Source organism: Diadema setosum, chromosome 19 (assembly GCF_964275005.1).
Source record: "Diadema setosum chromosome 19, eeDiaSeto1, whole genome shotgun sequence".
NCBI lineage: Eukaryota > Metazoa > Echinodermata > Echinoidea > Diadematoida > Diadematidae > Diadema > Diadema setosum.
The window spans coordinates 12040835-12329192 of NC_092703.1; the positions used below are offsets into that span (position 1 = coordinate 12040835).

The 288358-nt window shown below is 38.1% G+C and overlaps 4 protein-coding genes across 4 annotated transcripts; 2 read left to right on the forward strand and 2 right to left on the reverse strand.

Moving 5' to 3' along the window:
- The first annotated feature begins 20423 nt into the window (after window positions 1-20423).
- LOC140242521 (exportin-4-like) lies at window positions 20424-111324 on the forward strand. Its single transcript, XM_072322257.1, has 22 exons — window positions 20424-20526; window positions 24085-24190; window positions 25420-25561; window positions 26161-26302; window positions 28177-28293; window positions 32369-32525; window positions 35611-35723; window positions 36728-36885; window positions 37815-37989; window positions 99854-100030; window positions 100602-100753; window positions 101313-101449; window positions 102129-102306; window positions 102598-102757; window positions 104324-104493; window positions 105352-105526; window positions 106007-106300; window positions 107475-107655; window positions 108666-108760; window positions 109348-109602; window positions 110576-110668; window positions 111080-111324. Exons 1-22 carry the CDS (start codon window positions 20479-20481, stop codon window positions 111275-111277), a joined length of 3423 nt encoding a protein of 1140 aa, XP_072178358.1. The 5' UTR covers window positions 20424-20478; the 3' UTR covers window positions 111278-111324.
- On the reverse strand, window positions 50337-52403 carry LOC140242522 (uncharacterized). Its single transcript, XM_072322259.1, has one exon. The coding sequence runs from the start codon at window positions 52401-52403 to the stop codon at window positions 50337-50339; it is 2067 nt and encodes a 688-aa protein (XP_072178360.1).
- Window positions 111325-120182: 8858 nt separating the features above from the next.
- On the reverse strand, window positions 120183-124968 carry LOC140242251 (transmembrane protein 242-like). Its single transcript, XM_072321996.1, has 4 exons — window positions 124864-124968; window positions 123017-123117; window positions 122290-122433; window positions 120183-121124 (listed from the first exon to the last, which is right to left on the reverse strand). The coding sequence occupies exons 1-4, from the start codon at window positions 124964-124966 to the stop codon at window positions 120987-120989; spliced, it is 486 nt and encodes a 161-aa protein (XP_072178097.1). The 5' UTR covers window positions 124967-124968; the 3' UTR covers window positions 120183-120986.
- A 2930-nt stretch (window positions 124969-127898) lies between these two features.
- Window positions 127899-189407, forward strand: LOC140242250 (palmitoyltransferase ZDHHC14-like). Its single transcript, XM_072321995.1, has 10 exons — window positions 127899-128116; window positions 159901-160061; window positions 165043-165198; window positions 166514-166651; window positions 175509-175596; window positions 180386-180488; window positions 181451-181560; window positions 182799-182928; window positions 187362-187472; window positions 189272-189407. Exons 1-9 carry the CDS (start codon window positions 127950-127952, stop codon window positions 187428-187430), a joined length of 1122 nt encoding a protein of 373 aa, XP_072178096.1. The 5' UTR covers window positions 127899-127949; the 3' UTR covers window positions 187431-187472; window positions 189272-189407.
- The last annotated feature ends 98951 nt before the right edge of the window (window positions 189408-288358 follow it).

Genomic DNA, 288358 nt, shown 5'->3' on the forward strand with positions numbered 1-288358 from the left:
ATATATTTGAAGAGTTTGCTTGCAAAACGATTTAGCTCCATCATATCTGATTTTAGATATTTGCCATTAAAGCTGCACAAAAGGTAAAGAAAATATGGGATATATTCAATCATAATTTCAAGCATATGCGTTGTAATGTTGCAAGTGAGGTATTACTGGAAATGTTTAATTTTGCTTTCTCTGATAATGGACTTATTTTAAAATGTTTAAAGATGGCGCTTAACCCCTTTTGCGACCAAATTCTTCACTTCTTGATCACGATATGACGTCAAATTTGCTCTCTGTTGGGCTAATAGTTTGTTTCAAGGATTGCTTTCTTCCTTGCGACCGTAAAGACGTTGACTTGAGGACAACGTTTGACTGTGAGGAAAGCAAGATGACAACCCGATTGTGACTGAATTCCGTTCGACTTAAATGAACAATCAAGGCGTATACTCCCATGACTCAATCGGCCCTTTTTTGTTGCTGTTCATCATTCGTGTGAATGTTTCTTTTCTTGATATTGCTGAGAAATGAACTGGAAGTAGAGGTAGAGTTAATTCACATTACATCGAAGCAATCTCTCTGTTTTCCGACATATTTCCCAGGCGTGCAACACGAAGGGGCACGTGTTCTTACTGCTTACTTAAGTCTTCAAATAGTATTCAATGTTACATAATGGTACTCGTAACTATATAGTTTCCGATAGAAATCTCCTGACCGTAACGTTGCTTCGTAAAATCCTCCTTTACGATATAGTGTTGATGTTGGATTTATAAATGTCAATAACTCTCACTGTCCTTGAATTTTTCATTTTTCATTCCATTATTTTGTTTTGAAAGATATTTCTCACATTCTCTGCATTTACATTTTGATTGTTTTTCACAACTGCTCTCCAAGGATGCATTTCATGCCGTATTCCGAAAGGTTGATAATGCATAACTGAATAATTATCAGTTTCATCCATCCAGACATGAAAATTATGGGCAAAGCTGCAGTGGAATAGCTGAAATAATCAGAAGATTTTCAAACTCCCCCGCCCCCCCCCCAAAAAAAAACAAAAACAACAACAACAAACAAAACAACAACAACAACAAAACCCAACAACAACAACAATCAGTCAAGTCATTATCATGGCGTAAACACAATGTCATAAGACATCAGTCAAAGCTACTCTCCATGTTGTGTTTTCCCCCCTTAGTGGCAATGTCTCTTTTCTTCTCTGTCTGTTTTTCTGTCTCTCCCTCTCCATCTCTCGGTCATCTCAAGCAATCACACATTTTACTGTATTCAAACTTAAGTACTGCCAACAAAGAAGAGAACTCTCTAAGCTTCTAGAAAAGGTTACATAATGATTTGCTGACTTGAATACGAGAGAGCACTAGGGTGACAGATATCGGCTTTGACGAACTTTAATGAAGGTCACAATGATTTAATTTGACTTGCATGATGACGGTCACAATGATTTGATTTGACTTGATTTGATGCTGCATTTAATTTTCACACAAGAATATAACACAATGCCATGTGAACAAAGTAAAGTATTTGAGTAATATCTGAGCAGAGCAAGTACGTGGGAACAGGTTAAAGATTGGCAGCACTGTTTTTCTTGATGCAAAGAAAAAAAAAAAGAAGAAAAGACCAGCAGTTGTAATTTTACAAATTGAAAAAAGTAAGATTCCACGTGCCGGCTGTTCAAGAGACAAATAAACCAACTCTAGGTGTTATAGTTGGACTCCAAAGTAACCCTTTTTCTTTTCTTGTCTTGTGGCCCGAATGGGCCACTAAAATCTTTATATCTGAATTTTGATGGCTCGAAGTATATATTTATGTTGGCTCGAAATAAAGGCAAAAGTAACAATTCATTCTGAATCTTAGTACCCCGATTGAGTGAACAACAGATAAATTTGGTGGCACAACACCAATTTTTAGTGGCCCCGGGACACCAGTAATGTTTAGCCCTGGTTATAGAAATGTAGGATAGGCCGTTATTATAAGCAAATGAGTGACGAGGATAATGGTTTCATGATAACGGTGATGACGACGAGGAAGAATAAAAAGAAAAAAGAGGAGGAGGAGAAGGAGGAGGATGAAGGTGAAGAGAAGAAGGATGTTAGTAGATTGAGTCTTTAGCAGCTACAGAGAACGTAAAATGGAATATTATTAAGTAACGAACCAAAAATATCATGGACAGCTCAATGTCTTTTCCCAAGGGACTATTTTCATCCTTTCCGCCATGCGTGTTGCAATGTTATACATTCAGTAATTTTGTGTTCTTTCATTTTCGACAGATCATGATATTTTGAGAGAGGGAGTACCCCCCCCCCCTTTAAAAAAAAGAATGAAAAGAAATGAAATTAGAGCATTTATTCTTAAACAAATGCAGTATATGTATTTTTTCGGCTAAGGAGAGGTAAATAAGAACATCTATTTCTAACTTGGGCGATATGAATTAGGTAAATTACACAAGACCCAACCACACGCGTTCATACCACCCACCAATGTCTTAAAAGCTCATAAGGCCATTTATCAACTGCCTGTTCTGAAAAAAAAAAAAATGGCGGGCATTGCCGCAAATCCTTTGTCCCATTAGAAGAGCTGGAAAATCCTTTCCCGGGATGTAATGAAAGCTCCCTAAAGTCCGATACCGTCAGGCAAAGTCTGATGATGATTGCAAGAATCTTCAGTCTATTGAAGGAGGCAGACTTAATCAGAAGAAGAAGAAGACAATGTCGACATTGTGCAGCATTTGTTGCTACTTAATATGACCTTTCATGCTAAATTAGTATTTTGCTCCTGTGTCGCACGTCCTCCCAGTATAAAGCACAGCGCTGTGCTCAACGAGATCTTGTAAATCTTCACTACAGGTGGACACTTGACTACCTGCAACAAAAGAAGTAAAGGGAGAAGACAATAGAACGCCTTTCTACCGATCTATCTCTTGCGTCACTACACAGATAATTGTCAGTTTGTTGTATTATTGCAGTCAGTTTCAAGAGATTGTGTGTTTGATGATGTTCATTTCTTGTTCCGTTGTCTTTAATCATATAGATTAGAGATCATAGACCAACTGTATACACACGCAATGACTTACAGCACACACGCACATACACATCCAAACACATCAGACACACATGCTTGAAAGCACTAAGAAATGGAATCTTTGTATTCGTTTGCTATCCTCAAAGGGAAAAATTCAACTGTAAACCCTGGGTCGATTCGATCAGAACTTATTATAGAGCATTATGTGGGTGTCCAATGTGTGGGTGTGCCGTGGTGTGTGTGTGTGTGTGTGTGTGTGTGTGTGTGTGCGTGCGTAAAACAACGAGATTCAGTAAATTCAACACACGCACACCACTCAAAAGATTACTTTGTAAAAGCGAAACACGTATTGAATACTGTCGTTCCTGCTCTTGTTTCATCCATCGCTTTAATAATGTTTTCGACTCACGGCGATTTGGTTTCAGAAGTAGCGTGAAAGTGGTTTGTCAAGAATCGATTTAATCCTAGGTCACTCTTGTCACAGTCTATACGTGTGCTGTTTGAGTGGTGCAATCATGTCCGTAAATATCGCTGACATTGCTTCGGAAGAATCCACCACGAGTTGTTGAAAAAAAATGACAGAAAAAAAAAATAAATGAATGCTTTCTTCTTCTCAGATCTTTGTGAGAAAATTGATGTTCTGTCTCTTTCATTGCAAAATTCTACCTGATAATTGTACCAGAGGTGAAATGACCTTTGACCTTGTAGTCGTGTTTTGTGTTGTTGTTTTTTTTTTCCTCAATTTTTTTTTTCTCTGTGTTAGGTTTCTTCGACGCGCATGATTCGCCGGCAGTCTCATGACATTCGCGAAACATGATTTGTGGTAATTGAATATTGGAACACAATTGATCCATGCAGAAAATAAATCGAGATGGGTTGAGTCTATTCTGAGACATTGCCTCTTGCTTTCATTAGTACGTGTATGAGTGATATTTACCAAATCGAAGCATGGTGTATATATATATATGTATATGTGTATATATATATATATATATATATATATATATATATATATATATATATATATATATATATATATATATATATATATATATATATATATATTAAAGGGGCTGTACAGTACCGGTTGAGGTGGGGATTCATGTTTTTTACGTTCCTAAGTGAGATAATGAGAAACCTCTTATGAAATATGAAAGGGCATGTAATTTTAAGAAGGATTCAACGTTTATTTGATGAAAATTGGTTTTCAAATGGCTAAGATATCCAAAAAAGTGATGATAATAATAAAAGACTACAGGCCACAACTTTATTGGGATCTCTTTGTTTCAACTTGTTTTTGGATATCTCAGCCATTTCAAAACCGATTTTCATCAAATAAACTTTTGATACCCCTTAGAATTGCATGCTCTTTGATATCTCATAGAGTGGTTTCTGAATATCTCGCAAAACGTTAAAGGCTAAATCCTCACCTCGACCAGAACTGTACACACCCTTTATATATATATATATATATATATATATATATATATATATATATATATATGTATATATATTAAGGCGTTGGCGTTCCATGCCAAAGACCCGGGTTCGAGTCCCGGCGGTGACCAATTTTTCAACTCTTGCGCTTTTCCGAAAAGGAGGAACAGTAAGAGGAATAATAATGTCAAAGCTACGCACCAATTTTCTCCTTCCTTTCTCATATCTCATATATATATATATATATATATATATATATATATATATAATTATTATTGTTGTTATTATTGTTATTGTTATTATTATTTATTATTATTATTATTATTATTATTATTATTATTATCATTACATGTGTATATATATATATATATATATATATATATATATATATATATATACATATATAACATCACATCGCATCCTGGTCGCTGATAAAGAATGCGATGACTAACCTGTTTGGTGTCTTGTTTCTAAAACATGCGCTTTCCTCACCAGGATAAAGCGTTTTAATGCCATTTTAGGTTTTAATCTCATGATATACCGTATGTCTCCCCCCCCCCCAAAAAAAAAAGAAGAAAATACAACGGTACCCTCCGCAACGATAACTTTGAAAATAGTGAATCAATCCACATACTCAGGGTATGAATATAACTCATTGCCCATATCTCACAGAAGGCCCCATCCGATTTGCTTCAGTGGTCAAAGAAAAATGAGGAATTTTATAAAGCATGTCAGGAATCTCTTCCCTCCAAGTTCTGTCTATTGTATTTACACAAAAGAGCATCTAATTGCTAAACTTGAAGAATCAGACTCATGGCAGGCTTTACAACAATCCACATTTCTCTGTGACCGCTTGACCAAATTGAAAAGGGTTTTCTGCAAAATAGAGCTAAAATATTATATTTGAAGACCCTGAAGTAGCATTTAGACGGTTTAATCATATTGGATGTTATCAATGCGGAAATCCGATCGTATTTTTTTTTTTTTTTTTTTTTGGGGGGGGAACATACTATATATATATATATATATATATATATATATATATATATATATATATATGACCTGATGCTTTCACCGAACGCTTTTGTCTTCTTGGAAAGAATTATATAATGAGACAGTGAAGACAGTAGATGCCGGCTGGTGGTAGAAGCTTTCGACCTCGGGTCTTCGTCAGCTTTATTTTCTGTTTATACAAAATGGAATAGAAGTTTTGAGCACAGCAAACCATATGGAGTAATGAACATAATACAATGATTGTAGTTTCGGCATGAGTTAACGACTTCAGGACATACTTAGCAACATATTTGGCAATTACAAAACATTTTCCTCCTGAATTGCGCTGATGTTCGTTTGGTTACCAAGATGCCGATGTCGGGCAGCTCTGCTGATGCCTCGTGAAGAGTCGACTGCCATTTCCTTTGAATATCCTCAGATGCGTTTAGGCAGCACGTTTTCTTGATGTCGAGACCTCTGGGGGTGAGGCCTTCTTCCTTGTATAACTGAAGACTATAATCCCTGTGCAATGGAGACGGTACTTCTTGAGCTTAGAGTATTCGCGATGCAGTCGTTGGCTTATGGGTACAGGTCATTGGAACGTGTGTCTCCGGTGTGTGTGACGACATTTCGGCATGCGATACCATGTGGTGAACGTGGTGTTGTTTGTTGTGTGGTGTTTGCTGGTGCCAGCAATAACCTGCAATGATCATTATGTGCATTAAATCATGTGGTTGCTATGCTCAAACGTCTATTCCATTTTGTATAAACAAACAATACAGCCGCCATCGTGCGACATCTACTGTCTTCATTGTCAGAATTATGATATCATGACTGTAGTCGGGCCCCTAAAATCTTTAAATCTGAAATTTGGTGGTCCGAAAAGGAACTGATGCTCGAAATAAGCGGAAACATAGCAAGGTAACGTAACATGCAAATGGTTTTGAAATAGCTGGTATATTTAAAAAATGAAGTAAAACAAAGTGATCCTAATTATAAGGTGGGCCCCACCTTTTATTAGGCCACTTAAGTTTTGGATATCAGTCATTTGAAAACCAATTTTCATCAAACAAACTTTGAATCCCTCTTTAATAGAATTACATACTCTTTCATATTTCATAAGAGGTTTCTCATTATCTTATTAAAGAAAGTTGGAAACCTGAAGACCCATCTCAACAAAAACAAAAAAAGAAAAAATGTAACATCCGTTTAAGCCATGCTAGGCCTACCCAGTCATAACTCGGGGGAGCGCAGAAAAATTATGAATATTTTGATTACTAACTATGAATCTAGTGTTCCTCTCCAAAGGCCTCACCATTCAAATTACAAAAAAGAACCTAGACAACCATGGGTAACAAATTCTCTTCTCAGGTCCGTTAACCGCAAGAATAATCTTTTTCATAAATATCGCAAAAATCCATGCCCTCGAAATAAATCAAGATATACTCGATATTGGAATATATTGACATCCTTCATACGTGTTGCTAAGCGGAATTATTTTACGCGACAGTTTGTTAAATATAAACATGATGTGAAGAGTACGTGGAAGGTGATTAACGAGACACTCAAATACAACCAATACTGATCCTCCCAAATATATTTCAGTGGACGGCCGGCAGATTAACGATCCGGTTATCATGGCGGAATCTTTTAATGATTATTTCGCAAGTCTTGGTCCACATCTTGCCAGTAAAATTCCGAAATCCTCAACTGAATATCACAGATACCTAGGTAATAGGAATCCTCAATCAATATTTTTTGAACCTATTGTTGAAAAAGAAATTGTTGATATCGTCAAGAATTTAAACGAAAAAAAAAAAACAGTTCAGGATATGATGGAATTACAAATTTTCTTTTAAAAAATGTTTTGAATCAAACCATTTCTCCTTTAACGTACATTTTTAATCAATCTTTATTCAATGGTAAAGTCCCCAGTAAAATGAAAGTCGCAAAAGTTGTCCCTATCTTTAAGAAGGGACAGAAAGATTTGGTGAATAAATTACCGACCAATTTCTTTATTGACTTCAATCTCTAAAGTTCTTGAAAGGTTAGTTTACACGCGATTATTGAAATTTCTCACAAATCATAATATTTTATCAGATTCTCAGTTTGGTTTCAGAAAATATTATAACACAACCCATGCTTTACTTACTTTTATAGACAAGGTAGCTCATGCTATAGATAATTTTGAGCATACAATTGGAGTTTTTCTTGATTTTTCTAAAGCTTTCGATACGAGCGATCACGAAATTTTATTTTCTAAACTGTGTCATTATGGAATTCGCGGGACACCTCTCGAATGGTTTAAGAGTTACTTAACCGATAGAAAGCAATTTGTTAACATTAACGGCTATGATTCGCAGTTAAAACTTATTTCATGTGGAGTCCCACAGGGCTACTTCTTGGGCCCACTTTTATTTATCTTATACATAAACGACCTTCAAAAATCATCGCCAATTTTATCATTTATTTGTTTTGCTGATGACACAAGTTTGTTTTGTTCTCATCGAGACCCCAATACATTAATTGATATGATGAATACTGAGCTTAGGTCTGTGCAATCCTGAATTTATGCAAACAAATTATCCCTGAATATAGAAAAAACTTATTATATGGTATTCAGTAATTCTTTGAATGTTGTTCGACATGAGATCAATATAAATGTTATATGTTTAACGCAGGTCAATAACGCAAAATTTTTAGGGCTTTGGATTGACCGAGAATTATCCTGGAAAACTCATATTAATTTTGTAAGTAAAATTTTGTCCAGAAATATTGGAATTTTAAATAAGCTTAAACATTATTTTGTTCCCTGTTTATATTTTGCAGAGTATATATTCTTCTTTAATATCTCAACACTTTAATTATGGGATTTTGGCATGGGGAAATGCAATTAATTTACTATTAGATTCCCTTCTTCGTATTCAAAAGCGTGCAATAAGAATTATAAACCACGCCGGATATTTTGCTCATACCAACTGTTTTTTTCATCAAAACAGAATTCTGAAAATTCCAGACCTATTTTATTATAATCTTGGAATTTTCATGTATAAACTAACAACTAATGAATTACCATCTGTTTTTATCCACATGTTCAAAAGAAATCGCTCTATTCATTGTTACCCCACTCGTCAGAGTGACGCTTATCACCTTCCCCGTACTCGCACTATTTTTGCAAAGAAAACAATAATTATGCTTACTGGACCCAGATACTGGAATGACCTCCCTCAAGATATTACTTCTAGTTCCTTATCTTTATTCACCTTCAAACGCAAACTAAAACGGCTATTACTTAGTGGATACACACTACCCGGCTCTGTATAGCAACATTTTTTTTTTTAATACCCCCAGTCTTTTGTCTTTGTCCGCAGCTCCAAGTCATTTAACGATACCGTTATAGCACTTCTTTTTTTTTTTTTTTTTGTAAACACGGCGAAATATGTACAGTCTCGTTTAAGCGATGCTAAAGTATTCATGTGGTTCGATAGTTCGTTCTTAATACTGATTTTGCACTGGTACAATTTAAGTTGGTCGAGATAAACATGTCCGTTCTCCGTATGGTATTTCACGCCTATAAATTCGGGAACCTACAGTTTTTACAAGCATCACTGCTTTTATGTAGGCCCCATCATATTTCTGACATTGGTTTGTGATATCCTCAGATGATAATGACCATTTATATTTGTGTGTAATGTTTGTTTGTCTTTTTTTTTCAACATAAGATATGGTTGTATATATTTTGTACTTTTGTTTTATTGTCAATCATTTTGTAAACCCATCACTGAGAAAGTGGAAACATGAAATAAACTTGAAACTTGAAAATAATGTACAATATAGCATAAGCGTCTCTTACTTAGGGAGAAAGTTGCGCTTTGCAATAACAAAGCAAAGACGACGAGAAGGGGTTTTGGAATTAGGTAGTAGTAGAAGTAGTAGTAGTAGTAGTTGTTGTTGTTGTTGTTGTTGTTGTCGTTGTTGTTGTTGTTGTTGTCGTCGTCGTCGTCGTTGTTGTTGTTGTTTGATAGCAAACAGTCGCGAGTTTTATTTCTCCCACAATGTCAGAGATCTCTCCGCTTAATTCATCTCTCCCTCCCCCATCACCTCCTCCTCCGCTCCCCTGCCCTCATCTAATTCATGAAAATGTTTTCTCCTGGACGTCTTCTTGCAATTGGGTTAAGTGATCATTCATTTGGTTTCTCGAGTAAAATTTAAAAGATTGAACGCGAGAACGCAAGTAGCAGAATGATACTGAAGCTTCAAATCTGTTCCCGTTATGTTGTGTCGGTTTTCGCACCGTCACGTACAGTCAGAATACAATACACGTGCTTTCACACCTCCATGATAATCTATATTCACACCAAATAATTAGCTAAGAGTGCCCCCCCCCCCAAAAAAAAAAAAACAAAACAAAAAAAACAAACAAACAAACAAACAAACAGAGGAGAAAACAAAACTTTCCGCATATTTTCTCACCCCCCCCAAAAAAAAAAAGTAGCACATGTACTATGAATTGAGAAAGAGGCACTGACATGCAATGTTTTCATGCACGAGAATCAACAATCATAAGATATTTGCCATATTTCTCACGATAATTCACCTCAAAACAAGTTGTTTTCAGTGAAACAGACGGAATGAGATTGGTTAAGGTGTGAAAAAAACAGAAGCGATATTGGACAAATCTCTAAAAGGTAACGTTTGGACACCAGCGCGCCACCGTGGCACGTCTTCCCACGGGAAGCGCGAAATTGCGGCAGTGGTCAAATGACCGCGTCACCTTTAAATGCCACTTGCTAGTATATTTGCCACTTGTTTTGAGCCACACAACAACAAACATTTACCAATCTGTAGGAAAGAAATCGAATTCCCCTGTCCGGTGAGGACGTGATATCAGATATCTCATTCCATACAGAGAGGTAGAGTTTATCACAAACAGAAAAATTAATGTTACCTGTCCTCAGTGGACTTGTAAAATCAGTGACATTTCAGGCACAGAGCAGTTACTGAGTACGCCGAGTCCGTTGACCGAGACAAGCACTACCCCGTTGAGGACGAGCTGCATATGTTGCAACATGCGATTCCAATAGACACGTGTTCGAGTGTACTCGGGACTATTGTTCAGTTCAGTTCAGTTCAAATTCATTTCGTGTTTTTTTTTTTTCACAATGTCATGAAATACTATATAAACATAGATCTCATTTTCCTAAGTGACAAAAATGACTCATGTAAATTCATACGAAGAAAACAATAAATAAAAACTTACAGTATAAGGATACATTCCAATGGTTGGTAAAGTAACGAAAGTGAAATAATTGTCAACATGCATTGTGTGAAAAAAAAAAAAAAAACCGTCTTCAACCAAATGTCAACGTCTTCAACGGGTCAAAGGGAAATTCCAGGCCAGTCACGAGTTGTTTGAAAAAAAAAGTAAATATTGAAGGCACATCAGTAAGAAAAAAAAAAATGATCATAATTAACACATTAAGGGTTAGGAAGTTATGAAATTTTAAAGATTTCCGAATTTATGCAAAACAGTTTTCAAATGGGCAGTTGATATGAATACTATGCAAATGGTTAGCAGGTGATGTCATCGCCTCACAATTTTCTAAGAATGACGAAAATCCAAATCTTCTGCAATAGAAATGTAAAACATTGTTATTCCAGACTGGATTACCTCAAAACAATGATCAGCAGTGGCGTAACTACGGGGGGCATGGGCACGTGCCCCCCCCCCCCCCCAATCCGCTGGTAAAAAAAAAAGAAAAAAAAAGAAGAAAAAAAGAAAAAAAAAAAACCTACCAAAATGGCAATTCAAGGGTAAGTAAACTGCTTTTGAAATCGACATGAAAGGATGATCAAGAAAAAAGATATTTTTCTAAGATTTCTTTTAACCATATAATTAAAGAGGTATTATAGTGAAACATTGTTCCAAAAGCCCGGAGAAGACAAAAGATTGTGATTCAGTGTGATTCAGTGTGATTGGCAGTTTGAATACAAGCAGGATGTGCGCAGTGTACTCAGAACATCGGAATGGCAAAAAGAGTCGCTGCAATGTTGCGCAATGTGATGTTTGATAGGTTGTACACATTTGCTATCAAAGCTTGATCATTGATTTTGCAGTGTTGCTTTACATACTAATCTATATTAAAATGCCTTGCATTGCCAATAATAAGACTTGACCTTGGCTATTTCCTAACTTTTCCATCTATATGAAACACACACACTCACACACACAAACAAATTAGGGGATGCTCTATGTAAAGTGCAGATTTTGGACATCCTTCTCCCGTTTGGTCACTTCGACGACCCCTCGCTGGTCATACCTCCCCCAATCATGAACATAAACCGACACCCTTGACTACCAATGGCGGATCCAGGGGGCGCACTGGGCGCCCCCTCCCTCCAAAGCGAAAAAATATATATGTAGCTACAAATGACAGTTTTTGGACTGTAAAAATTTAATGTCAAAATTTTCAAGCTCGCTCGCTTCGCTCGCTCGCATTTAATCGTTATGCAATTCTCCTGCTGATGTTGCTGTAAGTAATTGCCAGCAGTTGCGCCCGGTGCGCCCCCTCCCCTTAATTTCCAAAGCGAAAAAAATATAGCTACAAACGGCAGTTTTGGGACTGTAAAATGTCAAAATTTTCAAGCTCGCTCGCTTCAATCGCTCGCATTCAATCGTTATGCAATTCTCCTGATGTTGCTGTCAGTAACTGCCATCAGTTGCGCCCGGTGCGCCCCCTTTCCTTAATTTCCAAAGTGAAAAAATATAGCTACAAACGGCAGTTTTTGGACGGTAAAATGTCAAAATTTTCAAGCTCACTCGCTTCGCTCGCTCGCATTTAATCGCTATGCAATTCTCCTGATGTTGCTGTCAGTAATTGCCAGCAGTTGCGCCCGATGCGCCCCCTCCCCTTAATTTCCAAAGCGAAAAAATATACCTAAAAACGGCAGTTTTGGGAACATAAAATGTCAACATTTTCAAGCTCGCTCGCTCGTATTTAACCGTTATATGCCATTCTCCTGATAATTTACTGCCAGTAATTGCCAGCAGTTGCACCCGGTGCGCCCCCCCCCCCTGAATTTCCAAAGCGAAAAAAATATAGCTACAAAAGGCAGTTTTGGGACTGTAAAATGTCAAAATTTTCAAGCTCGCTCGCATTTAATCGTTATGCCATTCTCGTGATGTTACTGCCAACAACTGCCATCAGTTGCGCCCGGTGTAACCCCTTAATTTCCAAAGCAAATATATATATATATATATATATATATATATATATACATATATATACACATATATGTATATATAAACATACATATATCATTATATATAGCTACAAACGGCATTTTGGGAACTGTGAAATGTCAAAATTTTCAAGCTCGCTCGCTCCGCTCGCTCGCATTTAATTGTTACGTTATGCAATTCTGATGTTGCTGCCATGAGGTGCCCCCTCCCAATGTCTTGACCCACGGTACGCCACTGACGATCAGTCAGCCTGAAAAAGAACAAGGACATGAGACTGTGGCATAATCGCTTTTAACAAACAAAAAATAAAACAAAACAATCTGAAAACCCTGCAAAATTTCAAGATTATTATACAAACTATATGGCAGGTTGTGAGGCGATGACATCATCAAATCACTATTTACATTTTCATAGACATAGGCTTTTCAAATATGTCAAGAACGGTTCTCGTGAGAACAATTAAGGAGACTTTACAATTTCATTACTTCCCTAATTTGTATCCGATTTTGATCAAATTTTCACCGCTGTTCCTTTGAAATTTTATTTTTGTTCCTTACAGACTAACCTTTGATTGGTCTGGAGTTCCGCTTAAAGGTTGAGTTCCAATTTACATTCCTGTTGTCTTCAATCAAATAATCGAGTAACATCAAACAAAGAGAACAACGTAATTTCATGAAGACTTGGTAGCTAGCATGAAGAAACCCTTGTAAGTTTTGTATTCTGCAACTAGAGTGTTTCATGCCAAATTTCATTTCATTTCATTTATTTTTTTCACTTTCAACAAAGAATATAGCTGTACAAAACACATCGTACGTAAAACAATTTACATATTCTACATTATACATAGAAATATGATAAAAACATACGATATCATACAATATGATATAATTTATACATATATATATATATATATACAAGACCGCACTCAGCACCAATACAGTAAGTTTTGTTCCGAGATTGTATTTAGTTATGTTCGTTTGTTTTTTTGTTAAAAATGTGTTGTAATTATGTATGTTTTGTATTTATTGATATGTTGTGTAAATTTTGGAATGTATACTATTGAAGGTTAGTTAAGTTTAGTATGATTCTACATCTAGGTTGATTTTGTTTATACGTTGTTGTCATTGACTGTGTAGATCCTGAAGAAGGGCATTTCGCCCGAAAGCTTGATTAAAGGGGTGCAACCCAACATCAGCCACGTCTATGTGCAAGTTTTGCTGCCAATATATATATATATATATATATATATATATATATATATACAATATGATATCGTATGTTAAGTTGAATATTTCATAAAAATATCTCCAAATTCTATTAAACTTTCTTCTGTTCTGTTTCACATTGATAAATCATTACGGTTTGTAGTTCAAGATGAACTTATGAAATTTCGCTTTTTCACCGTGGTAAATAATTACATATTCAGTTTGAAAATATCGTGAACATTAAAAGAAATATTTCTTATTCAAATTATCATCTGAATTGCTTGAAACACGGTAACGAAAGCGTTAAATGTGCAGTACTATGAAGATACGCGACGTTATTATAGATTGGAAAAGTTCGTTATTCCTAATATTCATTAATCCGATAATAGAATAAGGTTTGTTATAATATTATATTCCGAAACACACAATATCCCGAAACACACAAATATCCCAGAGTGTACTTCGATCGATGTTCGTTAAATGAAATAGGTTTCGTTAAACCGACAAGTTGTAGCGTTATACCGAAGGTCCATTAACTTGACAATGAAATGAGGTTCGTTACACCGAAAACGAAAAAAAAAAAAAACGTTGCGTGCTAACGAACCTTCAGAATAACGAATTGTATAGCGGCAGGCAGCGATGCAGGCTTACAATTTAGATGACACTAAGTCCCTGTGTATGGCAGCAGTGTGTGAATGTATCGTCCTTTAACCCTCTGTGTGACACATTGATTACCGTCCTGTCCATAGGTTTGTATGTGAAATTTGTGCACATTAAATTGACTCATTGGCACAAGAATGGGTCAAAGAACTATAATATACTGCTGCAATCTAATCATATATACTGGGTTAAGGAGAAATAGGAACAGATACGGAGAGAAAAAATTAGGCGAGAAGAGAAGAGTGGCAGATGAATAAACTTAGTGCACAGACGAAGAGAAAGCTAAATAAACGAAAATGATGGAGAAGAGAGAAAGACAGAAGGACAGACAGAAAACAAGAAGAGAAAGAGAAATAGAAGGAAGCGAGGAGAGACACTCCGTTAACTTATCTTTGTATAGACAGTCATGATAGATGTACCTGTGTACAAAACTACATTGAATGAGTATTGATTGTCTCTAATATGTAGACCTTAATCATGGTAATAACGAAACAAATGTCATGTGTACGGTGTGGTTACGACACCTGTCTAAGCATGACATTTCACCTTTCTTGTACAAATCGATTATACTACTTTGCAACTGTGTTTTATTTGGATATGGAAGAAAAGAAATGAAGTGAAATGAAATGAAACACTGGTATTTGATGTTTGTAATGAGTAATGAACATAAATCTTATAAATAGTGATAATGCCTTTCGATCAGTCAGTCTATTGCTAATGACCGAGAATATAATTATGTCACAACCTTTTTCACTTGGATGATCGAGTGTCCTATTGTTTTGGACCTTCTTTGTCAAAAAGAGTAAATTTTGATTATTTTCCAAAACCTCCACGCAAAATTGATGCCGTGGCCCTTTGACAGAGGCACTTAATCCTGGATACCCATATAGACAACTGTGATTACCTACATGCAAGTGATCATATATTATGACCATACTAATTTCCGTCCCATTTCACCCCAACATTCGCATTATTGCTGTTTGTATTTTTTGATCCAATCTGCACAAATTGTCTTACTCAAATTTATCCAAGCTTCCACAAGATGTATAGCTCTTTGACAAATTTGGAAGCCTACTCCAGTATCTGAGAATTCCCCATGGCTTTTGCGATGCAGCAGCAACTATTGTGGCTAAATAGATTATTGACGTGCAGGTATAGAAGTGAAAAGATGTGAAACGGTGCGTTGCTCACACACATGTTACACAGTTTTAGAACGTGTTGTCAGTACCTAAATCATTGCCGAAAAAAGAGAAGTTTAGTCACTGACACGAGGACTATTATACGTGAAACCGTCATAGATGTGATTCACAAGTTTCAAAACAAAACATTTCTTTTCTTTTATCTTCAGAGCATTTGACCAAATCATCACTTTAGGCTTGATTGATAAAAGAATTACATAATTATTCAGTCTTTATCCGGTATATAGAATTGTCATTGTAAAAATCTATCACTCAGTGCAGACTTGCTACATCAGGGAAAGAATAACAAATACCAAAGTGAATACAAACCCAACCACTCCTTTCTTTCCTTCTCGTGCACAAACAGGCACTCATCGGTTCTCATAGACATCTCAATAATAATGACCTTTATTGGCCTATATCCATTATTCGAAACGTATAACCATGGACCGTGGAATAATTGTACTTTAATCATCATACACCGGGATTTCAATCAGTACATATGAATTATCGGCATGAAATTCTAATAATATGTGTTCTCAATCTGCGTAATAGTTCGTTGCTGTGGAAACTTCATCACTGATAATTAAAACGCAGAGTATAAAATAGAAATCTCAACTTCCATTGAATCCGAACAGCGCATGCATTTTAATATAACTGATTCAGTAACTAAAAAAATATTCCCTATAATTCAGCAATTTAATCGAATTGTTGACCCCCCCCCCCCCCCATGAAGGAAGGGAGAAAGAAAGAGAGAGATTGTGAAAACAACCTGCAATGTGAAATTGTTGATGGCATGTCCATGACCTCTAGTGTCATACTGGGTCATGGGGAGTATAGATAAAGGTTGATAAACAATGCTCTTGTGGCATCGGTATTAATGTATATGCTCATTGTTCATACACATAGTAAATCAATAACAATTACAACAAAGACAACAGCTTCCGGGATCGAATAGCCATGGCCTGCAATATCCTGTAAATGATTATACCGTATATGTAAAAAGACAAGAAATAGAACGGGACCCTCCGCAACGATAACTTTAAAAACAGTGAATCAATCAAAATGCAATTTCAGGGTATGAAACTATAACTTATTACCCACATCTTCCAGAAAACCCAATCCGATCTGCTTCATTGGTTTAACAGAAATGAGGATCTTTGTAGAGCATGCATGTCAGGAATCCCTTCCCTCCAAGTTGTGTCCATTGTGTTCACACATAATATTATGCAGTACCGAGAGCATCCAAGTGCTAAACTTGAAAAAACAACAACAAACAAACAAAAAGAGACCCATCCTGCCCATGACATGATAATTGCAACGATCCAAATTTCTCTGTGACCACTTAATTAAACTGAATGGGGTTTTTCAGCAGAATATAGGTAAAATGTTATATTTTTAGACCCTGAAATAGCAATCAGACAATTAAATCATATTGAAAGCACTTTCAATATTCCAAATTTTAATCATATCGCTTCCGTAGTAATGTTTGTTTCAATTTAATTACAAATGATTATAAATGATTACACATATTACATCATGATATTTGTTAAAGGGATCATTTTCAATAAGCCTACTTTGTGCTTCTCATGATTCCGCCACTATCATATTTGATGCCATGCATTCTTATTTGTTTGTTTGTTTGTTTTTTGTCCAAATTTAGTAAACCAATTATGAAAGTGGAAATAAATGAAATGAAATGAAATGAAAGTTATGAATGCGGAAATCCGATTGTATTTTTTTGCTTTTTGTTGGGGGACATACTGTAGTGAAGTCTAGTATGGAGCTATCACACACTCATAGGGAACAGGTGAACAGGTGACTATATAACTGGACATACATGCAGATAAAACAAAAACAAAACGAAAACAAACCGAACAGACCGGATCTCCGCTGTTGATAGGCCTCGGAAGCGACGTCGTGATTGCGTCCTCGAAACAATCGGCTCGAATGTTATTCCACGAGTGTTTTTACAGTCCTGTATCACAACACACATTAAGATTATCGTGCTTATTATGTCGACAAGAAGTAATAGAAAGAGAGAGAGAGAGAGAGAGAGAGAGAGAGAGAGAGAGAGAGATAGAGAGAGAGAGAGAGAGAAACAGACTGAGGGTGAACATGGTGAATGAGACAAGGGTGATTCATGCATGTCAGTGTAATTCAGTTCATCAATACATCATATCCCTAGCTATCAAAAATGATTATGAATATACACAACTAAAACATCTTTAATCATTAGTAGAATGTATAGGGATTCTGGAATAATATACTTATATCACTGAAAGGGAGTACTTGTAAAGAGTATATATATATATATATATATATGTATATATATATATATATATATATATATATATACCTGTGTGTGTGTGTGTATTTCCCGTTCATTCATGGGTTATTTCACATCCAAGTAAAGATTAAATTGTATACAATATCTAGTGTTATAAAATCTAATTTCAATTCATTTAATTTTCAACACAAATCACAATATTGCAACATTGTCTTCTAGAGAGCAACGAATAGACACAAATATTTGAAAATTAAATGTATATATACTTCAAATAATATTTCATGATATACCGACTGGATTTCAAATCAGTCTACTATAGGGTGCGTCATATTAATATTGGATAATTAAGATTATGACCATTGTGAGGGGGAACTTATTATTATAGAAAAGCACATGATTGTGGGGGTATAGATCTTCAGTAAAAAAGAAGTCAAGCACATTAGTAAAACAAAAAAATAATGTGGGTGCCTGCAGCAGCGAGAGAAGAGAAAAAAGAAATATATGTATAAATGAGAAATTGAAAATGAGATTGTGTGTATGCTCCGATTCAACTACCGTGCCCATCAATTTTATTCACTTTAAATCATCTATTGATTTGTGCTGTCGTCATCCAGGCAGAGAAGTGCCAGAGGAGATTTTACTGTTTTAAGCTAATTTCTGCATGCATATAGGCCTGATTTAAGGTTCCCGTGTTCGTTGCATTTCAGTACTTACAGAGTTCCAAAGTTTACACGGCCATTACAAATAAAAGTATTTTGTAATATTCACAGTCTATTTTTTTTTGATAGGTACATAGTATTCTCTGTCAGATGAATGTTCATTTATTTCTTAAGTTCAATATCATCTATTCTAAAAACATTACGTTCTAAGAAATTTGAGAAGTTTATGGCGCACATGAATTCCTGCCATACATCCATCTTAAAACTCTCTTAACATCATCTATATCATAATCTTACAGCAAGTTCTATTTCTCCACTTGTATAGAACAAAAATAAGTATGACAATATAAACATATGAAAATCATGGACATACACAGTACATAATCATGTAAATAATACATAATTATGTTTCATGACGACAAATCTTTAATTATACAAGTGGAGGAGCCCGTTCGTCAATATGCAAATCGCTTAATTGACGGACAACGACCTCTAAGCATTACGGCTTGGAACAATTATATTTTTCTTCAACTGAAGGAACAGAACACATACACATAATTATATAGAATAAATAACTTTCACTTATTTCGAATGTCGATTGACCAAGAAGGACAATTCGAGATGGAATGATATAATTAACAAGTCAAAAAAAAATAAAAGAACAACAACAACCAAAAAAACAAAAATGAGAATAAGGGACGGAGGGTACCGAATAGGAAAAGTACAGAGAAGAGAAGAGAAGAGAAGAGAAGAGAAGAGAAGAGAAGAGGATGGATGAGCTAGCTTGGATGACCTTCCCCACGGAATGATAAAAGCATAATTGAATGTAACATTACAAGTATGGTTTCTTTGAAAAAATAATCCTTAAAATCAGTTTATTCAAATAAATAAGATGAGTGTTCTAATTCAAATGTTCATCAATATATTAAAAGCCCTCAAAATTTCGTGGAATGTACACGGTTAACGGGTATTTACAATTAAATTTGACAAGAAAGATTGTCTAAAGAATTACTGAGTAACATACGATAAGATGACTTTTTTTTTCCTGTTGAAAATTTAAAGATAAATTATTTGCTTGAATTCAGTTATTCAAAAGAAGAAGAAGATCTTTTTTTTTTATTGACATTCAATATCAATTAAAGGAGTATTTTGAGATCTAGGAGAGGAAACGAAACAGAAGAGTCATCGGCGAATGAAATAAAAGTGAAATGTTTGCTGGATGAAGCATTGGTGAACACCATATGGAATATTAATTTTAAAGAGCAGACTCGCAATATTATTCAAATAGGGCCTATACATTGGTCTAGTTACTGCTGCCTGCCACTGACAAGTTAGGCCTACTTCTGAACCACCCAATCGAAGGCTTTCCCACCGTAGGCCTAGCGTGAGAAACTTGATAGAATAAGAAAATAAAAGTTTGTCGACAATGATAGCAGTACAACTAATATACAAACATTCTAACTTGCTAACTTATACTAGTACACAAATACATTCATACATTATTAAATACACATACAAAAAAACAAAACAAAAACAACCCCCCCCCCCCCCCCCCCCCCCCCCGCGCCCTCCTCTCTCCCTCTCTCCCTCTCTGCCTTGGTGTGTGTGTATTGCCCCCTGGCCGCATTATACGCATGCCGTGCGTGTAATACTTGAAGTAGAGCGTGCGGCAGCAAAATCTCTACCGGAAGTACATAGTTGATTGCAAAGGTCATGCATACGTGAATGCTTTTGCGGCAGAGAATTTACATCGACCGGAGACAGAAATCATCCCACGGTGTGTATGTGAAGTATGGGGGACTTTTTGAGACAGCTTGAAGAGGCCTCCAACATCATCATGGTATGATCTAGTCCAAGGCTTTTCTGCTAATTGTGTCGTCCTAATATCTCAGCAAATGAAGTTTGTTCGAGGAGGTAGATGTGTTATCGGCGTTGAATGAACGTGCGCGAATTGCGTGTTCTAGCGCGCCTGTTTACGGTCACTGTCTGTATACTAAATTTACACTAGGCCTAGTATTGATTGTCATTCATCATGTTCATTGGCCCTGCATGCATTCATTCCGTGCGGTGCTACTCAAACTCTAGGTTAGGTTCTGACCAGTGTCTGGCATGTGCTTTTCCGGAATATTAATATTGTTTACATGGGCAGCCATTTTACGATGAAAAAATTGTTGATCTTCTAACATTAGTTGTCGAGGAAAGATGAGAAGAAGAACTTAAGAAGATAAACTTGAGCCGATGAGATCGAACAAAAGATAAAAATTTTAACGTTAGAACTAAAATTAAATTTATTTATGATCATGATGATTAACATCATCATTCCCTTTTTACTTGGCCTTTTGACTTGGCCCTTGTGCCCTTGTTGGTAATAATGCAGAATGGCAGTGCAATAAGATGGCAATGGAATGGGTCGTTACACAGACAGTGTGTATCAAAAAAAAAATAATCCATTGTTGACTGTGAGGAGAGAAGAACTTATCTTTTCGTTGGTAAACTTATGTTGACAATCATCATGCATGACTGAACTGAGCACATGAACTTTTAAAAACAGCAATGACAAAGAAGTGAACTTTTTCCAAGTTTGAGAGTGATCACAAAGGGTAAAGGAATATTAATAGATGTCTCACTTGAATGGATGAGATCTGTCTATGAAAGTGCCAAAAGTGCAGGCTGGTCTGTTAATTTGTCCACTTTCATTGACAGATGTCATCTATTCAGTGAGACATTCATTTTCCTTCATGATAACACTCCAACTTGGAAGAAGTGAACATTTTCATTGGTAGGCCTACTGTCTTTAAAGTTCATGTGCTCAGTCATGTGTGTACCATTACCAGTCAGCCTCTGAAGCATGCAGTCATTGTGATGTACGTGTGTGCATTGTTATGTCACGTTCACCAGCTGTCAGACGGAGCGCTCTTTCTGCTTTCTCTCGCAAGTGCACCAGTGACCCAAACTTTTTGAGAACGTAAAGATCAAGAAGTTTGGCTGCCAGTATGGACAGATGAACGAACATTGCGAAGACTGTGCGATCTTATAAGTTAAACTTTGTGATCCTTTGCTAGTGTGTCTGCAGCTAATTACACATTATCCGCATTTCCTTTTTATCACACATCAATATGACTCTAATGATAGAAAATCACTACACCTGTAAACAGTTAATCAGCATTGGAAATATAATAATACCTCATTAACATCACAGGACAAGTTCAGTACACCAGTTTTGTATGTACAGTAGACAGCCAACCGTGAAGACTCCCATTATTTTCCCGTAATGAGTCAAGTTCCATAAACACACGTTAGGGAAGGGAGTCATTAGTCCAATGACTACATGTACATCCTCAACTGTAGTGTAACCTGACTTCTTCTAAGCTACACAAATGTGTTTTGTAATGTTTCATCACTGTCCCACTTTCAGGTATGCTGGTATTCCATTCATGTTTTGACCTGATGTTATACCTGAAGTATACACAAATGTACAGAAGGCAGTCAAGCTTAAAACATGGGCAGCAACCACCTGCTATGCGTATTGTGTGCTATCTGGGTGGTGTCTGGTGAAATGGCTCAGTCTGTAGCACTTCTGCCTTGGCAGTCAAATGGATTCGCACCGGAGTCTCACTGAGATTATGTTGTGTGTACCTCATGCCGTTCCCTCTTGCTGTAGTATGAGGCAAAACCACTCTTTCCTAGGATGATGATGATGATGATGATAGTAATAATAATAATAATAATAATAATAATAATAATAATAATAATAATAATAATAATAATAATAACAACAACAATAATATAATAATCATAATCATAATAATAATAATAATGATAATAATAATAATAATAATAATAATAATAATGATAATAATAATAATAATAATAATAATAATAATAATAATAATAATAATCATGAACGCTTGTAATACATACACCAATATCCATTATGAATAGATGTTCATTGTGCAGAGAAAAGTAGGCAGTAAATAACTGTAAAGAGAGATATGAGAAAAGGGATAAAGAAGATATTTACAAAACTGCATGTCTGCAATTTGAATAAACACATTTGGAGTGAAATCTTGAAGTGACTGTTCTAGGAGAAGATAGATTATTTCTCATGGGAGCTCCATTGTATTCAATTCCCCCATGAATTATGAGTTTGTAGCGCAGCAAGTAGAGATGAGCTTGAAGTCCTATAAAGACTCCTAGAAGGATTGTTGGAGATTTATCAAGCAACAGTGTACATTTGTAATAAGGGGTGGTTCCATGTATTGAATGAAAGACAAATAGCAACAACTTAAATTATGTGATATGTGACCGTGCATCACAAAACGAACAAATGTCACAACCCTTGATTTTACTCGAGGACTCAAAAAAGGTAAAATGGGTCAACCGAGTCAATCTTGAGTTTTTCATATTTTCTGAAAGAGCTATCTTCTTCTACATTGTTTGTTTGTTTGTTTTTAGTTTGGGATCATAACATGAATGGCAAAGTGTGTTTTCAGCAGTTTTTCTACAACCCTTTTTGGGGGAGAATAGAATGATCAGGTTTGTCTCAGAGTCCCCTTTTCATTTCTTGAAATCCTTTACACACTCTTCACTTTCAAGTCTTGTAACTTTTGAAAGGATATTAATCATGGACAGAATGTGTTGCTAGAACATGCTTAATTTCAGCTTAATCTGATGATCCCTTAATTGTTGTTGCTCCAGTGGTTTATATCCTGTGTTTTGTTCCTTTCATTGCATGGCTATCACGGCTTGGTAAAGATTAAGCGTTTGAACCTGTACTTCAGAGCCTCTTTTCTCAGTTCACACTTTTCCAGAGTGTGTGTGTGTTTTTTTTTTCTAGTATTTAGATACGATGTAGGTTAGGGGAGTCCACTTGAATTGAGTTATACATCATTTTAAAGTCCATGTCTGGCAACTTTTTAGTGGTTTTGTGATGCAGGGTCACATATTAGGCAACAATGCTGAGAGAGTGAAGTGAAGGTGTTATCAAATGAGTTTTCTCTTTGGTGATAGTGAAAGCAAATAGCAGCAACCTAAACATGATACCAATGCTGAGAGATAAGTGAAGTTTTATGGGTTTTCTCTTTCGTGACGATGAAACACTTTTTGTTTTGCAAGTGTTATTTATTTGTCATTATTATTATTATTAATATTATTATTATTATTATTATTATTACTATTGTTATTATTATCATTTTTATCAGTATCTATGCATGTATTGTTTTCTTTTTTGTTTATTCATATTTTTTTTCATTCATTTATCAATGTATCTTGTAATCTATTTATATTCTTGTTGCATTGCTACACTTGTATGTACATGTATTCATTCTTTCATTAATTTGTCCATACACTGTACACCCATTCATTCATGCATCAATGCATTCCTGTATATCATTGCCAGGCCCCTCCTCATACAGTGAACCAGGAACAGCGACAAGCGGCAGAGCATACCATCCTAGCCTTCAGACGGGCCTCCAACCCATTGCAGGCATGCCAGTTTATCCTCGGTATGTACAGCACGGGTAAAGGCCTTTCACATACATGAACACTGTGGACATGAACAACATCCAGTTAGATTTAAAACAACCAGTAACAAAAACAAACCAAACTTCAAATTTTATGAAAATAGACCTACAATGTATAGATCCACAGTGTCTTCAAAGGGAGGAGGTAGAAAATAGGAATTTGTTATTATGCATTGCCAAATAACAATAGGTATATTAAAGAAACAAACAAACATACCAAAGCCATGGCTTAAATGTACTCGTACTGTACGTGTAACAAGGCTATTGTTTGCTTTGTAGTGTGTGTTTGAATATAAGCAGTCATCACTTGGTGAGTGTTGATAGAACTTGTAAATGCACATGGAAGATTTATTGGTGTGGCTGTCTATTGTTTGTGTTTTTGATCCAAGTTGTGTAGGTAGGCCTATGGCTGCATGTACATACTAATCTGTACTGAGATGGAGACTTACACGTATGTTTCAACTGTATTTTGCATCATTGCTTCATGAGTTTGTCTGTACACAAATTGAATCCATGCCGTAGGGGCTAGGTCAGTCATGCTGTAATACTGTTTGAGAATAAGCAAGTTAATTGCAACTGATTGACAAATTGCCGTGCATCGACGTAAATACATGTAAGCACTGAATTGATCAGTGTTTATTCATGGCTTATTTACGTCGATGCAGGGCAATTTGTCAATCAGTTACAATGAAAGCATCTTGACAGAAGAAATTTATGAATTTGAATAAATACACAGTACCCGCTGCATGCTATAAGGATTAGAACCAACACTTGCTGTCGGGCGAAAGCTCGGTGGTCTAGTGAAGATGACGCCTGTCCGGTGATCAGGAGGTCGTGGGTTCGAATCCTGCTCGAGTATGTACGCCCATGATTTTTTATCATGGCTACTACTAAAAAACACTGATCAATTCAGTGCTTATTTACGTCGATGTAGGGCAATTTGTCAATCAGATGCAATGAAAGCATCTTGACGGAAGAAATTTATGAATTTGAAGCAAGTTAATGATTACAGCAGCAAGAGCACCACCACCAACAACAACAACAACAAAAGAGTGAATGGTCCCATCCTCAGTATGAGATGTTTGATTTTTTCTTTTCAATTGCTAAATTTGAAGTGTATGTGTTTGGATGATGAACAGTGTTGTCATGATCCTCTAACAACACTTGCTTCTCTCTTTTATGTCTCATTTCTGTGCCTTCATCCTGTTTAGAACACAGCAATGTAGACTACATCCTATTCCAGGCAGCATCTACCGTGAAGGAAGCAGTGATCAGGGACTGGGCACTGCTTGACCACTCGCAGGTGGACAGTGTCCGGAGTTTCCTGCTTAAGTTTGTCACTCACAAACCAGGGTAAGCATTTAAACAGTCATTTGTATTTAATATTCATGCATAATGATTATTATTATATTTAGTTTGAATTTTTTTTGGTGATTTTTGTTTCCTTTAGTGAAAGTGTCTATACACATACGATGTAGCTGCACGCATGACTGAAGTAGTGTATGATACTGTATGTATTTTACTACCACTACTGATTATGATTTGTTAGTTGGCGTGGAGTATAAGTGCAATGGACTACTACATATTTGTTATTAGCAATTTGCCAATATACATCATTTCAGATTTCACCCTTGTTGAAATATATGAGTCGAGGGCATTGGTATTTGACCGATTTCTGACAATTAGGCCTACCTCCTGTTTTGGTTAAAAGAGAAATGTATACAGCAGACCTGTGGAAAATGTATATACTTATAAAAGTCTTTCTCTCTTTCTTTCTTTTTTTTTTGTCAAAAAGTGAAGCTGTGAACATTCTACATCATTTCCCAATGTTGACTTACTCTACCATTGCTTATTACGATTTGCCACTGGCATCATGGGATATGGAGTAAACTGGCCCCAGGACTATTGTTAAAAGTTATTTGTTTTATTACATGCATGTGTGTTTTGAGCAGACTGCCAAGTTACGTGCGAGAGCAGATCCTGCAAGCTGTGGCCGTCATCTTCAAGCGAGGGACGGTGGAGAGCAAGGAGGCGGGGAGGGAGGGCCTCTTCTCCGATATATCACAACTCATCGCCAGCGGCGACCCCACCATGGTAAGTCTAGCCCTCGTCTCACAACCCCCCCCCCCCCCATTTTTCTGTCGGAAGATCCCAGAGTGGTACTGTTGTGTCACCTTAAAGAGCAATAGAATATTGACGACACATGTAGCCTGCAATGGTTATTATCTCGTAGCATATACTGTCTATGATTGTTTATTTCATTTCCATCTGATGAGAAGATGGCTGGATAGCCCATATTCCAGCTGCACTAGCTGGTCTTCCATAGATAGGGTCCAGCTGGATGTAAGGTGGGGCCACCTCACTGCTCTTTGTGATTCTGAAGCGGGATCTTTAATGTGCATGAGTTGTGACTCTGTCACACACGGGACCTCCATTTTATGTCCTATCAGAGGGACAGAGTGTTTTACCTCTTACTAGAGGGGATGGTATGATTACACACAATATTGCTCAGTGGGACCTGGGAATCTAACTGGGGTCCTTTGGATCATGCGGTAGATGCGCTACAACAGACTGAACTAACTCACCGCCACATGATAACATCAGGTATATTTTGCACATGTTTTGTGGTCAGTACAAGAGAATAGGAGTACTTGTAATATCGGATCAGATAGCATGTCAGATTTGCTATGGTGTACTTTGTTGATGTACAGTAATGTAAAAGCACGGGAGAAGACTGCTGTGCATTTCCCTTCTATTACTTCAGAAAAGATAAAGATACTTGAGATATTCCAGTGCATTCCAGACAGACAAAAAAGGTAAAAAAGGAGTGATTTTCAGGAGGAGGTTTGAGGTGGTACAGTATTCATCGCATAATCGGGACAGGTTGGGAGTAGCAAACACGGCCCCTTTAAGCGGGGTGCCCGATTTCGCGATGAGCACTCACCATACACTAACGGCATACGACATGTACATGTAGTGCACACACACACACATGCATACTGACGTACTGTACATGTACATGAATACACAACCACGCTACCCCTCGGCGCGACCCTCTATTGTAGCTCTCCCTGCACATGGCTTTGCTTATTTCATGTAGGGGAGAAGAATGTTCGCGAAAGCATGTGTTTCGCAATGGCATGGATTCTTATACACGGTGCTTTTGTGGCTATGCATGAGGTACGTGTACTGGATGGACGGAGGTCAAAACACACCAGTCCGAAGCTTGCTTTGTAAGTTCGATGTAAACGACAACTGATAGGGAATCTTTGAAATATTGTTGTGGTATTTTGGTAGATTTTTTGTGTAAAATATCAACAAAATCAAAGATTGCTTGAAGAAAAATTGTCCCATTTATCAGAGGTCCCCGCCCGATTATCCAGTGAAAATAACATGCATTGGAAATGTTTCTGGGAAGCGTATGTCATTTAAGCGAGGTTCCCGATTATCAGATGCCCGATTATGCGATGAATACTGTAGTAGCTTGTGAGGTATAGTTTTCAAGAAAGAGTTTTGGAGAAAGAGCTTTACTGATAGCTAGGATAGTAAAGAGGAAATGAATTTAAATAGGTATTCTTCTAGTAGAATATATCAGCAAAACTGCTGAAAAAGGAAAGGGCTTTTCTGTTAGTTTTTTCAGGTATATCAGTTTTAATAGTGACAAGTGTGATGCATTCTTTACAGGAACATTTTTCAAGACCATATCATCTAAATTGACGAGGGGATGGACACCAACAAAAATAAAGAATCTGGAGTTGATATGGTGCAATGCAAGGAAGAATACAGGTCAACATGCAAAATGGCATGCTGTAATGGTCATTGTTACTGTTTCCTGAAACCTTTGCTTTTTTCCCCCAAATTTCCTGACAGTCAAAAGGCTGTGACATCACACAAAGCAACAGAGCACTGTATTTCACATTTCCAGTTGTTTGCTCTCAACTCATTGTTTGCCTTCTTCCCATGTACAGCAAACTATAGCCTGCTCTATGCTGACTGCCCTGCTGAATGAATACTCGGGATCCACTCGCACAAGTGACATCGGTCTCAGCTGGGAATTCCATATTCAATGCAAGCGCATATTTGAGGTAAGGCCGTATTTTTATGCATTCTTTTGTTGATGTTGTTCTTTTTGCACAATGCAGTGGGTTGTTGAGTGACTACAAGTCATATACACTGTATTTACTGATTGTAACAGTTAAAGGAATGGTACAGTATTGTTGGAGATGAGAATTGGGCTTTAAGCTTTTTGCAAGATACCAAGAAAACACTTATGATATAGTACAGAGCATACCATTTAAAGAGGAATTCAAAGTTTATTTGATGAAAATCGGGTTTGGAATGACTGAAACATCCAAAAACAAAGTAAAACAAAGTGGTCGTAATAAAGTGTGGGTCCCACACTTTATTAGAATCACTCTTTTTTGGATATCTTAGCCATTTCAAAATCAATTTTCATCAAATAGATGTTTAATTCCTCATAGAATTACATGCACTTTCATATTTCATAAGAGATATCTCATTATCTCACCAAAAAATGTTAGAATTCTGAAATTAGGTCTCAACCAAAACTATACGATCCCGTTAAGCTTGGTAGAAAGGAAAAAAAAAAAGAGGAAACAAAAGAGGGAAAAAATGAGCACCTTAACAAAAGAAACTATGAACAACACAAAAAGCCAGTCTCCCTCTCCCCTACTCTCTATCTCTTTTAAGGAATAGTTGTTGTTTTCAAAAGAAAGTGCAGAAAGGCCTCAATAAACAACTAATCAATCAAGAAAAACAGGTAAATGTGTATGAGGGAAGTAATGTAAACAGAGGGACTTCAAAAAACAGAAACAGATGCTGGCATACGTGTACCTGTGCCATTGATAGCTTTGATTTTCAGACCATAGGAAAAAACTCCGTACTTATTTGTTTATTTTCTATTATTATTATTATGTTTTCACTCATCTGTCATGGGCAGAAGTTGGGAAGGCTATTGTCTGGCTGTGCTTCTTTTGTTTGTATGCTGGAAAACAAAGAACAAACTGCACCCCTGGCTACAAATGTACGCTCCAAAGATTTGCCACTATAAAGTACAATGGGAGGACAAATTCAGTATTATGCAAGATTGTATTATTAATAGATAAGCCCACTCGTTGTTTGTAAGATCTATGAAGATTGATGCTAGGGATTATAAACTTGTCTGTAATTTAGATTATACTGCCTAGACTGACTATAAACCTTTACTTCTTTTTTTTTTTTGGGGGGGGGGGAGGGGGAGGGGGCTGGCCAACTGAAAGATGACTCATTACCGATTGCTAGCAAAGTGCACAGAATAGTGCTCTGAAATGGTTTGTATGGTTCTTGACCATGAGCTGTGTTACAGCAGGGCTGCACACTAACCCATTTTTCCTACTGGTGCGACCTGTCTGTTGGACCAGTAGGTACCCAGTAACGCTGTTTTTCCATTCTCTACTGGTCCATTCCTGAAAAAGTTACTGGTCCAACAGTGATACACTGTATTTACAGGTCCTGGACCGTTGGACCAGTGCCAGTGTGCAACGTTGGTTGGGGAAAGGTCTTGAGACAGGCATTGGTCATACTTTCGCATACATTGTAGTTGACCATGATGCCTACCGTGGTACATGGTACATTGTATGTACGATGTAATGTTACATTATATGGTTACATAGTTACACGTTACATGGTATCATTTGTTATATTTGTAAAGTAAAGCTTTAGAAGTGATCATACTGTGAAGCATAAGTCAGAAATACACATGTATGAGAACCTCAGAACAGTTTAGTGAAGTATTATCAAAAGAGGCGTAGATCAGCAAAAACCTTAAATGGTCAATTTGATGATAGTCATAGACATCTCTGCACAGCTGTAGCTACCACCTGTGTCTAACAGCCGCCCACTTTCTAACACAGTGCTAATTAACCCATTATGGTATGCAAACAATGTCTGCCTGTACAAACCTGTTCTTCTTGGTCACTCATTCTCTCTCGGATGTACATGTACAGATACTACACTATAATGGGTTTGATTGTACTTCCAAGTTGTCCCAACGTGGCCTTATGCACTGTCTCAGCAATGTCTGTGTTTTTAAGCTTGGGTTGCAGTTCTTGTCATGTCATAAAAGAGAAAAAGAAAATGAAAAACTCTTAGATTTCCATCAAATAAAACTAATTTGATATTTTTGTATTTTCTGAGACCATTGTGCAGTGACTTTGACCTATAGAATGCCACTGCTTGACAAGTTATATTACAAATCAGTGGCAGTACATTTTCTTTTCGGCATTGTAAATTATTTATGGTAATCCTTTTCTTCATAACTGGAGTGAAGTTCCAAAACCATTTGCATACTGTTACTAAGTACTGATTTGAGGCTGCCTCACTACCACCCTGTAGGATAAACCTCAACATAACCCTTTTTTTTGGGGGGGGGGGGTGGGGGGAGGGGGGAGGGGGATGGGGAATTTCTGTCATGTTACAAAGAACTTTTAGTTAGCTGTGAATATAGATTCACCTTTCCGTGCAAGTGTTCTCGATGTGAAATATACTAGTTTGCACATCTTTTCAACCCTTGCCTACACTTTCTGGCAAAATTCTGTGATGGATTTCTCCATGTACAGAACTTTGTACTCGCTCATGTGATGACAGTATTCTTCTTCAGAAAAGAAACTACTGTTCACATGATGCCCTCATAACTACAAAATTCACATAAATTTGAAACATAATTCCTCCCCAATCACACCCACAGGGGTATTACTCGTGGATTTCAATCTTTATTTGTGATCATTATATATTCTGTCATGTATAATTCCTTTATGTTCCTTCTGGTTAAAATGGTAATTCTCCATTTCATTTTGCCATGTGACATTTCCCATTTGGAACAGGGGCATTAAGATTCATCTCTGTTCAATCAGCAAATATATGGTCATGGGGGATTTGTTATATTAGTTTTCTGTTATCTCTTTACCTCCCCCTTCCATTTTTCTACCACGTCCTTCCTCCCAGAAGGCAAATTTAGCCAAATTACTCTCAGTTATTGGAGATAAAAAGAAAATTACTACAAAAAGCCATTCAGTATTGAAGACATGTATTAAATGTATGCTGTACCTTTGTGTGTTGTGAAGAAGAGTCATTGCAATCTAATATTCATGTACATGTGGAAGCATCTGTATCTTTGTTATCTTCTTATTTTTAAATTTGATAGATTTTAGTGTTTTAGGATTTAGGGGGAAGTATTTGGAGTTTTCGCTTTAAAATTCTGTTAAAAAAAACCCCAAAGCAGATATGTCATTTTCAGTCACGTTCGTTGTCAGTCATGGAGCAGAGCTTGACACAGCTATTCTGTAATATTTCCTGTCAATTTTATAGTCCTTGTTTTTATTTGGCCGTGGAAGCCTTGACTGGACATCTGAAAGAACACCCACACCTCTCCCAATTAGTCGTACTAAGTGGGAGAAATGATTACTGAAGATCTTTCTTTCTATTTTTGTCAGTCTTGCCAATTATATGCCATTCCATCTATACTCTATTTCCTGAGGCATTGAAGAAATAATATAAAGGAAAGAAAGAAAGAAAGAAAGAAGGGTACACTGTACAGTGTAGGTGTTCGGTCATTTCTTGTCTAGGAAAAACCTCACGAAAGTGATTCTATATCATAATTGTCCATACTTCCCCCAATTAGTCATACTAATTGGGAGAAAATATTACTCAAGATCTTTCTTTCTATTTTGGTCAGTCTTGGCAATAATCATATGCCATTTCATCTAAACAGTATGCTCTAAGACAGTCATACAAAGAAGAAATATGGAATAGAAGAATTAAAAAAAGAAAAAGATACACTGTGGGGTTATATCTTGTCTGTATAAGATCTTACATGTAAGTGATTTTTTTCTCCCAGTCATGTATCTATGGTCTATTGATGAGTATTCTGAATGACTCTCACACACAAAGATTTATCCACTGGCTTCAAGAATATACATGTACTAGAGGATAATGTACAAAGTTAATGGGGATATAACAGGGAAGGAGTTAATGAAATGCAATGATGACAAGGGCAGTGCATACAATGTGCAGTGCACTCAGGTATCCAGCTGTGTTCCACCGTCTTTCAGTTTGCTTTGATGCACTTTGCTGATTGTGGATTTATTTCTTCTTGTTTTGCAGGCCCACGACTTGAAGAAGGTGTTCTTGTTCGCCCTACAAATCATGCAACAGCTCATGTCCACAGAGGGACCCTTGAGCGGCGCCCGAGGCAGTGTCTTCAGCCGCTTTCTAAATATATGTGAACAGGTCCTCAGCTGGGAGTTCATGCTCATCAGACATATCCTTGCACTGTGCACACTTGAAAAAAAAAAAAGAAGAAAAAACAAAAGTGGCATTGTTTCTGTGATCTCAATTTATAATTCATAGACTGGGGATATTCATACTAAGAAAACCATTAACCAGTAGATTTGGTAAAGGTACATTGTAAGGATAAGGCTATGGCTGTTGGAAAACTTTTTAGTGCTTCTAAAAAACACTGCTCTGTTTTTATAGTCAGTGCTGTCTCTTTTCTTTTTTTTTTTGTGGGTAGGGAGGGGGGGGGGGAGGGGAGGGAACAGGTTATATCTTGGTGATCTTTCAAAACCTGACAACTTCTTAGACTTCTAAGTCTTCTAAACCTTAGACTTCTAAGGCCGTATGTGTCTCATTGATTTCAGTTTTGTTTTCATTTATTTCCATTTTTGTTTTCTTTTTTTTTTTTTCAAACACAGAAGAATTACTTGATAGAAACGTTAGCCATGCATGTTTAGGAATACTCCAGCTCCCCCCATAAAAGTATGTTACAAAGCTTAGTTTTTATGATACCCTAAAAAGCATCATTATAGCTCACAATTGCCTCTTGTAAAGCTTTATCCCACCACCTCCAGAGTACTGTAATCCACCTTCGGTTGACCTGTGGCATGCACTTCCTCCATAATACCCCCATCATACCAGGAAGATGACCATGGCGATCTGTGAAAAATTCACATAGCGTGACAGAATTGCCCTTGTTTTCCATTTTTTGTTTGCGGGGGCAATTACCATATATGGTTTCTTTGTGATGGTCAACCTATACGGAAGGAAATGGTGCTATAATGATCACGGTCTTGCCATTTTTCCACGTGGACGCCATTCGCTGCTTTTGCGATTAAAGTGATTGTATTGCAATATTCATACACTTATCAAGGCCTCGCTACAACGTTGCTACGAGCGGAGCGACTGTGATTCGTTTAATAATGCCGGGCTCCTGCTACGATATCATTTGATTTGGGGTATTAATTGGGGTACATAATTACATTTCTTCAGTCAGATGCCATTGTCAAACCAAAGTGGATGTGCTGCATATATGTACATGTTGTTTCATTCCTACATGTACATCTTGGCATTATTCTGCAACACCAATGAGAACATGATATTAGGAGCTTGAAACGTATGTATGCTATAGAGAACTGGCCCACAAGCAACCTATACAATAAAATTTTGATCCTTCGTGCTTCGGATATGCTCAAGATACAATGGAGAAGATTTGAAACAGACCTCCCAGCCATTCTGAATTCCAGTGTCCCAATTTTTCTTGATAATTTTACAACACACTCCTGCGAGAACTGCTCATTCTTTCCTACTTTTGAGCCAAATCATCCCTATTTCTTGGTCACAGAGGTTGGGAGGTCTGCTGGTAGCAATCAAACCATGGTATGCCGCGCTTTGTCATTTTTTGAGGAGCGTAGCGGAATCGCCCTCGAGTGGTATGGGGATGTAATAAGTGGGTTAACTAGACTGATGTGGCAAGTGAGGATGCTCATGAGTTTTTGATGGGGACAGATGAACTGCAATGTACTTTTTTTCTTTTTCTTTTTTGCTCCAGAGAGAGGCAGACAAAGTATAGATTGAAGTGTTTGGCAATGATTTTAATGAGATCTCTAGTGGTTCATTAGTGAATGAGCTTTATAAAGCAAACAGAAGATAAGAAACATCAAAAGAAAGAGAAAACGCTTTTCTCTTGCAGTAGCTGTTAACTCTCCCTCTGTCTTGTAACATTTTATGATTTTATTATTATTATTATTTTTTTTTTTTTTGAGGTAGGCTACATCTATTCTCTCTCTCTCTCTCTCTGCAAATATCAACCTTGAGTATAAGTGGGTGTTAATGCTCTAATTAGTCACCTTCTGCTGTGTAGTATTCAGTGTCACACTGCAAGGAGACATCAACTCAGGAATGTCATTCTGAATGGAGACAAGGCTATCGGAATACGAGGCCATCCATAATTTTTTACCTAATTGGACAAACATGAGAGAAAAGTATAGTAGTTCGAATATCGTCAAGTCCTCTAATTTTTGCAGCCCATGAGCATCTGTGGAAAGCAGTCTCCATCATAGGGATATGTAATGTCGCCCATGTTTAGATTTTCACATAACGTGAAAGGAAGGAAAAAAAAATGAGATTGTGTCATTTTATCTTGAAGGACCTATTTAGCATTTTTTTCTGGGGTGAAAAGTTTGAGCTGCATGGCCCTACTTGCGACCTGACATTTTTGGTATTGTGTAAATATAAAGGTTAAAAAAGAACAACAACTGAAAAATAGAATGAACATAAAAATACAACATACTTTTAAAAAAGGGGATTTTTTAAATATGACTGAGAGGATTTACCATTCACAGCATTTTGCGCAGACAGGAGAAATAGAACTATTCAGCAAGCGGTTTATGTTTAATAGAGTGATGGTACTTGCTTATAGGTCTCATGACAGTGGCAGGATTTTTTTTTTTTTTTCCATGGATCTCATCAGCCACCATCGTACAAATTGTGAATGGCCGTGAGTGCCATGGACAAGATTTGCAAAGGGTGAAAGATAAAGGCCCTCTGTTCAATGAGGCAAAGCCGAGTTGAATAGTGCGCCTCAATTTTCACCAAGTGTGAGATCAACACTTTGCATGTCAACAAATTTGGTCCACACCATTTCTAGAATCTAGTACAGAAGTGGCAACTATTTTTTCATGAAATACGAATGGATAGCACAGTACAGTTAGCCTTACACAAACAACAGCAATCTGTTGAAGTTGTTGACAGTAAAATAAATGACTGAATGCCTAATTGTAACAGATTTAGTGTGCTACTTGGAAGCTACATTATTGTTTTTGTTATATGGTCCAGTCATTAATGCTATTGGGTAGGACTCGAAATAAGATGTGCATAGTAAAAACAAACAAACAAACAAACAAAACAAAGACAAAAACACTCTTAAAACAAGAGATGCAATAATCATTTTATTATAGATGGCAGTATTGCATACTTATGACAGATACCATTCAGTAAGTGCTAAATAATCAAAACTATTTTTTCCCACATCTACACCAATGACACTCCTTGACTAAATCCCTCCTTACCAGCGAGACGGAGAGTAGGATCCTTCCAGCCCGTGGACACGCCCCCTCTGAAGCCCGATTCCAAGTGGAGGGACCCGCTTCTGGAGCATGGCCTCCTTGACCTGTTCTTTAAGGTATCCTTGAGCTCTCGATGCTCACAAGGAGGTGCACGTGTGTAATACCTCTATGATGTATTGTACAACTGTACATGAAGTTCACAGTGTATGTCAGCATGTTACAAATGTACTGTTTCAAGGTAGCCAACAGAATCTGTTTGAAAGCTTTTGTTGCAGATGGGGATCCTGTTAGCCTCATAAAAGTGGCCAGACAGATTTGCAGTTTGAAGCTCTTTTCATAGTGACAAAGTTATGGCCTGAGCAAAGAGGGCTCTAGGATGTTTTAGAAAATGCAAAAGTTTTGACAGAAAAAAAAATAACTTAAATCAAAATCAGTCTTTTGATTTGAACTTGCATAAATCTATCTTTGCCTATTAAATGTGTGAGGATGTAGGAAGTCCTTTCATTTTATGTGAACATCTGAGGGTTTTTCCATTCATCTCTCAGAATAAACCAGCCATAAAAAAAAAAAAAAGAGGTATGTGGGTATTTGCATGTCGCCATAAATGAAATATTGGTATACATCTCATCAAATGACTTATCATTCATTAAAACTGCCATCAGCCCATTTTTCAAGATATCTGTGACATTTTAACAAATGAACACCTGTAACTTTGAATGGACCAGAAATACACTTGGCAGGAAGAAGTCCACTCGCTACCACTTAGGTCCTGAAGTGATTGCCTTTGTTATCTATCCTATCTACTGTAAAAACTTATTCTTGTATACAGATATTTTGTTAGTGAATTATAGTAGGTCACAGACTTTATCACAAGATTTTGTTTTTGCGATTTGACACAGAGACTATTGTGAGTACACTAATGCCTGTCTGTTCAATCCACTAGTGTGTTGGGTGGTGATATTTTTGTGTTACTAATTAATTCACAGCCATTGCGAAATTCGCAAAAAAAAAACCCAACAAACAAACAAAAAGAAACCCTTACGAAAATTGCAGCTTTTACTGTACAGTTACTCCTGATCCCCATCATATTTTGTTTTTCGTTGTTTGCTTGTGTGCACAGATCCATTCCCGAACCAGATTGAACCCTGACCTCTGCCATCATGCCATGCAGTGCCTTTCCCAGCTAGCCACCCTCGATGGGCCAGTGTTTGCCAATGACAAGGCTAAGAGCGAGTACCTGACTCACTTCGTACGCTCCCTTCTGCAGTGCCTCAACAGGTAAATCATGTAACACTTTTTTTTTTTAGCCTGAAGTATTTAATGAGTATTTTATTTTGAACTGTTCAGTCTATAATTACAATACTAGAAATTCCCCAAATATCCATCCTCCATTGAATCGTATTTCAGTGTCACAATCTTCCAGTTTTTATAATGGTTCATCCCAGTGGAATAAATTGTCAAAAATTCAGTTGAGTGTAATAAGTCTTTTAATCAATGCAAGATTATTTATTTTAAAAAATGCATGAAAAACTCGTAAGAATCAGTATAATTTATGAAAGTTAAAGTGGAAATTTCCTTCTTTTCCTTTCTTGTACCCTTTGTATACTGTGTTTGAAAGGTTGATGATGTTTATTTATAATTCAAATCCATGTCATTTTTTTTTAATCACTATTAACAAGCTCTATTGTATGTTCTTTGTGATTCCTCCACTATTATTTGTATGTTCTTTGTTTGTGTGAACAATGTTTTTTATTTTTTTTAAGCCTCATGTGGTAATAGAATCAATTCAGTATGTAAAGGGAATTGTTCGTCTTGAGTGTATCCTTGAGTAATAACACTGTGGCACAGTGGATAAGACTTCTGACTTTTAATTGGAGGTCACGAGTTCGAATCCTGTCAAGTATATATAAGGTCTTTTGACAAAAAGTTTTTACACGCCATGTTCCTCTTGTCCCAGGTGTGTAAATGGGTACTATGTAGAAAAGTGGAAATTAATTTTGGCCTACTTTTGGGGGACTTTGAGTCTGTGGCCATATACACATATGTACAATGTACATGTACATGAATTACATTGTACAAATCATACGTGTACTATTGGATTTGCAGCAGCGTGTCAAAATCACAATGTGTTTAATACCTTCAAACCAAAGCCTTTATGCTAATGCCATATGACACCATTTTCATCTCCTGGATGTTTGACCCCCCAGTTCGGAGGTCCAAGATCACGAGGCGCTGGGCTTCGCCAACATCATCAACCACCTCATTACCAAGTTTCCCATCGAGCTCCTGGCCGGACTGCCCAGCGCCCTGCTCAGCTCCTTCGTCACGACTCTCACAACTTTCACCTGCCTCTGTGGTCGCCAGGCTGCTCTGGAGGAGGCGGTAAGTTGTCAACCAAATTCAAGTTTTGATTGTATGTATACTCTGATGATTGTTTGTGACAGTGTGTCTGAGTCTGCACATTTTTTTTTTTAATGTCTGCCTTCTTTTGTTGTTTATGTGGCTTTGATTACGTACTCATGTTTACTCATACGTGGGTATGGTAACTATGAAATTTAGCTTTATACTTCGCCTCGTGGGTTAAGCATTCCATAGTTGCCTTATGCACACAATTATGACTAATGGAGCCAGACCTCTGCGTCATTTAAGTATTGCTACTCAAACAGCAACCATTTGAAATGTGCATGCTATCAACTTACATTGAAAGCGTTTGCATGCGCTCAGGCGCTATAGAAATCATACATCAATATCTGTGGTCGCTTACTGTGTTCAGCAAACAGCCATGGATAAAACTGAAGTGTATTAAGGTGAGTTCCTCCAGCCGCAATACAAGACTTCAAAAAGTTATGCGCAAGGTCCATGGTTTGTCTCATCCAGTTTGTTTATATTTATTTGATTGTCTCTGTGTGTAATTGTGTGTGTGTGTTGTGTGTGTGTGTGTATGCGTTTATGTTTTGTTTTAAATAAGTACAGGTATATCTATGTATACCATGCTCTTCATATTTTCTCACCCAGCATACATCGTATTGTTCTATATATCAGTATGTGTGGTAGAAGTCGCTGGATCGCTTTGTTGTTGCTTCTGTAATGTGGTTCTCTGACGAATCCTGTAAATTCAGCATGTGTATGGATGCAACAAGGATCACTTGCGTTCTCATGATTTTTGTGTGATTGCCCATAATGCCAGTTAAAGCTTCTTTTTTTTTTTGTAATGCATCATTTCACTAGTACTGTCCCTCAATCTTATAATTCGATGAGGGATTAATTACAGTCTTATTCTTTTACATATTTGTTTCCAACCGGAAGTATGCATCTCATATACAACAGCGTACTTGTGCTGGAGGTACAATTGTACATGTAGTATTTGCTGGAGATCTAATGAAACCTCCTACAGTGTGTATAACCTACAACCTGTAGCTCTACAAATCAACCCAGCAACTGTAGCCTGGCAATATGTTGCCAATAGATGCACAACAGACAAAACTTTCATGATGACAAATTGGGTTGCCAGCATGCCATTACATGTCCAACCACTACATATCATGGTATGTATTCCCTGTGTACAATATTATCCGTTATGTGTAGTACATACATTGTTGCACACTTTTATCTTCTTTAAACTAGTGGAATTATTATTTTTCTCTTCTTCTTCTTGTGAGCTGGCTTTAGGCAGCTGCGCACATATGTACAGTATGTACATGTACAATGTCTGCCTTCTGCATATTGTGCAAAATCTTTCTCGATGGACTTAGAGCCTGCAATTCACAAATGACACCGGAGAGACACCACAGTTTTTTAAAAAGACAAATTTATGCAGGTATCACTATCAGGCTACATGGCTATCATGGCACTTCACCTTTATGCCATGGGACAATAATGTGTTTCAAATGTATTGTGCAAGTGGTGGCGAGTGATACACTCATACCAAATCTTTATGATATCAAATAGTAGTCACCCATTGTTTTGTGGTAATTTGTTAGTCTTTCACACTACAAACATTTGAGGCTGCTGTGTGAACAACCGTCTCAACTGAAAGACATCCAATATTGCAAGAGCGCCCCCATGTGCCCTATTTTGCAACAGTTGTCTCACTGCGGTATGTCATATAGTACATAATTATGTTTTCATCTCTCTGACTTGTATCTCCCATGGTTTTGTTTTGATTAAATACTTTTCTTTCTGACATGTTCGTACCTGTTTATAATTGATTCATGACAATAAAGATGAAGTCCCACAAGAGCAGTTTTGCTGGTGGTATTACCAATATTTTCCCAAGACGGCAGTTTATTGCGGGAATGCATACAGTTGTACATTTCTTAATTAATTCAGTCATTAATCCTGGAATGAAAGAGAAGAGCCTGGATATTTTGTGACATGATACTGGGAGCTACTGTACAATGTAGGCAGGCATCGCGATCGCTCTGGTGACTGCATCATATTAGTCCAAGGTGCATAGTGTATAGTCGTATTTGTTGTCATTATGTCTATCAAGGGGGATTATAGAGGATACTCTTTTCCTGGAAGGGCCGGGGCTTGTTTGCTAGTGATGGGCTTGGAGGAAGACATCTTGTACCTTATCAAAGTCAGATGATGGGGTCAGGGAGAAAGAGGGGTGGGGGGGGGGGAGATTCAGAATATGATCTTGCTGTCCATCTGTGGCTTGTAGGAGAGTGTGGATCCATTGATCTCTATGATTACAGATTGTATCCATACCCATCCGAGGGGGAGAGGGTGCAGATAGATGATGAGATTCATGATGATAATACATTTTGTAATGATGATGATGGTAGTGATGTGGAAGATATTAACAATTTTTTGAACTGTGTGCACTAATGAGCACAGAGGTGTTGAAGTCTTGCTCACAGTTTATCTCTCGCTCTGTACAGTCTTTCCTATGCATCAGTGCTAAAGAAAGAGGTGATGGGGGGGGGGGGGATGGGGAAAGATGGAGAGGAGAGAGAGAGAGAGAGAGAGAGAGAGAGAGAGAGAGAAGGAGAGAGTGTGTTGGGTCTGTGAATGTATCTTAGCATGTTTACAAGTGCTGTGGCACCATTAAACTCCTAAGTGTCCATGGACCACTGAAAGAGCATGGAGGCATTGGGCCCTACTGTCAACTCAAGATGAACTTGACAAACCCAAGATGAACTTCACGTAAGGAACAACAGCAAAGGTCAGGGTATACCATCATTGTAATTCAGTGTTTGGGCAATTCCGCAGTTAGGAGGACATGACATTGATAAAAGAAATGTGCCTCTTTACTTTAATCTTTGATTTAGGTATCAGCTAATGCCATGGATGTTCAGTAATCACGCGTCTTTCAAATGCAGTAGATTATTTTTCCTTTTCATTGATTTTGTGATATCTCAAACCACCATTTGAAATGCACATGTGGGACTGGAGACAAGAAAATTCACTTTAAGGCAAATTACAGTGGATTCCTTGGGTATTTTTTTTTCCTCCAAGTATTGCTAATGAGGGAAAAAGATGAATACATTTGAATATATATTCTAAAGGTCATGTGATATTTTGTCAAATATAAAAGAGTGAAATGACCTGTGGAATTACTCTGGACAAATGTAATGTAACTGACCAAAACATTACAAACCATGCTTTTTTGGATCTAGCTGAAAATAAATATGTACATTTGCTTAGATATAACATTACTAACTGTGAAATTGCCCATTTATTAATGTGGAATACAGTACACTTCTATCTATTGAAAGGAAAGAAAAAAAAAAAAGCTACAGTAGAAGTTAGGTGTGTCATCAGTTTTATATTTACAGCACTGAACTTCATGCCCTTCCGCAAGAATACCAGTACCCTTTTTGCATCGGTATAAACTCTCATGTGGTTGTTAATTATGTGCATATCTGTCATGTACACTGTATACATCGTAAACAAACAAACAAACAGGTAAAAACAAATTAAGAATACATGCAAATGAACAAACAAAGAAACAAACTTTTAATTGATCTTTCAAAAAAGTGAACAAGAGACTGGTTTTGAGTCACTTTTGACCAGCTGTACACTGTACACATGAGATCCAAGGCTTAAAATATAAACAATTTCCCCCCCCCCCCCCCCCAACAGCTTTTGCCTTGACACTGTCATTAATAATGGAAATGAATGCAGGAACATGTGGGGCTGACGCGCTCCAGTAAGCAGCACCCAAACTCGTGTTGTCATGGTTTCTGCTCTTCTGAAAAGAATATTCGTTGGCCGCCAGTTCAGTGCCAGGGATTATTAAAGGAGACCTCCAGATGATTTCAGACTTTGCACTTTTTGAGTATCTATAAATTGGATATACTGGGTACAGAATTTCATAATTTATAGCGACTGGGATGAGAAATAAGATATATTCAAAAATTATTAAAGTAATAACAAATCACAAGGAACAGGATAATGACATGGCAGCTTCACATACATGTATTAAAGAATGCATGATTGGGTGCTCAAGGAAGAGGAACGAAAGAAGAAAGCATGCATAAATTATACACAGATGAACTTGTTAAGCAAGTGGTTTTGTATATGGAATTACATTGCTACATTACTGGAATATGTGTCAGCCTCGTATGTCATCATCCTTGTTCATTGTATGTTTGATAGTTTTTCAGAATATTTGTTTATCTGTTCGTGAATGGACTACAATAAATCCCACAGATCTATACAATAGATGGCACTATCGATTTAAAATTTGTGCAACTGAACTACTACATGTTGTGAGATTTTTATACAAAATGTGAATCATTTGCAATGCCCCTTTAACTGTGGTTGCCCTGCACAGACTTGAGACGGTGGCGTGCTGGTGTGCATTACTAACATGGGTTGTACTGGATGGCAAATTAATGTCAGGACATGTGTTCATGTGGAGAATGATGATCTGGAGCAACAATAAATGAAGTTTAAATGTGATACATCTTGTTAATGATCTTTGGAAGAGTAAAATAAAACCTAGTCACCAATGGTAAAAAAAAAAAAAATGAAGGGTAATCAATCTGAAACTGTCACATTGTCTGAGTGAATCAAGGTTGATGGTGTACATTGCTGCTGTAGAATCTAATTCAGTACTTCTTTCACTAGTAAAGAAGAAGCAGTAGATGAAGAAGAAAAAAGAAAAAAAAAGAAGAAGATGGAAACATGAACAGGAGGGAAAGATGGATAGATAGACAGATAGGTAGATAGATGAGGTTGGGGGGGGGGGGGTAGTGGAGAGGAAGGAAAAGGGGACAGAACTTCTTGGGCAGTCTCATTGGGTCTGTCTGATGCAAGTCCACTCACTGCTACTGTAACTCTGAAGTCCCGTTGATCTATAGCCAGTGCTATGAGCAACTTTTTCTTTTTCTTTTTCTTTGTCTTTTTCAAATCTACAATGCCAGTGCTACTTTGTAGTGGTAGGGGTGAGAGGGTTTGCTTTTTATATGGAACTCCAAAAATAATGAAGGGGGCATGCCACAAAACGGTAACTGAAGAAAACACAGGCCTTTCACTATGCTGGAGGAGCTCATAATAGTTTGAAAAAAAGAAGTGAAAGTGTATTGATATTCAGCTTTATGTTATTGGATTTCATTTCTTGCTTCTCGTTTGATTCTTTCCAAGCAACTCCTTTCTTTGGTCTGTCATTTCTCTACAAATTGTTGCAATCATTCACCTGTCTGCTCTGGTCTATGAGCTCTTTAATCATAAACTATAGCCTTTAGGCTTCGGATCACACGTTGACAACCTTGTTTGGATTTGTATTCTGGTGTGGTCTTGTGTAAGATCCTCTTGCAAAGCTTCAACAAAGAGAGCTTGTTCATTGGCATTACTCATAAAAGGTACATACATGTATTACAAAAAAAAAAAAAAAGGAAAGGGGGGGGGGTACCATGCCCTATAAATCTTGGGCCATGTTAAGTGGTCTCTTTTTAGGGGCTCTTGGCCTTCTACCTTTGCTTGACAGATCATCCACCACAAAGTCACACCTTTATTAAGGGCAGAGCAAATTGCTAGAACAACAGTCCCACACATTTGTTTTCCTGCTGGCATTTCCAGGGTAAGGTTACACTAACCCTCCTCAGCCAACAATGTAGGTCATTGTTTGTGCTGTCAGGGTAATCGTATCTCTGAATTGCCGTACAAAATCCCTCCCCTCCCCCCAGGGCAGTGACGTTGGTTCAGAGTTGGTCCTGTCTATCAAGGAACCAATATCGAGTGCTAAGGGTGCGTAAATTGTGTCCTCTCTTGGGCCGCGATGCACTTACTCCAAAGGAGACCCACTTCACTGAACCAAATCCTTTAACTCCTCTTCGGAGCACTTCTTTTAAAATAATAGATTGTTATCTAATGCAGGGCAGTTGTCAGAGGTGAAATGAGATGGTTGAATAGAAAAATTTACTAGTGGTTGGAAGAAGCTTTCTCTTGAGCCAAGCTGTTTAATTTTTCCCACAGCATCTTTTCTGAAAATGTTAATTTAAACATTTACAGTACAGTGTATCCCTCTATAATGTTCACTCAGATTTTTAATTCATGTTTGTAATCTTTATGATATGTAGCCCCATGCTCTTTACTTGGTTGAATAAATGATGATAATAATAATAATAATAATAATAATAATAATAATAATAATAATAATAATAATAATAATAATAATAATAATAATAATAATAATAATAATAATAATAATAATAATAATAATAATATAATATTGATAATATTAATAATGGCAATAATCATTACAATAATAAAATTAATAATAATTATTAGCATTATTATTATTGTCATCATTATTAGTAGTAATATTATGATGAGATATAACTGTCACATTTAAATCAATACGATCTGCATTTCCCAAGCATGTGGGAATTGGTCAGATGAACTCTATTCAGTACTACAAAACGAGAAGAATATGCTGAGAACCCACAAAAGCTTACAACAGATAGATTACGGGGAAAAGTGACAACAAAAACTCTGGCAGAATGTGGCTCTTGATGTTGCTGAGCTACATTGATACACAGTTTAAAGGGTGTGTACAGTTCTGGTCGAGGTGAGGATTTAGCTTTTAACGTTTTGCGAGATATTCAGAAACCACTCTATGAGATGTCAAAGAGCATGCAGTTCTAAGGGGCATCAAAAGTTTATTCGATGAAAATCAGTTTGAAATGGCTGAGATATCCAAAAACAAGGTGAAACAAAGAGATCCTAATAAAGTTGTGGCATGTCGCCTTTTATTATTAGCACTTTTTTTGATATTTTAGCCATTTGAAAACCAATTTTCATCAAATAAACGTTGAATCCTTCTTAACATTACATGCCCTTTCATATTTCATAAGAGGCTTTTCATTATTTCACTTAGGAATGTTCAGAACATGAATCCCCACCTCAACCAGTACTGTACAGTCCCTTTAAGCGATGTTAAGTATTGGTTGAGGTAAGGATTCAGCTTTCAACTTTTTTTTTGAGATACTTATAAACCACTATATATAGCGTACAACTCTGAGAGGAATTCAAGATTTATTTGATGAAAATCGGATTTGAAATGGCCGAGATACCCCAAAACAAAGTAAAACAAAGCAATCCTAATAAAAGGTGGGTCTCATCTTTTATTAGGATCAATTTGAGATATCTCAGCCATTTCAGCACCAATTTCCATCAAATAAACCTTGAATTCTTTTGATAATCATACACGTATTACATGCTCTTTCATACTTTGTAACAGGTTTCTCATTATAAAAAAAAATATCATCATCAAAAAACATTGAAAAACTGAAGCCCCATATCAACCAAAACTGTACCATCCCTTTAACAGGACAATTTTTTTTTTTTTGGTAAAAACTTTTTTAAGCATGCATTTCTTAAATTGGAAAATGAAAAATAGTTTGTAAAGCAATAAAAGGCAGGCAGTTATTAAATGACTGTAAGGTGGATGTCAATCGCTATTGTGCCAAGACTGAAATGTCTGATGTACATGCAATGTACAAGTAGTTGTGAACCATTTAGCTGTTCTTCATGATGTTGACACAGCTTGTGGTCACTGTGGAAATACTGTGAGGGTCATTTTTGGACAATGATCTGCAGGTGTCAAAAACTGTATCACTGGGTTGTTTATAGCATGTGAGTGTTGTAATGAGAAATTAGAGCTGGTGTCAAATCATCTTGTACTTCTCATCAGATTTATGGAAGGAGAGGATTCCCTTTTTCCAACAACTAACATCGTCTCTAGTGACATGTTTACGAATCCTTAACTATGTGGAGACACCTCAATACTCTCACTAAAAGTCAGGTCATGTGTATAACATAACAATCCAAACTATCATATAGGCCTACTATGCGGGGTATTGGCTCTGGTGAAAATATATTCATTCACATGCACACGCACATCATTTGCACATTTACAAACACACACATTTACACACAAGCAGGCACACACACGTACACATGTACAAAGAACAAAGACACATGCAGTACAAACACATGCACTCACAAATATCAAAACGTTGGTACAGTATGTACACCCACCTCGACATTTGGTCAGCATCTTCAATTAGATTCTATGAAGCATCTTTCATTCATGTAAATATAACTGCACAGCTGTACTGTAAAAGTGGAAATTTTTGCGGTGTTAAATTTTTTTTGCGCATTTTGCGCAACCAGAAATTAGCGCAAAAATAAAAGCACGCAAATATTTGTGCTTGTCATATGTTCCAGTAGTTGATATGTTGATTCGGCGGAATTAGAAACTCGCGAAACTCTCCTTGCCCGGCTGAGCACGAAAAATTAGTCAAAAATATCCACTTTTACTGTACTATTCTTCTTCCTCCACTCTAAAGCATGCATCGTGGTCAGCCAAAGGATGCCTCACAATTACACTCTTTTCTTTGTTGGACTACAAACCTTGATCTTTATTTACAACCAGGCATGCATATAACAGCGTAACAGATATCTTTGGCAGAAGTGAGTATTTACAGACAAACTTTCGAAAGTGTGAGAGAGAAAGAGGGGAAAGCAAAAATAAACAGGTAGAGAATATCAGAAAATGCACTCTGAAACTTCATCCATGATATTTAGTCTGACACACTTCACGATCAACTTTGCACTTTTCAAGTCAAAGTACCTCAAGTTGTAATCTGCCATATGTAGTCAAAATAAAATCTCCCAAAACCAAAATATGAAAATGAGTTTATGTCAAAACCAAAATACAACCTTCAAATTGATGCACATTCTCTGGTCAGTAGTAGCCTCAAAGTGACCTTATGCAAAGTTGACTGTGATACTGAGGACTCTCATCATAAAGAACAGTAATTCTTGCAATAAAACTATAAGGTAATTTCTCCTGTCCCAACGTTCAGGGTTATCTTTCTGTCTCACTTGGCATTTTTTTTTAACACTTCAGAACAAAATTCTAACATGACAAAGTGATTTCACTGCTCCCGACATTTTTTCCCCCCTGCAATAAGAGTCCATTTTTAACTAACTTTCTCAGGTGAATTCCTGTACAGTAGTGTTTTGCAAGTTCATTACAATGCACTGATAGCACAATAAGACAATGCATTATTCAAATCAACTTGTGCATCGGGGGGGGGGGGGGGGGGGGGAACCCCACACAGACTCTTGGAGAATGCAAAAGGATGCACTATTTATAAGATACAAAATCATTATTTTTTTAAAGTCAATAAATTATACACATATGATATACAGAATTAAAGAATGTACAATATTTATTTCACTCACTTGCAGGATTTCAAAGCCCATGTCAAAAAGAGGAGTGTAACACATGACAGTCCTGCATTGTGACCAAAACAAATGATAGACAACTTTAGGTGAACATAGCAGTGGGCAGCATACATGTGTAGCATATATGGAGAGGTATAATGCACCCTTTAATGAGCCCATTATAAAATTGTTCACAGCAAGGATACATTTCCTGTGAGATGAATACAGACTTGTACATAATTGGTCAATTATATACACATGTAGTGCACTGATTACAGAAAAAAAAAATGTCTAAACAAACATGAAACAAATATTGTACAACTTCTCCTGTGGTACAATTCATTTCCCTAAATTTGTTTTCTTCTCTCTTTTTTTTTTTCAAAAACATTTTTAATCCTCAAAAATTTGTCTTACACTCTTCATAAAATTAGCAGTTGCGATAAATATTACATTTGGTTGAGAAGCATCAATTTATTGCAAGCTTTCAAACTCGGGTTTGGAGGCAGCAATATCAAAACAAACTGAACATAAGACAATTGATAAAAATTCTGTTACTTCTCTATTGTATTCAAAATTCACCACATTTGCTGCCCTGATATAAATTCTGAATGAAGTGATATTCACCTGATGGAATGAAAGACAGCTCTGAAAGCTTTTCCTTTTTTTTTTGGGGGGGGGGGGGATATAACTCAGCAGGAAAGTGAACAAGAAGCTGTCCCTGAAAGTTTGCAAAAAATATTAACACATCATTCTCAGAGCATACAAGTGACACTTGCTATTCAACGGAACTTGGCAAAATTAGGAGGAATTAGACATACATCATGTACCATGTGTGGAAAAAGAACCTTTAAAATTGTCCTTGCACCATTTGATATGAAATGTACCCCAGGAGTTACCTGAACTTACAGTAACTGTCCACAATGTCCACCAACTGTTGCTGCCCACAAAACAAAGGATAACTGACCTTTTGCAACTTTGCCAAGTGAGGTTGTAACCTCAAAACCCACACCCCCTAATCCCAGTTGGGGACGCTGCTGTAGTAACGTGGGGTCAATGATCACTGATTCAAACATCTGTCATAACTGACACAGTCCTGACAAAAGTTGAGGGTCTATAAGGCCTTGGATGTGGCTGAAATCAGTGTCAACAATTAATGTTACGCTTTCATAAACTTTCCTCCAGGAGTGGGCTTCACCCATTTACATAAAAATGTATTGAAAATGTCCAATATAATGCTACACCTGCTGTAACCAATACTTTCCTTTAACCCTTTGAGGACTGACTGATTTTACTACAACACACATTTCCCATAGACCCCTGCCCAAGTATACTCGGGACTCATCCTCAATTGGTTTATAAAACTAAAGGACCCAACAAGATAAACAAATCCTTTTGTTTGGGGACTATTACAGTTAAAAAAAAGGTTAACGACTAATGTTTCTACCTTGGATAGTTATAAACATACCAAGTGTACAATGGTACAATATACATGTACACACGTATGTGTTCAAGTTTAATTCACATAAGTTCAAAGAATTTTCACATTAAAAGTACACATGCATCATGATCAGTGTAAATTATTTGTGAAAGCACCATCAGTATTGAACTCACATAATTTAAGACAAAAAAATAGTCTGCACCCTGCCATTCCTTTACATTGTATACATGCAATAGACTCGGGCAGGCCAAAGTTATCTTCGCTCCTATACTCAGGGAAACATATTCTTTTGTATACAATTATTCTTCCAAGATGCCCTACACAGCATGGTTTGGAGGCAGTCAAAATGTACAGTCACAGATACTGCAATGACTTTCACTAGAGTTTGGAATACCTCATGTTACTTCATCTTCAATTTCACTGTGGAGAATTTTGTTCAAATGTCTGAATATTTCTTTGGAAGTGTGCATACGGCTCTGACATGATGTAATATCGTCAGTTGAGAACCAGAAGGCCATTATCACAATTTTTAAGGGTAGTAAATTATTGGTACATCACATTTTAGAGCTTTATATCTCCTCTACATCGTGGTGTTAATTTTGAATTATTCTCATTTTAGTAAAATGTTTAAAATCCATACCATACCACAAGGGCACTAAATTGCTACATTGGATATTTTGAACATTGCTTATAAATCTACCCACTTTTGATTAAATAAACTTTCATGACAATCAATTGTTCCGATACTTAAAACTTAGAACCCAATAGCGCCCTACTGGTTCTCAGCCAGCGATATCTTGGTAATTATCCACTCCATTGCTTGATTCTTGCCAGCGCAACAAGGGCAAAGACAATTAAATTCTGACTAATGGAAAGACAGACAGACGGACAGATGCTGCCATCCCTTTGGGACCTCAAAGTGATTAACGATATGAACTCAGGGGATTTGACTTTGATCCACGTTATCCCTACAGTCTGAATGGCTGTCTTGATGTCCAGTGAGTTCAAGGAACTCAAAGGTATTTTGACACACCAGACTATTTCCTCACAAAAAAAAAACAACAACTACAACAAACAAACAAACAAAAAACCAATATGTGAATACCTTGTCTAAATAGGCCTATTTGATGCGGTTCATCTTATACCCATATCACCCCAGAGTGTACATGGACCAAAGCTTTCTTCCATATCAAATGACAAACTTTTTGGATTTAGTTTTAAGATGATGCACGTCCATATTGTTTTACATTACTCTCAGATGGTACTAAAAGGTCCAAATTGGATACGTGGTATTCATGTGGATGCTGATTCTGAAATTTCCCATGGCTATAATGGATGACATTATTAACAAGTGACATTAGACAGATCTTGACCAGTATATACATATGAACTTAGGATATATTCATGTAATAATAATAGTTAGCACCTGTAGTATGAATATGAAAGCATACAGATATTCAGTGAGTATAGAACATTGCAACACTTGTGATACACAATTACTGTTGTGAAAATAGGAGATATAACATCGATCACAACAAATACTGGTTGCAACAGAAAGAAAAAAAAAAAATCATATACTCCTAAATGGAGGATATGAAATATGTCATACAAGTGTATGTTTGTTGACATGATCATCCTCCCCTGCTATATTCTCATAAATATTGTCTGGATCATAGATATTGTCTGGATCATCTGCAGGGAGTTCAGCACAGACTTTCCCATTTCCATTTTGATCTTGTGAGCCACCCTCAACATACACCAATCTAGCCTGCTTCACCTCGTTAGGCGGATGCGGCAGTGTTCTGATGTAGCACCCCTCCGTCACGTCGGGCTGCGAAGATAGCGTTGCCGAGGCGAGGCGACAGACCGGTGTCCCGTGACGCATGTTGTGTCCCCACGTCTGGTTCATGCAGCACGTGTGCGATCGTGGATGCTGGTAGTGTGGCTCCAGCGAGTCCTTGCGCTGGGGCGGTTGGGGTTTGGGCGAGGCCGGCACGGAGGAGATGCAATTCGCGGGGCGGGCCCCTGGCCGCACCTTTTGGTAGTGACTCAGGTCCGGGTGGTAGTAGTTGCTCACAGCCTGAGGGGACGACGTTGCTAGGCAGTTCTCGGTGCCGTAATCAGATGAAACGATTGTCTCTGCAGTCGATATAATGGGCTGCTCGTTGACAGCGTGATTGGCGGAGTGGTTTGCAGAGTGAACCACAACGTGCAAGGTTGCTTGCACCTGTTGCCGCTGCTGATCTGGCACCCCTCGCTCGCTATCAGGTAATTCGTAGACATTGAGAGTGTCACTGGAGGTTCGCAAGGTGCTACATCCCTGGGAGTGAGTGTAGTGAAATTCTGAGATCCGCGCCCCAGACTTGGTGGTGGTGTGGTGGCAGTGGGCGTGGGCTTTCTTGGCTTTCTTTCTGCAGCCACAAATGACAGGTGCATATATCGCGAGGAGAATGAGCAAGAACAGGGACATGAGAACGCAGATGATCAGCAGCCATATTGGCCACATTCGCCTCTTGTTCGGGTGTTTGTGAACAAAAATATCGGGTTCCTCTGGCTTGATGCGAACGGGGCCTGTTGTTGGTCCAGACTCTGTGGGTGGGGCGATGCCAGTGCCCCCAAGACTGACGACAGTGCTGCTGTTGGCGACGGCCCAGCCATTGTTTGACAGTTCACACACTATTTCAACATCCACTGAACTTTGGAGGATGGAAAGATCTGTCACACGAAGTGTTCGTCCATTGTTCTCCAAAAGGAAGCCCAACATGCCTGACCGTACAGGGTTGTTGTTTACATACCAGGTAAAATTGCTCACTTCACGCGTCAAATTAACACTGGGTCCGCATGTGAAACTGAGTTCAATCATATCTTGGGAGGCATGCTGGCCCTCAGTCAGTGGCAGCGTTCCTCGGATGTCCTGCCAATTTGCTGGCATGCTTGAATCCATCTTGACAGGTGGCAGAGTTGCGACGGCAACGGGCTCCACCAAACATTCGCGAGCAACGACTAATGCCTCTCCGCTGGCTTTGCAATAGTAGTTTGACAGATTCTTCCCAGGGTGCACAATAGTTTTATGCCTGGCGATTGTCCTCTGATTCCAGGACATCTCTGAAGCAAGCCCCATTTCCCCATCAAACCACTGAAGCTGCACGCTGGGTAAACCTCCATTCGAAGTGCACACAAGCTCAACCTCATCCCCAGGCAGAAGGAGGCCGTGCCTCTTCCTCAGCTCACATTGCGGGTATTCCTCGGGAGGAGCAACGAGCACACGGACGACTGCCGGAGGCGACGTGTACGAATTGGTGTAGATGCTCGCGTAGCATGCGCACTGGTACTTGCCTGCGTCCCAGGCACTGACATTTGAAATCATGAGCGTGAAATCACCAATTGAGGTGTCTCCCACAATTTCGTAACGCTCTCCAGCCGGCTCCGGTATGCCCCTCATGCGCTCCCCGTTCTTGGTGAAGTACGTCTGCAGATCCATGCGGTACCAGTACACGGTGCAGAAGTCCGATTCTCGCAGGATACATGGCAGGAGGACCGCCTCTCCTGCTCTGACGGTCCTGTTCGAAGGGAGAGTGGCAATCGGGATGTCCTGCCCACTTACCAAATGAGATGACATCACAAGCAGTATAACAGTGGGCAGAAATATGCTGAGGTGGAGAAGCGACATTTTTTGTTTTGTTTTTCCCCTTTCTCTTTTGCACTACAGTCTTTGTCTCTACAACAGACAGTTAATCCTCACCACTGGCATTCAAAAATAAAGAGTGTCAGCAAAACTATATTCCATTTGAAAAAAGAAAAAAAGAGAGAAATGCAACTCAGTCATTACAGTATTTCACTGATGTTAGAAATGGACACACAAGGAAGACTAACACAAAACCTCCTTTTTCATGATGTAGCCTGCTTGCTAGCTCAGTGGTATTGTAATCCAGGTATGAGCAGTTAATCCAGATATCATGTTAATCCAGTTTGGTTGCACTGCACCACACTGTAGACCACCCCCTTGGCAAACTGACGGACAGGAGCCTGCAAAGCACAGAGGGCCCTTATCAATTGTCCAGTTATCCAAACACAGTGATGACTTCCGTCCACATGGAAACACTCCCAAGTCTTGTCAGAGAAGAAAAAAAAAGGAGGGGGGGGGGGGGCTGGAGAGACCTGCCCTGACCAGGATGCTGATGCAAAAAGATTGTGTTTGAGAGACCAAAATTCCAACAGATGCTCGTTTATGAAGTGGTGTTGTGTTGCAACTTCAAATTTCAATCGTACAAGTTTGCATAGCACATTCCATGGTTTGAATGACTATGTGTGACTTATTTTCCAATGATATTTTTATAATCTCACAGAAATTTGAGGAAAAAAAAGAATATCTTGAAAGGTCTACTAGTACAAAATATCCCTGTAAATCACTTCCAAAAAAAAAAGATGTTTCAATGAGTGCCTCTGGCAGGGCTATTTGACTCCAACACTAATATTTTTTGGTGGAATTTAGTTTACACTTATTAGTTTTTAATAGACAACTATTGGGGTCCCCTTGGAAAATATCAATTTTGCGTCATTCGTATGTTGCTGGGAAAAATCAGTAAGAGCTGATTTGCTGGTCAGAGCATGTTAAAAATTATTTGGACTCTTTGGCCGTTGCCAAAATAGCTTTCAAGTGTTCAGCAAGAATTATTCCAAGAATGTTTCAAGTGTTTGCTCCAAGGCACAGCAATAGTAATCCTTCCCTCAAGTGAAGGGAAAATCCAATGATAGCTTTATCTGCACACACACGAGAGTTCAAGTTGAAAAATGTCTTCCGTGCCTTCCAGCACGGGAAGGCTGTATTGGCTCAGTGACGCACAAGATTATTCCAAGTAGTCTGGACTCCATAAAATGATAATCTCCGAACATCCATCCGTCCGTACACAACTCCACATCTGGTAGCACAAACTGTAGAAGTTGTGTATGTTTGTGGTCCTTTCATGCAAATATTGAATCTGGGCGTCACACCGTCAAAAATAAGATTTTCGAAGTCAGCAGAAGAAGAATAGTACTAGCAATTTGTATACATCAGCTCTTGTTGCACCATTACTCCAAATTCGAAGAGTTATTTTTACTGTATTCACAACTGTTATGCTTGAAATTTCAGCAAGAAATGAGTGATGACATCTGATTGAGATGCATAGCCGGGATGGGGAAAGATTAAGATCAGTCAGCTCGGCGATGCGCGAAAGTTCAAGGCTGCACCCCAATGTCCGTGATGGAAACTAATTAGTTGCGGCTCCAAACCGATTCATAACCATTTGGCATGGATGTCTGTTTTAGAAATATATTGGAATGGGATACATCAGTCCGAAAGGAGGTTGACAAGAATTCACCCGTAGGGTGGTCACTTGTCTCTCCAGCAACGATTCAAAAATCAAAAGTCCAGACATCCGCCTTTCTCCTCGGGTCATACTCCCATTTTCCGCTCTCGCCCTCTCTCTTGTGTCAAACTGATGATGCAATTTCTCTCAAATTGTTGATGCCTTTCTCTGCCCTTTCCCTGCTCCAGATTCAAAATCAGACATGGGATGGTAGATGGTGTGATAGAATACGCAGGCAATGAGAGAATCACTTTCACAGCTTCGCTGCACAAGTTACTGGGCAGAATGTGGAAGAAGAATTAGCCACCAGGCCAGTCCCAGTACTCTACTGGTCACCCCCTTTACTACAGCTGTACAAGATGGGATTTATTTTTTCTTCTCCCCCACCCCCCTTTTTTTTTTCTCTCTCCCTCCTCTCTTTCCTTGTCACATATGATACAAGATGTTGTACATATTTGCCCTGCATATATGCATATGTGTCCGTGTGTGTGTGTGTGTGTGTGTTTGAGTGTGTTAGAAGGACCAGACAGTTCCCTGCCCTCCCATTGGCTGCTTGCTGAAACTTTTCATCACTGTTAGACTCCTCCCACTTTTGCCAACTCCAGCTACTTGTGGTGTAGTCTGGTTCACAGACCCCAAAACATTATTGTTGTTGCTTTTCTTCTGTGAGAGGTTTTTCACTAACATACTACTATGCAACATTTCAACTCAAGAACCAACAGTTAAGACTTGTAGCATAATATGTCCATTTTACTTTAGGAATCATGATTTTGATTGTGTAAAGTAACATGTTGCTCAGTTCAGCAGCATCAGGGAGGTGGAAAGAGATTTAAACAGTTACCAAGAAGCCTATGTTTCACTGTTATTTCACCAATGTCTCCCAGTGTACATTTGTATTTAGTCAAATTGTTTCAAATTTCACAGAGACTTCACTGAAAAAAACAACAAAGCAGAACAAAACAAAACTTATGTTGGCACATATGTTCTGTCTTTAATTATCAATACTGATTGCAGTGTAGGCCTACAGTGTATATAATAGTAGAAATAATGCTTGCAGTTATTTGGAATCAAAATTATGATCATGATAATGATAAGAATGATAATCATCTTCATCATCCTGTTGTGGCTGCAGTCCTGTAGTGTTACTACTAGTGGTATTGGATCAAGTGGAAATGGATCAATCACTATGTAGTGGGGTATGGCAGCATAGACTATCTTCAGCCACATCTGTATGTGATGTCAGTGGTAACCTAAAGAATGGGGATGAGGCTGCCCCATTTGGTCAGTGTGTGGTCTTGGAATGGACCAGCTGTTCAGGAAGGAAGAGGGCATTTCTGATCAAATAGACCTGGTAGCTGTCACCAACTCATGTGTCCTGATGAACAAATTAGGATCTGTCCAACCCATTTTATTTGGCAACCAAACTCTGGATGGATCCATTTGTAAAGTGGATGAATGGTACACAAAGAGCCTCCAATGCGTCCCCCTCCAGCCCCCCCCCCCCCCACCTTCTTTCTATGCTCAGAATGGATGAATGGCCTACATTGTGGCCATTCACTCCATACAAGAACTTTATAAAATGTGTCAGTCCTGCAGCCATGGGCGTAGCCTTTTGTCAAGGCCCTCTCGCTGTAATGGGCGAGCGAAGCGAGCCCAGCCGAGCGCGCCAGCGCGAGGGCCTTTTGAGATCTGCTGCACACATTATTATTCATGACACGTGAACCCTTCTGAATACTCATTTTAATGGCTTCCGGTCAACCAATGGAATGGCGCGCTCCCCGCATCCTCAGCCTTGGTGGTCATGCCTGTTCGCATGTATCACTGACCACCCGAGGAGGTCTGCCACGGAACTCTACACACTCTGTGTGTAGAGTTCTGTGAGAGTGTGTAGAGTTCTGTGAGGTCTGCGGCAGCGGCGTGCATTCGCTCTATTCAAATCGGGTTCGAGCAGACAGACACGCTGATTGTACCCCGACTTTTGCTCCCGAAATCGGGGAGCAAAAGTCGGTAATTCAAAGGGCTAACAAAAGGATGCGGAGCAGATCTCAAAAGGCCCTCGCGCAACCCCACTCAGCTGGGCTCTCTTCACCATACAGCGAGAGGGCCTTGACAAAAGGCTACCATGGGCGGGTACTGTGATAGTGTTCTATGACGATGATAATGAATGAGTAAATTGTGCTTTCAAGAACTTTTTGGATGGTTTTTCCATTTAGTTACAGCTGATTTGTCTGATGCTACAGCAGTGTGTGCTTTGGTCAAGCTGTCCTATCATGCAGAGATACTGGTAATTAAAGGGATAATATAGTTTTGGTTAAGATGAAGATTTAGGTTTATTTTTTATTTGCGAGGTAATTAGAAACCGCTTTATATGAAATATCTAAAGATCATTTAGGCCTAATTCAAAGAGGAATTAAATGTTTATTTGATGAAAATTACTTTCGAAATGGCTGAAATATATTAAAAGATGGGGCCCACTTTTTATTAGGACCACTTTGTTTTAGTTTGTTTGTGGATTCAGATCTGAACAGGGGCCTGTAACTTTTCAGTCCGTTTCCACCTCCCTGATAAAAATATACATGGTTCCCTGTCATGCATTTATCTCAATATAATGATGTAATTATTGTATGAAGGTTTTTCAAATTCAAATTCATATTCATTTTTTGTTAAATTTTTATAGTGCTGAAATTAGTGGATATAGTCTGCATTGCCATGACCCTTTTACCTGTGAATTTCATTGCTGTAAATCCTAGTAAGTATTTGGTATTCCTTTGGTTTTGACAGAGTTGATTTTTGGGTCCCCCCCCCCCCCCCCCAGTCATTAAAGGAATGGTACAGTATTGGTGGAGATGAGAATTGGGCTTTTATATTTTTGTGAGATACCAAGAAAACACTTATGATATAGTACAGAACATACCACTTTAAGAGGAATTCAAAGTTTTTTGATGAAAATCGGGTTTGGAATGCCTGAAACATGAAAAAAAAAAATCAAAGTAAAACAAAGCAATCGTCATTAGAATCGTTCTTTTTTGGATATCTCAGCCATTTGGAAACCAATTTTCATCAAATAAACGTTGAATTCCTCAAAGAATTACATGCTCTTTCATATTTCATAAGAGGTTTCTCAGTATCTCACCAAAAAAAGGTACAAACCTGAAATTAGGTCTCAACCAAAACTATACAATCCCTTTAAATCAAAGATTTGGATGCAAACGAGGGGAGGGGGATGGGAGTGATACTAGGGCTGATGACTAGACCCCTGAATGGCTCACTGAACACACAGTATCAAAGCACTTTAACGGGACTGTACAGTACTGGTTGAGGTGGGGATTCATGTTTTGAACATTCCTAAGTGAGAAAATGAAAAGCCTCTTATGAAATATGAAAGAGCATGGAATTTTAAGAAGGATTCAACGTTTATTTGATGAAAATTGGTGTTCAAATGGCTGAGATATCCAAAAAAGTGCTAATAATAAAAGGTGACATGCCACAACTTTATTAGGATCTCTTTGTTTCACCTTGTTTTTGGATATCTCAGCCATTTCAAAACTGATTTTCATCGAATAAACTTTTGATACCCCTTAGAACTGCATGCTCTTTGACATCTCATAGAGTGGTTTCTGAATATCTCGCAAAACGTTATAAGCTAAATCCTCACCTCAACCAGAACTGTACACACCCTTTAATCCCTCAGTAGACTGAAGACCACCTCTTTGTTTATAGTTCCTTGGGAATAATGTGTGGAGTGACTGATGTTGGCCAAATAAATCCCGCTTGAGAAACATTTTGCCCCAGAACTAAATTGAAGGCATCCTCTGCCACTACTATAATCACAAACAGTGTTATCTGTGAGGTCTGCCAAGGAGGAAATTGCCTTGTGTAATGGGCTCTTCAGAACACTATCTTGCTTCAAGGTGCGGAGCAGATTGAGTTTTACCTGGGAGGTGGAAGAGAGAGCACTTCCACCTCCCTGGTTTTATAGTGGGAAGCCTGATTGGCAGTGGTATGCCCTGCAAGTGAACATGTGCCTTCGCATCACTCAACTTTTGATAGAACATGAAAATCATACCTCTTTTCACAATTCTTTTTTTTTTTATGCCTTGAAGGCATTAAAAAAAAAAGGCATCCTTAGTTGACTTGTACTATACGATTTATGTATATATTAACAAAGATGTAATCGCATCTACTTCTCATTTTCATATTTATGTACCTTGTCAAATTATGTTCTGCAAGTATTACAAATATCCTGTACATATGCAATGTATATAATTTCTTTGTTTATTTGATGGAAGTGAAAATAAAGTTGAATATTGAATATCGAATATTGTGTATCTTAGGCATTAGTTTGCTGTGAAATGTTAAAGGGATGATACAATATTGGTAGAGATGAGAATTGAGCTTTTAACTTTTTGCAAGATACCAAGAAAACTCTTATGATATAGTACAGAGCATAACATTTCAAGAGGAATTCAAAGTTTATTGGATGAAAATCGGGTTTGGAATGACTGAAACATCCAAAAACAAAGTAAAACAAAGCGATCATAATAAAGTGTGGGTCCCACACTTTATTAGAATCGCTCTCTTTTGGATATCTCGGCCATTTTAAAACCAATTTTCATCAAATAAATGTTGAATTCCTCATAAAATTACATGCTCTTTCATATTTCAGAAGAGGTTTCTCATTATCTCACCGAAAAATGTTAGAAACCTGAAATTAGGTCTCAACCAAAACTATACGATCCCTTTAAATGGATAGTACAGTTTTGGTTTAGATGGGGATTCAGCTTCTCAATTTCTTTCCTCCCATTTTCTTTTTTGTTTTCGGTGGAGGTTCAATAGGGGTTGTTCTCCTTGATCTATATAGGGCCTACATATTCTTAAACTAACATATCTGTATGCATGGATGAATGAATTCTTCAACATTTCCTCAAACTTGTCCACTTTATTTTATGTCTTAATTGTATACCACAATCATCATCATGTGTACTTATATTAAATTTGATATACTTCATTTTCTGTGGTTGTTTGTGGATACTCCCCCTTTCATCCATGATGAGAATGAATAAAAAATGAGTATCTAATTCACACATGCGAAAATTCCAATTACTGCACTCTCAACAAATGTATGAAACATGCAAAAATGCAAGGATTTGTAAAGTCTAAGACCTGATCTAATGACAGGAATTGTCATGCAATTACACAAGTAAATGTGTGAGATAGTTGTGAAGTATTACTGAATAGAAGCTTCCGATGTTTGTTTGGACAGACAATGCAGTATTTCAAGACCTCTGCTTCAGATAAAATCTTACAAGTGTAGCATGATGATGGTTGAAATTTTCATTATGGTACTTGAAGTCGCAGCAAATTAGGCCTACAATGTATGATGTTGAATGCAGTGCTGACCCCAATGAAAATATCGTTCCTCGTAGATCTTTCTGAGGAAAGATTTTAAAAATATCGATGGTATATGGATGAAAAGTGTTCAATGAACAAGTTTGGTTATTCTTTACAAAAGCTATGCTTCAAAAATGTTGCAAGTCAGGCCATTCTAATCTCCATGCTCCATCACATGTTTCATAGATTCCACAAAAAGCTACATGTATGCTTCAAAAATGTTATAAGTCAGGCCATTCTTATCTCCATGCTCCATCACATGTTTAATAGATTCCACATCTACTACAGGACCTACTTGTAAGCTCAGGACAACGAAAGTGCAAGTTTATTGCAGAGTTTCATCTCTCCAGTGGCAGTGTTGGCTGGGATGATGCCGGTATAGGGGATGGAATGTAAACAGTTGGTAGCAGGCCAAATAAACAGAGGAGGGGGTATTCTGTTTGGCCAATAAAGCTAAACTTATGGTGGTAGGCAGGAAATGATATGAATGGAGGCCTTTATATTGGAGCTTGTTTATCTGTTTAGCCCCACATTATGTCACTTACAGAAGAGGTATGGACATTCCCTTGATGGCAGGAATGATGTCATTGGGTTATGGGGGTTTCCTTTAATAAGAGTGACACAACAGGCAGGAAAATTGCAGCGATTTATGGTTGACATGAACTTGGTTGTTATAGCCTCCTATAATTCCTTTCCAGAAAAATGAAGCTGATGGTTTACTGTAGCCACTTGAGCTTTTTAGCCAATAAAAGAGGGTTGTCTCCTGCTTGCACATTTCCTTCAAATCCCTATTGTAGGTCTATATAGAAGGAACTGAATAGAGGAACAGTGTTATGCTTGAATAATATATCATTACAGGGACACAACAATTTTTTTTTCCCTTTCGTGCTGTTGCCACTCCATCTTCATGTTTAATGTTCATACCTACACCATAGATTGAAATCAAGACATGATTCGGCACGCCGTACACCGGGGTACCGTTGTAACCCGGGGTACCGCGTTGTACAGCGCCATCTCATGCCCATTATTTTATAATGTGTATCCGAATTCAGATACGCCGATTCCAATTCGGATACGGCAAAGTCGTAGCAATGAACTAGCACCATTAGGTGTTTTTCGAAGTACACTTGCATGCATTAATTGTTGCATAATCACAAATAAGAAAACATTTTTGTACATAATAATACTAAAAAATATTTTGACACATTTTTTGGTAAGCCAGGGTACAGCGCTGAAAAAAAAAAATTAATTCAACAAAATGGCGAATTTTCATTTGGTACCCCAGGGTACCAAATATTGCATCACATATGGAATAATAGACATTCCGTCACAAAGTAAAATAAAAATTTCAAGTGTTTTCAATCACATTATTGTAGCTAGATGAGGGGATGATCCTCATCTCTCTCATTGCTCTGTCCTAATCTATCCCTTCATCTTTTATTCTTCATACTACCTAAGCTATCAATGTAGGCATTTCCGTTTCTAACCCCTTCCCCCCCCCCCCCCCCCCCCACCACCACCACTAGCACTGGCCTCTCAATTTCTGTGCATACAAGAAGCTGGTATGGAATTAAAGATAATATAAAGTTTTGGTATTACCTCAAAAGTTTCCCTGAATTTCCTCGTCTTAGTTTGTGTTTCAGGTTAAAGTACCTTTCATATAACTAACTCTGTGAGACTTACTCGCCCCAAAGTGCTCTCATGTCTTAGTAATCATGCAATAATGGTTTCGTACTAGAGCCGCCGCTGTACGGCGGCGAGGTAGTACACGTATTGTACGAAACCATTATTGCACGATATAACTGCTACCAGCAGCCCCATACGCATAGCGACCAGCAGCCCCATACGCATAGCGACCAGCAGCCCCATATGCAAAGCGTAATGGGGCTTCGCATTGTAGCATTCAGGATCATGACAGATTTAGTATCGTGGGTAAATATTAACTTAAAATCCAAAAAATTCTTCAATTTGAAGACTTACCAGTTAAGTTGAAGTATTGAAAACAGGCTTCGGGCAACATTTGGTTTTGCCAATAGTCCCTTTCTGTTCGAATTGATGACTGAATGTGACTCGGTCAAGAGGACCTTGGGAGAGCTACACTGAATTGACGGCCAGCGCATGCGCACACAAACATCTTATCAGTTCATGGATTTGAAATTTGTTCGCATGTGATGTGTGCGTATGCGCTGGCCGTAGTAATCAGTGTATGTAGCTCTCCCAAGGTCCTCTCGACAGAGTCACATTCAGTCATCAATTCGAACAGAAAGGGACTATTGACAGAACCAAACGTTGCTCGAAGCCTGTTTTCAAGACTTCAACTTAACTGGTAAGTCTTCAAATTGAAGAATTTTTTGGATTTTAAGTTAATATTTACCCGCGATACTAAATCTGTCATGATCCTGAATGCTACAATGCGAAGCCCCATTACGCTTTGCGTATGGGGCTGCTGGTCGCTATGCGTATGGGGCTGCTGGTAGCAGTTAATTGCATGATTACTAAGAAATGAGAGCACTTTGGGGCGAGTAAGTCTCACAGTGTTAGTTATATGAAAGGTACTTTTAACCTGAAACACGGAAATTCAGGGAAACTTTTGAGGTACCAAAACTTTTTATTACCTTTAAAGGCATTATTTACCATTTGCAGATGAAACAAAAACCCAGCTTTAGTGCGTCAAAATAGTTCTAAAATGTGAGTTAGGGGTAGAAACAACCAATATAAAAATGTTAATCAGTAAAATAAGTGTTAAGTATTGTTAAGAATGCAAAAATGTGAACAATAGTTATAATAAAATTGTTTCTAGAATAAACCATCTACAGTTATGGTTTATTGAGAAAAGTAGTGGTTACTGCCTTTATATATTTAAGGCTTTATTCCAAAATTTTTATAAGGCACGATGTGTTGTGATGCAGCTAACCTTCACATATGCATCAAATGTGATAACTCGGACATTTTTTAAATCACTGCTACCAATAGTAAACAATCCCTTTGATATGAACATGTAGTGCTGTGGTTGCAGTAAGGACAGGTACTGGAAAGGGCCACCCCTTCCCCCATCCTCCTCCTACCCCTTGGTTCTTTGCTCTGGATGCATGAGTAATAGGGATTTACTATCATTACTTTGTTAATAGGCCTCCTTGAGAACCACTTGGGTGGGTCCCAACATGAATGTCCTCGAAGAGAGCCCCCCTGTCCTTTTCATGTCCCCCGCTGCCTGAAATAACACACAGGGTGCTCATTAGGAGGGGCACTTCCCTTTCCCCTCCTTTTGTCTGTGCAGTAAAGTGCCCCTATGATGGACCCTATATCATGGAAATCCATGCTAGATACATAGTTTTATGCCCCCTTCCCTGGCCTGACCACTGTAATAAAAATGGGATACAAAAATTTTGTTTGGACATGATACTAGTAGTTTGTATATAGAGAGTAATAACACAGTTTGTTCAACTAGGTATAGACTTTAGGATAAGGAAGGTGTATTGCTTTGTATACACTTAGGTTGTCATTGTATAGGCCCCTCATAGTATTGTAGAAAATGAACTTTGGTGATGTCATTTAGGCCTAAACATTGTCATGTAGATATTTGAATGTTTTGGGTTTTTATAACTCTGAAATACAAGGGACTGTAGATGACAGTAGTAAGATATTTTGAAATGTTTCCTTTTGAAGGTCAAACCTTACAGTATGTAAGCTGTTGGTTGTGTCTTTCATTGGGGAACTCATCCAGCAATTATTATTTCCTTTCATCGTGATTAATAATAGTAATAATAATATCAGTTTTGAAGTGCAATCTTAGTCTTTCAGATTTTCCTTTGCTATCTCGCTCAAGAAGTGATACCAATGATACCATCACAGTTTTAGTCTGGAATGCATATGAATAGAGAATATGAATATCTACCCCAAGATGTTGAAACATGGTGCTCATGGCTGGATGAGTCAGTAGGGCACTCCTTTGCACCCCCACTCACTCCATACAAGTTGTAGGTCTCTTGTGTCCTGTTTGTTTGTTTTTTTAATTAAGGGAGGATTTAAAGATCTAGATGGGCTATAGATATGAATAGGAAAAGGGTATTGACAAAAGATAGCAGAAAAGTAGACCATAGGATGCATACAAGTTTTAGCTAGTGTTGAGATTCACCCCCCCCCCCCCCAAGTTCTACATTTGTAATGATGAGTCCTCCAATGCAGTATGTTTCATGTTTGGGCACTGTTTCAAGCACACCTCTAACCTCTAACAAGGTTCTTGAGAGCCCCGCATTTTTCACCTTCATGCTTGCGGTCATAGGCCCACCTGCTTCAACGTGAGGACAACTTGTGTGCTTCTATTCCCTGGAAGTCCTCCAGTCTTCCTTGCATTTATCCTCTGGATGCCTGCCATGAAACTGATCAGACTCCGGATACAGACTCTTCAAAGAATTCAATTCCCAGACAAGATCACAGATGGACTCACACACGATATCATGTCGATGTTTGTACATGTACAACATTTTGATGCCACCATTGAGAGACAACAAAATGACACACAGGCACAGATTATGTTGGCCAAAGTTGCGCTGATGTTGATGTTTCTAGTAACAAAAATTGATTTCAAAATTACCTTTCCCGACAAAATATATACAATACCCAGCTCTTCACTCTTTCAAGTATTCATGCTGATTAAAATGATTTCTTCGCAAATAGCATATCATTTTTTTTTTTTACGTGTATTATACTGAGATACCAATTTCCTTGCCCATCTGGATGCTGAACTGCCCTACATGATTTATTCAGCATTTATTCAGTATCAACTTTACTTTTCACTCACTCCTCCACACACAAATCTACTCACGCAAATGAACTTTACTTTTAATAGTAGCTGCTCACTGATACTAATTCACTAGCAGTTATTCTTGTGCCATTTTGACCCCCAAACCGAAAAAAAAACTTTAAAAATGTTTAATCTTGCTGTGTGAATAATTCAAATATCCTTCTGTCAGACGTCTTGAAGTGAAACTTGTAGAAATTATGCTGTCTGCCTCGCTCTGTCTTTGATTTCCCCAAACCCTGCCAAACCAGACCATGATTTTCCTGTCTGCCACAACAAGCCACAAGAGTTTCCCAAACAAACGCCCACAAGACTTTCATTCCTGGGGGCCTCCTGTTCCCTCCAAGATTCTCATAGAACCTAGCAGGTTATTCGCAACAGATGGCCTTGAAATTGAATCTTACGCTGTCTGAATTTTGAAATGATGTTGTTGCCAAACTGGAAGGAAACTGAATATATTCCACAAACATACTTCCCCATGCATACATCTGACTTTACTCTGTTATGGGGTCCCTTCCCCCCCCCCCCCCCTTAAAAAAAATAAATAAAAAAAAAAAAAAATAGTCCCTGGATGCTATGATTTGTAATTTTTCCTTATTTTTGTTTTCTTTTGTCTTACTATATTAGTCTCATTCACAAAGACAAAAAATTGTGGGACAGTGATCACGATCTTAATATTCAGATATTTTTTCATCCGTTGAGATGGACAGAAATACCCTGCTAATTGCTGAGTATGATGATTGGTCAACCAAATGACATGGATCATTTCAAATATGTAGTGATTGAAAGTTTGGCATTCTCATTTGTTTGAAAATTCAAACTTGTCTGAGCTTAAAACAGTGTACATGTATATGCTACAAATGTATTTGATGAGTTTAGATGAAAGTACCTGGGAACAAACTAATTTGTGATATGACGGGCGTGATAAAATATGGAAAGGTCTTGGGCCATCGGAAACTATTTTTGCACTGATGGACAGCCATCGGTAATAAATGTAATTCTGGATGAATGACTGTCGTTATCTGTGAAGACACCCATGAAGTATGGGTGGTGTCTGCTTCAGTTCCTCACTCGTCTGGGAAGGGGGCAAGGGTCAGCGCTCATACCAGAGGTGAGGTGAGGAACCATCGATGAAATGTCCGTGGACAGCTTTTGCACCAGAACAGATGTTGACCTCTTCTTCATACCTAATATAATGGGACCCAATAGTTATCTAGATAATAGAGTAGATTCTAGCTGAATTTGATATAACAGAATGCCCACATTCTGTATCATGAATAATCAAAATGTATCATACAAGTGTCATGAGATGGGGGGGGGGGGGGGGATAGTATCGCAAGTGGACAAATGCAGTCAAAATATGATTGATTGAAGTTGGATGTCAGAATTATTGGAAGTGTGTTTCCTGTGACAATTCAAAATGACCATGGATCCTTTTTTGTTGTTTTTGTTTCAATAGACCATGAATTGCAAGTGAGTATATATTTCCCTCTGTATTATAATACCCATTTAGAAATCACTATGAAATGTAAAAGAAAAAAATGTGACAAAGTGCAGAGCATGTGATAAAGTTTAAGCACATTTTTGTGTATTCTCGGACAAAGCTTGGTCACTATGTACAAAAGCAATTCTAAGAAAAAAGTTTATATGCTTATCTAATTTCTCCATCTTTTTTTTTTTTCCAGATGAATACTCGTGCGTGTGCAAAAAAGAATGTCAGAGCTTTGATACCCGGTTGATAATGTTTCATACCGTGCATGGGATGGATAAGAAATTGATGTATTCCGTGAACTTCAAATCCCTTTGTGTGATCGCTTGTCTCTTGTGTGTGATGAACTTGAGCAGAATATGAGCAACAGGAGTCCTCTTTGTTAAATATATCATTAGCACTTCCTCATCACATATCAATTATGGAAGGAAATGGAGTGATATCTGTATCGGTCAAAACATCGGCTGACAAACTCTGATTGCACAAAAGCATTTCGCCGTGCTTCACCATTGAGAGATAAAAAAGAGAGAGGGAGAGATTTATGCGCATTAAAGAACATACTTACGATGTTGTCGTGGTGCAGATGTAAACAGCCTTCTATCGACTTCCTCTTCATCTGCTATCTGAAACTGTACTCTGTCACTCGCCAACACCAGGAAGGAAGCAGAAATTACTGCATTTCATCGCGCATCATCTTCTCTAAATTTTTGCGATAGAAAAATTAAAGTTCTGCCTGGAGTTATGAAAAGTTCCTAATGCAAGTGCCATACACAAACATCACGCCGTGTTCATCCACTGTTCGTGCTGTGTTCACGCCGAGTCAAGCTTTCATATTGACAGGGGTCTGGGATGAACACGGTACGTCCTCCGGAGGACGTGCCATGTTTTTGGCCAATATGAAAGGGGTATGAGTTATGTTTGAGCTCAACTTTAATGCAACAGGATCCTGGGAGGACTTTATTTTGTGGTTATTTCATGTGCCTCTATACTGACCGCAGAATGATCTTCATATTTGCAATATTCTCAATCAAACCTCGGAGGAATTTTAGAGTGATATTCAAAGGGATTATTGTATGAAAAGAGAGAGAAAAGAAAAGCAAGCATCATATCAGTCTGTCAGTCCTAGTGGCTAAAGTCAACCATTAGACAACTTTTCACAAGTGCTGCATTTGGGATAGTTTCCCACGAGTTTCCTCTAAATTGGAACAAAAGTTTCCATGCCAAAGCTTTAAGAATAAATTCCCCAAGAAATATCTCCCCATAAATGCACTTTTATTTCTGAATTACGTCCTATCGCCCGATTTCCCTCTTCCTGCCAAGTTTTAATGTCACCAGATAGGTGCATCAGGTGGAACTCGCTTGGAATAAGGATATCCTGAATGAGGCAGCTTTTAGACGGAAATGTGTTGGCTTGTGATATAGTACATGATGTGAGCTTCATTTATTTTAAAAATAAAAAGGTGGTACAGAAGGAAATGAAAAGATTCTCCCACCCCTCTCTACCCCCCCCCCCCCCTTGAGAATATTTGATATGTGTGAAATATGATCAGGCCTTTGATTGATTTGGTCATTAGCAAGCCCTGAGCAGCGGAAGTTGATACTTGCAGGAATTCAGCCTTTTTAGGAGCAGGCTCTGAAGAAGCCAAGGGACAGTTTGATATTTATTGGACAATGATCGGGGAAAAAATTATGTTTAGCATATGCTCTTTTCAGCTTTTTCTTTTTTTCTTTTCTTTTCTTTTGCTCCTACATACTTTTTTTCTTCCACTTCTTTGAGGGAGGAGGAGGGTTTCTTTTAGGACAATTGTATTTTTTTTTTTTAGCATGCCTCGCTTTTTTTTCTTTTCTTTGCTTCTCGTTCCAGAATGATTTGCTGGATCTTCACTCCATCTTGGTAAATACAGTGTTTTTGAAATCAAACAGGTTGCAAAATTGACTGGAAAAATTCTGGCATTTCGCTCTTCTTGACTGCTTGAACGGTCAGCCGGATGGTAGTACTGCCGAAATTAAAACTCGGCATTCGTCCGAGTGATTCAGGAAATCCTCCAGACAGTCTCAGTCTTGAGATACATGGAAGTATCTATCTCCCAGGCATGGAAAAGTTATAACCATTTATTCTTCATGATACCACTTCTAACCTGAGGTCCATCTCCAATGAGAAATAATGACAGCATCAAGAACAAAGTTAATCCTTGAGATTCGATCCATTCACACCAAACAAATAACTGCAAAGTTAGAAATATCACAAGATTTTGCAAAACTTAAATGTGCAATTGGCTCAGCTGTCTAGCTGCTCCACACAACATCATTTAAATGATATAATGACAGCCTAGAAAGATTGTTGCACTATTTTTTTGGCAGTTGATCCAAATGTCAACTAAAAATTCAATTTTTTTAATTCCACACTATTTCTCCCAAATGTATCATCACTATAAAAAAAAAGAAAAAAAAAGAAGGAAAGTCATGTCTCAGCATAATTTAAAAAAGCAAACACTGCTCTTTGACTTGTTTGACAATGTTTTGAGTTCCGCAGTTTGGCACATTTACCCAGTGAACTGTTGCAGAAGATGTCATGATTTTTCACTGGCAGTGTGAAAGCCCCTACTACAAACTAGACAACTTTTTCCTTTTCCTCTCTTTCTCACTCTCCACAGGGGGTTTTGCTTGTGGTCCAAGAGTGACCGGCTGATCCTTGGTCACACCCTCAAACCCATCCCATCCTTTTCAGAGTAAAGTTATTTTCCAGCCTTACTTCCCCTGACCCTCTCGTCCTCTGGTTGATATAAAATCGTGTTTTGTGTTTGATACTTGATGAATCTGTGAATATACAGTACAGTTAAACTCGCATAAGTCGATCTTCTCGGGACTGAGCAAAACACATCGACTTAGGCGAGTTTCGACTTGTACGTAAGTCGAAAAAATCGACTTAAAGTTACACCACACGTACATATCAATGTATAATGTACATGTATGTTGTCTACTCTGGAGCCGAGAGCTGGAGCGGTGTGCCCGATATTTGCCCTTCAGCAAGACACTTTATCCACATTGATGCAGGCCAGGGCTCCACACTATAACTTTTATTTTGGTGGCCCCAAAATGATTGATTTTTATTTTTTGGTGGCCCGAACAAAACAAAAAAAAAAACAAAAAAAAAAAAAACAAGCAAAACTAAATCGGTCCTACGTTCGGTCCGAAAGTTACCGTTATTTATTTCTGATTGTAAAAGCAATCATCCACCATTTACAAGTATTTTAACACCTTCCGGAGCCGAATGTTGCCGTTAATCATTTTCAAATGTAAAAACAAGCAACCGACATTCATTCTAGGATCTTACGGAGCTGAATATCATCCTTATTCATTTCCGAACGTGAAAGCAAACATCCGCTTTTTATTTCATCATCTAAATGAGCCGATTGATACCGTTAATCATTTCCAAATGTAAAAGAAACAATCTGTTACTTATTTTAGCATCGTGCATACAGAGCAGAATATTACCGTTATTCGATCTCCAAATTCAAAAGCAAACACCCGACATTTATGTTATGATCGTAAGGAGCCGAATGTTACTGCTGTCCACTTCCGAAAGTGAAATGAATCATCTGACATTTATTTTGGCATCTTCAGGAGTCGTATGTTACATGCTATTTACTTTCGAACGTAAAAGCGAACTTTCGGCAATTATTTCATCATCGTACTGAGTTGAATACTATAGTTATTCATTTCCGAACGCCAAAGCAAACATTCAACATTTATTTTAGCATCTTCCGGAGCTGAATGTTATTGCTATTTACTTTCGAACATAAAAGCAAACATAAGACATTCATTTTATCATCGGACGGAGTTGAATACTATTGTTATTCATTTCCGAACGTTAAAGCAAATATCAAACATTAACTTTACCATCAAACGCAGCTAAATGTTACTGTTATATTCATTTCGAAATTTAAAAGCAAACATCCGACAGTTATTTAGCATCGTATGGAGAAGAATATTACATGTACTGCTATTCACTTCCGAACGTAAAAACAATCATCTGACATTTATTTTAGCATCTTCTGGAGCCGAATGTTATTGCTATTTACTTTCGAAAGTAAAAGCAAACACCCGACATTTATCTCATCGTCGTACGAAGTTGATTATTATTGTTATTCATTTCCGAACGTCAAAGGAATAATTCGACATTTACTTTAGCATCTTCCGGAGCTCAATGTTAATGTTATTTACTTTCGAACGTAAAAGTAAACATCCGACATTTATTTCATCATCGTACGAAGTTGATTATTATTGTTATTCATTTCCGAATGTCAAATGGATAATTCGACATTTACTTTAGCATCTTCCGGAGCTGAATGTAATTGTTATTTACTTTCGAACGTAAAAGTAAACATCCGGCATTTATTTTATCATCGTATGGAGTTGAATATCATTATTTTTCATATCCGAACGTCAAAGCAAACATTCGACATTTATTTCAGCATCTTCCGGATACTTTTTTTTTATCCTTATTCATTTCCGAACGCAAAATCAAATCTCTGACATTCCAAAAGTATAAGCAAACATCCGACATTTATTTTAGTATTATACGGAATCGAATATTACCGTTATTCATTTCCAAAATTAAAAGAGCAAACATCTGACATTTATTCAGCATCTTATGGAACCGATTGTTACCGCTTCATTTCCAAAACTGAAGGCAAACATTCGGCTTTTTTGGTGGCCCAGCGTGCGTTTTTGTTGACCCCGGTCGCAAATTAACCATTTGCGAAATCGTGATTCGATTCGCGAAAAGTCTCCGCTAAATATAAGGCATAGATCGCTACACTCGGCAGGGGCTACGTCGTCCTTTCACCAGGTCTCGTTACAAAACCAAAATCTCGCGTGAGTTCTTGCGTTACCTATCGTTAATGTTAACGAAACATCGTTAATTTGCGCTAGGGATCGTTACTCATCGTTGCTACAAACGTTAATTTTCCCGATCGTTAGTTTGCGTTACTAACGATTCAGGTGAAACCGCTTGCGTTAATGAAACGTTAATGTTTTTACGCAGTTTCTTTTGGTATATATCGTAAACAAAAACTGGTGTCTCGTGATTTTGACAGTGATTTATTACACAATAAAATCTTATTCGACTTAGGCACAGTGAATTCAATGGTTTTTCCGTGAAAGTGTTCTTGGAATTTCATCGACTTAAGCGAGTATTCGACTTAAAAAATTCGACTTATGAGTGAATTAATACACGTAAGTCAATGGGGAAGAATCGGGACTTTTTAAAATTATCGACTTGCGCGATTATTCGACATATGCGATGTCGACTTAGGCGAGTTTAACTGTAGTTCAGATATATTCATGTAGAGCCACGGAATCATCCTGCACAGCTGTAGAATAATGGAGATGGTTTGAAATAACATTGAATGATAATAAGCGAGTACTCTGAGAGTGCAAGAAATCAGATTACTGGGTTTTACTGCATGTAGCTAGTTTTTATAAACAAGCACTGAAGAAACTTGTGATTTATTTATTTGTTTATTTATTTATTCATTCATTCATTCATTCATTCATTCATCTGTTTATTCATTCATTCATTCATTCATTTATTTGTTTAATTATATATTTATTTATTCATTCATTTATTCATTCATTCATTCATTTATTTGTTGAAGGAAATTACGGGAAACAAAAGAGAATCCAAAGCTTGCACCCTTTTAGCAACAGTTCCATTATCTGCTTCAAACTTACGTTCCTGGCCTCACTGTTATCCAAGGTACATATCGGTAGTCAATATTTAGAAGGGTCTTCGAGGCATATTGCGAAGTATATTTTTCGCACTAGCCTGAATTGGCAAGAACCCCACATGGCTGGCAAGCTTCCCTGCATATAGATTGCCTGAAAGTGACTTATAAATTATTTTGACTAAGTTGCCTTTGGCAAGTGAAGACAAGTGAGTTTGTAGTGTCCTGTTCTTTGAAGTTATTTCTTACCCCATTGATTAGTTATCCTAGCCAAGAATTCCATGCTGCTCAGAGATATTGAAGGAAAGTCTTTGACGAGACTAATTGCAGTTGAATGACTCTCTCTCCGCCTTCAATGTCAGACTGATACGTCAGTGAAAGTTGTTCCTTTGCCAAGAGGATTTTAAGAGACAAATTCAAGTGAGACACCACACTGTAATCAAGGTGATTCCATAAAAGAGAGGAAAAGCTTCATGTGCCAATTTCATCTGTGCTCATAATTCAACCATCTTTGTGTCTGCGCGTGTTAGACTAACTAGCTCCAACTCTTGAGCTGAGGAGGAGCAACCATTTGAAGTTGAACCTGGAGCCCTAAGAGCTATAAGACCGTCAAGATCCTATGGCACCAAACACAAGCCAGCATTGTTGTATGGTGATGTCCTACCAAGAGGGTTACAGCGCCCTGAGGGAGAAAGGTTTACAATCCCAAGAACAAGGCCTCAATTTTTATGCTGAGGACAAGCCTTTATTGATTTTTTTTTTTAAAGCTCAAGGGGAGGCAAAAAAAAATGAATTATGAATTGGAGCAAAAAGTCAGACAGAAAAAAGAAAGAAATTAAAGAAAGAAAAAGAAACTGAAGCTTTCACCCTCTTCAAAGGTACGTATTGGGCTTGGGAGAAGACTTGAGGTGGGTGGTTACGTGCCAGTTGTCTGCTGATCATGAATTATCATAATTTTCATATTTTTTTCTATGTTGTGGTTGATAGGCTCAACAATCCAAGTCTTTGTTTTCAGATTGATACAGAGTCAGATAAGGTATCATACAATAACTTCTCAGGGTACAGGCAAATTTACTTTTTTAAAAAAAGAATTTATATTGATTTGTCCCATGAAAACAAAGGGAAAATATGGAAGTTATTGAAATTTTAGTGTAGAAATTTTCATGAAAGCTACATTGCAATCAAATGCTATGACGTGCATTGAATTACCGTGGTACCATGGCAATTTGTTGGCACCTTTCTCTTGGTGAAATATCAGAGTAATATATCCCACAGTGATTCTTTTTTTTTTTTTCACCATTCTCATTCATGAAAAAGTATTGATTTTGTTTTTCTTGTAAGCACTTGGCATGTGCACATCTTCATATGGGTTGAATCAACCTTGTACTGCCCTGATCAAGGATCATTTGATGTTTCGGGCTAATATTGTCTATTAAAATCAAAATCATGTTTGAAAGGGGAATGGAGCAGGAGACTAGCTGCTCTGTTCTGGCTCATCTCAATGAGACGTTCTTCAAGCTGAAGATGGACTGGGTGTTTACACCATTCTAAAGGAGAAACTATTGTGCCCCAGTATCCAATGCAGAGGACCCAGGCAGAAGAGGGGATTTATGAGGTGAACTTCGGATCCCATCTAAATAGCTGTCCAAGTTGAATAACACAGTTACACCCCCTTACTCTATCTCCACCTACCCCCTCCCCCTGCAGAATGCAGATGGTTTTCATTCCTTGTTTTGATATCTTTTTCTATTTTTTTTTTTTTTGGGGGGGGGGGATGGGGTGGGGTTGGAGAGGCATCTTGATATTACTTATGACATGTCTGAGCATCAAAGCAAGAGTAGACTTTTTGGCTGGAGCGTTGACACCATAAGGAAATAGTTTATGATTGTTGTTTATATTTGATAAAAGCACTAAGTGCGGGCCATTACCGTGTGCCTGATTGATTTAAGTCTTAGAGTATTATCCCTACCCCTTTTATATGTGTTTTTGTTGTCTTTTTTCGTTGGAAGTTTTCACTTTCATTTGGTGATATGCCTATATTTTGTGTGTCCGGCTCGTAACACATCATGCTTTCAGCTTCGAGATGATTAGGATAAATATCATGCACTCAGGGGGTCAAATCACAATTCTGCCAGCATTTGTCAAACAAAAACAAAAAAAGCCAACAATCATGCTCTGATCAATTTGAAACAGAATCCAGAGCAACAACAACAAGTAAATGGGACACCAAACTCCTACATTTGTGTGTATATGCGGTGGTGTGTGTGTGTGTGTGTGTGTGTGTTTTTGGTGGGGGGGGGTGATGGGGATGGAGTGGATAAGTGTTGGTAATTGATAATAGTTTCAACATTTTCTGTCATTTGCTGTCAGATTATGTAACATATGAAGCCATCATCTTGAGTTAGGGAACACCATGTTAAGATTGTTTGTTTATTCTTTTTAACATGGCTTGAAATATTAACTGTACTCTGCTGTCTACCTGGCTGTTGTTAGGCAACTCTGTTTTTATACAAAAAGAATAACAATCATTATAAAGTAGTGCATACACAATGTAACATCACAAAGAAACAAAAAAGTGGGAAAAATATCGAAAGAAAACTACCGTTGTAGCATTGACCTAACTACAGATACCCTTTGTGTTAAAATTAATATTTCAGAAGGAAAAAAAACTCAACCTGTTATGCTGCAATTTATGATACCGTCATTATTGTAACCTTTATGGAACTAGACATGAGGGGAGAGAGAGAGAAAAAGGCTTGCATATCTGTAAGAGGTCTAGAATTCAACCCAGATTTTCAGCTCACCAAACCCTCTCTGTTTGCATCTTTGTAAATAAGAGATTTCATACAAGCGACTCTGAATACCCAACAGCAAAGAACTAGCAGGCACTGTTTGTGGATACAAGAGTTCTATACAAATTGCCCTTGACACCAGCCTAAATATTCGGCCATTTTTTGTGTGTTCCTTTTTTTGTTTTCTTTCTGTCTTTTGTTCCTTTTCCTTCTTTTTTTTTGGGGGGGGGGGGAGGAGTGGGGAGCAGGGGTGGATGAGAGATGGCGGGTACTGGAGGCTAGACATTTCTGAATGGAGTCGATGAATGAAGGGGATTGTTTCAGGCCTGAAGTCTTCTTTTCTCTCCTCCAGGGTCTTAGGGTACAAGGAGAGAAGTTATGCATCGCCAAAGTCTTGAGATGTATCAATGCTGAACGGCAGCAATATGAAATGACAGGCAGTTTATTGCTTGTCTCTTCCTCAACTTTTTCTGCTCCATAAAACCTCGGGATATTTCATTCTTCTTTGTTCTCGTGTGTCCCCCTTTTGTTTCTCCCTCTTTTTCTCCAAGGATTACATACTAGCAGATCACTTCCTTCTCACAAGGAACATTTTGTCCTCACATACTTTTTCTTGTACAGCACTATATTTTTTTACTTTATGTCAAGTGGAGATCGTGACATATACTCAGTCCTGTCCATATAAAAGCCAGCTGAAAGTGCCTGTTGTTGAACTCTTTCACTCTTTAAAAATCTTAATCTGAAATCTCAATCAAAGATTAATGCATATTTCAATTCTTTCTTCACGCTACTTTTTGTCTTTTCAGTTTCTTACCGATGGATTTTACATGATGGTAACATCAATTATAGTGATCAAAACCAAGTTTGATATTGGTCGAAATGATACTTATATGATTAAGATTTGATACAAATCTGATCTTTGATTATGCACCATTATGCACAACTGTACACCATCATACACACTCCAACAGACACATACGATGTGTGCACACAAAAAATAGCAAAAGTCATGTTTAGGGGAACAAGACACACCAAGCATTTTCCCTGCTAATTTCTCATCTAGATCTATTAAATATTCTAAACTTTGATGATTTCTTGGAATTTGAATGATTCCAAATGAAGTCTTTTCTCTGACTCTCCTTGTATGTTTATAGGGCTTTATACCAACGACCAATGCTGAACTGGTATGAGCTGATCCTGATTTGAATACTGTCAGCAGTAACCTGCCAATACATTTGATATGCAGTTGCAGAGAGTAACAAGATTGGTAATGCTGTCATATCTCTGACGTGAAGCTTACTAATATCTGTCAAACCGGTTATTACCATGTTCAGAAACGTTCTTGACCTGTTTCAGTGAGCAGGGTAAATAGAAACATCTGGTTGCAATGATGACGACCTGGAAAGACTTTCAAAAATTAGTAGAAAACTTTATTGAAATAGGCACATGGGATCTATTACATTGTTGTTGTTGGTTCTCTTTTTTTTTTTGGGGGGGGGGAGGGGGGAGGAGACCTGTGGTCCTGTATCAATATTCTTATGGTGGTGTGTAGCCTAAACAGGTAACTACTTCTTTATAGTAGTCTATTGACACAATATTACAGAGAAATTTATTGGAAGAAATGATTGCTCCCTAATTTTATTGCATTAGCACAATAATCTCCCCTAGATGGTAACCAGGCACATCCATCGGCCGCACCCTAATTGGGGTCACTCTTCTTCATTGTGCCAGGCCCCCCACCACCACCCCTCCCTCCACTTGATAGCTAAAGGATGTGTTCATGGACTCGATGGAGAGCCAATGGAGGCTAAGAAGACAGGAATTGTGTTCTCTAATGGTGGAGAATGTGCCAAGCCTTTCTCAAGGGATTGCAGGGGAAAGTGTGACAAGAGAATAGACAGTAGGCCTATCTTCATTGGACCAAAGTTTCAAAGTAGCGCACTATTTTGCAGTCAGGAAATTAGCCTGATGTCAAAGTAACCCACTATGTGTGCAAAATAACATGCTATTTGTTGGGGAAAATCTTCCCCTAAATCTTGGTTTAGTTTGTGAAATAGCATGCTAATTCATGAAGTAGCAGCGCACTAGTATTTCCGTCCTGTCTTTATCAGCTTGTAATTTTCTTGACCCCATTCTTCTGATTGAGCCACGCTCAAGCCCACACTGCTCGGGTGCTGCGGTCTGACTGCACATAACTCTTTGTAGAGTTCCGTGGCTGACCAAGCAAGCCGAGTAATGATGCAAAATATGCATGTGTCAACTTCTGGCTAATTTCCAAATGGCCTTGTTTCGAACTGATGAAGACGCACATTCGCATACTTGCCAACTAGTAAGATTTTATCAGATTCAGTAAGATTTTTTACGTTAAAAATAGCAAAATCAGATTTTCTGTCAGAGAAATCAGATTTAAAAAAAATATTTAGATATACCTTTCATGTGTATTTTCTGAAGATTTGACCGAAAGTAAGATTTTTAACTTCAGTTTGCATAGAAAATAAGATTTTTGCAATCCATGAGTAAGATAATTCCTTCATCTTGAAATGTTGGTAGGTATGCATTCGTAATATCAGGCTATTTTCCTAAACCACAAAACAGCCCGCTAGATTGAACTCTTATGTTTGTTGAAGACATGCCCATAGCGAGGGAGAGGAGTGGGACTAGGAGCAGGACGAGGAGCAGAGAGAACGGGGGAGGGGGAATGAAGGAAGTGAGCATGAAATTAATAAATGCATAAAAGGGAGGTACACGAGTGTATGGAACAAGAAGGGTGAGGGTAGAATGGGATAGATGGGGGAGGGGGACATCATGTGCCATTGAACCTGAATTGTCAAAAGCCTTAATTCTCTGGAATGGGGGAACCAACACATATGGCATCCCATTCCATAAATTGAGAGCTGACTGATATGTTGGATCCCGTGGACAGCGATCCATTGGACAGTGCTGATGTGCACGCATGACTAACAAGGCAAGGCATTATTGTGGTTTTTATCCAGCGTGGGATTAATCATCCGCACAGATTGAGAAATTTGAGAACTTCCAGATTTGTGGGCATTGGGACAGGTGCTTTAATCTTTTCAACCCAAAGATTAACAAGAAGAAAGAAGAAAGAAAAAAAAGAAAGAAAGAAAGACAGATTGAAAACAGTATTGCATAAAGAAATTCATGGGCATTCAATCAGCCATTACACATATGTATAATCACTCATCACACGATGACGTACAAAAATTGTACTTGCTGTTGTACAGCTGTATAGCCAGACACTTTTTTGTTGTTCATGTACTATGTTGTACTGTGCTCTGCAGTCTTTAATTCACATCCTGCCCCCCCCCCCCCTTTTTTTTTGGGGGGGGGGATGTATTTATATCTTATCACTAGGAGCTGGGTATGTGCACGATTGGGAATTTTTACATCCCCTTTCTGTAAGATTAAATGTCACTCACTATACAACATGTACTACCCATTTCTGGGCATCTTGCAAGGGTGGTAATAAAGGCACTAAAACCTAAACCTAACAAGTTCAGAAGTGTTCTGCAGTAAAATGAAGAGAATAATAAATGGCAGATGGAATGTTTTTCACCTGCCGCGGAATACAACCCGAGGACAGAGAAATGGTTGTCAGCACGTGATTTTACCCACCCGAAGGTGAGGGATGGAGACGTTACAGGTGAATCTGACGGTGTGAGGTCCGGAGCTAATGGGGTTGAAGAGGTGCAGTGCAGTATGATGAAGGACCTCCAAGAGAAGAATGAGACTAGCAGTGAGATGGTTGGAGGAGAGCAAGAGAGATAGATAGATAGATAGATAGATAGCAATAGATCAAAGCAGTAGATAGTTCGATAGAGAGCGCAAGTGTGAAGACAAAACGCAGGTGTCTGTTGTCAAGAAGACACTGAATTGGCCCTATATTGCCCTGAGCAAATAGTGGCCAATTTGAAGAGAGGCTATCTCTGGTACCATCATCATTTGTTACATAAAATGTTTAGTCATTTTGAAATGATGCTTCTAAACACTGGGACTGGACTTGCTAAGAAATCTACAGTCGATGCCTTGCAAATCTTTACTGCTGATACATTGTAATATATGTCTGGAGAGAGAGAAAAAAAAAAATACACCAAAGTGGTCCTGAAGGAATTTTCCCCTGTAGCCTGCGGCGTGTAAACATTAGCTGGTATGACTCATGAAGAGAGGTGCTCAAGTTTACCCCAGATGACTCTCTGCCAGGGAATCCTGTCTAGGGTATCATCCTTCTCTTTACATTGTATACATGGTGCATCATTCACACCTCCCGTCTGTGTCAGTAGACGGACGCTCCTCTGGTGGTACGGTGTCATCATGACAGATTTTACACAACATACAAAACGCATGACGTGTATGCATATGTATGTATATTCTCTTTACACAATTACTGTGTAAAGGAGGACTGCCTCTCACCGGAAATATCAATGTCCTCTTTCAATATTTTTTTTTCTTCTTTTTTAAGGTACACTGGTCGTAAGATGCAAATTATTAGAATCAACAGGAAATGCTGATTGCTTCATGGACAGTTTGCAAAGCATCATAAAAAACAAAACAAAACAAGACAAGACAAAACAAAACCAACACTAGTGGCTGTACTTGGGATTATTTGAACACAGTCGTTTGTTGTTAGTGATTTGTGTGTATATATGTGTTTTGTGTGTCTTTTTATGTGTATCTGCAATAGAAAACTTAGAGCAAAATTTTGCATTTTTTAATGTTACAAAAATATTGATAGCCCAAAGGAGCGCCCGCAAATTCCACTCACAGACCCCTCCCCCGGAGTACCTGATACTAAGCAACATGTATGTTCTTCTTCAAATGTCAAACACCTCAAATGATTCTTGAATGAACCCATAATGAAAGTTATATATTCTAGAGGATCTAAGCTGGCTTTTATGTTACACAGGTTACATTTTTTTTTCTTCTTCTTCATGTATCTCCTGAAAAATTACAATTCAAGTACAGAGAGCATGAAATGATATGCAATTCCCCAAGCAGTATGAACACGGAAGCGTGTAATTTATCTCTCTCTAGTGGTACATGAGCATTTCGGGGGGGGGGGGGGGGAACAAAAATGGTTATTACATTGCAGTGGTGGCAATGTCATTTCAATTTGAGATAAGGGTTTGATTAGATCAAAACATTCTAATGATGATGGTGACGTGTTAACTGGCTCTTGAACGGAGTTATCACCCTCATAAACGCTGTGTTCCTGTTTACAGTTGCGTTGTGTCGTCCTGATGTTATCGAGATGGACAAGTGAAGTTGGACGTAAACAACATCTCAAAATCTGAGTGTGGTGGCTTTAATGTGTTAAAAGATAATTTGGCAAAGCTAAATATAGCCTCATGCATACATGAACTTCAGAGTTGAGATAAAAGACATTGTCCTGAGAGAACTTGTAATGATACTTGAATTTGTGAATTGTGTGGAAGTGAAAAAAAAAAAAGGCAAGGCACAACAAATAAACACCAACTGTGAGATACAGGGAAACAAAATAATTGGGTTTGTCTCGCATCAAGAAATTGAGAAAAGCAGGTCGATCCGTTGGGAATATGAGCGCAGAGACATCTGATATAAATTTCATACAGAGAGAATGAATCAATAATCTTCATTCAGAGGTTAGTGGTAGACAAGTTTAAGCCAGTGCAGTGGAAGAGGTTTAGAATGTGGATCAAGTTGGAATGAGAGGATGGTGGAGCAGCAGTAAGATGATGATGATGATGATGATGATGGTGATGATATGATGATAATGATGATGATGATGATGAGGAGGAGGAGGAGTAATAATGATAATGCTGCTTCTGATGATGTAGTACTTCATGGAGTGAATTGCGAATTAATATGCCTTATATGATGGTGATGATGGTGATGATGATGATGATGATGATGATGATGATGATGATATGATGATGATGGTGATGATAATGATGATGATGATGATGATGATATCGTTGGTTGAGAATGATAAGGGCGTTAAGTTGTCACAAAACCCATAGTGTTCAAGATAACTTAACGCCCTTCTCATTCTCAACAGACGATATGATGATAATGATGATGATGAGGAGGAGGAGGAGTAATAATGATAATGCTGCTGCTGATGATGTACTTCATGGAGGGAATTAGCAAATTAATATGACTTCATCCTTCTGTTGTCATACGAACATCCCTTTCCTTTTTATGTGAATGTGTGTGTGTGTGGGGGGGGGGGGTCTGTGCTTTATATTTGCATTTGATTTTTTTTTTCCTGTTAAAGGGATGGTATGGTATAATTTTGATAACCACGTGAATGAAATATGAAAGAACATACAGTTCTAAGAGGACTTCAAAGTTTATTTGATCAAATATTGAAATTGGTTTGAAATGGCTGAGATATCCAGTAAGAAATAAAATAAGTGGTCTTAATAAAGGATGGATCCCGCCTTCTATTAGGACCTCTTTGTTTTTAGATATCTCAGCCACTTTGGAATCACTTTTCATCAAATAAACTTTGAATTAGGTGATCCGAGTATCCTCTCGGATCACCTTCTGTATCTGTACTGATTCTTTGTTTTTCTTCTTCTTCTTTCTCCGCAAAAATTGTGTATCACTAATCTCTTGAAAGTCCTCTTCCTATCAATGTCAAAATTATACCATACATGTATCATGTCCCAAAGACGATCCTCCTAATAAAATCATAGTGATTAGTCGACCGTGACGTCACTATGACGTCATTATATGAAAACACATTCTCAATCATATCTCTTTAATGGAATGAAAATTTTCAATGAAATTTACGTCACATATATTTCAAGTCAAGCGCATTCTACTCATATAATCAAAATTCATATTTTCTCTTAAAACGTGCGCGTACGCGCGCGTTGAAATATTTGTATGCACAAATTGAGCTCAATTTTTTTTTGCACACGTTTCAGAAGATTTAGAGCATTTTTTGAAAAATCGAAAAAAATTGGACGGACGCGTACGCGCGCGCACATATACGCACGCACAGCTCATTCGACATAGAATTTTCCCATTTTTTCACACTTATCGGATCCTAAAATGTCAAGGAATATTTCTACCAAGTTTCAAGTCAATCCGACTCAATATGACGTCACATGGGCCCGTCAAAGTTGAAATTCCGCGCGCGCGTCAATGGCGATATACAGTGCAACAATGCAAAAAAAACGCCAATTTTGAATCCGATTTTACTCGTCAGGATGGACGGTGACCCCCCGTTTTCTTTACATATTCTGAAAGCTGATGATTTGTACATGTCATTTCATGGGTTGGCGATGCTGGAAAAATGATTGAAAGATATCAAATTTCTTAATAAAGTAAAAAAAGTAAATTTTCAAAATGACGTCATCAAATTTTAAGTTCACTCAAGCGTATCTCACTTATTCTTTGTTGATTTTCGTCCAAATTTCAATATGTTGTAGCTTATTAAATGGTCTTTCAGTCACATGATAACAACATTTTGATTGGATGACGGCATCACCTCGTAAAAATGGATTAAAGGTAACATTGTCAAATTTGACCAGTTTACGTGTTATCTCTATGGGAGTGCAGTTTTTCTGGAAATGAAAACTGACATGACTATCTTTATCGAGCACTAGCTCACTTATGCTTCGGTGAATTTCTCCCATATTTTAGTATGTTGTAGCTGAGACTTTGGGCTATCGTAAGTGTGCCCTTCGTTTTTTCATACGGAGTCGGCATCACGTCCAAAAACTTGGTTGAAATTAAAGCTTAATGCAGCTGTCATTTGTATGACGCACCTCTTGACCCCCGGGATAGGTGCGTCAAAGTACCAATGTGCGTCATACCTTTTAGGTACCATGACGTACCCTCCGTCACAAAAAGTGACCCACCTCTATGAGACATTGACGCATTAACCAGTCAAAATGGTGACGCACCTCTTCGTGAAAATGACTGACCCTTGACGCACATGTTATTCGCAGTACGTGCCAGACTGGAATGCTGCAGAGCTCTGTGTGCGCTCACGCAATTCGCTGCCTGCGAACTGTGTACACCGAACGGAACTTCGCCCGCGTGAATCCCTGTCGCCTACGGACCCTGGATGTTTACTTCGATCGTCGTGGTACTGTATCCCCATGATTGTGTGGGCGGCTGGGGAGCGTTAGTATAGTAGCTTAGCTGCACACTGTAGGCAGCTGCTACTACACTCCAGTACCCTGTTTCGATTCGAATCGGGGTAGAAGCGTTCCGTTGTGCAATGTCTGCTTCTTTTTCTCTTCTTCTTCATCCGCTTGTCCCTTGCCTCCCAAGTATGAAATGATTTTTAGAGTGTTGTGTGTGTTTTTTGTAACGTTATTGCATCATTTTTCTGCAAGGAAGAGGTGAGTTTCTGTTCGTGTATTGATGTGCACTGCAGTATGTGCAGGTGAAAAGCGTTCGAACTGTCTTTCCCGAGTATCGTGGAAGCTCGATGTATTTCTCGGCCTATCAAAGGAGATCTCATACAACAGAATACTTATAACAAACTATTTTCCGGTCAAAATGAATTGATTTCCTTTGTTTTGTATCGTTTATTGACTTGATCCTAAGGATCTTGTCGCAATACCGAGTTTCCAATGTGTATTTATTTTCACCTTATTTTCGCGTAGCTTTCGGTGCTGTAAACTGTTGCTAGGGCCTAAGCCTACTACTAAACTTACCGTTCTCCACTGTCGTTTCTCACACATCGTTCGGTACGATTTATTCCATTTTATATCACTTTATCCGTTCCCTTTATACTTTGAAGTATTTGACGTATTTCTTTCAAGTGTCTCGCACTGCTATTTTCGTAACGGCGATTTCTCCGCTTTGCTGCAATACTTTTTCGAATCGAAGCGACGAAGTTTGATACCAGCCGCTGTAGTGTGCCGTGTGTTGTCTTTTCTAAATATTTGTGTTGTTGGGAGGTGTTGATACTTTGTATTTGTTATTTATTTTTCTTAATGTTGATAGGAAAAGGCTATAATGGTCTGAGTGATGTCTGATGGTGATGATGATAACTATGCTGGTGTAAAAAGACGGCTTACTGTGAATGCTGAGCGTACGTGCCGTTCGTTCCATTTTACTTTCCCTCTTATTCTTCTTTCCCCCTTACTCTTCTTTTCCTTCCCAAGAATGATTAAAAAAAAGAAATTACATACACCTCACAACAAAATAGAACCACGTGCTACCAACCTTCGTAAAGTTAAATCAAAATGTTCAATATCAGCAAAGAATAAGGGGAAAGCACGAATGACAATAAATTAGAGCGAAGAGATTTGTTTTACACGCAGTCTCTTCGGCTCGAAGAAACTTGACACCCCACCCCTCTCCCCTTGTGGAAATTTCCACAAAAGCAGGTGCCACACCCAGGTGCGTGCCAGACGAAAGAATGCGCGCACTGGAATAAACAGCTTGTAAATATCCTGGAAATATCGATCGAAGAACCAGCTCATTAGTTGAATTAAAGGAATCATTGCAAAGATATCGTGATTCTATAGCCTTTCTTTTGGCGCATAGTAGGAAACATCAAACAGTCGAATATAATGTACTTGATCGAATATCTTATGTTCCCTGAACAATAAAAAAAAAAGATCGATTAATCAGTCAATTGAAAATGCAACTGAGCCAGAAATACTTAAAAGGTCTCGTATGCCCAGAGAAATTCACTACGAGTAGGTTCAATGAGATGCAGTCATCACCTGGTTAGACAACAAAATCATGACAATTAATTTCAGTTCACGCTCATGATAACTGCTTATTACTTATCAAAGTTTTGGCTATCAACATTCGTTCGTAGGTGTTTTTTGTTTGTTTTGTATGTTTTTCCTCGTGAAAGACGTAATGATTTCTTCGTATCGAACGTAGACTGCCTGTTTACCGTTTATCCAAACAGTAGGCGCCTAGGCGTACTTTCTGAATATATTCAGAAATTTCTATCAACATTTTAAATATATTACAAGACTCCCAAATACCAGTTGAAAAAAATTAAGAAATCGAATTTTTTAGATATGAACAAAAAAAAAAAATGCGTAGGAAAAAACCACTTCAACCTCGAATGACTTCGAATTTCTCTAAACCGTTCCCTAGTTCATGGACATCCCATAGAAACCCGTGTTTTGATATACACGTTGCTATGGCAAACTATCTAGTTTCGCGAAACTACGGCCTGGCCACAGTAATTTTTTCCGTAACCTCCCGCCTCCCCTTCCCCGATTCGAAAACAGCTTGATTGAAGCCCCTGCCTATTTAAACACGAACCTTATTAAACCCAAGTTAGGTACATGGTTTATATGGCTAGTGTTTAAATAGAATTTACTATTTTAAGTTAATGCAGGTTTTAATAGACTCTCAGTAATGTTAGTTCCATAATCGTTTGTATGTGTTTTGGGGCCTGGCCTCTGCCATGCCTCGCCTTCTGTATACGTATGTACGCGTGTACTGTATGTATACATGTACCACACATTCGTCATGGTCGACATCACGCACGTGGTTTTGCTGCAGGTTCCACGGTCGACGGTCGATGCTACACTACAGTGAATGCGATTGAAGGATAGCGAGCTTCGCGATGCCGCGGGCTGTATGTGATGATTTTAATCACAAATCGTGTTTGGTAGTGTGGTTTTGGAGCAAATTTGTACACAAACTTTCTGAAAAGACCTTTAGTCTGACATCAGATAGAAAAAGAAGACATACGAGAATGAAGTGAGTATCAGTATGTTATAATAAAACTGATTGAAAATTGTGTCATTTTCGCGTTTCCAGGAGCCGGTAAATTCGGCCGACTCGCGATCGCGAGTTTGTTTTATTCTGTTACGGAGGGATACCATGCCCCATGCAAGAAGCCTCGCAAAATTACATGACGGTCCCATTAACGAACCTTTTGACACACTCTGGTTAAATGACCGACTATGACGCACATAATGGGTCAGTATTGTGACGGACATTTTGCTCCCGTGACGGCACCACGCGTCATCAAATTGGTGGTACTTGACGCGACCATGACGCACATTTCCCGGGGGTCAAGAGGTGCGTCATACAAATGACAGCTGCATAATTTCGATGTATTGAAATATTTCTTCCTTTCTGCAACTTTCTTTGCAATAACTCAAGAAAAACATACCCTATCACCACCATATTTTGCACATGTTTAGTTCATGTCACGTACATTATTTCACAAAATAACAACTACTTGATCAGACTCCATCTTGGGTATGTAAATTAGGGTCAAAGGTCATAAATGTTTTATCCTGTATCTTGGTAAATACGTGTCCTATCTTTCCCATATTTTGCACACGTAAAGACCATGTTACAAGGATCATTTCTCAAAATAACCATTTTTGGCTTAGAGGCCATCTTGTCTGCGCAAAGTGGGGTCAAAGGTCATATGTACTTCTTCCTGTATCTTCGTTATGACGTGTTATCTCTATGGGAGGGAATTTTTCTAGATGTGAAAATTGACCTGATTGTCTTTATCGACGACTAGCTCACTTACCCTTCGGTGAATTTCTTCCAGATTTTAGTATGTTGTAGCCAATTTAATAATCTTTAAGTTTTGTTCATCAAAGTTTTAATCGGATGATGTCTTCACCTAGTGAAAATGGATATAATGTAACCTTGTCAAATTTAAATAGTTTACGTGTTATTTCTATGGGAGGGAATTTTTCTGGAAATGAAAATTGACATGACGGTCTTTATCGAGCACTAGCTCACTTACTCTTCGGTGAATTTCTCCCAGATTTGAATATGTTGTAGCTGAGACTTTGGGCTATCGTCAGTGTTTCTTCAATTTTTTATACGACGCCGAGATCACGTCAAAAAACTTGGTTGAAATCAAACTTATCTTCGATGTATTGAGATATTTCTTTCTCTCTGCAACTTTCTTTGCAATAACTCAAGAAAAACATATCCTATCACCACCATATTTTGCACATGTTTAGTTCAGGTCACGTACATTATTTCATAAAATAACAACTACTTGATCAGACACCATCTTGGGTATGTAAATTAGGGTCAAAGGTCATGAATGTTTCAACCTGTATCTTGGTGAATACATGTCCTATCTTTCCCATATTTTGCACACGCAAAGACCATGTTACAAGAATCATTTCGCAAAATAACCACTTTTTGCTCAGATGCCATCTTGGCTGTGCAAAGTTGGGTCAATGGTCAAAAAAACTTCATTCTGTATCTTTGTTATAGTGTATACCGAATTTGGTACCAAAGATGGCAGACCTGACTCTCTTTTCTAAATGAGAACCCAAATATCACACGGCCAATGTCTCTAAACACAGATGAAACCTATATGATCATGCCTATTGCGATCAGGACTCGAATCATTGATTAAAAAAAAAAAAATCGGATCACCTAATTTGTCAGTCTTGACAAATTCCGAGTCTAGTTCCTCTTAGAATTGTATGCTCTTCAATGTTTCAAAAAAGGTTTCTCATTATCTCACAAAAAAAAAAAGTTGGAAACTTGAAGCCCCCATCTCAACCAAACTATGTATCATCCCTTTAAGCCAACCGATATATCGACTCCAAGAGAGGCAATCTGGCTCCACAAGGTTGACTGGTCCACCTCACAGCATAACCCTTGTCCACCTGACAGTAAGATGCCTGTTCCCGATCCATTGCTCCCTCGAGCCACCTGACTTTTGATCCCAGGGAGGTGAAAGATCCTCAGTTATTCCGAAGTTTAAAGTCTAGTATAAGTCAGTAAAGTACCTCATATTTTAACCCATCGAGACCTGGGAGTAATGTTGCAGCAGAAGTCATCATCCTGTCATCCCTAAATTGGCACCTCTGAATTTCACTACCTGCATCATATGAGAGGAATATTTTGCTGGAACTGGTGAATTCTAGTGTTCTACACAAGATTGAAAAAGAAAATATTGAAAAATAAAGTTGCCAATTTGAGACAGCAACATCAATGTTATCTTCTAAAATTCATTGCCATTGGCGAAGCTGCTTACCTGAAATTGATAATGGTAGATTAGGGCTTTGGTTAGGAAAAAAGTTTTTATTCTATCTTACACTTAGATTTTAACTATATGTTATGTAATTGCAAAATGTATAATAGTCACTCATACATGATTTTCTTGACGCTTTTCTGAAGCCCACTTTATTTATACAATAATTTTGTCTACCTTCTACCATGATGCATTGATATGTGATAACAGTGTATCAATTAAAGTATTGTGTGAAGTTCATATTTTCTCTCGAGAGGTATCAAAACTGTCACCCCTTGAATCACCCTTGCTTCCTTTCGTGATAAAATATTCAAAGATACTGATTCATTACAGGAGCAAAGTTTACTTCTCCTATACTGATGCTTTCTTGCATTTCTAGATCCTTTTTGCTTTCATCTCTTTCTAGTCATGTAAGAGATATGTCCTTTTGCCGCATAAAATGGGGCTTCTCCAGGTTTGGCTTGCTTGATGTTCAAATGATGAGGTTGTTTGAGACTGGTGAACTAGATCCGTTGTCTGATGACTGGGCTAGATCGGGCAGCTCTGCACTGGCATCCGCTGCATACTCTAGCCCCCAACAAAAATACGACCGGCTCTGCCGCTGCCTTTTTTGGGAGGGCTCAATGTGGGAGCTCCCATGGAGGTGACGGTGACGAATGCCCACCAGACCTTCGGTCGCGCCCGCTGACGTCCACGAGAGATAAATGTTGATGAATGGAAACGACCAAAGGGGAAGTAGTTTGCCAGATTGTTACTGCCGTAGGATGACGAGATAAGATATATCTATTCTGATCCCCAGATCTCTTTTATCCATTCATGTCACAGCTAGAATGCTGGAGATATCCTTTTTTGTTCTTCTCTTTCTTCATCATCTTTTTCTCCTTTTGATTTTGTTTGTGTGTCTTTTCGGCACAGTGATGGGATGCAGATGATGATGTATGTGGGGGAAAAAATACACCGCTCCGGCGACCGTGGAGCCACTTCATGTTTGTGAAGTGCCAAATCGGTCTGCGGAGGAAACGGTGGCAGGGAGGGGGCGCTCGGATTGGAGTGTAAATATCCAGATGTTATGGTTACATTTATGGCTGGTTTGATAGATCTCCTTGCAGCGAGCGTTTCTCATACCAGGCTCCCCATGGCAGATGTCGGTAATTCTTCCCCATAGGCATGTAAGCCTACATAGACAGCCCATATATTTTAATGATGCTATTGGGTGACGCAAAGTTAAGCAGTCATTCCCTGCGTATGGGCTGTTCTGTGCCATGGAATTCCAGCTAGCAAGGTCCCCCAGACTCGCGCTCTTACCCTAGCAAAGAAAAATACATTTAAATTCGGCAAGGGATAGGGTGAATGGATGTATGAAAATAATGGTCGTAACCTATGTAGTTGACACTGAGAATGAACATTTCATGAAAATAGGCAAGCATATAAGATGATGATTAAGTTGTTTTGATAATAAAAGTGTAATAAACCTGAAAGTGATGTCTACAATGATAGCAAGCACAATCACACTGCCGACAATAAAAACAATATTGACCAATTAAAGTTAATGATATTGAAGGTAATGGCGTATTAACCGGTTGAGGACGAGTCCCGAGTAAACACAGGCAGGTATCTATGGGAAATGCGTGTTGTAGCAAAATCAGTCCACCTTCAATGGGTTAATAGGACCAAACAGCCATGACCAAACTTCGCTGACTACATTCATTCAGTTTTGTGTTAGAACATAAAATCACTTTAAATAGCTTGGGGCTGTTGATACCAGTTGTAAAGGGATACATGCTACAACACATGTTTGTGCAAACATCAAGGAGATATTGTTGACACCAAAAGGCTCGTGGTGGTAACAGGAAGATGATGTGACAAGATACAAACAGCACCCCCTCTTGCTGTTTCCATGGTAACTTTTAACAATGCATTTCATATTTCTACAGTTCAGCCAAAGAAAGGTTGACATAGACCCCGTTTACCGGGCTCGGCCGCGGCTCGGCCGTGGCCGAGTCCGGCCTGTCCGTTTACACTGCTGGGCTCGGCCGCGCTTTTGATTCAAACCTTTCAATATTTTGTCGTAGTGGCGCTCTGCTTGTAAACAAACGCAATTTGGTATTGTCTGGTGTTCAGACCCTTTGCCAAATGAATTCCGTGGCGACGAAGTCGCCGTTCGGGCAAAGGCCTTTGCCGAAGGAAAAAATCCTTTGCAGGACAAAACCACCTTGCAGGAAAAAATCCTTTGCAGGACAAAACTATACTAGTTTTCGACGTTGAGGGGGTTGATATCCTGAATAGCGAAAGATACATGCAGAGGGTTTGGAAGCCAGACTAAAATTGGCCGCGCAATTGGCCGCGCATTTGGCCCAGTTTGCGTTTACACCAAGAAAAGGCCGGGCTCGGCCGCGGCTCGGCCGCGGCCGAGGCCACCTCCAGAACGAGGCCAAATGCGAGGCCAATTTTGGCCTCGCATTTGGCCTTTTGCGCGTTTACACTGAAGCGGGGCTGGGCTCGGCCGCAGCCGAGCCTCGCACTGTAAACGGGGTCATATTCATTTGCACACGTGTTTCCCCTTCAATCTGATAATAGCCCCAAGAATAAAGATGTACAGTATCGTTTTTAAATCCCTGAGAGTGGATCCCCTCGTCTGGCTGGGTCACTTTATGTACTTTTCCTTGCACTTTCTGACCCTCTCCACCCTCACAAGGAGTATAGAGTTCTTTTCATGTTGGTCTAGGATCAGCCAGTCCGCCTAAAGTTATGGATTTGATGGCCCTGTGAAACCCCTAAGAATCTTGAGTATGAGCATTGAAGTGAAGGGGGGGGGGGTGGGGTGGGGGGATGGGGGGATGGGGGGGGGAGAAGAGAAAGGGATGAGGTACAGACCCTTCTGTTAGGTCTAATCCCTGCTCCTAACCCCCAACCGGTCTCAAACTCTCATCACAGAAATGGCTTTGAGCTTGCATATGAGGGGTTTCAGATTTGCAAAGCAAGATATTTTTTTGTGTGTGTGTGGTATGACATTTTTGATAATAAATTGGAGCAGACGACCTTTTTCGGGACATGGGATTTTCATGAAATGTCACTGGTTTCCAATGCATACAGTGTAGACAAGAACTTAATTATGCATGCATTTCAATTTCACGAATCTTGACTCTGATAGAATTTGCAAAATTAAAATGTATGCAAACATTCCTTGTTTTTCAGGATAACAAGATACTTTTTTTTTTCAAGCACATTTCTTCCTAAATATAGGCAAACTTTTGCAGAATATTCCAATACCCAATGAGTCTTCTACAACTGACTACTTTCTACAGATAATTGTGCAATTGCTATGTCACATACACGTACTTCATGACCTGTCAAATGAGCATTAAACTCTCAAAATTTGTCCATGTAAATGCATATTCAAGAGTAAGTATGGGGATGTAGTGTGATAGAAGTGAATGTGGGGTCGTTGCCATGTGAGCTTATATTCTTAAATTTTTGTTCAGAGTTTTGTTAAGAGTTTAAGAATTTTAGTTAAGAGTTGTATTAGTAAACCTCATTCAGATTGCAAATACCTAGCTCAACCATCATAAGATATATTTCTTTAGAAAACATTTTGATATGCAAGCCTTATTTAAAGTATGAAACCCTTTTGCAAAGCCAGCCTTTCTCTTCATAACCTGAATTGGAGCGTTCACATATTATGAATTTTTTTTATTTATGATTTTTTTTTTTTTTCTGGGGAGGCTCAATATGCGATGAAGGTGCTTATTAATCTTTTTAACCTGTTGAATATAAAATAGTCCTGAGTGTATTCGAGTAGGTGTCCATGGGAAATGCACATTGTAAACATGATCTGCTCATCTTCAATTGGTTAACTTTAGTTAAATACAGGTTGACCACAAAGGTGCTGCGAAGTATTTCCATTGGGATTTCTTCAATCTTAGCGATGAAGCAGACGACTTCATCTGGAGGGGAGGAAGTAAGTCAAAAAACACAACACTATTCAGGCAAGATGTTGAGGAGAATGGTAGTGTAACCATGAAAAAAAACAAGAGAAGAAGTTTCAGCTCCTTCCCCCTGTGTACTCAACTTCTCTTCTCACTTGACTTGAAATTGTACCATCACTCGCTGAGAGTGTACAAACTTTGTATGGAAGAATAAAAACTCCTAGATATGTCTGCCATATGTCAGCTTTATCCAGGTGCAGCTTCCCAGAAGTGAATCTGTATATGGGCCTACAAAGGTTTATAAAATGGCTTTGTTCTCTGATTGTTTGATTAATTTTATACGTCGAAAGATAATTTCCTCATCTCACCCTCTCTATATACCCCCCCCCCCCCATCTTTTATCCATCTGTCTGATATCCCCCTTTGTGGTACTAATTTTTTGGTGCACATCCAGGACAGTCGTCATCACGGTGCAGGGCAAATAGAGGGCACCAGATGTCCATGGGGCAAATTTAAATTGGCGCTGGAGATTCCATTCCTGTAATACCGCTGCCGGAGATTGATGAAGAAGTTTACGTAATGTAGGATTGGGATGGGGGGGGGGGTGGGGTTGGGGAGGGGGTCAGGGCTGTAGAACTGAAAGAGTGCATCCTCAGACATGGAAGATATTTGTGTGAGCAAGGAGGTACTAGGCTTTGCCTTGTACCTCCTAATTGGTGTGAGCAAGTTGCTGTCACTGGCATGTTATGGTGATGAGAGGTTGAAATAAAGAAAAAACAAAACAAAACTTGGACAACAGTAAAATATCTGTATAATTTATACCATAATCTTTCTTACCCTGGGAAAAGAAAAGGTTTTCTGTGTTGTTTATTAAATTGTGAGGCGCTCTAGGACTGCATGCGGAAAAATTACATGTAGGAATGCCAAGCGCTACAAAGAAGGCCCTGAATATATGTACTCTGTAGTTCTAAAACAAGTTGGTCGTGTCATACAATGTGTTATTTGGTTTCTGAAATCCTGAGTGGTTATGCTATTAAAATCCATAAATTGTTCCCATAGGGTCTACACATAGTGTCCCTTTATAGGGTTTGCTGAAATATTGGACTGAACTTAGTCTAAAGGATGCATAAATTATACATACATTATTATCAAAGCCCCCCCCCCCCCATAACAAAGATTAAAAGAAAAGATAGTGTCTAGATTTTTTCTAGTTTCATCTGTTATGTACTAACATTCAGACTGTTAATTCAAGCTGTGTTACATACTTATTTGCAGATAATTGTCTGTCACAATTTTAAATGAATTTTTGATATTGATGATGTGCCTCAAGCATTCATTTGCAGGAAAAAAAAAAAACTTCCAACAGTTTCTGACACTTACAAAGCAACCTCATAAGACCAACAGATATACAGTTGCAGTGTTTCATGACTGACTTGTGGAGGTTTGTGGCGAGAAAAGCTCATATCATGATTAGGGCCTGTACACGTACTACTAGAATACGATCAGTCTCTACCAAAACAGATGTGCACATGCATGGATGCTGTTATTGAGATGTCAAGTGCATTTATGGTGTTATTAGAGTGAGAGAGAGAAAATCACACAGTTTCTGCAATTCCCAAGAATCTCCTCAGTGCAAGTATTCCCCCCCCCCCCTTGCTAACATACCCTTTATATTCTCTTCCAATCTGCAAATACGATCTGTTGGGGGGGGGGGGTGGTGGTAATGCGTCCATGGAAACAAACTGTCAGCCAGTGATCAGCTAACCATTGGCTGTCAGTACGTGATCAAGGGGATGATTAATACTCCTAGAGAGTTAACTGCATGCATTTTTTCTTTTTTCATTTTGATAATTCATTGAGGAAAAAAAAAAAGTGGATAAGCTTGTCATTTCCAGACAAAAACTGATTGGTACAAAAGTATTTCCCAGTATTCCATTTTGTCTTGCAAAGTGAAAGTACCTGCTCTGAATGCCGAGATTAAGATTTATAGCAAGAGGGAAATAGGGGTCGGGGGTTTGAGATCAGGGTTAAGATCCCCAAATTGTCGACTTCACTCATGTTTCCGTCTGCAGAGTTAGGTTGCGTGTGCTTTTCGCACATGACCTACTTTTGTTGGGATTTGGCTGTGTTGTAAGCAGTGGTTTCATTGATGCTTGTTTGATTTTATGCCAAACCTCGAGCCACAACATAGGAACCACAGGAGTTTGGGACCACTCAGGCCCGAATTCACGAAGGTGGTACAATTGAAACCATGGTTTAAACCATGGTCAATTTGTATGGAGCGCCGAGTGTCGCATGGCCTATTTCGTTATGAAATCAGTCCTTTCGTTGACGAAATGAACCAACAAAACGTTGTCGTTTTGTTACGAAATGATCATTTTGTCGACGAAATGACTGATTTCGTAATGAAATAGGCCATGTGACACTTGGTGCCCCATAAAAAAACTAGAGTCTTTGTACCACCTTCGTGAATTCGGGCCAAAGTGCCCAGAACTAGTTTATAATCAGTGCACATTTGATAAAAATTTTTTCTTGTAAAGTTCAGAGAACCTTTGCAATCTCTAATGAGTCTCATAGCAAATCTTTTACTCCCAATTAACGTCCTAAACATGGGATGTGTCACAAACTTTCATGACCCACCAAACGCGCATCTCGTTTTTTAAATACAATTTCACGCAAGAATGCATATGTACGCATTCTTACACTTGCACCATGGTATACCTATGGCAGAAAAAAAAAAAACTCACAAAAACAAGACAAAACATGGTTTACACCTGTAGTCTACTTCATCAATGTGCATTAGAGTTCAGATATGTCATACCACATACTGTAATAGCAGGATTTGGCAAAGGAACGAACATACAAGGAATGTAATTCACATGCATTTTGAATTTGCAAATTTCGCGAGAGCCAAGATTGGCGAAGTAACGATGCACGCAAAAATTCACGTCTGCACTATATACCTTGAATGCCAATGTCAATTTGGAAAAATTTTCTTGCCGCAAAGAAAGGCCGTTGGCTCTAATTTGTGAAAATTTCATGCCGCGAAAATATTTTGCTTTACCGTTGATCAAACAAGTACACCTGTAAGACCGTTTGGAAAACTCTGTGCATGTGGCACTAAAAAATTGTATGCAGAAAGGTGTACTGGACAAGATAGCCAGTGGTTACTAATGGGGTAGTTCAGTTCAGTTCAATGACATTTATTTCCAGCAAACAGTAATTACAATAACAATGCAATCAATATGAACATGGTGGGGGTACATCTCTAGAAGTAAACGTTCTAAACAATTAGGGGCTCTAATTTTTACATTTTGATATGATTTATGTGTCATTATCAACATAATGTCATATTAACTAGTTATCTCATACAATGTACTTCTTATTATGACTTTTTTTACACTGTTTTGCCTGTCTGAACCTGAATTGCCCATGTTCTTTGACATCTTTCCCCCCCCCCCCCCGTACCTTCATAAAGTTTCGCAATATTTATTCCTACATGACGTGCTTTTCTGTTGTGATGTTCCAAGGAGTTTGACAACTTGTTTCTATTTATATCCCACTGGGTCGCATAATCTTGCACCAGTCTTTCCCTGCTAAGCCTCGTCCACCAACAACGCTTCTGGCAGACACGCCAACTATTTGAAGCTGGTGCGGGTTCTCACTCGTCGCGGCGATCGAGTCGGGATCTCTAATTGCCGCAGATGATAGTATTCCGCCATGCATTCAGTAGTGGCAGTTTGAAAAGGAAGATGAAAGGTCATATAGCGCTGAGATGGGTAATGCCACCCAACAGCTGGAAGCACGGGATGCGGATGTGTTACCGTCGGCAACCCCAGTCTCTTTCCAGGCAAATGAGGTCTCCTCTTTATCAGGAGTTCACTTCCGTACCTGTTCCCCTTTTTCTCTCTCTCTCTCATTTAACCGACTTGTCCCTCGGCCCTGTACATTAGTTAAAACCATTGTTATCACTCAGTCCTCCTTTTTTTTTTTTTTCTTTTAGCTTCTCAGATTGTGATGGTGCTTGGAATATCTTTGCCAAAATATGTTGGAAAGTTATTGCTGAAGAAAAGGCCTAATGGTTTAGGTGGCATGCGGACTCCAGGGATATGACAACAGTTAATTTGGAATCTCAACGTACACATTGTGTGATCATTATTTCTTTGATTGCTTTAGTTATCTGATGCTGGGATGGGTGGATGGGTACATTTATAGATTATACCAACTGAATGTCTCATTCATGCAGATTATTGGGTATCCAAATTATCAAAGTGTACAATTAGCAATTTTCCTCTTTAAATTATATGAATGCTCAGCAGTGCCTGTATGAGATGTACTGTTATATGCAATAAACTTTGATAGATGTTATATTGAATAAGTTATGCCTGATGAATCACAAATGTAGGCCTAATTGGTATCTGGCACTTGGTTGTAACTGTGCCATTAAGCTGTTGGGGACGGACTGATTTTATTTAACACGCATTTCCCATATACACCTGCCTGAATATACTCGGGACTCATCCTCAACGGGTTAAAGCTGGCCATATTACCTTTAGAACGAGGTCACAAGAGTTGCAACTGATTAACTAGAGTTATTCTTCATTTATCAGCTCATAATGTTTTTTCCTTGCACATGTTTGTATTAAATTCATATGAATAACCAGCCTCCTTTATCAATAGATACGTAGTGACCATATCACTCAAGGTTTCCATGCATAATGAACTAATCCTTTTGATTTTGTATTTAAAAAGCCATCTATCCATATTTTTCTGTGCCCCTACATGCCAAAGTTCATTGGCCTCTCCCAAACAGTCCCAGGGGTGCAAACAGGATCATATCCACAAGAAATGCTTCAGTGCTAATGCTGATTAATTCCCAAGGCTAGACTTGGATGTAGGCCCATGTTTTCCAAACCGTGCTTATGATTATGGCCAGAGGATCCTTGGAGTGCATGGACAGATTTATTGCTCTTCCATTCAGGATGCCCTCTTCTCTCCTTCTCCTTTCCATCCTCTTCCCCCCCCCCCCTCCCCCTCCCCCTCCCCCCAATCCCACTTCTACCCTTCTTCCTCGGGATCCTCTCTCCCATCATAAGGTGTATACTCATGTCACGCTCTTTATACCTCAAAAGCCATCTGAGTTTCCATGGTTACTCTGTATAGTGGGAAAAGGATGATGGAGTCCTGAATAATGTGCTGTTCATTTATTTCTCAGTTGTAGTGTCGTCTGTTTGTTCTTTTTTGTTTGTTTGTGGGGGGGGGGGGGGATGGGGTCAAATGTGAAGAAAGTGGCATACATGTACAGGATTCCAGGGTCAACAAGTTCAATGTGAATGAGAAAAATAGTGCAGATACAGGTGTATAGGGCCTACACATGGGAACAATATATCAAACTTTCATTTCCTGCAAATCAGTCTATAATCATTTCAGTTCTCCTTTCACCACAATCAGTTTGAAATGTGGATAATTAACTTGCACCTATATTTTGTATTCTTCCCTGTTTCGAAAGAATATCTGTTTCCTGCTGCCATTTCGCATTCGATATTACCATGAACTGTCATTCTGTACGTTGCACGCTGGCCGCCATCCAAATCCCGATGACTGACCGACCGTGTGTCGCTTGTCCCCGCAATAATTTTGCCCAGTGAAAGATGAGGCGGTGGAGGTCAGGATATGCAATCATCTCTCCCTCTTAATGCGTTCAGATGTCACTGTCAATATTGGATCGTCGAGGGTTTCATTGATAGCGAGAGATACCCCATCTCGGCCAGGTTACCCGATTCCGTGTATGAACATGTATCTGCCGTGTGGAATATCCGAGCGTGACTTTCACAGGCTATTGGCCTACACTCTGCTTGACAGGAGGACCTTTAAAGGAAAAAACTACCATATTAAAGCACGCAGGAAATCAATATGAATATTAAAGCCCCCAAAAGCACAGGTCTACAAGAATGTGGACTCAAAAAAGCAAAGTTGTGAAATGTTAGTAATGTGGCTTTAAATATCCAGAAATCATCTAATATTTGAGTGACATTTGATATTAACTAGTGCTAATTAAACTGTGTAGATTTGGTGACAATATGTATAAAGACCTGTCTTTCGGTATCACTCATGTAACAAGTGCAAAGAGACAAGGCAATATATACATTGTACTTTTCTTTCTTAATGTTTGCAGGGCTCAATATGTCAGTCTTCAGTGTTTTTTGAACACATGATCTCAGGTGATGTGCAGCAGAATCATGCAGGAAACGCTGTCACGCTAGATAACTAAAAATATTTTGCAGTGGCATCTACCATACATTGCAGTCGCAATAATACATCAAGAATTTCAATATGAGATGCCAAATATAAACTGTTTTTCACATAGAAGAGTCATAATTCTTACACTACATTGCATATATACTCAATGCTGATCAGATACCGGTACTTACAATAGTTTGTGTTTCTGTAGTAATATTGCTTCGGGGTTATTTTTTTTTTCCCCTCCTTCTTTGATTGAGCCAAACTACCTCTTTATTTTGAGAATTTACAGGGTACACAATACTTCTTGTGCAATACATGTATATATTCAAAAGCATGCTCCCTTTAGTTTGGATGGATTCAACAGGCCCATGAGAAACATGCACACATAAAACATGCACACATACACACCCTTAGCTTAGCTCAACTTCATTAAAGTCCTACTGAAGTCAGTAATTTGGAGGATGCTGCAGGTGATAAATGGCCTCCATTTCCTTCAAAAGAGACAGTAAAGATATGTAATTTACTGTGCAGGCCTAATGGATGCTTTGCGCTGTACAGACATCATGGGGATGAGTAGTTAGCAAGTCCTGCTGTCTATGTAAATATGGCCTGACAGCATTATTTATTGATTCCTGTCTTTCAAAGAATAAAGTACTGTACATGTATGTGCTCGATGTAATGTTAATATTTTGCGTTCATGTCACAAAGAAAATATGAGAAAACAAAACAACATAAAAATGAAAATGTATGCTTTGGCACAGTCATAATAATGGCCTTAAAAAAAAAAATACCATACTCTATTTTACTGTAATTAAAGTACACATAAAAACGGAACAAAAAGTGGGCCCGTAATTTTCCTCTCCCTCCCCCTTCCAGAACTCATGCAGTTGAACAACATGTGGCAAGACAAGATAAAACAAGACGCAAATACATTACTGCCTTATTAATGGGTCCCTTTTGATGTGATGTTTTGCCGCGACGTCAGCCAGCGTGGGAGAGTCGTTTGGAGAATTAAATTAGCATCCTTGGTTTGATGAATCCATAACGAAGACGAATTAATAGGTGCTTGGCATTACGGTCTCGCGGGCCCCAGTGTGCTTCGACCCAATGTCAGTTTACATATTTGTTGATATGTCTGTATGTGTTGCGCAGATGAGGTCTGCATTCAACGTTGTTTGTTGGAATGCCAGACTCCGATTAATTCTCCTGGCTTACCCTTTCGCTTTTCGCATGTGCCTTGTACCTATCTGAGATTTGGCAAGTTGTTCATTTTGTATGAGTTGGATTGATTTAATACCACCACAAATGAGAAAAAAAAAGTAAACAAATAAATAAATACAGTCTACATATCTTTACCTATAGATACAAATAAAAAGCAAGCAAACAAACAAACCCTCTGGCTTTGTTTAAAATCCTACTGTAAGAGAGGTTATTTTCACGTGAGTAATTTTTTGCGTTCAGTTGGGTGAGATGAATTTTAAGTGTTTCTACTTCCATGGAATCAATACATTTATTACTGGAACATATCATGCGCAAAACTATATGTATGTTTTTATTTTCGCACCAGTAGCCAATTAAGAAAGTAGTATATATGGCAGATGGAAGTGCAGGTTGGCAATTGCGGTACAATTAGGATTAAAAGTTTCATCCAACCAGAGGAGCTCAAAACAAATGTTTACATCCATCAGAAGATTTCTATATGTTCACTGTTTCCTTTGACTTGTTGCATATATTATGTGATTGTTTTGATGTGATACAGTAGAAAGCTTAGTGTGATGTGTTGTGTCTCTCGATCCCATGTGATCATGCATACAAATGTATGTTGGGATGTGAATGTGTTTGTGTGTGGGGGGGGGGAGGGTGTGGTGTGTGAAGTGCAGTTGTACATTTGTCTCGAATGTCACTTTACAAAAACATGCTTGGGAGGTTCTTGGAATATAAAATGTCTTGTGACTTGCAAGTCTAAAGTGAGCGTGTTTCAGTTCAAGCGATTGAAATCCATTCTCCACTGAATAGGACTTGTCCAATTTCCCATTCCCATTCAAAATTATTCAATTTGTTCATGTGTATTCTCTTTGTTTCTTTTAATAGCTGTTCTCTTTTTTTTTTCTTTTTTTTTTGTAATTCATACTCAGATATCTTGTGTTGTTCTGGCATTTTTTTGTCTGTGTGAGTGTGTGCTTGTGTGTTGTTGAAAGTATTTTGATGCTAATTTAGCATCATTTAGCATAAAGTCCAGTTGATATTTGAAATATCAACTTGACTTTATGTACATGTATGTGTTTGCTACATTGAAACAGGAGTTAATCTAAATTTACTTTTAATACTAGCACACCCCCTTCCCCGACCACCACAAATGTTTCGTGCCGTTAATGCTGCTGCTGTCAACAAATTAGAGACTTAATGATCAACTTTCTTCTCTCTTCCCGTGCAGCTTCACCAAGATGACCAGCAGTACATGGAGGCGTTTGACCAGCTGCTGGAGTGCTGGACGTCCTTGCTACGTCAGGCTGACCGCTTCCCTCCTGCCTACTTCTGCAGTCACGCCATCCAGGTCTTCAACTGCTACCTGCAGAGCCACCTGGGGGCGCCAGACGGAACCAGAGATGAGGTAAGTGTGATGGCAACCCTTTATCTGAAGCATTGGAAAAGCAATACCCCTTCTGGAAGTTTATATTAGTTCCCTCTCTTTCCTCAAATCTGAAATCAGATTACACTGAGTGTACTTACATGTATGAAAGGCCCATTCACACACAAGAAGTTTGTGCGGTTTTTTGTTTGTTCGTTATTTAATCATGATACCGAAGTTGATTTTAGTAGCCATCATTCTTTCAATGATATTTAAAAAGAAGTCATGTTGCTGCCTGCAGAGCACAGTCTCTAAATCTCTAAACTACACATGTCTATTGTATGATCAGAGTATGGTCTCAGGCACCACCAACTAGAGGCAACTAGAGGCAACTGGAGAAAATTTCATGCCGCGAAAATATTGTGTTTTACAGTACATCTTTCCCCCGACTGTGCATACAGTAGAAGCTCAGGGAAATCCAAACAAGGGAACAAACAAAAACAAACAAACAACAACAACAACAACAAACAAGAAAAACAAAAAAGCAATCGTGGCTAAAGTTGATTTTTGCTTCACTCAAACATTTCAACAATTGCCTCTCCGTGACTCACAGAAGCAGAACGGAGATGCCTGCGAGGATGATGACGAGGAGGACGAAATCAACGAACTGGAGGAGGACGACAGAGACCTGTTTGGCGACCAGCTCATCAGTGTGGCTGCCATGGGGCGGGCCACACCCCAGCACAGTATACCCCTCCTCACCAAGTGAGTCTGCTGTGGCGAGTTATTCTGCAAATTTAAGGCTGTCAAATTATAATCTGCAAGTCATTAGCAATTTAATGGAAATTTACACAAAATATATACATACGTATGGATTCAGTGAATGCAAAAATTTTAGTAGCACACATCTTTAAAGTTCATGAAAAAAATTACGATGTTTCAAAGTTGTGAATGTTTATTATAGTTTTGGGTAAACCCGGGCGCCATCATTGCTGTCTAAAAAGACTAGGATAATCTGTTTTGACACAGTAAAGCTGGGATATAAAGAAGATATAAAGAGAATTTATCATATTTTCATTTGTCCATCATAATGAAAGAGTGCTTGACTTTAATACCTATACATATTACAGAGAGCATAGATGCTGATGTGTTTAACAGCAACGAGTTTAGAGAATTTGCATTCCCATTTAAAAAAAAAAAAAAATGCAAAGCAAAGCAAATCAAGGGGAAATTTTGCTGTTGTTAATTGACTCTCATTTTTTCTTTTTGTAAGTATGTACATGTAGCATTACTATCTCTCTTGCTGTATTTACTCTCCCTCCAGACTTTTAGAGGACCGGGCCACAAGGTTACAGTCCCACCTCCAGAGACACCACCACCACACACACCACAATGTGGACATTGACATCAAGGGTCTCCATCTTCTATATGAAGACTTACACTGGCTGATTCTCATTACAGGTACTGGGGACTTCCAATCAATACATAGAAATGTATGCGCTCTCAGAGAAAGTTTTTTTCTTGTCATTGATTATTATCTTCTTTCATAGGTAATAGGTATTGAGATATATTTGCAATTTATAATGATATTATGAGGTGCTGTTTGAAAAGTGGTTCATGCAGGAACTTGTAGGTTCAAATCCTGCTCGAATAAATACCCATGATATCTTTTGTTGTGGCTACTTCTAAAACACTGATCAATTCAGCGCTGATATACATTGATGTAGGGCAATTTTGTCAATCAGTTGCAATCAAAAAAATCTTGATGCAAGAATTTCATCAATTTGAATGATTACGCAGTACCCGCTGCTTGCCATAAGGATTAGAACCAGCACTGGCAGCCGGACGGTAACTCTCTGGTCTAGTGGATACAGCTAGACTTTCAGCAAGCCTGTTGTCCCAAATGAGACACACATCACATCCTGTTTTGTTTCCTTTTAATTTTATACACCACATTTGGCCTAACTGCGTACATCGTACATCTGCTTTGTCCTAGTTGTTGACCTGAATTCTGTGCCAGCCATCAGATCTTTCTCGACTCCATTCAAATCTAGACAGAGAGTACCAATGTAGTGACCGATTTTGTTATTGGCATATTTTGTCCTATTTTGTTTTTACAATTCTCTCTCCATCTCTGTAGGTCACCTTCTAGCAGACGACTATAGAGGGGAAACCCCCGTCATACCGGAGCAGATTATACGATACTCCCTTCAGGAGTCGCAGCGTGTCGATGCTGACGTCACCCTGAAGGTTCTAGGTTCAGTACACGAGGATGCCTCTTCCATTCCGGGCCTTGAGAAGGCCGATCAAATAGTCAGGTGTGTGGATTTTGAGTTTGAAAAGAAAAGAAAAGAAAAGAAAAAAGAGTTGTTTTGTGACAGGACACTCTTTCATGGACAGATAGACAGGCATGGAGGCATAATTCAATTGAAAATCATGTACACTCGTAGATATAGCAGACAAAAAAAATCAATATTCTTGCTCCTAAAAGGACAAGTTCACCTTATTATTTTCCGTTGCAATATAAAAGAAAGTGCAAATGTTGCTATGATGTATAAGAATTCATTTCATCCATTGCAATGCAATATCTCGTATACCAACCACTCCAGACTATCAGCTGCCGTCTTCCGCATCTCAGAGATCGAGCGCCGGGCGGTGCAGGCAAACCTGGCTGACCTGTGGAGTCCCCAGGTTGGCAGCACCACGGTGTGGTTTCTACGGCGATGGCTCTCCTCCTACCTCATGCTCAATGAATCCTACTACAACGAGGTATAGTACACATCGTTTTCTGAGTTTGTGTGTGTGTTTGCATTTTTGTTTTTCTGTTTAACTTTGTGCCTCGATCAGAATCTAATGTGCTAAAAATGATATGTTTTTGATTTGGGATAAATCAACAATAAGAAGGTTTGTTTGCACCAAAAATGTATGTTTTTAGTATGTCTCGCTGGGATAGAATAACTGTAATTTAATAACGGTACAGGTATGTTCAGAAAGTCAGAAATTTGTGCATGAGCACTGCTGCAAAGAAATCGTCGCTGGGGCGACAAGACCTCGTATCTACAAAATGTCAGATGTTCAGGAAAGCCAAAAAACATGGCCGCCAAAGCACTGTGGCGAATGGGATAGCCTTTCCTTTGACATGCCGTGGTGGCTTCATTTTTGGAGTAAGACGGTTGGGATTTGGACAGGATATCACTCAACCCATTATTTGACCATTAATCAAAAAAAGTCATTTTCACCAAAATTGCTGATACAAGGTCTTGTCACCCTATCGGCGTCGGTTTGTCTGTTTACAAAATAACTCCAAAAGTCATGTACGGATTAAAATAAAACTTGCAGGAATAGTCGATATTGACACAAGGAACACCTCATTCAGTTTTGTTAGTGATCTGGGATTTTTTATGGATTTTTAAAAGATTTTTTCATCTTTTGGCATAGAACGTCAACTAACTCGGGGTTAAAGGTGTGCGTACTGGATGTTTACAAACGCGCACTAAAGTGCACGCTGTGCTCGGGCAAGACGCCATGTGATGATGTAAACAATGCTTTTATTTTGGGAAATTACATGAATTGATATGAGTTGCTGGCTTGGCGGAGGTCTGTGCTCTCTGAGTGCTTTTCTAGTTTGACCAGTCGTCAACTGTACACTTGTCAGCCACGTAGCTGACATCCAGGAAAAGGGTCTTCAGTTTGCTGCAACGGCTAAAAAATGACAAAGCAGTTTTTAGCTTTTGACATTGTTGTCTCTCTCACAGAATTTTCATTTTAGTGTCCTCCTTCTGACCTCATGAATATTAAAGGGATAGTATTGTATTGGTTGAGATGAGAATTTAGGTTTTAACTTTTTGCGAGATACTTAAAACCACTTTATAGAATATTAAAGGGCGTACAATTCTAAGAGGAATTGAAAGTTTATTTGATGAAAATTGTTTTTAAATAGCTGAGATATGTAGAAACAAAATAGAACGAAGCAGCCTTTAATTAAAAGATGGGTCCCACCCTTTATAAAGATCGCTCTTGTCTGGTTATCTCAGCCATTTCAGAACCAATTTTCATAAATTAAAACTTGAATTCCTCCTAGAATTGTGTACTCCTCTATGTTTCATAAGAGGTTTCTCATTATCTCAATAGAATCATCATAAAAAAATAAACATTGGAAACATGAAGCCCCAGCTCAACCAACACTGTACCATCCCTTTCATGACTTCACAGATATGCATATTCATGACACTGGTCTGTCTTGCTATGTGCACCACCCAGATAAGCGTGAATATTCATGTCTCAGATATGCATATTCATGACACTGGTCCATCACACTATGTCCCCCCAACCCAGATAAGCGTGCCTCTAGCCGTGTGCTTCGGCAAGGGCACAGAGGGCAGTCACTGGCTGACCAGCTTCCTCTTGGACAAGTGCCTCTCCAACCTGTCCATCTGGAGCTCGGAGCACGAGCTGGCCAACGACACCGTTGACCTCCTCGTGTCTCTCGTGGAGAAGAAGGAGAGGTGAGTGACCCCTGATATCCCCCCCCCTGCCAATTTTTGTGTGGTCATATTTAGGACAATGACTCTGTGTGAAAGATTGTGCACCTTTTACATTACTCAATTACTCGATACATGTCGCTACTCACACATGGTCCCTTGCATCTATAGAGTGATGATACGTCACATAAATATGTTACAATACTATTGATGTGTGATGATTCCATTGCAATACAATGGCAAATCTAAGATTTGTATGGATTTTATTTGACTCTGTCGGTTCTTCACACACAACCCCTGTGAAGAAGATGTCTGAAAATTTGTTTGATTATTGGTCTTGAGATGATTAAAAAATTAACCAAATAGAACCTTCAGGGATATCAAGAAAGCTATGCTGTGACAGGAGACATAGATTGCTACTTTTGATTTCAACCCTTTCTCTGCTTTGTGGTCAACTGTCATACCCTGATGGTCTGCTTCATGATTGTGCAAATTGGAAAGAAATGTCCTAGAATGCTAACTGTAACATACATTGTAAATGCAGTAACAAGGATTATGCAGCACAATCCATATTTTGCTACTATAACCTCTTGCTGGGACTGTGGCATTATTGAATTGAAGTGTATTTGTCTGCCTTGAATCATGACTTTTAAAAGATTGTTGTTGCTGTTGCTGTTGCTGTTGCTATTGTTGTTGATGTGGCTGTTATTTTGTGTGTTCTTTGTTTATGTTTGTGTGTGTATGTGTTGTTTTTTTTTGTGCAGGGTGAGGAGATGGGTTGTGTACTGAATGTTCATGGAATGCATTCGAGGCTGCAGCTATATGAATGGACGTCTAAGTTGCTAGGGGATTATTTAAAATCTTAATCTTTCTCTTCTGCAGGTGTCTACCTGCGCTGCAGTGTGAGAGCTTCTGGACCATTGCCAAGCAGCACGCGGCCAGCGCCCCACCCTTGGACCTCCTACCACTGGACATCAAGTCCAACCTCATGAAGGCCTTGGTCCTGGCTGGCTGCTTGGCTCCCAATGCTGAGACCAAGGACAGATTTGCCCAGGAGGTATGTGAAGATGACATTTGTCTTAAAGTTTTATTTGAGCTGGAGGTTGTCAAAGGAGAAATTAATCATTCTTCTCCTGAGTCCCACATGTATGATATCATGTAGATATCAACCCTGTTACTAATCGCTGAGTGAAACCCAGGGCCTCACACTAGTATTGTATTTGGTAAGTATGGATTCTTATTTTCCTCTTGCAATATGTTTTTATATAATGATTTTCAAGAAAACCCTTTGATCAAATAAAGAAACAAATGTAATCATGATGTTTATTTCTTCATGTCTTATTTAATTTACATGCTCTGATGTACAACGATGAATCAGTTTCAAAATTATGAAAATACATGTACTGTGTATATATTTTTTGCCAGCTTTTGTTATGCATAATAACCTTCCTCCACACAAAACCATTCCATAGTCCAGGAGTTGGATCTTCATATGTTGAGAACCTGATATTTAGTTACCCTTCCTGCATCCCTTCAGGTCCTCATTCCGGTCCAGAACCGCTACAAGGGGCTGATCCAGCAGGAGGAGTTTGTGCGCAAGGCCCAGGAGGACACGGTGAAGACCACGCTCTGCATGCTGCTGAGCCTCCTGCGCGGCATCGTCATGGGGACCCGCTTCGTGGCCGCCAACGAGCTCTTCCTCTTCATCTGGCCGCTGGCCACGGAGTGCGTGGCCCTCGTCCGGACGTACCACCACTGCTCGGAGGTCGTCGAGCTCGTGTTGGAGCTCTACCTGGAGATGGGGCGAAGGCAGCTCACGTACATCAACAAGGTGGGCATGGGATGTGATGAAAAGACTGGTCTAAAGTCATCTGAGTGCCTTGCATGTTTTTTTAACCTAGACAACATTTTGGTCTCAAAAAGTTTTATATGATGAGGCAATACTGATAAAGGAAGAGTAAAAAACAACAACAAAAATCAAATTTATTGTGGTTCCATTGAAGCCTGGCACCTTCAACTTTTGTAAATATCAGTGTGTTATTAACAGTGTATTATGCTGCTGAAATCGGTGGTAACTTAACATAAATATCCTGTTATAACAAACAAAGTTACCATGAAATTCCATTATTGCTTTAAAATTTTTAAGGTTCAGATACTTAAACACACATGCAAACAAACAAACCCCCAAACAAAAGATGTGCACATACATGTATATGCCAGCACAAGTTGCAAGTTGTGGAGCATTTTTCTGAAAGTTTGGTATAATTATAACCATGCACCGCAAAACCAACAAAAAGTCACACTCCCTGATTTTACTTTAGGATTCAAAATAGGTGAAAGGTGTAAGTGTAGTCAATCTTGGGTTTTTATATTTTCTGAAAGAATAATTCTTCTATAGAATTGCAAAATTTGGGAATGGGAAACGAATGAAAATTGTTCTTTTTGTAGTTTTTCTACTTCACTTTTTGACAGAATAGTGTGATAAAGTACATGTATGTCCTAGAGGCACCTTTTCATCTCAAAATAGCCCTTTTAACACTCCTAGCTTTCAACTTTAATGGTGCTACTGCAGTCAAAGTTAGTATCAGTCATGAATAGAAAGTGCTCAACGAGTGTGGCAAATTTCAGCTTAATCTGATAATCCCTTCATTGTGGTTGCTGCAGAGTTTTACATCCTGTTTTTTGTCCCATTCAGTGCACAGGTACAAGAAGAGCACCACTGATTGAGATTAAGCACTTGAATAGACCCTAAATGTCAAAGCCTATTTTCTCAGCGCAGACCTTGACAAAATGTGTACTTTTTTCCCCAACATTTAGATAGATTATAAAAGTCCATTTGTATTGAGTTACCCACCATTTCAAAGCTTAGAGTCTGCTCTTTGAGAATCTGCCCGTAGCTAAAAGTCCATATCTTGTGACTTCTTGGTGGTGTTGTGATGCAGGGTCACATATACACATATATCATGTCAGTGTTGAATTGATGTTGAATCTTTCATGGCTTCCAGGTTAATTCCTTCAAGCTGTACGAGATGTCGCTGTCCCTCCTGGAGACGTACAAGCAGTGCAACCTGGGAAAGCGTCGCCGCGACGCCATCGCGGAGGAGGAGCAGTACCACGACATCTCGGTCATGATCGAGTTACTAACGGAGATCATCTCCAAGGACATGACAGACTTTCTACATGACGGTAGGCAAAAATTTTGCAATGTGTAATTATGTTCAGAATACATAATGAGCACTACCTTCTAATCCTATCAATCCACATTGTACACAGAAAATTCCTTTTAATTGGCTTATGCTAATAATATCTATTATACAGTGTATACACTTCCATATCCTTGACAGAAAAGACATGAATTATTTTCTCGTCAGCAAAGATTTTGTTTATCTTTGCGTCTTTCTGGTTTGTATCTGTGGGGACTTGTCATATCCATTAAAAGAAAACAAAAGTACTGATTTGACAGTCCGACTATGGTGTAATGTTTGTTGTTTATTACTAACAATAAAAGAAAAATATGGTGCGCATTTGATAGACTTTGGAATCCTGTCTTTAAATCAAATTTTCCTGAGTAGGTTATAGCTCGACAATGAGCTGATGTCAGTCCTTGCAGGCTGCTGCCTTCTCCAGAACCAGGGCCTCCTTCCTCCATCCCCACCTCCCTGACACACTGGGCAGGACGCGATATTTTTTTTCCCAGGATGGGAAAGGCATTTATTTGTCTTGGTGACTTGGACAGAGAATAACTATCAAGTCTTTGACTTTATTACTCTCTCTAAGCCTGACGGAATAAACCGTTACAAACTTAATATACTTTAGAAATTAAGAGCAAAAATGAAAACAAGATGTTGAGCAAAACCCAGCATGGGGTTCGAACCACGGTCCATCTTTTAAACACTGGTAGCTCCATGATCAGAGCACTAACACATCGTGCCACAGCGAGGAGCTGCCGAGATTGGTGGTCATTGGATTTTTGAAGTATGCAAACAGAATTTGTCTCCTTATAGTCTTAGGTTTCAGACGTTTTTTGTCAGTAGACTGCCGACGTGTACTTTACACACACTAGTGACTTTCCCATCCTGGGAAAAAAAAAATGTTATGGTTCAGTACATTGATCTGCATTTAACCACTCGTGATATAAGCATTTGTGTGGCGTAAATCAACAAATCTTCATCTTTCTTGTTGGTGATGTCATGCAGATGAACCCAATCCAGTGAACAACGTCTCGGCACCTGATGTAGTTCTCTATGGCCTCAACATTCTCCTACCTCTCATCAATCACGAGCTTCTAAGGGTAGGCAATCATGCTGTGATATGGGTGTGAAGGGAACGATGTGATGAGCTTCTGAGGATAGTGATGTAGATTTGAAGGGGATGATGTGATGCTGTTGCCATGGTGATGAAATGAGCTTTTGAGAGTAGTGATGAGGATGTGAAGGAGATGATGTGATGCTGTTGCCATGGTGATATGATGAGCTTCTATGGATAGTGACATGGATGTTGAGGGGACGGTGTGATGCTGTTACTGTGGTGAAGGATGAGTTTCTAAGGGTAGTAATGTGGTTGTGAAGGGAATGATCTGATGCTGTTGCCATCAAGGTGATGTGACGAACTTTTGATGGTAGGCAGACATGGTGTAATGTGTGTGTGAAGGAATGATTCGCTGTTTACCTTGGTGATTCCAAATGAAGATGAGACTATTGAATAGTTAATGACAGATGAAAGATCAATGCAGATTATGTGGTGCTGGTGTGAAGAAGATGTAATGTCATTGGATACAATCGTATGCCTCACCTATGGATGGAAAGAGTGCAGACATACATGCCATAAGTATAATAACTTGTGGCTGATCATTTCCATCTGTGTGTTCCACCCTCCCAGTTCCCCAACCTGTGCCAGCAGTACTTCCGTCTGGTCACCTCCATCGGCGAGCTGTACCCCGAGCGTCTCGTCTGCCTCCCCGGCTCCCTCTTCCAGAACCTGATGGCGTCCATCGAGGCCGGCCTGGTCGACTACGGCGGCGACGTCTCCAAGATGAGCCTGGACGCCCTGTCCTCCATGGCAGAGCACTGCGCCAAGAACCCCCAGGAGGTGGCCGGCTCGCAGCTCTCCCACGCCATGGTGCACTTTCTCAAGGTGAAGTCATGTTCCAGTCTGTCCAATGGGATAATTAACCTGTTCCTTTTGATAACCTGATAATACCCAGTTCCCGTAGCATCAACTCATAGATAGGAACAGGGTATACTTCTAGGCTCCCAAAATGTACATAACTGTGGGTGCATTTGTGGCCAAACTTCACGTTTTGCTATATTATTATTATACTGAGATGGAATATAACTTTCAGCGAAAGATTAGAGTTTCTGCTATCAATAGCTTTTCTTTGTTGCAATATTGTGCATATTTTTGCATAATTTGTGATCCTGCATCTCACTCTTGGAAAAGTGTGAACTGGGAAAAGAGGCTCGAAAGTACAGGGTCTATTCAAGCGCTTAATCTTTACCAAGCAGTGCTAGCTGTGCAGTGAATGGGACAAAAAACAGGATGTAAACCACTGGATCAACAATGAAGGGATAATCAGATTAAGCTGAAATTAAGCCTGCTTTATCAACACATTCTGTCAATGATTAATGCCAACTTTCAAAGCAGTAGCATAAGTTGTTCAAAAGTAATTAGAGTTGAAAGTAAAGAGTGTGTACAGTTTTTTTTTTTTTTTTTTACAGAAATGAAAAGGGGACTCTATTAGACACATGTTATCACTCTAATTCTAAAAAAAAAAGAAAAAAAGTGCTTTAGAAAAACTACTCAAAACCTATTTCCTGTGGGTTTTATGATCCCAAACTTTAGCATAATGTAGAAGAAGACTTGCTCTTTCAGAAAATATGAAAAACTCAAGATTGTCTAGGTTGACCCCGTTTCACCTATTTTTCAGTCCTCACACAAAATCAGTGTGTGCGACTTATTGTTGGTTTTGTGATGCATGGTCACAGTTAATTTTTCCACCATAGCAGTGTGCTTGTTTTGCTGCAAAGTTTGCCTGTTGTGCAGTTTAGCACCCTAGTGGTAATGACATGACAATCTTCATGCATCCATGCGTCTCTTTACATTGCAGGTACTCTTTGATACCATCGTTCGGCAGAGCTTCGACATGGACATCATTGCGTCAGCTGGAGGCGCATTCTACACCCTTATATGCAGTCATCATGTGAGTAGATTGGTCACCTTCAGTTTCTTGATCATCATGAAAAATCAAGGGCATGCATACCCCAGTTAATAATAATAATGATAATTGCATTTATAAGGCACTTTATACTTGTGTTTCTAAGCGCATGTTTCTAAGCGCAAGTTGGAGTGAAACCAATTATCACCTGATATCTAGACAGGCATTATGTCCACTGCTCCAACCCATGTATGCCTGTGATTTTTTTATCGTGACTACTACTAAAACAGTGAGTAATCGGTGCATATTTACGTTGATGAAGGGCAATTTGTCAATCTGTTGCAATGAGAAGAACTAGACACAAGAACTCATTAATTTGAAGAGTAATGCTTTTGCTTTCATAAAAAAATAGAAAATGATTTCAAGCCATACCTCTCTTTCTGCTCCACATTTCAGGAGAAGTACACCGAGCTGGTGAACAATGTCCTTCGCCATCAGTCCAACCCCAGCCACTACCAGCGGCTGGCAGCGGCCTTCAGCCAGCTGACGCCCAGCGACTCCACCCTCCAGCTGGACCGCGCGCACAAGATGAAGTTCCAGGGCCAGCTCGAGACGTTCCTCCTCAACGTGCGGCCGTTCCTCATCGTCAAATGATGAAGCGAGAGGAGGAGGAGATGGGAAATTCAGATATAGCAATGCACGAACCGCTGAGGCTGGGCCGAGTCCAGGAAGACTCCCTCTCAAGTGTGTGAAACCATATCAATACCTTCTTTTCTAATTCTGCTTCTCACATTACGGAAGTTAGGATACAGATGTGAACGGGGCTCCTGCCAATACCCTGTTCCTGGTGATAGTATTTGATCCCTCACTCTCGCATCCCCAGTGAGTGCGGTCACATGAAAACAACAAGAAAGAACTTTTTTTAGAGTCTTTTTGTTGTTGCTACAAAGGCATAACCATGTCTGTTGTAAGTGTGTGAGACTGTTAATGAATTATGGCAGACGAGTATTATAATGGAGCGTGTGATACTCCAGCTGAACTTTTTGAAAATTAGTTCATCAGAACACTGACATCTTGTATGTGCTACGGTTCTGAAGACCACACATGAAAGTGTTTGTTTGTGTATTTGTTTGTATGACTTTGAATCAGATTAAGCAATACATTGTCCAGGAGGACTATTTTTACAGTATCTTGTAGTAGTCATCATCATTGCAGAGTTGTTTCTCGGTGGTCAGCAACTTTTAAATGAAATGGATGGATAGACTGAAACGTGGTCAACGTACAGTGGTAGAAACTGTGTCCTCTGAATATTTTGCACAATTTTGCTCGCTGATGTGTTTATCAAAGTCTGTGTAATGTTTTTTTTTTTGGAGAAATTATTTGATCAATGCGCGAGGAGCGCTCCAGCAGTGTAGAGTATTCTATTGAAAACTATGGTGGTGTTGAATACCACAAAAAGTAGTGATATCTTTGGCTGTGATGACTCTTTTTTGAAACATTTCATCACCTGTTTTCAATTGTTTGCATTGTCTGCTGGGCTTGTATGTATCCTGTGCCATGTAGTGTGAATGCGGTTCTGTATCAAGAAACTTTTGAAATGCTATTTTTCTATTACGTAACATTTTGAGTCTTTCCGATGCCAGACCTGTGAGAATGAGTGTGTGAGGATATTGAAGTTTACTGCTACTTCTCCAGTCGTTGCACTTCTCTGGCTCTTGTTACAACTACTATATGATTATGACTACTGAAAACTTAACTGCTACACCACTACTCCTGATGGTTATCAAAGTGATAATGAAATAATGGTAATGAAAATGGCAAAAATAATGACAAATGCTGTTATTGAAACTGCTAAATACATTACCACTGCTATACAGTGTAGCTTCACTACTCAGCTACTTACATTTTAAAGGCTTCACTGATAAGTTTTACCTTAAAGCCACTTTCTACCATAAAACGTGTAAAGAAATTGCAAACATTTCATAGGAATGGACCAGTTCGATCATGCATTGCTTAATAGTTGGCTCGACTCCTGCAGAGGTTCATATTTTTCTCTTTTGTCAAATCATAAGAAGCAATTGCAGTCAAAGAGGGCAGTGACAGTGTGTGTCGGTTTGCAGAGATGAGCTCTATTAAGTTGCAAGGAGGAGCAATTGGTGTATTTTTGATACCAGAGATTATATTTTGTACTTTGATATGACATCATAGCCACAGCTTTCCATTTGTGTGAACATGTTGCTGTTATATGTGTTTGCCACGATTGATACCATTGTTTGCACACAGTTTTGAGTTCTGATTGATGGCTATTGTGCGGCATATGTTGAAACTGCTTCAAATGTCACATTTGTCAAAGCAAACAGCAGTAATTTTTGTTCCACCCCCCCCCTTTTTTCTGACTTGCTTGTACTAAGGAGAAAAGCTCTCACAGGCATATGATAAATTACAATAATTTCATATGTTTTTAAGTGATGGTTGGCTCTACCAGTACACTAATGACTGAATGGCTTTTGATTACGTACTGGTATGGATAAATCCTGTTTACTGCATGACGCAAAAGAGCAAAGCATGTGTTTCTATACACAGTTGTACATCGTGCTAAACTTCCCAATTATACCTCAAGAAAGTATTTTTAAGAGTTTCTGAGAAAATAGTGCATCCTTATCATATGGCAGTTGTAGTGGTCATTTTTCACTCTTTTCTCTTTTATGAACAACACTGTATTAAGCTTTGTAACTGCCTATATGATATATTATGATATCAAGTTCATTAAACTCTTTTGTTGTTTGTGGTGGTGTAGTATTTTTGAGCACCTCTGTGAATTTCTTGAGTGCATGGATAATTGCAAAATAATTTTGCCACCTGAGAAGGGATTATTCATTTCATATTCTTCATTCTGTCAGTATGGATTTTGATCACTAATTCTGCCCTTGCGCAAAACTGTTTCACAAGTTCTTATCCGCAATAAATGCTCACAGAATAATTATGTGCTGTGTACAATGTGTTGCAATGATTACATATACAAGAAATTAAGTTCTCATACTTTGTGAATTTTTTTTTAAATACACTCCAATATTCATCTACGGGCAGTGATCATACATTTCAAACTCTTTCAATCTGTGTACAGCAGTGAGAACCATTTCTGACAATCTTGAAGCACCAAGGCCTTTAATTTTGGTAAAGTCTTGAAAGGAAAACATCATAAGAAAAAGGTTCTTTCGATGTCATGTAATCCAATAAGTATTGCTGTGATACCAGAACTTTCTATAATCAAAGAAGTGAACTGAGGTACGTGTATTTTCTCATCTACAATGCATTGTCCCACTTATATAATACCAATAACAATATTTTGCAATGGTAGCTTTATTATGAATAACAGTCAGTGTGGCTTTTGAGTGTTTGCCATTTTTGCAACTTGTCCATCAGATATCGGTGTACACAAGTTATCCTAAGCTTTGCAGCAGTATACCCAAGTGTGAAGGACAATTTTACCCACTATTTTTTTATGCCTCGGCCACGAAGTGGTGCCGGAGGCATTATGTTTTCGGGTTGTCTGTCCGTTCGTACGTCCGTCCGCATTCGTTTACGCGATAACTTGAGTAATATTGACTGGAATTTTACCAAACTTGGTCCAAGTATAAAGTATGATGGGGCAATTACTTGATTAGATTTTGGGTGAAATTGGCCAAAGGTCAAAGGTCAAGGTCAAATCATGAAATTGTATCCGTTTATGCGATATCTCAAGACTGGATCGAGCAAATTTCACCAAACTTTGTTGGAGGATGATGCATGATGGGATAATTACCTGATTAGTTTTTTAGTGAAATCGAATTGAGGTCAAAGGTCAAAGATCAAAGATTAAGTTCAAATCCCCAAATTTATCTGTTTACGTGATAACTCAAAACTGGATGAAGCAGCTTTCATGAAACTTGGTCCAAGGATGATGTATGATGGGGCAATTAGTTGAGTAGAATTTAGTGACATTGGCAAGAGGTCAAAGGTCTAGGTCAAATGCTTAAAATGTTGCTATTTCCCCTATATCCATGCAATGCCTGAAGGTATTTTCTTGAAACTTAGTGTAGACATGTACTACTGTATAAAGATTCTCCAGAGAGAGTTTCATGTCATAAGGTCAAAGGTTAGGTGAAAATGTTACAATTTCACTTTTCTTGCCAATGGTTCAATGTATCTTCATGGAACTTGGTACATACGCATGTACTGACTGGCAGGGATTATAGGGAATTTATGGGTCATTGGTCAATAGTCAGGGGGTCAAAGGTCAAGGTCAACTCAAAATTTTACTATTTCCCTCATATACTAGTATATGCAATGCTTGCATTATTAGTTTTAAAACTTAATATGTATGTATTACCTAATGGAGATTCTCTGGGAAATTTCCAGCCAGAAGGTCAAAGGCTAAGGTCAAAGGCCAGGTTTAAATGCAAAAAAAAAAAAAAATCTATTTTGTACTGTAATTACACTCTTTCTTCATACCTTGAAAATTACTCAATGCATAAACTTACAAAAGGGTCGGTCAGAAGTCAAGTAAAAATCCTCAATTCCCCAAATACGTGTACCTGCACTCTTAGACAATTATGGCAAACCTAGTTCAAGGAAAGTGAACATTTAAGATATTTCTGACAAACCTGTCATTTCATTATTTTGCCAGTTATGTGAAACTGTCATCACACATTGTGAAGACATTGTACTATACACCTATTGGGAGAATTATGCATTATGGCAGAGGCATCAGTCGCCATAGCGACATTTCTAGTTTTGTTTTTTTCTTCTTCTTCTTCTTTCTTTCCTTCATGATCATTCTCGAAAAACAACACTATTTGGTTTTACCTTTTGGGCATGTATCCCTACAAAAATTACTACATTATATGTTATGAGTACATGATGAGGTGGACAAAACAAATAAGTTTGGTGGTACATGTGCACCCCTCCATGGACATTTCCAAACACTGCCATTGTAAGTCGGTACGCACAATCACAACAAGCGTGGGTGATTGCTAGGCACCTTGAGGGTGAAATGAGCATGGTGTGCTTCTGTTTGTTGAGAGAGCATATTGCATGTGGATGTACCATGTGATAATGTAACAGTCTATTTTCAAAAGAGAGGGTAGTATACATGCAGTCCTCCAAGCAGTGATAGGTAAACTCCAATTGATTTTGATGATTGCAAGCGTACTGAAACACAGGAGCAAGGCAAGTTATTACAGTACTTGTATTGGTTTCAGTGATAAACATGCTCAATATACAAAAGTAAAACACTCTGTAACTACTACTACTTTAGGGGATCATGTACTGCCCTCTTGATGCTTGTGTGTCATACTTGTTAGTCACACTATTTCATACCAACGATATGCGGTGCATTGCAATGTTGAATTGATCCTTGGCCAGTTACACCTGTACCTGCACTTAATTCAGACAATCATTGTGTAGTGCCCTGTGTTTTCTGTCAGATTTATTAAGGCACATTTCAACAATGCAATAGCGACAATAATAAGACCTCCATTTGAGGTGTAATGCCGGGTCTACATTTTTATCATTCACCACGAAAGGCGTTTCCAACTGGGGACATTGAGATAATGCATAGCATCATTTCAGGAATTGATCACAGAATTTCAGTCTTTAATCATGCTTTAAGGCCGTGTACAGTGGTTTTCTTAAAACAGGGCGATTCAACCCATTGCTCTGTGGGAGCTTGTGGAGTGCTGTACAAAATACGATCATGTGCTGGCAGGCACAGTGTACATTTTACTAGTGTGACAGTCACTGTTGTCCTGCAAGTCAAGCCAAGGAATACTATTACATGACATAAGTTTGCCAGAATTATCATATATTGTTTTGTTTAATTTTGTTTTGAATCATTCCAGGAACTGTAACTCAGTGTAACTCACTGTAAGAACATGATTTTGCATGATGTTGAGAGTTGATCTCAATTTCAATTTCAAGTGTACCACGAGTGCTTTTGCCATGTCATCACTTTGCGAACTGAGAAGTAAATAATATGTCCTACATTAGCCTCAACTTTACCACACCTGCAAGACGAATTCTTTGAAAACCATATTGGAATATTGGCCAGACTCCTTGACAAAGAATCTTATTCTCTGAGCAATAAAATGATCACAGTGGAAATAATGAAAATAAAGCAAACAAGGAGGTGAGAGTTCAATGTTAGGGTATGAATGCATTTAAATGAACATTTGTATGTATGGCAGTATGTTGAACTATTTGTTGCCAGAATAAAGATTTGACATGTATGAAGTTATCATTCCCTATAGACTATCCATATTTTTGAATGTGATTGCAATAGGTTTTGTTTGTAGAATATATTACAGAGTAGACATGTAAGTGTGTAAGTCTTGAAAAATTAATGTTTTCTGCCTGCCTACCTGAATCCATGTTTTTTGGTTGTTGTCAAGAATTAAAATGCATGTACAGAAATTATATCATTGTTAATCTTGCGAATTCTTGAAGATGCAGATCTACATTCTACAAGTAGGTAGAAATGGGAAACTTTGTTATGTGTGTGTGTCAAGCAGGAGCTTGACATTGGTTTCTATGTCAATGGGCAAATTTGAAATATCTACCTTGAAACCTCCACCAGAGCATGCTACCAGTGCAAGTGCTGGGATGAAACATGACAATACATCCATGCTGTCAAAGGTCCGATATAGTCCCGTCGTACATGTATGCCAACCTAAGAAGGTGGATTTTTTTTCTCTCCATCGTTTGAAGGGACAGATGACTGATGTAGGTGGACCTGCCCTTACTAGTAATCGGTTTGGTAAATGGTAGTAACAAACCAGCACACTTATGCCAATCCTCAGTATCATTTGTACCTACTGTATTTATAATAGGTGGTGCTACATTCTCTCCTTTGTGCTGGTACTGCCAACTGAAAAGACAAAAAGTATGAATAGAAGACTATCCATACAGTAAATGCATTGACCACTGTAAATGTGAAGTGTTTCATTTTGTTCATTATCATTTCTACTTTGTCATCACTACTATATCACAACCTAGTGATCATCACTCAAAAACTATTATGGATTTCCCCCAAATGTGAATGCTTTTGCTGCATTACGTAGTGCATGCATATGAAGAATTCACTTTTGACTAGAGCTAGTAGTGCAATTTGTCCATTGATGCGATTCTTTGTCAGATCTCCTCCACTTTTGTACACCAGAAAAGTTTGCTTGTAGAAAAAGAAGAAGAAGAAAAAAGAAATGTTGACAGATGCTAATTTATATCTCTCTCTCAGTTTCACTTGTGTTGTATCTGCATAAGAGTGTTTTGTAAATGCTTTGTTTTGCTCAGTATGTTGTTTTTTTTTTTATTATTATTATCACCACTCTCACACCATTGTCCTGTGAATAGGTGGTGATGGTGGGGGAGGGGGGAGTTGGTTAGTATATATTTCACCCCTCCTTGTAGGAACTGGGCCCTGTTTCATAAAGCTGTTTGTAAAGTTATGAACAACTTAGGAGCGACTGGTGATCAGTTCTGATGTGCATACTTATCAGAATATCCATAACTTAGCACAAGAACTGATCACCAGTCGCTCGTAAGTCGTTCGTAACTTTACGAACAGCTTTATTCTGTTTTGTTGATTCTATTGTGTTTTCTTCTCCTTCCTTGGGAATTCTTACAATGTGAACTTCGGAGTAATGATTCTCAGTTTTATGAGACGAGTCATTGAAGTCTGTGGCAGCTGTTGTAAACAAACATTTTCTTTGTTCTTGTCTTTTTTTTCTTTGAAAGTACATTGTACATGTATATAGAGGAGGGGGTTGAAGAAGAGCAAAGGTACAAGAGATGGGCTTTGTGGAGGTCTTGGAGAGAGGTACATGTTACTGTATAACTGATTGAATATTCATATTTTTATATGCCTTTATTATGCCTTTTATAAAGACTATATTTTGTAAACTGGTGTGAAATTACATTGCACTGCAGTATCCATGATCACATTATATTTTTCCCCCAGCCACATACACTGTGAAAGACAAGGGGAGCAAAGATAGCATTTGTTGCTCTGTCACTTACAATGTACCTCAAATTTGCAGTTTTTCATCCCCTCTGCCCCAAAGGTGCCAGGGCAATGTGTTTTGTTTTTCAGGGCTTACCCTGGAAATATTGGTAACTGACAGGTTTCATTTAACACTGTTGACATAGGTTTTTCATCTTTTGAATAACAAGTAGGGGGAAAATAAATCACGAGACCACTATTTCCAAAAAAATAAGACTGCATTTTTTTTTCTTTTCAGTTTTTGTTTTCTACTGAGAAAAGAAATACATACTGTATAAAAGAATAAAACAGTGTAACAGGAAACAGCAGTCTAAATCACCCCCCTTCTTCTATCTCTGCCCGCTCTCTTGTTGTGTTACATAACATAGGTGAAGCTACCATTACTATATCCGAGTAGGATCAAGTGACTCACAAAAGTGTGTAAAAAGGAGGAAAGATGTTATAGTTCTATATGCGTAATACACATTGTATGAGTAATGTCTGTATTTGAGAAAGAAATAGAATGTAAGTGTATAAATTACAGTGTTGTCAATCAAAACAAGAGCATTGTCTTGACTCATAGGGAAATCTGTCTTGCCGTGTAGGCTGATGTTGGCCCAAGTTGATAGTGGCAGTGCATACTTCCTGTTAATGTCAATTTTGCTCTTGAGTTTAAGCAAAACAAAATACAAGTTATGAATTTACTGTCTGTGAATTGTTCTTATCTTTTTTTCTCTTTTTTTTCTCTCTCTCTTCTCATTTTTCTTCCGAAGATGCCTTCATGTTTATTTATTTTTAAATGTAAATAAATGGAAGTGACATCCATTACTTTCAGAAATACCATGAGAATTTATGTTTGTCTCAATTTATTTTTTATTTTTTGCCTCCAACAGTTTCAGGTTGATTGACATTAGAATATTGCAGTATCATTTTGTCTCACACAGATGTATGCAGGTTGATGCTATAAGAATATGCACATGGAAAATGCAAGGACAACACCAGATGTACATGAACATATGTGACCCTGCATCACAAAACCAACAAAAAGTCGCCAAATATGGATTTTTAGTTCAAGGCAGATTCTGAAAGAGCAGACTCTACGCTTTAAATTGATGTATAACTCAATTCAATCGAGTCTCCTAACCTAACTAAATGTTGGAAAGAAAGCACACACTCTGAAAAAGTGTGAACTGAGAAAAGAGGCTCTGAAGTACAGGGTCTATTCAAGCACTTTATCTTTACCAAACCGCCCTAGCTGTATGATGAATGAGAAAAAAAAAAACCAAACAAACAAACCCAAACGGGATGTAAACCTCTGAACAACAATGAAGGTATTATCAGATTAAGTTGAAATTGATCACGCTTTATTAACACATTCCGTCCATGATTAATGCCAAATTTCAAAGCAGTAGCATTATCTTTTCACAAGTTATTAGAGTTGAAAGTGAAGAGTGTGCAAAGGATTTTCAAGAAATGAAAAGGGACTTCTAAGATATACCAGATCCCACTGCTCTACCAAAAAAAAAAAAAAAAAAAAAAAAAAGAGGGTTGCAGAAAAACTGCTAAAGACACTCTTTCCCATTCATTTCATGATCCCAAACACAGGAATAATGTAGAAGAAGGATAGTTCTTTAAAAAAATTAGAAAAAATCAACATGGACTTGGTTGACCCAATTCACCTTTTTTGAGTCCTCACATAAAATCAATGGGTGCGACATTTGTCAGTTTTGAGATGCATGGTCACATATACACTCTGTATATCCTTAATCTGCAGATAACACTGTACATGTACATGTACACTTGGCACTACACTGGCAAACATGAATAGTACGTTGTATGACAGCGCCATAAAGGCACTGTCATTTTGTGATTTTTTTTTTTCTCAAATTCATACATCTCTTCTTCACCAGCACAAACAACCTCGCTGTAGTTGTCTTTTCAGAGAATATTTTCACACTGAAAACGCTGAATGCAAACCAAGATTGTGTTCTACTCAATGCTAGAAATGGCACACCATGCATCTGTCTTACAGCTATTTGATTCTAACTGGCATCAGAGTCTTGTGTTTTAGAGACATCTGTTGTGTTTCAGACTAAATTGGCCTGAATTTTGTTCAAAACAATGCCCTGCAAATCACTGTAACTGTCCCTTGGAGAGCTGTAGGCAGAGACATGCAGCAAAATGAGCTTCAGGCCTGACTAGCCACAGCTCTGAATTCTTGAGGCCAGACACGATCTTACATTTCATCCAGAGTCTTCTCGTAGCACACAGATGAAGGATCCTCCACTTCAAATCACAGTGCATCAAAAAGATCGGCACATTGCCACTGGACCGAGCGCAGATTCAGTCTCATTCATCTGCGGAAGCAGTCTTCTCATCTTTCAGAATCTCTGCCTTGAATCTCTCGATGATCACATGCTCGGGCTCAGTCTCGTTCCTTCGTATCCTCGGAGCTACCGACTGAAACTTTACCCTGAACTCTTCCACCTGAAAAGGTAAAATGTTAGAATCTGACATCAGTGGTTTTTCTCCAATAAACATACAATCACTTATAAACAGAAACAGAAAGCAAAATTTGCTGGACTACATAATATGCCAATAATGACATTTTAATACTCTATTTCTCTTCTACCCTCTCTCTATCTTTCCCTTTCTCTTGCTCTCTCTCTGTCTTTCTTTAGGCAGTGTCCCTTATCACAACACATACATCCTGAAAACTATTACTACATGTACTTCTTGTTTTAGTCACGAACAGCTATTTACTTTATGTATATACACAACCAAAAGACAAAGACCTACAGTACAACTAGATTTGTCCAAATGTTTTAACTTATATTTTCTTTTTATTGCTGACAATGTATATCTGCATTTACAAAATGCTGATTTGTTTCTTGCTAAACCTTCAAAGTATCCCTGGGCCAACTCTAAATTAAATTATTAAAAAAAAGACCAACATATAAATCCATACCTGCCAACCCCGAGACTTCATAAATCTGAACAAACAAAGAAAAATTATCTAAACATCTGAACTTTCATAAATTCCATATACTTTACTACTAACAGATACATGTATATCCAAAAATCAGAATAACACTGAAATTAATGCATTTTCTTTCAGTGCAAAATTTGAATTTTCAGATTAAAGGGATTGTACAGTTTCGGTTGAGACCTAACTTCAGATTTCTAACATTTTTTGGTGAGATAATGAAAAACCTCTTATGAAATATGAAAGAGCACGTAATTTTATGGGGAATTCAACGTTTATTTCATGAAAATTGGTTTTGAAATAGCTGAGATATCCAAAAAGAGCAATTCTAATGAAGTGTGGGACCCACACTTTCACACAATCGCTTTGTTTTACCTTGTTTTTGGATGTTTCCGTCATTCCAAACCCGATTTCCATCAAGTAAACTTCGAATTCCTCTTAAAATGGTATGCTCTGTACTATTTCATAAGTGTTTTCTTGGTATCTCGCAAAAAGTTAAAAGCCCAATTCTCACCTCCACCAAAACTGTACTATCCCTTTAAAACTGAACAGTTGGAAGGTATGTAAATGTATGATTTTCAAAGTGTTGCGCCCATCTCGGAAAGCATTCTGTGAAAAATTATGCTTTTCAAATGGTACATTTTTTTTTTTTTTAATATATCTCACATTATGCACCCCCATGGCTTTGCAGATGAGAAAGGTCAGTGACCCGACTCCCGTGATGGCGAAGACAGTGCCCCAGCCTAGCGCCCTCATGCCCAGGGAAGCCCCACTCTCGTACAGCTCTACCTGCGGGTCCGGTATCATTCCCTGGCAACAAAGAAGGATATAGAAATTCAAATACTACTTTGCTTAATATACCTTTAATAGAACAATTGCATCAACACTATGAATGCACATCATGAAATTTGTATTCAAAATATGGCACTTCCACACTGGAATATGAGCAAAAAACTTTGAAAATAACTACATGTATACATGTAATTGCAGGGGGTGGGGAAGAGAAGTATTTGACAGGGCAGAAAGAGTCTACATTCAAGTTCAAATGAACATTCAAACAGAATGAATGCTGAGATAAATAAATATAGACAATGTTATTAGATAAGTCATAGGCAAATAAAAAAGACAATAGCAGAAATAACAGAATAACCACAAACAAAACCAAAAACAAAAATGATATGACATTATATTACTGATGTTCTATCAACAAACAAACAGCTTTATCTGACAAGGATGTTTTGATTTGTGTGAATTTGTTCCAGTCTCCTTGAATATATTTTGTTGTTGTTGTTGTTGTTGTTGTTGTCTTATACATAAGCTATAATGGCAGATTGACTCAAGCTGCAAGGCTACTTTTATAGATTCACTCATAAATCAGCTGACCAACACTGACCTTCGAGAATGATCCTGGATGTCTCCTCTTGGCTCTAGCCAAGGTCATTCCAAAGCCACCCAGCATGGCCAGTCCACTGACAGTCACCATGAACAAGGCTTCTGCAGGATTTTTTTTTTTTTTTTTTAACAGAATAAATTACAAATAATGTATGCAAAGACCAAAAGATTCTCAATTAAAAAAAAAAAAAATGATGAATGAATGAATTCCTCAAGGATGTACATGGCTGTCCCCATGAGTTTCCCACCACACAGCATTTTTCATTCTATATTTATCTATTTATCTTTTATTTGTCTTTTACATTATATTTATTTTTCTTCATCAGAGTGTGACTGGGTATCTTAGATATATGTAAATTAGGCAAATGCATGAAATCATAAGACTTGGAAAAATTCTCTAATAAAAGTGCAGCAATCTTGTAAACACTAAGTGAAATTGATAAAAACAAAGGCCTTTACACGCACACATGCCCTTCCTAAAAATAAAAAAAAATAAAAAAACCTGCTGTAAATCACATCATAGTGCAACTCTCAAGGGTGTACTACCAACTAGATATACTGAGTAAGCTGTTATATTCGCGAGGGTTTAATTTTTGCAAATTTTGGAAAACCCAGTTGGATCGCAAATATAACAACACACAAAAATGTCATAATGCACTAGGTTAAATGCATTTACAATATGATAGCGTCAGTGTCAATTCGCAAAAACAACATCTCGCGAAAATGTTTGTGACCTCCTCTTTCGCGAAAATATCTGTACACAAAGATAACAGCTTAAATGCTGTAGTGTATCAGCACTCGCACCAAGGTTCGACCATTCACAAAAGCGTATAAACATACGTTTCTACATGTAGCAGGGGGTTGAATTTAGGATGGCGTTATGGTTGAATTATAGGCGGCTTGCGTTAAAACCATCATTGCAGTACAATCTCGCTGATACCCCTGCAGCTGCACACAGCCCTGCTCACTCCCTTTTCCCAGAAATTCATGAGCCTAACAAAGTGCAGACCCAGATATAACCGGCATGTTGAGTGAAATGACACACTCGAAATATGGTTGGGTAACCTGTAAATGTATATCTTCCTCATCAACCTTGGGCCTTGGGGCTTTGGCATTATTTGGAGAGCTTGCTGTTGCATTACAAATCTTACTTATCAACATCAAGTACGTTTGATAGTACACATGCATGTAAATCTCTAACTATATACACAGCCCAGTCGCTGTACTCCGCACAGCGTCTGGTCGGGCGATTGGTAGTAAACCTCATTTCTATATACCCATATAATTACATATTTCTGTGATTTCACATAAAGGAGTCAGAACCTACTCTTAAAGTAGACTAGATCTTGATCTACATCTAAGTCTAGACATCTGTCTAACATTATACATCTATCCTAGACCTATTTGAAAAAAAGAAAAAAAAAAAAACATCCCATCCCATGATTGGCCTTAGTACTAGTAGGCCCTAATAGTAATACTAGTATGGTTACTAAAACTTTAACCTATTTAATACCTAGCTTCCAATAAGTTTTATTTATAAAGTAACTCACGATCATTGTCACTTCAAGATCTCATAGCATAATAAGTTAAATATCTTAGATTACGCTTTTGCCGTGTGCAGATGTTGGTGTCGATACAGGTAAATTTCAACTAGACTAGGTCCATAACTGTACAGATTTGAGTTTAAACAGAATTGCCGGTAGGACTACAAGTTATGTACATAAGGTCTGTAATACCACAATAAATATACAGTGTGGGACTAGCAGACTTACTACCTCTTCATTGAGAATCGAATTATCTTCGTTTCGAACTCATGACAACCTAAATTGTACGCGATTATTTTCTTACTCTTTAATATAATTGATTCCCTGCGGTCTTTGGTCTTGTCCGTGGTATTTACGATTATTTCTTGTCCATCTTGGACTCCTTGTTCCGTATTCATGCTCTCCATGGGCGCTGCCATTTTGATTTTTTCCTGGCAAGACATAATTGATGGTTTACAAAAGTATGAGAAATAACGATATTTCTTCCTAAAATTATCTTTAATAAATACTTTTCTAGATTAAATATATTAATTCAATGTAATATTTGCTAATTATACTATGGACTTCTAATTATTTCCAGTCAATTTACTTAGTTAAACACACTTATCCTCGTTCACCTGCTGCCAATGTTGAGGTTGTCGGCAAGAGAAAAGGAAGAGCCCTCAAAATGCAGCGTATTTTTCCTCGTGAGCACACTCGATGGTAAAGGTGAGTGTGGAGATAGTTGCTGTTGAAATATTTTAACAGTTTTGCCGTACTTCTTGTGCTTTATGTAGCTTTTTCTATACGATTTACGTTTGTTTACCTAACAAGTTTACACAACAAGTTGGGCGCAACGGCCCTATCGACCCTGTAATGTTGTCGCAACCGCTACTCGCCCGTGACCTAGCACTCAGAAGCAGTGGTGTGGCAGCGCCCTAAAAGGAGGGCATTTGACTCACACCCATTATAAACATGCGATGGCTACACCGAAAGTTTGGAGTAGAAGTGAACATGTGTGACTTCATCTTTAGTTAGAGTTGCCAGTAAATTTATGTATGCTAATTAAAATATTTGTGAGTGTAGTATTTGTGGTAACAGACTTTAGGGTAAGGGCACCAGTATTCGGTCAGCCCCCAGTATTCGGTCACTTATCACTAGTCACCAGCCAGTAAGTTCAACTGTCACAACAGTAACACACGCAAATCACATTAATTCACATACTTGCACACTCATTCACAACAGGAAACTCCCTTAACCCCCTCCAAAAATCCATCCAAAATCCCAAATTTTACCGTCAAAAGTGCAGAATCGGCGCTACTTTCCAAAAGCGCGCGCGGATAAGGTCCAGTTTTAAGAGTACGGGTCGCTGAAAAAGCGCTAAAAATCGAGAAATACGCCGTTCTCTCGCAGGATTTTTCGCCTATCGCAAGCTTGGAGTGTAATGGTATCCTCAAAAATGCAAAAGAAAAACAAAATTTCCATACGTGCCGATACAGTGTCCCAACGTACAAGGGTTGAATGCAAGTGCCGAGGCCCCAGTATTCGGTCACCAACGGTCGCCGCAATGTCCCCGATGCAATTTTGCGCCAACAAGGTAGCGCGCACGCGCATTTTTCAGCTGCTTTGAACACGCATTGACTTTGAACGCGCACATCGCGTGACCGAATACTGGAGCCGGTGACCGTATACTGGGGAATTTTCAAGGTGAAATATTTCGGGATTTTGCGCAGTTCTGTGAGATATTTAACAAAATGAAAGTTGAGATTAAAGAAATTTGATATATTTCACATACATTGCTGTAGATATCATGTATGTATGTATTATTTTAGTTTGAAGAATATTGCAAAAAAGCTTAAGTGACCGAATACTGGGGATGTTACCCTACATATACCTTGTAATTTACTTACAATTTAAATTTACATTAATTACACGACCGGCTACAGTAGAGCCTAGATAGAGGTAGACCAAGAATTGACAAAAAAATTGGTCTTTATCTGGTTTGGAGATGTGTTCTGTGGAGACTATGTCTGGCTTCTCGGAAACCCCTTCTATACAGACGAAAGGCTCTTCTCCTGACTCATGTGGGACTGCTCTGCTTCCTGACTCGTGTGGGGCTGCTCTGCTGCCCGCTGTCGGACTAAACGTTACCATAAACCCAATTTCATACAGCTTTTTGCCTTTTTATTTTCAAACGAGTTTGGCATGACATGACACATTGTGCAGCAATATTTGGGGGTAAATTTCCCACGTTGTGCAGTCAAAATACTCACAGTAACTACACTGTAGTTACATTGTAGATCACAGAAATTTGAATCCATATCAGTGATATTGCAACATCGCATAGCTGTTCGCTAGCTGTAAGTCGCCATTACACGTTCATAAGCCATGCTCTCATTGGCCGAAGGGACCATTCCATTTCTGTTGCATGTACGACGGTACATTGCATGTGATTGGCTAATGAATTCATATGTTGCAGAGTAGTTACGATCGTATCGACAGGCTGGTAGTTAAGTGTTTTTCCATGAAAATTTCACCCGAATATTAGATATTTCCAACATCTGGTGAGCTTTTATCCACAAACTGTGACATGTACACTACATGTCATTGCATCAATCTTTCTATCACTTCAAAATAGACATCAAACTAGTAAACTATTAGTGCTATATTGGGTCAGGAATATTAAAGTTCACCAACTCAAAATTAAAACCTCAAATTACTTCCTCAGTTTGTGTTTATTGAGACTGTGTAATAAAATTATTATTTTATTTTTTTTTTGTGATGATCAAGCCAGGACTCTCAGAGTGGTACAGCATGCCTCTGATATAAGTCATATTTCTGTATAGCAATTACAACCTTGCACTGTTTTCAACAGAAATATCATCAGATATTGATGATAATATCCCAGTCAGCCCAATACAATGTTGCTGATTGTACAATATTTGTTGAATTCATTCTACTATAAACTATTAAAACTATTTAATGGTAATGGTCAAACTATGTACATAAGGTAGTGTGAACATATGTCATGAAAGTCACTGTGCCCACGTTTAAAATTCTTTCGTTGCTTTGTCTTTTTTTTTTACTTTCTTCAAAGATGCCAACCAGCAGCATTGTTTTGCATTAGATTGTAAGTTTTATTTCTCATTTATGTATTTTGTGTGTCTGCATTTTAATTTTCACTCACTCATTTTGTATTTTTCTTTCTTTCATTATTGCAGTTGTGAAACATAGGATATTAAAGTCAACCTTTAAATTACCATCAAGGTGCAAGTCTGATTGGTATTATTCAGGAGAGGAGAGGAGAGGAGGGTAGCAAGGATTGTCTTCGCCTTTGAGGACCGATAAGTTGCGAGTGGAGACAACACACTGGACTCGCAGAACAAGGTGGTGCCAGACACGCACACGACCATGACGTCACCGACCACCACCACGGCCAAGCAGAAGAAGTGGCAAGTGCTGCCGGGCAGGAACACGTACTACTGCGACGGGCGCATCGTGATGGCGAGGCAGAAGGGGATCTTCTACCTCACCACATTCCTGGTCCTCATGGTCAGCACGCTGTTCTTCGCCTTTGAGTAAGTAAATGCGAATGCACCCCTGTCAGACTCTCAACAACCCTTTAAAGACACTTGAACCCGTTGAGGACGGGCTGACTTTGCTACAACACATAATTTTCCAAAGACACTTGCCCGATTATGCTCGGGACTCGTCATTAACAGGTTAAAGTGAACACTCTAAGCATCATTTGTGAAATTCCTCCACCCCAACCCCCCCCCCCCAAAAAAAAAAAAAATAATAATATTAATGATGATGATAATAAATGAATGAATTTAAATGAAATGAAGAACGTTTAATCCTCTAGTAAAATCCTCTGAATTGCAAACAATTAAGCTACAATTAAAATCATATCCAAATTATTATGTCAAAGAGAAAAGTTTGGACTACGTAACTCTGTGTCAGTATTACAGTTCATTACAAGTGTTAAATGTATTTCACTTAAAGGTAGGGAATCCCATTTGCATGCCTTAAATGAAGAGTTGTATAAACACAGTGGTATGTTGAAGAGAGTATCATTTTAGAAACTCCCATAAAGTATTGAAAGTGGAAGGTAACATTTAGTACATTTTTACTGACTGTTAGATTTTGAATTGAATTCTTTTCGGGGCTCACCGTAAATTCCAGTACATTACTAGGCTACCTTTGCAGACCCATGCACTGCATGTGTGTCCATCATGTATATTTTGTGAATAAAGTTCATCAAAACTTACAAACATTTCTATATACATTCTTGCCACACACTCTATATGTTATTACATCAGCTCTTATACTTTTAGATTTGTGTTTATAGATAAAAAATACAGAAGACTGCAACAAGAAGGCTTACACTAAGTGTGGCTGACACAGAGAACTACTGAGTAGTTGAGTTTTGTGCATTATTCAAATTGTAGATAACTGTTGACTTCCAAATTTCTCAGCAGTGGCCTAAACAAGTCCCCTGAGGTTCTATACACGTATGTTAATGTTTTGCTGCATTTTGGGAGTTCTGTAAAAGGTATCCCCTACCTTTAAAGTGGCATCATGTGGAACCTATACAAAATACTGTAAACGCCATATATTTCGCGAGTCCAAATTTTCGCAAATCGGGAATTCCCGACGATTTCGCGAGTGCTTAAATTCGCGATCGTGGAGTCCTGTACTGAACAGAGAAGTGTGCGTGCGTACAGTGTGTACGTCACATTCACATCGGGATAAGAGTCAGTATCTTTTGCGTGTCTTTAATTTCGCGAATAGCAGCCGACTCACGAAATTCGCGAAAATAAAAACCTCGCGAAATATTCGGTGTATAGTAGCTGAATGGTCTCATGATTGTGGCACCAATGTAGTGGAATTCTTCATGTTGTGTGAGCATGAATACTGTATACGCCATATATTTCGCGAGTCTAGATTTGTCGCAAATCGGGAATTCCCGCCAATTCCGTGAGTGGAGTCCTGTTATACTGAACGGAGAAGTGTACACACGTACAGCTGTATACGTCACATTCACATCGGGATAGAGGGTTTGCGTGTCTAATTTCGCGAATAGCACCTGACTCGCGAAATTTGCAAAAATAAAAACCTCGCGAAATATTTGGCGTATACAGTATTCCAATGTATGACATGTTTACATGTAGTATGGAATAGTCGCCAGGCTGCTTTTATCTAGAGCCGTGGAAAAGGTGGACCCAAGCACTAGTATTGTATCCTGTGTGCCATAAACAACTTATTTAACTGTTATCTTTTTAAAGAAATAATCTGAAAGAGTTGCATTGAAGCTTGACATGGAGATGCTCAATTTTTTTCTACTCACTGACAAATGTCTAATTGTGTGCATCTATAGTGAGTCTATTACAATGTGCCAAGGTTATAGCATTTTGGAATGTGAACTGACTCACCCATCCTATTTTTGGAGATTACAACACACATTATAGAGTAGCCAGTAATGCTTTTCAAAAACTCTACATGTCAAGAATGGCTGTCTTTAGGAGTGATTTCCTGATATTTCACCGATTTTACACATAAACTAGAACCCCCCCCCCCCATCAACCATAGAACAACAATAAAACAGCAAACAATAAAACAAAACAAAACAAAAAGCATGCTGGCTTGGCACATGGTACTTCACTTGTTGTGTACTTTACATGTGTTTGTGTATCATATAGTACATTATCTTCCATATCTGAAGTGATTGTTTGAAGTCCAATGGAGAAATCTTGCATGAACTGCTCAAAGGTTACATCACCTCGGTGCTTATGGGGAGAAACCTGTCGGCATGACCTGAGCTGTGATCTCCTTGGGCCAGCCTGTGGCAGTCAAGTCCAGCTAATCCTGCAAAATGTGGGAGAGCTGATAAAGGGGCATTTCCTCATTGTTGATATTTGACTTAGAAGGTTTTAGATGAGATTTAATGCTTTATCCTTTGAGATTATTACAAGGAAAACATTCTACAGTGCTCTGTATATCCCCTCCTTTCCATACACTATTTTTTTTTTATTTATTTACTTTTTTGCAGTATACTTAATTACACAGATTTGTTTGTCCTTGAGCTCTGATGCTTTAGTTTTTAGTTTTGTTTTTTTGTTTTTGTAGTACTCTTGTTCTTTGTTGTGATCATTGGGAAATTATAGACAATATCTTTAAATACAGTTTGGCTTTAATTTTCTGTGTTGAAAATGAAGTACACAGCGTAGATATTACAATATACCTATAGATAGGTCAATATGATAAGTTTGTTTTTACATTGTTGATAAACACTCTCAGCTGCACTATGTCAACCCTCTCAACATCTTTAGTTTCTGAATTTCTGCATTTCATAATTGACACGAAGGACTATAAACTCTGCTCATTATGATGATGGTTATGCTCAATCAACTCAACATACAGTATGAAATTGAACAGATGCTTAAAGTGCAAAGTGAATGTAGCCTGGGGGTGCAAGAACAACTCGTAACCACTGCATTTCAAACTCTTGAGGCAGAAAGAAAAGAAACATCAATGAATATTAAACTGTGACATCAGGCACTCATCTAAAGCAAGCATTGTATTCTAATTTGTGCAATATTCGTGTCAAATACTTGTCAATTAAAGTACTGCAAAACGTCTACAATATTTTCTTGTTTTTCACAAACTTGTGAGTTTTAAAAGGGCAATTAATCCAGTCTAGATTATGTGAATTCTGATCGCGTGTGGTACATATTACTATTATGTGTAACACATCACTATTAATACCAACCAACAGAAATCCAGTGATAATGCGTGCATGTGATACATGCATGTGGGCATGGTATGTCTGTTTCACATATTTTGTCTTAATCCGTGGACTAAATTCAAACGATGGATCTGATTTGAACTACCTTTGTTGTGAAATAGAGCCCCTTTTGTTGTTGTTGTTGTTGTTGTTGTAGTTAATTTCATCTGTACGATATTGACTAAATTGAAAGACAAGTTTTATGCAAGTCCTTGTTCCATTCTCTTTCTCTTTTCCTCTCTCTTCTCTTTTTTTCTCTTTATCTCTCCCTCTATTTCCCTCAGTCTGATCTGCACTCTCCTGTTCACAAAGAACATTAACATGGTTGCTAATGGAAAATGAAAAATATTATGTGTTTTTCATCTGTTTAAGCTGTTAAGAGGCCACCAATTGGATATCATACAAATGTTGTAGATAGATTCTTCTGTTTTTCAGTCAGGAAGAGAAGTGACATCAGGGTGTGATAGACCATGATACCATATGTGGTCTGAGCTGCATTATACAGCTCATGCCACTTTCCAGCTGTTGAGCTTTCTTTTCAAGCTGGTGATATTGTCATTTTTTTTTTTTATTATATTGTCATTTTTTTTTTACATTTCACACAGCCAAGTCCAGCAAATTGTGCAGCATTGCACTTGCACATGTAGGGGTTTATACGGTATTGACACGCTTATGTGAAAGGACCCCCCCCCCCCACCCTATAAGTACTGATATTTTTTACATAATAAAGGTACTGTACACATGTACGTCATACGTTGTATTATAATAGTCCATTGTATTTTCTAAGTTGTATAATTTGTAAAAATTGTGCTGAAAGCCTGAGCCGAGAAAACATCCTTTTATACAAAAATGTACATGTAGGCTTTGCCCAAATTTTGTTTGTTTGTTTGTTTGTTTAGTTGTTGAATTTATTATGAGGTGTACAGTATGTGACAGTGTACACATAGTGAGATGTGTGTACACTGTAGAGTGACTGTGGGGGCATACATGTACCATGTGGCTCATTTGCAATCTATACTTGCAGGTACAAGTTGTAGTATGCAGGCCTACAATTGTACAACCCACATATTTTGCGTAACTTGGTTTTTGCTTGGTACCTAGATATTTACAGTACATCAAGTTTAATAGTGAAGCAGTCACGATTAATCGGCTTGTAGACCATGTCTGCCATATGTGAAAATATTATTACAGACACAATCAGTGAACATTGTCAAACAGTAAGCTCTGTCTTTGTAAATTCCTTTTTTTCCACTCCGGTTTATGTTTCCATCTAAAATTGGATTGTACATTGCCACATTCGCTTCCGTATATCTACAAAATGTCGCAAAAGGTATCTTTGCTCACTGGTTGTTATTTCTTATTGTGTCTTTATTGAATATTCATCTTTGATTTTTTTTTTTTTTTTTTTTTTTTTTTTTTTATTGTACACATTGTATGCGAAGACTGAAACATAGCCCTTTCTGTGCCAGGGACTTTAGACATTGTGTACAATGCCATTGGGTTCTTTGTGCCAATCATCACTCATAGGGTTAAATAGACATTAAAAAACTGTAATGATTTTAAATTACTACTTGGTCAAATTTTATCAGTTAACTTCTTTTATAAAATGGGCTCAATAAAGTATCAAATCAGAAGTTACGAAATGAGTCATACAAATGTGCACTCTTGATTCTTAAAGTTGACATGCAAGGCTGTGCAAAAAGTGCAGTGTACAAAGCAAGATTAACACATCAATTTTTCCAATGGGACATTACAGAGAAAGAGTACTGTACGAGCTGAAATTTTCACGTACAGATATTTTCGCGAATTGCTACTTGGAGGACATTTGCGCGTGTTGTTAATTTTGCGGTTGCGACGGTCTAACTGAACGTAACTATTTGCGCGTTGTTATTTTCGCGGTTCGAAAGCGATTCGCGAAATTCGCGAAAATAAAACCACCGCGAAAATTTCAGCTCGTACAGTAACTAGGCCCATTTACACTTGCTTGGAAAAATCGCGACATTTGGGTGCAAGTTGCTAAGCAATTACACCCAAATGGCCTTGAAACATCGCCAGAAAAATTGCCAGCCGGAGTGCAATTTTTTGAAACATCGCGATGTTTGAGGCGAAGTTTAGTGAGTGTAAACCCAAGCTGCAGAAATATCGTAATTTTGCATCACGTGACTTTTGGTATCGAATTGCACCGGGCGTTTACGCGCGCTCCCGATCCCTCTGTGGAACATGTAGAGAATACAATTGTACGTCGGCCACTGGCCAGAGTACTACTACAGGGTACATGCTGTACAGGTAAATGGCCGATCCTCAGCTCGTGGTCTCTCACCTTCCTGATGAAACTATATTGTATTGAAAACTAGTAACAAACCTGAAGTTCTCCAACCACGTATCATCACCCCATAACGACTTAACAAAATAATGTTCTCCCAGAAATGCATTGATTTTGGGAGTGCCCACTGCCCATACTGCTCTCTGTATACCTTGACTTTGTGGAATACAGGAGTACGTAACAAGTGTCGGTAAAACAATGGTGAGTTCTTGCTGTCGCCTGATGATATACCAGTCCTAACTTCAAGTCCTACTTCTCACTTTCGTCATATCGGCGAAATTCCATGATCCTACTGAATGCTACAATGTACTTTCATTAACTTTCTCATACTAAGCTGAAGTTTTACACACCTGCTACGTATGTGATCTAATGTAGCAAGCTACATACAAAGTACATTGTAGTTTTACCGTAAGTTGACACTCTCGAGAAACACAAATTTATGTGTGCAGTGGACTGATAAAAAGCCCTGGCACAACGTCCAACCAGCTAGCTAGCTGTGAGCAAAATAGACTGCACTGCAGTGAATGCCATGCGAATAGCCCGCGCTTCCACTCGTCTACCGTGTTGAAGAGAGGTAAATTACACATGCGCACTACCAACCCAAAAATCGCGATGCTTCCTGAAGCTCAAACTTTGCATGCTTTTGCGCAAGTGTAAACGGTGGAACCAAGATATTGTGATTTTAAAAATTGCGCTGTTAGTAGGTGTAAATGTGCCTACTGATTTTTTTATCAAAAGATAAAATCAATTTTAAATTTCCTTACCACACAGGCTGCCATAGATATTCATTTGAAATCAACTATATCATCAATTTTAACTCTTCATACATGTAAGACAGGGCCAAGAGCTGTGTATTAAACAGTGCGTATGCAATCAGTTGGTCACACGTTACTTGTTTACGCACTCTCAATCACTATTTCTGTTAACAACTTCTAGTTTGTGAGTGCACCTGCCAGCCAGCGTTGCATTTATTTGTACGTTTTGTATATATACATGTACACTTGTACAATGTCTGCTGAGTTTAATGTTTAGAATGAACATAACTTCAGACATCTTAGCTTTTGAGCAAGTTCTACAACGTACTTGTAATTATGTAGCTGTCTGGTATTCACCCATAACGGTACATTGTAAGTACACCATGTACATGAAAAATTTTGTTAATTTTCAACCCAAATTTAAATCAAATTAGGCACAGGTTAAAAGTTTGTGACATTAATAGTGGAGATGCAGCTCACTCTCGTGTATTCACAATGTTGGGCATGTTTCACCATTGTATTCAAATACCCTCGAGTGCGCTGCATCTCCACTAATTAATGCACTCTCACCACGTGCATTTTTTATATAAAGTATTCATGAGGAATTTAATGACACACGCATTCCTTAATCGCAGAAGGGAAATAGAGTTGTACTCAATGCAATCCTGTGATGATTAAAACATTTATTGAGTCATTTCAATGAGCCAATATGTTGAAATTCAACCTGATGCAATCTCCACTCTACACCTGTATGTTTAAGTGGATTTTCTAAGCAAAAAAGCCTACAGAACAATGGGAGCTTTGTCAAGATTGGACACAAAATGAGAATGGCAAATTTGAAATTCACACCTGTAGCTATTTACAGAAAGGTAGAATTTCATTTAATGTTTCCATCGAATAATGAATTGATGTCACCACCATTCCACTAGTCACTGTCCTCGATTTGACCAGGTCCGTAGACTGCTGTTTGCCTGCATACCAGGTTTCATTATTTGGCATAATTCACCATTTGCAGATGAAACGAAAACCCAGCATTAGTGCTTTAAAATGGTTCTAAAATGTGAGTTACAGATAGAAAAAACCACTGTAAAATTTTGAATCGGTAAAATTGATGTTTAGATGTGAACAATAGTTATAATGATAATAAAAATGTTTTCAGACTAAACCGTCAACAGTTATGGTTTATTGAGAAAAATACAGTGTATCTCCATATTTTAGGCTTTATCACGATTGCAAATTTTAATGGCCTTTTTTACGATCAGTGGTGTAACTTTTGTACTCAGAGGGTCAAAATTTCAAACAAAATATTTTTTCATTATTCTGTTTGATTCCTGTTGGAAAGTATTCAAATTTTTGAAAAAATAACATTTCAGACCTTAAAGCTGAAGAGTTATTGGTGTAATTTATGGAAAACCCTGGCACCTGAAGTGAATTTAAGCAAAATTTTGTTTTCATGAATTGCACCATAATGACAAAACTCTGTAGTCAAACTTCACCATGCAAAGTTTTTATGGTCAACAACAATATATAGTTTGTGAATCAAAACTATTTGGGGTTGAATATAAAGTGAATTAAAAAAGAAATACATGAGATTTATAAATTTTTGGTAAAAATTCCAATTGACATGCAATTTTTAAGATTTTAACTATTTATTGGGGAGCAAGACAGGTCAAACTCTATACTATAACAAGTCTTTAAGAAGGGCTACCTTCCTATGTAGGTTAAATGAAATTCCAATCATTTCTTTATATCTTGGATTTTTCACACATGGATGTTTCGGAGGTGACAGTTAACATAGTGGAATGTTTCGGAGGTGACATTAATATTAACGCTCAGTTTTTTTGAGAATAAGTGACAATAACACAAAACTTCTTCTTTTTATCAATGTTTTTAATAATTATAACTCGAGAACAAGAAATTAACTCCTGTTTCAAGCAGATAAACCACACAGAACAAGTGTTTTTTTACACTTCATTAATTAGCATGGGCATCGGTAGTTTGCCTTCCATTTGGACGAAGGTTGTAAGCTAAATATTGTAATCTGAAGAAACATGGCATTCCATTTTCTACCTTAAATTGAGATGAGGGTGTGAGATCACTTTAGTAATGTTTCTTTGCTCTCAGAACATTTTATTCCACAACACCAGGGAAGAATCACTTCGTTTCGGAGGTGACATTCAATGTTAACATTGTGTTGAAATATTCATTTACAGTAAGAATATGACGGACATAAGCTAGATATTGTAACCTGAAGAAACATGGCATTAAATGAGGGTGTAAGATCATTTTAGTAATGTTTCTTTGCTCTCAGAACATTATATTCCACAACACCAGGGAAGAATAACTTTGTTTCGGAGGTGACATTCAATGTTAACATTGTGTTCAAGTATTCATATAGTATGTCCCCCCTCCCCCCAAAAAAAAGAAAAAAAAAGAAAAAAAAAAACAATTACAATTAGACTTTTGCATTGATAGCACCCAATACAATGATTAAATCAGCTAAAATCGACTTTGGGGTCTTAAATTATAACATCGTAGCTCTATTTTGCAGAAAGCCCCATTCAATTTGGTTAAGTGGTCTCAAAGAAATGTGGATTGTTATAAAGGCTGTTAGGAGTCTGATTCTTCCAAGTTTAGCACTTGGATGCTCTTGGAACTGCATATTAATGTGTAAACACAATATACAGAACTTGGAGGGAAGGGATTCCTGACATGCTCTACAAAAATCCTCATTTCTCTTTGACCTCTGAAGCAAATTGAATGGGGTTTTCTGTAAGGTGTGGGCAATGAGTTATAGTTTGAATCCCTGAAATTGTATTTTAGATTGATTCATTATCTTTAAAGTTATCGTTGCAGAGGGTACCATTGTAATTTTTTGGTGGGGACATAGGTTATGAATGCCAAAAGCAAAAATTCTTATTTGACTTGTATTATGTTTTTGTTTGCACATAATATTATAAATAGATTAATCCAAGGATGTTCATGAATTCTTCATCATTCTTGATAGCCACCATACAAATGTTATAATACTGGTGAAAGGTGTTTGGTTCATCTGGGATAAATTTTCTATATACCAGATTCATTTACACTGTTGACATTAATAAAATATATTTTATGTATCTTTCTGAATTGCTTGAAAATTACCAGCAAATCATATATATTAGTCACTTTTGAGAGTAAAAAGTATAAGATAAGAAAAAATCATTTTATTGTTTTGGAGGTGACACAACACAGAGACAACCCAACTTCTCAGGTGTTAACTAATATATTGTGAACATTCATGTCTTTCCTCATGGCTTTAATTTTCAAATATAAGCTCTTTCTTTCAGTTCTTACTTGTTATTTTGTTTCGTTATTCTCTTTCATGATAGTGGATACCAGCTCATATTTTGTTTTAGATTGTAATTCATACTAATCTTTAGCAAGTTTTTACAGTTTGGTTAAGACAACAGTTTGTGTTTCCCAGCTGAAGAGAGCAGCATAATGCTTTTGTGTGAACTTATGGGAAAATTTTTTTTTGTTCAGTAATTTTACCCATCAACTTCACAGAAGGTCCCGGACACAAACTGGTCTCAAATAACCCTATAAGGGACCGAAAAAGGACAAGTTCACCTCAATAGACACGAGGGTTGAGTAAATACAGCAATATTAATTAAACACATCAGTGAGAGTTTGAGGAAAATAAGGCAATCCGTTCCAGAGTTATGAATTTTTGAAGTTTCTGCTCAGTCAAAGCTGAATGAGAAGACTTCTATAGCTTGTGATGTCACACGTGTACAAGGATATAGGGGCAATTCCATGAGAAATGTTCACTTTGGTGAAAAAATGAAGTTTTGAGTTTCACTTAAGTTCTCAAATATTCTAAGAAAGTAACATATATATTTTCATTTTTCACTGGTGGCATCTTTGTCATTGCAAAATTTTGTATTTTTCTCAGTCAATGAAAATACTGCATGATGTGTTGCAATGATGCAAAAATTTGGCTATTTTTAGAGAGTTTAGTGTTCCTGTCTCTAAAGAAGGCCAGATATGTCCCAGAGGCCTTGTTCAGATTTTAAATTATAGTCCAGTGTATATATCAACGGAAAATCACAACCAAATTCCTCAGCATTCATCAGTTTTTGACCTATTGATCCTCAAAGTTGTGTGATTTCTATAACATTTCAAGCGTCATGTCCGTTACGTTTTTTACTATAAGTTTTCATAGCCAAGAGGAAATTAGTGTAAAGTTGCTGCAAATTCATTTTCTATGTTAGGATTGAATCCCCTTGCATGTGTGAAAACCACTTTTCTATACCACTTCTAGTTTTCCTGTAAATGGCGTAACGGACATGACACTTTGCGTAACGGACATGACACCTCATATTAGACAAGTGGCAGAAATAACACTGTGGCCAAGTGAAACAGGGTGGTGATTAGTTTTAATTGCTTGAGGATAGTAGGACATTTCTATACTTGGGTAAATAATTAAGTCTGCACATCACTCAATAAAACAAAAACAAGCAGACTTTGCTTTCTGCTACTGGAAGACTGTTGATTTTAGATGATCTTGCTACCCTGTTACACCGGTTTGATCCATTCCCACCTCTTGTAATCCTGACTGATAAACAGCAGCTGTCATTCCAAGGAGTATTAGACAATGGTGTTTTCACTGTTGGCCTTCCCTTCTATACTTAAAATCAGCACTTTCTACATATAAATACATTTTAGACCACATTTAACACATTTGTATCTGCCATGGAGTCAACTTAACAGCCAGGTACTCCTGCACAAATGGATCCTCGTGCATCCAAATACATGATCACTGATGATACAACAACAAAGAATCCAAATGTCACCAGCATCAATGTCTTCAATGATGGTGTTGCCTCATATTTTTTTTTAAGTTTGTGCTGCATCCATACATACCTCTCTCATCTCTATGACTCTATAAATCCACACCTTCAGTGGCACATTAATGAGATATCACTTACCAAGAGGGCTGAGAATGGAATTGTTTGCTTTATTAAGCGTGTTGACAGTACATGTAGCTCTATCGTCAGAGAAAGTCGGTCTGAATGCTGCCTATCCATTTCATCAATACAACTAAACTAGATGTACCTCTATGCCAAGGGATATCCGGTGTATATGACAGCACACAGCATTGTACAAAAAGCACAATTTTGAGATGCTATGAGAAGATGTTTATCCACTGAAAGGTACACTGTATAATCAGTTACAACCAGTTGGTACGGAAACTGGGAAAGCATCCAGTATTTCAAAATGTCCTACTCACAAGCTGGTGAGAATAATGTAACCAGTACACCACTCTGTCAAGCTTTAAGAAGTGCCTAAGCAAGCAATAAGTTGATTATACAATTTGAACAAGTTGAATTTGCCGTGAAGAAAACAAGAAATACTTTGTTGCCCAGGTGACCACTCTAAATGGAAATGGATTATATGTTGTGAAAATTCTCAGAAAAAAAGGGGCTTGGTCATTCACTTCTAGCCAAGAAAAGAAAGCATTTGTTGACAATAATAAAGTACTGGTACTAGCAGTGGAAGTTTTTACAATAGTCTATCCAAGATTGGATAACAGAGGATGATTCTCCTCCAAGGATGACATTAATGCCAAATGAAAGAACTTTGCAGAAATGATATTTACATACCTTATTTCTTTCAGATGATAACACTAATTTGATGATGGTACCAAACAGTTTTGTGGTCCTGTTTCATTGCATAAAAGTTGATGCAATCTCGAGTACATTTTAATGATGTTGTATTCAAACTTTTTATTTCATACAGATCTGGTTCGTTCTGTTTTCTTTGCCTATTCGCAGATATGGAGACATATGGTCTTCTGTATTATACATGTATGCCATTGTGGTACTCTGGGCATTGCACTCCATGTGCTTTAGAGTAGCTGTTAGATCACTGAAACCTGCAATAAAAGGACTTTTTGATGTTTTGGTCAACAACATAATGTAGTTAGCAGTGTGCAGTTATTCTAATCTTTTTATTTTGAAACAAAGAAGTGAAAATATGGTTAACCTTACAAGGGTGTCATGTCCGTTACGCTAGTGTATAATACTAAGTATCAAATATTAGGCCACTAAGAAAAAAATAACCATAGTATAAGATAGTAATATGTCCTATTCTGCTATGGTGGGTGGTAGTAACTGGAAATTTGTCACTAATTGTAGCTAACTGGTGCAGGAGCGAATTTGTTTTATATTTCTTTGTTTTGTAAATATATACAAAGACTAACCCCCCTAAAATGATATAAATATAAGAAATATTACATGATTGCAGGTATGATGTGTGTCCCTATGTTCTAACCTTACTATGCCAACAATTGAGTATCTGCTATACCTTGTAATAAAAAAATTCTCTTAGCTTACAAAAAGTGGACAAAACTGTCATGTCCGTTACACTCGAAGTGTCATGTCCGTTACGCAATATTTTAAACTATTAAAAAAGAATGAACAGTAAAACTACTTTAAATTAGGACTTTATGAGTAAAGCATGACCTAAAGGTTTAATCAAGACCAAAACCAGCTGCATCTTATCCAAAAATTCACAGGAATTTTCATAATGGTAAGTAGATCAAAATGCCTTGTCCATTTAGTGTCATGTCCGTTACGCTCGCTAAAAATGCAATTTCTCAACAACCACTCGATGAATTTCCATGAAATTTTCTGTGTACATTACATATACTTAAATGTGTCTGATAAACTCAATTAGAATCTTTTGGAGACTCCCAATTTCACTGTGTGATGGTTTGAATCACAAAAAAGTGGTCTGAATGTCATGTCCGTTACGCTGGAATTGACCATAGAGAAAGTATCAAGAAAATTCAACATATTTTCACTTTTCTTGCATAACAAAAGAACACTTGACTTCTCTCTTTTGGAAGGCAGGGTGAATAATATTGCCCTAAAATACATCAGAAGCAAGTTGAAGAAATGTGCACTTTTTTTCAAAAAGTAAAGTTTTGTGAAATTCACGTATATTTTCTTTATATCGTTGTATGCATGTGACATCATACACTGTCGTAGTCATCTCATCCAGCAGTGATTGCATAGATACTTAAAAAAACCCCGTAACTTTTGAATGGATTGTCCAATTTTCCAAACTTTCAATGATGTGTTCTACTAATGTTGTTGCATTCACTCAATCCACATGTTTATGAAGGTGGACTTGTCCTTTAAGAAACCATTTTCTTTTCCTTGAAATTCCAGCACTTAAGCCAAATTCTAAGATAAAACATAACAAAACAAGGTAAACACGTCATCAAAATTATATTGAGATAGAACTACAAATCTTGTTTTTGGATCTTTCCCTTTCCAGTCCTGGGGACTTGTTCCTCTGTTCACTTTAGTTGTCAGATAACTTCAATAATCTTAAAAAATACAATGTCATAAACAGTTGGTTCAACTCGGAAAATGTAATAATTATTGTCACATTAAAAAAAAAAAAAAATCACATATTTTTGTTTATGATTACCACGTTGTACATGGAAAAACAACAACTAAGAATTCAAGAACAAGTTGTGCACCAACTATAGGCATGTGGCCTTTTTGTGGAGTTTGATTATTTTATGATTTTTTTTTAAGATTGTGGACTAGGGCATGCATGAACTGCCACATGTATCACTTTGGTATCAAGGGAATTCTGGTGAGCTAGGTATACAAAAGTCACTTCTATTGTGATGATTTTGTAGATATTAAATGTATTTGAAAATGTTAATAGATAGCGAAAAGGAACTGAAGTCTTGCCTTTCACTATCACATAACAATGGTGTTAACAAACAATGTCACCTCCGAAACACAAGAAAAAGCAACCTACATGGAAAGCTTTGATTGGTAAATCTTCACAACTAAATTGCTTAAATTGGAAATCAAGCTTCTAAGATGAAAGCATCTATATGTTTACTTAACTAAAGCAGGAGAATTGATCTTGATTACAATATTATATATACCACAGATGGGTGTATTTTGTGCATTCTCTTTGTTAAAAAAGTGAAAAAATGTAAATTTGCCCTAAAACGTACAGTATAGTAATAAAAATAAGAGTGAGAGTGTGTTAGTTGATTTCTCCACTTTGAGACTTATGTTACTAAAATAAATGAAACCATTGGTGTACATGATATGGTTTCTCTTCAATAGAAATGAGCAAAAACTCTTGTTAACAGTGTTTTGTCACCTCCGAAACAGTAATTCTTAGTTTTTATTAGATCTTTTATTAATCTCTAGAAAATTCTCACTTCCTGTTGCCATATTACTATTTTCATCCAAAAGAGATTCCTGTCAATTGGACAGAATCAAACAAAATTGCTTTGTCTTCGAGAAATTATCAAATATAATACGCTTGTTGTTTCGGAGGTGACGATTGTTTCGGAGGTGACAAGTGTTAACGGAAAATTGTAAATTGCTCCAAAATGAAAACAACAGGGTATATTTCTACTACCTTCCTTCAGAGATAATGTGAGGGGATATGTTACATTTTTGTAAATGTAATGTATAACTGATGTCAAGAATAAAAAAATCAAATACATAAATCTGTTGTCTCGGAGGTGACAGAAAAGTTAACGGAAAAGTTGCATAAATTTATAAACACTCACCAAAAAATGATAAGCTATTTGAATCAAATAATCTTTGGATCAAAGTTCAGTCAGATTGATTACTATTCTGTTTTGATGGAAATTAGCAAAGTTGAATTTTATAATTGTGAGCAAGAGCTAACTCAAAAGAGGGGTTAATTGTTAACGGAAAATGTCACCTCCGAAACGTAAAGTTTGGATAATTTCAGTCTTTAAAGAAGACAAAGCAGAACCTGGTAAACATAATAATTCTTAATGTTGGATACCTGTCTATCACCGCAACAACAAAAATAATGAAAAGGAATAAACAATTTAATATGCTAGGTCTGACAAAAAAACCATGTCAGAGTGCATACACCAAAAGTGTTGGATTTCAAGCATGTAAGTGCATGCCACATCTGAAAGAAAAAGAGAGGAAAGTTCATTAAGGTACCCAAGGTAGACACTGTGGGTGGTAAGTTTATGAGAAAAAATAATGCATATCTGTCAGTGTATAAGAAAGTTATACACCAATTAGTGCCAGAACCGTGTTTTACACCACTGATTGTAAAAATGGCCAAATACAATAGGATGTTTTGTGGTACAACAGACCTACAACTGTACACATTATATGCATTAAATGTCATCTCAGAAATTTTTAAAATCACTATTCCCAAAGGTAAACAGGACCTTTACATTCCTTGCTTTTGACATTAGAAATGGAAGGGAAAAGGAGAATCCTTTGCTCTTTCTTAAATTGTGATAACTTTGCCATGATGACTTGAGGGACTGATACTGTATTGCTGTGTCATGAAACATGATTACTACATTGTGCCAACTGGGGTATGTACAATGTACCACTATATTTTCAGCATTCTTATTCTATGCAGGCTTGCCTGATTTTTGTGACTTTTACCATTCATGTGACTTATTTTGCCCCACTGTAAACTCAGCTTGAAGATGGAATGGAGTTGCAGGTAATGTCAAGTACCTACAACGTAGATTAGGTTTATTGCTATCAAAATTTCATCCCCCCCCCCCCCCAGCAGGGCCGTAAAGTCCCCTGTTTACCCAGACAGTCCCTAAACTCCTTTTTGAGGGAGAAGGAAGTATTCAACTCGTTGATAAAGGTTGTTGCCATAGTTTGCAAAACACTCAAGGCATTCTTGAAATGATAGGCTGACTGGCTCCATATACATAGTACCTTGCACAATAATGTTGCCAGCATACAGGTATCATGGCCCCTTGTACAACCCTGTATAAAATGTGAAAGGGGGTCCAAATAAAGCGGAATATGATTCTATAGAAATAGGCTCCATTTTTTTCACTTTGGAGAATCCAGATGCAAGGTGTTGCAAGGTGTTGTGCATGCACAGCTGTATGGTGTGAAAGTGCATTTCGAGCTCAAGATTTACATTATGTATTAAACAAAATGCCTGAGATTCAGATTTAATTTAGATTTAAAATTCATAAAAATTGATAAATTTGTGTTCTGTTGTTTGCTTTCTTTATTGGAGTGATGAAATAAATATGTTGAAAACTATGTTGGGAATGATATTGCTCATGTGAATGATCCATCAAATATTATAATGTACATATGCACCTCCGGAAACACTGCATGAATATTGACTCCAGGTAGAGATATCAGTATAAACCCTGCTTACTAAAAAAGGGATAATGTAACCACACGTACTACACATTGTACTTGTACACATAAGTACTGTGGATGTTCATTATGAAGTCAGTTGACTGTGTGATTTACAAGTACACATACACTCACACATTTGCCACTATGGAGATTGCCTTTAAAGAATTTGCCATTAGCAACTTACTCTCATGAAATACATATTACATTGTTAATTTGTCATAATTATGATATCATTCATACACAATATTGACAGCTCCTCGAGACGTTGACTTCGAAAGTAGTCAGAGCTGTAGACACATTTATGATGAGTTTCGTTGTACCACTTCTGACTGTCTGTAGCACTATTGGAGTGAAACTGCAGATTGTCAGTTGTCTTTTCTTATTTTTTTTTTCACCCTGAAAATGGAGGCAGACCGATAGAAACATTAAAATTCTAATACAGTGTAGTCTCCAGTTGTGAGTGGTTTTGGTCAGCTTTGCATTGTAAAGTGTAGCATACCAGCAGTTTCAGTTTCAGTACTTTATATTTAATGCAATATTGCCTGTATCGTAACAATAACATTTAAAGTACTCTTCCCTCTGGTATGATTCACTCAGGTTGCATTTCCTGGTCGATTTCATGTAAAACATGTGATTGATTGCACATTTTGTAAAACTGGTTTAATAGTATTGGGGGGGGGGGGGGGGGGTAATGGGGAGAGGAAATCAAGCCCAAACAATAGCTGTACATGTGATACATTAATCCTACATTGTACATTGTGCACTGAAAGATGAAAAAGCGAAAATGCAGACCTGTTCATACAATTTGTAGCACTAGGCATATCTTAATTTTTGTGTGTTTGATGTTTCCCTTGACATGGGCAGATAAAATACATTTATATGGATTGATAAATTGTGTTAAGTACAAATGTACTCCAATTCATATTTTCTGATTTTAAGTTAATAAAATGTACTTGTACAAATGTAACTGTATAGTGTAGTTGTGTTCAGTACTTTTAATACCATTTACAATCAAGTTCCACACCAAAGACATTAAGAAAACAATTACCCACATGGGATGCATGTTAGAATACACGCCATTATAATTTATGGCTTGGTTTTATGTTTCTTTTTTCCTTTTTTTTGTGTGTGTGTTTAACATGTGCTGGTCACAAAGTGTATACAACTGGTGTAGTAGGTCATATTACACTTGATAACCTACAATTGAACCTAAATACAGATGTTATTAAAATGTTCTCACAATTTAAACTTTGGAAAGTAGTTACTAAGTACTGTATGTACATGTATTACAATCAAATCAAGATGAGCTTGTGACATTTCTTGTAATCTGTATCAACCTGTTGAAGACAAGTCCTGAGAATACTCAGGCAGCTGTCAGTGGGAACTGCACAGTAGCTATATTAGCAAAATCAGTCCATTCTCATCGACGGGCTAAGATGAAGAATCATTGCGACAGCTCCTTAATTGTGTGGACATGAATACCATTCTCTCTAGATGCATCTAGTGACCAGTGCCAAACAGCTGCGGTCCACTCATTTCGTCTGCTCGACCTGTCACACAATCCGTGGCATGATTGTCACCTGACATCATGCTTTGACCCCCAGATCAGCTAACTTTTGATGCCCAGTAGTGGTATCATCATCCGATGTTCTAGAATCAAGGTGAAACTGGACTCACTGTAGATTCTGTAACTTGATTGAATTTGAATGATATGTGAACAGGAAGCTTGCAGTTGTTCATTTGTGTGACTATGTGACTCATTGGACAAGACCTTGGGCTCTCAGTTGTTAGGTTCCTGGTTCAAGTCTGCTGTCAGCAGCGGTTGTGCCCCCAGGCAATACTTTATTGTTGTTGCACTTATTCCTTCAGAGATGACTTTATAAAACGTACAATTGGTCTCATGGTAAATGTGGCTTGATTATTTTATTGTTACAGTATTTAAGTACAAATTCCTGCGGGGCCAGGTACATTTGTAAGATAGTCCCAAGTCACTCACTTCATGAAATTTATATGACATGTCATCATGTAGTGCAGCTTTCATTAAAACGTCATGCTAGCCCTACATTGTACGGTACTTGTTAGGCAGGGTGTCAGTTGTTGTCGTAATGCTTCTCAGTCACTGAGTACACTGTACGCAGCAGCTGCATTCATGCATTGTATCTGTACTGTCAAATGTGTTTATTTCATTACCGCTCAGTGTCATCTTGTATCCCCCCCCCCCTTACGAGTGTGGTTTAAAGGCTGCAATCCAAGAAATGAGCCAGGTTTTAAAAAGCCATGCATGCTTGACAGATGGTCAAATCCAAGCAAAAGTGAATGGATCCATTTACTATTGGTTGAGAGACTGCCAAAAGGGTACACATGCATTAGAAAAATAAATCATCGAATTAGGTTTTATAATCAGTCTTTATGTTATCCATGATAAAGCGTAATTTCATGGTGTGCTAATGTTGTGCGGGAGATAACACTTGATATACAACTGTGCATTTTGTACATTCTACAAGTTTGAAGCTCTTTGGGTAGTTAAATTCTTTGTGGTCATACTCAACCAACATCTGTACCATGAACAAATATTTCATTTATTTGAATGTTGGGTTTTTGTTTTGTTTTTTTTTCATTTTAGGGAAGTTAGAGTAAGGCAGTGAGACAGAATAAGTTTATAAATAGTACAAGTATATGATATCATATTTTTTTAGTGAGGCTTTAGTTCTTCATCACTAATCATGGAAGTTGGCAGATTAAATAAAAAAGAGGAAAAAAATGGGCTTGAATAAATAAAACTTGGCAAAATAATGAACAACTCACTCCTGTCTGCAGCCAAATGTCAATGAAATGCAATTTACATGTAAAGAGTGCAAGATAATGAAACACTTTCCGCAGTACTTTGACAAAATATTGTAAAACCAGACATTTTTTTTTTGTGCACATGAAACTTTCACAAATTTTGTGAGGATTTTGTAAAATTTGCAATTTTTAAGTAAAATGTGTGCAAAAGTTTTTGTCTACACACATGTACACAACAAATAATTTTTCGTGATTGGCAGTTTGTGAAAATTTAATGCCACAAAAGAGGCTGTCAATTTACTCCAATTCACGAAAGTTTCATGATGCGAATGTTTCTGGTGTTACAGTCTACCTGGCTGGGAAAAGTGTGCAATGTACATTTTGTAGAACATACCACTTTGCAGAACTTTATGTACAAAGGTATGAAGAGAGAGCACTCATCATGGACCCTTTACCCAGTAGAGAGCTATGTATGAAAGTGTGTAAAAATAATCAACAACCCACAATTGGAACATTCTTTTTTTGGGGGGGGGGGGGGGGTGACTAGTGCAGTTCCAGAAACTCAAATGCAAAGAGAGGAATTGTTTTGTCCTTGTGTAAAATACTTTGTGTCCTATCTTTTATGTCTTTCATTTTCAAGTTCAGTGTGCAGGCCTACCGTTACATTTGCATTGGGAATTCCCACTCACTCACGCACAAGCACTGTACAAATTGCAAATTGTCACAAGTCACCGAATGAAATTATGGTTGACATGCATTTAAACCATCAATTCCTGGACCAATTTTGCTATACGTATATATATAGAAATCAGTTGACCTGTCATCCTTGAATTGGCACCTCGGAAATTCACTGCATGTCTTCTTATTGGCGAGAGGTGAAATGGAATTGATTGAATCCATTGAATCTGCACACATTGAAAGAGGAATTTACATTGAGTTGCCAATTTTAATAGGGAGAAGTAGTTCTAAGCATACAACTTGTATTAATACAGTGTAGTAACTCAGCTGTAATGTGATGCCATAAAATCAGTTCAATGAATATGAACACTTGTAGCAATGAAGAGGCATATAATATCAAATTCTGCAAACTAACTGTATGGCCCAAATGAAATAACCTACAGTTGTAGTTTCTTTCTGCTCAGCATTGAATAAGAAACACATTGAATAGCAGATATCGCACAACCACAAAAATTTGGTTAGTCGTGGCATAATGGATTTCAGACCACTTCCTATCATTTTCATTGATTTGTTTCCTTTTCTTGTGTTTTGTTTTGTCATTTTGGGAGAATGGGGGGGATAATATATACAAATTGTATACATTTTGTACTGAACCTTGTAATTTATGCTCTGTAGCAACGATTGTTTGTGTTTGTTTTTGTTTGTTTGTTTATTGGTTTTTTCATAATGCAGTGTACACTAATATAGCAAACTTGATTCACTGGTGCTATATTGCTGACTACTGGGCACAGAAAACCCCATAGTCTTGTGCACACTGTCCATAGTCCCTGGCACGTAAAGGGTTAATAGAGCAACGTGGCCTTGTAGCGCCGGTCAGGCAAATGAAGCATGCCAATAATGAATGATGCTAGCAACGCTTTTAATTTTCTTTTTTTTCTAATGTGCTCAGTAATGAGACTGATATTTCAAGACATAAAATTAACATTAAAGGGAACATAAACCCAAACAGCAATGTGGATTGGGTGAAAGCAGCAACATCAGTAGAACACACCAGTGAAAGTTTGAGGAAAATCGGACAATCGATGCAAAAGTTATGAATTTTTAAATTTTGGTGTTTGAACAGCTGGATGAGGAGACTACTAGAGGTAATGACGTATGAGAGGACAACAATTCAAAGAAAATATAAAGAAAATTCAACAAAAATTCACTTTTTTAGCATTATGAAAGAGCACTTGACTAACCACTTTCAGAAAGCAATGGGGATAATTGCTTCCCTTAACATATGTCAGTATCAAGTTGACGGAATTTGTAATTTTCATGAAAAATTGATTTTTGTAGCATTTTCTTTATATTTTCTTGATATTGTTGTCCACTCATACATCATTACCTCTAGTAGTCTCCTCATCCAGCTGTTCCAACACCAAAACTTTAAAAATTCATAACTTTTGCATCGATTGTCTGATTTTCCTCAAACTTTCACTGATGTGTTCTACCAATTGTTGCTGCTTTCACTCAATCCACATTGCTATTTGGGTTTACGTTCCCTTTAATGTTATTAACCCGTTGAGGACGGACTGATTTTGCTACAACACGCATTTCCCATAGACCCCTGCCCGAGTATACTCGGGATTCGTCCTCAACGGGTTAATGATGCATGAAAACAACAACCTTGTTGTGAGGGAGATACAGTAGTGCAAGTAGTAATCATTTTTTTTTTTTCATTGCATTATGGCATACATGTAATTACCAAATAAAAGAAATAGAAACAAATATTGTTTTGATACTGTCAGCTCTAAATGTTTACCTAAAGTTGTGGGTTAAAAATGTCGGATCTGATTCATACATTTTAGCTATTACGTATCAAATCAGCTTGTAAATTTTGAGATTTTGAGATTTTTGAGATTTTTCCTTTCACTGAGACTTCAGCAGATCTTCATAGTATTTGATATGTGTGCAGTACCGTGCCATACAATCTGTATGTCCATTTTAACCTTCATTAGTCTTGAAATTTATACTCCATGAAGAAAGCTGCAATTTGAAGAAAAAAAAGTATAACATTTCTGGTGCTGCCTTTAATGTAGTGCAAATGCCCACAATATCCTAATTATAAGTGTCTATTGTGGCATGGTCATTTCTACTACATACTGTACATGTACAATAGCTTTTGAAGTAGCAGTGTATTCCATAAAGCCGGTTTGTCAGGAAAAATTTAGTGTCTCACTGCTTACCAGTACTCTGTGTATGTGTGTGGGTGTGGGTGTGGGTGTGTGTGATCCAGTGGGATATCATCTTGCTTGTATAATGCCCGGGCACAATTGCTCGCTCATTAAAGAGCTCTGCGTTAATGCAGCAATCATATCAACTTGCATTCTTGCCCTTGGGAATCAGGATTCCGTATCGGCAGTCCAAAGCGATCAATTTCATCAGGTTTGCGTTGCTTTGGGAGGAGGGACCTTCCAGATTGGCTGTTCAAAGATAATTGTTTGCAACCAAGTTTAGAATCACATTATATCACGTTAATCATGCCATTAAGAACCAAATCAAGTTTTTTTTGTTTTTTTTTCTACACACGCATACAATGTCAAATCACGCGTAGCCTACAATCATGTAAGAGCTAGATGTTTTCTAGCTTTCTTTTTTTTTTAGTTGTCAGGTATGCACTCATAATCTGTAGGATTTGACCTCTAAAGCAGGATTAATGAGGCAAAGCTGGGTGGGACCGTCAGTCAGTTGTGCTGATAACCCACAGCTGGATCCATAGGAACATTTATCAACTCACTTCTGCCACAGAATTATGAAGGTTTCTAAACAACTTTCAGGGATCTAATACACGTAGGCAATTGATAAAAGCAAAGGCTGTTTTGATTGTATAAAGGTTAGAAACATGTTTCTCAAACGATGAAAACAGTGCGCGATCGTAATAGTTAATGCTTTTGAGCCAGAAATGCATTTTTACAGAGTTGATGAATGCAAAGTCATTTGAAGCACGTTTATAGTTCCAACCTGCCCACATCTTTGCCGTCATATTTGATATTGTTGCTTAAAGGTGTTGTCTTATAATTATTCGCATCAGGATTAGCCTTTTCGGATGTTATTTTCATTTTTCAGTCTGTGAGCAAGGATTTTGTGTACTATATCGCTTACAAACATTGTAATAAGCGCTTTATAAATGATATTTATTATTATTATCATTATTATATCGTGGTTTCATCGCTTCATTTGTCAGCAGATATTAACGACCGGCAACATACATTTTAGTAAAGGACTATTTCTTTGTCTTCGTGTGAGTTAGATGATTTGTTTATGTTGATGCAAGAAAATGACTTTGAGAGCCCACTTCGAAATAGTGATACTGTCACAGTGCAAACCATTTTTTAACACTGACTGTGGCTAAAGCAATGCAAATTGTGTATGCCGTACTTTACAGTGCAGACATGTTATGTGCGATGATAACTGTGCCAATGCTTTGGCATTAATGCTATGACTCAGTGTTATCCCGAGCCTTTAGAGGGATTTGAAATAGCAGAGACCTGGTAATTGTGCACTCAGACGCCATTATGTTGATACTTTACATGCAAGATTAGCACCGGGATTACGAGGCATTACTCTACAACACTTATGAAAAAATTTTATACCCATAAATGTGAAACCAAAATTTGTAAGTGGCATTTTGGCTATTTTATGGTATTGTGTGTACACATGTATACTGACTGTATACATGTACACATGTATTACTTGTGCGAAAATGTCCACTTTATACAGTATTATGCACTTGGAGAGTGAGCAATGAAGTGATATCATATTGTTGCACTACTGGTGCGTACTCATTTATGTTTTCGAGTACCAATGACACAGAAAATCCCTTTAACTATTGTACCATACACTCTGTCGAAAGTCTCTGGCAAAGAATCACAGGGTTAAATTTTTAGATATAAATATACACAGTAGTTTTGATCTGGTGTCAAACAAGAACTGTACATTAATGTTATGGCAACCCTAAACTCTGGCACTGGTCCAACAGTCCCAGACTGGTAAAAATTACTGTTGGACCAGCAACATATGGGATTGCAAAATTTACTGGTCAGAGATGACATAACATTGTCAGAGACAGTTGGAAAAAAAGTACAGGACTAGTCAATTTAACGGTTCAGACTAGAAGGGAAAATGGGTTTTATTTATTTATTTATTTATTTTTTAGTATACATGCAGCCCTGAGTTGATGGATAAATAGAATGTAATGATAATCATCATCAATGATTCCTCAGAGTGGATAAGGTGTACCAAAATAATGAATATGATGCTACGTGGCAGAGATATATGATATCTACAAACTGTATGATGAATGGGAACACTATGGTAAGCAACAGCAACAATGACGACAACAATAGGTTGACCTTGAAATGTGCTGTGTCACCATTACCCCATGTTTACACAGAAAGTCACTGGACCATGAACCATGTACATAATATATAGATCTGTGTGTGTGTGTATACTCTTCGGCACGCACAGTGTACAAATAATCATGCATGCTTTATAGCGATGTGTGACAGTTATAGGCAGGCTTGACAGTTCTTCCTATGTTGCATGCCTATGGATGCGATGCTGTTAATACTCAATATCGTTAATTCCCAGGTAACAACGCGGTGTGTTGCATGCACCATGCATCTATCCTTAAAATGCCATATTGTGAGTCATCTGGCACATGAATTATGTGACAACGATTACGGCGTGTATGTACCGACCATTATTGCCAGTTTGCACCAAACCGCTTCTCCTACACAAATGCTGAAACATGCCCCTATCCCCCCCCCCCCCCCCCATACATGTACTACAACTGGAGATGTGACTCATTCCCACCAAGAATTCGTGTTTATACTTGACAGTAATATGCCCAAATATTAAAAGCAGCGTTTATGTTCTGAATATAATTCTGCATGCCTTATTCTGTATGTTGGGTGGTTCAAGTTTGATTTCAATTTCATTGTTATTAATATTATTGTTATTATTGTTATTATTATTATTATTATTATTATTATTGTATTAATATTATTATCATTGTATTATTATTATCGTTATTATTATTATTATTATTAACATTATTATTATTATTATTATTATTATTATTATTGTTATTATTATTATTATTATTATTATTATCATTATTATTATTATTATTTCCCCTGCAGACAAGTTGATTACCCTTCAAAATTGTCATAGATTCCTTAAATAGAGTCATGATTCTGGTTGTGTTTTCAAAGACCAGATATGTAGTTAATTCTTGTTGATAGTTTATTTTAGATAGGTTATATCTTTTTCTATCCCAATTTACAGCCATCTTCATGAGCAGCATGTTGCTCATATTGGGGGGGGGGGGGGGGGCAGAATGAAAATAGTGTATGTTCACATTAGGACAACGCCCCTGCAGTATCTACTTTATCATCATGCAGGTGAGGACTGCTTTTTTACGTTTCAAGTGTACAAATGTACACGTGTAAACTCGTTATGCAAATTGTGTACCTCTCCATTTTTTTTAATCATTATTATTTTTTTTTATGTACACTGTAGGAGAGGTACACAGGGCAAGTAATTTATCTTTAAAAGAGGAATTGACCTCACATGATCATGGGGATTCAATGAAAAAGAATTGCATTTTTTTTCAATGAAAAGTACACATTTCTTTAACTTGTCATTGACATAATACATGTAAATGTCATCAAAGGTAATGTTTTCCCCCTACTTTCTGAAAGAGGAGAGTTGAGTGTTCTTTCACTGTGATAGAAATATGTTGATTTTTCTTCATATTTTGTTAGATAATTATTCTGTTCTTCATAAATGATGTCACAAGCTACATGGTACCAATCCTGCGATGGCTGCACTAAAACTTGCAAAAATTTGAAGGGGTTGTCAGATTTTCCTCAAACTTTAAGCACTGATGTGTTCCAGCAGGTACTAATACATTGTATTGCTGCATTCACTTTAAATTCGACATTATGTACAAATTACAGGGTTTCATTTTCCTTGAAGTTATACAATGTAGCCAGCTATCACACTTTGTCACTTTCTGCCAATGCAATTCAAAAGGGAAAATGTTCTTGTTCACAAGAAACATGAACACTGCCCAAGGTTGTGATAGAGTTTACTAGACTCGTATATGACATTTTAACTTTGAAATGGATATCTGTACAGTGTACATAGCAAACTTATATTGCCTTCTAAAACCAGCCCCCCCCCCCAAAAAAAAAAAAAAAAAAAATGCTAAGTTTTGTCAGTTGCTGAAGGCTGTTTGTTTTTCTCATACTTTTACAGTAATGTACTGTATACGCCGAATATTTCGCGAGGTTTTTATTTTCGCGAATTTCGCGAGTCAGGTCCTATTCGCAAAATTAAAGACACGCAAAAATATTGACTCTGAGCCCAATGTGAATATGACGTACGCATATGTACAAATGTGTACAATGTACCCTTCTCCGTTCAGTACAGGACTCCACGATCGCGAATTCAACCACTCGCGAAATCATCGGGAATTCCCGATTCGCGCAAATTTAGACTTGCGAAATATATGACACATACAGTATGTATGTATGAGGTGCAATATTCTTTAATAACTTGTCATTGCTTTGTAAAAAAAAAGAAAAAAAAAAGAAAAGCAGACTGCATGGTCTGTGTGTATGTAATAGTACACAGAAATTCATACACATGTACATGGTATACAACAATACATTTATCTGTAGGCCTACAGTAGACATGTAAACTGTATGTATGACAAATTTGTAGTTTGTTTTCCAATGTTAAGGCTTTCAAGGGATTTTGTACTGGCTTAACGCAGTCGGGGGGGGGGGGGGAGAGATTAGTTCAGGTCTCTTTGAGACCATTATGCAGAATATGTACCTAAAAGTACATATGTATTTAAGTCATGAAAGTTATATCAAAGCCAGTAGAGGATGTTAGGTACACCCTGAAATAGATCCCCTAGAGTGTAATGAATACACTTATCCTTCCTCAGTTCAACACCCCAGTCATGTGGGCTTTTCAAGTACTAAGTATCAAACATTTCATGCACTACATAGATGCCATATTTGCAGTTCCTGCCATACCTTATGTGTGCCTGTGGGAGATTTCTGTTGCAAACAAAATATAAATCATTATTTAAAAAAAAAATAAATAAAATCGGCATCATGCAAGTAATGGTCCCATTACCTTCTTTGTAGGTTTGTCCCATGAAGTTCGTACACTGTGAATTTCAGTTCAGGCTGATACACTCTGTGTATGTTGCCCAGGAATAAATGAAATTGAATGTTGAGCTGTACAAACATGTAACACATGGTATTTTCATGTAAATGGCCACACTGGTGCACTTTTATTTGAGAGTGCTGGTACACAAGCCTGCATATTCTAAGAGCATAGCACTCCAATTTAAAAGCTTTTTTTTTTCTTTCTTTCTTTCTGAGTTCACCAGAATTCAAGTTAATTTTGGATTTACATGTCCTAGAGAGAGATGAAGAGATACTAGAATTTTTAATGCATTTCAATCCTCAGGATTACCATTTTCAAAATACCTGACATATGGTGTAGGTAGTGACCTATTTTGTGGACAAAATTAATTGCTTTGCTAAAAATGGCAAGCTGTTGTTTTTTTTTTTTGTTGTTTTTTTTTCTGCAACATCCTGTTCAGTGTGTACATGTATGGATACACAAGCTGACATGTACATGTATAGGGTTACCGTAAGAGAGAAAGAGAGAGAAGAGAGCCACGTACATAGATCTCAATAGGGGGAAACTTGGGGGATATTTAGAGTGTACATGTATGCACGTAAGTGCCATTGCAAAGATTGCAAAGATGTGCTTTTAACTGTGATTGTGATACATTATGCTATTGAGGCAAATGCCAAAGTTTTACAGCATGAATCATAAATGTACAAAAGGGGAAAAATGCTTTTAAAGAGTGCAGCACTTCCCCATTTTGATCCCGAATGTGAAAACAGTGGATGTGTATTCATTGCCTGAAATAGAATAAACTTGTTTAAAGCAAAAGTGAAGAAAACAAACTGTTTCTTAAAAAAAAAAAGTGTTGAAACGTTTGTTCCTTTTTTTTTTGATAATTCTTTTTACCTCAAATATCCATCGAGGGCCATGGTATCATGAAATATGTGAAAGAAAAAAAAAATCCCCTGTATGCAGCTTGAAGCGATAATAGTATAGTGATTGGTGGAGGTGAGGATTGGGCATTCAACATTTTTGAGAGATACCAAGAAACCACTCATGAAATAGTAGAGAGCATACAATTCTAAGAGGAATTCAAGATTTATCTTATGAAAATTGGTTTTGGAATGACTGAGACATCCAAAAACTAAGTATAAACAAAGCAAGGTGGGTCCCACCTTTTATTCCGATTGCTCTGTTTTGGATATCTCAGCCATTTCAAAAACAATTTTCATCAAATGAACATTGAATCCCTCTTGGAAGTACATGCTCTTTTACATTTCAAGAGAGGTTTCTCATTATCTTGCCATAAAATGTTAGAAACCTGAAGTTCGGTCTCAACCAAAACTGTACAATCTCTTTGAACTAAGATTGATAGAGTAGGCTCCAGATGTTCTTTCTCATGCACATCGCATACAGTACTTCAGTGAATATCTATTTAACAACAAGCATTGATAAGACTACATGAATCGTAAAATTTCACCACAAGCAAAGTGATCACTGATTAGTACAAAATAGATACCGGGTATGTATCAAATGAATATAAGAAAATAAATATGATCTTTGAAAGACTATGCAAAATTTAGTCAGATGCTCAAGTATAAGTTTGATATAGGCCCTTATACTCATGATTTCCATCATGAAATTGATATAGATTTTAGCCAGTATTCCCCAAAATGTGTCAGACAGTGTACCTCTCATTTCTGTGAACAGAGAACATCAACACAGAATGATTTAAAATGTAGAATGTCAGCTGGCTGAAGGCTACCTGCAATGGACGTATGAGTTACCTTGTGTAAACATAAGTGTCACAGTAGGGGAAAACCCTCCTCTATGTTAAAGATGGTTTACGTGTCTGTCATTTCAGGGAGAAAAGAAGGACAAGAAAATTGCATTTCAACTATTTCTAGACTCTTTAAATGCCATTAATTTGCAAAATTGTGAATTGATAAAAGGCAGCACAATGGAATGTTTTCATTTTTCTGTCTTATATGAATAAAGGAAAAAGCAAACAAAAATTATTCTTCAGTCCTCATGTTTTGAATTTGTGTTTGTTATGTTGAGTCTGTTGTGGTTATGGTTTAGTTTTTTGTTCTATGTGTATCTCTAGAGGAGCGTTCTCTCTCTCTCTCTCTCTCTCTCTCTCTCTTTCATGTTCTTTTGTTTTACTCTGATCTTTTTAAAGAAGCAAATTTGACAATACCTGAAAGGTGGACATGTACACTTTACTCAGTAAAGTTTTTTACATACACTCAATACATACAATATGTTTATAGTCCATATTCATGTCTTCCTTTCGTGTTCAAATGTCATTTTGCTTCCGATGAAGATTCTACTTGAGTTGAAAGCTCACACCCCGTTTGACGCGATCTAATTCTGCTGGCTCGCATATCAGATGAAGTATATTTTAGCAGTTTTTTGTTGTTGTTTTTGTGTGTGTTTAATAGTATACATGTATGTTTCCTTTCAGATTATTTGTATATTTTCGTTTCCTGTCTACTGCTAAACAGTGTAGCTCTGCATGCAGTATGCAATGTGGCGCATACAGAAAACTATGAACTGTGTCTAGTATGAGCACTGCAAACATGTTTATCTGAAAGTACCTATACAAGCGTCTTTTGCACAACTAGACCATGCCACTGTAGAAGCTAATGGCTATATAATGAAAGTGACATGGTGACAGCAATTGAGCACTATGAGCTGCTTTACCAGGCGAGCCTTGTTGTCATTGCTTGATCGTTTTCTCCGCAAACAGGCATGTATGGTTTCCTGTTTTGACGAAGAGGGAGATTTGTAAGGGGAGCATCTTCAAAGTGCCAACCAAAAGATTTCGGTGACAGAAACTGGGGAGTGGTGGAAACTGCAAATTGGATTTGTGCAAGATAGAATGATTAAATGCGAAGTTGCGCGTATTCTAGCTCCTGTAGGCTAGCAGAATATGAGGTAACTATGTGATAGCTGAAATAAAAGATGATATCAAAATACCGCCACATTATTATTGTGCCCAGTTACAATGTATGATCAAGAAAATAACAGTATTTCAGAACTTCGCTCATCAAAAGTTCTGGCTTTTACAAACTGTACACTGTAGGTGCAGTATGTCTCCTACAGAGGCTGATTGTGTTTGACATGTACAAGTGTAATGTCCTTTTTTCTGATGATGCCCAGAATAACTTAAAGTAGTTGGGGTTCCATATCTTGCTTTCCTTGCTATGTTGTCTGTCTCAGAAATCCAGATTGAGGCAGAAAGTATAAAATATGAAAATTGACTATTAAGTAGAATGCATACTCCAGCCTCGTGTGCTACAGGATCCGTTCCCTACCGGCAGAATGGCATTTGCTCATGATTTGTTTTTTACCTGAAAATAAGCGCACTGTCTATCTGTTGCAATTCTCCTCTAGCATCGCTTGATACTGTTTACTGTACTAATTCAATTGTGTGCATAGAAGTTATCTATGAGATGATAGGAGACTTAAACGATACCTTTCCAGTGTTAAACTATCACATGAATACATTATAAATATAATTACTATATTTATGGAAAGAAATTGTTAGTTGTTTTGATCCCCATGAATTTTGATTTCCAGCTTTGGTACAATTTTGTTCTTGCAGCATACCAGATGAAAGCTTTAACTGTACAGCAAGCCTCCTCATGAACTCAACACAACATGATCTTGTAGGACCTCACATTAGGAAACAAAATTTACTTTCTGCCATTCAGAATTTGCTTGCGATTATACATCGAAAGGGTCCACCAAGAAACTTGTCAGTCTGGCCCGATTTGCCAAGATGATTAATGTGGTGGTTTTTTAAAAAGTATTTTGACATATATAAGTGTAAAAATACAGTAATACATCCTGAGCACTACATAATACATATATTCCTGAAGTGCCAACTCTGGGTGCGTTCGAGCACTCTCCTATTTAAAAGCGAACTGTACCGTACCGTACCAACACCGGAGGAGGGCTCGAACGCTCCTAAAGTGTACAGTATCGTACCGTACCGAGCCAAAAGTGGACCACTTCTCGATACATCCTGTGCTCCAAAATCGTACCAAAAGGGTACCAAAAGTTCGCTGTAAAGCATACACGTATCATGTGCATATGTCACAATGCAAAGACATCATCAATGCATCATTCTCTTTTTTCGGGACAGCTGTAAGTAGTTCAAGCGGCAGGTGAATGACATTCTTGCTACAAAAATGTGTGACCTTTTCTAAAAATAACTTGTGAGACCAACGCTTTCTCAACAGAGCTCTCGAACGCTTTAAATCTGGCACAGTTCAGTACGGTACGCTTTGGTTCAGTCCGCTTTGGTTCACTTTATAGCACTCGAATACACCCTCAGTTCAGCAGTGGGTTGGTAGAACGTTACTAGGTACAACACGTACTAGTTGGATCACACGCAGCTATAAAAAAGCTGCTGCATGTGATTGACTCAGCTCGCATGCAATGGTGTAAAACTGCATGCTACATTTAAGAGACCATTCAGAAAAAAAAAAAAATAAAACATCAAATAGCTCTGTTAGTGTTATGTCACAAAATATGATTTTTTTAATATGATGATTTCTGCATGATAACTCTGACACTACAATGTATTTGTCTGTCTTATAACAAATTCCTTCAGCTCACCATACCTGGCCCGACGTGTAACAATAGCCATACCGGTCATAGCAGCCGTCATGCTCATCTTCTGTTTGGCCACGCTATTCCGAACCAGCTTCTCCGACCCAGGCATTCTACCCAGAGGCACAGCAGCGGAACTGGCCGACCTGGAAAAACAGATAGGTGAGTTGAAGGCAAACAGATTTGTTGTGTTGTGAAATTCGCATGTATTTGTTTGTTTGTTTTTAGGGGGGGAAAAAAAAGTTTATTAGTGGTGAGTGGAAAAGATAGTACTGAGGTAGAGATGTGAAAAGGGATGGTATAGTATTCGTTGAGGTGACGATTCGGCTTTTAACTTTCTGAGAGATCATGCTATTCAAGAAACCACTTTAGGAAATGTTAAAAGGCATACAATTCTAAAGAGGAATTCAAACATTATTTGATGAAAATCTGTTTTGAAATTGCTGAGATATCAGAAAAAACAAAACAAAGTATAAGCAATCGTGATAAAAAGTGGATCCCACCTTTTATTAGGATAGCTATGTTCAGGTTATCTCAGACATTTCAGATCCAATTTTCATCAAATTAACTTTGAATTCCGTGAAGAATTATTGCTCTTTCATATTTCATAACAGGTTGAGAAAAAAAAAAAAAACAGAAGAAGTTGGTAACCTGAAGCCCCACCTCAATGGAAACTATACCATCCCTTTTTAAACTCAGTTGTCAACTTGCCTCTTGTTTGTTTCTTTTTCTTGTTTGTCTATTAGTATGCATGTTTTATTTTCCACAGAGGCATATCCTCCATAAGGCCAGCTTAGATTCATGGCAGTGGAGGGAATGAAAGAAAAAGATGCAAGCGGGGAATTCATTTGAAAGGATGAAAAAGAACCTGACAGTGTATTTCACAATTGTATTTTCTTGGTCGGGTGTACGTCACTTTCACAGGGTTCTCAGCCCTTCAGGGAAATCAGAGAAATCAGGGAAAATTATTTAACTTTTTTTTTCCAGTCAGGGAAAAGTCAGGGAATTTGATAAAAATGCCTTAAATCAGGGAAAAGTCAGGGGATAATGATTGGCCTAAAAATCGAAAGTAGTCAATTAGACTCTGATTTTGTTCAATATCAAAACAACATCCATTGGATTGCTGGAAATGGAAATGAGTAGAAATGATTATCATGGAATTTGAGACTTCATCTGGGAAAAAAATCAGGAATAAATCAGGGAATTTTGTTTTGTTGAAATGCTTGGAACCCAGTTTCAGTGTAGCTGTAGTGAAAACAAACAGCTCTCCTGCAGTACCTGGTCAGAGCTAGAGTGTGGATTGGTGTGAATGCGTTGCATGCACAAGCGGATGACTCTATGTGGTGATACAGATGGCAGTGCGTCAGCATTAAGAATCCTTGATCTACCATTCTTTTATGTAATTTGTCAGTAACATCTCTTGAGGCTATCAGAAATGTTACAAAAGACCATATCTAGCTCAGCTTCATTCTAAAAGCCAATTATGACATAAAGTAGATAATTTGATATAAGAAATATGCTGATCGTGGGTGTATTTTCACCCCATCCTCTGCTAAATACCCACATGTCCAGAAAACAAACAGAAAACATGAAATATATGCACTATACAATGTATCCACGGGGGTAGTGTTCAAAGATAAAAAAATTTTGTCTTCAAAAACAAATAGCAAAATTTGTGATCGAATACACGCTAGTGTTCAAATAGTGAATTGTCCACTAAGGTCTTGACTATCAAAATGAAGATATACACTACAGCTGTAAATGTTTATTTTCATGTCTTTGACATATCCCCCTCAGAAAATAGTAGCATGACATTTTCATTGTAGGTTTAAATGCTACTCACAGATTTGTTTGTTTCTCTTCATTTGTAGAAAGTGTATTTTTTGTTTCTTTCCTTGTGTTTTCTTGTTGTGCTCTTCGTGTAATCTACATCAAAGAGCCCACGAGTTACAGCGCTGTACTCGAGAAAATCAGATTTATCCTCGGCAGGTGACGTCTTGGGCCTTTCTCCCATTAGCTTGACATTTTGGAGATCAGAATTTGCCCACGTTCCTTTTCCAAATCGGGCATTTGAGAGCTAAATCCTGCGGATTATATTCCGGGGCATCGCCTCGATAATGAGATGAGCCTTCGGTCAGCCGTAGATGTAAAAAGACGCTAACAAGCACCAAGTCTGAAGTGACGAAGGAGAATCGGACCTCCATTTATACATAGCTGGTGGAATAATAATGGAGTTCATCTTGACCCAAACTAATGTACATAAGTTGTACACATGCAAAATATATATTTGGTATACTTTTTTATGTATGTGTGTACATGTACATACATTTTTTCTTTCTTTTTATTGATTTGTGAGTGTGTATGTGTGTATGGATGTTTGTTTGTCCAGAAATGAGAAGAGGGTTTACCACCCAAAGAACAGGCTCGTCTGAGTAGGAAGAATTGGGTACTAGCGTAATGGTCAGCATGCAGTCATCTTGGTCTCATGACTGCTTTGTCCGATGTGTCTTCCGTGGTACTACTCACTTTAAATGTTTGACTACTAAAAGGTTTTTAAGAAAGAATGTCTTTGGACTTAATCTCAGATTCTGAGTTAGGACAACAACAACTTAAAAGCATACAAAATATTACACAGTCACTTTTATGTTGCTCTCAGGTTATGATATCCTGTTGTTGTTTTTTATAGTTTTTCATTCTTTTTATATTTTTTTTTTTCAAAGTGGTTCTTTCTGATGGAGATCTACTGTATATATGTCATGAAATGCCAAAGTGCATACTGGTTTACAATGTGTGGCAAGAAGATGTGAGCAGATTTTGCTTCCATTTTTCTTCTCTCTGGATTCCAGGTTTGCTTTGTTTTGTTTTGATTTGTTTTTACAGTCTATATTCTATGTTTGATATTGAATTCTTGTTTGATCACATTTCCAAAAAGATACTAAGAATATAAGAACTATACTGTACATAGAACATAGGAACAATGAAGGACAAAAAGTACTATAGCATTTGGACAAGTGACAAAACAACAGTTTTTTCAGTGACAAATTGGTCACATTTGGAAATTCATTTCAACTTCCGAGAGACATTTCTGTAGCCGCCTGTTGAGAGCATGAACCTATTCAACTTCCTGATTTTCTCGGATTTCATGTGGCATTGTTTTCGATGGTCCGCAAATACTGCATCAGAATGCAAAGTGCAAAAATGCATACACACTGGATACAGTTGGTGTGGTCACAAACAATGTTTTTACAGCTTGCACTTGTGCATGTATAATACCACTTGTTAGAATGTCGCATGCATAATTTGTGTATGTTTCAAACGGGAATAGCTTTCTGCGGTCGTCATCGTATGGTTGAAGTTGCTCATTTGGCAGACGATCAAGAAAACAAGTAGTCTGACAGTACATCCATGTGCCTCTTGAAATAATTCACTTGAAATTAAAGGAATGAATGCATATAATTGCACTTGTATTTAGTATTTTCCAAAGTGGATTTGGTGTGAGAGGGGATCCCTTACAGTATGTGGAGCTAATGTTATGAGCAGGTGTGGACCATAACTTCCCCTTTGTCTGCCTAATTTGCTCTGCACACATGCCAGAGTCATGCATTTTATGTGTAAAAACAAGCCTACTGATGTCAGTAGAATTGAAAATTATTGTATGTATGATGTTTATACCAGGTGACTGCCAGGCCTTTTAGCTATTTTCTATGTTGCTGACATTTGCTTGTTTATTTGTTTTTGTTTGTTTTAGAATTCTTGATAGCCTAGGTGGCCCGAAATACACAAAAATTAATTCACTGCAAAAATAGGCCCATTCACACACAAGGGAAAAAGTGCGATTTAAAAATCGATTTTCTTATCGCGATCAAAATTTCGAAATTTTTTCCAGTGTGGACAGAAAAATCTCACTAATTACCGCGATCCTTATCGCGATCCAACTCGCACTATTAGTGCGATTTTTCAGAATAATCGCGATTATTTTGCCAAGCGTCGTGTGTGTGAGCGCGATCGAGATTCGGAAATCGGTATTTTTAATCCCATCGTTCGTAGCGTGTGCGAAACTCTATTGGGACTGCGGGGTCAGTCTTCGGTCATGCAAGATTCGCGCATGCGCAGTTTGGGCCACTGATCGTTCTTTCCTTGCTGCGAAGTGCGGTTTTTCCCTGTGTATGAACGGTAAAAAAAAAAATCGAAATTTGGATCGCGATTGAAATTTCGATTTTCAATGTTTGTGAACGGGCCTAATTTGTGCATTTAAAATATTTGGTATTAAAGGTCCTGTTTACCTTTGGGAACAGTGATTTAGAAATTTTCCAGATATCACATTTGATGCATGTATGTAGGTCTGTTGCATCACAAAACATTCTACCATATAAAATTTTTGCGCTAAAGCCTGAAATATGAGGAGATATAAGTATTTTTCTTATCAAATCATAACTGTAGACGGTTTAGTCTGGCAGCATTTCTATTATAACTATTATTCACATTTTGTCTATTTACCAATACTTAACATTGATTATACGGATTCAGATTTTTACAGTGGTTGTTTCTATCCCAGACTCACATTTTGGAACTAATGCTGGGTTTTTGTTTCACCTGCAAATGGTAAATTATGCCTTTAAGAATCTGGATACATTGTAGGTATTACGTCCTCAGTTTGTTTGATTGAAAACTCGAGAGAAGTTGAGGGTTATGATGTGATGTCAGGTTGTTTCCCTGCCTCTACGTCATCCATACAATACATTGTAACAGGATAACAGGAAGGAGAGTGTAATGTCCGTAGTGTCTGTTTAATGTCGGTAGGTTTGGAGTTACTATATTTGAAATAGAATGGGCTTGGTGTGTTTTTCCTTCTCTTTTCGCTTTCCTTGTGTCTTTATACCGTAGGCACTGAATACTATATAATTACTGTTGAAGCAAATGAAAATGAAAAGTAAGCTCTTGATATAAAAAGAAAGGAGCTGAAATGTAGTATTACAGGATGTGTGTGTATATTTTTAAATGTTTTAAGCATCTCTGGGCCCACTGAACTTAACACGCAATGTGGAAGTCCCGACCTGTCATTGTGCTCCTTTCGGCTTTTATTTCCTGCCTTCGAGTACCCTGAATAATCATCAAGGCACTTCTCTGTTGACCCTCTCGGCAGAACCACCCAACCCGGACAACCCCCAATACCGGCCACCACCCCGGACGAAAGAGGTGACGATACGGGGACAGACAGTCATTCTCAAATACTGCTTTACCTGCAAAATTTTCCGTCCACCCAGGGTATCACATTGCAGCCTTTGTGACAATTGTGTTGGTAAGTTTTTCTTCCCCGCCCCCAATGTGTTTACATAAACCCCAAATTCTGTGCTTGAACATTTGATTCCTATTTTAAAGATTACTGACCTTACACTTATAGGGATCGTATAGTTTTGGTTGAGACTTAACTTCAAGTTTTTATCATTTTTTGGTGAGATAGTGAGAAACTTCTTATGAAATATGAAAGAGCATGTAATTCCAAGAGGGATTCAATGTTTATTTGGTGAAAATTGGTTTTGAAATGGCCAAGATATCCAAAACAGAGCGATCCTAATAAAGTGTGGGACCCACGTTTTATTACGATCATTTTGTTTTACTTTGTTTTTTGATGTTTCAGCTGCTCCAAACCCGATTTTTATCAAATAAACTTTGAATTCATCTAAAAATGGTATGCTCTGTACTATTTCATAAGTGTTTTCTTGGTGTCTCACAAAAAATTTAAAGCCAAGTTTTCATCTCCACCAATACTGTACCATCCCTTTAACATCAAGTATAGTACACTATCCAAGATGGCATCATGATCAGTAATCTTTTTCACAAGTTGATAAACGTGCTTGTAGTAATTCTTTGTCATCATTCCACTTATATAATACAAAAATTGGAGTGAAATATTTGGAGATGTACTGTGGCAATAGGGAAATATTACAAGATGTTGACTACTTGTTAGTCTGCTCAAATTTATTGTCAGCATTGATTTATGCCCTCTTCTGTATCAGAGTGTAAACATAGTTTTGACCATAACTAACCTTTAATAGTGTACAGATATTTTTGAGAATGAGGAGGTAACAGATATTTTTGTGAAGTATTGTTTTCGCACTTGGGCTAAGACTACATATTGTATGCTAGTATCTGTACCTTTACAATATTTTTGCATGCATTGTTAAATTCACAGCCAAAAAGTGATTTACTCAACTTTTTTTTTGTCAAGCTACATTAATGTACATCCCATACAAAGAGAAAATCTTTATAGCTACTGTCATACAATTATACCAAATGAATATGACAGCTTTTACAGTATCTACGCGCATAGATTTGAGTACCTACTTTGGTATTGTATGACAGCAGCTATAAAGATTTTCTCTTTGTATGGATGTATACCATTCATGTAGCAGGACAAAAAAAAAGTTGGATTGATTACAGCGTTTTATGTACGTGTTTTGTGGTTTTATGTAGTCTGAAATGACTGAGGTGTCATTTTCATGAAATTTTTGTGTCCATGTTTTGTGCAAAGTTCTGAATTTCTCCTGAAGGCATGCGTTGCACGTGAAAGAGTTTGAATTAGTGGAAATTTTGTCTCGTTTTGTTTTCCGCAGAAAATTTTGACCATCATTGTCCATGGGTGGGAAACTGCGTCGGGAAGAGGAATTATCGCTATTTTTATCTCTTCCTCGTCTCGACGTGTGCATTGGCCATCTTCATTTTCGCATGCAATATTACCACTCTCGTACTCGGTAAGTTGAAGGTTGTGCCATAAGAGGCTCAAGTGCCTTATTATCTCTTCACAGATCATGTATGACTATTTCAATTGCAGCCTTCTTTTCCTCATTTTTTTCCTACTACTGTATGTGACTGTATATTAGCCTCAGGTATAAAATAACATTAGTTAAAACATATTTTCTTGTGAACATTGGCTCTTACACAACACCTAAAAAGTTTCTAGCTGTCCGATTTATCGATTGCTCATCAAGTGTCATTGAGTTAAAAGTGGCTGTTTCTGTTCAGCTGTACAGTTTTTGTTGAGTAATTTTGGATATTGCTACTTGAGTCACCAAATTACATTGACTTCCAAAGGTAATCTTTTACCTCAAGTTGAAAATTTGGCTACTGTTGTGACAAAGAAAATAAAGTTGGGAAAAGAATGAGATGGGACATGCATGCAAACTTCAATCTTTGCATAAACTGCAATGTCGAAATTAAGAAAAAAAAAAATTATTGATAAAATAATGAGAACAAGCCTTGCTCGAGATCAACATTACAATGCCAAAGTATCTGATTTGGAAATGGTGCAAAGAGAAGAATAGCTTGGTAAAAGGAGAGGCAGATTGTGCTTTCTTGCCACTCTCATCTGTTGGACTGCGGCAGAAGACGCTCCGAGACTTCATCTAGGATCTAGATTCTGGGTCAAAAGAAAGTGAGATTCTGTGTTTCAAGGCAGTCTGGTATTCTGCCGAACCCCTGAGGGTATGATTCTTGCCGTTGTTGTCGTTGCTGGATGGTTGTCATTCGATGACCGCAGCCAGTAGCCAGCCTGTTGATGAAGAGATGAACTCCGCGGACCGGCGTCAATCGGGGGAAAGCTGTTTAAATTCATCCCTTAACTCCCGCCGTCCTCCGGAGGAGATCATGGAGATTGTGGTTGTCACATGGGAAATTTCAATTGCGGGCTCCTCTGTCCAGTTTGGAGGCCGCATCAACATTTAACCCGTTTAGGACAAGTCCCGAGTATGCTCGGGCAGGTGTGTATGGGAGATGCATGTTGTAGCAAAGTCAGCCCGTCCTCAGCGGGTTAATGGGAACTTTTGTTCACACACCTGGCCCTGAAGCCTTATCCAGAGAGATGCAGGCATTATTACATGACTGTGTAGCTTTAGGGTATTGATGCATGATATGTTTTCATCCATATTTATAGCAAATTGTTGAAGCACATTTCAGATTGAATTACTTTAACCTAGTACTTCTGTACATGCTGAACTGCTCGTCCATGTTTCCCCATTTCATCTACAATCTATTATACAATCTTGTATGTGTATGGTGTTGCTGCTGTTTTTGTTCTTGGTTGATTTTTTCTTTGCTTTCCTGTTCTTCGAGTACTCTTTGACCAGACTTGGAACCGAGCAAATTTACATTTTGCCATGGAAACCTGAACACCAGAAATCTGTAGCGCAAGATCTTGGTGGGGCATCTATTTTTGACAGCGTAATTTCCTCCCCCTCCCCCCTCAACCCTCAGATGAAGTGGCAATCAAGCAAACGTAATTAAGACTTTCGGTAGTTAAGTCTGCCGATAGCGTCATCTTGGAGAACTGCAGTTGGTGTTTGTTTGGCCCCTCCCGCGCAAGAACTGTGGTGCTGGAGATAGGTTTCTTATCATGAGATCGTACTAGGTGTTGGTTTTCGTGTCGTTCTGGTCATTGCTTTTCCAATAAATAAATTTGCGTTGTACATGTATCTTTGCACGCAAACGTCTCAAACAGCCACACTTTCCCAGTGCATATTGTGAGGTGTAATAATATATCCTACCAGTATTAAAAGTTAAAAGGAAGGTATGCCACATATACAGGTTCCCCTGTATTCCCTTCTTACTAATATGACAAGTGTGTGGAGCGAGGGGGGGGGGGGGAATATGGAGTTAGCTTTCACCACAAAATTTAATTCTTACTTGTGGACCATCCATACTGGTGTGCCGAAATGAGAAATTGCAACTCATTATGGCAGTGACAGGAGCAGTATATTGCTGTGAACTGATACCCCCGATAAGCACTAGAAGGCAATTAGATCCAGTCTATTGCTTATCATTGTTCAATTCTATCATGAGAGGTTTTGAAAAAAAGAAAAAGAAAAAGAAAAGTAGAATAAAAGTTCAGAATCTCCAGCACACAGGATGAATAGACAAAAGTTCACTGATGTTGAATGATTGACTGTTCTCCATTCATCTATTGATACACCCAGTTTTATGAATGCATGTGCACTTTCCTCACAGAGGGTTCCCATGACAACACAGAAGCTTGTCCAAGATATGATAATGGCTTTGTGTGGTCCACCCTCTTTTTAGACGCCCAGGTACATTATTGTATTTGTGAGAGAATCACTGCCTTGTATGGTTACCTTTTGCCATTTGAAGCTAGGGAAACATTCGTCAGTGTGAATGCATAATGTGCTATCACTCGGTATAGTTCTTTTTCCTGTTTTTTTTTTTTTCTTTCTCTCTCTCTATCACACAATACACACACACAGACTGTATGCAAAGATGTCTGCAACAAACTCTGATATTAGTACAGTCCAGCCACTGTTATCCAACCATGTCGGGACCAACGCCCATCTGGATTTTAGCGATTTGGCCAGATATGGCAGAAACAATGAGTATATTAAAGTAGGCTGCCAACCTAGTACCTGGTAGTAGCTACCTCTCTGTACACTGTAACAGAATTGCAATTTATGCTCGTCTACTTAAAATCATAGTCATGGAATTGGAACATCTCACTGTAAGATTCATCACATGTTTCTGTAGGGAATATCTCAGGTTAATTCTGTGAGTTTTGTTGGACTCAGAGTTTTAATTGTGTTTGAAATCACCTCTTTCTTTTTTTTTCCTGGCCTTCACTGCTTAGAGGCATCCAGATAATGTAATTAAGAAGTCTGGATAAATAGGCTGTAATCACATTGTCTCTGAGGTGTGGTAATTCCTCACAGGAATGATTCCCAGGTGAGCAACAGGTACTTCCAGCAGGTTTGAAAAAAGAGAAAACAACAACAAAAGTGACAAAAATACATGAAATGATATCAAAAGACGTACAATATATTACCTGTATGAATTCAGAGTACAAGAAAAAGAAATGAAAGAAATGAAGTCTTTTCACACTTACCCTTGTCAGGGATCCATAATATGTTCTTTGTTGTGCAACAAAATATACAAACAGTAGACAAATAATGTAAGTTTTAGAGGAGTAAGTTTATTGTCATTTGTTAACGATGCTGGTATGGAGGCATACAGTACAATCATGCAGTTACATGGTATGCAGTTATGTAGCCACCTTTTCTGTCTACAGATGCATTTTGCCACATTCGCTTACTAGAAACGTCAAATGTACACATACATGTACATCTTTTAACACCCCTACCTGCTTGACTGTACACAGTAATGAAATGCCCCAAGCGCCAGCACCCAAACACGTGGGTGTGGCATTTGCAATTGTTATCGTACTGCTCTCGCTAGACCCGGTTGTGGAGGATCTTGCTGCATAAAATGCCTCTCTTCCATTAGATGGAGCATGTACACATTGCATAATCTGCTGTTGGGAAGTGCACATGGGCGATTTGAAGTGCAGTCTCCTTTTTCCTCTGTCTGTCTGCAATGAAAATGAAGAGACGAAACGTTGAGCATGCAACAAGTCGAGCCGGGGGAGTAATATTCGTCTTATTCTTGGAACAGCCTGAGCGTACTTGACCCAGCTGCGCACACCCCTCCCCCCAAACACTTGAGAAGTCGTGCATGCGATGTTTAGAACTGGATGATGTGAAGCATCCCCTATCTCTGTGGTTATAGAACCGCCTCGCTTCCAGACTGTGTATTTTGTGTATACTTTGAACATCGGCAAACTAGAAAAAGAGTACTCTTGAAAGTTTGTTTAACACTTGATTCTGCATGACCATTCCTTCTGACCATGCCCTGTATAACCACCTGTCCTTTAAATCTGCTATTGGATTTCATTCATAGTCGACCTGTCAAGAAAAAAAATTGAATATACATATATAAGCCAGTTCAGAGTTCCACTTGGCACAAGGGCAGAAAAACGGTCATTCTTATCAGCCGGCATGTTGGTTTTTGAATTCACTGGAATTAGCATCTGTGATGTAATGAATATTCTTGTAATCCTCATAAGTGCTGCTTGCCAGCACATCCACCTAACAACAAAAGTGGTATTTGGCAATATCAATAGAAAGGAATCGTTAATACGTTCAATGCCAAATAATGAAATGGATGCTTTCTCTAATGTTAATTTATGGATCATTCTGGTCATCCGGTCTATGCTTGTTTGAATAGGATTGATGTATCTCATAAATTGATAATGTATGTGAAGCTCATGCATTATGTCGCTCTGAAAACGAGTGAAGTGCCCCTAAAAAAAAACAGAAAAACTGACTGAGAAAAAAAGGAGGTCAATCATTCCAATGTGCCCATGAGCTAACTCCGAACTGGCTTTGTGTCGGTGGAATAAATTTATAGCGATGGTCTTTGCAGGTGCTAAGAATGTTTCTCTACTTTATATACCCGACTCTGTTACTCTTGTCAAGAAGGCATGTTTAATGAAGGAAAATTGCATCCACGGCTTAACAGAGAGAAGCAACTCATGAGATATACCTTGTAAAATAATTTGAAAGCTTCATCTTTCTATAAAAAAAGAAAAAAAAAACAGAGGCAAAAGCTTCAGTGATAAATCTGGAAAGCTGAGGGGTTGTCTGTTCTGCTGTCGTCTGAAATTGTGCGGTTTTACGCCAAGGAGGCGACTCGCTGTGTGGTTTTGCCACGATCACTGTCGATGCATTTTAATGTGCACACTGATCTCTTCATCAGTTTTGGCTCTGTGTCGCCCCCCAGGCATCAGCTGTGTCTTCCTTGACGTCCCGAGGAATGACAGTGAATCTCTGATATCAGCAGTGGGAGTCTCAAATGTTCTGAAATGTCTAGAATGTAGTGATCCAACGGAGAATTGCCTTTCTTTTTTCTGTAAACTTCTGTGATTTCTAACCTTATTAAGGTTTTTCATTATCATCAAGATTATTACTGTACTTGATTGAATTGTCAACGCTTCCAAAGGCCATACCTGTCAGAGATTGTATAAAGCAAGGGAAGTGTCCCCTTGAGGCTGTTTTAGAATTAAGATGAGATTCCTTTTCACCTACATGTAACTTAAGTAATGATTACTCTATGCAAGTGGAATGACATATAGGTGGATTAATTTTCTGGGGGTAAAACGGGAAACAAAATTGGAAGATGACTAAGAATTGAGACTAAAGTCACCCCACTCAGAAACAGCCCTGCCATGACAATGAGTATACATTTTATCTTCCTCAGATATGTATGGCATACATGTATAAAGTGATGTGTGAGTTCCTGATGAGGATGGCATGATATCAGTGCTGATGTTACCCACAAGTAATTCCGAAAGATAATGGAATCTTTGAGTGGCAGGGCTAGATACATAGAGACGTTATTACATATGACTACGGTGTGCAAATTCTGTGAACAATACTGATATAAAGGCATGAAAATCAAAGTGTTGGTACAAAGTTTGTCTTTACGGCAAATTTCCCCAGGAACTATTTCAGCAAAAGTTGCCATACCATTCTAGAGATAATGTCCCTCATATAGAAATAAATCAGCATGGAGTGAGTGTTGCCCTAGCAACCCCTCCACGCCCGAAGCTGCAATTTCTGCAAAGCATCCCAAGACACTTGCGCAATTGATTACGAAGAGAGGGGAAACTGTCCATGCCCCACCTGATACCCTGTTCGACAAACTATGATTTTTAGATTGGGGGGGGGGGGGGTAAATTTGTTGCCGATTTTGTGCAACACTCTCCACCGCCCTGCTCAAGACCCAGCTCTGCCCCAGGGGAAGATACACTCACAGAAACATCCTCCCAAGTGACCGACAGTGATGATTATCGCGGTAGCCATGGCAACAGGCAGCGGAATGAAGATGTTATCACCAAGAGGCGGCCGTCCCTCTAGAGGCTCTGCACTTGTCGTTGACACTGCTCAATTGCTCTCTGCGGAGCTTCCTTCAAATTTGAAACATTACCCAGCAACCGAATCTCCCCCCCCCCCCCCAGCACCAGCACCATCACCACATCGGCATGGAGAGAATTTCAGTTGCTAGTGACTGCACATTCCAGATGCAATGAAATTATGACTTCTCATAAACATTTGTTTTTCTGGTGTGACACTCAATATACCAAGTGGATTCTGGAATCTAGCCAAGAGTGACTTTATTTAATATTTAGTATTATTATGTGGTGGGAAGGGTCAGAATGATAGGCAATTGTATAGAATGAACTTTAGTACTGAGGTGAAAGTTCAAAGGTCATGTGACCATACTTTTCTATTGATATTCATTTCCAATATCCTTGGCTAAGAATGACCAGTGATAATGTTGCTTGTAAGGAAGGATGCAAAGTTATTTGAATGAAATGGAGGAAAGCATCTCAAGGTCAAAGGTCAAGGTCACTGGTCACTGAACTTTTCTTATTAAAGAAATGTCATTTTCTAGCCAAAGCTTCAACAGTTAGGTACACTAAGTCTAATGGAAATGTGATGTAGTAGGATGGATCAGAAGCATGTATACAGGAAGTATTTCCTGTCTGCAAATACATTGTAGGATTAAAGGTCAGCCCTCAAGGTCACTGGCCAAGGATCACGAAACTCAGTCTACATCATATGCACGGCCTTGTTTTTGACAGAATACTGTAAAACTAAAACATTTGCAGCATGAAACTCACGAAATTGCCACTGGCTTTCAATGCATTGTGTGAAACACGAATACTTTTGCATGCATTTTAATAGTTGTGTGAATCCTGGCTCCCCATGAAATGCATAAAAGTTTCATGTCCCATGAAAATGTCTAGTTCTGCAGTGCAATGATTGTATGAGAAGGACAGTCATTCCCCTTTGACTGTGCACTGCAGTAACATTGCCATTTTGTTTTAGAGCAGCTTTATGTTTTTATTTGTTGGTTAACCTGAAGGGGATAGTATCTTGAAATGCAAATATTATGCGTGTACAGTGTATCACCTGAGGCGTACCGGTACATACATCTCCAAAAGTATGTGCCCAAGTGGAACGAAAGTGGTGCATGCTTGTACAAAGTAGAGCAACATATTCCTATAATCTCCACCCCCAGCAGCAAAAGAATGAATCCAGTAACATTGGCAGAGAGGTCAGTTGATACGACGTGATCAATAGATTGGTATCTCATGCAGTCTCAGAGTAGGCTGGGAATCAAGATGTGGTCATTATAATGCAATAGTTTTGCCCTTTTAGAGCAGACAGCCTGGTACCTGCTACTCGCAAGAAATCAATGCTTTTTCTCTACTTGCATTCTCTGTGCAATTACATTGCCAGAGGGTTTCCAGAACTGCCCTCAAATACGACCGTTTGTGTGATGGGGGAAGGGGGAGATGAATCCCCAGGAATATGGATCGCAGTTTGCCAGCAGATGCCCTTGAAATCAACACCACTCTGTCACATCGGCATGTAGCACTTGGAGAACGTGACAAATACCTCAGCCATGCATTAGATGGACTCAAGAGGAAGAGAGAGACCGAACGCTTTTCTCGAATTCGTAAAGGCTACGGAGAGGAATGGGCAGAGGTGCGCGGCAGGCTTTGCAAGAAGCATATATTCCCATGGGCCTTCGGGCGGGATGCCGAAACAGCTACCAAATGTAATTTGGTAACCTGTAGTGCCCCCTCACTTCCCTGGAAAATCACCAAAGTGTTCAATAATTGTCCAGAGAAAGTGATGTGGTAGCTGTTGGACATCTTGAATTTCCCGATACACCACTCGAAGCGTCACGCTGTTCATCGGTCGTGCTTTTCAGGATCCTGTTTTTTGCTGTCCTTGTACACGTAATTATTACTTTCTAGATGAAAACAAAAACAAAAACAAGAAATGTTGATGTGGATCTTTGGAGAAAACAAGTGTGTGAATCTTTGGATACCTGAACAATAAATCAGAGAGGGATCATTATTATTCATAGTAACAGTGCTTCAGCTTTGTTGTTATTGGCGTATTGGACTATTGCTTGTTTTAGTTCACCCAATAGCTATACACAATTTTCAAAGTGCTTTCTTGTGCAAGCAGTAAAAGATAGAACCATTCATGATTGAGAAATACAAATCATCATTTATATGCAGACCTCCCAACCATTCTGAATATGGAAGAAAGAATCTGAATTTTGGCCATTCCCAGCTCTTGTCTCAATAGGATTTCCCATTTTTCTTGATAGTATTAGTACTCACTCTTATGGGAACTGCTCTTTGTTTCCTACTTTGGAGCCAAACAATCCCTATTTTTCAGTCAGAAAGGTTGGGAGGTCTGTGTATAATTTTCTGGTTAAGGTACTGTGCATTTTGTCCTATACCCTCTCCACAAATTTTTGGTTGAGATTGTGTATTAAAGTTCTGTGATTGAGAGTGTACTTTCTACCAGTGTTTTATGACATAAACAGGAATTAAGAAGGATTTCCGACAACAGTATTGTAACCATTTGGGAAGCAATCAAGGATTTTATCTGTCTTTTCCTGCTATCTAATATGTTTTCTTTCTTTCTTTCTTTCTTTCTTTTTTTTTTGGGGGGGGGGGATGGGATTGTTAGTGGTGGGGCTTTTATGGGAAAATATAGAAATTTTACAGACACATGACATAGATTTAGATCACTGGAGCTTTTGAAAGTTCTGATGAATTTTTCTTCAAATATCAACTGGTTATCAGTATGATAAATGATGTAACTGTTTGTTTTGCCTTGTTTATTTTTTTTTTTAATGTTTGTCTTTCTCTCTTTATCCTTTTGTTCTCTTTTTGTCTTGCAGTGAGTACAGAAAATGACGGCCTCTTGGACGCCCTGAAGAACAAGCCAGCAAGATATCCTTTCCCCATCTACCTCACGCCCATTAGTTCATATCCTTCGCATTTACACTACTACCACCACCTGTCTTTACTTTGTAGACTTGTGTACACCATGTATCGTTTGCATTTTTATACCATGCAGGCAACGGGGGGAGTAATTCTTGTTTTATCCGGTCTTTGTGGTGTGAGGACATATCAATTTTAAGACCGTATTCGTCGCTTTTTTCTGTCATCCCTGCATATTGCTGAGGCTATCATGTTCTTGCCATATTCAACTCTCCTTCTCCCCTTCTCTCTTTCTATCTCCTCCTTCTTTCTCTCTATTGAATATGTTTGTCTGTCTCTTTCTATCTATCTATATCTATATATCTTTCTATCTATCTATCTGTCTGTCTATATAAATATATATATATATATGTATATATATATATATATATATATATATCCATCTATCTAACTATCTATCTATATCTATCTATCTATCTATCTATCTATCTATATCTATCCATCTATCTATATATCTATCAATTCAATTCAATAGTTTATTTCCATCATCAAAAAGAAAAAAAAAGGAAAAAGTTGACATGATCCAAAGTGATCTATCTATGTCTATCTATCTAGTATATCTATCTCTATCTCTGTGTCTGTCTATCTGTCTGTCTCTCTGTCTATCTCTTTCTCTATCTCTCTCCCTCTCTCCCATCTCTCTTTCTAATTCATTGTCTGTTGTCTCATCTAATGCTCCTCCCCCTTTTGTGCACAGCTATTACTGCCAAATACACACAGTGTACCTGCAAATAAAGTCAATACATACGTGTAGATATGAATAAGCCCAAGAATCAGGACCCATTGGGAACACAGTACTAAAAACTACCTTCATTTTTATGCCTCCGTCACGAAGTGGTGCCGGAGGCATTATGTGTGTTTTCGGGTTGTCCGTCCGTCCGTCCTTCCGTCCGTCCTTCCGTCCGTCCGTCCGTCCTTCCGTCCGTCCGTAATGAATTTTGTGGACAAGGTAACTATCAAAACCTGTTGAGGTATCCTAATGAAACTTGGCATGTATGTGTATTAGGGGGTGAAGTTGTGCCTATCAACTTTTGGGTGCACATGCTCAAGGTCAAAGGTCAAAAGGTCAAGGTCAAATACATAAAATTTAACTATTTCCACCATATCTATTGAATGCCTGAAGATATTTTCTTGAAACTTAGTGTATACATGTATTACCCAATTAAGATTCTCTGGTGAAAGTTTGCGTCATGAGATCAAAGGTCAAAGGTCAAAAGGTCAGGGTCAAATACATGAAATTTCACTATTTTCGCCATATCTATTGAATGCCTGAAGATATTTTCTTGAAACGTAGTGTATACATTTATTACCCAATTAAGATTCTCTGCTGAAAGTTTGGATCATGAGGTCAAAGGTCAAAGGTCGAAAGGTCAAGTAAAAATATCAAAACTTCTTTTTTTTCTCCGTGCCTTGGAAAATTGTTCAAGGTATCTTCATGGAACATAGTATATACATGTACTGACTGGAAGTGATTATCTAGAGAATGTAGGGTTCATGGGGTCAAAGGTCAGGGGTCAAAGGTCAAGTGCAACACTTCAAAATTTTACTATTTCCCTCATATTTATGCAATGCCAGCAGGGTTATTATTTTTTTACACTTGGTGTATGCATGTGTAACCTAATAGAAATTCTCTGGAAAGTTTTTTTTTCTTCTTTTTTTGCCTCAAAGGTCAATAGGTCAAAGATCAAGTGAAAGTGCTGAACTAACTTTTTCCTCCATATCTCGAAGTGGCTCAAGTTATCTTGAAACTTAGTACATATTATGCATGTTCTACCTGAAAGCGATTATCTTATGAATTTTAGGGTCAAGGGCCAGATGAAAATGGTAACAATTTACTATTCAATTCAGAAATTGCACTTTTTCTCCACACCTGTACCTTGAAAATTACTCAATGCCTAAATGTATGAATGGGTCAAAGTCAAGTTAAAGTCCTTAAATCCCTAGATACATGCTCTCCTGTTCATCCAATTAAACCTAGGTCAAGGAAGGTGAACATTCAACACATTTGTGACAAACTTGTCATTTCAATATTTTGCCAATTTTGTGAAAATGTAATCACACATTGTCCGCATGTACTATCTAGACCTATTGGGAAAATCATGCATTATGGCGGAGGCATACCAGTCGCCAAAGCGACATTTCTAGTTCTCTCTGTGTTTATCTGTACGTGTATTCTACAACTGTATTTTAAAAGACATTGAATACATCATAATTTGATATGATAAAGATTGTCATTCTACTCTATTCTCAGACCGTAATTCCATAACCTCTGATTTGGTAACAGCCATCTGTTTCTCAAAAGTTCTAACTTACCCTCACACATTATATTACATACCCTTCCAAACAAAATGATAGATAAATAGATATTTAGATGACTGAATGAACAAATGACTGAATAAATGAGTGAATGAATAGATAGATAGATAAATAAATAAATAACTAAATAGATAATAGATAAATAAATAGATAAATAAATAAACTAATTAATAAATTAAAACATACATGCATACATACATACATACATACATACATACATACATACATACATACATACAATACCAGGGCAGTACCAGTCCCACTGGCTTGAAAATCCACATTTTTCATGATAGGTGATTTTCTTTTTGTTATGGCTCACAGTCATTTTCATTATTATAGCATTTTCTATCATTTCTGTGCAGTATCTTTGCTTTTGTAACCTCTCAGTACACCTTAATTCTCTCAAAGCTATTTTGTATTTCATGTTGTGATGGGGTTTTCTTTTAAAGCAGCTGATCCTACTTCAGCTCTCATTAAATATTGAAATTTGATTTAGAAAAAACAGACAGACAGACAGACACACACACACACACACACATACACAAAGCAATGGTTCCATGCCCTTCCCGGATTGCTGGCATCATGTATACAAGCATATTTCACTGATGTATCACCTGTCTTGAGATCACTCTGTCCACCTGGCAGTTTCCAGTTCATGAATAATAAATAGCCCTTCTTTTCTCTACCTCACAATCACTTTTCCAGCTGCCATCTCTTTTCTCATTTTGTTTTGCTGTTCTTTTGCAAGTTTTTTTTTTTTTTTTTTTTTTTTTTTTGTAATAGCAGAGAAGGAAATAGAAAGCAAATGATAAATGGAGCTAGTAAGCCCCTGTTTAATTGTAAGTTGTAATACACCGTTCACTCATTCTGATTATTTCTTTGTTGCCTGGAAACAAGGATTGGTGATTATGATGTTCTTGTAAAAAAAAAAAAAAAAACAACAACAACAACAACAACAACAACAACAACAAAAACCAACAACCAACAAGAACAAAAAGGAAAAAAAGAAAAAAAAAACGGTGCTTAAATGCCATGCACATTTGTACTGCTCTGGACATTGAAATTCCAATTGCATATGGATAGATTATTGAAAAAAAAAAAAAACAAGAACAAATCAAACCAAAGGACATAACAAAAACAGAAGAAAAATTAAAAGACATTAGTTCAGAAAGTTCTGTAATGATAAACCATGTAAAGTTGTGTTCATTTAAGTACTGCACTCTGTCAGATGTTATGTTCCAGCCACACATTGATTAGTGCCGGAAGAACAAATTAGCACTTTTCACGCATTGAAGACTAGTCACGAGTATTTTCTGGCTGGGGTAAATGGGAAATGCGTGTAATAGAAAAATCAGGCCATCTTCAGTGGGTTAATTTTCCAGCATGGGTCTGGCCAGATGGGACTATGAGTGTTAGGAGCATTCTTGATTCCGAAGATATTGGCACAAATGATAATTTGGTCCAAATTTTACCTTCTTGGCAATGCCTACAATTGCATCATGTTGTTTCTTCTTAGTTTTATTATTACCTTTATTTTTTTTTTTATTCAAGATAATTGCAAAAAGTCTAAGAAGAAAATAATAAATGTAATCGATTGGATGGTTTACCGAGATTCTAGGTTTTGGCATTTAGTGCATTTGGTGCATTTGGTTTACACTTGAGATAACACAAGTCAGTAAACTTTGAACGCAGCAAGTGAAGAATACTCAATGCTATTAGAATGTGTCATGCAAGTTGTATACAAGATGTATGCAAGTCACAGACAAGTTACTTTCAAGCTGAAATTAAGGTGTACTATGTAGAGTGCATGCTGCCTGGTGTGTTGCTACCAACTTCGTGGATTAACAGGCTCTATAATCATATGAACTAGCATATAGAATCACTGATTTTAGCTATGTAGCATGAACACTTGCAAAAGGGCGTGGAGTAATACCCTTTCTCTTTTTTTTTCTCTCTCTTTTTCTCTGTAGCTGTAGCAGTAGAAAAACACAGTAGCAATATCCATGAGTAGCTTGATTTGCAAACTTAGACAATAGCCATGGTTGTGAAACTAACAACTTACAATGTACATGTACTTTGTAATGCGTGCAGATGAGACTGAGTATGAATTTTGCAAAGTAATGGTTATAGTGATAATGGTGATATTGATAGTGCTGGCAATGTGACTAATCATTCTAACTTAATAGTAGCAAAAACAAGAATATCTTATAACCTTATAAAAAATTTTGATTGTCAGGAATAAGTAAACACAGAAAATAGCTAATATATGAAAAAGACAATTATATGATGATAACTATGATATATTTGGAATGTTTATGTTTGTGGTGATATTTGAAATGAGTGGCAAAAACACAAATGAAGAGAAAAAAGTAATAAAAATATTAAAGAATAGTCATGATCATGTGACAGTTTCCATATTTTTCCAAGATGTGATTAATCCTCCTTAACTGCAGTGCACCATCATAGAGGCCTTAATCTGTTTTATCTCCATCTGGTCTGTTCTGGGTCTGGCTGGCTTCCACACGTACCTCATAGCAGCTGGCATTACTACTAATGAGGATGTGAGTACTGGTATTTATGCACCAAAGTTTTGAAAACCATTAAATAAGCTTCTGGACAGTTTTATTGTACGATGTATGGTCGAATCACACTGTTCGTAAGTTGTTCGTAAACTGAATGCGAGAATGATTGTGCCAATAAATTCTTCATCTCCCGGAGTTGTGAACAATCAGCCAGTAAATGATCCTTCCCTTTGCAGTGCAGGCTGTTGATAATGTCTGCGATTCAAGCATCCATGATATGAAATGAATAGATTGTCATGTCCACTTTCAGCTTAAGGCACAGTATGCATACAGTAACTGGTACATGTAACTTGTATTAAGTGCAAGGTTATTTGAAATTTACAATTCACAAGGGCTCTAATAGACATGGACATTCACTTTAAATTTTGCATTGCATGTTGCCCTGTTTTTGCATGAGGTAGTCCATACTGCCATACCATACAATGGCACGTGATATGTGATTTGAAATTTATGTACTCTGAATGTAATGGCAGCTTACTCTGAATGTAATGGGGACTTAATATCTTCTGGCTTTGTCCAGAGTGTGAGGTCAAGCTCAGTCAGAGGAAGTAATTATGAACATCGGAAGATATAACATATGGTACAAAGTATGTCATCTTTGATTATACCCTGCCAGGACGTAACAAGAGAAAACTCACATTAGAGCTGATGAGCTAGATACTAACCGACCGAGACTTTGATAGTTCATGGATTTTTAGTATGCACTCATGTAATCAAATTTCTAGTAGACCTGTGTCAAAAATGGTGCAGTTGGGAACTATCCCCTTCTATGTTAGTTTTACCACCATTCTGTTTCCTGTTAGTTATTCCAAAGTATTGTATTATGTACTTTAATTATATAGTATCTCATGCAGTGTCCATGCAGCCTTTGTATGCGTGATGCGATGACATACATTGTATAAACATCCTTTTCTTTCTCATTTCTCTGCTATTTTCCACAGATAAAAGGAGCGTGGTCAAAAAAACACAATCGTGATGCATATAATCCTTACAGCAATGGCTCAGCCATGGCCAACTTCTGTGCAACATTATGTGGGCCACAACACCCAAGGTATAGTGATGATATTCGTAACGATTTGTTGCTCTTTATCCAGGGCAGCCTCTTCCGTGTTGCCACTGCTCTGTCAAAGGACCCTTCCATTATTACCTCCGCCAAGGGAGGAAATTATATTTTCATCGGCGTTAGTTTGTCTGTGAGCAAAAGAACTCAAAAAGTTGCCAACGGATTTGGATGAAACTTACAGGAAAGGTTGAGAACGACACAAGTAACAGATGATTAAATATTGGTGGTGATCCAGGATTTTTTTTCTGGATTTTATGAAGGATTTTTGATACTTTGGCATGAAGAGTCAATGAACTTAAGCTGCGCATTTGTTTTCGTACGCACACTGTAGCCCCAGTCACATTGTAAACATGCCGGATCACTCCGGATCTGATCCAGGGTGATCCGGGGAGAGATCCGTGTTGACGTCTTGGACATCTGGGAGGCCAACACGGCAACTTTTGGAGGTCAAAAACATCCGCGTCATCCGGGGACTGCTGTGTTAGCCGAGCAATCCGGGATGGTCCGTGTGGCTGCCTTGTAGCTGCTGTGTTGGTCCCTGTAGATGCCACGCTCTTCTGGCATGGACCTTGTGGTTGCCGAGTGGGTCCGGCATGGTCCGTGTAAGCGCCGTGTAGATGCTGTGTAGCTGCCATGTGATACCGTGTGCACAGTCATCAATGCTCGTCGATGCTTCATTTAGGGCGAAACTATCCCGGAACTCCCCAGATCATCATGTAGATCCTTGAGGATCCGTGTTTATACACACACGTATGTGACTAGGGCTTAAAGTGCGTGCTCTAGTTTCTGGTAGGGCGAGGCATGCCATGCAGCTGGAAATTGATGATGTAACAAAAGGCTTCTATATTGGGAAATCAGGCCACTTTCAGCATGCATACGTATGGGTGGAAATCACTGATCTCTATGGAAGAACAAGATCAGTGGTGGAAATGAGCTGCTTGGCAGAGGTCTGTGCTCTCATAGTGCTTCTCTAGTTATTATTACCTTAGCTTTGTCAGGTACCAAATTATATTCCTGGGTCAAGAGGGACATTGTGGGTAAAAACATCTTGTTGAATGATGTGAGCACTTGGCAGGATTCCAACGGGGGACCTGCAATTGGAAGTCAAAAGTCTTATCCCCTATAAGAGCTAAAGATTGCAGGCACGATGTATTTGGTGTGTATGCACATTTGTGCTTGAGACTGGAAGGTTCTAATAGACATTTACCCTTCTCGCCTTCTTCCAGCTTGATCGACCGACGGGGATCGGTGACGGAAGAATACACCAAGTCCCTGGTCCAAAACGCCCCCATGCAACCCGCCCAGCCTTACATTCCAGTGCAGAACGTCACCATCGACGGAGCCTCGTATCCAAGGGTAGGTTTACCCAACAAGCATGCCCTTTCTCCCTCAGAATGATCCGTGCTTCCTATTGCATTGTGGCTTGCCTGCGTTTGCCATGTTCGTTTTGTAATGTCAGGACAAAGAGAGGGAGACATACATTGTACATTGTTCACACACAGGCAGATAGATGGATATGATTTAAACTGTTGTGTGCAACAGGTCACAAAATTGTTTTTTTTTTACTTTTCGTGTGTATTCTGTTCCAAGTAATCAAAGTATATAATGTGTTAATGATGCTTAAAAAATTGAATACAGGATGTACAGATGGAGTACATGCTCTCCATAAGAAACAAAAGACTAGCCAAAAGTTTATGCACAATTTCTGTTTTTTCCACTTGTTTTAAAGACATAAGGTCTACCTGAATATTACCATTTTTGTTTTAATATGTTGTCATTGTTTTCATGTTTGCTTAAAAGGAATAAAGATGAAAGAAAATATTATATTAATAAATTTTATGTGACACTAAATGTGACAAATTGTGGAGTTTGATGTCATATCTCCTAATGTTTTTGAGAGTGTGATCAATTGTAATTGTTTGACCAGTTACATGTATGTTTTGTGTCAAATACGTGTCAAGAAATTAATAATCTTAAAGGGGATGGCTAGTAACTGATCAGTGGGAATCAGTGGGAATGCTGGAGGATGATTGTTCCAATTCCTGTGGGATTCATTTAAGAGTACATTATATATCTATTGTTGTGTGAAAATTATTTGATTCAGAATGGTCTCATATTCAAGTAATGTGCAGTTAAATGTTTCCAGGTTAGCATGCCTGTACAGTGACGGGGCATTAACCCTAAAAAGACTAGGCTATTTTGGTAGCTCGAAAGACTGGGGGGGGGGGGGGGACCTAAAGGGCCTAAAGGCCCCCCCCCCCCCTTAAGATCTCGGCCATGGATTGCGCGATCGCCACAGAAATTTGCACAATGGTAGTGTGCGATGTAATCTACAAGATCGTATATTTAAATTTTCCAAAATAGTCTTCTTTTATTTTATTTTGATTAATTATGCTAATTTATGCCAGAAATCAGACTCTTTGATCTAAATCAGTAAATAAAGCTCCAAAAGTGCTCATTTTTGGTCTAATTATTCTTTGTGGCATTCTTAGCAAATGTACTTGAAAAAAAATTCGGTATCAAAATCAATTTCTTATTTATTTTATTGTTTTATGAATTTCTTATTTATTTCTTTGTTTTTTCAACCTTTTGTTTTTGTTGTTTTTTTAAACAAAATTTGTGGCAGACACTTTTTGAAGCATAATACTCATAAAACAAATTGATTTTAGCCATTGAGAGTAAAAATAAGCATATTTATATGAACCACATGAAAAAACTCAATTTGCATTGACTTTGTACACAAAATCACATTTTTGAGCCATTTTCGGCCTCACGTGCATGTGCAAAAAGTTATGTAACTTCAGAACCGTACACCCGGGCGTCACAAATTTGGTGTCAAAATGTACGGGAAACTCGAAAGAAAAAAGTCATAGAGCATCGCAGCGAGAGCATTGCGTGTTGCAGAGCAATCACGCGAAATGTTGAGGGGGGGGGGCCTTTTAGGCCCCCCCCCCCCCCCCCAGTCTTTTTAGGGTTAAACTGCACATTACTTGAATATGAGACCGTTCTGAAGCAAATAGTTTTCACACCAATAGATATGTAATGTACTCTTAAATGAATCCCACAAGGATTGGAACAATCATCCCCCAGCATTCCCACTGATTCTCACTGATCAGTTACTAGCCATCCCCCTTAAGATCACATCTAATCTCTCTCTGATCTAACTCCAATTTTTAAAGGCAGTAATCTGCAAAAATGAGCAATGAAAAGAAATGGTGCACAGTCGGCTGTCAGAAGTCAAAATCGGTTACAAGTAAACTTGGGATTCTAGAGTGTAACATCAGTGTGATATACAATAATATACACATACAATGACTGCTTAATCTTTATGATGTCAGTGTTCTTTTAAAGAATCACTTTGCTTCTTTTTTTTTTTAAACCAAATGCCTCCAACGTTGTGGTCAACTTTTTAGTGTTATCCGCACAATGATTCAAAACTAGTCAGGTCAGGATGTGGTACCCCAGTGTATGAAGGTCACATACTCCATACAAAATGGTAGAAGTCTGCTGAGCAGAAAGGATAGAAAAAAAAATAAACAGAAAAGTGTATGAATAAGTACACAGGTACAATGTAGATTGATGAATAAATCAACAAGAAAACAATTGAATAGATTCATAAACAGGTAAATAATGAAGAAAACAAATAAATGCAGCAATAGATTACTGATTTAATAAATGAATAGATGGAATCAGTTACTGTATCCTACTGTTGTGTGGGTATTGCCTTATACAGGGCTCAACACTAAGTTATAATTTTTTTTTTCTGTGGTGGCCCATTCGGCCTCTAAAACCTTGACATTTCAAATTTTGGTGGCCGGAAATAGAGCAAAGTATAACAGTTCATTTTGAAATTAAATTGCCTGATCCAGCCACCCAGATTAACTTTTTTTTTTTGGAAATTCAATGGCCCTACATCAATTTTTGATGGTCCAGGGCCACTGGGTTACTGCTAGTGTCAGGCTCTTTGTTGTAAGCAGGATAAGTTGATGTGCAACTTTGCATAGTATGTTCATGCTTTAAACTTTGGCAAACAAGCAGGAAACAAAGATGTATCCATTTTTTCACATGCAGGATTCCCTTTCCAGCAAAAGACTTGGAACTGTTTCTTATTTAGAAACACTTTTATGACATGTCTCCAAGTAAACCCTAAAATTTTCAGAAATTAAAGCCAAGAAGCCCTCAAATTAGGATGATTTGGTAGAATTAAAAAACATATTTTAAAACATCTTGAAATACAGTGCATCTGTATTTTGAAATACAAAATCATCTCGGTTTTTCTGAAGCATGTTGCAATGTTGACTTGAAATGATGTGTTGTGTTTTAGTGTCTCCTGTTTGAATATTTTTTTTGTGCGCTCAACTGCTTTTTTGAGGCTTCAAGGTCAATTTCCCCACATTCTGTGTTTAAGTCGTGGCAGACTTTCCCATGAATTCTGTATTAGGTTTTCTAAAATGTTGGATAGATCATAAACCACTGGAAATCTTACAGTCAGGAAAATTAAATACATCAAGATCAAGATGAAGACGCTTTAAAACTTTGCAGCTAATTTCCTTAAGATTGTAACATTTTTTTCACAGAGTTTCTCGCACATTTTTTTTTTTTTTTTTTTTTTTTTTTTTTAGTATTTGTTGTGTTATATAAAATATATTGGAACAGACCATATGCCACTAAGACATGTCATAGTTTGGAAAATCTAATATATCAAGATCAGGAAATTGATGCTTTACTATAACAGACCTCCCAACCATTCTGAATTTGGAGGAAGGAATCTGAATGTTGACCATTCCCAGCTCTTGTTTAGATAGGAGTTTCCTATTTTCTTGATAATTTTACTGCACACTCCTATGGGAACTGCTCTTTCTCTCTTACTTTTGAGCCAAATCATCCTTATTTTTAAGTCAGAAAGGTTGGGAGGTCTGCTATAAACTTGATCAAGCTCGTGTGGTGGCTGTGAATATTCAGAGATGGTCACCCGCCATTTCTAAAGAGGCTCCTCAAATGCTTCAAGGTTTATTTATTTTATTATCATCATAACGCGACTTGAACTGTAAGGATTCCAACTATAATGGGAGACTGTAAATGCTCTATTCCAGAAATTTTGTATTAAAAGAGAATCCCTATTTCCAGTTTAAGAGGATGTATTTAGCTTTTAACTCAATCATGGTTGACTTTATAAGCTACATTTAAAGCAGATCAATTGGCATTGTCGCTGGGAAACCAAGGATTCGTGATGTCGTTTGTCATAACCTGAATAGAGGGACACTTTATTTTTGTCTTACGCCTGAGATTTGTTAGGGTAATGGAAGAAATTTTTTGTAACTGTGTCAGCACCACTGTTCTAAATATTCATTGTTTGAAATATATCACACCATACTCTTACTAAAGTGTGTGATAGAGTTAAATTGACTACATACAGTGTAGATCATGTAGCTATAACAAAGGCCCAGTAAACACTGTATACAAATAACATTTGTGCACTCTCTAAACATAATAGTTTGAAAATGGGCTATGGGATTTCTTTGAGTAACTCACCATATTTTTTTTTTGAATGACTTTCATTTTGCTGCTCAGGTAAAGATTAGATTTCAGCACCTGACGCTCTAAGAGAAAGAAAATGTACCTGACAAACTTTAAGATGCAGGTTTTTACCTTTGATTCCTAATTCAAGTGGTATTGTTAAATGACTATCTACCTTTAATCGCTAAACATTGTGATATTGTGCATCACTCACATTTATGATTTAGTCTTGAATCCTCAAACTCCCTCTTGTGTTATTCTTTTATCCTCAGCAACCTATGCCTGTACCCCCAGAATCCGCCAATGACAAGCTGCCTTCAGTAGCCTTTAACAGCCACTGACCAATCAGTATCCCCGTTCCAAAACCAGCATCTTTTATTCCAGTATGTATGTTCATCCCCGTGCCAGTTGACTGTAGTGGCGTGTTATATTTTGTCACGTACTTGGTTTGAAATGTTGCTTTGTGTGCCACATTGTTTGCATGTCGCTCAATATTGTCATATGATACAGATACTGCCTTTTTAGAGATGTATTATAACACTTGTACTTGGCAGCCCCACAGGAGTTATATTCTCTCCCAGAGGTTACATTTTCCCTCAGCACTATGGTAAGATATTGTCTCGAGGAGAAAATGTATCTCCTAAGGGACTGTCAAGCGTTATGCTACAACAGACAAGGCAATGCCTGTTTTCCTAAATGGTCAACAAAAATACACAGTCATCTTTTCAGTTAAGTTCAGTCAGCAGCCATTCAAATTCTAGAATTACACAGTATACTACCGGTACCGGACATGATGTCACTTCTCACAACTAAAATAATTTTGATCCTCATTACAGTAGTCATGTGATTGCATTTTGAATAACCAATGACCAGTATTTACGTGAACCAGTCAATTTACGTTAAGTGGAAATTTTCGCGGTGTTGAAATTTTTGCGCATTTCGCGCAACCAGAAGGAAGCGCGAAAATAAAGGCACGCGAATATTTTTGCTTGCAATTTGTTCGAGTACCTGAGGTCTTGATTTGGCAGAATTAAAAACACGCGAAACTCTTCTTACACGGCAAAGTGTTAAAAATTAATCGCGCGAAAATATCCACTTTGACAGTATGATAGAGTGCGCATTATAGGTTTACCCTTTTGAAGAGTCAAAAAGTACCTGTAAATTCATGTGTATAAAGAGCTCCACTCCAGTTTGAATGAATTCTGAGGACTTTTAGTTGTAGAATGCATATTTTTGGAAAGCTCCTGATAATCTTAAGTATTTATGCATTCTTCAATGATTTCTTTTGTGTTTATTGTATCTTGCAAGAAAGAAACAGATGTTTGATACCCATATCACTGCAAGTGCATGGAAATGTTGCTTATTATTGGCCAGTGGCATGTAGTTGATATGTTTGTGGCCATTGTATGAGATTTTTTCGTGCTAGCATGAGAATAGCCAAAGACAGTGTGCATGTCAGACTTAGAGCCTGTCACACATGTGCATTTTATTCAGAACAAGTATTAACTCACATTGAGAAAATGAGACTTGGTTGTAGCTTTACCACTATGTCTTCATATTGAATACGAAGTCATGAGTTTTCAAGTAACTGCAAATTCTATTTTCTGCCAGTGTAGTGCAGATCAAAGACAGATAAGTGTTTCAACTTTATTGATAATGTCAAATGCTTGTAGCTGATATTTGTTTCTTACTATAGCAGTGGTACCTGATACATCACAACTTCTGGGAAAATAAGAAACACATTCTTGGTTAAATTCATGCTCCTACTGGCAATTACTGGCCAAGTTTCTTTAAGTTTCATAAACAGTAGCATATGCTTTGGCTTTTGCACTTGAGATGTTGGTATCTTACCTCGAATAAGCTTATAGAATAGATATTTCCTGATAGACTGGAAAAGTTTGCCCTGTAGATACTTTTTATGTTGTCCTCCATCTAGTGACCGTGTTCCTGTATGCTCAGATGTTCAGGCAGTTATTTCGCACCATGCATTCATAAAATAGTTTGAGTGTAAATCAGGGCTTAGATGTAGTCACCATATACATGTACGTATGTCATTTCAGCTTCAATAATAGATATTTTAACAAATGGTTTTCTATCAGGGGGATATGAGAGTGTGTATCTTATGTTGGAATGGTTATCATTTTGCTCATTCCATGTTCCATACCCATCTTCACACACACAGCAAGCAGTACCTCGCTCCAGTCTTACCACCTCCTCATCATCTAGCAGTTCGTATGACAGCTCATCGCAGGACCAGTCATGCCCCATCTCACGCCTCCAGAGCCCCAGCCACACCTCAAACAACAGCCGGCACTCGCAGGCGCTCCATCTGACGGAGCTATCCACCGCCCTGACGTCGTCTGTCTCCTCGCAGCTGACGAGCAGCAAGGACTTCGCTGTCCCACCCACCACCAGCAACGCCTCCACGCTGCGCCTGTCCGTCGCCCTGAATGTGGTCCACCCGTCCCCGTGCACGCAGCGGGAGACGCAGCCGCTGCTGTCCTCGCACAGCGACGAACACTGCGACGCGCGCTCAGAGAGTCGCGACGACGAGGGCCTGGAGGCACCCCCCTCGCCATCGGTGGAGATCCGACACGACGCAGCGCGGACGTCCAGCGAATGCGGGGTGCTCAAGCTCAGCTCTGTATAGCACACAGTGATATCGTGAATGGTGTGGTAGCCATCTTGGATACTGGACATCGTTGATGCATTGCAAACAGTTCTTCTCAAGTGGATGCAAGCCTCCATGATGCAGAGGACACATTCTTCCAGAGGGAGAAAGATGCTTTCCCTTTAATATCAAACAAAACACATGACCATTGTGAAAGGACACAGTAGGGTGACATGTGTAATTGATAATAAATGGTGGTTTTAATGCATTTTTGTACTTTTTCTTGTCCTTGTTGAAGAAACAAGTTGGCACAATACATCACATAGATTGACCTTTACAGTGCAATTTCACACCATGCACAAGTTTGATTTGTTGAGGTATAAGAGCAAAATGGGACAATGTGAGTGGTAGAAGTCTTTTTCAAATCAGATATTGAAAATGGGTAAAGTTGAGTGGGCTAATTTGTGAGGTCACTGTGGCATAGTGGATAAGACTTCTGACTTTCAATCACAGAGGTCCCAAGTTTGAATCCTGTCGAGTATCTACGTCCTTGGACAAGATGCTTTTACTGACTATGTCCCTCGTGACCGCCCAGGCATATACTAAAATGCTTACCTGGCAACTCTAGGATAATAGTAATGGCTGGGCCTTCTGGTTTAGCAGTTGCAAAACTGAAGATGTTACCTTTGGTAAAGAAAACCATAGTATTATTACATTGTATTTTTTGTATGGAGATTTTCAGTTCAGCATGTTTTCACTGAATACTAAGAGTGATTATGGGACTCCATTTTCAAATTAGCTGAGGTAACAATGTTATCAACTCACAACAAACTTAGTACTGGCTTGTGAACCAAATTAGCATAGAGCTTAAGCATTTCATCTTGGATTTTTTTTGCAACCATATCCCTTCACATCCTTAGTCATTCATTGTGAAGGTTCATGCAACACAACAAGGCCGTGATGAGAAGGATACAATACAGGGTTTATTTCTTTATATCAAACGTCAAAAAGGATATGTGTTTGTGACTCTCAAGTCATGATATCCTCACTCCGTATATTTTGCATACCATGAGAAAGATATGGGCATTAAGGTGCCACTAACGTCATATGGTTAGTGGCACCTTGATGTCCTTATCTTTCTCAACCGACAAGACATTCTCAACCGACGATGTTTGGTTATTACTTTAATATCATTGATTTTGAACACGGACGAGGCATTCAAATTCCAAGATGTTTTCATTTTACGATTTGTCTGATTTTATATAACGTCTACCATTTTGTTTCTCTGATTCTACACTTTTCGTTGGAGTCAATTTGAACACAGTGTGCAATTGTACTTTGAAGTTCTAGCACACATGAAAATCATGGTCCAAAATTCACAAAGTAGTTCGATTCTAGCTAACCCCTTTTTGCCTGGGCACTTAGTTGTAACTTGCCATTTGTTTTTAACAACATTCACTATGTTTCCCCATTCCCCCAAACTGACCCAATTGTATAAGTTAGCCAGCCCTCTTAAATAAGCATAACATTTATGCTTCAGTCCAACATGAAGATCAGGGTGAAACAGTCGGGATTTGTTGAATGAGGTCATCTCTGTTCATAGGCAATTAGTTCCATGAATCATGTGTACCAATCTGTGAAGGAAGTACTCCTGGGAACATATCAAATAGCCAACAAAACGCAATAAAGGTTTGCAAGTTACCACAATGTGTACGCCTGGTCATCGTGGACTAAATTGAAACCATGGGTTTAATTTTAAATCCCTTTTTGGATTTGAGTCCTTGGGTATTTGATGTCGTCCTGGTGTGAGCATGTTCTATGAAATACCTTAATGTCGTATCATATTGGGATATATCTAGAATTAACCAGAAGGTGTTGGACAGATGACCATCTCTGCTGTTCAAACTCGCGATGCAGTCGTGAAATTTTTTACCATTATCGTCATGCAGTGTGTTGCATTCACATCCTTTCAATAACCATAGAAGAAATGATCCTGTCACCTCCACATGTCACCCATCACATAAGAATTCATTCTTCACTGTATTAAGCACAGCCAGATCAAAGCAGATCTGAAGATCAAATTGGTGGGGTTTTTTGGTTTGCTTGTGACCCATGTCACCAAAGGAAAAAATTGCTTCTTACCTAGACTGCCCCCGAGTATGCATAGTGCAACATTGCCTTCATAGTAGTTTTCATCAGTTGAGAATGTGAATGCATAACATGGTGGCAGTTGTGCCAACAAATAAGTGTGTACCATATTCATTATCTTTTTGTCTATCCTTCGTTGAATATAAGCCAATGATGTGAACAGGGTTTTCTTTTCATCCATGCCTGGTATTTGTTTTAAAAAAGTAGCATCTGCATATGTGTAGTTTGTTTGTTTTGTGTATTTTTTGTTTGTTTCTGTGTCTTCTTTTTTTTTTGGGGGGGGGGGAGGAGTTTCTTTGTCTGCTCTTCAGAATCTGCTGAAAATTTGAGCATTTTTTGCATTTTCTGCATTGACTCTCCGTAGCAGAATGGAGACTTGTCCAGATTTCAAGACTGGGTAGCATTGAGTGATCAATGCACTGAAGTTTGTTCCCCTCCCCCTTTCAGCAGATACTTAATTGCCTTCAGCACCTACATATATAGTGAAGAGGGACATAGATGGTGTGTGTTTCATTACATCCCAGCCAAAAATGGTCACACAGATTTCATGTAAACAGTTATTAACATACAGGTCAGATAACCTTAAGAAAATAAAACCAATGCAAATGGCATGTTAATTTATCTTCTGAGGTGTGCCATAGATGCCATATGAAGCTGATATCCAAAGATTATAAAGTGGGTTTGGTTATTTACATGCATTATGCCGGCCTAGTTTTTACTGTTTACTTGGTGAGTGGTGCACAAACTCCAAAACAATTCATCCAGTATCTCTTTTGTGTGATATTCCTGTCAAGAAATGTTTGAATGGTTGATTTAGATAACGAAAGGAAATGTCCAAGGGTCTGTTTGATTTGCATAATATTTGGATGGTATGGTTGCTCTGCAACTGGAGGCAATCCCTAGAATTTTTTATTATACCCATATTTTGACTATTTGTTTAATCTCATTGCAACTTATTGATAGTATGTTTTATCTTTATATAGTAATCTACCTTTCACATATTTGCAGTCCTGTAGTGAACACATCCATCCATAGTGAATTTACAATTTACATTGTACTTGTGCAAAATTCAAACGCTGTGTATGTGTAGGTACTTAAAGGGTTCATTCTGTGATCAGGGTGATTATGTGTTTTGGGACTGACTGCAAATGTTATTGAACTTTCCAAACAGTCAGTGGGAAACCATCATTTCCTTTCCTTTTTCTACAATACAAAACTCTTGTTTCTTTCTTTCTCTTTTGTTTGCTTGTCTGCTAGAATATTATTCTGTCTGGTCAAAAGAGGCATTCACACTAGTTGTAAAATGCTAAGTTTTTAAACTTCTAAGTGCTGCTTGGAGCTGATCCAGACTGGATTAAAAAAACAAACAAACAAACAAACAAACAAACAGACACTCAAAGTAGTAAGTGTTGTTTAAGGATGATCAAAGGGCTTCAGGCTTTAATTTGAGATCCCATTTTCAAGTAATAAATCTAGAAGCATGGAAACTCGCTAATTCTGTTCATACAATGTACATATGTAATTCACAACAATCCTGGAATGGTTCAGATATGTTGTTTGAGCAAGAGAAAAATGGTGCCTGAAATGTAGAGATACAGTCGTATATATAGGCGTCATTGTACAGTTCGACCTCGATTATCCGGCCATGTTGGGACCGGCGCTCATCCGGATAAGCGAATTTGCCGGATATGGGAGACACAATGTTAATGTATATAGCTGCCGTCCAAACTGTCGTCCCAGTGCACTGGCAGCTAGGCAGGTAGCGTACCCCGCAACAGTGGTGTAATCTACGCTAGCCTGCGTAAAATTGTAATCCCTTCTCATCACAAAAATAAAGTATATCTTAATGTGAAAATCATGCATGTTTTACCTCATTAAATATTGAGAAACCTATCATGCACATCTTATGAAATTAGTGAAATAGATCCATGAAAGTCACTGTTTTTTCTCAATTTTTGGATGAAAAAAAAAAGTCCTTCACTGCGTGAACGCGTCCGGATAATAGAGATTTCCAGATAAAAGGAGGCCAGATTAATCGAGGTCGAACTGTATTTTGATCAAAAGAAGACAAGAAGGGTTAAATCTCTCAAGTTTACTGTCTGTAGGGTATTAAAACTAATGAAGATAGCCCCTCAGGCCAGCGTAGGTCCAACCATTTCAAAATGCCAGCAACAGGTCCTGCGTAGGTCTAGCGTAGGTCCAACCATTTCAAAATGCCAACAACAGGTCCTGGAAACAAGGTGCTGGCGGTAATAGAAAGAGTTAATCCAGAGGGTGTCCAGATTTATCATATTGCTGCTTTCCTCGTTTTGACTGATTAACATTGGCTACTCAAATTTGAGGCAAAGCCCAGACATATATTTCTGCAATCCAGCTGTTAAACTTGCCCCATTGTGTCAAAGGTCGTAATGCTCCTTCTTTTTTTGTGATTCTTCAGTGTCATTTTAAGGTAGGGATATATATTGCAATTTTTTTCATCATGTAATTAAGAGCAGGAGGTCATAAATTTACATTTGTGTTTTCTTTTCTTTTTGTTAGTTCAATCCTTCAATCCTGCAACATTGCTTTTCTGTTACTAAGATTTAGAAACCATTTGTGTCTCAATCGCAATCTGCGGAGAGGATGAAGTCATATACATGTAGTTGGCTGCTGGTTTGATATTCTTGCACAAATATAAAGACACCAAACAGATTAAATCATGCAAAAAGGAGATACTGCTGGTTATCCATGAATCCTGTATATGCCCGATATTAGTGTACACTGTGTATGAGAATTTAACAGAGGTCAGTTTGATTTTGAACTTCTTCCATTCATGGCTAAAACCTGTTTACAATGTGAATTGTGAGCGAGACCAAATCGTCGGCTGAGAATGATAAGGGCGTTAAGTTGCCACTAAACCCATAGTGCTCACGACCACTTAACACCCTTTTCATTCTCAACAGACCAAATGTACTGTATTAATTATCAAAGTAGTGAAGTATTTTTGCAGTATCTTGGTGTAAAGTCACTCTCGCCGAAGTCCAACACGCACAAGTTTAAAAAAAATAATAACAAAATAGCAAAATCAAGGAAAGTCCTAGCTATATTGGATATAGATATTTGTTGATTGGATTGTGTAAACTTGAAATTCAAGTAAGTAATAGGATTTTCTCTGATCCAATTGGATTCAATTTTAAGCTAGGCTTAATTGACTGTATTTGCAATGTATCTTGAAGAATTATTGTATATTTGACTACCAATATGCCTTTCAACTGTCTAAGAAACAAGGAAAAAGATTGTATATCCGATTTGTTAAACAAGATACCCAAGAATCTTCTCTTTTTCTATTGAGCTGTTCATAGAAGTGTAGATCATAATTTGAACATTTCTCTATATGTATTTTCTTTGTATTACCACCCTCCAATATTCATCTGTATAATGGTGGCTGTTTTTTTTTTTTCCTCTCTCTCTCTCTCTTTTATGCAGTATGTACAAAGAATGCGTATCATCTATTTATATGATTCTTTGTTAATGTTCTGTCTCAGCGTTTACTGTAATACAGAAAGAGAACGCGGTGTCTGTCATTCATTTGAAACAGTTTGGTTACTTTATGCATGCAATAATATTATTTGGCACTCCACTATGGGTATGTGCTTCATTTTTTTTTTTTTTTTTCAGAACATAATTCTAACCTAGAAGACATTCATATACAAAGCACCATTTGCAGTTGTGGGCAATGGCTTGTTAATTCTGTGGAATGAAATACATTATTATAAGATGTGACACTCTGTGTGGATGGGACAAACAGCAGAACAATAATTATGTTTCTGTCACACTTTTCATTTTTTTCATTTTTTTTTGGGGGGGGGGTGGGATGTGGACATTGCATTCTGGTAATGACTGTATTTGAGGATATCAATAAGTGTTCTCACTTTACATTTTCTCTTTCTTGATAGACAAGGTAAAATGGTAAATACTAAGTGGGTGGTAGCCTTTTGACAAGGCCTTGTGGCTGAAAAAGAGACTAATTGCGAGGGAATGAGTGAACACGAGGTCGGACTGCGCCACTCGATCTAGTGTTCACATGTTATCGGAGTGCTCGGTGTGGCAAATGATTAGTCTCATTCCTCGGCCAAGAGGCCTTGTCAAAGGGCTAGGTGGGGGGTTTAAAATCTTAGATTCACCCTTATACTGAAGGCGCACCTTCCACTTTGTAATTGTACTTTGTACGATGGCTCTTGAAAGGGTGCAAGCCTTCAGTGAATGTGAATCATTGCACTCGCATGTGTGTGTCTGTGTGTGGGTTGATGCCAGTGCGTGTGTGTGTATGTATGTGTCTGTGGAGGCATCATGGACTCGAGGCAAAATGAACCCATCAAGTATAGGTTAATTTTAGGCAATTATCTTTTTTTTTAATCGTGAAGAGGGCAATGATTAAAATATGTTTTTAAAGTGCATCATTGAAGAGCAACAGACATTACAAATGGCCATGTCTTCACTCTGTTTCTTTCTCACTCCCTCTCTATCTATCTATCTCCCTATCTATTTATCTATCTATCTATCATTCTCTTTCCCTTTCCGTGTTGGTAAGTCTGAAGAGCATTTTCAATTCAATCATTTCGGTATTTCCTACAGCACTTCTTCTTTTGATCTTCTTCTTTTTTTATTATGCCTGTGCAGGTAACATGATGATCATGCACCCAGAAACCCAGATTCACGTAATTATGTGATAGAAGGTAGCAAGGAAATAGTGACATACATTATACCTAGAAAATAATACTCACTGCACTATTAAAAACTATCCACGTGCTGCAGCAGACAGATTCTGTTTTGGAGCATGCCTTCTGGTATGGCAGTTGGGTTTTAAAGGACAGAACAATGGTTGTGAACAGGTACATAGGTTGGTCCATTTAATATTATACCAACTCTTGCAGATGTATCTGGTCCTGAGATGTACAATTGTAGACAGTTTCTGTTGCTGATGTGATATGAATTCAATGATGAATATAATCGAGCACCATGAGCAGTGAAAACAGAGGTAGCATCTTCTGGCCAAGTAAAGTACTGAGCGGTTGTTCGTGTGAGACGTATTAAAAGTGTGTCGCCTGCGTACTCTTGCAGGTCTCTTATTGTACATAAAGATTGATAAAAAATTTACATTTTATATTTAGATGATAGTGTATTTTGTATACATTGAGTGATATACTGAGTCTGTACATGTACGTGTAATTTCTTTCCCTTTTGAACCATGTGTTAAAAAAATGTCTCTTGTTATGTGGAAATGTAATGTTCTTCTACGTCTTCTCTTTCTGATGGCAAGCGAGTGTGGAACATAATAAAGCAGTGTGCACATTCCCTTTAAAATTCAGAAGTGATAATTATGATTACGTCTATTTGTCTTTAGTTCACTTGTGGCAAGAGATCAAGTGTGAGCTGTTGTGATTGCTAGTTACAATCCATCGCCTGTCGTGTGTTGTATGTTATCTGTGAACCGTTGACGCATATGTCATCTTCCTATAAAGACTGCGTTTATCTTCAGGTACAACAAAGTTCAAAAAGGTATTGACTCACTCGTCAATAAAAAGATATAGGGCGACCCTCATTGGCTGTATAGCACAGCGCCAGTACCTCTTTCATGTCAAAGATTTTTTTTTTTCTCTTGAAAGCAATGTTTTTGCCGAAACCCATGCAGTTTTTGTCATGATTGATGGTCCAAAAGACAGAAGACAATAATGGTACATCTAATAAATACCAATATTTATTCAGTGCCTTTTCTGAACACACTTTAAAGGTACTAGCCCACATTTGCAAACCCACGAAAGTCAAAACTGCATAAAACAGGTCCAATATGACTTCAAGTACAAGTTATAACAGTAACATACCTCACCTGTCGCTCTTTGTCTATACCATTCGATAAAAGAGAGAAAATCATCGTTTTAAAATCAATTTTCAAACCGAGTCAACCCGACCCAAAATCGAATTACGAGCGCGGGCTATAGCTACGTACATTGTACATGTAACACGTACGTGGACCGGAGCTAGCGAGCGTTATACGCGTGCATACGGATTACGGTGCATTTTCATTTATTTTTATGAAAGCAATGGACTAATTGGAACGAAATTTTGCACAGGTGTTACTGCAGTCATACCCAAACTCCATGCTAACTATGAGACCAATTGCTGCAGGTTTACAAATGTGGGCTAATACCTTTAAAAGCACTTCAACGATTTCAACAAAATACATTTGTACAAGAAATCCAATATTTACCAAACAAAGCAAAAGTGACAAAGGACAAGGCAAGACAAATAGATAATGACTGTAAACTTGTCAGATCGCAAGCAATGGAATATGTCAGAGCTATGAGAAAGTCTCACTTTTGAAACAAATAAGTTTTCAACAGTTTTTTGGATTGATCTGTGTTAACTGCTGATTGGATGTCTGAAGATGGTGTTCCAGATACTGAATACCTGCATCAAATTTACTGTGACCGATACCTTATAGAGTGTCAGTTGCAAAAAGTTTTCATCACTTCTTACTACATGTATTTGTCTGATGTCGTAGAAATCTATCAAAGAGATCACAAATAATTATATTGTTCACTTTTTTTTAAGTATGGCATGATAGATATTGGTCTGATGTAAACTTAGGGCAGGTTTTGTCTACCTGACGTTGCGCTGTGGACCAGAGTGAGGAGTTCACAGCCACGACTCTAGAGCTTATGCTAATAATGTAAGCATAAATGAAAGTTTCAGAGGGGTGAAGGTCCAGGTTTGAGTTTCTTCAGTTTGTCTCCCTCTACATAATTACATTTGATAAAGATCGCAACTGCTGATCTGTAAATTAACAAACATGTCCAAGTAGAGGGAGACAAATTGAAGAAACTAACACTTGAATGTAAGCATGTTCGACATAGCATCTGAGACTCCATACAGGTTATGCTGATAAATAAAAGATAATCATACAGCGCCACTGATTAACGATCTATAAACGGTACAATTCACGAATTTCACGAACATCTTTGAAGTAATATACCAAACTATTGGACAGTGCTGGAAGGGTGGTGATATTTTCAGAGGGGAAAAATCAAAGAATACATAATATGTAAATTATTATGATTACCGTCATGGGCGTATTAAACACCAAACGTAAAAGTTCTTAAAGTTAATTCCCTGCGTTGTGAAAATCGTTTTCAGTATTGGCAAAATCATGCTTTTCAAAGTACCATTTAACACATTTAGCAGAGGTTCAGAAATCAGTATTTGCTACATAGCATACACGGCATAGTAATCTGTTTGACTTGTATTAATTATTACCAATCGCATAATAGCTCAACCCTCTGCTCTGGCTGTCTTGTGGAGCTTCAAATGGGCATTAAGGCAGATTTACTTTTTATGACATTTTCATCACCTTTGGCACCGTTTTGATGCACTCTTTAGTCGAGTAGGCCTAGTACGTATAACCAAAAGGAACGTAAGTAACGACTCTCACGTAGCAAGTTTTACACATAGAACGACTTCAGTTGGTCATATTGACATTAACTTCAGACATTCTGAAACAGTTCTATTTGTCATTGCAAAGCCAAAGGAAGAAGAAGGAGGCGATTTTATTCCCCCCATCTACTGTTTACAAGTGTATATCAGCAGATTCGAAGTTCAAATAATGTATAGTGTATTAAGATTAGGACTTTGTTCAAGTGCTAAATACCCTTTATGATGTTCATGTGGGGACCAAGCTGTGACATGTGTTATTATGTTACAGATTTTATTGTATTTTTTTTTTTTTTTTTTTTTTGTTGTTGTTGTTAATAGTACCTATGAAAGAACTGTCCGGTGATATCAAAATGACATGCCTTGGTTGTTTTATTTCTATTTACCCATCTAAAAAGAAGCAACAGTGAAGATTAGATCATAGCAAGTCTGTTCTTGTCGAACATTACAGTGTGTGATAGTGCACGCATGGTATCAACAGTCACATGTAGTATTCAGAAGTTAATTTTCTCTGCGCAAGTCTTTACTTGAGGTATCGTAGGTTTTTTTTTTTCTTAGCAAAATTTCCTTCGAATGACAAGTGTACACTTCGAGGGTGGATAGGCTCTATACAGTGCGCATCACCAAAGTAGAGGGTACATTTTGAAGTGTTAGTGTGTTACCTCCATTGACAAGAAAATCATCGTATCCGATAACCGCCAATTATCGGATTCATCACCTTGTAACATGTGAGCAGCTGGTGAGTGAGTACGTACCGTATAAGGGGCCACACTCATGCTTTCAACATTTAATAGTGTGCGATTAAGCTTTATACAGTAGTAGCAATGAACTTTACGCTCCGACTGATTTAAGACATCCTTTAACACACAGACCGCTCTTCATTGCATAGTTTATTTGTATATTCAGTTTTAAAAAGATGAAAATAATGCTGGAGTTGATTTGAATTGAATTAAATTGAATTGTTGATATTGTACCACCAGAGGTGTCTCAACTCCGTGCTATGACCCGGAGGAGCTTTCTCCAAGGTCGTGGCATCGCCGGAGTTGTGATCCTAATGGGCAATAATGTCCCACAATGCCCAGAAGGAAAGTGGTCCGCATCTGTCTTACATACCGAAAACAAATTTAAAGGAAATATAAGTTTTTCAATGGTTATCGCACTAGAACCAGTTCACACTTCAGGTGCTTCCATAGAGACGTTTGTGTTGCGATCACACTGGACACGACAAGACACGTCTTAAGATTTGTAAACCAAGCGTTCTACGCATACAAAAATTAGTTAGTTTATTTTAATGAATCCGATTCATTTTTTTTTCTTCCACGTAACATAACATAAGAAAATGACAAATGATCTTGATTACACCAGGTGACTGTACGATGAAAATAGAGGTAACTTACGAATATAAAACAAGCCATGCTCGAGCGGAGGGGGCATTATTTATTGAGGGATCCACTATGAGAGCAGCGCCTATACAGTGGACAACTCATTCGAATAGCTGGTGATTCAGAGGTAATGCTGTGCTGATTAAAACAAAACAACATAAAGTATGATAATAAGCATAATGATAATGATGATGATGATGATGATGATAATAATAATAATAATAATAATAATAATAATAATAATAATAATAATAATAATAATAATAATAATAACAATAACAGTAGTAACGATAAAGGTATTCTTCAGCGAGACCTCTTCAGTGTTGCCACTGCTCTACCAGAGGGCCCTGCCATTATTGTTACCCTAGATAGCGTTGCCAGGGATCATACACCTGGGTCGAGAGGGACATGATGGGTTTAAAAAAAAAAAAAAAAAAAAAAAAAAAATATATATATATATATATATATATATATATATATATATATATATATATATATCCTGTCCAATTAGAGCGGAGCACTGGGAGGGAATCGAACTACAAAATCGTAGGGTCTTCCGATTGGGAGTAGATCTTGTCTTATCCACTATGCCACAGCGCCCCCATCGCAATGGGGTATGCATTTCATTATTTCTGAATGCTGACAATCACTAGAATTTTACATGGATTAGTTTGGGCCACTGCCTCAATAGGCCTCAAACAGAAAAATAAAGAAAAGAAAAACGTTTTTCAGAGACATGGCGATAAAAAATACTTTACGTATCATCACTGTGATTAAACATGAATTATTCCAATTAAAACAAATTAATACAACATTCTGTGTTATTTGAGAGAGTATTGCATCTGTGAGGGAATGCGGGATTGAATCCGAAGATGAGGGTCAATTACGTCAAGTCTTCTCTTGCAATTGCAGCAATTCATCTAGCCAGTTTTGGTGGGTGTTTTCCCATGCCAAATTTCATAAACTAAGAAAGACAAACACGGCCGGCGGAGCGTTTTCAAAAGTGTATGTGTGTGTGTGTGGGGGGGGGGGGGAACTTCTGGGTTTCATGAGCTAACAAGCGAAAAAAAAAAAAAGAAAGGGGGCATTCAGCGCAACTTCTGGTGCCACTTCCCGGTTTCTTCAGCTGACAAGCCACAAAAAAAAAAGGTCTTGAGCGCAAAAACATGACCTTACCGCGTTCACACTTCAATGTCTCCTTCCTTTGTTTGGTGCAAAAAAAAAGGGGGGGGGCGAGCCCCCCCCCCCCCCCCCCCCCGGTTCCGCCGGCCATGACAAAGTAGAGTAAGGACGAGAAGCGGATGGAACTTGCAACTTGAGTTTCTTTACTACACGAAATCGTTTCACAGGTATTCTCGATATGTTGTCTTCAAGGCGATTAAGTGACACTTGTCCAATAAATTGATTTCAGATATAGGTCCTACTTTTCTAAAGGAATGCAACAAAATATGACATCTCTTGCAATAGCTTTTGTTGTATTGCCGAAGGCGTTTCCTTTTGTGTAACTAATCCATTGTGTAACTTTTCGCAATTTGGAATTTACGGTGAGCAATCGGCTTTTAGTGGAAAAAAAATGTGCGAATCATCTGCAAAGAGGACAAATGAAGAAATAATGAAAGATCTTCAAAAGTTATTCATAATGTATTGTTAATTATAAATAATAAAGGCATTTACTAGAAAACAACCCTGCACAACTCATATTTTTTAGTACTGAATTTTATCCGTTCAAATAAAAATTTCGAGAAACAAGAATTTATGAAACCGCTTGAGCTCTTTGAGAAATCAAAACTTTATCCTAAGCTTTCTACTAGGTAACACCAACAAACATTTTAAATACAAGTATCTCAAATATGTTTTGAGACACAACTCTTTGGAATACTTACTAAGAGATTTTAAGACACACATGAACCAACAGAATAATGGAACTTTTTCCAAAATCCAAGCTATCACGAAAAATGGCTGTCATTTCCTGTTTTTCGCATATATGTTTTGTAGATGTGACCAACATATTTCCAGTGTCTATGTAAAATTATGTTCGTAGAGATGAGGACCCCCCTGAACATGGGCGTAAATCCCGGGGGGGGAGGGATGGGGGGGATATATCCCCCCCCCCCTGAAATGGAGGAGGGGGGGATGGCCTGTACAATTATCCCCCCCTGAATTTTGAGGGGGAAAAATGGAGGAAGCAGAAATGTGATTGTATCAATTTTGGCATATTGCATGACGTTTGTACGCCGGCCTTCAGACAGGTAACAGAGCTGAACAGTATTCTATCTTGTAGGAAAATGTATAATTTTCTCAAGCGCTCGCTCGCTTCGCTCGCTCGCGAAGAAAGTAACATCGACATACACTGTAAGGTATGGCTCAGGCGTTGACAACGTCAAATAGTATAGGTCTACATGTAAACATGCTATGACGCGAGTAACTGGGGACCATCTGCAAAATATGTACGAAAACATACAAACAAACAATAACAACAACTTTATCGCCATTATTGAATCCCCTCCATTTCCTGAATCATTCCTGAGAAACGACAGTGACTGATGACTCAGTCAGGATACATCTATGGGCATACCAAGGGAAGATCAGGGACGTCGAATCTATGGGGGGCAAAGGGGCATTTGCCCGCCCCAAAGGAAGTGTTTAGACAGACAAATCATTTATCCCCCAAGCAATTCCCGAGATGAGGACAAATCTCGAACTTTCTTAATGGAAAATTGTCCAAATATATATATCGCCAGAACTATGCACCAGATCGTTGTATTGCAATCATGAACATGCAAAAGGTCCGCTAATACACCTATACAGGATAAGGGATAAACTTTGTACACTTTTGACATAGACGTATATTCCCTAAATTATCAGAGTGTGCAGCAGATCTTTCACTTAACAAAAGCAACCTAATATGTATAGAGGCGTCGATGGGGGGGGGGGGGATGGTTCTCAAATAAAAGTGGGACAAACAAAAGCGAAAAATATAGCTACAAACGGCAGTTTTTGGAGTGTAAAATGTTAAAATTTTAAAGCTCGCTCGCTCCGCTCGCTCGCATTTAACCGCTATGCCATTCTCCTGATGTTGCTGCAAGTGATTGACAGCAGGTGCACCCGGTGCGCCCCCCTTAATTTCCAAAGCGAAAATATAGCTACAAACGACAGTTTTTAGGACTGGAAAATGTCAAAATTTTCAAGCTCACTCGCTTCGCTCGCTAGCATTAGACGTATCCCATTCTCCTGATGTTGCTGCCAGTAATTGCCGACAGTTGCGCCCGGTGTGCCCCCTTAATTTCCAAAGCGAAAAAATACAGCCACAAACGGCAGTCTTTGGACTGTAAAATGTCAAAATTTTCAAGCTCGCTCGCTCCGCTCGCTCGCATTTAACCGCTATGCCATTCTCCTGATGTTGCTGCCAGTAATTGCCGGCAGTTGCACTCGGTGTGCCCCCTAAATTTCCAAAGCGAAAAAGTATAGCTACAAACGGCAGTTTTTAGACTGTAAAATGTCAAAATTTTCAAGCTCGCTCGCTCCGCTCGCTCGCATTTAATCGCCATGCCATTCTCCTGATGTTGCTGCCAGTGATTGTGAGCAGGTGCGCCCCCCTTAATTTCCAAAGCGAAAAATATAGCTACAAACGGCAGTTTGGGGACTATAAAATGTCAAATGTTTGAAGCTCGCTCGCTCCGCTCGCTCGCATTTAATTATTATTCCATTCTCCTGATGTTGCTGCCAGTAACTGCCAGCAGTTTTCGCCCGGTGCGCCCCTTAATTTCCAAAGCGAAAAATATAGCTACAAACGGCAGTTTTTGGACTGTCAAATGTCAAAATTTTGAAGCTCGCTCGCTTCGCTCGCTTCACTCGCTCGCATTTAATCATTATGCCATTCTCCTGATGTTGCTGCCAGTGATTGTGAGCAGGTGCGCCCCCCTTAATTTCCAAAGCGAAAAATATAGCTACAAACGGCAGTTTGGGGACTGTAAAATGTCAAATTTTTGAAGCTCGCTCGCTCGCATTTAATTATTATTCCATTTTCCTGATGTTGCTGCCAGTAACTGCCAGCAGTTTTCGCCCGGTGCGCCCCTTAATTTCCAAAGCGAAAAATATATCTACAAACGGCAGTTTTTGGACTGTCAAATGTCAAAATTTTGAAGCTCGCTCGCTTCGCTCGCTCGCATTTAATCATTATGTCATTCTCCTGATGTTGCTGCCAGTAATTGCCAGCAGTTTTCGCCCGGTGCGCCCCCCCCCCCCTTAATTTCCAAAGCGAAAAAATACTAGTACACGCCACAAAGGACATGTGGGACTGTAAAATATCAAAATTTTCAAGCTCACTCGCTTCGCTCGCTCGCATTTAATCGTTATGCCATTCTGATGTTGCTGCCCGATTGCCGGCAGTTGCGCCCGGTGTGCCCCCATAATTTCCAAAGCGAAAAAATACAGCCACAAACGGCAGTCTTTGGACTGTAAAATGTCAAAATTTTCAAGCTCGCTCGCCCCGCTCGCTCGCATTTAACTGCTATGCCATTCTCCTGATGTTGCTGCCAGTAATTGCCAGCAGTTGCGCCTGATGCGGCCCCCCTTAATTTCCAAAGCGAAAAAGTATAGCTGCAAACGGCAGTTTTTAGACTGTAAAATGTTACAATTTTCATGCTCGCTCGCTCCGCTCGCTCGCATTTTATCGCTATGCCATTCTCCTGATGTTGCTGCCAGTGATTGACAGCAGTTGCGCCTGGTGTGCCCCCCTTAATTTCCAAAGCGAAGAATATAGCTACAAACGGCAGTTTTTGGACTGAAAATGTCAAAATTTTCAACGCAAAGAGATCTCACCGTAGGAGGGGGAAACCCCCCTATAACCATACCCTCCCCCCTCGCTTGATTCGTTCCCTCACATAACCGCTCCTCCTAAGATCAAATCCTGTGTACGCCGATGATAGGCCCCATTATTTAGTAGGCCTTCACAGTGATGTCGCACAGCAAGAGCTGAAATACCACGATTTTGTCATTCAATGATATATTGTGAATATTTCATTTTCTTATTTTTTTTTAAAGAAAAGAAAACAAAATTTTCACCACAAGTGAGCACCAGATCGCTGAATTTCAGGTCTGAAAATGCAAAATCTTCCTCGTGTGGGAGAGGGATACCCCCCATACACACCCTTCCCCCGTTCGGTCGTTCCGCTCCCTCTCACAGATATTTCAAAAAAAAAAAAAAATGTTTTCATACTTTTAAGGTCTGATTTTCCGCCGAAAGTCGTCTGACAAGCAAAAAAAAAAAGCAACAAGAACAAAAAGTCTTTATGTTGTTGCTGCCACTTTTCTCCCACTTTATATTTCATGCAAAAGAGTGGGGCATCCGATCCCTGTAAAGTGTGTGTGTGTGTGGGGGGGGGGGGCACAAAGCTTCTCCCCCCCCCCCCCCCAAAAAAAAAAAAAAAGGCTGCGCCGGTCCGGTTATGGGCTTGTAATCGTGGTGATAGTGACCATCCCCCCCACTCCTCAGTATGGATTTACGCCGTTGCCCCTGAAAACGAAAAAAAAAAAACAACGAATACTAGTACTTATGCAGAAATTGTGAAAGACAGAAGCACCAATAAAAGCACTTAAGCTGCGCTCACAAAAGTTCGTTCGAATGAAGTTCGTACCGGCGAATCTTCCTGTTCGTGCAAACTGAGGAGTTAGTAGAAGTTCTTGTACGAACGCCGTTTAATTTGCATAAAAGACTTGGGATCTTCTGGAGATATGAAGAGATTTGGGGTTATACAATGGCCTTTATGGTAATTTTTTCGCAAGAATGCCTTTAGTTCTTATCACGTAATGCTTACGGCCACCTTACGATATTTTGCTGTCACAAGCTAGTCCTTCGTGTAGCTCACGACATTCCTAACTTACGCTACGAGTTTCTGTGATTTTGTCCAGTTGTAAAATGCGCAGCAGTGTATACTATTGACTGTTGAAATCCATAGAAGTTAATTTCATAACATGTTGTATGGCTTTTACCTGAAGTATTTTAACCCAGATGTGATGTTATTTAGATTTTGTTTTCATTTTTTAATAAAATCATTTTATTTCAAAATGATTGTTGAAAGCTATCGTTCAATGTACTCTGATGTTCATATATTTGTGTGGTTCGTATTACTGTTAGATACGCCAACGAGTGAATTTTGCTCCTGTTGTTGTTGCTGTTCTGAATGGCCCTTTGAAAATTTTCCTCCGCATGTGTGGTCCAACGTGATGATGATATTCAATTCAATTCAATTCAAAGTTTATTTCATTTTCCGACAAAACATAAGTTACACTTCTTTTGACAACAGAGAATAAGGTAAACAGAACATTATGTATTGAAAAGAATGTACAACAATTGAGGACCTTATAGTAATTATACATTGTTGTAAAGAAAGAAACAAAAGTGATCGAAATGAAGTACATGTATAACTTTGCTTAAAGTGCGAAAAATATAGAGGAGAATAGAAGAATAAAGAGGACTGTTCAAGGAGGAGAAGAACAGGGAAGAGTGGTGGAGAATGTGAAAGTGGAGAATACTTTTTAAAATTGATTTCATCAGTGTAACAATCATAACTTTGAATAAAAAAGAAAATGAATAGGTATAAAGTAGTGCTCTTACCCCCTGAACTATGGAAAGCCTTAGTACCAGAAACCCCTTACTTCGTAATGCTTGTGTGGTCATAAATTCAAATAAACCTGATGTTAACCCTACGGCTGGAAATCAAGTTGGGTATACCTTGCTAGGGATCACCGCTGAGATAGAATGCAATATTCTTACACTGGATAAGGGGTTTCTTGGACGAAGAACTGGAGTAGCAATCCGGAGATATAGGGATCGTTACGGTATTCCTGTATAATCACTTTTCTTTGCTCATTTTCCATTCATGTATTTCTGTATACACATTTCTGCACAATTACCCTTTGTCTGTATTTATGATTAACTGCAATACCTAGTCTTTTTTTTCTCTGGTCGATCAATAAAAAAATGTATAGTTGTGTTTTTGTTACTGTTTTTGTGTACGAGCTTGCGTTTGGAAAAAGGGATAAAGCTTGAAGGCAAATTCCCGGCAAAAGTATGACTATTGATATTGGAATGTGAGGCTGTTGGGATGGAGATACAGATGCACAAAACATACCTTTTTGATTGTTTGTTTATCTACTGGAAATTTAAAAAAAAAAATACAAATGTCGACAGTAGTATGCGGATAAAAGGATCATTTCTGAATTAATGATTAGCCAACCAACTGTGAACTTCTTTTTTCCTCCTTGTCTATTGAACCAAACCAAAATATGACAAAATAAATCTTGTCAGGAATCATTCTTATGGTTAAGGGATTCTTATGGTTAAGGGATGCAACGCCGATACCATCAGCCTTGTGAACGTCCATCGACTTCCGCAGCGCGAGGGAGACGACAGACCCCCACCGATCATCGCCAAATTCGTTTACATGTCTCAGCGAAACCGCGTCCTCACGGCATTTGAATCTGCTAGCAAGGCGGGTGGAAACGCGCCTAGCACCGGAAAGAGGATCACCGTCCGATCTGACCTCCCCCCAGCCCTAAAAGCCAAACGGAGCAAGCTCGCCAACACTGCGTTCACACTTCGCAAGGAAAAAAAAACCTGTCAACGAAGATAGCAGTCGTCGGCACCGACGTGGTCTTGTTTTGCAAGGAAAAAGGTACGAGGAAATGGGAACCATACAGAGATTAGTTCTCTTAAACTTGTTTAATGTGTATGGTAGTAAATAATACAAATCTGTTTTTTCATTTGGTATAAATTCATTATGATAATCTAAATTCAGGTTCAGTATCATCCTTTTTATTATTATTTTTGCTTGTTGGCATTGATAAGCACCTTTACGAGAGAAATTTTGTGAGTAAATCATGCGTTTGTAAATTCGGTTAAAATCCTGCTCCGAATTTGTCGTCCAAATATCATTGCCGACTTTTCTCTTTTCTCCATGTCAGAACATGTTTCATACGTACATATAGAACAAGCGCAAAAGAGAATGTAAATCAATTCATTTCTCTGGTATGTGGTTTGGTCTCATGTCAATGAACATGGTGGTGGTGGGATTTCATTCCAGCCCAACTCTGGTCCTGTAGTTCTGTTTACGTCATTATATCAGTCACACCAGATGTGCGTTCACAGTTCCATTATTCCGTAGCTCTTGCTTTCATCATATTGTTCCATTTATTCATAGCGTTAGTCAGTAGCTGTGTTCAGACGGAGGCAGTTTTGGTCGGAGTAACTTCGGAGGAAGGGTCGGAGGAAGCTTGGTCGGAGTAACTTCGGAGGATAGGTCGGAGTAGTGCCCGTCTGAACAAGGTCGTGGTAACTTCCTCCGATCGGAGGAACTTACCACGACCTCTTCCTCCGAACGAGATACTCCTGAGTTTTCTCAGGAGTATCTCGCTACCACGACTAGCCGGTCGGAGTAAATTGCCTGTGCGGACAAGCCCTCGGAGTATCTATGAACTTACATACCTTACGGCCTAGGTAAAACTTCCTGGGTCAAATCGCAATGTTGACATTTTGTGACTATACGTGCGCGTGTATAGTGCAATATTCTAACCTAGTTGATCGCGACGAAGAAGCTAGCAATCATGCAGAAATTTCCCTCAACAAGAATGGAGCAGACAAATGCCACTGGTAAAAAAAAAAAAAAAAAAAAAAAAAAAAAACCAAACAAAAAAAAAAAAAAAAAAACAATCGCATGGTCGACGTGCGCGGCGCTACCACTTCCGGAAGTTACACCGACCCTCGCTCATAAATTGGTCGGAGTTTCTTCCCACGACCGTCGTGTGGACACAAGGGTCGTGGTAAGATATGCATTAATTTGAATTTTAATTGCCGTGCCATAAATTTTTACTCCGACTAGAAATACGTCTGAATATGGCTAGTGTATGACTTCATTAGTTTGATCAACTTGGTACTTTTCTTAGCATTTATACCATAAGTTAATCATAAACATTATATACTATACCTTGTACATCCAGTAAACATTGTAATATTCTCGATATTTTAAATTTTGCATGTTACGTCACTTCTGACATTGATATACTGTACTAAAACCTATGTTATATTTTTGGAGCCCACATCCTACAAGCTTTGCTTTTTAGTGGGTTCCTCATATTACACGCCAATTATATGTCCTTATACATTTGTGCACTATTGGTTCAAACTGACCATTATATGCAAAAACATTTCTGCTTCAAATCAAATGGAATATAAAACTTGTATGAAATGTGGAATATGAAACATGAATAAAAAAAACAAAAACATAATTCTCATAGTACAGGTAGTCTTTTAGGAGGTCCATGGCTTTTGTCATTGTGGTACAATGTACTGTAATCTATTGTGCAGATAAAGGGAGAGTATATTTGTGGATTTCCTTTTACGCTTATGATTCTACCTGCATGTTTTCAATTTTATCAGTGAGAATGCTTTATTCAAGACAGGCAAACATCCACCACTTTGTGGTTAGTCTTAGTTACCGAGTACCGGGCGGATCCAGGAATTCTGTAAAGGGGGGGGGGGGGGACAACTGATATTTCTGGTTCCACTTCCTGGTCTCATTTTTATTTTTATTTCTTTTATTTAAAAAAAAAACAACAACTAAACGGGGTGTGTGCCGGATGCACGCCCTCTGGATCCGCCACTTAGTACGCTTCTGCAAAGCTCGCTGCCACTCAGAATATAGACTGGGGCATAGGGTTATAGTATACGAGTATACACTATCACTCGCCATACTCGTGCTGATTAGTACCCCCTTCCGCAAAGCTTTTTAACTCATCAGCCACGTCAAAAGTTTATTTTCTCCTGGTCACCCAATGAGACATATAGGCCGGGCGTGATTAGATGAGGGAAGATTATCACTCTTAGTGAAGGAACTAGGTTCAGAGCTCATGCCTTTATGCTTAAGCACATATGCAAATGTGACCCTGCAAAACAAAACCAACAAAAAGTCACCAGACAAGGATTTTTGATTGAAAGGACAGATTCTGGAGGAGCAGGCCTTAAGCTTTGAAATAATGTATGATTCAATTCAAATGGACTAAATATCTAAATATTTTGAAGAAAGCACATACATACTCTGGAAAAGTGTTAACTGAGAAAAGAGGCTCTGAAGAACAGAGTCTATATATTCAAGTGCTTAATCTTTACCAGGCTGTTTACCAAACCGTGCTAGCTGTGCAATGAATGGGACAAAAACAAAACCAAAAAAAACAAACAAACAAACAAACAGGCTGTAAACCATCGGAGAAACAGCAATAAGGGATTATCAGATTATGCTGAAATTAAGCATGCTGTATCAATACATTCTGTACATGGTCAATGCCTACTTTCAAACCAGAAGCAGTATCCTTTCAAGTGTGTAAAGGATTTTCAAGAAATGAAAAGAGGCCTCTAAGACATTCCTGATCTCACTATATTTTACAGAAAAAAGGGTTGTCGAAAAACTGTTGAAAACTCACTTTCCTATTCTTTTTTATAATTCCAAATTTACGAGTAGTGTAGAAGAAGAACAGCCCTTTCAGAAAATATGAAAAACTCAAGATTGACTTGATTGACCCGTTTCACATTTTTGAGTCCTCACGTAAAATCAAGGCGTGCGACATTACGTTTGCTTTGTGATGCACGGTCACAACTAATTAGATTGTTTGATATCAATAATTCTTTTTAAGCATTTTTCTTTTCATTCAATTAAACTCAATGCAATTAACTTCCGTCAACAAAGAGTAGTACACAATGCAAGTCCTGCACTTGAAAATTCCTGTTATTAAGCCATTTAGGGGGGAAAACATGAAATATTACACAATATACAATACAAAATATGGAGAACTGCATCCTTTGCAATAGAAGCCAAGAATGAATAAAGCGATGGCAAAAAGTGATTAATTCAAAGCAAAGCTTATAAAACGTAGTTCACTCAAGAACACAACATTAATGACACATATTCAAATTTAATCTAAATACATAATGTACCTTAATTATGTGAACAGTTAAAGCATTTGAAATTGATATGCATGTGTATCATATAATGATGTTAATGATATAAAGCATAAAATAAACACCGAGTGACAAAAATATTGTAACAGGAACAAGAATAGAATATAACATTACAACATAACCAGGAACGGGGAGAAAAGAGGAAGAGGAGCAGGAGGAGCAGAGAAAAAAAGAAGAAAGATCATTCTGTGAACGCGCCACTCCAATACAAGGACATGTGAAAGGACGTAAGTTTTTTTTTTTATGAGCATTAGGATGCTTTAATTTATGAAGTAAATATAATTGTTTTTCATTTATCATCAAATTAGTTATGATTACAATTATAATTAATTTGTTGTATTTTTCTTTTTCAAATTCTTGACCGAGATTTTATCACAATTTTCGGGGAAGATTTTGTCATTTTGGCGTTATAATCGCGAAACCACAATATGACACACTTTCAAAAGTTTGGTTTTTAATTTTTGTTAGGATATGGTTTAATTTGTTATTGTCATTGCTGCTGTTGATATTGGTGATTGTGCAATAGAAATCTATTTTCGCATGTCTCCTTAAACCACACATTTTGTTGATTCCAAGTTGTACAAAAGGGTTAATCATTTCCACACCTTCATGCACAGATGTGGCAGGAACATAGAGAGAAGTAGAGCTGGGCATTTCTTTTTTTTTTGTAATCGACACGGATTAAAGTTGTTTTTTTTTCTCATTAGTCTTTCACATTTTTTATGTTTGATGTCATCTTGAAAGATTCTTATTCAAAGTATAATCCACATAAATACAAGCCCTGCTAAAAGTAGGTTTCATTTTCAACTTTTTTTTTTCAGGTGTGAAATCTTTTTGAAATCCCCTAATTTTCGTTTGTTATAGCCCACTAACTAACTTTTGTCATAAACTGGTGTTAAAAAGATTGCTCACAAGCTTCTAAGATAAGATAAGGTAAACCCAAAGAGTTATCAAAGTCCATGAAGGTTGTACGTGGAACTTTTGAATAACCAAATATTTACAATCTTACTTTGTTTTTAGTATCAAATTGATTGACGTAGCAGTCATGCACATATAATGTTATGATGCATATATCAATATTGATTGCCATAAAGATCATTGCTATCAATGTACGTGATGAACAAAGATCGGTCTAGTCTAGGGAGACACGCCCACGTTGTCAATCACATCCCATGTTCTCTCCAAGGCATGCACGTTGCCTAGGTGGGTTACTTCTGTATACTGTGCGAGATGTTAGTATGATAAGCATATTGTCATGCGAGCATATTGGAAAACGCTGGTGCGAGGAACTTGTCGAAGGACCTGGTATTGGAGGTTTCGTGGGCGGCTCCCGCAGCTGTGGTTTAAGACAGTACTTGTGAGGAAAAGCCTCTGTTTTCTTTCGTACAAAATTTCCCTCAGTGGTGACGGACGGCAAGTCAACCCAGAGGCTTGACACAACGTACACTATACAAGAGTCAGTGAATGTTGTTTTATAAACATGCTAGAGAACAGCAGTTTCCTTGTTGATACTCTTGGTGTGGGAACCATACTGGATCATAAGTATCAAAATGTTAGGCTTGTGCCGAAAGGGTGGGTTGGGTGGTGGCGCGTCGCGTTAATGGGAACACCACCCTTCGTCCAAAGCCCCCCCCCCCCCCCCCCCGGTTTTGCCGAAAGGGTGCGTTGGGAGCGTTGGGTCGCGTCGCATTGACTGGAACCCCACCCTTCGTCCAAAGCCCCCCCCCCCCCCCCGGTTTTGCCGAAAGGGTGCGTTGGTACTTTTTCTCATGTAATATTAAAAGACGAGTTTTGAATTCATATTTAACCTTCAAACAACCATTTCAAAGAGGCTATCGTCCGGATCGGTTTCTAAGCGCACAGGGAAGAGACGAAAGTTGGTCTAATTCCATTTTGTTTTAAGCGCATTACAAATGTAATGTATTGCTATTATTGTTATTATTATTATTATTATCATTATCATTATTATCGGTTTACACTCTATTACCACTTGGTCTACAGCCAGTTGGTCTAATAGACTGTTTAATATCAGTTGGTCTAATAACCAGTTGGTCTAGTCATCATTTCGTCCAATTACTGTTTGGTCTAATTGTTATTTAGTTTAATTACTATTTGGTCTACAGTCAATTCGTCTAGTAATAGCCATTTGGTCTATTTTTGGTCTAACACCAATTTATATCATCAAATACGAACTTGGAGGGAAGGAGATTCCTGACATGCCTCTACAAAATTCCTCTATTTCTCTTTGACCACTGAAGCAAATCGAATGTTGTTGTTTTTTGTTGTTGTTGTTGGTTTTTTGTTTTTTTTTTTTGCATGATGTGGGCAATGAGTTATAGTTTCATACCCTGAAATTGTATTTGGATTGATTTATTATTTTAAAGTTATTGTTGCGGAGGGAACCGTCGTATTTTTTATTTTATTTATTTATTTATTCTTTTTTTTTTTCGTCTATATGACCAACTGGGCTTTATCTTTTTTTTTTTTTTTTTGGGGGGGGGGCCTTTTTATTGATGTGTACACCAAATTTATATTGGACAAATTTGGTTTTATTTTTAGACAATTTGATGATTAGACGAAATGGAATTAGACCAACTCATAATAGACCAAAAATAGACCAAATTGCTATTATTAGACGAATTGACTGCAGACCAAATAGTAATTAAACCAAATAACAATTAGACCAAACAGTAATTGGACGAAATGATGACTAGACCAACTGGTTATTAGACCAACTGATATTAAACAGTCTATTAGACCAACTGACTGTAGACCAGGTGGTAATAGAGTGTAAACCGATCCGGACGATAGCCTCTTTGAAATGGTTGTTTGAAGGTTAAATATAAATTCAAAACTCGTCTTTTAATATTACATGAGAAAAAGTACCAACGCACCCTTTCGGCAAAACCGGGGGGCTTTGGACGAAGGGTGGGGTTCCAGTCAACGCGACGCGACCCAACGCTCCCAACGCACCCTTTCGGCAAAACCTGGGGGGCTTTGGACGAAGGGTGGTGTTCCCATTAACGCGACGCGCCACCACCCAACCCACCCTTTCGGCACAAGCCAAAATGTTATATAGGTAGACCAATTTATATAATTTTACTGGTTGTTGATGACATAAGCATGCTCCACAATTTAGGTAGGTCTACGTTGTACGTTATGATATCTGCTGACTCACAGGTTACTTGCATGTAGGGCCCCTATTTGTAAGTAGAGACTTTTTTTATTTATTTGTTTGTGGATATATATATAAACATGCTGAGAATTCACGTATTGGTTCCACGAAGAAAAAAAAAGAAATAAACTGGAAATGCTTTCTTCTTTTTTTTTTACCAATAAAGAATGAGTTTATGCGACTCAAATTTTCAGCGGCCTCCGCCTGCTTGTTTTGTCAATAAGACTCCTGAAGAAGGCGGAGGCTGCTGAAAATTTGAGTCGCATAAACTCATTCTTCAGATGCGAGTTTCTTCACCTTGTTCTCCCCCTACAAATTAAATTTCCGGGCAGCAACACTATCACCAGTGGCAGTGACACGATGAACATGGAACAAATACCCAAGCTCCGAAATTCCAACATTGTTATGTTAAGTAGTCCAAGGTGGACATGACATATTAAATGACAGAAAGAAAGAAAGATATTATTCATAATATCTTTCATATTATATATAATATCTTTCTTTCTTTCTTTCATTTAAACTCATTCTTTATTGGCAAAAACAAATAATGCATTACCAGTTTATTTCTCTATATGCATATATACATATATACATATATATATATATATATATATATGACTCTGTATTGAATGTATATACATCTTGTTTTACATAGTCGTCCTTCGGTTGTGCATGTATCAGAATGTCTCCAAAATCAATAAAAAACAAAGGACATCAAAAAATAACAAAGACGAAAAAACAAATGAGAGTTATAGTATACATACATTTATGATTATGTTTCAGTGTTTCTTATGTTTCATCAATCCTCAGGAAGTGTACGCATTTGTATTTGATAAAGCAGTGTATTATGAATACAGTCTGAATCACATGGACAAAGGTGAGTTGGCAGGAGCCAAACACTTTATTTGATTTTTTTTTCTAGCCCCCAGTTGCGAAGTCTGCTTTCAAGAGATCACAAGCTACCGTTGTGTTGAATACCAAAATTATATGCTTATTCACGTCTCTGATAAGTCTTACCTCGTAAGTTTCCCTTCTGCTGCACAGATTTACAAGTTAGTCATGGGAGGATCGTCAGTCTCGTCTAAGTGATGAGCTTAAATTATGTGATATTAGAATTTGTTGTTATCTATACAGTCTTTATGAAGACACTGGAAATAGTTTTTCTATTATAATTTGGTATGTTTCACAAGACTCTAATGTTGACAGTATGATTCCACCTCAGTCAGTGTATTTTGAGGATCCCACCATAACAAAAAAGACGCCATGGAGATGGCAAAATAATAAACATCAAGGATTGGAATCGATATACACGTATACTTTCTTCTAATTTTTTAACCCTAACCAGGCCGGGCTTTTTTGGATGTTCTGTGGCCGGGGAGGGGTTGATTCCCCCCCCCCCCCCCGAGATTTTGGCCGTCGTTGGCGCAATCGCCATGAAAATTGGCACATACATTACCTGTGGCGTAATCTACCAAACTATACAAAAAGAACTGGAAATTTTCGTCATAATGATTAATTATGCTAATATATGCATAAAATCATACTTTTTGCTCTAAATCAGAAATTAAAGCTCCTAGAATCCTAATTTTTGGTAATAATATTCTTTGTAGCATTACTAACAATGTGCTTGAAAAAAATCTGGTTTCAAAATCAATTTCTTATATATTTTATTGTTTTATGAATTTCTTATGTATTTCTCTGTTTTTCGACCTTTTGTTTTATCTCTTTTTCGTAAAATTTATGACAGAACCAATTTCAAGCATAATTATGCTAAAATTAATTATTTTTTAGCCTATGAAAGTGAAAATAATCATATCTTTATGAATAACAAGAGAAAACTCCCTTCGCATAGACTTTATACACAAAATCACATTTTTGAGCCGTTTTCGGTCTGACAGGCATGTATAAAAGGTCGTGCAGTGTCGTAACGGTATGCGCGATTTTCGCGAAAATGGTGTCAAAAGATCCGCGAGACTTGAAAGTAAAATGTCAGTAAAAACGGTGCGGTCAAAAAATTTCGCGCGGCGGAGAAGTCGCGAAAAATGTCATCGGGGTTGATTCAACCCCCTCCCCCCTCGGCCTTTTTAGGGTTAAACGTGTTCCATAATGTCAATAATTTACATCATACACAGTTGGATACATGTGCATCTGTATGTATATCTATGTGTATAATGTTTCAATATACCACTGTCATATGTTGTCTTGCTCCTGAGTCTGTATATAATATGATATTTGAAACTGGAATCGCAGTACACATTAGCGCATGTCGACTCACGCAAAAGTCAACAAAAAGTTGTAACGGGTACCCTGAATCACCTCAGTGTTCATAAACACGAACTGGGTTTGGGATGATGTGAATGAAGTTTTGCATAGAGTTGATTTTATTGTGATATTCAGCATTGTTATAATGGTAATGGACACACATACACGGGTTGAATTTGAACCAGGGATCTTTTGATTATCAGACAGGCTTGAATTAACTATAGACTGCTGAGCTTCCTTCCGATAGTCAGTGTTGCATGGTTCTTATCCTATTAGCGTGTAGCGACTACTGCGGATTTCTTGCGGCGAGTTGTTGTTTTTTTTTTTTAACTTTATATTAAGAGTTGCCCTTCATCAACATAAATAAGTACGTAATATTCAGGGTAAATCTATTTAAAAAAAAAAAAATCCACGAACGTTTTCCACGTACTGCTTAAAGGGTCATGATTTTCTCTCGAAAATGTCTTGCAAGCCTCGTCTTGTGTGCACGACCTTCGCATGCAGATAAGCGCGATGTTGGCAAAATCTTTGTGAAAACCCCAACAGATCCCGTCAGTTTGGAGAATTTCTCTATATATCTCATATTTACTGGAAATAAATGTCATTCAACTTGAACTTGAGTTAATTTATTCATTCATTTATTCTGTGTTCTTTATACAGGGTAGTCTCTTCAGTAAAAAAAAAAAAAAAAAAAAAAATGCTTGACAAGAGAGCCCTGTATTACGTTCAAAAGAAAAACAAAAGAAAAATACACTTTACAATTTGCGAAACAAATTTTAACATTAGAATTTTACAGTCTATAACAATACAATACATTAGTCCATTTACTTCATAGAGGTCAGACGTCTTATGATGCGGGTTTGCCCTAAACATGCACAAAACGTTCGTGAGAATGGTGGGCTGATTTCACTGAACAGGCGAACAATTTGCAAAAAATTTTATGAATTTTAATTCGCACGACTTACGTTCGAATGTCATGTGAACCATTATTTGCTAAACTACGCCAGTCGCTAGCCAGTCACAACACGAACAACCCGAAACTTCACACATTTTCCAATAATCACCAAAAATGATAATAATAATAATAAAATACGCGAGACATTCTCCTACAAAAGCCGTCGGAATCATTATTCCTGGATTTTATTGATCAGAACAAAAACATTCTCTTTTGCGCAAGTCGCATGGCATATTTCGACATCACAAAAACAAACATTCTTGACAACGGTCAACGACAGTACAAATTGATAAAAAGATGTCTGATCCATTTCTTTTCTGGGGGGGGGGGGTTGGACTATACAATAAAAATATTTATATAAAATCAATACAATTTAGAATGTATGTTATATACAGCAAAAAGAAGGGAGAAGAAAAAGAAAAAATGGCACAATTTGATTAGAAAAGAAAAGTGAAAAAAAAAAACACTGAGCAAATGCATTATCGAGCTAGCTTATTGATGCACTCTCCATTACTTTTTATGTACAATAGTGTGCACCCAACTCTGAAGATGCCAAGTCTCCCGTCTCTCCATCGAGCCGCGGGAGGGGGGGGGGGGGGGTCGTAGCGTGCTCGGCTGCAATCGTTAGGATAATATCAGCATCATAAAACTTCTTCAATTTATTTCAATACAATGTATATTGTTTCCTCATATTACAATTGTTACGTACATCCACGCGTCAAATGATAGCTAAAATTTGCAAAAGTAAATATATATATATATATATATATATATATATATATATATATATATATGTAGCCCAGTGGCTACTAGCACACAAAATTTGCCCGGTGACGCAAAAGTACACAACCCTATACAGCCCCTTCTTTGAGTTTATGCAATCAGGGAGGTCCCTGATGAAATCCTTTGTTTTGCTTCCTGTCAGACTACCTTTGTTTTCTCGTCTTCAATGCCCCTTCCCAAGAAAAGAGTGATTGACAGCAGTTTATGAGTTTAGCAATTAACTCCCCCATAACAGGTCCATAATCTTCAGCACCAGAGCCCCACTCCAAATAACTGAACGTAACTAGTGTGAGGAGGCGCTTCACCCCCTAATTTTCATGTGCACTAATTCCGGTGTCTTAAGAAGTAGTCAAACAAATTGGAGACCATTGGTGAGCAATGCCGGCACTTGCTCTTTGTCTCCTGCCCCTTGTTTGATATCGTTAATTATAAGCGGAAATTGACAGGAAACACTACAGAAGATTTTGCAAAGAAAATAATGGGAGGAGCTAATGGGACATTTCACCAATGGGGTTTTATTATTTTGTGGAGACCACTCCGAAAGATCAGATTTAACCAATGAAATAGTGGTAGGAAAAAAAAAATGTGAATAGTTAATCAGGTATAAAAGAGCATGTTTGAGAGTTGTTTAAAAAGTCGGTGAGTGTCAAAAAGTGGGTGAGTGTCAAAAGTTGGTGAGTGTCAAAAACTTGGTGAGTGTCAGACTTGGTGAATGACTGAGCTGAGAGGAGAGAAGTGGCAAGCAAAAGTCGACCGAGCTCCTACACATTATGTAGAGAAGCAATTAAGAGCGTCAGAATTTTGGAACTTTGAGAGTTCTTTGAAGCTTGAGGAGACAGGAGCAGATTTTTGGTTGGAGACCACTAAGATAGAGTTGGAAACCCCCTTCCTTCACCCATCATGTCCTCTTCAAACTAATTATTAACCTGCACTGACACTGTGTACCTCGCTGACATAGAACTGTGAGCGTCATCGCGATGATGTTAAATCGGACTGTTCACCTGATTTGATTCGGCTCACCCAAAGTCAGAGTGTAATGAACTCAAGCGACAACTGGTTGACTGGCGTCATGGTCATGATGGTCGGAGCATTCCATCCGACTGAGGAAAAACATGTACCTATTGTTGTAGGTCCATGGGCAAAGTAAAGTGACAGCGACTGTGTTGATGCTGGACTCCCCACGCCCCTGGTGATGAACCGGTTGACGAGTTTGTGATAAGGGCAGATTTCCGACTGGACACCCCAGCTCATCGACGATGACGAGATCGACATGCGGAGGAGGTCTTCATGCGTCGACCAAACAGACGTCGAGCTAAGTGGCCACACCCCCACTAATTTCATTTTCCCAACTAACCAAACCCCTTCCCCTTCCGTAAAGTAAAATGGTCGTAGAGGGTCTCCTGTTAATGAGTGTTAAAGAGATGAGTGCGAGAGAGAGGTCCAGTCATATTATGTACTATTGATTAGTGTTGCAATGGTGAGAAAATGTCATTCCGTAGATATTTGCAGAAAATGTGTCATGAGTTGTGAAAAGGAAATTGTTTGTGAGCCATTCATTATTTCAGGCCTACGGGAAGGCCGGTGAATAAATATGCTGTTTGAAGCATTAGAGTTAATTGTATAAAATTGAACCCTTGTTTATATTTTGTCCTCACCCCTGTGGAGAAATATTAGGCCCCTTTTAAATTTTGGTATTGAAAGTTGAAGATGATTGGTGTCTATGTGATTACCTAACCCCCGACCAGTACAGAGAGAAGCTAACAGACCAGACCAACATTTATCCGCCTCTGTACAACATTGGTCGCCCCCTTGAGACAATTTGGGGTTTGGGGGGTTAGATATATATATATATATATATATATATATATATATATATGAAGAGTTTAATTTTGTGATAGTATTACAATATCAGGCCAATGATAATAATTCCTTTACACACAGAACATAAATGTCAAATTATCTGTCTTATTCTATCGACTTATTTTCTTCTTCTTTTTTTTCAGCTTGTCAACCAGCATTCATCTCCTCCTGCTATTTCGACATGAATGAGAGACTGGTAAAATGTCTTTTGCTGTTGGCCATGTTACGGGTTCCATTTAGTCAAACGGTCTCGATGAAGTTTTCTGACCTATGTCCCGGAAGCGATGTAAACATAAAATTCAACCATCCACTCAAGTTTGGCTTGAGTCTTACATATGAAATGTATGCAGGAACTACATGTTTGTACTACAAGAGCGGTCACGAAACTGATGCACAGTGTCTTAACACCGGTCAACAGGAAAGGTTTCACGTTGATATACACAAGTCGAGAGAAGAATTGAACCTAACGTTCACTATCAGCGATGTGGAAGAAGGAGATACCGGTTTCTACATGCTGGTTGTTGGAGAGGAGGACGGGAGTGGATAGTGGCATAAAGATATCAAAGATGCTTATGTTCAGGTTAAATCTGCACCTGGCAAAGCGCGCTGCCTGCTCTTAACATCTCCGTACTCTTACGATCTACGTGAAGTTCACTGTAATGCTCGGCTTTCCAACGATGGGGGCGGTCTTCTAGCCTGCTTCCAGGAAAACAAAAAGGCGCCGTTTCTGAAACAGCCATGGTTCTCGTCGACTGACGTCTATGCTGTGTTTTGGATGAACACTGGCGTGTCCATTCAACGTTGCTCGTATGCAGGAAATTGTGAAAGGCACGTTGATGACTGCACTGATTTTGTTTGATGTTGCTACCACCATTAGTACGTCAACGGCAGCATCCCCGACCACAGACACAGACGAAGAAGTCCACCATGACACGGGACAGGGATCACCACAAACTGATCCAGAGTTATCTGACAAGAACTGTTCAGGGAAGTCGCGATCCGATGCATCTCTGAACTACAAAGACGATACCAGGAAACGGAGTACACCGGTTAAGCGTGCTTTTTTAGCGTTGACTGTGATAGCAATCATAGTCGCAATTCTTGCAACAGTGGCAATCCATGCAGAACTTGCGCGTCTTTCGACTTGCCCCATTTGCAAGATTTGCGACAATTGCAAAACTAGAAAACGTAGACTATCGTTATCATTAAAAGATATATTTCTGATCTTAATTATTATTTTGATAGCCATCCTCATTTTACAGCTTGCATAGACCTCTTCTCAAATTGGTATACAAAGTGTCAATTTCCATTAGGGCTTAATGCTTATCAAACTAGAGTGATCCAACTGCCGTGAGGATGACTGGAATACTTCCTCCTCTCACGCAATTAGTTTTAATATAATTTAATTTATTAAGATCGCAACTGCCGATCTGTAAATTAACAAACATGTCCGACATGTTTGTTAATTTACAGATCAGCAGTTGCGATCTTAACAAATTTAATTTGCAGAGTGAGACAAACTGAAGAAACTCTCACTTCTACCTTTTCCACAAAGGTGCACTACAACTGAGCATAGAAACATATGTGATTATATAGCTAGTAATATGGATGGAAATATAATTTTTAAAGAGTGCAGTAACTTTTGATGTTGACAGTTGACATTTTATGTAAATAAATTGTACTTTCATTCTATGTAATTATATATATATATATATATATATATATATATATATATATGTATATGTATATATATCCTTGCTACTAAAACTGAACATTCCTATGATGACGTTACCGCATAAACGTTTAGTGACTCTGGCCTTTGATCTTCTAATTCGCACATCCAGATATCCTGCACCGTACCTGGACCAAAGATAAACTTTTACTGAAGGATCTCAGATTCATAAAAAAAAAAAAAATTGTATTTTCCGATATCCAGTCGCAATTCAAGCACTTTTGTTATTTTACGAGCACTTTTGTACACAGCTTTCATTTCATTACTGTAGGCCTATATACCCGATACCTTTTGAACGGCTACGAGCCTTCATGGTATTTAGATGTGTGTGAGCCAACGTACATACGTGTGTATGAGCGCGTGCGTGTGTGTGTGATTTCGCCTAACACTGAAGGCAAATCCAGCCCGTAGAGTAAGCTTAATATTAGTCATTAAAGATATGCTGATATTTTAACAGGAGGCAGGGATGGAAAGATATATCGAAAAAAAAAAAATTATTGCAGTCAGACAAATATTGCCCCCATTGACCCCATTTCGCTTTCTGCTCTGACCCCCCCCCCCCCCTCTCTCTCTCTCTCTCTTTCTTTCCCTTTCCTGCAGCATGAAAATTTACAAAGTAGTATATATTCAATCATTCGAGTATAATAACATTAATGTTTACATTTTAGACAATGATGGAAATCGTACATTAATTGTGTATTATGCACATGATGATGATGCAAGTATGGCACTTTGATCATGAGACCTGAAATCTATATAGAATAACTACTAATTCAGATTCAATGTACACGATTTGTACGTAGCTAGGGGCATCAAGCGAAGTAATGACCAAGATTTATTGAGAACAATGATCATTACTTCATAAGAATATAACCCAAGTTTTACGGATAAGTGGCATCTGCTTCTTTTTTTTTTATCAGTCATTCTGGGACTGAGCAAATTAAAATTGTTGTAAAGAGGTTTACATTGGTCGATCATTCAGAATTATAACAATTTTTAAAGATGCATTTGGTTATTGGATGTACATTATGTCAGGTTGTCTGCATTGTCAATGTAATGTGGTGTGAACTCTACGTAGAACATAATACTCTTGAAGCAAGGGTGTAAATGGTGAGATCTTGCATCTCGTGCCTCGAGTGTGTTAGTTTTGACACTTCAGGTTTCTTTCCTTCCTCTTTTCTTTGTCAGTTCCCGTTTTTCCCTTTATTCTTTTTTTTTTGCTTACCTTTTTGCTTCTTTCCTTTCTACAGTAGAGCACCTTATAGTATTCGTTTGTGTATTTGCGTTTATGTATTTCCATCTACTTTTTTTGTATCCTCTGCAATAGCCTATGGCTATAATTTTGCTCGTCCCTCAATTAGTAATTTTTGTGAGGAGACTGCAGACTACAAGCCAAGCCCTGCGTCTTAGCAGTCTCCTCAATTTCTAACAAATGTTATTGTTTATTCTTCACTGAAGTCATACCGTTAACTTATTTTCCTTGATTTTTTTCTATCGCTTAACTGTTTTTGTATCATTTCACGTATTCAACCGTTTAATTGCAATTATATTTTCACTGGAAATGAAATAAACAAGATGAAATGAAATGAAATTCAAAGGGATGTGTAGCAGTCAAAGGTTGTTGGTATGAAAAAGTATCAAAAGTATGTCGTCTGTGTATCCTTGACGGACTGTAAGTGTACAAAAATAGATAGAAATGTACATTTTATATCCAGACAATGGCGTGCTGTAAATACACATGGATATTTGATGTTCTTTTACGTCATCTCTTTCTGATGATAAACGAATATGGAATATGATAAAGCAGTGTGAACATTCAGAATTGAAAATTGTATTTGTGTCCGTGTGTCTTGAGCTCCAGTTCTATAGTAAATCACTTGATACTGTGATCACCAGTCCTGTACTGTGCGTAAACCGTTTGACACGTATATCTTCTCAAGAATACATCGTCCGGGTCTAAACATACTTTACAGTGGATACAAAAAGGTTGCTGAAGTGGTCTAAAGGACCCTCATGAAGGCTTCGGGACAGGACTCCGAAAGGGTGTCAATCTCAAAGACGTCATTATTCAAAGTTACATCCAGGTAGCTGTGCACATGGTGCAGTTGGATACACACAGATAGAGAATTGCCGTAAGACACCTAAAGAGATGGCAAGTTCGTTTCGCACCGAATAGTTGTATTCAATCTCACTTTCACCATCTCCTTCAGAATAATTAAATGATCAAATGTACATGAAATCTTGAAAGGAATCATTCTTATGTAGGTGTTGCGAATTAGGTTGCCCATGACAATGGCGGTAGGGGCCCGATTGTAAAACAATTGGAAGCCGTAAAAGGAAATAATTGTGATAGATATTTACAATTATAAACCACATTTTCATAGAGAAAAACGATGCAAATGCTTCACGGGGTTTTTCTATCGTGTAATCAATGCCAATCGGCCTGACATTTATTAGAACCTCTGCCGATCAAAATCATAGTCGGTGACGGTAGGGGTGGAATGTATACTGCTACTAGCATAACACTATAGTATTTTCAATTCAAAGAAGTTTATTTATATATTCATTTCGTTTATTCAGTTTTCTTTTAGCAGGGTAGCCCTTTCAGCTCACTTGGACTGCTCTTCCAAGGGGCCCTGCATCACGATCAAAATACAATTTGAGTATAAAACACAAAGTTACAAACACGGTAACAAAGATGGAACATAAAACACATGATTATAGTTGTCTGCGTCGGCAGGGCACTGAAGTTTCAAACAGCCATTGAGGTCAATGGACCCTTGTAAGTTTTCACTATATCAATGTCATTGCTGTATGCTAGTCAAGTGTGTTTAAGTATGGGCCGATTGAAGCTAGGCGGTACATGTTCAACAAAATGAACCTCAAAATCTCTACGGCATTGCTTTTCTTGTTGTATAACATGATGAAATATTAGCCAGCCTGAATAAATTTGGTGTGTTACTTACAAATATCAACTTTGTTTAAACAGTCTCTTAAGTGATTATGGAAGAAGCTGATATAATTGAATAATCTAGCTACTTCCATTCAAGTAAAGAAGATACGATTGGGTTATACTTGTGACAGCAGAGTTTTTTTTTCTTTCACTTTTTGCTGTTTAATTGTAATTATCAAAATTCTTATTGGACGTAATCCATATAAATACAAGCACCGCATAACTGAATTTCTCATTTGCAGCTTTTTGTGCTTTTCTTTCCTGATATCACAATTTTACTTACGTTTTCTGTATTTCGTATAGGTTAACTAACTTTCATAATAAACTAGTGGTTAACAGATTGCTCACAACTTTTTAAGATAAAATAAAGAAAGCCAAAGGAATCATGAAATTGTTCCAAAGTCCATGAAGGATGTACGTGGATGGAATATGTAAATAACCAACACCGTTACTTTGTTTGAGTAACCAATTTGATGGACGCGGCACGATGTACATAAAAATGATATATTTATCAAATATTGATTCACAACAAACACATCATCATCAATGTGCTTGGTAAACAAAGGTGTGCAGGTAGGTATCAGTGCCTGTTTTCCTGAAATACTGATGATACTAAAAATTAATGAAGATTAATGTTGCTGAATTTACAACGTCTAGCTATCGATAGCCGGTTTTTGGTTTTGGTACACTAAGTGGGCGGTTTCTGCAGTTGTATAAGACTGTATACCTGTTAGAAAGAACCTCTACTTTCTTTTCTGTATACAAAACTTTCCTCAGAAACGGCAGATATCAAGTCAACCCAGAGGTAATCGACACTGAGTGTAATTGATAGTGCTTCATTTATAGCTTTGAAAATGTCGTGATCATAAGTTTCTTTGTTGGTACTTCTGAGTGAGGACGATAGTGGAGACTTCGGATCAGTAATGATGTTGACCGTAAGTTGGACCGAAATCGCTTTTGAATCTAACATGAGTATGTTCTACAGCTTATGTAGCATGTAAAGAATCGTTACGATTGACTTACAGACAACTTTTAGAATGGCCTACTTGCAGGTAGAGTATGCAGAGATTCTTCAAGTTTGATGTGCAGTTTATGTGTACACTTTTTTTTTTTGTAAGGTTCAAGGTTTTCAAGAAGTTCGAGATTTTAGCTGTTATTAAATTGTTATGAAGTGATTTCCAATACTCGGGCCCATTGTAGATGAAGGTGTTCTGAACCAGCAAAGTTCTCAAAGAAGGTAAATGGAATGCATGTATGCATCCTTTCGAGAGGTACATACATTCATTATTGAGCTATAATCTGCATATTTGTGCTGTATATTATTTTTATCGGTTTGCCTTATGATGTTAAAAAAGTCAACTTTTATTGGGTTAGTTGGTGTACCAGTGGTATATGCCCACCATTTTCTCCCTGTAATCATATTTAACAATATCACAGCCATATCTGATAGTTATGACTTATCATCCTAAAAAAGACATCGAAACACTAGTTCCCTTAAAATTAAGCATATTTCACTCGATTTTGGAACCAAAATTGCAGGGTTCCAACTCATTACATTATTCCCTTTATGATAACAATGAATCTTTTAATCTTCATTTGTCGTTGTTTATTCATTTAATTTTTCTTCTCTATTTTACACAGACACACTTCAGTCAAACTCTTCGTCATGCTTCAACGACTAACGAGCTGTGTTTTGTTTTGGGCGATGATAGAAGTAGCGCTTCGTCAAGCTGTTTCGATCGAACTCTTCAACGTTTGTATTGGAAAAAATGCCAGCGTATCTTTCCAATATCCGCTGATCTGTAGTGGGAGACGTCTATCATACGAGATATATACTGGAACCCTTAGCTGCTTGTTCTATAGGGACGGCCATAAAACCGACGAGCAATGTCTGAAACCCAGCCAGCGGGATAGATTTGAGGTGGATGTCAGCAAGTCAATAGAAGAACTGAACGTGACGTTTACTATCTCCAACGTGCAGGAAGGAGATGAAGGTGTTTACGTGTTACTCTTTGGAGAGGAAGACGAGAATGGAGACTGGCGCAATGACATCAGAGATATCTACGTTGAGGTGAAACCTGAACCGGGTAAAGCACACTGCCAAATTGTAACATGGCCTCATTCTACCCAGCTACAGGAAGTGCAATGCAAAGCACCTCTTTCGGCAGATGGATCTGGTCTACTCGTTTGCTTCCAGGAAAACAGAAAGACGCCGTTTCTTCGACAACCGATATACTCGACGAACCATGTTCGCTCAGTCTTTTGGATGAACACCGACTTGGCCATTCGGTGCTGTTCCTTTGCAGCAAATTGTGACAAGCATCTCGATGATTGCATCGACTTTATTCATTATGTTGATAAGAACGATATTTCGCCAACGACGTCTCCAACAACACACACAGTTCCTCACAATGACGAAGGAGAGAGATTACCACAAACCGGAGCAGTACTGACCAATGGGAACCCACCACAGCAGTCGCAAACTACTGTATCTCTTCATAGCACTAAAGATACAGCCAGCCCCTCGCCCAGAGAGTCCAATAGGTTGATCATCATTGAATTTACCGTGATTACTGTAGTTGCATTTATAGCTGTTTTCATTAATTGGTCACTCGTAAAATGTGAAAATAAGGACAGTGGTCTAAAACTACTGTTATTACTAAATATGTTACTGATTATCCTTCCGCTAGCCATGTTGATTTTACAGGTTTTAGGCTTGCCCTGAAATGTGTTAATTTTTTGCTAAAAGAATAGCCCGAAGAAATAGTTTTCATGACCGCAAGTCATAAGTCATGACGCTTATTAAGAATGGCCTATTCAAGTTAAGACTTGTTATCTATATACAAATGCTGATGATTATTAGAGTAAAGTAACTCAGTACTATTCAAATAACAAATCGTGTACCAAAATATGCTTACGTCTATCGTATGCATCGTATATATCGGACAATTCATGTTTTATTTTGTATCTTCTCTGGCGTTGGCACATAATATATAGCAATTCCATTTTCATCTTTTACTGTTTGAAAGTGTATGGAAATTTATTGTAATTGTGAGGTGGTGTGGATTATAATGTGGATTCAGAGCATTCAGAGTAATTCATGTCACTGTATTGAAAAGAAATTAAGAAAATCCAAAGACAATTTAAAACAGAAATCTTTTCTTAAGAGAAAATAATGCATATTCCCTCGACTTGATATTGATATAAATGTGTTCCGGAAAGCATTGTTCCCTTTACTTCTATGAGGAGACAAGTCATGTACTCTTTCATTATGCAAACAAAAATTGAAGACACATGAATTCATTTCCTGTATGCAAACAAAAATTGAAGAAACATGAATTAATTTCCTGTATCCAAGTTCCATTACTCTGGCACCACGAGCTCTTTTATAGACTTCTTATCCAGAGGTGGCGGCTCCAACACTTCAAAGAGCACATCTTTTGAATTGATCGTCCGATTGAATCAAAGTTTGTTATGTCCCTGACGTACTTGTAATGCTCCATTAATTGACATAATTACGGATGCTTACTTGCGGTTTACATGTACTACATGTCAATTAGAGACGGGTAAACTGTTTTTACTTGTTCATAGTCAGAAAAGACATCATTATACAGTCTGTAGCTTACAATGTAGGTCTCGGGACCGAGAAGGATGTATAGACTTAACCCATTTCCTACGGGAACCTGGCGGCCTGTGTATTAAATATATGGGATATCAGAATTCTCATGGAACGGGTTATCTTAGATGAAAGGAACGGAGCATATCGCAGTGACTCTTTTTTTTTTTTACATATGATTTAGGCTCAGATCTGAGCAAAACAAAGGTAAGGAAAAAGGCTGAAAGACAAGTTTAGTGTCAACTTGGAGTTTTAATCAAAACTTATTTCCATTCAACAGAAACGTAATACAAACGCAAAGTATATAGTTTCAATCAGATGCTGTTAACAGTTTGTAAACAATGCAGAATATAGCATTTTTACGAATGAATAAACATTTATAATACATAAACTTTGCAAGGGTTAAAAAATGAATGAATAATTCTATGGAAGTAAAGGATCTACGGAAAAATGTTCACTTGATCTTCAAACTTCCATCTCAAGGTTTACGTGATAATTATATATATATATATATATTTATTTATTGTAGTTGATCCGCGTATTGGCAGTACTAGAAATAGCAATAATAAAGTCACAACAGAGGAATGCAGGGAATTCCCTGCATTCCTCTGTTGTGACTTTATGTATATATATATATATATATATATATATATATATATATATATATGGCGGGGGTGTACTATAATCGGTATGTGCAAAAAATGAATGATAGGTGTATGTATTCCTGGTAATGATTTGCTATTTTGTAACTTTCCTAAACTTTCTCCCTTCGTTCTATAACATTTCGGAAATCAATTCAGATTATTCAAATCAATTGACACAATGAGCGATGACGTTCGTTAGTCACAATTGGGATCTTTTCTTTTGTTCAATACTCGTCTTTGAGACCGTTAGGATATCTGAATCAGCAAACTTGATATGAAAATAGAGAATAAGCTTTTGATTTCAAGCATAGAGAATCTTCACGGCATGGGCGTTGGAGAACGCTACGTTTTGTGAATATAGATTTTTAAATACTTGATAACATACGCAATATTCTGAACATCAAAGAATCGACTTCCATGCTAATTTGAATTTTAGGATACGTTCATTAGCCATGACTTCTCCACTTAGTTGAATATATTTCTTATAAAACTTTCGATAGCCCATCAAAGATATTGCTCGCTGCTTATATCGATTTGAATGAACATGTACTGCCTAAGTAGACGTGATCCGCGATTTATCGTTTCATTTGAATGACCATTTTTATTTTTTGCTCATCAGTGTTTATGACATTCTTCGGTTTTCCCCTTGGGCATGTGTGTGTGTTAATGTGCGTGTGCGCATGTTATTGTTTATGTGTAGGCCTACATATGTCTGTTTAATAGGTGTACTATAGAATTTAACGTAGTGTGGAAGCAAATTCGTACAAAGACGTTTACAAGTCATCAATACACCACATTACATAAATATGCCTAATAAATGCCTATTTTGCCATTTTAAATGAGTATTGTTCTGAGATCACACAATCTTAATAAAATGAGTGCAAAAACCTCAGAAATGAAATAGGTTTGAAGTCTCCATTTATGAAACTCAAGGGACGAAATTAAAGGACAAGTCCACCTTCATATACATTAAGGATTGAGAGAATGCAGTAACATTAGTAGAACACATCAGTGAAAGTTTGAGGAAAATTGGAAAATCCGTTCAAAAGTTATGAATATTTTAAATATCTGCGCAGTCGCTGCTGGAAGAGAAGACTACTACAGTGTATGATGTAACATGCGTACAACTATAAGGAAAATAAAAAGAGAATTTCACAAAACTTTACTTTTTGAATAAAGTGCAAATTTTTTCGACTTGCTACTGACGTATATGTGAAGGGTAGTATTATTCTCCCTTCCTTCTGAGAAGTAGAGTGTTCTTTTGTTATGCGATAAAAATGGAAATATGTTGGATTTTCTTTATTCTTTCTTTATATCGTTGTACTCATATGACATCACAAGCTATAGTAGTCTTTTCATCCTGCCGTGACTGCAGAAACTTCAAAAATTCATTACTTTTGAATGGATTGTCCAAATTTGCTCAAACTCTCACTGATGTGTTCTACTAATATTGCTGCATTCACTCAACACACAATCCAGGTGAACTTGTCCTTTAACATGCCGTTGCATTAACCAATGAGATTAAAAAAATATCAAAGTTAACCAATAGTGTCTGATCTTTCAAAATAGCTATATACAAAACGGATGGTAAATGTATTGGTACAAAACCGAGATTGGCCTGGCGTTGATTTCATCAAATTCACTATAAAAAACAATGTAAACCTCATTATACGCTACATGCAGGAAAAGACAATAGGCAGTGATAGGTATCACGTACTGTTTGTTGTGGGAAATGGTGTAGAGGAACTAGATTTGCATAATGACAATGAAGATGAATGGTAAATATCCACCGATCTGCATATAATGCTTTGCGCAGCTCAGCTCAAATATGATGGTGGCGGCCTTTGCAAAGAGCGGCCCTGAAAGTTCGTTATAGTAACCACCATGTTCCTTTGTACTATGACCTAGTCATATCTGTTGTTGTTGGCTCAGACTCAAATTTAGTCTGGATGTGCTAACCAATAAGCAGTAAGATCTGTTTGATTTATGAATGTATAAACTTTATTGTGTGCTTGTCGTTTTTCATCCAGGCATACTGTACTAATCCATTAAAGCTATGTAAAGGTGTGATGGTTGCGAGTTTGATTACATGACGAGATAATGCTACCCTCTATCGAAATATTATCTTATATTTGACTACAACAATGAGGGCGAAATGTTTTACAGTAGTAAGCTAATCTCTTCGTAAGTCACTGTGTTACAACAAGACTGCAGTACTTGTTTGAATTTACACCAATCATCAATTATGTTTACAGATACTTAAATAACCTCTTTCAAGATATTACTTCTTCTTTATCCTTAATTCCTACCGAACGCAAACTAGAACATTCATTACTTAGTGAATACACACTACAAGCCACTTCACAGCTTTATTTTGACATTCTTAGTCATTTGCACTCGTTCTTTACGTTAGGTTACCCATAAAATCCAATATTTCAACAAAGGAGGTGCACAAGACCTCTCAATATCAAGTCCCGCACATGGGCGGGGAAAACCCCTCCCCCCGCATATTTCTCTCAAATATGCCTGATTTTTTTTTTTTTTTTTTTTTTTGGTCGAAACAAAACTGAAATGTGTCACAAAATTTGAGCACTATGTCTCCGAATTTCACATTGATAAATGCAAAATTTCAGTCGTGTGTGAGAGAGGTTTCCCCCTCCAAATGCCTTTCAATTGAAAATCCTCGATTTTTTTTTCATTGATAGAAAATAAAATCGAATATTTCACCAACTTAGTGCATCAGACCTCTGAATTTCATGTTTGAGCAGTGCAAAATTTCAGTTTCGCTAATTTCTCCCATTTTTGATAAAAACAAAAAATCGCATATTTCACCGAAGAGGTCCACTAGATCTCTGGATTGCAAGATTAGCACTGCAATAATTTTCCTGCATAACGGCAAAATCCTCCCTCAACACCCTCTCCCCGCAAATTTTCCTGAATATGAATGCCATGAAAATGCAAAATCTCCCTCCTGTAGAAGGGGGTATTCCCTCTGCCACCCTCTCTAAGAAACAACAATGTACAATTAACATCTTTATATCCCAAATTAATCTAAACGTGCAACGATTAAGGATGGCCCTTCCCTTTTGCGTTCCTTCCCAAATAGCACAGAACATTATATATTCCACCGGAATAACAAGACTATAGTAAATCTATAACATTTCTGTAATATTTGAAGGTTGTTAGCCGTTAAAATTCAAATAATGCACCAAACGCTCACCGTAACGTATTCTGTGTAGGCCTACTAGGCACAGCTGCATACATTAATCCTCCTGTGGTTGTAATATGATACTTATACTTCGAACAACAGAGCTGTCAGAAAAGAAGAATTCACTAGCTTCTCTTACTTTGTTATCAATGGCAAATAACAACACACCACCTACATGAACTACATGTACAACTAAGTGCATCACACAGGTCTGTAAAACTAGACTAACCTTTTTGCGGGGTACGCAAAAATTATTCAAATCTTAACGGTCAATTTAACTAAACAAATAAAGACCCTCTTGAGTTCAAAATTTACAGGAGGTTTCCAAATAGTGTTTTCTTCAATACCTAAGTGTTCTCACCAATTTTTCAAAAATTTGCATGCAAAAGAGATTGACTGTCTTTAATCATTTGAATTAAATACATAAAACAATGTATAAATATATATACATGCATGGTAATGATATAGGCTAAAGCTTATCAAGAGAACTAGTTTTAAAGTATAAGGAAATATAACCTTAGAATAACATAACAACCTACGCGCAAACTTTTCGTTACGCCGCCCTTACCACGAAAATATGACAAAACACCACTACATCCAAGTTCACGCAGGTTGTCATGCAAAAGAAAAGAGAAAAAGAAATGCATGCATGCAGAAAAGAAGCCATAAACCATACAGGAGCAATAACAGAATAACGTTACAGTACAACCAGGAACGAGGAAAAAGGATGAGGTGGAGGACGAGCAGAGAGGAAAGGAAGAGTAGGTCTGTGAACGCACCACTCCATCGCCGGCGGGACAAGTAAAATTACATAAATTAATACAATTCAATTGTCTAATATTTAAAATTATCAAATCAATTATGATCAACAAATTAGATATGAATATCTAATTCTTGAACAAAATTTGATCGTGATTTCCGCTAAAGATGTTGCGGTCATTTTGATGTTACTTGTGAAAGCAAACTTTTCTTTTTTGTGACGACATGTTCGATTTGCTGTTGATGCTGCTACTTCTATCGCTAAATCCATCATGTGTCCCTAGATTGTACATTTTATCTTCAGGTTCTAAATGCTACATAAAGGCTAATGATTTCAATCCCTTCATACACATATATGGCAGGAACATCGAGGCAAGTATTTCTGGGCTTGTAATTGACCCCCCCCCCCCCGAAATTATAAGCGTTTTGCTGTTGTTTATGATACCTCTCTAATAAGAAACATGCATGAAAACGTGAATGAAACGAAATGTCTGCAATCAACGTTCATTTGGCAATTCCTTCATGTGAAATTTGCTATAATCACTTTCATTTTTTTTTTTGTACAATTGTGATTTATGAAGTCAGCGAATAAAGTCTCAATGTGTGCAGAGGTGTGCTAATAATCCTCAATGATATACATGTATCTTCTTAATCACAGTCTACGCGAGACAGGAATTTGATTTAAGACGAGAGATAACAAGGTAATAGATCTATCTCCTTATACAATTTGAAAGAATATGGCTGACAATTTCATTAATCAAATGTAAGATCAGACAGTTTAGAATAGTTCAGCTGACGACGGATTAGTGTATTTCTTTAGCTTGATGTTTATCAGAACCTGCTGCATATGTCCCATTATACGCAGCAAGTCTTCTTTGACTAGCTATGGGCCCTATTCGCGTTTCAAGATAAGTTATGGACGAAGAATTAATACTATCACAAGCTTTTTATGTTTTAAAAAACATTAAACTTTCAGAGTATCACAAAGAATTATGTTCTATTCAATACAATTTTTATCATTGCTATTAATATGAACCATTCTTCAATTTTTCGTATAGTCTCGCAATGGAAATCAGTCGAGTTTGGGACCGGAAATGATAATAATATCTAAAGACAATATGTCGATATATCAATGTGACTATTGATTACATCGATTTGCCATTATTGCTTCATGCTAATAAAAATATGAGAACAAAATAGATAACTTGGAGAATTTTATGAAAGACGTATTATGTTAGCCTATTAATCATTAGCCTATAACTTTTGTCATAAACTGGAATGAAAAGACTTTGCTCACAAACTTTGACGATAAGATAAATCGTAACATGAAGAGTTATCAAATTGTTCTGAGTCGATGAAGGGTGCACTTAGAATATGAACAACATAATGTCTACACCGTTACTTTGTTTTGAGCACCAAATTGATGAATGCAGTAAAGTGCACATAACATTATGATATCTATATCAATATTGATTCGCACAAAGATCATTACTATCAATGTTCTTGGTTAACAAAAATGTGCAGATTAGTATCACTATAGCTGTTCCGTTATCATACTGGAAACTACTCGTGCGAAGTATCCTTTTAATCAGTTGTTAATAGGCGACAGATCTGTTACAATGTAATGAACCTTTTCATGCAGTTGACACAGTTGTTAGGCGACATATCTGGCACAATGTAATGGACCTTTGCATACAGTTCACACAGTTCCTGGCTCTTTGAGTCTCTACCTGTCAAAAAAGTGTTCTCTTTTCTACAAATCGAAAGCAGAAGACAGCAAAACAACGCTGAGGCTTGGCACAGCGTGCACCAAGTTTAAGGTAATTGTTTCATCAACCATGCACATTCATATAAAATCTGTTTCGATTAGCAGTTTCTTTGCTGGTACTTCTGATTGAGGACCATAGTGTAACACAAGTATAAAAGAGCTTGTAGGTTGGACCAATATCACTTTTACAGATCGTTAAAGAGATAAACATGTACCATAGCTTATGTAGGTTGTACGAAATACTTAAAGTATATTGACTTATAAGGTAACTTGTATGTATTTCAAGGTACGGAGTTTGTCGAGTTTCCCGTTTATGTATAGATGTTATAGGGTTTGGCATAAATACTGTACAGGGGAGTTCTATGAGGATTATTTTTATTCTGTCAAAGTGGTCACATAAACCAGGCAGTCACCTCAACATGCCAAAAAAAATAAACAAAAGAAAAACAAAGAGAAATCATGTAAGATTGATATCAATACTATCAATATATTGTAAGTATAACTTGATTATGTTTCTGCATTATTGTTATTGCGTCAATGCGCTGTGCCATTGCGTCTGTCTTGACTTTCGTCATCTCGTTTTAAAACATTTTGATATACAAGTAGTTTTATTCAGATTGTGTGCGAATGCGTCTCATCCGAATTTTTCTTTTTTGTGTGTATTCATATACCTTGTTGGCCACACTTCATTTTGTTATGATTTTAAGTACAATGTATAGTCCGTGGTCACTTTCTACATACTTTCAAGAGGTTTAAAACTATGCATTGTACTGAGCTATATCAATTTGATTATCGGTGTTACCTTCTAGATTTCCTATTATCATTAAAAAAGGGTTTCCATACGGTATTGATGTGGTGCACCAATAAAATAACTTTATGGTATTCGATGTCGAACTTGTAGGGTAAGGTACGTCTCTTTTTATCTATATCAAATTAAACAAGATAAACAATAATTAAGAGTTATTATTTTTGTACAGAGTTTGAAACTTTGACAGTGACAGTTTAGTACTAACTCAATATATCATTGCGTTTATGTTACAAAAGTTATATTTTTGTTGGCCGGACCTTCATTTCTTTTATCTTCCTCATTTCACACAGATATAATTTTCCTTCTACACTTCGCCATGCTACAACGACTTCACAACTATGTTTTGTTCTGGGTGATAATAGAGACAACGCTTCGTCCAGCTGTCTCGATCGAACTCCTCAACATTTGCGCCGGAAGAAATGCCAGCGTATCTATCCAATATCCGCTTATTAGTGGCAGGCGTCTGTCATACGAGATATACACAAGAACCTGCTTATTCTATCGGAACGGCCTCAAAGTTGATGAATCATGTCTGAAACACGGCCAGTGGGACAGGTTCAACGTCGATATTAACAAGTCGCCAGAAGAACTGAAAGTGACGTTCCATATCTACAAAGTACATGAAGGAGACGAAGGTCTATACATATTGATCTTCGGAGAGGAGGACGAGGATGGAGAATGGCGCAAAGAAGTAAAGGATGTTTATATCGACGTGAAAGTTTCACCCGGTAAAGCTCAGTGTCGTCTTGTGACGTCGCCCTTCTCAAGCGAGCTACAAGAAGTCCATTGCGCAGCTCGTCTTGCCGACGATGGCGATGGTTTTCTCGCTTGCTTTCAAGAAAACAGAAAACTTCCGCTTGTTAGACAACCGAAGCACTCGTCTACTCACGTCAAAGCCGTCTTCTGGCCGCAAACGGATTCGTTCATTCAGTGTTGTTCCTACGCAGCAAATTGTGACAAGAACGCCGACAACTGCACTGACTTTGTTCATTATGTATCTACCACTGATAGTTCGGCAACAGCGATTTCTTCTTCCATACACAATGACAATTTAGAGAGATTATTACAAACTAGCCCAATGTCATCCAACGCAATGTCGTCTGAAGATTATTATACCATAAAATCGTCCCTGGATAGTCCTAACTGCGAAACGTCACTTGTCTCATCAAAGGCGCATTTTATCATAACTATCTTTTCACTGGGCTTAAATGTGTTACTAGTAATCGTTATTGTCACAAGTTACATTACTTTTCCGGCACATTACGAACAGTTTGAGAAGAAACGTCCTTTCATCATTTTACAACTATTGGTACTAGCTACCCTTGCTCTACTCACGCTAATGTTGCAACTTATAATTACAATAAGGCACATCTCGCAACAGTTTCGCCCAGGCCGCCCCGATGAACGGCCTTTGGTGGATGGGTAATTGTTTCGTTTCTCTTATTCCCTGACAATCGCCTGATTACCGCAATGTTTCCGATCATTATGTCTCTACAACGTCTCCCATCACAGACACACACAGGTGTACGTGAAAACCGTGACGAAGGAGAGAGACCACCACAAACTGGTCTAGTGGTAGGAACTCTCCAGGGCAGTCGCAAACCATTGCAATGATTGCATCTCTCTACAACGCGGAACTACTACCTCTTGTCTTCCAGAGAGCGTTTGGTGATTATCATTGCACGTGGCCACTGCAGCCGCAGTGATTGCTGCCTCGTTTGTTTATTGGTCGGTTTATGAATACAGCAATAGTTACAGTGTACTCCCGTTACAACGAACACGGTTATGACCAAATATCGTTAGAACGAAGTGAAAACCTGTGACGATACCGAAAGAGCATATCCGTTATTCTGGGCTAAATTTGAGATGTACATGTATTTCAACATTAGTATGCCTAAGACCAAGGCAGGGAGAAAACGTAATAAACCTATAAAACCTCGGATAACAAGAGGAATTTTGAATTCTATAAATAAAAGAAATATTTTGTACAAAATAAGTCTTCATCAAGCTAGCCCTGAAAATGTTTCCAATTATAAGACATATCGAAATAGATTAACAAGCATTATCAAACAGTCCAAACAAATGTATTTTTCTAAAAAGATAGATAATGCTCAAGGTAAACGTTCAACTATATGGAAAATAATTAATGAAATTCTTAATAGGAGTAAATCATCATCTGATTCTCAAGTATTTTATAAAGATGGCAATATCTTAAGTAATCCGGTAGATATAAGTAATATGTTTAATGAATATTTTGTGCATATTGGTCCACAACAGGGCTCCAAAATCGATAAGAGTAATTGTGATTTCGCAGATTTTCTGCCACAACCAATAGATTCATCCTTATTCCTAAACCCAACTGATTTCATTGAAATATTAAGAATCGTTCGTGCTTTTAAAAATAGTTATTCTGTCAGTCATGATGAAATCAGCACTAATTTACTTAAGCAGAATTATAGGTAGTATTTTGTCTCCCTTAGTCCATATTTTTAATCTATCTCTTTCTTCTGGTATTTTTCCAAGTTCCTTCAAAATTGCTAAAGTAATACCGATTTATAAAAAAGATGATCCCACGTGTGTAACTAATTTCCATTCTCTCTAGTTTCTCCAAAATACTCGAGAGAATTGTATATAATAGGTTGTATGGATTTTTGTGTCAGAATGATTTCTTCAATCCTGATCAATTCGGTTTCCGAACCAATCATTCTACTGATCACGCGCTAATGCAGTTATTTGATAGAGTATCGAGTGCCTTGGCAGATCGCAAACATGTGATTGGTATATTTATGGATCTGAGCAAGGCATTCGATACTCTTGACCACAAAATATTATTATATATTAAAGCTACGACATTACGGGGTTCGGGGTATTGCACTTACATGGTTTGAAAACTATTTGTCATGTAGAAAACAATTTGTTTCCTTTGACTCAGTATCCTCCAATACATTACCTGTAACATGTGGAGTTCCCCAGGGTTCAATCTTAGGGCCGTTAGTGTTTTTAATCTACATTAATGATATTTCAAACGCATCATCTATATTGCAGTATATATTATTTGCTGATGATACAAATGTGTTTTACTCACATACTGACCTAAACCAGGTAGTTGCTACTTTGAACAATGAATTACCGAAATTATCTACATAGTTTAAAAGTAATATACTGGCACTTAATTTAAGCAAAACTAATTTCATTCATTTTAAATGTAATAAAGCTGATCTCCCAGAATATGAATTGTATATTGATGGTATATCTCTTGAAAGGAAAATATCTAATAAATTTCTCGGTGTGTATATAAATGAAAACCTAAAATGGGATGATCATGTAAAACACATCATTTTGCCTATATCCCGAAGCGTTGGCCTGCTAACTAAGCTTCAGTATTTTTTATCAACTCGTGTATTGTTTACCCTGTATAATGCCTTAATCTTACCATATATATCGTATTGCAACATTATCTGGGCAACCCACAAATGTAACACAGACCGTATACTTCTTCTACAGAAAAAAGCAATTCGAGTGTGCAGTCGAGCACTGTGACGCTCTCGAGATCACACAACCCATTGTTTTTCCAGCTTAAATCCCTTAAGATAAATGACATAAATTTTCTCCAAAAAGCTGTATTTATGTTTTGTCTCAAGTCAAACCTCTTGCCTCCAATATTCAACAGAATATTTCGGTCAAATTCAGAGATTCACTCTTATCCAACTAGACAATCCACAAATTTATATTTATTTAACCCCAAAACCGCACTCGCGCATCATTCTATCAGACACTCCGGCCCTGACACTTGGAATTCCCTTCCCATCAAAATTAAAAACATGACCACTATGTATTCATTTAAGAAGGCTGTAAAATTTCACCTCCTTAAGCAGTATTCCCCAGGATAACATTCTGATTCCTTTATTGTATTATAATCAAATGTATATGAAAATGTATGTGGTACATGATGCATGTATGTGTGCATACATATATCGATTTATTTATCTGTCCATATTATGAATATGAATATATATGTATGTATAGGATAGGTACATCATGTATATTATATGAGCATGTATATGTATGTGTACGATGTGCCTTACCATTACTGCGTACATAAAATAAGCACGATATATTTCATTCCATATCTGATAACAATATGTATAGGATACTTTGTATTCACACATTATTATTTTCATAGTGCATTTTCGGTCATTACTCCGGCAAAGGCAACTGAACGTGTAAACTTTAATATCATTATCATATTGTATTTATCATCATTACTATTATTGTAAAGTAGTTGGAGTGGTACACATACACTCTGTAACTTTCCCTCTTCCCCCTACCCTTCCCTATTTCTCTCTTTCTCTACTCCCTATTCTATCCAGAGTAGGTAAGCATATTTAGTCTCCATACCGTCAAGCCTCGGCTTATTTTGGAGACCGTTCTGTTTAAGTTCCATAAGCTGTTTGTATTTGTCTTGTATAATTGTACTAAAAACTATGTGTCGATATACTGTTTGTCATAAATGACATGTACATAATCATATCTGATGTATAAACGGAATTAAGCAGAAATAAATCAAATCAAATCAAATCAAAATTCAGGTCTCCAAATTATCATCATTAAGGTCTATATTAAAACATTTGCATGTAACGACAGGGCAATGGCGAAATTTTCGTCTTTTTCGAGTATCATTGACAAAGATAAACAAAGAAGTGTGCCCCGTTACAACGAAATGCAGATCGGCTTTCGAAAATATATAGCGGAACAAGCATGTACAGGTCGTCTCCGCATGGGTGGACGCTAAAAGGTCCCGTTTACCTTTGGGAGCAGTGATCTTAAAACATGTTTAATACATCACACTTGATGCATATGTCTAGGTCCGTTATATCACAAATATCCTACCCCATAAAATTTTCGCAATAAAGCCTAAAATATAAGATGTCGGTATTTTTCTCAACAAACCATAACTGCAGACGGTTCAGTCTGGAAACATTTTTATTGTAACTATTTTTCACATGTTCTATATTGAAAAATATTTCACATCGATTGTACAGATTCAAATTTTACAATGGTCGTTTCTATCCCTATCTTACATTTTAGAACTATGCTAAAGCACTAATTCCGGGTCTCTCTTTCATCTGTAAATGCTGAATTATGCCTTTAATATCGATTTGCGTTTTTCCCTGTGTCACCCACCAGTTCGGAGGTGAACGTGCCTTATCTTAATACGTTAATCCGAAATAAAATAAGGTGAGATATTTCAGAGGTTCATCATTAGTTAAGAAACACACAAATTCTTGCATACCTATACAATGTTTGCTACCTCAAAATGAAAAAAAAAAAGTATGTTTCGTTATTACGAACATTGCTCGTGTGGTCAGAAGCTATAGTGTGTGTATGTGTACCACACACACACACACATTAACCTGACATAAACCCAAAGGATGTAAATCAACTTTGGAATAAATGCGACGGATCGCCGAAGCGATGAAGCTTTTTGTAATATATTTTGAAACAAGAAAGGGAAAAGTGACCAGAAACAAACAATAATAAATAGTGAAAACTTTGAGCAAAGAGAATTAAGGGTTTGGGACGAACACCGATCTAGGGCTTTCAATAGCTCAGTCGGTAGAGCACCGGTCTAGTAATCCGGAGGTCTCCGGTTCGAATCCCGATAAAAACCCATTTTCTTTGCTCAAAGTTCTCACTATACATATATATATATATACATATATATATATATATATATATATATATATATATATATATATACATATATATATACGTGTGTGTGTATGTGTGTGTGTGTATAATGTCATCATTTATGACTTTCACTTAATATGATATTAAGGGAAACAGCTTATTGTATATTATTGTATTTCTGCTATTCGTGCAAAGTGTGTTGGTGCAGTGTGCATATTGCTCGAAACTTTTGATCAGCAAAATATGTTCAGAGGGGAAATCATGTATAAATGAAGGAAAAAATAACTTTGACATTTAAATTCACACAAGTATAATTGTCTAAAGCTATCACTGTTACAATAATCATCCACGTTGTTATTCATCCCCTCAGTCAGGTTTTATTCTTGGGCTTGTCCTGAAACTTATATACCAACTTCGCCAAAGTTACTATAGTTTTCATATCCGCAAGTTACTTTACCATGCTTGTCGGAATTGTCTAATATAAGAGCATTAATCCATTATTATTTAGAATGTGGTGATTATTACAGTCGGCAAAATTGAAAGTTAATAAGGGCAGCCGAGTACTCGCTGACAGTGTTATACATTTCATCATGCATCACAATGTAGTAAACATCATATCTGTCTCTACGTAGTGTTTTTATTTATAACGTATTATCTTGTTTGAATTGATAAAACATAGCATCATTCTAATTTCATCACATTGTGATGGTGTTGGAAGTATCATTGTAATTGTGAGGTGAAGTGAAATGTAATAAAAAGGTTCTAAATAAAAAATTATTTTAAAAAAATTCCAGTGCACTTTTAGGGAAATCGGACAATCCGTTCAAAAGTTTGAACTTTGCACATTTTTTTAGATGCATGTATTGTCATCGGTGGATAAAAAGACAGCAATATGTTACTGTCTCAGCAGTAAAAGGAATTGTATAACAATTTTACGAAATATATATTCTTAAAATAAATTTAAACATTCTCTCCTATAGGCATTTAGTGTGATCAATTATTTGAAAAAAAAAATCATAACACAATTTTGATCCTTAAGTATAAAGCGAGATACATTATATTATATACAATTAGATAGAATAACCAAAAATACAAACTGCAGACTTTGAAAGGCTGTCAGAAAAGTAAGTATATCGATATCTTCAGTCATGCCCTCAAGTTTTTGGTTGTTTGTCTGTTTGTTTTTTGATAGCTCGTTAGGCTAAAAGTATGAAAACAAGTTACATTCACTATGATTTTTCCTGGCATGTTTTCATCACTCTCTTGTAGCCTTCTCATCTAGCGATTTGATTTGAATTGAATTGAATTGAACAGGTTTTATTTAAAATCATGTCTGGCAGCCAAAGGCTGAATTGCACATGTCTTACGATCATGATCATAAAAACAGATTATTTCATAGCTCTGTACAAACAATGATATAAAGACGTGATGTATATATACTATTTAAAAAAAAAATTACAGCGGTCACATGTGGCAAATCACAAGAAGTGATTCATCAATAATGGTACCAGAACAGTGGATTCTAAAATTGCTTTAACAAAAACGAAAAAAAAAAAAGAAGAAGAAAAGGAATACAATATATATAATATAATTTCGGTAAAATAAACCATGACCATAGAGACTGGGCATTTTATATGTTGATCTTTAATCCGTTTTACAGATTCATTCCATCAGAAGGGATATTACTATACAGCATACAATGTAGGTCTCGGTGTACAAATTATCATAAACAAATAGATGTATGTAAATACTGAACGTGTTGATGTTATTTATCATCTGTAGAAGTGGATTATCATGCTTAAGTGCTACTTTGTTCGTTTGTTTCTCCATTGGTTTTCAGATGAAAGGTATATAGTCACTTAATTTGGATTGGTGCCAATTGATTTTCACAGGATTTCTCCTATCGATAAAAAGGGGAATAAAACTACAAAATACACATGAAATGCGTGAATGCAGCAATATAAGAACACGTCACTGAAAGTTTGAGAAAAGTTAGACAATCCGTTCAAAAATTATCAATCTTTAAGTTTCTGCCATCCAGTGATTAAAGACTGCTACTGAATATGACGTATCATAATGGAGAACTATACAAGAAGGTAAGGACAAATTAATAAGGTTTATTTTTCCATAAAAACGACACATTCCCTTAATTGTTACTGACAAATGGCAGAATATCATTCTCTCTCCTTTCTGGAAGAGGCAAGTTGAGTGTTTCTTATTTGTGCAAGAAAAGTGAAAATATGCTTATTTTCTCTTTGAAATAGATGCAATATATTATGATTGTGACGTTTGTATCAAGTACAAAATTTACATGGAGAGGGATATATGGAATGCTAGATCGTGTCCATACTTGTCTATGGTCTTTCTCCTCTCATCTGTCAAATTGCAATATTTTTCCTCCTTTTTATGTCAAATTTAGATATATAAGATTTGATCTCTTTCGTGGAAATGTATTTCACTTCTCAGGGGTCGAGACCACCACATTGTCCTTTAATCCACTGTAGATGAAACAAATTTTGTTTCTAGTCATCTTTAAAAGAACAAAGCAAAACTTGTATATAGGAAAGAAAAAAGACAAATCTGGAGATATCAAGTAGGCCTATATCATACCTAACATATTCAATTTTCTCAGTTTGTTTATGTTGTTGTTTGGGATTATAAACATAATATTATACTTTTCTTCAGAACATCTCTTTTTTGGAGGGAGGGGCCGGGGACTGTGTACTAGCATGTCTTGCTCCATCATGTGTGTGTGTGTGTGTGTGTGTGTGTGTGCGCGCGTGCCCGCGCGTATGTCGTATGATCGTTTACCCTTCATAGTCGTTCCTTAAAAGAAGGGAATATGTCACACCGGTACCAAATGAATAATATTAGTCAGTGATATCCGTGGCAGGAACTTCTCCTAGTCAAACAACTCAATGCAAGGGGAAAAATCTCCCGCGAGTGCGGCATTTGCTCTTGCTGTACTTTCTTCTACAACAAACTCTTCATTCGCCTTTCTTGATTCAAGTACATTATTTTGTTTCAAGAACTGTTTCAGCCTCAGTTGGGTGTAAAAATGTCAGAGGTAAAAAAAAAAAAAAGAGTCAGCGGTAATAATTCCACATGTAAAAATGTCGGAGGCGTAAATGTGAGAGGTGGAAATGGTAAGAATGCTCTTTATTTATTCATTTACTTAATAATTTAATTGCTTATACCTCGGACAGTTTCATCTGGCGCCTTCGTCTTCCAGAATGTGACCTCCCAGCCACCACCAAGCTCATTACCGTAATTTCAACGCTACATATCCAATTCAAGAGAATCCTTCCAGAACTGATACAGTATAATGATGAAAATGCAAATGATCGTCACCAATACGATCTCCGACAATGAAGGGAACTAAAATTACCACGGAAGCACAGCATTAAACTCATTTCTAAGAGGAGAGCCTTCCTGTTTACGTGCTATTGAAGTCTACTGATCAGATGACATTGCTCTTATTATTCCCAATGACTTATAAGCCAAACGTACGAACGATTTTGAATAAATCGCAAAAGTTCACAGTCAGCATTTGGATTTTTTTTTTTCACTAATCATGTTTCTTTGCGTGACTTTCGCATACATCATTCTGAAGGCGTCTTTTGACTGGTGCATGCTCGCCGTAGATTGGGCGCTGTCTGTCTTGCAGTTCGCGAGAAATGGAGTGTACATAATTATGTTTGCATTACCATAGCCAGTGACTCAATTACCCTTTGTGCATCCTCGTTCCTTCTGAATAAAATGACCTCTCTATCTCCATCTTGAGAATTCCCTGCTGTCTCTAACAAGTTCAAGTTGCTGTTCAAGTTGATTTATTTCATTTCCAACAAACAAAATAATTGGAAGTACAATGAAACATTCATATACACAGATGTCAGAAAATCAGTACCACAATGCGATGAACAGAAATAACATTGTAAAAAGATACAGGTAAATTATCAACTGAGATACAAAAAAAATAACTGTTATATCACTGTGGTAAATGCATAAGCAATATTGCTGGAAATGGAGGGGACTGCTAAAAAGCAGAGCTTGTAGAATGCAGTCCCCTCAAGAATCAGACTGTCTTTTCAGTTTTTGGTGTGTTTGTTTGGGACAGTGGTTAGATAGCAATTGAATAGTCCCCTTTTCATTAGGTGTCATAAACCGACATTCTCATCATTCGACATCATGTCCAGCCCAATCTGTATAATGTCAACCACTCAAGGTAGACGTTATAACTTGGTGAAGTCTTTTAAAAGTACACTTATACAGCCATCTGAGCTGTGATGGTCGTTTGAATGCACCATTACAGAATGTATCTTCTCTTTTTTTAATCAGAGGATACTGTCTTGTTGAAGGTTTTTCTTTCATCAGTACTCATTGTTTCAGGACCATGAAGCTGTTATAACTGCCCTCTACGGCTAGTCAGCAAACCAGTTTGACGGATTTAAGAAAGAACTTTGATCTCGACTCCCATTTTTTTTTTTAATTAAAGAATTATTTATAATCTTTTAAAGAATGTCATCGCAGTGATTCCGTGAGAGCATTGTTAAGCGACGGCTGGAAAGTGATTTGAGATAATTTATGGAACAAACATGATTTTGTTCTCCTTATCTTTCCCGAAGAGGCAGTTGATTTCATATGTTTGTACACGTCTCAAAGATGACGTTAGATATTAATGTGCGCCACATGCTTAGGCAACCGAAAGAATAAACAAAAATGTTTAGTATGCCACAAGTAAAAGTGAGTTGTGAGCACCACTCAAAGCAGAATCTTTCTATTTTTCTACATGTGCCAGCTAGGGTTACCTTCCAGTACCTTCCAGACTAATCTCGCGGTCCTCTGGTGACCCGCACCCTCAGTATTTTTAACCCCAATTAACGTCTGCACCTTCCCCAATTCTACCCATATATGTCATGCCTGAAAGGGATTAACGTTATGATTTCTTATTCTGTAGGCAAATGATTCTAATTGCTGGTATATCAGAATTATTCTATTTTAGGTTACATGTCCAGGAAAGTACAAAGATGTAATGAATCTTTTATGCACCACCATTCACTGATATAGGGAAGAGCAACCTGGCTAGGGCGACGATAAAGTATTCTAGTTCTTTATTTGCTCTCGAAACAAAGTTCAAAACCGATGATGGTTTTTCGGGGTTAATGACGTTTAAGAACCAACTGGGGGAAAATGAAAATAAATCACACGCTGTGCCAAGTCATGTTATTGCCATTTCGTGTCCATTCTATACGCCTGAGCACGTTTTCACTGTTTGTCTTTACGGTCGGAAATGGGCGGTTCAAAGATCATAATCGCAAAGATCATAAGAGTGCAACGATAAATCTCGATCATTTATAGTCTACGTAGCGTACTCCATTCGTGTAGAGAAAGCCATAGACTCGATATGATTATCTTACTAGTCTTCCTTATCTATCGTGAGATACTTTGTACTATCCTGCGAGACAGACTTTGAGAGACTTTGGCGGGATAAATCACGTGGACAGGCAGGAAGTTTGGGCACATAGCACATCGCTGGAGAGAGAACTGTTGTAGGCTCTATACGGTGTATTAAACAATGGTCGAGGATTTACAATAAGCCTACCTCTGCAGCAAAGGGATGGATAGGAGTCACACTCAAGTCCAACTTTTTAAACCACGTTTCGCACTTGATCAGTAGACATATCACAAAATGCCTTATATGTAAAAGAAAAAAAAAACAATGACAAATCATGGTTTACTAACACAGTACTTTTTTAAGTTTTTAAGACTTTCTAAGCGAAATGTACTCTAAATAAATTGTAACAGTACTATACACCATCAAAGAAATTTGCCGAGACGAAAGGAAATATTTCCCTTCACAAGCTTATTAAACCAATGTAAACTTAAAAAGACAGTAAAAGAAAGCACTGTGTTCATTTGAAACGTAATAGTTAAGACCATTAAATTCACAAATCTTGACAGTTTAGAGTATGTTTGATGTAAGAGTCCCTTTGAAGAAATGAGAAACAGCTTTGAAACCAGCAACTGCTAAGTTTCCTTGTGTATTATGATGATGAGCAGAAATATTTACACGGATATTAATATAGACATTTCCGGCCAATTTCGCACATTCTGTCTTTCAAAATTGCAACTTGTAAGTTAAATTTAGCATTTCGATCAATGAAATTTGTACGAGTGCTTTTCGAATTCATAGGGGTATTCAAATTGGCAGGTGCTGTTGATTCATTTAAATTCGCCAGTGCTGGCCGAAAAGGGTATTTTAGTCATTTAATTTTGAATGAATTTTTAAGATTTCTGTTCAGTTATTACTGGATGAGAAGACTGCTACAGTTTGTAAAGCCACGTATGTGCAACAATATAACGATGATATAAAGAGAATTAACCACATTTCATATTTCTAGCAAAATGATTTGACTTAGGGGCCTAACTCGTTCAGAAAGCAGGCGGAAAAACCCCAAAAATATTATACCCTTAACATGTAGGTAACAAGTCGAGGGAATGCACTTTTCATAAAAATGAATATTGTGGATATATTCGTTTTTTTCTTTTAATAGTTGTATATAAGTGACATCACAAAGTGTAGCAGTCCTTTCATCCAGCAGTGATGGCCGCACATAAACTTTGAAAATCTATAACTTTTAAACACATTGTCCGCGTTTCCTCAAACTTTCGTTGTGTTTTGCTAATATTGCTGCATTCACTAAATCCACATAAAGTATATTTGAGTGAACTTATCCTTTAATTGGTTTTGTCCAGTACTTGCATTTTCATTTAAGGGCAGATTCTGAAAGAACAAATTTTAAGCTTTAAAATGATGTATAATTTAACACAAATGGCCTTTCTTAACCATCTGAATAATGGAAAGAAAGTTTGTGTTTAAGGAAAGTGTGTATAAGATATACAGAGAAATGAGACTCTGAAGTTCAGGGTCTGTGTTAGTCAAGTGTTTAACCTAACCAACCTGTGCTCTGCGAAACGAATAAAACAAAAACAGGATGTAAGCCTATACAACCCCATAACAACTACAATACAAGGATTATCCGATTCAGCTGAAATTGTTCATACTCTATTAGCACATTTTCTTTATGACTATTATTTCTAAAGCAGAAGTATCATCCTTTCAAAAGCTATCTAGTTGGAAGTGAGGAGTGTGTAAGGGTTTTTAAGAGATGAAAAGCTTCCTCTGAGACACACCCAATTAAAAGTTTCAACAATTACAACAACCAAAATAAAATCTAGTAAAAACCGCAAGAAACACAATTTTTAATTCGTTTTATGATCACAAACTGTGAATAATGTCGAATCCGGTACTTTGCTAAATGCACCCGTTATCTCATTTGAGCTCTTATTCTAATTCCTCTCTTCAGACTAACACCCCAAACCCCATATCCTGTACGCTGTCATTTCAATACCTAACGGGATTTTTTTTTTTTCAGAATGGGATGTCTGATATTCATGAGAAACCAAACAAAAGCGAACATTTTATGGCATAAATTTATCAGGAGTCCTGATATTTATATATATATAATATTTGTGTTGTACTTCGAATGTTATTATAAGTATAAAAAGGAGTCTCGAATACGCCACCTGTAGTTCCAACAAGAAGGTGTAAGAATATGTAATATATATAATCATCCACCCTTAAAAGAAATCAGGAGTCAAGAGAGAATGAGAGAGAGAGAGAGAGAGAGGGAGGGAGGGAGAGAGAGAGAGAGAGGGAGGGAGAGTTAAAGTCACCCACCATTAAAAGAATTCAGAGGATGAAAAGTCAAAACTATATACACCCCCTCCCTTTTGGTTTGTTCATTTCCATCTGAGAAGATGGCTGGATAGTCCATATTCAGCTACGTTAAGCTGGTCTTCCATGAGACCCGGTTGCATGTGAGGTGGGACCACTAAGTCACCGGGTTCTTTGCGATGAATGAATGAAGCGGGAGTCGTGACTCTCTCATTCACGAGACCTCCATTTTATGTCCTATCCGAGGGACAGACTGTTTTGCCTAGCCTCTTGCTAGACATCCTAGAGGGGACGGTATGATTACACACAACATTGCTCAGTCCAGACTCGGGTTCGATCGAACCCGGGCCCTTAGGATCGTGAGGCAGACGCGCTACCGCCTGAGCCAACTCACCGCCTTTTTTGCAACTCTCTATCCGGACATTCACACCTACCAAATTTGTTTAATTTGAAACAACTTTGTCATTAAGCAACCCTTACGAAAAAGTCCTGTGGTGCTCCTGTGGTAATTACCACAGGACGGTACCACAGGACAGTACCACAGGACAGTACCACACGAATTGTCCTGTGGTATTTTGGGACGTACCACAGGACAGTACCACGGAATTCCTGTGGTATTTTGGGACGTACTACAGGGCAGTGCCACAGGAAAGTACCACAGGACCAGTACCACAGAACAGTACCACAGGAATTGTCCTGTGGTTTTTTTTTGGGACGTACCACAGGGCAGTACCACAGAACAGTACCACAAGAACACAGCATTACCATGGTACCACAGGAGAGTACCATACAGGATAGATCAAAAAAAAAATCTGGGAGAATTTTAGCCACATATCAAGGAATATTCCTGATAGGCGAGTGATGGATTTTCTAAAATCTAGAGTGCTTTTTATCAATATTCATGAGCTATGTAAAAATTTGTATCACAGGAGTACCACAGGAGTACCACAGAAGTCCTCATGAAATGTCTCATGCTTTACATCAGCACTCTCACTAAATAGGTAATACTGTAGGAGTATAGGACAGGTTAAGTAATGGCAAATCAATTGATATAATTCACAGCATAACTCATCTATCAATTAATTGAGGAATATGTGCTTTTTTGTTTATATATTTGGTATTTCAGTTGGTTCTGCCTTACATTTTTTTTTTTTTGTGTGTGTGGTACTCCTGTGTGGTACTGCTGTGTGATATTCTCTTGATGTGATAGTCCTGTGGTATAACATGTCAAGAAAAAAAAAAGAATATCCTGTGGTTTATGTGTGGTATTGTTGTGTGGTATTGCTATATGTGGCACGTCTGTGTGATACTATGCATTTAATTTGCTGTGTTGTACTTCTTTGTGGAACAGTACCACAGGATCTTCCTGTGGTATTTTGGGACACATACCACAGGAATATCACAGGATATAGTTCCTGTGGTACTGTCCTGTGATACGTCCCAAAATACCACAGAACAGTTCCTGTGGTACTCTCCTGTGGTATACGTCCAAAATTACCACAGGAATTCCTGTCGTACTGTCCTGTGGTATGTCCCAAAATACCACAGGACAATTCGTGTGGTACTGTCCTGTGGTACTGTCCTGTGGTACTTTCCTATGGTAATGTCCTGCGGTACTGCCCTGTGGTACGTCCCAAAATACCACAGGACAATTCGTGTGGTAATGTCCTGTAGTACTGTCCTGTGGTACTATCCTGTGGTACTATCCTGTGGTACTTTCCTGTGGTACTGTCCTGTGTTACGTCCCAAAATACCACAGGACAAGTCGTGTGGTACTGTCCTGTGGTACTGTCCTGTGGTACTGCCCTGTGGTACGTCCCAAAATACCACAGGACAATTCATGTGGTACTGTCCTGTGGTACTGTCCTGTGGTATACGTCGCAAATTACCAGAGGAATTCCTGTGGTACTGTCCTGTGGTACATCCCAAAATACCACAGGACAATTCATGTGGTACTGTCCTGTGGTACTTTCCTGTGGTAATGTCCTGTGGTACTGCCCTGTGGTACGTCCCAAATTACCACAGGACAATTCCTGTGGTACTGTCCTGTTGTACGTCCCAAATTACTGTCCTGTGTTACTGTCCTGTGGTACTTTTCTGCGGTACTCTCCTGCTGTACTGCCCTGTGGTACATCCCAAAATGCCACAGGACAATTCGTGTGGTACTGTCCTGTGGTACTGTCCTGTGGTACTTTCCTGTGGTACTGCCCTGTGGTACGTCCCAAAATATAGTATAGGTATAGATATAAGTATAGGTCCCAACTTACCACAGGGATTCCTTTGGTACTGTCCTGTGGTACGTCCCAAAATACCACAGGACAATTCGTGTGTGTCCTGTGGTACTGTCCTGTGGTAATGTCCATAAATACCACAGGACAGTTCCGGTGGTAATGTTCTGTGGTACTCTCCTGTGGTACTGCCTTGTGGTACGTCCCAGAATACCACAGGACATTAGACCTGTTGTACTGTCCTGTGGTACTGTCCTGTAGTACTTTCCTGTACCACACATCAGTGCCTGTGCTGACATATGCTTGTGTGGTATATGTGTGGTACTGACAAGTACCACAGAGAGTACCACACGAGCCTGTGACACAGTACCACACAGTTCCTGTGTTAACATATGTTTGTGTGGTACATTGTGTGGTACTGGCAAGTACTACAGGGAGTACCCTACAAGCTTGTGGTACAGTACCACACAGTTCTTGTGGTAACATGTATTCAAGTGGTACATTGTGTGGTACTGACAAGTACTACAGGGAGTACCCTACAAGCCTGTGGTACAGTACCACACAGTTCCTGTGGTAACATTGCAAGTGTGTGGTACATCGTGTGGTACCGACAAGTACCAAAGGGAGTACCACAGGACTTTTTTGTTAGGGAAATTTGCCATGTGAATGGAAACTGGAGTAGCGGAGGGTGATTTGAAACTTAAGGCCCGGTCTATATGGCGCGCTATATGCCCAATAATTCCGATAACTGAGTTTATCGTCGCAAAACTTTGTTTATCAGTCGAGAAACTCGGTTTTTCAAGGGAAACTCTGCTTATCGAGTGAAAAACTAAGGTTATCACGATAAACATAGATTTTCACTTGATAAACAAAGTTTACGATAAACAGTTTCTCGATAAACCTAGTTTTTCACTTGATAAACAGAGTTTTTCAATAAACTGTTTAGCGTGTATATGAATTTTCCAGCACGCAGGATAATTATCTGCAGACAGACAAGGATTTAGGCGAGTTTCGCGTGCGTCTCACCTTCTGAACGCGTGCCACTTACGTTATAGTGACGGGTATGTTGCGTGAGAGTTGCCTGCGAGGTGCTACCGCTACGGCCCTGGATCTACTGGTGTTCTGGTGTTCTGGCAACCCCCGCGACTCACCCGGAACAAGTTTGAGCATGCTCATAGACACGTTACACCTGTGGTGACTTGCGGGAAACAATTTTTACTACCCGGAGGTCCCCGCAGATGGCCTGCACAGTGACAGTACCTAGCACGTAGTTGCCCGTAGTTGCGCACGCAAGTCCGATTTAGTTTTGAGTTTTGAGCATGTTCAAAACTTGTTGCGCGTGAGTCGCCGAGATTGTCAGCAAACGACATTCTACGAGCATTATGCGGGTGTTATACTGGCAAGGAACGGTGTCGATACTGCCAACATCCGTGTACCTGGTCAGTTTCGCAGGCGTGGAGGGAGATATACGAGAAAATTGCGTGCATGCTGAGGGTAAGTTACTGCCATTCCGCTAGTTAGTTGAGAGTCGGCTGCGGCCAGGATAATGATATTCTCTGGGACCTATACCAAATAACAGTCCTTCAGAGGAATTCCCTCACTGATTGTCAGCCCCAAAGCGCTTGGCACGCAGGTCACACAGAATACCCGCAAGTAGCACCTAAGTAGTCCAGGAGCTAAGACGCATGCAAAACTCGCCCAAATCCTTGTCCGCCCTCAGAAATTGCCCTGTATGCTGGAAAATCCCCACACGCAACAGGCACTCGTAGCTTGCCAGTGAAGGTGTGACAGGGACTGTTACGGCACAAATTGTCGCCCCCCGGCTCAGGGCGACAATTTGTGCAGGAGTTGACGGCACAAATTGTCGCCCCCGAATGATTTGTCGCCTGGCGACAATTTGTGCTGCTTGTGCAGTTCCCAATTTTTGACTTTGATGGCGACAGTTTGTGCAGGCAAAATGAAACGTAGCTGCACAAATTGTCGTCGGCCATGCACTATGAAGTGTGTGGTTGGGGTGGTTGCTCTGGTTTAATGCTTGGGTGGGGTGGGTCGCCCATGACTGGTAAGTTATGCGTATGTGTGTGGGAGGGGGGAGGGGGCGGGGGCTGCATGGTATGTGTTGTGTATGATTTGTAGGTGCGGACCCTAAACGAGCATTCTAATTAGATATTATTCAAACTGAAAAGAAAGTCTTACCATATAAATCTTCAGTAACAGGCAGGAGCAAAAGTCTACTGTGGCAAAGAAAATGCCTTCAACGTGCATAGGCACGTGTCTAGACCCAAGTTCACAGCGGCGTTGATTTCAAATATAGCGGTGAGGCGGGCTAGGAGAGAGAGACCGAGAGAAAAGGCATACGAGGGAGGTACGCTCGCTAAATGTTACCTGTCTTTGTTCATTTTTTTTTTCACTGCAGTCATATTCTTCCATCAGTCTTAAATTCAACTTCCATATCACTATTCTTTGTCCCAGAATAAATTTGCCATGCTTTATACATGAGCGAATAATTTCGACACGCCGTAAATAATTTCTCAATCGTTAGTTGATTTTAGCACAAACGAACTGCCATGTGCACACCCCAAATACATACGGATTTATAAACAAGCACCAACAAACACTTAAACAAATCCTCATAATGCATATAAACCACCTTAACACACATTCTTCCATAATATGCAATAACACTAACACACACACACACGCACACACACACCCACACACACACGAACGGACACTCAATTATCATGTGCGCGCGCACATACACACTTCCTTGAAACCTTAGCGTGACTTTTTATATGGCTTGTTTGCATGGATGTAGCCATGTAAATAATGTGTTGGTATTTCAATGACTATGTCAAGAATGATATTACCCACCCCCCCCCCCCAAAAAAAAAAAAAAAAAAAAAAAATGTGCTGCGATGATGGGCGACAATTTGTGCCGTCAGCCCTTTGCACAAATTGTCGCCAGACAACAAATTGTGCAGGGGCGACAAATTGTGCCGTCAGCCCTTTGCACAAATTGTTGCCAGACGACAATTTGTGCAGGGGCGACAAATTTGCACAGTTTGTCGCCTGTTTCAGGGGGCCACAATAATCATTTGTGCCGGGACGACCATTTGTGTCGCAACAGGGCCTAAATATGGTTGCGGGTAAACAGGATTTGCGTGCGCACCTCCGGGCAACTACGGGCGAGATACGTTGTAGGTACTGTCATGTGCTTGCCATCTGCGGGGATCTCCGGGTAGCAAAAACTGCTCTTCGCATATTACACGCAAGGCTTACCTGAAAGGTGTGATAGGGCCTTTAATTACAATTAAGTTTCAAATCACGGTCCGGAGGTGTTTCCAATCACGTTTCGCCAGAATTAAGCGACAAAACAATCGTGTAAAAGTGATTGACCTCCATTCATTTTTTTTTTCGGGGGGGGGGCGGAGCTTACGTGACCCTTCAACTACTTCTGGAGAAAACCCGCGCTACTACACAGGCTACAAGAGTGACTGACGGGAACTTGGAAAGAAGCCACACCTCCCCTCCTCGCTCTGATATCCAAAACCGCAGAATCCGCGAAGCTTCTTCGCGCATGTGAACAGACGGTGATTTGAAACTAGTGTGAAATTGCCCTCTATCTCGAGCCAGCTTCCGTCGTGCGAAAATGCCCATTTACCGGAGATTTAGGGAACACGCATAAAGATAGGCCTATGGTCGGGGGGGGGGGGGGTGGAGGGGACAAAGAATGACCATCTCTTTTTTTACCATCATTATATCGTTGTGCCATTTTTGCGACAAACCATGTTTTACTCAAGGGCGATTTTACTCGTACAAGGTGACATAACTCTCTTAACCATGTGTGCATACTTTCTTTTTCAAAGCCACTCAGAAGGCAGCTAGCGTCCAAGTTGTAATAATTGCGCCGGACATATTTGGCATTTGCATGTGTGTGTGTGTGTGTGTATGTATCTGCGGGTGGGTGTGTTCTGTGTGTGTTTTTTATGCTGTGTTAAAATTATATTTCACAGAAATGTGGGCGTTTACGAAATGAAGAAGCAGTTAAGATTATCAAGATGTATGATGCTCCACGGTTCACAGTGCCAACTATGCGAAGGCAAACAATGATAAGTTTATTTTAACCCGTTGAGGACGAGTTCCGAGTATACTCGGGCAGGTGTCTACGGGAAATGTTGTAGCAAAATCAGTCCGTCCTCAACGGGTTAAACAATTCGAACAATTTAGGTCAAACAATCACGGCATGTAAACAACGACATATTTGCTGTGATCAAAGGTATGCAGAACAGTAAGTCCTCATGGGGTTTGGAGATGCCAGTGTAATGTAACGTTCGATTGTACTAACACCCCTCGTACTGGACGGTTTCAGTTGTGGAATTACCTCTTCATTTTTGGGAGAGCCTTTTGCGTTCATTTTGAGCAAAGTGTCCCCTTTTCCAAAGTGATGGAAGGTAAGTAATCATTGAGACTTCAATCATAAAGTGTGCATTTTTTTTCATGTATCCTTCATTAACAGATAAATCTACCGGGTGCGATTAGCAGTCACACCGCTTGCGATATCTGATCTCACAGAGAGTATCATCAATCATCATAATTGTAACGTGGGCCCTGATTCTTCCTCAACAAGCAGTGTCATTCGCTATAGAAACCAGTTTCACAACTAAAAGGAGCAGGTGTGAGATGAAACGTCTCATATAGCTACAATATATTTTCGAAGCTAGGAGTCTACAAAGCCATTTATTTCAATTTCAATGTCAATTGTATTTGTATTTTCTGCAATGTGTTTTGCTTCTATATGGGTGAATTATGTATGAAATTAACGGACGTGTTGAAGAGTTGGATAGAAAGCGACCGGTATAGCTCGTTTAAGGAGAAAGAATACACGAAATATCAAGGAGTATTGCAAGTTCGCCTTATATTTTCAATTTTATCATACAGAGGAACACTATGATTTTCGTTATACGGTCTTTTTGAATGACAAGTAATCAAAGGAGTGGTTTTTCGAAATTTCTATATTTGCTATTATTGCAAGGCCACATAATAAAACGAGTAGAACTAATCAAATGCGGGGGCGGGTCCGCTTTTTATAACCTTATTAACTGGGCGAAATTAAAATTGTACCAACTAAACTTCTCGATCTCTCTCTCTACTGGCACAGGCTGGCGAAAAGAAACCTTCGAAACAACGAAACTTCAGAATAATTAAGCTTCAACCGACAGAGTTTGTAGCGGCTATACTTTCAGACAAGTTGTTTTTTTAATATCCCCATTACTTTTCCTATGGTCCATTGGTCCCATGGCTGCTTGCGTACAAACGTACTGCTTCCTCGGCTGTCACGTAAAAAAAGAAACAACAACAACAAAACAATATACTACTCCATTCATATTACTGTTCCTTTTTACTATGCTCACAATAACAAGTTGAAAGTAAATGTTTGAGAGAAATTAAAGTCACATTCGTCGCTGGGGTGACAAGACCTTGTATCTCAAATTTTTGTGAAAATGACTTTTTTGCATCAGTGGTCAAATAATCGGTTAAGTGATGTCCTGTCCAAATCCCAGCTGTCTTACCCCAAAAATGAAGCCACCACGGCATGTCAAAGGAACGGCTATCCCATTCAGTATAGTGCTTTGGCCGCCATGTTTTTTGGCTCTCCTGAACATTTGACATTTTTGAGATACGAGGTCTTGTCGCCCCAGCCACGAATATGCTCTTGTATTCAGCGAATGTACAGAGATTGGTCGACCAATCAGTCAAAGTTTGAGGTTCGTTAGAAACTCCATGAAAAAAAAAATGATATGAGAAGAAGTTATGAATCATACAAGTTTGGGTTAATTTCGTGCAACATACTCTCCAGTCGGTAGCTCCACGACAATAGTTATGATTTTTCAATTTTTCAATTCAAACTTTATTTCATTTTTTGAAAAAACATAAACATTTCACTTTCTTTGGTAACAGAGAATAAGGTTACATATAATCAAAACAGAGTAAATTGAGAAAACATAATTGTGGAACCTTGGGTAACAAATAATGTTGTAATGAAAATTGACTGAAGTGATATAGACGATATAACATTACACAAAATATCGAAAAATGGAGGGACCCACTTAATGATAAATATGAAGAAAATGTTAATGTAAAATAAATCTGACGAAATTCCCTTTTACACACATCGAACGATTACTTGACTAACATTAACTAATATACCATTAGAATTCAAGAAGACATTTGCCTATTGCAAAACGAAATTAGGTCATCTATAACAGGCCAATTAATCGTGTACTTGTCATTATGAATGAAATATAATTCACAGAGGGTTTCATGTTTATATCTATCATCACTTCTTTTGTTTTCCCTAATTTAGGCTCCTTCCTATTGACGTGAATATTCTTCTGGCACTTCGTTATGTCTCAACGTTTATCAAGGTGTCTGCTATTGTGGGCGATAGTTAACGCTTCGCTTCGCTCAACAACAGGTACTGCCTTGATGAAGCTCTGTAATAATTGCGTCGGAACAGAATCCCATGTACCTTTCATCTATCCACTCATCACTGGCAAGAATCTCATATACAAATTGTACACTGGAACTCTAGAGTGCTTATTCTACCAGAACGGCAGGAAAATAGATACATCATGTCTAAAAAGTGGTCAGCTGGATAGGTTTCACGTTCATGTTGATAACTCGAGGAAAGTGTTAAATATAACTCTTACAATTAACAACGTGCAAGAAGGAGATGCTGGCGTCTACGTAATGGTTGTTGGAGAGGAGGACGAGTAGGGAGTGTGGCATGATGACGTTACAGATGCTTACCTTAACGTAAATACCGCACCAGAAAAGGCAAGTTGCAGTCTTGTTGCATCACCTTACTCTACTGAGCTGCAAGAAGTGCATTGTGCAGCTCGTCTATCCACCGATGGGGGTGGCCTACTAGCTTGTTTCCAGGAAAACAGAAAGGCGCCATTTTTGCAACAACCAAGACATTTATCAACTCACGTTAGAGCTATCTTTTGGATGAACACGGGTTCATCGATTCGGTGTTGTTCCTATGCAGCAAATTGCGAAAAGCACGTTGACGAATGTCTTGATTTCGTTCATTATGTTGCTACCACCAATAATTCCTCGATTACGGTACATCCAGTCAGACACACGGTTGTAGAATATTACCGTGACCAAGAAAAGATGTCCTCCAAAGTCACTCCTGGTCTTTTCAGTAAGAGTTCATACGGGCAGTTTCAATCCACTACTATGGTTGGCATAGATTATGAACTTCCCTACTCAAACGGTCTGCGGAGTGGTCCTATCGCATCTGGCATTTCAGCGTTAGCTCTGATTGGCATGTTCGTCTCAATTTTAGCTGTCTCAATATTAGCTTATTTCAAAGTGATACATTTTCGTCAAAACACAGAGAATAAAGATATTACAGATATGATAAACCTTCAGTTATGTTTGTTACTAATTGTGCTAGGCCCACTTTTCATCATTACTCTAGTCATATTCATATTACAAAGGTTACAAGTCACCTTGGCAGTATAAATTTCTTTCGTAGGTTCAAGTCGTGTGATAGATTTTATTTTCTTCAGTAACAACCTTTAGTACAGTTTGTTTTTGCAAGGAGCCTAAATATCTCTTTACACAATCAGAAAAGTTCGATCTTGACACGTAACCCCTTTTGTCAAAGTGTCCGCAATCGTCTAAAAAATCGGGACCTTGTGGTTCTTCAGACAGTGTTCATCAATTTCCAAATCATGACAGAGGGCATGACAGGGCACTTATACATTTTTACGGGATTTCATTCTGACTTGGAGAAGATAAATGTCTAGTCAGCATAGCCACTTCTTTCACTTTTTAAAAGTCAGGTGACTCTCTTCGCATGCTACCCATAGGATCGCGGGTGCAGTAACCTCCTCCCTCCCCCCCCCCCTCCCCCCACCATCTTTAGAGACCATCTTTTTAATCACTATACATACGTGGGCATTAAAAAAGAAAAAGGAAAAGGGTATATTAAAATTCAAAGAGCGATAAGAGACAGATTCTACTTAGTATCGATAGCGGTGCGACACGAGTCATGAGACTTCTCTCGCTCTCTCTCTCTCTCTCTCTCTCTCTCTCTCTCTTTCCTCCTACATCGATATTCTTTCCTTTAAAAAAAAAGTTTAAACATGCTTAATGTTTTGTTAACTTCTGGCGTAGAGCACAGAGCTCAAACACGATAAGACCGGGGGCCCATTAGATTTGTTCAGCTAAAAAGAGTCACACGGTTTGATGATGGTCTCATCATGTTAGGATGAAGCCAAGGGTCAATAAAGTGAATTTCCGACTCAGTCAGTTAACTCATTAGCATGCAGAACTAAAGAGATATACTAGTGGACATCGAAGAGGCTCAGCAATTCGCGGTTCTTCTGCTGCAATTCATGATTAATCAAATACGTAGTGATCTTTCCCAGGTTTTTTCTTGATGTCTTTGCTTTTATAGTCGGTCTTCTTCCTGTTGTAGAGGATTTCATATTCTTCAAAATTCTTCCATGTCCTCTTCTTCTTCCTCATGTTACCATCTATCGCGTGCAGTCCCTCTTTCTTCGCCTTGTGGGTGGTTGCTTTCTTCTCATCTTTGTCTTCATCTCTTCTTCTTCTTCTTAAATATGTGCTCCTTCGTCTTTATTTTCGCGACAACGACAACCTCCCCCTCATCATCCGTTTTGCTTCTCGATATTTTCTATCTTCTTCAGGCAGACATTTTGGCCGCGAATTTTCCAGCGTATCGGTACCGGCTACGTTCGATTTTAGAATGGCGAGAGCGAAAGTCGTGCGTAATTGAGTCTGGGAAAGCGCAGGAACAGCGTAGCCAAAGCAGCCAACAGCGTAATCAAAGCGGAAATGAAGCGTACCAAGAGTGTCGCAGAAACAGGCCTTGTAGTCCAAGAGTATTAGTTTTTACCTTGGAAATTTTTGGTAACGAGCTGATTTTTTCAGCATAGGTCCAGAAAAATGTCTAGAATAACACACTAAAAGTCCTCATAAATCCTCTTTGAGCGTTTTCCGCAATCTAAGATGGCTTGCAAAATGGTCGCCATTTCCAGAATTTCTTATAACTTTTAACCCAGAGAAACCAAATACAAAATTTGAATGTCTAGATAAATGTTTTAAAGCATGATGAACTCAATAAAACACATATTAAGAGATGATGGTGCACGCAAGTACCATAATCCAAGATGGCGTCCAAAATGGCCGCCATTTTCTGACATTCTTATAGCTTTTCAGCCAGGTAACCTAAGTACAAAATTTAAATGTCTAAATATATGTTTTGAAGGATAAAGAACTCAATAAAATACATATTAAGAGTTGTTGAAGCACGCAAGTACCATAATCCAAGATGGCGTCCAAAATGGCCACCATACCCTGATTTTTGTTTCTCATGATTTTGTAAGTAGATTTCAACTGTACACACTTGGAATGTCGAAATATACGTTTTGAGTCACAAGGAACCAAATATAATACTTATTCAGTCATATTGAAACACAAATAAAGCACTTAAGCACTTTCAGAAATTCAAAATGGTGTCCAAAATGGCTGCCATTTCCTGTTTCTTATAACCCTGAAACTAGGTAACCCCGATACGCACTTAAATGTATGAATGTATATTTTGAGACATAAGGAACCCAACGCACGTAAGAACAAATAAAACCACGGGAGTTCTTCGCGAAAACCAAATGTTGCCCAATATAAGCCGCCGGTTGCTTATCAAGAATTGTTGTTTCTTAGCCTGTTTCAAGAGGTAAAGAAATTCAACATATTTTCGAGATTCAACAACTCATAAAGGTCCAGTGGAATCTTTCCCTTAAATGTGCACAACACGGGTATAGGTTGGGTTGGATGCATCCCCCACCCCTCCTTTGGGGAAGGGGGTGGCATGTACAATCACTATTTTCCAATATTCAACCCGATGTATTTGCACTTTGTCATTGCATTTCAATCATAAAAATGCTAAACGTCCCTCGCTCGGTCCATTTCCATAGACTTTGTACGCTTTTGAGATTAACAAATTTCCAAATATGTCATCAAAAAGTGTGCGCTAGATCTTTCACTGATACAAAATGCAAAAGTTAGTTTCCTCATATTGGAGGGTAATTTGCCCTTCTTAATCCTTCCAGCGCTCACTTCCCCCAATATAAATTAAATTCCCCTTTATTAACTCCCAAATATTCCATCAAATGTGTGTAAATGATATAATTATTTTCATTTCAATTCAAGTGTAAAGCTCCCTCGTGCTGGAGGAGATAGGGATAATGAGAGTCCTGAGACTATGAATTATCTACTCTATTTCAAGCCATATTTCAACTAGTTGGCGCAATGATAACCCCACTGTCTGGAATCGGATTGTCTCTCTCGGTATCAACAGAAGGCGGAAGACACCTAGGAGAAAACGAGGTGGTCACTTTTGTTTTAATAATGATTTAAAGTTAGGTGTTTTAAATGCCCGTTCCCTAGGTAAGCTGCGTAATAAATTTTCGGTATTCCAAGATTTTGTTACCGATCACCGTTTAGACTTCACATGTGTCTGCGAAACCTGGTTGTCCTCGTCTGATGATGCAGCTATTGCCGATCTTCGTCCGAGTGGCTATACCCTCCATAACTGTCCCAGGGCCTCCAAGCGCAGATAAAGGCGGAGTTGGGTTTCTGTACAAGGACAGTCTTCAAGTTGTCATAAACCCATCACGGAAATACACTACATTCGAGTCAATGCATGGAACTGTCTCAACTGCACACTCGTGTGTGGACATCGTCGTTGTGTATAGACCTCCTGGAAATCACTCCTTCTCAACATTTCTCGACGAGTTCTCACAGTTTCTTGATGAGACTATGTACAAACCATCACCTTTGGTGATCACGGGGGATCTGAACATCCATTTTGACAATACTTCATCCCCAAGTACGCTGAGGTTCAATGATCTCATAAGTGGTCATGGCATTTCCCAGCTCGTCTCATCTCCTACCCATGATAAGGGTCATATTCTTGATGTCATCATGGTGCAAAACTCTGATAATGTTCTTTACTCCAGCCCCAAGGTCTTTTCCTGTATCTCAGACCATTCTACAGTTTCATGCTTACTCAAGTTTGTAAAGCCTTCTCGTGTTATGTCCGAATTTACCTTCCGCAATATCAAGAAAATCAACAGGACAGCATTCGCCGAGGATATTGTCGGCTGCAAATTGATGCCTTCCGCAACTGACAGTGTGGACTGCGTTGTAGAAAAGTACAACTCAGCGCTCAGCAGACTCCTCGATATACATGCTCCTGCAAAGACTCGGAAGATCAGGAAACGCACTGACTGTCCTTGGTACAACTTTGACATTGCGGAGGCGAAGTGGAAACGTAGGAGACTCGAGCGCAAATGGCTTTCCAACGGTAAAAGTGAAATTGACAAGAAATTGTGTGCTCAGAAGAATCTGGTAAACTCCCTGCTGAAGAAGGCCAAACGATCTTACTATGTGGGCCTCATCGAAGATTCTTATGGCGAAGATTCCAAACGGCTCTTCTCCGTTGCCAACCGCCTTCTCAATCGAAAGCAATCTTCACCATTACCATCCCACACGGATAGTTCTGCAATGGCCGAGACTTTCATTGTTTACTTTCGGATTAAGGTAGAGACTAACAGTCTCTGTCCAGACGAATCGGCGCAGTTCCTCACGACAGCTTCCCTTGAAACCCTGAAGCCCACTGATCCCGACGAGGTCTAAGCTCTTCTTCGCAGATTACCTCCCAAGTCATGTCCTTTAGATCCAGTCCCCACTATACTGATTAAAGATTGTTCATCCATTTTCGCTCCTATTATCTCAATGATTGTGAACCTAAGTATTGATCAGTGTAACGTCCCCTCATGTTTGAAATGTGCATATATAACACCTCTTTTGAAATAAACCTTCCTTACACCCAGATTCACTCCAAAATTACCGCCCCGTGTGTAACCTTCCATATTTGTTTAAAATTCTTGAAAGGATTGTTTTCTCCAGACTTACAGATTATGTCTTGGCTAATAATTTATTCGATCCTTTTCAATCCGCATATCGCCGTTACCATAGCGTAGATACCCTTCTCCTTAATGTGTCGAATTTTATTTTACAGGAAATGGATCGGGGATATGTTACTGCTATGATTTAACTTGATTTGTCCTCCGCCTTCGATACTGTTAACCATGCAATTTTCTTAAACACCCTCCAATCTCTTGGTGTAAAAGGTCAGGCATACTAATGGTTTAAATCTTACCTTTCATGCCATTCACAGGCAGTGTGTGTCAACCGTTGTAAATCAAACGCTATGCCTCTTGCTCAATTGCGGCGTTCCACAGGGGTCTGTGGGCGGGCCCACCTTGTTTTCTATTTATCTTATTGGCCTTGGACACATATTGCGTCAGCACAAAAATTAATTATCACATAAACGTTGATGACATTCAACAGGCAACATGCATCATTACACTATCCAAGAAGCACACTCACATAACCCCTATTTTAAGATCACTTCATTGGTTACCAGTCAAAGATCGCATTATTTTTAAAATTTTACTTCTGACTTTCCATTGCATTCAGGGCGCTGCTCCTCAGTATAACATTGACTTACTCCATAATTACAGCCCTGCTAGATCTCTACGCTCATCCAACTCCGGTTCTCTTATAATTCCAAGATTCACTACAATATAGGGCACACGTGCCTTTGGCCATGCTGCTCCCACCTTATGGAATAACTTACCTTCAGCCATAACAAATTGTTCTTCATCAGACTCCTTTAAAAGCAGTCTAAAAACTCACCTGTTTAAGGCCTCCACTTGATTAATCATTACATGTATTTGGTACTTCTATGTCCTTTATCTCCTTCACTTTCTCTTCCTTCCGCGCCTAGAGCACTCTGCAAGGTGGATTTGGCGCTATATAAATCATATCAATTGTTATTATTATTATTATCATCATCATCATCATTATCATTATCATTATTATTATTGGATAAACAATCAATATAACACCAAGGGTGCACTAGGCCGGTTAATGACGATCATAGAAATGCAAAAATCCCTCAAGTCGAAAGTGACCCCCCCCCCCCCAGACTCTACTAGCTCATTGCCTTGAATGTACTAGTCTTTATATACTAGTCTTACTTACACTATTTAATAGAAACAAAAATCTTGTATTTCATTAATAGTGCACACCATAAAACCCATAACCTGAAAAAACAAATCTCCATTTTGTGCGAGGGCTCATCAGCTTATAAACCTCCCACGCATATTTCCAAGAATAATATTTTCTTACTTTTAGGACAAAAACAAATCTCAGATATTTCACCAAAAGAGTGTGCTAATTCTCTGAATTTCAAATTGGAAAATGCCAAAATCTCCATCTCATGGGAAGGAGTATTCTCCTCTCATACTTCCCCCTCCCCGACGCTTTCCTGAATATATATTTTTCAAATAGAAAACAAAAACCGGATATTTCATCAAATGGGTGCAACAGATCTGTGAATTTCAAGTCTGAAAATAAGAAATTTTCCCTCGTGTGGGAGCGGGCAACCCTATGACCGCGCACTTCCATGATTACATATCTTTTAGTTCCTTTTTTGATGGAAACAAAAATGTAATATTTCACTAATAGGGTGCATCAGATGTCTGAATATCATGTCTAAAAATGCAAAATCTCCCCAATGTTTGGGGAGGGAAGGAGAGGGGATCTCCCTTTCACACCCTCCCATATACTGTATTGCCCATTTACCTGAATACTACTTTAAATAATTATTTCCTATTCTTTGATGGAAATAATTCAACATCTTAAAAAAACGATTGCACTTTATGTTTCGCATTCGATTAAAAAAAAAAAAAACAGAGGGAGAGAGAGGGAGAGATCCCTCGTGTGGGAGTGGAGTACCCCTCTTCCACGTACCAATAACTACGAGTGCCATATTCTCTGATTTCTATCTATTATATAATCTACTTTATCTTTACGAAATGAATGTGATAATTTAGACACTATAATAATGTGTTTAGGTGGAGCAATATACACTGTACTGCACCAAAGAAATTCACTGTCATGTGATGAATTACACATTATTTTGTAGTACATGTAGATACAAATTTTGAACATTTTGTGTAGCACAGATATCAAAAAGAATTGTTTTTACTTCTCAAGTGATAACTGACAGTTTCAACTACAACTTACCTCATGGTAGACATCAAATGTGTTGGTGATAAAAAGGGGCTAGCACTAAATTTTCATCTCATGTGCTTGAGGTGACGAAAATAGATCATGTGGTGAAGGGGTATTGACTTCTAGTAAGCTCTCTGTTTAGCAACAAATCTAATGGTGAGATGTCTCTCTCGTAACAAGGACACACTCCTTGAGTGTAACATCCAAATGTTTTTATTTGTAGACTTTACATACAAGAATTTTTTTTTTTTAATAAAAAGTTTCTTATAAGCTATACTGACATTCATTTACATAATTGTGAGATAACAATTGTGACTGCCGGCCATTTTGCACGCCATTTTGCATTTTAAGAAGAGCTCGAGCGGTTTAATCGGTAAACATACGTGCGTCAAAATCTCTTAATATGTATTTCATTCAGTTCTTCATGTTCCAAAACATATAGGACACTTAAAGGGGATGGCTAGTAACCGATCAGTGGAATTCAGTGGGAATGCTGGGGGATGATTGTTCCAATCCTTGTGGGATTCATTTAAGAGTACATTATATATCTATTGCTGTGTGAAAATTATTTGCTTCAGAATGGTCTCATATTCAAGTAATGTGCTGTTCAATGTTTCCATGTTAGCATGCCTGTACAGTGTCTGGGCGATCGGTAACGGGCCGTTAACCTGGCTAAAAGCTATAGGAATTTCAGAAAATGGCGGCCATTTTGGACGCCATCTTGGAATACAGTGCCTGTGTGCGTCAACATCTCTTTCATATGTATTTCATTGAGTTCTTCATCCTTCAGAACATACATTTAGACATTTGAATGTTGTATTTGGGTTACCTGGCTGAAAAGCTATAGGAATTCCAGAAAATGGCAGCCATTTTGGACGCCATCTTGGACGTCGGTACTTGCGTGCATCAACATCTCTTGACATGTGTTTTATTGAGTTCTTCATGCTCCAAAACATATGATTAGACATTTAAATTTTGTATTTGGGTTTTCTGGTTGAAAAGTTATAAGAACTCCTGGAAATGGCGGCCATTTTGGACGCCATCTTGGATTGCGGAAAACGCTCAAAGAGGATTTATGAGGACTTTTAGTATGTTATTCTAGACATTTTTCTGGACCTATCCTGGAAAAAAAAAAATCAGCCTGTTACCAAAAATGTCAAGGTTTAAGCCTTTTTGACCTAATGCTTTTGGACTATTGATTTCATACGAGAGTAGAGAACTTAGTGAGAGAGTCGTTAAAACGGGAAGGTCGTGATTTGATCAAACAAGAGCGGCACAGCAGTGGGACCACGTCGGTGTCTATGGTAGTTCACTTCCGGTTCTTGTGCCGATGTTGCTTCGCTCAGAAAAACCTTGTTACGCTCATCCGGCGGTGTTTGCACTGTCACTACGCTCTTCCCGTTTGAAGTACGGTTCAAAATAAGTCAATCTTGATCGGGGAGATCAGGAAGAAATTTTGAACAGGTTCAAAATTTCTTCGCGATCTGGAAAACTGTCCGCTCCAACCCCGTCCCCCAAAAGCTGTTGCTACGATGCTTTAGGAATACTGTGTGGGGCCCCGTACAGCTATAACTGGTTTTGGTGTTTTGGGTATCTCAGCTGTTACTTCCACTGCCAAAGAAATTTGGCATGCATGACTCTTTTCACCTAAAAAATTCTTAATTTACATGAGGTGGGAATAGCTTGGGGCTACCTGTCAAGGTCCCTGTACAGCATAATGTACATGCAGGTTTTCAGGGCCGAATTCACACCTCTTTCAATCCTATTCTTTATTACTGCATTTAATTTAGCAAAATTTAGCCTAGATGACATGTACGGCATTTCAATTTTATGATCTCTTCATTCAAATTCATTTTGGAACATTCACATTACTTTTAACCTTATTCTTGATTACAATTTTAAAACTGAAATTCATAAGACAAGCACCATTTCACTATCCGTTCATTCATAAATTCATACAGATATAGTCACGTGATCACGTATATGCTGCGCTCGTTCATTCCAACTGAGTTCAGGGTATCCAATTTAATATGTTCTGCAGTTAATTTAATACATATGTTAATGCTGTGGGTCTTTCCTTATTTTCTTTAATCATATTAATTTTTTTTTTTGTAAGCATCATAATATTTCATGTTTTCGCATTCGTTATAAATACTTTGGCAACCGTTTCTTAAAAAAAAAAAAAAAAAAAAAAAATGGGCTTATTGAGTCCGAAGAAGCACATAGCCTAAAGTTGAATCTGGCCATTTTGAGCGCTTTATTCCGAGTGGTCGGCCAGATCTAGGAAGTCAAGGATATGATCCTCAAATATTTTTTATAATTCTTTCTCTGTCTTCTAGAGATATACGTCTGTATCTAACTTGTGCTGTCATGAATATAAAAAGATGAAATCAATTTGCAATATTTGTACATGCAGGCCTATAATGACATGTATGAAAAAAAAGTGGCGTTAAGCTATAAAGATAGCTGAGATTATTTTTCGTAGGCAGGCTACGGATGTTTCTATGTTTGTACATATTTCCTGTGAAATAGCTGCCTCAAAGGTTTGTTCATAAAGCAACGAATACAGAAATACATATATATATATATATATCATATAAACTGTGCAGCTATATTTCTTTACTTCATAGTTATCAAATTCGATTGTTACATAATAAAGTAATTTACATCTCTTTCTTACAGTACAGAAATCACAAGACGTATTTGTTTCTTTCTTTTGTTTATATTTCCTGATCGGTTAAACACGATTAAGTACAAAAACAGAAAATCAAATCATTTGTAAGCTCTCAAATGCTTGTGACTTGTATATTAATTGTAATTTGTAATGAAACCATGTATCCCCAGAAGTGAATCATTATAGAGCAGGGAGTGTTTAGATGTTGCGTGTATTTTATTATTGTTTATTTCTTGGTAAATCCTTCACATTTTGTCGTTTTTTGTCATTACACTATTTGTGAAATGGAAAAATCTTGGGAGAAGAATGGTTATCATGGCGCTCGATATATAAAGTTCTTGTTTTTCCTCCTAAACGATTGGATGTGATGTGGCTGTATAAATCGTCGAAGAAACACTGAGATCCGTGTGCTGTCGATCGCCACCTCGTTGATGTTGTAACATTTTGGCACGATGATTTACAGATAACGCATTCTTATCGCAGTGAAAATTCATGCATGATACAAAAACAAAATTTGCTTTTTGTCATAAATGACAAAGGGTTCAATTATGTCATCGAAGACGCAAAGTGATTTTACTATGAGTGCCCACTTTAACGCTATAATACAATTAACACGAGGTTTTTATTAATATTATTATTATTATTATTATCAATATTTGAAGAGTTTGTTCGCAAAAACCGATAAGTCCATTTTTGAAGATTTTGAAGTACGGTCTCTGTCATAAAGTACAAAACAATGCCTTTTAAAATATATTGGTCACTACATATTTACGTACATTTTTTAAGTTATGGTCAAAAGAAGCAAAAATGTTCTTATTATTCTCTTTATTTTTCTTGACCTGTAATCGCAAATATCTCCACTTGGCAAATAAGGACTTATGGGTATTTGCGAACGAACTCTTCATTTACTGATGCCATTGTTATTATTATGATTGTAATTATCATTTCTCTCTTGACATATATATATATATATATAGAGAGAGAGAGAGAGAGAGAGAGAGAGAGCGAGAGAGCGAGGGGGTGGGGAGAGGGAGAGAGATGGATACGTGGTTGCAGCAAAGAGAGCAAATGCAACATGTTTGTATTCAAAATAACCTGAGCAAATCAAATTTATCAATGAGGTAACAAAAACCCATAGCGCCTGATGGCAATCAGAATGCATGTAGCATGTTGTTTCAATGAGTATTTTATTGATATAGGTCCTAGTCAAGCTTCAAAAATAGATCCCACACAAACTGATTTTTCGTAGTATCTAGGTGCGTCAAATAATAATTCATCATTTTTTAAACCAACAGATTATGGTGAGATTCTTGACATTGTTCACTCATTAAAATCAAGTTATGCAACTGGTCATGATGAAATGAGCACGTATTTTTTAAAACAGATTATTGGTAGTATACTGACACCCTTAGTGTACATTTGTAATTTGTCACTCTCAACTGGTATATTTCCGAATGCATGTAAAATTGCTAAAGTTATTCCAATATATAAAAAAGATGACTCTTCTCTTGTATCAAATTACCGTCCTATTTCTATTCTTCCTAGTATTTCTAAGGTACTAGAAAGGCTTGTATATAACAGATTGTAAGATTTCTTGACACAATATGATATATTTAACCAAGACCAGTATGGTTTCAGGAAATTTCATTCAACAGATATGGCACTAGCCCAATTATACAATAGAGTGTCGACTGCCTTAGCTGAACGAAAACATGTCATCGGTGTTTTCATGGACCTAAGCAAGGCATTCGACACTCTTGACCACACTATCCTCATACGTAAATTGCAGTCCCATGGTGTTCGTGGCATTCCACTTGAATGGTTTAAAGATTACTTGTCAAATAGAAAGCAATATGTGTACTATGAATCTGTTAACTCTAAAGTATTACCTATACAATGTGGAGTCCCACAAGGATCCATATTGGGACCGCTATTATTTCTAGTGTATGTAAATGATATTTCAAACTCATCTAAGTCACTGCAATATATTATGTTTGCTGATGACACTAATGTATTTTGTTCCAATTCTGACTTTCATTCGCTCTTAAGAACTCTCAATACTGAATTACCGAAATTATCTATGTGGTTTAAGAGTAATAGATTATCACTTAATCTGAAAAAGACAAATTGTATGTATTTCTATAACAAGAAGCACAACAATGAAATGCAACATTTAGATATCATGGTGGATGGAGTATTATTGGAACAAAAAGAGAGTATTAAATTCCTCGGAATATATATAAATGAAAATATGAAATGGAACGCTCATGTACAATATATCTCTGATAAAGTATCTCGTAATGTTGGTATACTTCAGAAGTTAAAGTATTATGTCCCTCAGAATATTTTATTTACGTTATTTAATTCGTTGATATTATCGCACATTTCTTATTGCAACATTGTATGGGCAACTTCAAAAAGCCACATTGATAGTATATTACTTTTGCAAAAGAAAGCTGTACGTATATGCACTAACTCAGGTTATCGAGACCATTCAGATCCTTTATTCGCAGAATTAAGAACACTTTGAAAAGGTAAATGACATTGATTTTTTTTGCAAAACTCACTTTTTATGTTTTGCTTACATAATGGTCAGTTGCCATCTTCTTTTTACTCACTATTTCAATTAAACAAGGATATACATTCTTATCCAACAAGACAATCTGATAAGTTTCACTTGTATAATCCCAAAACAGTGATGGCTCTGAAATCTGTCAGACACACTGGACCCGATGTTTGGAATTCTCTTCCTTCTGAAATTCGAAGTTTAAAGTCCATGTATTCTTTTAGGAAGGCTGTAAAAACAATGTTGTTATCTGAATATCAGTAAGTCCATCGTCATTGTTAATGTATTATACATGATATTCTTTCGTAGAAATATCGACGCAGTTAATCTATTATGTAATAATGATTGTGTAACCGACCACGACCTGTATCAACTGTCCACCTGCATACCTCGGTGAGGAAATATTTTGTCATGTCTTGCTAATCAGTGATGCAGGTAACTTTACTTTGTATAAACCTTTAGTGAAAGCAGACAAACCTCTCCTTTCCCTTTCTCCTTTCAACTATCCTATCTCTATGCAAGCCATCCCTCCCTCCTATTCTCCTTCCGATGTATATTATAATATCATGTTATGCTACGGGGCTGCACGCAAATCAAGCTACGCTTATGCTGTAGCCCCTCTGTATTATTCATTGTTGTATGTTTTGTTGTACTTTTGCTGTACATTGTATACAGGCAATGAACAAGAAAATACTTATATATATATTATTATATTCATGTTTGTACATGAATGTGTGTATGTACAATGATGATACAGAAACCAATAAATCAAATCAAATAAAAAAAAGGTTGTGTCTATTAAAAAAAAAAGATAGAAATGATGTAGTGGAAGGGAAAGAAGCATAAGAGAGAGAGAGAGAGAAAAAAAAAAGACAGCCATTAAGATGGAGAGAAGAGAGAGAGAGAGAGAGAGAGAGTAACATACGTGACAAGGGGATGCCAGCTTGGTCGTGACTGGTCAAGGTAGAAGTCCGTCATTATTCGCCGTTGACATGATGACTCTCAGTAGTACCCCGTCTTCACATGCCACAAAACGCAGGGTAGCCTCGGGGTAGCCTCGGGTGAAGAATCTTCCCCTGGGAAGATTGTACCTGTTAAGACGCAACACAGTGGACAGCCTCGGGGTAGCCGCGGGGTAGCCTCGGGGTAGCCCCGGGGTAGCCCCAGGCGAAACCTTACCCTTCGATCGACCAGGGTAGACGCGGGGTAGCCTCGGGCGAACCGACGCGGCTACCCCGCGATGGTGTCTGTTAAGACGCTTGTGGGGTGAATCTTCCCCCGAGGTGTCACGTGACCAGCGCTAAGTCAGGTGACCAGGGCCCCGTTTTATCAAGATAAAGTTAGCGTTGATTGTGAAATCAACGCTAACTTTATCCAACTTAAAGTCCATGATAACTTTAGATCAACAGTAAGTTTCCGTTTTACGAAGAGACTTAATAGTCGATTATAGTTGTGGCTGATCACCATGACTTAATTATTGATTTAGTCAAAACAAAAAACACAGGACGAGGCTGGTTTCCGGTACTGTCTACTTAAAAAACAATACAATACAATACATAAAGCAAAACAAACAACAAAAACACGTATGTACATGATTGTTTGCCATGGCCACTTACGGAAGCGTAGTCTGCTAGTGCGACGCAGTATTAATTAGCGCTACATACAGCCGCTGAATTAGAAGTATGTTTGCAACAGAACCGCAAAATACGCCGTTTTGCGTTGTATTGAAGAAAGTAGGTCGATAGATCTAGCACATCTCGAGCTCAACGAAAATCTGCGTACGCGCGTACCGTAAAGATCCCGCACACTACGTGGATCTCAGTAAATCTTAAGCAAGATAATCAACGTTGGTGAAGGTGATGGGACAAACTATCACTTCCGAGGCGATCTGGATGTAGCTATCTCTCCGAAGCGCATGCAGCTGAGGAACGATAGCGTACACATTCAGATCGCCGAGGAAGTGATAGTTTGTCTCATTGCCTGAAACTAAAAGTTGATTATTTGCTTTATATTCCACATCTAGGGTCCTAGAAATTGCCATTTTATCCCACATCTGAAACCGTTTTAGCTGTCTTTAGGTATCCTTAGGGCTTAGGCTACGTGTGCGCGTAGATGACAAAACAATGTATTTGCTGCGCGCACCGCGCGGCACCGAAGTGAAAGTGCGTTGCACTGTGTACTATCAAGTGACCTAGGTCACATTTGAAAGTTGAAAATTGAAAGTTTATTTACTCACAACCCAAACTCTGGGTATCGGAGTCCAATGAAAAACATATAGCACATCACAATATCAATAAATAGTAACTGCAAATAACTCTGAAAAGTGTACAAAACAACTATAACAACAACAAAAAAATAAGAATGAAAAGCGATTGATGAAAAGAAAAAAAAATGTACAGAAATATACAATATATACACGATATATGGTAAAAAAAAGAAAAAAAAGGAAATATGACAAGAGAGAGAGAGGAGAGAGAGAGAGAGAGAGAAGGGATATGGAGGTGAAGAGGGAGAGTGAGAAGGACACAAGACTGGTGAATTAACAAAAGATATACGAGTGACTTTTGGTTCAGGAAAAAAAAGAAAAATAGAAACAGAAAAAAGAAAAACGCAAAGACATACCGAAATGAATCCATACGCTAAGTGAACAAGAATGAAAGAAATATGGAGACGGGAACGAGAAGAAGAAGAAGTAGAGAGATGGAAGAAAAAAGGAGGAGAGAGTGAAAAGACAAATAAGTTATATATCAATTGTAAAGAAGGCACAGCCTGTAAAAAAGGCATGTAGTATTTGCAAAAAGGATAAAAAATACTAATAATCTAAACATGTGTCATTATAAAATTACAAAACTTGGTTAAATTGGAAAGGACTGTTTTCTTTTGACAATTGAATAATTGATCCATCTTCATAGTGTTTGGGTATTTCCAGTAATATTTTTTTAAGTATTTCTTTCGTTGTTCATTAAAGAGTCTACACTGAAAAAGGTAGTGAAATTCATCGCCAATTTTCTCTTCATTACAATGGGTACAAAATCTTTCGTTTCTTGGAATCTGATTGTATCTTCCAGAAACAATTGGCAGTTTATGATTAGCGCAACGGAATTTACATAAAATATTTGCCTGTGAATCATTAAGATGTCGAAAATACTTTTCAAAATGAAGATCCTGTTTAAAAATTCGATAATTTAAACATTGAGAATTTTCGTGTACATTACTATGCCACTCTTGTTTGTAAATATCATTTAATCTGGTACTAACTAAACTTTTGAAGCCAGCTAAAGTGAGATGTGATGCTTGGCTGTTCCAAATTGCAGTAAGACCTAAGTTGTTAAATATTTCTTTTATCCTAATTACCCATGTCATCGAATTTTCTTGCCTCGCCGATAAAACATATTGAAAATTATACAAAACATGCGCTATCTTTGACATATTACTGTTAACCAGTTTAAACCAAAACATTAACATCCGAAGGGTCACTGTTTTTTGCAATCTATCTTTACCTATTTCTCCGTAAACCATACAATTCGGAGTTCGCTTATGTAATCCAAGAAGTTCCTTACAATATCTACAAAAGAAAGTTTCAATTTGGGCGAGGTCTTCAAAACCCCAAATTTCACTGCCGTAAAGCAAAATAGGCATGATCAAATGTTCAAATAGCTCTAGTTTTACGTCGATTGGAAGGAGGAGAGGTAAAATTTTACTTTTCATGGAATACAACGCTCTTTTGGCTTGGGTTACTTGTTTGTTTATAGCTTTCTTAAAATTATTAGTATAATTGAACGTCGTTCCTAAGTAAACATAATCATCGCAGACACAAATTTTGTCATTTCCGAAAAGAAAGGTAGGAGCTGTTCTAACTTTTCCACGGGAAAAATAACTATCTTAGTCTTAGCAGTATTAACGGTCAGATGCCACAATTGGCAATAATCAAATAAAGCATCAAGAGCTAACTGGAGTTCCTCAGCATTTTCAGCCAACACAATCGTATCATCTGCATACAGTAATGTGAATAAATCAACAAACATATTCACTTCTTCGGTAGAACACGTTTCATTGATACCTGACGAAAGAGAATCCAGGCCAGGGTATCTCTGAGACAGAAATGACGAAAAATCGTTTAAATACAACGAAACTAATATTGGCGATAAATTCTCGCCTTGTTTTACACCTATGTTACTCTTAAGAAAATCTGATTTAGAATTGTTATAAAAAACGCAGGATTTTGACTTTCTATAGATATCCTTAACGACCCGGAGTAATTTACCATTAATTCCATGGTCAAACAATTTCAACCACAGTGAAGATCTATCAACCAAATCGAATGCTTTTTTGTAATCAACAAAAGCTGTACACACCCTTTTCCTTCTCTGTAAATAAAAATCAAGAATAGCATGTAATGAAAATACATGGTCCATAGTTGAATATCCGCATCTAAAACCAGCTTGTTCCTCTCCTAACAGGCATTGTGATTCTACAAACAAAGTTACTCTATCATTTAATACTGCCGTGAATAGCTTCCCAACACAGCGCAATAATGTAATACCTCTGTAGTTGTCAACACAATCTCGTGAGCCCTTCCCTTTATACAATGGTTTTTATCAAACCGTTTACCCAATCTGTTGGGACAATGCCACTGTCGAATACAAGGTTAAACAATTTGGTTATCAACTTGACCAAATTTTTTGAACTATTCTTCAGAAGTTCATTTAAAATCAAATCAAGGCCTGGTGCTTTGTTATTCTTTAAGTCGTTTCATTTGATTGACAACTTCCGATATTTCAATCTCTCTGTCTAATTCTTCATTTGACATATCATTAAGCAATGCTTCAATACCAGCATCATAAGATCGTACGTTACCACTACCCAAACTTTTAAAATGATCATAAAAATCATGCGATGATAGTTCTTGAGATGTTTCACAGTATTTATTCTTCCTATTAATCAGTTTCCAATAATCTTTCGGATTTGAACTTTTTAAATTCCTTAACGCTGAATTTAATTGCCAGGTATGATTTTGCTTCTTTAAACGGATAACATTTTTGTACAGTTTACTTTTACGTTTCATTTCACTCTCACTACGATCAGTTTTAGTTCGACGGAAGACATTTCTTGCTCGTATAAAATCTTTTCTTGCATCAGAACATTCCTTATCAAACCAAGGATTTGCGTGAAATTTGTTTCGGCGTGCCTTGAAATTCTTTGCTTTTGACTCAATAACCATATTACACGCATCTGCAGCATCTAAATAGATATTACGTAGATTACCAGCGATCTTATCAATTTCACTTTGAGAGATGTTTCCTTTAGTAAGTGTCTCTATGTAATCTATTCATGCAATAGATTACATGATAGTCCACAGTGCAACGCACTTTTATTTCGCGCGTACTCATCTTGCGTTAGGACTGTCTGGACTGTGTGGAGATCAGCGAAACAAAAGGGACTATCAACATAGTGTGTCACGAACTTTTCTTCTCAGGTGATGTGATGGGCAAAACTACGCTTCATCACGTGATCAGCTCTGGACCAATCCTATTGCAACATTCTTAGTATGTGGAATATAAAACGTTATAACAGTATTCATTGACGTACATGGATATAGGACCCTATAAACGTACACTAACTGACTCTCCAAGGTAGCCCGCTGTAAGTACGCTGTGCGAGTACCTACGTACAGCGACTGGACTGTGTATAAAGTGTGTATATAAGTTAGTCGTAGTCCAAGGTAAAGGTCGTGTATGCATTGCCATTGTTTCAAGTTCTGTGTGTTTACATGTATGATTATGGAAACTTGTGAGAGTGTGGTGACTACAGTAGCTTGTTTTTACCTCTACGGCGCAGATCGGCTTTGTAAAAAATAGATCGCGAGTCTACATGTCGAAATTCTAGACCTAACGTTAGTAGACGCTCTAGTCTGCAGTGGTACGGTAAGTACAAACGACTCGCTGTAACATATTACTTGGGCCTAACGTTAGGCCTATTCACTGGTTAGATCTTATTCTCGTACTCGGTGCTATAGAATTAAACCCTTTATTTTCTGTATAGGCCTACTAAACTCTTAATTAGTGTCTTTTGACGAACTAGCTCTACGTAGGCCTACGCACGTCAGAAATCACTGGTTCCCCCGCATATGGGTTCTTTGGCAAGATATACATTGCACACAGACGCGGTTCCATGTTTCTTTGTGGAGACTTTCGCATACATCATTCTGAAGTCGTCTTTAGACTAGTGCATACTCGCCGTAGATGGACGGGGGAGTGTACACATTTGTATGCATTACAGTAGCGAATGAGTCAATTACCGTTCAGTGTATTGCTTTGTGCATCTTCGTTCCTTCTTAATGTAAATGACCTCTGTATCTCCAACATGAATATTTCCTGCAATTTCTATCACGTCTAGGACTGACTTAAAGGCCCGGTCCCACTGGCCAATGGACACAAAACGTATGCAGAAAGGACACAGCGGACGAGCAAAATTTCGGGAATGGCTCCATCCGCTTTCATCCGCTCCAGAAATTGACAAAATTGGCGAAAATTGGCGAAAATTGGCGAAAATTGGCGAAAACAGAACGGAAAAAGAACGGACGTGGGTAGTATGTAGCGGTGATGTGAAACGGATGTTCATCGGAAGCCTGGCGGATGAAAGCGGATGGAAGTGGATGACAGCTCCGAAGGGGTTACCGGAGATAACTGCGAAACGGACGCATAGCGGAAGAGCGGATGCAGAGCGGATGAAGCGGATGCATCACGTACGCCTGACGGAAACAAACGCTTTTTACGTTCTGAATACTTTATAATACGAGATGCATACGCTTCCATCCTTTCTATTTCCGTGCTATTAACGATGTATAGACGTTCCATGTACCATTATCTTTCCTCCCTCTTTCCATTTTGAGCTGCAGCGGATGTGAGTTGCGAGGATGCCCAGAGGATGCAGAGAGGATACAGCGGACGTTTAAGGGATGATAACGGACATACAACGTTTGTTGCTCGTATGTCGCGGATTTACATCGTACACAGCGGAAAGTTCATCCGTTCTAAAGGCCCGGTCCCACTGCACTTACGGATGCAAAGAGGATGCAAAGCGTACAAAAAATCTTGCCATCCGTTGGAAAACGCTACGAATCCGCTGTGTACCCATCGCATACGTGTTTCATCCGCTCTATCCATCGAGCATCCGTCCACTGTGATTTCATCCGCGCAAAAAGTTTTAAGCTGCTTAAAACTTTTAGAACGGATGAACTTTCCGCTGTGTACGATGTAAATCCGCGACATACGAGCAACAAACGTTGTATGTCCGTGCGGCATCCCTTAAACGTCCGCTGCATCCTCTCTGCATCCTCTGGGCATCCTCGCAACTCACATCCGCTGCAGCTAAAAACGGAAAGAGGGAGGAAAGATATGGTACGTGGAACGTCTTTACATCGTTAATAGCACGTTAATAGAAAGGATGTAAGCGTATGCATCTCGTATATAAAGCATTTCGAAAGCATCCCCTCTGCATCCGCTATGCATCCGCTCTGCATCCACTCTGCATCCGCTTTTTCTGCTATGCGTCCGTTTCGCAATTATCTCCGGTAACCCCTTCGGAGCTGTCATCCCCTTCCATCCGCTTTCATCCGCTAGGCTTCCGATGAACATCCGTTTAACATCCCCGCTACATACTACCCACGTCCGTTCTATTTCCGTTCTATTACCGCCAATTTTCGCGAATTTTGTCAATTTCTGGAGCGGATGAAAGCGGATGAATCCATCCCCGAAATTTTGCTCGTCCGCTGTGTCCTTTCTGCATACGCTTTGTGTCCGTCGGCCAGTGGGAACGGGCCTTAAAAGTTTTAAGCACCTTAAAACTTCTTGCGCGGATGAAATCACAGTGGACGGACGCTCCATGGATAGAGCGTATGAAACACGTATGCGATGAGTACACAGCGGATGCGTAGCGTTTTCCAACGGATGGCAAGATTTTTTTACGTTTTACATCCTCTTTGCATCCGTAAGTGCGGTGGGACCGGGGATTACAATTTTTGTGTGTTTGTTTTGGACAATAATTAGATAGCAGTTGAATAGGCCCCCTTTTCATCAGGTGTCATAAAACCGACACTCTCATCATTCGACATCATCTTCAGCCCTATCTGTATAACGTCATACGTTTTACCTTGGCGAAGTCTTTCAAAAGTCCGGGTGGGACACAATTTATTATACAACCATCTGAGCAGGCTTTGATGGTCATTTGGATGCAGAGGATACTGTCTTGTTGAAGGCTTTTCTTTTTTCAGTACTCATTGTTGCAGGACCAGGAAGCTGTTATAACCGCCCTCTACGGCTTGTCAGCAACCATATTTGACAGATTTAAAGAACTTTGATCTCGATTCACTTCTATTTTATTACAGAATTATTTAGTATTAAAGATAATAAAAAGTTTTGGTACCTCAAAAATTTCCTTGTCTTAGTTTGTGTTTCAGGTCAAAGTACCTTTCGTATAACTAACACTGTGAGACTTACTCGCCCCAAGGTGCTCTCATGTCTTAGTAATCATGCAATTAACTGCGACCAGCAGCCCCATACCCATAGCGACCAGCAGTCCCATACGCATAGCGTAATCGGGCTTCGCATTGTAGCATCCAGGATCATGACAGATTTAGTATCGCGGGATAAATGTTAACTTAAAATCCCAAAAATTCTTCAATTTGAAGACTTACCAATTAAGGTGAAGTATTGAAAACAGGCTTCGGGCAACGTTTGGTTCTGCCTATAGTCCCTTTCTGTTCGAATTGATGACTGAATGTGACTCGGCCGAGAGGACCTTGGGAGAGCTACATACACCATGTACACTGAATACTACAGCCAGTGCATGCGAACACATCACATGAGCACAAATTTCAAATCCCATATCAACGGATAAGATGTTTGTGTGCGCATGCGCTGGCCGTAGTAGTCAGTGTATGCTTCGGTCCATGGTGTATGTAGCTCTCCCAAGGCGTATCCGGGCAATTACCCCCGGAGGGCAATTACCCCCCCCCCCCCCCCCGGCCAAATACTGGTTAGTGGTAAGGTAAGAGTAAAGATTAGGGTTAGGGTTAGGTTTAGGGTTAGGAGTTTGGGTTAGGGTTAGGGTTAGGTTCAGGATTAGGATTAGGATTAGGGCCAGGGGAAGGGTGCGGGGTAATTGCCCAGGGGGTAATTGCCCTAGACCCCTCCCAAGGTCCATTCGACCGAGTCACATTTAGTCATCAATTCGAAAAGAAAGGGACTATTGGCAGAACCAAACGTTGTTCGAAGCCTGTTTTCAATACTTCAACTTAATTGGTAAGTCTTCAAATCGAAGAAATTTTGGGATTTTAAATTGACATTTACCCGCGATACTAATTCTGTCATGATCCTGAATGTTACAATGCGAAGCCCCATTACGCTATGCGTATGGGGCTGCTGGTCGCAGTTAGCTATGCGTACAATGGGCTGCACGCTGCTGGTCGCAGTCAGTGGTTTCGTACAATATTTATCGACGCTGTACGGCGACGGCTCTGGTACGAAACCATTATTGCATGATTACTAAGACATGAGAGCACTTTGGGGCGAGTAATTCTCACAGACAACGTACTTTAACGTGAAACACAAACCAAGACAAGGAAATTCAGGGAAACTTTTGAGGTACCAAAACTTTTTATTATCTTTAATAGTATTAAAGAATGGCATCGCAGTGATCCCGTAAGAGCATTGTAAAGCGACAACCGGTGATTGCTGCGAAATATCGTCTGAAACAAAATATTGATATCTTTACCGAAGAGGCAGTTGATTAATGTTCGTACACCTCTCAAAGATGACATCAGACATGAATAACATGAATTACCCACATGGTAAGGGCAATTAGGAAAAGACATTAAATAACACAGTTTTAGCATATAGCAAAATCTTGATTTCTTTTTTCTGCACCCCCCTCCCCCCATTCTAGCTATAGGATCATAACTTGCTGATATAAAGGTTTTCAGTGTAGGTCCTACATGTCTAGGTAAGTGAAAAGACATAATATGACTTTTTCACCGCCATTCTTATCATGTACTTATACACTGATATATAGGTATGAGCAAACTTGCTACAAGGCGACGTGGTAAGTATAAATATTCCAGTTGTGGATTTGATTTCGGAATATAGTTTTACGGAAACCAACTAGTCTCTTCCGTGGTCATTGCCGCCTAGCTATCTACCAAGACTCACATGGGAAAACGAAAGTAAAGCAGACACTAAGACAAGCCCATACTGCTGGCTTCTTATCATTGCACGTCTATCTTTAACCCTACGTATAGACCGAAAGGCAGATTTCATTGTTTGTCTTTTGTCATCAGTTGAACTTCGAAGTGTAAACTGTGTTCGATCGCAAATATTGTACAAGTACCACGATTTATCACGGTCGTATAATAAGATATTCTACTAGTGTAAGCAGAAGCGATAGCGCCAATATGATATGTTTGCTTCCATAGCCGTAGTAAGATATGTACACTATCTTGACACGCAACATCAATTTGGCAAGAATATTGTTGTATTCTCTATGGTGTATCAAACAAATGGTCGACGACTTACAAAACCTCTGTAGCAAGGACCCAAGTCTAATGATTTATACCACGTTTTATACTTGATCGCTTTTACACAAAGTTGCAAATTCTGCCCTCCAAAATATCTGAGAAAAAAAAAATGTTGAAGAATCACGTTCCACTTAATTCAAGACTGCAAGTCTATTATGATTTATGCAAATCTACTCAAAATTGTAACATGACACAAACAGAGAGATAGGCCGATACGAAATGGAATATTTTCTGTGAGATTATTGAAGCAATAAAAACTTACAAAAAGGAACAAGAATACTGTGTCTATTTCAAGTATTATTTAGACCATTTACCTTAAAGGGAGTTTGCAGTATAATGTTTATTGTAAGAGTGTGAAGGCAAATGCTTAGAAAAGAGCGGTTGCAATATTATGTTTTCTCGTGTGTGTGTGTGTGTATATATATATATATATATATATATATATATATATGTATAAGAGTTCAGTTTATTTTCCAGTGTCTTAATTCATTCAGTCCCTTAATAGTAGAATGTCTCATTTAAAGAAAAAAAAAAGGTCAAAACAGAGGTCTGCACTGGCAAGACACTGTAGAGTTTCAAACCTATAGTGAGACAAACCCATTTGTGGCATTTAATGACATCATTGTGTCATTCTTGCTACATATTGCGTTTTGCCCAAGAGCGATATGAAGCCCAGAATTTAAAACGAACGTTCAGTCATCCATTAAACAACATTCATTTCTCTAAGTCAAGCGGACGACAGATTGCATTTAAGTTTCCGCTGGTGCTAGTTCGTTCATACATTTTGTGTGTTGTGGTGATTGGTAGATCACTTCTCAAAGAACAGTGTGAATTTGAGTAAACAAACCATAGTCCTATATCATCACGATTATGATGGGATGTTCAAAGATTGTGAGTGTCAGCTAGGCAAACACTGATAAGTTTCTTTGGAATGCTTAAGTAAAGGTTTAAACAATCACGATATGCAATCTATAAAGGTCAATAACTCCCTGCGACATATCATAAATGCCAATACGACGTAACATTCTTTTGTACTGACACCCCTCGTACTGGACGCTGCGAGGAGAGGTCCGATGATTTCAATATTTCTTATCTTTTCAGAAAGGCCTTTTTCGTCCTTTTGAGCAAACCCTCCTTTGTGCTGAAAAGATGGTAAGTAATGTTTGGGACTTTAGACACATCATTGTGCGATGTTTGATACATCCTTCATGAATATGAAACTCTGCAGTGTACGATCTCTGTTCTCTAAGAGAGTATCATTTTTCATTTGTAACATTGGCTGTGAGTTTACCAGTTAACGGTTCCTTATTCCAAATTTTTCCTATTCTAAAAATGAATTAATGTTCGTTATTCCAAATGTACTTTTAACGAGGTGGTAGTCATTTGCTCACAAAGCTACAAGATATTCTCTAAGCTATATATGGATTGCAAAACCACTGATTTTCATTGTAATGTATAATATTATTGTATGATTTTCTGTACTACTGAATAGACAGACGTATTGAAGAGTTATACATTTAAAGTGACTTTCGTGTATCGTTCCATGAACAAGAAGAAAAAATAATTAGCAAGGAACAGATTCGTATATTCGTTTACTGATGATAGACTGAGTTTTAACAAAGTTATAGAACTCTATTAGTCTTTGTGTTACAGAAGATACGAGTTCTGTTGCCCGTGGCAGGATCGATTTTGAGAAGTAATATGAATAGGATGTATAATGAAGCACACCAAAAAACTCAGGTTATGCATGGAACCTGTATACTCTATGATACAGTAAGCGCCACTGCAGTTTATTGCTTTCTCTTCATAGGAGCCACGCGCATTATATTTCATTGACATGTGCTTTTAAAGCAAAACCTGATAAACATAAATCGTCCGTTGGTCAGGAAGTCCCCTTTAAAACCGTCGGGCCCAAAACTACTTTCTTTATGTACCAAGTGCTACTTCAGCTGTTTTGTAAAAGAAATCAGAATAAATTGATGCATATTATCAAAATACCTGTTTATAATATGCATGATAACAAGTTTAAGTAATTATTTGAGGGGAAGTGACTGCGATGGGTTTTTTTTTCTGTTTTAGTTTCATCAAAATAGGAAGATTGATGAACCACTCAGTAAAAGTTTGAGGTAAATGAGAAAATCCCTTCACGATAATGATTGGGAAAAACGTCATTTGATTTCGTGGCGCTCCTTCTCTACAATGAGAACTCTATGCACTAGAACTCTGGGGGAAATTCTTTTTTATTGGTTAAGGAGAACCATGCCGCCCTAGGTCTCTGGACCGCTGATTTTCTTCGTTTATTTGTTTGTTATATCAAATTTCGTTATAACGGAAGTAAATTTTGTGGACAAAAAACTTTACCGAGAAGAACTTTAGGGCCTGATTTTTTTTTTTTTTTTTTTTTGGTCGTTGTAATGAAATTTCCTTTTAACTGTATACAGTTGAGTAAAAGTGATAACGGGAGCGCCCTTATATTAGCAGTAATTAGGGAAATGACGTGTATGTATTAGGTCAAGAAAGTGTAATTTAATCACTATAAAAGGCAGTTTGTTTGTTTTTTGAAAATCCCTTAGTCTTGCTTTTGATAAAATACAGCATAGCCAGAGAGTGACCTTCACGGACTGATCTTTCTACGTTTCTTTTATTTACCCCATTTCCGGCTCCTTCCCACCGACAGGAGTCTTCTACTGGTACTTCGTAATGTTTCAACTTTTGTCAAGCTGTCTGCTGTTGTGGGCGATAGTTAATGCTTCTCTTCGCCCAACAACTGCCTCGATGGAGCTCTGCAATCGTTGCGCCGGAACAGATGCCTATGTACATTTCGAACATCCACTCATCACTGGTAGGCACCTCACATACAAATTGTACACTGGAACTCTAAAGTGTTTATTCTACCAGAATGGCAGGAAAATCAATGCACCATGTCTGAAAAGTGGTCAACTGGAAAGGTTTCACGTTCATATTGAAGACTCAGGGAAAGTGTTTAACGTAACCCTTGCTATAAGCAATGTGCAAGAAGGAGATAAAGGCATCTACGTAATGGTTGTTGGAGAAGAGGACAAGGACGGATTGTGGCATGATGACGTCACAGATGCTTACCTCAACGTGAATACCGCACCAGAAAAGGCAAGTTGCAGTCTCGTGACATCGCCTTACTCTAATGAGCTGCAAGAAGTGCATTGCGCAGCTCGTCTGTCCACCGATGAGGGCGGCCTACTAGCTTGCTTCCAGGAAAACAGAAAGGCACCATTTTTGCAACAACCAAGACATTCGTCAACTCACGTCAGAGCTGTCTTCTGGACGAACACGGGTTCAACCATTCGGTGTTGTTCCTATGCAGCAAATTGCGAAAAGCACGTTGACGAGTGCCTTGATTTTGTTCATAATGTTGCTACCACCAATAGTTCCTCGACTACGGTACATCCAATCAAACACACGGTCCTAGATGTTAACCGTGACCAAGAAAAGATGTCCTTCAAAGTCACTCCTGGTCTTTTCAGTAAGAGTTCATCTGGTCAGTTCGAATCCACTACAACTCTGGCCGACATATATTATGAACTTCCCTCTTCAAACGGTCTGTGGAGTGGTAGCATAGAGATTGTCATTTTAGCGTTATCTCTAACCGGCACTTCCATCTCAATAACAGCTGCTATATTAGCTTGCAGAAAAAACAGTAATGACAAAAATGATAGCAAAAGTGATGGTGGTCAAAATGGTGATGACAATTCATCTGAAAGACGTGAATCAGAAACCTTTACAAATGGTGGTGATGGGAAAACATCTGGAAGACAAAAATTACAACACCTATCACCATTTCATTACTAATTGTGTTATTCATGATTAATTTTATATCGATATTCATATTGCAAATGATACTAATCATAGCAGTATAAATTACTTCGGAAGATTTTACTTGCTGTTTGTTTGCTTGTTTGTTTTCTTTTTCTCCCTCTCTCCTTATTCCTCTTGGCGCAATATGATACAGATTAAAGTGCAATAGATGTTAGATCAGCATAAATAAAATTTTCTATCAACCGAAACAAATTGGAGGATCAAAGGCACTGGTTCACGATGTTCCAGGTTTGGAAATGTGAGCTACATGGTCTAACAGGCTATCATAGTCTCTTATATTGTGTTACTGAAATTTGAAAGAAATAGATTTCAAAATATTCACTTAATATTTCAATGGCAAATATCTGTACATGGTATTTTACATGTTCAACTTGAATTTACTTCAAAGTTTTTATAATATATCAAAATTAAAGGCATGAGTTCTTGTACCTTGAAAATGATGTACAAAACAAACGAAAATACATACAGGCGCAGTAATTTCAATGGTAACTGGTCGAATTTTAATCAAAATTGAGTTGTACAAAGAGAAATATAACGGGAACTACCATGAGAGCAAGTTTGTTTGGCTCTGAGCCCCGAATAGTTAGTGTTTGTCAACGAGAAACGGAGAAATATTGGAAGCGATGATTTAAAAAGTATAATGTACTAAAATGAGGACCATAATTGTGACCTAGCTATCATTTATTTCTAGCGTACTAGCGTAAAACATAATTTGTATATTATATAAGGCCTATTTGGTATACACTTAGCTGCCCTGTTGTATTAGTACTATCATATGCATCATGTGTATTCAGCAAACTGCACAAAAAGTGACATGTACAGTTTGGTGCCTGCCGTCAAGCTATGGGTAGAAAATAAGAGAGAGGCAGAGAGAAAGAGAGAGAGAGAGAGAGAGGGAGAGAGAGAGAGAGAAGGAGACGAAATACAGTGTGTAAGTGCTCATAACAGCTATAATGATGACTTCAGAGAGCGTGACGGCAAGGCCCGGATTGCAATCTGCAGCGTGTTGACAAGTATGCTTGATCGAACAATGATGTCCAACAAACAATTATTTACTTTTCTGGAGGCGGTAATGTTACAAACTAGTTTCGCGATAGTAGAAATGATAGTATCAGTGTAATTCTGAAATAAATTTTATCATTGGTACTTTTTTTTCATGCGCTTCCATGTCACCACACGGCTCGGTCAGGAAAATTTGACGTTGTCGCAAAGTGTAGCCCCTTCTGTAAACCCTCATTGTAACCAGATCCTTTCGATTCCACTGACACCATCAGCTTCTGAACTTCTGAACTTCTCACACATAATACTCAAGATTTCATCCTGACTTGGGACATATATATGTCCAGTCTTCTTTAACACGTATTTCACTTCTTTGGAGGAGATCCTCATCGACGGGTGCTACAAGTCGTTTTCATCATCAGAAAATACATGACATGAATTGCGCCTACGGAAAAAAAAAATACAACGTAATTTCAAATAGAGAAGAAGCGATTTGGAGGTGCAGAGTATCGTAAACTGTGAGATACGAGGCATGACACATCTTCCTCTCCCTTTCCCTCTCTCCCCCTCCCTCCCCCCTCTTTCTCCCTCTTTTCCTCCTACATTATCATTCTTTCCGTCTTTAAAAAAAAAAAGTGTGTCATGCATTTATCACTCAATGCCTTCAGACTAAATTCTCTTCTTGTCTGTTGTCACATGGTTGTCGACGAATTTCATGGACAGGACTCTTGCTTCTAAATCAGGCCGATCACCATCATGAGCATGACTGCCCGAATTTATAATCTTAACTTCAGAGCATAAACACATATCTCAGTTCCTCACTTTTTCTGTTATAATACTCCATACAAGCAAGCCTTCATGCTTGGAATACTATGATCATCTTCATCAGGTGCACAAAAATGTTTCAATAAACTTATTTTCTTCAGGTTAGTAAAGGGACGTCGTTTCTGTTCAACTTGTGCTAAACTATCCTACTCTCAACCTTCTGGCTACTTCAGCTCACTTTTTGATGTTCCAGTCTACCTGTATGCTTATAAGTAATCCATTGATATTACATTTACAGTATAAAGAAATACCATGTTTTTTTCTTGCTCTGTTGAATTTCAGCCTTCTTTTGTTGTGAACAGGCGACGGCATATATCACAGCTATCTATGTTCGAAGATGAGTTAAGATCTTTAGAGTTATATTTTTTTTTTCGGGGTCAGATTGCAGACCATCGTCTCTGATGGCGACTTTCTTTTTTATATTGTTCGCCAGTGTTTTGGCGGCATGTGCATCCTGTCTGAAATGCAGTCAAGGGACTCTTTTAAGGTTGACAATTTTATCATGTGTTAGTTTGCTCTTAGCCTTTTGGCAAGGCCTCGTGGCTGAAAAAAGAGACTAACTGCGAGAGAACGGGTGAATTAATCCTTGCTTATAACAAGTATTTGTTACAAATACGATGGAAGTACAAAGATAAAGCTGTCTTGTAGGCCTACCTGTGATATTTATTTTGTATCATTGCCTATAATTTGAAAAGCTTTTCTTTGAAAAAAGTCAAGAGTGGCTCAACACTCATGCAGTGTTTAAGCTATGTCTTCAGAAGAGTTGAGCCAGCTTTGGAAGACATGTGCCACTT

Excerpts from the sequence above, each read along its gene's own strand:
- LOC140242521 (XM_072322257.1), top strand. The coding sequence starts at position 20,479 with ATGGGGGACTTTTTGAGACAGCTTGAAGAGGCCTCCAACATCATCATG. Across the intron at positions 36,886-37,814 it reads CTTCTGCAGTGCCTCAACAG|TTCGGAGGTCCAAGATCACG; the intron begins GTAAATCATGTA and ends TTGACCCCCCAG. Across the intron at positions 105,527-106,006 it reads AGGACAGATTTGCCCAGGAG|GTCCTCATTCCGGTCCAGAA; the intron begins GTATGTGAAGAT and ends GCATCCCTTCAG.
- LOC140242522 (XM_072322259.1), bottom strand. The coding sequence starts at position 52,403 with ATGTCGCTTCTCCACCTCAGCATATTTCTGCCCACTGTTATACTGCTT.
- LOC140242251 (XM_072321996.1), bottom strand. The coding sequence starts at position 124,966 with ATGGAGAGCATGAATACGGAACAAGGAGTCCAAGATGGACAAGAAATA. Across the intron at positions 123,118-124,863 it reads GGAATCAATTATATTAAAGA|AAGCCTTGTTCATGGTGACT; the intron begins GTAAGAAAATAA and ends AAAATCCTGCAG. Across the intron at positions 121,125-122,289 it reads AAGCCATGGGGGTGCATAAT|GTGGAAGAGTTCAGGGTAAA; the intron begins GTGAGATATATT and ends TTACCTTTTCAG.
- LOC140242250 (XM_072321995.1), top strand. The coding sequence starts at position 127,950 with ATGACGTCACCGACCACCACCACGGCCAAGCAGAAGAAGTGGCAAGTG. Across the intron at positions 165,199-166,513 it reads CCTTTGTGACAATTGTGTTG|AAAATTTTGACCATCATTGT; the intron begins GTAAGTTTTTCT and ends TGTTTTCCGCAG. Across the intron at positions 182,929-187,361 it reads ACGGAGCCTCGTATCCAAGG|CAACCTATGCCTGTACCCCC; the intron begins GTAGGTTTACCC and ends TTTTATCCTCAG.